The 288,358-nt window shown below is 36.6% G+C and overlaps 1 long non-coding RNA gene, 1 other non-coding gene and 1 pseudogene across 2 annotated transcripts; 2 read left to right on the top strand and 1 right to left on the bottom strand.

The window, feature by feature from the left end:
- Positions 1-83,559: 83,559 nt before the first annotated feature.
- LOC101081608 lies at positions 83,560-84,062 on the bottom strand (annotated as a pseudogene).
- A 14,226-nt stretch (positions 84,063-98,288) lies between these two features.
- TRNAQ-CUG lies at positions 98,289-98,361 on the top strand. Its single transcript has one exon. It is a non-coding gene; the product is annotated as a tRNA-Gln (tRNA).
- Positions 98,362-129,115: 30,754 nt separating this feature from the next.
- LOC123383436 lies at positions 129,116-261,566 on the top strand. Its single transcript, XR_006593158.1, has 5 exons — positions 129,116-130,497; positions 131,986-132,112; positions 145,832-145,977; positions 258,782-258,904; positions 261,513-261,566. It is a non-coding gene; the product is annotated as an uncharacterized LOC123383436 (long non-coding RNA).
- Positions 261,567-288,358: the final 26,792 nt, after the last annotated feature.

Below are 288,358 nucleotides of genomic sequence, written 5' to 3'. Positions count from 1 at the left end.
GCTTCTGATTCTGTGTCTCCCTCTCTCTCTGCCCCTCCCCTGCTCAAGTTCTCTCTCTCTCTCTCTCTCTCTCTCTCTCTCTCTCTCTCTCTAGAATAAAATAAACATCAAAAAAAATTAAAAAAAAGAAAAATGTCAACAACTTCCTATCACACAAGAGTGGCAAGAAATAAATGATCTTTTGTTTTCTGGGCATATAAATAAAAATAGAAGAAATTTCCAAAGAGGATTTATTTGTCCAGAAATGGTTTAAATGAAAAGAAGATCGCCCCCATTGCCTTCTGTCTTTTTCTCTGAGTTATTGGAGTATACCACATTTATAAAACCAGCACTTCTCCTTTGAACTTAATTGACAGCAAAAGGAAACACTATTTTATCTTTAGAAACTAACTTCTCTTTGTGTTTAGAACCAAATAGATTCTCTTCTCCATCCTTTGAAGAAAAAATACTTTATGTGCTGATCTTTACATAGGCAATGTACCAAATATTTACTAGTTTTCTTTTTTTAATGTTTATTTATTTATTGAGACACAGACAAACAGACAGACAGAGAAAGTATGGGAGGAGGCAGAGAGAGAGAATCCCAAACAGGCTCCATGCACAGAGCCCCATGCAGGGCTCTGTCTCATGAACCGTGAGATCATGACCTAAGCTGAAATCAAGAGTTGGATGCTTAACCTACTGAGCCACCCAAGTGCCTCTATTAATTTTCTGTTTGCTAAGTTGATAGAATCATTTAGTAGTACATTATAATTCTGTAAAGAAATTTGCTGAAATTAAGTCAGTGGCAGATGTAGGGTTAAAACATAAAACATCTTATGGTTGTGAAGTTATGTAAGTAGTACCTTTTGAAGATTTAGAAAGATACTTTAATTTGAACTTATCTGAAATTAATGTTCAGCAAGAGTTTTAGCATGGGTGACTTTGTTTTAAGGATCTTATCCTTTACATAAATTGTTTATTTCTCCATTTTGGTTGATAGTTATTTTATTTGGACTATTTTTTTTCTTTTTATAAAAAATAGTTCTGAAAGTTTTCTAGGAAATGGTATTTGCAATTATATCCTACCATTAAAGCATGTTATTTATCACTTACTAAATTTGTGAACTTGTTCTAAATATGAAATATGAAAATTCCTAAATATTAAAAGTTCATTTCAGTAACAACTAAAAATGCTGTCTCATTGGTCCTCAGAAATGTCTTTGACGCTAGTTTTATATGATAGACAATGACTTTTGAAAACATAAAATGCTATCACTCTAAAATCACATAGTTTTTAAAATAGTATGTACAAATAGAGCAATGAACTGTATTCCTTTGAATAAAAATCAATTTAAATAATTATTCTGTCAAGAGGTTTGGTGAAAGAGGGCTTGTAAAACTGGATTGACCCCTTCAGAGGAGTATAAAACTCAGGTTATTTAAGGAAGGTAAGCTTCATGTGAAATACCATTTTATAAATTATGTTGAAATTTTTAACCTTTTATTTAACCATGTAAATAACATGAGTTGGAAAACTTTTTTTAAGTTTATTTATTTTGAGAGACAGAGAGGGAGAGAGAAAATTCCAAGCACTCAGTGCACTCTCAGTGCAGAGCCTGCTGCAGGGCTTGATCCCATGAAGCATAAGATCATGACCTGACCTGAAATCAAGAGTCAGACACTCAACTGACTGAGCCACCCACATGCCCCATGAATTAGAAAATTGTAAAGATAGCATAATAGTCCAATTTCTTTTTTCCTGTTCTTTGAATTCAACAAATATAACTCTAACTCCATTATTAAATTCATACATTTATATCAGATAATGGGCAATATATGATATTATACTGGAGAATAAATTTAATTTGCTATTCATATCTAAGGATAATATAACCTGTTAAGCTACATTATTCACAGTGATAACATGTTATATTTCATTAGAAAAAATTTCAACCATTTATATGTATGACTGGAGCATTTGACTGTTAAAGTAGGATAAAAGTCTGGGTCTGCATTAGATTTTTTTAAATATTTTTAAGTTTTTTTTACATACTCATCTTTTTTCTCAAGCATCTTTGCCTTGGAAGAACTTACAGTGGGAAAGATTTCAGAGAAAACCTTATATAAGTAGCTGATCATAGATGCTGGAACTTCTATTTTCTTAAAATTGAGGGAGTCAGAGAAAGACAAAGATTGTTGGAACCAAAGTGTCCTTCATTTATATGTAGAAAAGTTTCAGGAGGGGGCCTGGGTGGCTCAGTGATTAAGCATTTGACTTTGGCTCAGGTCATGATCTCACGGTTTGTGGGTTCAAGCCCCTTGTCGGGCTTTGTGCTGACATCTCAGAGCCTAGAGCCTGCTTCAGATCCTGTGTCTCCCTGTCTCTCCACCCCTCCCCTGCTCGTGCTCTGTCTCTGTTTCTGAAAAATGAATAAATGTTAAAAATTTTTTTTAATTTAAATGTAGAAAAGTTCCAGAAATGGTTTGTAATGAAAATATGTGTTTGTGAGAAATAAAGTACTTGGACTGAAAGAACTGACTTACTAGGTCACTGTTACATTTATATAACTTCAGTGAAAGATAGAGGTTAGTAGGACATAAATGTTAGCTTCTTTTATTTTCTCAAATACTTCACGTTATCATAAAAATAAGCATTTCACAGTCTTCCCACATTGCACTTCATAGTTTAGAGCTTATAATTAAGTCACAGAAATGTCAAACCAAATGACAAATTCCATTTTACTGCTCAGAGGAGTCCCGAGTCTTTTTGTTTGTTTGTTTCAGCTTTATTGACATATAAGTGAAATATAACATTGTGCAAGTTAAGGGGTACAATTGTGCTAAGTCTTATTAAAAAGAGGACTAATATTCATTTTTCAAACACTTGAGACCAGTGTCAAGGAGAGACTGGTAATGAAATACGATGGCAGAGTAGGCAAGAGCTCACTATTACCACTTCCATGTCCCTTTCTAACACAGCCCCTTGGAAAGTGTGGTAAAAAAGGAGAGTGGAAGTCCCCACTGACTTGATCTCAATAAAACTGTGGACTGGGGTGCCTGGGTGGCTCAGTTGCTGAGTATCCGACGTTGGCTTAGGTCATGATCTTACGGTTCATGAGTTTGAGCCCTGTATCGGGCTCCCTGCTGTCAGCAATGAACCTGCTTTGGATCCTCTGTCCCCTCTCTCTCTGCACCTCCCTTGCTCATTCTCTCTCTCTCTCTCTCTGTCTCTCTCTCTCTGTCTCTCTCTGTCTCTCCCTTTCAAAAATGAATAAACATTAAAAAAATAAAACTATAGACTCTACACTCCATGAAATTAGCCAACACATATATCTTGATAAATGATTATCTCTCCATCACTGGTCCCATTGCCAGGTACACAGTAGATTATATCATCAGCCAGTGGTGTATGTTTATCAGCAATTTCTCTGAGATCTGAAATAAACTACTTATCATTGGTGGATAATAATTGTTAGAAGACCATGCCTACAAAGAGCGTAGTGCAGTACCTGGTACATTGAATCACTCAACTAAAATAAAAGGAATATAATAATAATTAACTGTATTAAAATGCAAATATATGATGAACATATATTGGCAGTTTTTTTTAATATAAATTGTAATTTTAAATTCATAGCGGTGACCTGATTACTTCATTAGGCTCATTATCACAAGGATATTTAAAAGCCTCTTAACATAAGATTTAATTTGCTGTCAATCAGGTATGTTTTCATTTTAATACTACTGAAGATAGAATTTTGAATTTTTTTAAATATCAGCATAAAGAAGAGAAAGAAAACATTTATTGGAAGTTTTTAAATGCTCTACAGAATTGTGGTTTATTTTAAACTCATTTTAATTAGGGGCGCCTGGGTGGCACAGTCGGTTAAGCGTCCGACTTCAGCCAGGTCACGATCTCGCGGTCCGGGAGTTCGAGCCCCGCGTCGGGCTCTGGGCTGATGGCTCAGAGCCTGGAGCCTGTTTCCGATTCTGTGTCTCCCTCTCTCTCTGCCCCTCCCCTGTTCATGCTCTCTCTGTCCCAAAAATAAATAAAAACGTTGAAAAAAAATTAAAAAATAAATAAAATAAAATAAACTCATTTTAATTAAAATATATTCATTTTGTTTTGTTTTCAGTAGCTCAGTATTTCTTGAGAGTAACATAGGTAAAAATGCAAAAAAAAATTGGCCATAGGGTATACACCCTATAAGCAACCAGTGATTGTGATATTTCTGACACTTCTTTGGAGTAGAGTACTTAATTCTGGTTCCTGTTCAGCACTTTGTGGGATAAATAATTATAGAAACTGTTTTACATCTAAGTCAAACCCTACTTGAACCAGTAAATATAATAATTGGACTGTACATCACCGTGTTAACTTTGATAATTGCCTTTTTTATGAGTATGTTTCATCTTTGTTATATTTGTACTTAATTTTGAGGTATTTTATAAGGATCATTTATAAATATAAGACAATATGATATGTGTATATGTGTTCTCTTAAATGCGTACAAATAAGGGGCACCTGGTGGCTCATTCAGTTAAGCGTCTGACTCTTGGTTTCAGCTCAGGTCATGATCTCATTGTGTGAGTTTGAACCCGGCATCAGGCTCTCCGCTGACAGCTCAGAGCCTTCTTGGGATCCTGTCTCCCCCTCTTTCTCTGCCCCTCCCCTGCTCGTGCTCTTTCTGTCTCTCTCTCAAAAATAAATAAACTTAAAAAAATTAAAAGTGTGTACAAATAAGCCTTATTAAGCAAATAAATAATAGCTGTGTCCATATATGAGAAAGTAGTTTACTGGAGGAATACTAGAAAAAGTTGAATGACTGTTTCAAACACCTGATGAAGGTTTTTATTATTATTTTCAGTTTTCTTTCACACTTGAATCCTTTTCATGGCAATTCCATGAAACTAAGGGAGACAAGGGAGCTAGATGAAGAATATCCCTCCACATTTACTGTGATGTTGTGTTTTAAATAATAAATGAAAGTATGATGTTTGTAGGATCATTAACTTACAATCGATTGAACAGGACCAGTACTCAAATATGAGTTTATAGTAGAGGTTGGCAGTTTTTTCCTGTAAAAATAAACATTTTGCACTTTCAGACCATCTGGTTTCTACTCACTCTACTTTAGTATCATGAAAATGGCCATAGGTCATACATAAATGGGCGAACATAGCTCTGCTCAAACAACAACAACAACAACAACAACAACAACAACAACAAAAACCCTTTTACTTACAAAATCAGGTGGTGGGCCAGATTTGGTCTTTAGGCTGTCAAGCCACCAGTTTAGAGCATAGATTCTCATGCCTATATTTCCCAAGGCAAATTCCATTGGCCTAAAATCATAACAAAATTTTATAATTTCCAAGCTGTTTAGTGTTACATGAAAAGTAAATGTTTATAACTAAAAATTCATATTCTGATAGAAACTAGGTTACCTGTTTGTTAAATAATAAATTTGGATGTTACAGGTAAATTTTTATGAGATGATTATTTTATTGTGCTGAATTCATGTATACATATCCTGTTAAGTTGATAAATGTCGACTAGAACATAGGACTCAACTTTGAATGCACATCTGAATTCCCCTGTGAGTTTTAAGAATCACAGATGAAGTATTTCATTTATGATCATGGCCGAATAACTGATAATAAAATTGTCCCCAGCACCACCCCCCCGCCACAATGAACAACTTGAAAAATGGACAGAGTATGTGAGACATAGCTTCTCACATTTGTACAACTGGCAGTGCTGGATCCCTGAGAGAGGGAAAAGAACCAGGTGATCTCTACAGTAGCCCCACATTTCAGCCTGGAGGCATTTACTAGACTCTGGCAGAAGGAAGGTGATCTCCAGCTGAACACAGTAGACTTTCTGGGCTTAAAAGAGGTAACATTTGAGAAGGCCCAAGTGGCTGCAATTTGTAGGACAGAGGATGATAGCAGAGAGGGTTTTGCACTGAATGAGTCTCATACCTGAATTGGGGTCCCCTTGAATGATTGGCTGAATAAGTGTCACATGCATAAAGTGAGACTTCACAAGGTCAGACAAAGAATAACTATCAGAGAGCTATAAACTGAACTAATCCCAAAGTTCAGATGGGGCTGGAACATAACCAAAGTAGAGTAGCCTTTGGATGACCCTGAGAATTCAATAGAGCCCTCGGAAAAGCCACATTATAGGAAGAGGGGTATACTACCCCTAGAATTAAAGCTAACCTAGACCCATCCTAACAAAGCTTAGGAAAACGTCTCAAGAAGAAAATGCTGACGTACAAGTACATAGATCTCCAAAATGAAACTCCGTTCTTTCAAGGAAAACAATGATGTCTAGACAACATTAACATAATGTCTGGCCTCTGGTCAACAATTACTAAACTTACATGTAGCAAGAAACTGTGATTCATAACCAGAAAAGATTAGTTAAAATGACCTAGAACTGACAGGATAAAATTAACAAAGAATTAGACAGTTATTATCAACATGATTAAAGAAATAAAGGAAACATGAATGTAATGAAGAGAGAAATTAAGCCAACAAAAAAAGAAAGTACAAGTTGGAAATTGTACAAATTGGACCTGGAAATTATGCTGTGGCTGCTTTCATTCACCTTTCTTTGCTCACTTGTCCTCTACTTGTCACTCATAAGGAAATAGTTCTAGCTGATGCTCTGCTTCTAATTTTGCCTCATTTGGCATATTTAAATGAAATATTATTTATAGTATATATTTATATTCACTTTTACTGGAGATTATTCTACTTTATAAAACTCGTATCTAGTATAGTTAATTGCTGAGATTATTAAAAGAATTGAACTAACTTTGACTATTAAATATATTTAAGTGCAATATGTATTAAAATTTCAATGAAACAAAATCATCAAATATCATTCAAAGTTAATTTTTTAAAGTATATAGCTGTATTACATACTTGAAAGTTAAATCTGAGTTTGATTTCCTTAATTCACTTTCCTTTTCCCTTTCAAAAAGATTTGCGTACCTGTTCTAAATTTGACAAGGATAATTTACTATATTTTCTCAAGCAATTTCTGGCTGTTCCAAAGATATATCAGTAACCATCATATGCACCCATAATTAATGCCAGAGTTGAGTCAGCATACAGAAAGTGTGGCCTTTGGATGGCAACTCTTGGCTGAATTCCTAATGTTCTGTTTCAATTTCTGATGAGGTGATGAAGTGGAAAGCTTGTACGATGTAATTTTGCCATATGTTTCTTTGGGGATTTTTGAAAGGGGATCAACGGCTTAAAATCACCAGATGAAACATTTCAGCTTTTCGGAGACTAGAATGGGGAAGGTCAAAGCCAATGTTTTTTGAAATTCTACCTGAAGTACCTGAATCCATTCCAAATAAACCCACGTAGAGTGATATAGCAATATTTATTAGGGCTACAGTAGTAGGGTACAGAATATGTGAAATACAGTATAATTCATATGTTCAGTATTAGAAACAGATACGCTATTAGTTTTTCACAGATCAGCATAATAACTGTGTCAATCTAAATAAGCCCAAAGCATGATGAGACTCAATTTACGAATGTAACATTTCTCAGTAATTACCTGCTAATAATCTCTACTGTAATCCTAATACTTGCCAAATAAATCCATTTTGGGTGATAGTCTGTGGTTAGGATTTGCTTACGATTACTCTTTATAATGTTTACATAAAATGAGCATTAACCCTAAAGAACACCAATTTCTAAATGCTTGAAACTGATTTGGTTTCAAACAACATTCTTTTAAGAAAGGCGATAACATATATCCATGTTTTTTTTACAAAAAAATTATAAGAATATTCTGATGATCAGCCAGATAATCAAAACAATATATGTTATAAGGCATGGAAATCTTTTTAAAGACATTCTATTACCCAGACAGGATGCAGAAAATGATAGTATATTCCAAAGGAATTGCTTGAAACAATGAAATTAGGACCACACTGAAGTCACCTGAATGTTTTCCTTTTATGTTTCTGACAGGAGTGATGTCATTTCCACCTGTGTTACCTGTCTATCCCTTTCGATTTTTCCACTGGAATAATATTGCTCTTCTAGAATAATAAGAAACCACTGTGTCCTGTCCTCCATCCCTACCCTCTCAGGAATGTAAATGAATTAATATTTAGGCTAACTCAACTAGAAAATAGTTCTACTTTGTGTGTGAAGTATATGTCTTATATATAAATAATGGATATATTACTCATTGTGCTATATTAGCTGTCTTTCTTAGAAAATATGTATTTACCTTTACGGAAATTTCTAAGATTGTAAGGGAACCTGTTTATTATTATAATAGTATGACCTTTTTCAGACTTCTGCTCCTTTAATTTTTAAAATAATTTTCAGGGCAGAGTATGGATCTTGTTAACACTTCAAAGTATTTTGCACAATTTGATCTGGCTTATCTATTCTCAGCATCTGAGTATGAAAATTTTCAAGCATATAGAAAATTTGAAATACTTTCATAATGGGTATCCAGAAGACACCTGCCATTTAAATTCTACAATTGCTAACATCTTGGAGTATTTGCTTTATCTCTTACCACTTATCTATCTATCCCCATTTCTATCCATTTATCAATCCATCTTACTATTGGATGCATTTACTCCTAAACACATCAGCATGCACATTTTTACCTAGAATTCAGTATTTGTTTTTTAGACCTTATATTCCTAAAGAGAAAATCCACACACAGTGAAATCAAATCTTAAGTGTATCGTTATACACTTAACGGGTTATAAAGCACAAACTATATAACCCCTCAAGGTATGAAACAGATGTAAATCCCTATCAAGATGTGATATATTTCCATCACCCCACAGAATTCCTGAATGTCTCTCCCAAGTTAACTCCTTAGAGGTAACCCCTGTTCTGATTTTCCCCAAAGTTTAGTTTAGTTTTGGGCTAAGCCTATTGTCTTTCCTAGTTTCTCCGTACCCAGGTAGTTAATTTTTCTTTTTTTAAAAAAAATATATTTTTGTTGAATTATAGCTAATACACAACATTACATTAGTTTCGGGTATAGAACATAGTGATTTGATAAGTCTAGACATCATGCTATGCTCACCGCAAGTGTAGCTGCCATCTGTCACCATGCAACACTATTACAATATCATTTCTATGATCTGTATGCTATCTGTACCTTTCATCTCTGTGATTTATTCATTCCATTACTAGAAGCCTATATCTTTTACTCCCCTTCACTTTTGCCTACCCCCCCCCCCCCGCCCAACTCCTCCCCTCTGGCAACCACCAGTTTGTTTTCAGCATTTATGGGTTTGTTTCTGCTTTTGTGTTTGTTTTTCAGATTCTACATATAAGTGACATCATATGGTATTTGTATTTCTCTGATTTTTGTCACTTAGCACAATACCCTCTAGCTCCGTCCATGTTGTCACAAATGGCGAGATCTTAATTTTTTTTATTGGGGAGTAATATTCACTCATATATATGGACCACATCTTTTTTATCCATTCATCTATTGATGGGCACTTAGGTTGTATCCAAATCTTGGCTTTTGGAAATAATGCTGCAATAAACAAGGGTGCATATATCTTTTTGAATTAGTGTTTTTAATTTCTCTGGGTAAATACTCAGTAGTGGAATTACTGTATTGTATAGTATTTCAATTTGTAATTTTTGAGGAACTTCTGTACAGTTTTCCATAGTGGTTGTACCAATTTGCCTTCCCATCAATGGTTCACTAGGTTTCCTTTTTTTCCAAATCATCACTAGCCCTTCTTATTTCTTATCTTTTTGATACTAGCCATTCTGACAGGTGTAAGGTGATTTCATTGTGATTTTGATTTGCATTTCCCTGATGATGAGTGATATTGAGCATCTTTTATGTGTCTGTCGTCCATCCCAGTAGTCCATTTTTCACACTGTGCTAGAACACGTTACCACTTCTATAGTGAAAATCAAACTCGTAAGCAAAAAATATAAATTAAAAATAATTGACCCCTCTCCCACTAAGCCTTAAACATCATGACATTCCACATCTATTAGGGTTTGGTTCCAAACTTCCTTTCTAGTATTACCTATGCCATTCCCCAAAATTGCCACCAATTCTCTAATCATGATGGACAGCTATTTTTCTCCTCAATGAACCATTAATATTATAGTGTTATCACGGGCCACACACAAGCATTTAGTAGATTTAATAGTCATGGTTTTGGCTATCTGAGCATCCATGACATGTAGTACATTTAAATACAGCTGAATGACAGATTTGAGTCACAAGTTCTACAAAACAGATGCGTGGAAGCAGGTCCTACAGTAAGTGAATGAGCATAGCCCTTCCCATGCATCTGTCTTTCAACGTCATGACATTGGTTATACATCAGATATACATTCATTCTCACCAACATTTTGAAGAGGTCACTTAATTTTTTTCCACTATGTTTAAAAAAAAAGAATTATAATCTATAGGGAAACACAACTTAAAGGATTCACACCCTTAAGATTTAATCCTAAAATATACAGATGTTCTACCCTAGTTACTTCTCCGTGCAAGATACAGGAAAATAAACTTGTATTCTTACTCTAAATATACTAGTTTCTATCATAGCCTTTTATGCCTTTTCTTAATTACCTATTTACATGCAAATTCTTCCTTACAAATTAAAGAAAATTAGAAAGCATCCCACATACTTGAAATACTGTAGATTGGTTTTTAGAATATATAATTGAGCTATTTCTTTCTAAGATAAAAAAAGAGTTTTTAGAGACTATGATAAATTGGTTATATATAGAAACTAATATCAATCTAATATCCTAAAACTGAATCATATATGCACAATTATTTTCCTTTTACCCATTTTGAATTTTTTTCTCTTATACTACCTTATGTGCTATATTCACACAATGTCAAGAATAAAACAGGGAAGGATAATTTTTCCCCACATACTAACGATTTCAGTTAATTTTATTTAAGAAATCAAGAAAATACTGGAAACAAGGCTTTGGATATCTTTCTTATCTTTCAGGGATTTTCTTCCATTTGATGGACAATAAAACTGCCCAATTTTAAGAGATTCATGTAGGAGTAGATAAATGGACAACACATAAATAAGACTCACAACAAAATATGAACTGACTTGTAAAGGCATGTAAATATTATTCATAGACAAACTCCCTGGAGGTAGCTAACCTGCTGTAGAAATAATATCTTTTTAAAAAAACTATCAAAAGAGTTCGTGAAATGAACATGATAATCATATTATCCACAGATAGTATTTACGTTAAATCAGGAAAGTTAGAATCTCAGAGGCTCAACATGAGAGTTTATTTCTAACTTATGCCTGAGTCAAATGCAGGTTAACAGAGGATCTGCACATCGTAATCATTCAGGGACACAGACTGGTGGAAGCGCCAAACTGAAATATTTCTATGATCTCTCAAGGTGAGGGATTATGGGAAACCATGCACTAACTTGGAAAGATGCACTTAAAGATGCTTTTCTTACCCTCAATTTTAAGTGACTAAAGCAAGTCACATGCCACAATTACCCTTAAAAGGCATATGGAAGTGTCAGCTGGCCATGTGTCCGAAAAGAAAAGTGGAGCAGGATGCAAACAGCCTAATGAAACAAGGAATAGTTGATATCATGATACGGAGGTAATGGGACAGACAGTAGCTACACTTGTGGTGAGCAAAGCATAGTTTATAAACTTGTCAAATCACTAAGCTGTTCACTTGAAACTAATATAACATTGTTTGTCACCAGTATATACTCAAAAAAAAATTGAAAACTTGACTCTAAAAATAATCAAGTTAATATAACAACGAGGTACTGTTTTTTGTATGTGCAGTGTACTCTTGAACAACACGGGTTTGAACTGTGTGGGTCTATTTCTTTTTTTTTTTTTTTTTTAACGTTTATTTATTTTGGGACAGAGAGAGACAGAGCATGAACGGGGGAGGGGCAAAGAGAGAGGGAGACACAGAATCGGAAACAGGCTCCAGGCTCTGAGCCATCAGCCCAGAGCCTGACGCGGGGCTCGAACTCCTGGACCGCGAGATCGTGACCTGGCTGAAGTCGGACGCTTAACCGACTGCGCCACCCAGGCGGCCCTGTGTGGGTCTATTTCTATGTGGATTTCTTTCGATAAAAATAGTAGAGTACTGTAAATGTGTTTTCTCCTCATTTTCTTAACATTTTCTTTAGTTTACTTCATTAGAAGAATACAGTCCTTTGTACATATAACATGAAAAATATCTGTTAATCGGTTGTTTATGTTATTGTTAAGGCTTCTGTTCGGCACTAGGCTATCAGTAGTTAAGTTTGGGGGAAGTCAAAAGTTGTGTGTGGATTGTCGACTACGTGGAGGGTTGCCTCCCCTAACCCAGGCATTGTTCAAGGGTCAACTGCAGTTATCAAGCAGCAAATGTCTAATGCTTGAGCAACTTTGCTAGAGTATAAATTGTAATTACGTGCCTATATTATATTTAGATTATATATATAGAAAGCCCCCAAGCTATTAATATCGTTTGACCTGACACTTCTGGTTCTCAAAATCTTCCTCAAGGAAATGATCCAAAGTGCAGATTTTTGTAAAATAATTTTAGCATCGTTTATAACTGAACACTGATATAGATCCAATTAAACAATTTAAATATCAAAAAAAAAAGCTTAATCACTTCATTATTCTTGGCAGTGGAAGATCTGCTGGTTTTTGTGAAAGCCTAGGATTTTTTTTTTTTTTTTTTACTTCTGTGTTTGTAGTTAAGGACTTACCATCAACTGCCGGAGTCCAGCTCCAGCAGGTCCAGGGGGTCCCGAAGGATGAATGGCATCCGCGAAAAAGTGAAAATAAAACAAAACAAAAATAAAAATAAAAACAAAAAACTAAAATAAAAAGCTAAAATAAAAATGGACACAGACAACAGCAGTGTGTTGAACTGGCCGATTTATTGCAGTAAACGTGGCATTATATATGCTAATGATTTCCTTGTAACATACGTCATCTATGTTTTTCTAACATTACCCAATTCTAAAATTGTTCCTTTGTATAATCACCCAATAAGGAATAACAAGATTGTTTTGTCATAATGTTCCCTTCTGCCCTTTGCTTATTGATTAATTTCTTTTATTGTTTTTATTATGTATCTATGTTTATCTATAATTTATAAAGTATTTGCTTTGCTGTTTTCACAAAAGATCGCTTATCTCTCAACATCTCAAGTGGAACAGTTACAAGGACATGACCTCTTAGTTGTTTCCCTGAATCATTCGTGGTTTTGAAGAACAGAAGTGTTCGCCTGGGTCCGAGGTGCCAGTAAGGGGGCCAAGAGGGCCTTAGAAACCCACGCCTAATACATTCTCAGAGAGACCATGCACCTAGGAACCAATGAACCATTCTGTACTTTAACCGACTAGGTTCAATCATCATCTGGAATGCCTCCTGGGGGCCAAGTGGGCCCAGGGGTCAGAGTGACCTGTGTTCATAGATACACTCCTTAGATACCGGAGTGGGGCTTCCGGATCCAAATGTCTCTCCTTCGTTGGCTGCCTTTGCTGGCAAATGCATGAGGCTATCCTTCCTGTAAGTAGAGGAGTCTCCATGGGGGATGGCAAGGGCTAAACGTAAGGCCTCACAATTTCTGGCGGAACCTTATTTTCTTCCCTAATGCTTCTTTTCCCAGGGGGCCTGCCGAGGGCCGTTCCCAGACAGACAATACCCCAGGGAGTTTTAAGGCCAAATTACCTAAAAGCGGGAGTACAAGAAGCTTTGCTGTCCGTGGGCCGCCCTGCAGTCACCAATCCATCCACAGCCCGGGCCCTGCCACTCAGGCATTGCCACAGCAATGCTGTGCTTCAGTTTTGGGGTGAGCTTTTTTTTTAAACTCTTCATTATAGTAAGTAACTTACATCACTCGTAATAGGGTAGCTTTCCATATACTTACTAGCTGAGGCGGGATTGCAAATCGAATGGTCCATCCCATTAACTGAGCAATGATAATGAATTGGCGGTGTCACTGTGCCTCAAAAACCATGGGTTTTGCTTTCCTTTTTGTGCCTTCCTCCATCACTACAAAACACAAGATGAATCCATCAGATTCACCGTGGTGCCTTGTTATGTTTATCCTTTTCCTATATATATGTATGTTTTTTCACATATATATATATAAGTTCTGGGAAAATGGAAATGTGTACAAATAATGTCCAGTGGAGGTTTGAAGGTTTTTGGGAAAAGAAAATAGCCCAAAATTTGGGTCTGAAATTAGAAGTTAGGTCTGAAGGGCATTCTGGGAAAATGGGAGCAGGTATCAGCATGTCTTAGGCCAAAGCACCACAAACAATTCAGTATAAGGGAAGACTGGGACAGACAGGAGCTAAATCATGACATGTCTTATGTTATGCTAAGAATTTTGGATATTATCCCATATATAAGATTACAATAAGAAGATCATGTTTTGGAGGTTTGGATGTACTGTGTGTAGCTGGTTGGATATGTCAGCTGAAGCTATGTAGATAGCTTTTTGCTGGCGAAATAGACTTGAATATGATCAGCATATGGATGGTGGTGAATAGTGGATACTGGAAAGTTTACCCCTGGGAAAATTATATACAGAGAGTAAAGCAGTGGGCAAGTGATGAAACCAAAGATTCCTGAATAAATTTTTATTTTTTATTTTTACTAGTCATAGGGAAAAGCTTACTTTCCACTATGGTATTTGCTGACGGCAGTTCTGAAAATGACCGCAAGAAGTAGGGTTTGCTGTAAAAGTCATAATGGGGGGATAAGGAGAACAGAGGATGAGCTATTTAAGCTTGTAAAATAAAAACTAAATGATGGCCAACAGCTGATTCATAGTGATTCCTATGTACCAGGTACTGTTCTAGATTATATATATCCTCACAACAAACTGGAACAGAGAAAGGTTGAGTAACTTGCCAAGCTATTAAGAATTAAAACAGGAATTTTTTTAAAAAAAATTTATGTTTTTTAATTTTGAGTGAGAGTGAGAGACAGAGCATGAACAGGGGAGGGGGAGAGAGAGGGAGACACAGAATCCGAAGCAGGCTCCAGGCTCTGAGGTGTCAGCGCAGAGCCTGATGCGGGGCTCGAACTCACAAACCACAAGATCATGACCTGAGCTAAAGTCAGACACTTAACTGACTGAGCCACCCAGATGCCCCAAATCAGGGATTTTTTTCAAGAGCAGTATTTTTTACTGAGGTAGTCTGGATCCAGCATCTCTGCTCTTAACCGTCACTACCTTTCTCTGCTTAAAGTAGTCCATAGTTTTTTTGAATTTCATTCGTGAGATTATTGTGATATTTAAATATCTTGTTAACTTCTACTATAGTCTCCCCAACCTTGTATTAGAAGCATCTAATATAGTACCTTTGCTTGCTCCAGTTGGTTCTATATTAGTTGCTGATTTTTAATAATTGCTATAGTGATATTAACTATAACAAATGGAATAAGTATTCCTATGTCTTAAATTAACGATTATTTATTGGAAGAGTAGAAGCTATTTAAACTCTTTTTAAAATGAAAAGTCCATAAAAGAAGTAGAAATATTAAGAGAATTTAGAATAGAGATGTCCTATGGTAAAGATACCCAGCTATTTAATCTTTCCGACATCAGTTTTCCTCATCGATACAGTGGTGTCTCCATGGCCGAGTAGTTGGGAGAGTCAAAGTTGCTGTTTGCAGAACATCTCATGTAATATTTGCGAGTTAATTTCTCAGTATTTTGTATACTCCATTGAAAATATATATGAAATTACAACTCAAATGGAAGTTACATTCCAAACATAATGACTGCTAGAAGCAAGCGAAACATCATTGTTTGGCTATTAGTAGAATGTGAAATTGTCTTACCTCCATTCGCTTCACTAAATCTAATTTCATGTAAAATTTAAAACTTAGAATAATGATCTCATGTCAGGTTTAGAGTACTTTGACATTTTTAGTTTGAGTATTCTAAAATTATACATATAATTTGCACTGCCTCAAAGTACACTCATAAACCTCTTTCATACATCCAAGTTTGTGAGGTAGAGCTAATATGACTTTAAAATAGCATTTTAGTCATAGGTAAAGGGAAAATAAATTTTTCAAAAATACCCCATTAAGATAAGGAAAGAATAAAATCACTGAAATGAAAATCCCTTCACATAATAGTCTGCTATCATGTATAATTAAAAACTCATTTGGGCTTTAGAAGTCTAAGAAAATATTCCCATTCAGACATAAGCTGCTTATAAAGAACCGGGGAAGATCAAATAGAGGGCTGTCCGTATATGCATGTTAGCATTTTTGAATTTGCATTAATATTGAAATATTAATTGGAGTCAATTGAGAAAACATTTTATGAATACCGACTCTTTGTGTGGCATTATGTTAGTTTCTGAAGATATAAAGGAGAAATGGTCCCTACCAGCGGGCAAATCACAACCTAGTGGGAGACAGCCAATCAGAAAATCAGTAACTTCAAGAGCAGTAAGAAGAAATTACTATGGAAACACAGAAGAATGAGTGCCATATTCTTACAGACATGATTAGGAAAAGCTTAATAAATGAAATTGTATTTTACCTGGACTGACACATTTTCAATCAGAGGGGATAGGTACATAGCATTGTGATCATGAGTAATAGCAGAGGGGAAGAAAAAACGATCAGAGAATCTGGATCATAACAGTGAATTATATTTTAGATAATTTAAATGTTTATAATGCCTGCTTGATATATAGTAACAATATAACAATACTAACAATAGCTATTTTATGAGAATATGCAAAAATATTCCAAATATTCCAATTGCTAAAACTTTTTAGTTTCACACAATGTTGATTTTGATTTAACAAAATTATTTTAGTCCTTTTACAAATATTGAATAGGTAACACGTGAAAAATTAGCAGCACAAACCTGAGAAAAACTAACACTTCCTGCTAGAATGTTTTTACAATAGAATTTCGGCATCTCTTCATACTTTGGTTGTGTATGTGTGGGGAGGGATGGTGGTTTAAAATGTGTGCAGGTGTGCCGAAAAAAATGTAAAACTTGTGTGATCATATCAGGCTTTATATATGTATATGTTGTTTTCCTCTGAAAAAAAGAATATAGACTGTATACTGAGTGCCAGGGGGAAACTGTTTTAACAAAACCACCTTTACTAGGTCTTGATATAAAACTGAGAATTGTTCACCTACCTTGTTAGAATTAGGTCATGACATGCAGTAGCTGCTGGTGGCTAAGAAGGTGGTAGGAAAGTAATTAAAACTTCCCAGAATGTAGGATTGTTGGAGTTTATATCCTCAGGCTTTAGGCGTTGTAACTGCATAGGGACAACTGTTGTAAGTAATGTGATTATAGACTGTGTCTTACTATGTCCTTCTCCCGCTCCTTGTCCTCCCTCTTTTTTTTTTTTTTCTCTTGAGAGGTAAATATCACATAATTAGCTGTAACTCTAACTCATGTACTTCTCTCCAAACCCACTTGAAGATGGCTTGTATTGAGAGGCATTTTGGTGATCAGTGATTGTGGAATCAAAGGATATCATTCTGGAAACATAATTACTTAGTAATTTCTTATCCAAAACCTAAAATAGCTCTTATGAAGAACTAGGTTGAACTAAATAGATCAGTTACCATTCTCTTAAGATTAAGAAGATAATATCATCAAAATAATCTAGAAGAAAAAGCACTGTTCTGTGCACTTTAAGTATATTATTTAACATGCAAAAAATACAGGCATGTAAAACAGATACACACACAGACACATGCGCACATGTTTCTAAACTACAGCAAAGATGTTGCTTTGGAAATATACACTTTATTATATCATCTTTCTGAATAAATAACTGGAAAATAGCAAAACTATTTAGTTTGAGAAACTGAGTTCTTCCAAATGTGGATGTTGAGTGTAAGCCAACTCTATTAATTTCGTTGGAATATCCAAATGCAAGCATCTGGATGTGAGCATATTAACAAGAATCAGCTTTCTGTCTAAAATAGCTCAAATATTAGTTTACAGCATTATACATGTTTTAATCCAAAATTATGATTGCCAGTTTATTTTATCTAAGCCACTGAGCAAATGTTAGCCATTTACAAACTGTCTTCATCCTTCCAACTGTGACAGGTAATGTCTGTTGTGTTTTAGTTGTCTTACTGACATTCTGTGCTATAGTGTGTACCACGGGGGATGTGTACCAGAAACTACATTTTCCACCCCCATTTGTTCACTGCTGGGTTATAATTCTCTTTCAATTTTCCACCCCCATTTGTTCACTGCTGGGTGATAATTCTCAGGGTCTCTTCTGTTTCTACATGTTTTGCAAGTGAGGCACTAAGTGCCCTATTTTACCAGTTCTCTTTTCAAGCATATTTATGTAGCAAAAAGCTATGAAAGATAAAGGCTAAAGCTGCTCCAAGAGGAATATGCATCCTTGTAAAAATAACTCTAATATTAAGCTGATTGTACAGTGCAGTTGGAGAAATTTTGATTAGTAAAATTATAAAGTAAAATGTAATAATATACATCTTCAACAGTATTTTAATAGAGGTTTCAACAGGCTATTGTATTCCTGCTAAATTAAACTTCGTTCTTTTTATATTAAAATTTTATGTATCTGCTTTTATGCATGGTATTCAAAGTTTAATTTGGCAAAGCTCTATTTTATTTAGCAGTAAATTGAAGCTCAAAGAATATGGAGTAAGAAGCATAAGACGTTCTGCCTTCTTTTACATTCTAATCAAATGCCTAACCCAAACTACCCCAATATATTTGATGTCTACTTTCCCAGAAAATTGTCAATAAAAAATCTACCCTTTACTACTTTGACTTCATATCATTGTGGTATGGGTCAAATGAAATAAAGTAAGTGACATACTTCCATATTATGCATTTCTCTATAAAAAGTAATTGTTTATTATGTATAGTTTGCTTTATTACAGAAGGGATTTGATGCAGTTTACAATCTTAGCAAATTGAACTAATTCAAATCCCCTCCATCCCCATCCATGTCCACATATAGCAAATGCAAAGACATAGAAGTGTTGGATGGAATAAATTTTAAACTTTCAGCTCAATATAAGGCAATCTCAAAATAAAAAAAGGAGGGGATCTATTTATTACCAAAGTATCAGCAAATAATAAGGAACAGAAATACAGTAAGGAGTGATCTGGTGCCACAGAGGTTTAAATAATTAACTTTTGTGCCTGAAGATAGAGCCGTAAAATAAATCTCTTCATAACAGCAAGGTCTTCGATACATATTACAGCATGAATGAAACCCAAGAATTATGCTATGTGAAAAAACATGATTCAAAAGGTTACGTCTCAGGTTCCTGGTTAGAGATAGGTTGGAACAGATTTATTTGCCCCTGCTTCTCCCTGATAAAGTACCACTAAAACCTCTGTATAAATTATAACATATAACCATAAGAGGACTCTCAAAGATTGCAAAAAGAGGGAAGACTGGCTTGGGAATCTCTCATCTTGAGGAATGGCATGATGACAAGTTCTCATTTTTTTCTTTCTTCTTTAAAAAAAAAAAAATATATATATATATATATATATATACATATATATATATATATATATATATATATCCTAAATGGGTACTGAATTAACATGTAACTTGGAACACTAAACAGTCCCATACCCAAACAGGCCAAAGAAAAGCATGCTTTCCCCCATTAAAAGATGAGGAAAAGGGGAGCCCAGGATGACAGACACTTTTTTGACAAATAATTGCCCAACCCCAACCGAATACCATAGATGTCCTCCAGCTCCCCCCGCCACCCCTCGTGGTCAGCGGAGACTGAGTGGGGAGTCTGGACTTGACATTCCCTTGGTGGGGGCAGGTGAAGCCCCTCATATTCTCATCTAGTGTGTTGGAGAATCTCAGAGAGGAAGAAGCAAGAGAAAGGGATTCTTTAAACCTGCATAGAAAGTCCTGAGCAGACCCTTCTGCACATGGGAAATTATTATATCAGAGGGTTTAAGAACTGACCTGTAGTGTGGAATAACATCTCGGTTTTCAGAGTGGTGTCTGAGTAGTCTACTTCATAAATGGAGTAGACTAGAATAGCACTACAAAGGCTCTGGAAATTGTCATTGGGTCCACAGCCCTCAAAAGTAGGCCAGGACCTACTTGCTAACCTAAACAGGATAACAGACTGACTGCTAAAATTGAAGATTTAAATAGGATCCAGAATTTCTTAATGTCAGAATATTCAGGACACAATTGAAAATTTCTAGTCACACCAAGAACCAGTAAAATTGCAACCAGAATGAGAAAGATAATCAAGAGATACCAGTGCCAAGATTACTCAGATACTGGAATTGGTGAACAGGATTTGAAAGCAGCTCTCATAAAAATGTTTCAATGAGCAATGCTTAAAAGAAATGAAACAGAAAATATCAGCAAAGAAATAGATCTGTAAACAATCCAGACGAATAGGTCAACCCAGGGAAGAGTTAGTAACTTGAGATGTAATGACCATTTAAAATATGAAGAATACCATGAAAAGCTAGGTATTTGAAAAAAATGTTAAAAATAAAAACTGTATACAAAAGTATGGCTTAGAAGTTTAACCTAGAAAACAAAACTCATAATAAAAAATGGAAAAATTCTTAAAAGTGAGTCAGTCAAAATGAAGCATTCAAATAAAGCACTAGGTTATAGGATTTTTCTATTAGTTATTATTCAAGGAAACATAGCCTCTGTCATATACAAAGTGATTCAGAAAATAAAAACAGAGGAAAAACATCATTACCATTGGGTTAAATTTGATCAGGTAATTTTTTAACTGAAATTTCATTTACACAGAAGTACAGATAATTTATTTCCAAATAACAAAATGCCAAACTCAACCATTAAAAATGTGTCTAAAACCCAAATATATTTTAACCATAAGCAATATATATTACTAGGTAATTAAATTGCTCAGTTTTTTATAGACTGGTTTTCTGTCAGCTAAATGATGGAGGGTATCTAACAGGTATAATAATTTTGGTTTAGGAATAGTTCATCAGAAGCCATTATTTCAGATAGTAATTAGAGAGTGGATCGTTTTCTGTTATAGCCACTTAAATGTATATGATAACAAAATACACACATATATGCAACAGAATCATCTTTTCAGTTAATGAGAGAGGGTTCACCCTCCTATTTCCTATACCAGAAGCAGGACCAATGAGAATAGTGAAGTAAACAGATGGTATATTCAAAACTGTTAGAAAACCTCAAAAGCATAGTTAGATAGGTGAGTGAGAGTGGAATATATCCCTGTTGACTTAAAGGACACTATTTTCTTTTCCTCCAGAGACAACACCCACTAAGCCTTCTCTCACAGTAATGTTAAGGCACAGGTTCTAATTATCATCAGTAACAGACGATCTATACTGTTTTACTTAACTCCAGTTATTTCTCTTGAGAGGATATCCCAGGGAAATATCAACAACCATGTAAGGGTAGATGTAAATTGCTATTGCCTTTCTGGAGACAAATAGACAATATATATTGAAATTTAAATGGGACTACAGTTTGATTCATTAGTAATTTTGTTTAAAATTGCGGAGTAGAGAATAGTGGTTAAGAACATTAATCCTGATGCCTGATAGGATGTGTGGAGAGCCCAGATGTAGCACTTGCTGGTTGGGTGAACTTAGACAAATAACTTTTTACCTTCGGAGCAGTCAGGAAGTAATAATACCTTTTTTGCATAACATGGTGCTTGATGCATATTTCTTAAAGAAATCATTATACAAATGCACCAAAAGTCTTCCTAACAGCACTTTTTCTAAAAGCTTAAAATAATAAGCTACCAACTGGGATAGAAGTTGCTAAACATTTGCATTTATATCTCTTGGATCACTGTACCCCTGTACATAAATGAGATACATTTCATAGTACAGAATGACAAGAGCTTCAATACAAATTGTTAAGTGGGAAAAATTGCAGATTGACATGCACCCAATTAATTTGCCTATTTTTCTTACAGGTATTTTAATGAGTATATTAAAATCTCCAGAAGAGATCTAAAGGTATAAATATCAAATTGATAGCAGTAGTTACTTTCAAGAGAGGACAGGAATTGTGGTGAAATAAAGAGGATTTTTTTTTCATATGTGAAGTTTTAATTTTTATGACATATAATCATGTGTGACTTAACTTTAAAAACTAAATTAAATAGTACAATTTTTATAGGTTGTTTTCACAATATGGTAAAGGAATATTGTCCAGAAACCATCAATATTGCATTTCAAGAGTAAATTTCGATTATGTATTTAAATGGCATGCTCCCCTGTTAAGCCAACAGGCCTATGCTATGATGAATAAATGAACAGATTTTTTAAAAAGAAGACAAATTGGGGCACCTGGGTGGCTCAGTCATTTAAGCTTCCGACTTTAGCTCAGGTCATGATCTCATGGTTTATGGGTTTGAGTCCCGCATCAGGCTCTCTGCTGTCAGCACAGAGCCTGCTTCAGATCCTCTGCCCCCTCTCTCTCTGCACCTCCCCTGCTGGTTCTCTCTCTCTCTCAGAAATAAATAAACTCAAAAAAAAAAGGTAAGACAAATTACCCTTTGGTGAAAACTACCTGCACCTTACCCATTGAATAAAGAAACACCCTCAAAATTTGAGGAATAGAAAATCCTGTCCTGGAGTGCCTCAGTGGCTCAATCAGTTGAGCATCCAACTCTTGATTTCGGCTCAGGTCATGATCTCACTTTCATGAGATTGAGCCTCACATTGGGTTTTGCACTGGTTGTGGAGCCTGCTTCGGATTCTCCCCTTCCCTCTCCCCCCTCTGCACCTGTCCTGCTTGCGTGCACATGCATGCACTCTCTCTCAAAAAATTAAAATTAAAAAAATTAAAATAAAAAAATCCTGTCTATTTTTTAAGCTTCTGAATCACATAATTTATATGAAGGAGCCTTTCCATAGCCCAGGCAGATGAAACCTTTTGTATATAAAGTCCAAAGTATTGGCTTTCTTTTACAAAATTTATTTTGCTAATATAAGCTGACAATTCAGATCTGGGCTCCCAGGCCCTTATTCACCTATGTCACATGACTGATGACTAGTCCAAAACTTCTAATTCCTGGATTTAGCAGTAAGTACTTAGATATTCAGAAAGAAATGGGACATAAATTATAAAGCTTAAAGGGCTATTTAAAAAGATCAAATATCTTAGAATGTATCAATTGCCGCAAATAGAATAGTAGAAAGATTGAAATAAATCTCTTCTTTTTTTAATGTTTATTTTATTTTTGAGAAAGAGAGAGAGGGGAGGGGCAGAGAGGGTGAGACAGAGGATCTCAAGTGGGCTGTGTGCTGACAGCAGACAGCTCGACAACGTGGGGCTTGAACTCACAAACCTCATGACCATGAGATCATGACCTGAGCCAAAGTTGGATGCTTAACCAGCTGAGCCACCCAAGTATCCCTGAAATAAATCTTTCCTAATTTGCCATCATCTTTTCAACTGAAAGCAAAACCTAACAAAATAAGATTTTTAGAAGAGAAACCATGTGATTGGGAATTAGTTTTTTATCTTCAGAATTAGATGATAAAATATTACTATTTTTATCACCTTTTTCCAAAAGCTCTGAAAAATGAATCCAAAAATATCACAATGTCATAAAATTGTGATATTCATAAATACCCATCATACTCATAAATGATATTCGTAAATCACCATGTTGATCAAATTAAAATAAAGAGAAGGCCCATGTACTAAAAAGTTTATGGTACACCCTTAATATTAATAACATTTTACAAAACATTAAGCCATAGAACAAGTGTAAGCAAGTATAACAAGAGTTCTGCTTTTCCCTTTGATGACAAAGTTGGTGTTTTATTGAAAATTATTAACATAAACCCTAAATGTAATCAGTGCCTATATTTTTCTGCTGCTCTAAACACTTAGTTTGCTTTTTTGATAAGCTGGCATTAAGTCCTACAAAAAAAGATAGAGGAGTTCTATAAGCACATCCACTTCCATTAATAAAGGATTGAAAGGTACTTATGGTAGTCTCATTAGAAACTGCTGTTAATACTCCCAATTGTGCATATATTCTGACACATAATCAGACATTCTTCTTTTAAGTTGGAGTTAAAACTATTTTCCAATTTCAAATATTTCATATTAACTCAAATGTCAGTTTTAGTTTATACATGTTGTATATTTTTAACGTATTATCAGGGTTTTTATTTACCAATGTCATTGAAGAAAAAGTTGTAAGTATATCTCATTACAGATAATTGAAGGGATACCTGGGTGGCTCAGTTGGTTAAGCATCTGACTCCTGATTTTGGCTCAGGTCATGATCTCATGGTCATGAGTTCAAGCCCCACATTGGGCTCCATGCTGAGTGGAGCCTGCTTGGGATTTTCTCTCTCTCTCTCTCTCTCTCTCTCTCTCTCTCTCTCTCTCTCTCTCTCTCTCTCTCTCAAAATAAATAAATAAACATTTTTTAAAAAGGTAATTGCAATTGATGAATTCATGGAAAAGAAGGTGGATGTGTAAATACATGAGTAGACTGTCTTATTACATGATAGTTGATAAAGTTCTGAGATGGACAGTACATTCCATATTTAACCAAGTAATTGCAAATATACATTTGTAACATTAAAATATTAGTGTGGGTCACATAAATTGTCTTTTCAAAAAAATAATTTTTATTGTCGGGAGCATAGTAAACCTCTTAGTGATTGCAAGTAAAATTTAAACCAAAGAAAAACATTATTCTACCATTTTGAGTTTCTTGAAGAATTCGAGTTTGTCTTATCTTGTAATCTCCAGCACTTTGTCCTATGCAGATCCACAGAAGGTATCTGCTACATGTTGGTCTGAATTTAGTTCATAAAACTTTAGTGGAAAAATATAGGACTAGGTCAGATATCTATAGATAAGTTTAGGGATGCTGACTAACTGAACTTACATCCTTTATTCCATACTTATCACGATATTTTAAGTCAAGCTAAATATATCTAAACATATCTTTATTTTATTGTCCAGGATAATTCTAATACTGGCATACTTGTAACCCTGTGTTATTGATGTAATTATGGTTGTGTGCTCACCTGGCTAAATGAGTAGTGATTTGGAGCCCCCATCACCTTGGCATCTGTTCTGAGTTAATAAAAGTAAAATTCAGCATGTCTCATTTGTTTGGTTTAGTTTTCTTGTTTTGTCCTTGCACACCTGCAAATCTGTCAGTAGGAAAATCTTATTCAGAGCTGTAAAAATGTTTATGAGAAATCAATAAATACTAGTGACCAATTTCATTGCTTCATAATAGGTTTCTACTTAAATTTTGTCAGCCTCCTGAAAGTTGATGAAAATAGTAAAAATGATAGAGCAATGCTCAAGTAACACTTGAAATGAGAGTTTCATTAAAAATGTGTATGTATATTATATATGTTATATGTATGCTATATATAAACATATCTATATGTTAACATTAGTTAAGCTTTAGGGGAAGTTTTATATTCTCAAAAATTTAACCGTATTTAAATGCTAGGAAACAACATATGACCTTTAAAAGTTGAAAAAAATCAATCTAAATTGTGTTTCTATTCAAGAAGTTTTTAAATTCTTGATTGCATCTCAAAGCCTATGCTTTACTTGTGTATTACTACCCAGCAAACCATCCTAAATTTAATGGTGCAAAATGAAAGCTGTTTTTTATTCATGGATTTTGTAGTACAGCAATTTGGAAAGGGCACATTAGGGTCATCTGTCCCATAATGTCAGAGGCCTCAGCTTACAAAATGAATCCTCAGTTGGAGGCTGGAATCATCTACAAGTTTATTTATTCACAAATCTGGTGGTTAATGTTGGCTTTTGTGACCATGGAAGGGGCTCTTGGCCAGATCACTTACGTGTGGCTTCTCCTTGTGGTTCCTTGTGTTTGGTCACTGCATTGTGGGCAGATTCCAAGGGGGAGCATCCCAAGAAAACTAGGTGGAAACTGTATCACCTTGTATGACTTTTAATGACGTATTTTCAGAAGATACAGGATTTCCCCAATTGGACCCTATCTCTTGACAGTCGGTGTATAACGATCACATTGAAGGAAAACCATGTGGGACACGAGATATTGTTGTGGCTCTTAATGGTAAGTGCAATCTGGCACAAGCAGATTGGACAGATACTTTACCAAATAAGATATTCAAATCGGCCAACAAACAGAAGAAATTATAGTCAGCATCATTAGTCATCAGGGAAATGCAAACGAAAGCCACAGCCGCAGTAAATTATTACTACACACCCACTAGAATGGCTAAAAGATAGAATATACCTACTGTTAGTATATGGAGCAACTGGAACACTCATACATTGCCAGTGGGAATGCAAAGACTATAACCACTTTGTAAAATAGCTTGGCAGTTCATTAAAAGTCAAAAATACCCTTACCATATAATCAAGCAGTGGCACTCTGAATTGTCTACCCAAGAGAAATTAAGACATGTCCACACAAATATTTGTATGAGTGTCTGTAGCAACTTGTTTCATTTTGGCAAAAATCTGGAAACAACTCCAAGCCCATTAGTAGGTGAATAGATAATCAAATTTTGCTATTTCTATGGAATTCTACTCAGCAATAAAAGGGAGAAAATTACTAATACATGCAACAACATGGAAAAAATTCAAAAACATTATACTGTGCAAAAGGACTCAGATGTAAAGAACGCCTGTGATTCCAATTACATGAAATTCCAGAAAGCAAAAATAATCTATAATGACCAAGAACAGACTAACAGTTATCTGAGGCTCAGAGAGGGTAGGAGGAAAACCACATTATGGTAGCTCCAGTGTAAGCCTGCTGTAGCTTTAGCCAATCATGAACTCCCTCTCGGAAATTTGAATCTACGGAAATGGTGTGGTGATGGAAGAGTAGTTGAGAATTTAGTCACGCCTGCTATGACACACTGACAGCATCGAAGTCTGGCAAAATGATGTCAAATCAATACCATATCCTGGCAGTTTCTGCAGCATGGCGTTGTTTGTGTCTACCATCGCCCGAGGAGCCCTTTGTTTCATACTCACCTCCTGAGCTTGGTTCTTAAGCCTTCCTATTGATTCTGTAAGCTGCAGCTTTTCTTCCCATAAATTTATATTCAGCTGAAGTTACTTAGAGTCAGCTCCCGTTGCCTTCAAAAAAAAGAACCCTGACTGAAACAGACTCCTAGGTGCTGAATAATGGAAAATTTTCTTATTATGCAGCAGGAAACCTCTTCAGTGGGGAATTCAGTAGGAAAATACTACTGTGTGCAATATACCTAATGATACCATTGTTTTCAATACACACTGACTTACATTACAATCATATTCTAAGTATCATCATACTCAATCTGAATTTTGTAGATGATGGTAATAAATCACCTTGTTTCTTGATCTTTCATCTATCAAGTTTCCTCATTGGGGACTGCTTAATTTTAAAAATCAGGCTCAAACCAGTATCACCCTCTGGAATTATCTCCTTTCTATTGGAGGGTTTCTTACTGTCAGTTGATAATTCTATCGATCAGCTTCAAGTTCACCTTCGATGCTGATTTGGCTCTTATTTCTAATAACTGGCTCTTGGTGAAGGCTTTTCTTTATTTTTTTCTTGTTGAAGGTTTTTCTTTATTTTTCTGGTTAATTCATTAGGTTGTTGTTATTTCCCCATCTCTGAGCAGACATCTTAGTTCTCAGTCCCTTTAAGCACCTTGGTATTACCCAAAGCCTCCATCATGATGAGCATTGCCTTTTAATAATCTTATTGACCACGAGTCAACAGATTTTCCTAACACCATTTTCCTGCCAGAACATCCACTGGCTATCCTCCAGCAGACGTTGATTACATGGGCAGGCTGCCTGCTTGCTTATCTTTCTGCTACTGCATACTGGCATATTACCCTGACATTGGAATAGCCAGTCCAGATTCACACTATTAATTGCCAGGAACTTCTCAGACCATGTTCCCTATAGCTTGATAAGATCTCTGGTTCGTAGGCCTGTTGGTGTGTCTCCTCAGTTCTGATGGATGATTTGGTAAAATCATAACTTTTGTTTTCACTTTTATTGTAGTTAAATCCATTATTATTCTTACACTTGACCTAGCTAGATTAGATTAGGTTTCTCATATTACTTACATATACCCTCTGTGTCTCTCCCTCCCTCTCTCTCTCTCTCTCTCTCTCTCTCTCTCTCTCTTAGCGTAGAGAAACTCATCATTACTGAAGCCATAGGGAACGTTCTGTATATGTTATCCAATTTAAATTTATTCAAGAAGATATTCTCAGGAGAGTTCTTGTAATACTGTGAATTTACTTCCTCTTTGTAGGAAGAGGTATATAACAGAGGCTGAATTTCAACAGAAGTAGAGATTAGATTTTTTTAGTGTCTTACACATTTTCATCTCATTCTCATGTTTTAGATTAGATTTATTCTTTGATGATATCAATATAATAGTAGAGGGTTGTTGGTCAAAACACATAACATCAATATTTGGAGTAAAGTTGTTTTTTTTTTTTTTTGCTAATGACACACAAAATAATATTTTTAAAGACCATCTTTTTAATGTGTGTATGTGGAGAAGCAAAATCTACCTAAACATTTTGTGTTTTTCATAATATAAAACCACTTGAAACTGGAATTACTGGGTTTATAAATGAATTCATGCTGTGGATTGGTTGTTTATCAGGACAGAGGTACCCTCCATGTGTTCTAATGAAAGACAGGCAGATGTGGGAGTAGGTAATGAATTTTCTCTATTGGAATTAATATAAATGCTTGTTTAAAGTTATCAGAGGCAAATTTAATTATATTACATCTAAGGACATTTCATTCTATTTTCATGGAATTTTCATGAGAAAAATATCAAATTAATATCATGTATACAATTATTAGCTTTTCTTTCATATAATAAATCATTTATCTTTCATGGACAAAAGTTTGAAAACAAACCATCTATGACTACATATTCACACTTGAGATCAATTAGTATAATAACTAAGGATTCTCAGTGTCCCATTGATTTGGTTTGGCTTTTCTTTTTAATTTTTTTTTTTTTTTAATGCTTGTTTAGTTTTCAGAGACAGAGCATGAGGGGGGAAAGGGCAGAGAGAGACAGAGACACAGAATCCGAAGCAGGCTCCAGGCTCCAGCTGTTAGCACAGAGCCTGACGTGGGGCTTGAACTCACAAGCTGTGAGATCATGACCTGAGCCCAAGTCAGATGCCCAACATACTGAGCCACCCAGGCACCCCTGGTTTGGCTCTTAATATCCTCAAATAGTAATGACCTAAGAGCAGATTTTGGTTTACTTTTATTAAAGTTTACTACAAAAGAATATCTCGACAATGTGCTTATTATATTAAAACCTATGTATTGGGCCAACATTCTTTTTTTTTTTTTTTAATTTTTTTTTCAACTTTTTTTTAATTTATTTTTGGGACAGAGAGAGACAGAGCATGAACAGGGGAGGGGCAGAGAGAGAGGGAGACACAGAATCGGAAACAGGCTCCAGGCTCTGAGCCATCAGCCCAGAGCCCGACGCGGGGCTCGAACTCACGGACCGCGAGATCGTGACCTGGCTGAAGTCGGACGCTTAACCAACTGCGCCACCCAGGCGCCCCTGGGCCAACATTCTTAAGCACTGAAATGAAGATTGTAAATAATTCCATCATTCATTTGTTTAGGGGTATGGTTTGCAGCCATTTCATTCTGATAGGCCTACATTAAAGCAATATTCTTTGCTCTGCTACCCTCCAACACCAAATCAGATGTTTTGAATTCTGTATTATTTTTTTTTCTCGATTAGGCAATTCTGTTCACTTTCTTTTTAAAGTTATCCTGGCTAAATTGTCTTTTATTGTTTTTTCCTTCTGTCTTATGCTGTGGCTGATGACATCTCCATGGATGGAGATCCAAATTTATTTTTAAGGATATTGTTGACCTTGCCTATAATCATATTTGTGACATTTTTCTGTGTAAGGATGTGGTAAATTTTGGTATAAGAAATCTGTTAAGTGTCTCAGTTTTCACAAGAGAAAGTTATGTTATTACTTACTTATCTGAAGAGTTAAAGTATTTGTAGTAAATAATTGTTTATTTGCATTTTAGGCACACAGTTAGCTTTCACTTGATGTCCTTGAGGAAGTGAGAAAAGTACTGTTCACAAAATCCACATTATAATGACACTTTAACAGATAATTGTTTATTCTGGGTGCTCCAGTTTAGATTCCCAAAGAGCAGTGTGCTGGGACTGTATTAACTCAGCTGCTTCAAGAAATGCTTTGGTTTTCATAAAGAACTAGGTAAACATATTCATCAGATTACATTTCTGCATTCTCAGCTACCTTTGTCTCTATCCTAAAGAGCTTCTGATGTTTATTTTCCTTGATTAATTCCAAGAGCATAAAATTTTTCAAACATTTCTAGATACAGGTGTAAAATATCTGGTCAATACTCTCCTCTTCCTGGTTGGAGAATTGTCTTATCCTGTTTTATCCTAAGCCCTCCAGTACATTAACTGATTCAGTGCAGTACACGCTTAGTTGCTTTGACATTTTCTCGCTAGCTTCATTATTTTGGCTATATTTTATTGAACACATACTTATTCTGTGCAAGGTAGAATAGTAAGTGTTGTATTTTTTAAAATATTTTTCCCATTAAATCTTCACAGTTGCTTGCTTTGAGGCAAAATACCGATTGAGAAGTTAAGTGAGTGGTACTTAACTGACAGTCAAAATCACGTGTTCAATTGGTGGTTCTAGGGAGCAAGAATTTCCTGTCCCCTTCAAGGTCTTTCTAGCAGCACTAAAAATCAAATTGACGTGAGACAGTGGAAAAGAAGAAAATTAAATGTAGTAGCATACATATGGAGAATCCACACAGACTTGAAAATTCCAAAGACAGGCAACATGAGGTATGTATGTCAATCTGAACTAAAGAGAAGAGGTAGGTGGCTGGGACTTCAAAAGGAAGGAATGCAATTTCCCAGAAGATGATAAAGTATAAATGTATGGTAAACAAATGTTTGCTGGGCCACCCAGAAAAAATGGGACCTAGAGGTCTTTGATCAAACTGGCCTTGCTAGGTTCCTCCCCATCTACCATAACTAGGCCATGGTATAATGTAGGTATCTATGGTCATAGCTCTCTTCCTGCTGCACATCCTCTCTCTAAATTCTTTTTAGACAGTTGAGAGGGAGGTAAAGAGTTTTTCCTGAATGTGATGGGTTTTGATTGCTTTTTAACTCAAAGTAATCTTCATGGCAAAATGGTCCATCTTGGGAGTAGCCTGTTCTTGGCCCCTATAGTAGTATGTTTTTGGTTTTTGTTTTGTTTTGTTTTAAAGTAACAATTTAGTTTTATAACATCCTCTCTAAACAAGCCTTTCACTTTTTCCTGCACTATTATATAGTAACAGAATAAAAGACCTGAACATACTTTAAGATAGTTAAATATAAGATGGATTGATGAATAGATAGAAATGTTATAAAACAAATACAGAAAAATGTTATTTTTAGGATCTAGGTGATGCATACATCAATATTCTTTGTATGATTCTTTCACATCTTTATGCTTAAACTTTATAATAAGATGCTGGAAAAAACAAATGTTGCTTGTTATATGCTTATGTGAAGATTTTCTCATATTATGTTGGTCCTTGCCTACTCTTGCTTATACGTAAGGGAGAGCATAGTGGTCATAACTAGAGATAATGAGAGGATAAATATAAAGCACTTAGAAAAAAATCACTGATACATGATACGAGCTCAATAAATATTAGCTATTATTATTACTTACCTGATGATGCAGGTATGATGTTGCTGATTTTTCTCTGCTGTACTCTTCTTAGCCAGAAGTAGCCATCAAAAAGATAGCATTATAGGTATTTTCGTTTCAACTTTTGCCATTACCTAAAATAGAAAATGTTGGTAAGGGGCATCTGTGTGGCTCAATCAGTTGAGCGTCCGACTTCGGCTCAGGTCATGATCTCGCGGTTTGTGGGTTTGAGCTCCACATCGGGCTCTGTGCTGACAGCTCAGAGCCTGGAGCCTGCTTCAGATTCTGTGTCTCCCTCTCTTTCTGCCTGCCCCCCCCCCCCGCCACACTCTGTCTCTCTCTCCTTCAAAAATAAACATTAAAACATGTAAAAAAAAATGTTGGTAGGGCCTATATTTATCATATTTTTTGTGTACTCTGGCTTCTCTGTCTTTGAAAACAATATTATAATCGATGGCATCTTTAATTTGGTGCTGTTTATACTGCATCTCTTTTACATAAGGTATGGAAAACTATTACTAAGTGGAGGTCAACAGCATCTTGAAGTGAAGAAAGACACTAAAACTTGTGATCCACTCTCTCCAATTTCAAATGTCAGATATGAGTTGACAGTATAGGAGAGGAAAAATTTTTCCTTTACATTTCTAAGTTCTTTTGGCTGCTCTATTGATTAAATGAAAAAAAGTAGATTAACAGGAGAAAAACAAATTTAATTATTTATGGTACTGCCCTGAGAATATGAGACCAAGGACAACTCAGTCACTTGAGGCTTATATGCCATCCTGAGGTAAGGAATGGTACAGGGGCCTGGGTCTTCAAAGGGGAGGAGGGTATCTCAGAACAATCAGAGATGTTTCACAATGAGATGTTTGTGGTGCCATACCAATAGGTCTTTCACAGAAAAAAAGTTATCTCTGCTAATAGCTCTCCTTGACGACAAGGTTCCGTATCTAAATTCTTCTAGGTATTCAGAGAGAAGTAAACATTTTCCTTGAGTCTGCTGGGTCTGGATTACCTTCAGCTCAATATAGTCTGTATGCCAAAGTGTCATATTTAGGGCTCGTATATTTTGCTCCCCCTCAGTCCTACCTTTGAAACCTCCCTCAGTAGTTTCACAGTCCAGAAGATGAGTTGGTAGATTGTTCCATCTCAATGAACCAGTGTCTTAGTACTGTGAATAGGTCCGTTCAGTTAAACAGTTGTACCCTCTTTCAAGATTTGGTGATGCAGGTAGGCTCCCAAAGTTAGGCCTGTGGTGCAAGCAATTAGATATTTAAAAAGAGAGATTTCTATGGGGAAAAAAAGAACAATGGTCAATGATTGAAGCTGACTGTAATTCCAGTTTCTTCTGAAGGCAGCCAGTCAAGAAGATTTCTAGATATCTGACTTGAAGCATCTTTAGACAAAATGAGGATGGGCAGTGGCAGTGTAAGAGATTTTCCTAGTGTAGTTTGAATGTCTCTGCTGATCTTTCTGAATGGCCCATACAGCAACAGGAGGAGCATTTCTGAAGTGATTTCTCTGAAGTTTATGTCAAGTTGTCCAACTTTAGCTTGCATGGCTTCAGAAAAAGGAAAGCTTTAATTCTTAATGATTTTAAGGCAGAACGGTGGAAGAAAATTGGAAATGTTACTTTGGAGAGTTGTAGGTAAATATTGGAGGAGACTAGAAGACACCCTAGTTAGAAAACAAAACCTATGGACAACTAACAGAACTAGAATCCTTTATCCACAAGTGTGTATTATAGTTTCTACTGAAACATATTTTTTTCTCTCTACAGTCTCCCCTGTTTCTATCAAAGATAACCACAGTAAGACTAACTTTTTTTGAAAATTAAGTCTAGTTTCAATAAACTTGGCCTGATTATTTACATGAATGCCACAAGAATAGTGATTGGCCATATAGCCTCTTTTAATCTGCTTTGTTGGCACTTTTCTTAAGGAATCTCAGTTTCAACTTTTTAGAAGTCTTTCAAGGCTAGAAAGCTAAGCCAAGGACTTGACATCAGAGTTTCCCTCTTATACCTATAGATTTGGGTTAATTTCTTCTTTCTTGAGGTCCCCAAAATAGCCTGAGGTTCCTGCTCCTACCTTCCTAACTCCTAGGAACCATTGAAGGCTCCTAGGAACCATGGAAGCAAGATACCAGGTAGATTTTTCCAAGAGACATTATTGGCTCCCTAAAGTCAACCCTAATTCCTTAAAGCTGTCATGTCTGAGTTTATGCACCTCATTTTCAAATACAACATTCCAATCAAAGTCTTGCTAATATAACCAATGTTTCAAGATGTGTCCTGTTATAAGAACAGATTTTTATTGAACTTATGCAAATATCTATATTACCATGAAAATAAGAGTACTAAGTTTCTAAATTCTGGAAGTATCAGATATGGAAAAAAAGTAATTGTTTCATCTTTATTCACAGAGATATATCTTTCCAAATTGTTGATCGCTTAAGAGAAAAGAGAAAAATCTTTCCTTAAATCTGGAGAGACAAAACATAAATAACTAGCAATGTTTCAACCAAAAACTCATAAAAATTATAATTATGCTTCTCACTTCATTCAGTTCCTTATTATTAATACTTGTACTGCTTGAATCCAGGTTTTCCATTAGTTCTGGAAATTATTAGCCTGCTCAGTTGCATGATGTTAAAGTTATCAGAAATCTATACTTGTCAAAAGTCCTTTCTTTAAATCTCCTTGAAAATGAAATACATTTGCAAGACATCAAACAATAACTGTCTGTAAATGACAACAGATTTATAAGGCTCATTGTTAAAAAACTGACAAGAGATCATTATAATGGAATTGACAAAGACATTTGGTTGTTTCTATGATGTTACAACATTTTAAGATAACTAGATTTATGACTAATAACATTATACTAAGATATATCAGAAATTTAGGAATTTCATATAATTTCTACACTACTTATATTAATAACATTTACCCATACAGTGTAACCCAGTAAGGTTTGTCATCACTTCCTTGACAATACTTTCCATGTAATTTAACATACCAAATAAGCCTTATTAGTGTAACATCTGTCTTTTTATAAGGAGAGAGATCAAATCTTTTGAGCTAGTCCAGGGACCCTCTGAACTATCTCAAACATAGTTTGAGGTTTAAAAAAAAAAGAAAGAAAAAGAAGAAAACTAGAATTTGATTTTGGGAAGTTTGTCAAAATTAAAAGGTATGGACAATTGACTACAAAGGATCATAGATCATTATGAAATAACACTTAATTATCCATTTAACCAAGGTGACAATAAAAGATTTCAAAGGCAAATACAGAAAAGTTACATAGTTATGTAAAATTTAGCTATTTTAATATTAAGAAGACTTGATTTTCCTAAGCAATCAAAGACCTGATAAATTACAGAAACTTTTTTTGGTAAAACATGGAATCTTTGTTTTCCAGACAGATTATTTAAAAGGTAAAGGAAAACTTCCATAATCTCTTACCAGGAGCAGACCATTAGTCTAAGAAAATATTGTCCTTTTAGAAGATTAAAGAAAATTAAGGTTTAGTTTACCATGAGTACACTACTGGTAAAGCTTAATATTATACCCTTATAATAAATTGATTCAATTTTAGCCAAATTAAGCACACAGGTAAGATTTTCCATCTTTCTCTCTTTCCTTCTTCTCTCTTTCCTTCTTTCTATATAATGTATTTTTATTCTCCCCTTTCCCATTTTGAAATAACAAGTTTTACTTTGGGACAAATTTGCTTTCTTTTCCCTCAACAAAAATGCATCTTTATATCCCGTACCTCTTCTTACCAAACAGACATCTTATTTTCTTTTCATAGAGTTGTTTATCTTATTATTTCTTGTAATTTTAATTGCAGATATTAGTCAGAATTCTTAATCCTTAGGAACTTTAATTTCTAGTGAAAAATAAATAGTAAACAATTATGAACTGTTACACTAGCATCCTTTTAGATTAGCAAATTTATGAATACCTTTCATAATTTCTAGAGGCATATGCTTCTTCACAATACAGTCTTTTAACATGGCATAAAACATGTTAGTGATGCATCCAAATTATCTTTCGTGTCTCTGCAATAAGAAGCAAAACTAGATAAACCTGTGCTCGGTAATTAATCTTTCAATATTGTATCTTATTTGGAAATGCTCTAGATATTTAATAACTTTCCATCATTTAATTTAGCAAACTCTAGAGTTTTCAGATACCAAAAAGATTCTGGAAGCTATTTTTAAGTACACATACTATAAAATATAATTATTGCTAAAAACTTCACCTAAAAAAACTCTTCTCCCATTTACATCAATCTTAAATCGCTTGCTCCCTACAATTATGTTTAGACTATTCATAAAAACTTCATGAAATGTTAGACAAAGTCACTCATCATCCCAAGCTATTTTTCTTGCTGACAAATTTTGTAAATGATGTAATATGAACTTATTTGACTGGTAAACCCAAGCAGAATAAAAGCTGTATGTCTGCATTATTTTCAATGTTGTAACTCAAAAAACGTGTGTATTTTAATTAAACAAATGAACTTAAACTAACTTTAATACTGAATACTTTTCAAGATCGTATGAACCTGAAAAATATTTGGGTTGGTTTCTGTTACATTTCTGAGAAGGTTAAGAATACTTATTTTATAAATACTTAATTTTAAGCCAGTTACATAGAGCTCTTTACAAATTAATTTTGTCAATACCATCCAGCAATAGAATACCATATCTATAACACCATATACACAAATATACATAACCATACAGACAGACATAAACAGAAATCTTACAGCTTTCATTCCAAGGCTTTAGCCATGAATCAGATACAGTACAAAGCTCACTGTTTCTGGCAGACTGAGCAAGTTAAGATTACCTCTCTAATAGCTTTGTGTTTTTTGCTAGTATTTATGTAGAGGACTTTTAAGATTTGTATATCTCCTTTACAAGTAATCTTAAGGAGGCTGTGATCTTGTTTTGGTAACAAAGACTTTTTAGCAGTTTGTATTTTTAAAAGGCCTCTTGCCCCTGCCTCCCATCCCTTCACATAAGAATTACCTTCCCCAAATTTGTACTTTAAAGAGATGGTGTAGGGGTGTCTGTGTGGCTCATTTGGCTAGGTATCTGAACCTTGATTTCAGCTTAGGATCATGATCTCAAGGTTGTGAGATTGAGCCCCATTGGGACTCCCTGCTGAGCATGGAGCCTACTTAAAATTCTCTCTCTCCCTTTGCCTCTCCCCTGCTCATACACTTGTGCAAACATGCACACATGCATGCGCTCTCTCTCTCTCTCTCTCTCTCTCTCTCTTTCAAAAAAAGAGATGGCATACATCAGAGTTAACATCTCAAAAGCACAGGGAAAGAATAAAAATTCTTCCAAGAAGGACTTTGGTTCTTCAGGACAGTATTTACAAGCCTTTGTGATAAAGAGGGAAAGTTGTGAGATTGGTAAGAAAAAAAAAAAAAAAAAGGCTGGCTTTGAATTGTCCTGAGGCATATTTGTAATTTTGCAAATGTTTGTAAGATAAGGACACTTGTTTTCAGTTCCTTAAAGAATTGGGTTTGTAGCTAGAATGCCATCATAGTTTGATCCACCCATCTAACTACATTATCTTCAATTTGCCTTTTTTTTTTTTTTAATCAGGTAGCTTTGGAATGTCTTAGTAAATCCTTCTACAAAGGCTTCAGAAGGTTTTTCTTTCCTTCTGGGTTCATTTAGCTTCATTTTAGGGGAGAGGGCCAAAATAAAACCATTCATTCTTCCTTTTAAATGTCTTGTTAGTTTTCAGCTGGGAAAAAAACAGTAAATATTTCTAGCAGTGTTAAACAACCACCCTTGAATGTAAGAGAGGTCCCCAAAGAGGGTGCAAAGGATGTTAACTTCCAAGATTCAGAGTCACTCCTAAAGATAGCCAAAAGAAAGAACCAACAACCTGCATATCCTAGTCAGGCAGAAAGACAAACCAAGGGCTTAGGACACAAAATGAGATAAGCAGGAAATCAGCAGTTATCTCTAAGAGAGAAAGGATCACTAACCAATAAGTCTGAATTGGGAAAGGAAGGGACAACACGAAACTTTATTTTCTGCTGTCCAGGGGAAATGGATTCTTCGGGTGGAGAGCTAGGGTATTTCTGCAAAAGGCATTGCATAGAAAGGCCTAAAGCTGGCAGAGCCTGATTGTAGAGCCTAGCAAAGCAAGCCCTACTTCCTGTCCCATGTGCTTCTGCTAAATTCACTTCCTGATTTTCCCTATTCACATGAGTAAGCTGTATGCCCTGGGCCTGAACATTAGGCTGGAGTGTTTTCTGTGGATTTTGTAGACAAAGGGACTTTAAAACAGATGGGATCAGACTTTGAAAAAGGAAGTTTATGTTGGATTTAGTTTTTGTTCAAAGTGTAATTTCTGCTTTTTCATCTTGCTACGGTTGTCTCTAAATCTAGCTGTTTTATTTCTTTGTATCTTCTTTTTAATTTGGTCATTCTATAGGTACCGATAAGACAATTGTTTAGGATTAGAGTTTCCCTAAAGTTTTTTTTTTTTCTTTCATATGTGGTCAATTCAAAGAACCATCCATCATCTAGCCATTGATGCGTAGGATCTTATATTAATCTCAGTAGAAACTCAAACAAATAAGTCTTTTATGGCTTAGCCATAGACATAAGAGGTGTCCCCAAATCAGAGTGCAAAAAATGCATTCCTCACAAGATCCAGAAATTTCATTCCCAAAGGTAGTCTAAGAAAGGTCTAGCTGCACATGGGGTGCAACCCATACTGCTGCCCTGCCAAATTAGTGACAAGATGACAAAGGCCCCTTAAGGACCGGGGCTCATTCTGTCAAATTTCCATGAGAGCTGGTACCCTCGGATCTATAGTGTCGTTGGTGGTCCACCACACGCATGCTGGTACATCTCGTTGGCTGAGACTCTAAAGACATGGTACAAGATGAAAGGAAAACCTCATCAGGTTTTTCTTATATGCAGATTAACATCTTTAGCTAAGCCTTGGGGCTCTGGAAGCCAAACTGATAACTAAGATTGTGTGATGTTTTGCAGAGAACCTCAATGCAAGGAGATTTTCTTGAGGTTGGCAGGTGATCTAGTCTCAGTCTAGGCTGTTCTGTGACCAACTTATCATAACAAGGGATTCTTTGGCTTAGGTGGCAAGTAGTCTAATAGCTATTAAGTGCTTGACCCATACTCACCAAACTTTGTGGCATTGGCGTCTAAGATGTTTCTTACAATAGCCTTCATGTGCACATTAACCCATAGGAAAGTTTGCCTAAATAGATGCTCTTCTGGTAAGAACTGTGAACTCACCAGTCTGTGAGGCCAGCTTGAACAACAGGCTTATAGGGCCTATACCTGTGTTCCGCCCTCTGATTTTCCTCCTTCCAACAAATGACAAAACAGACAGAGACAAAGAAAAACACTGACCACCTGTGGGAAGAAAACAATCAATAAAAATCAAGAATACTTAATCACATGTTTAACAGAGTTGCTATACCCGAGGAACTAATTCTACCAATATTCTCTCATACTAATCTAAATTTAGAAAAGGAAAAGACTCATAATTCTCACTTTCACTGCTCCCTGCAGGCAGAGATCTGGGAGACTGAAGTGGTAAGAATTCATCCCTTCTGCTGGCTTTTTGTCAGAGGTCTTAGGATCTCTCAGCTGCAGAAGCCCTGGAGTGAGTTAATGTCCATCCGGTGCAGTTTGTCCCATCTGGGTCACCAATGGTAGGAGAGGTAAAATTTTCCTTCTACTCTTCAAGGGTTTTTGGTTGGTCTATTAATTAAATATTTTTTCCTCCTGCTAATCTTATATGAGTTTGAGTAATAGACCAGCCAAAAGAACCTAGGAAGGTGAGTAAAATTTTTCTTCTACCCTCATTTCGGTAAAATACAGTCAGGGAAGTTAATTGCTAGTGACTTTTTAAAAACTAGAACTATTAGTTAACCTATGTTGCCTGGTAAACAGATTATTTATCCTTTTTTGGGCCAATGTCAATTCTGCTCAAAAGTGGATGAATTACAACATACTTTAAACAGATACTATTACACATCTCTTGTTAGCAAAAATGAAATTAAAACACCTTTGCCATTAGTTTGTATAGGGATTGCATTGTGTAAAAATAATATTTGCTTAATAAATAAGGTTGTGAGATTTAAATCATAGCAGAACTAAATGAATACTGATTCAGTAAATATTGACAATTTAAATGCTCATAGGAAAACAAATAAGAGCCTTCTTTTACATATGAAGACATCTCTTAAATTTCTTTCCATTTTTCCTAAATGCAAATCAGAGTGGTCACCAATCCAATGCATGATTGATTGCTTTTGAAGTCATATTTTAACCGCACTTTGTTTGCAAAAGAGTCATGAATATGGAATAACTCGAACCCAATATAAATTATAATAGGGAACAAAAAGGTTATTTTTAATTTTCTAAAATTATCAGATTTACGACGGGTAACTTTATTTTTTCAACCTATATATTTTTTGACACTTCTTTGAAACATCACATATGGCTGAAAAGGAAAAGAAGGGAAAACACAATAAGATGGTTTCTCTGTGCCATATAAATTCCCATTGCAACTTCTCAAACTAGCGTACGTACAGTGAGCACTGCGTAAATACTTGCTGCTGATGATGATAGATTGCACATTTTGTATGCACTAATGTCAGTGCATGAGCACATTGCTTGTATTTCTAAAACCAAAGCAAGCAGTAATGTTGACAAATGACCACATTCTCAGGTGCTTCTAAGTACTGATAGTTCAAAGTCAGGGGCCCTCATCCATTTATCAAGACTATAACTGAAATTCAGCTGCAGTGTATTTGTCCAACTTGAGCATTTAAGCATAAACACCATTTATCTGGAGTTACTTCTCTTCTCTTCAGATAGGTCTTAGGGTCAAACCTTCTCATGGTGTGCTGGATGCATTCAGAAATACTGGCTTCTATATGAAGTATGAAGTATCTGTGCTCTAAAAAATGAAAGTTATAATTGAAGAAAAACCTTCCATTCTATTTTGTGAAGTTAGACTAGTTTATTGCAGCAGTTTATCTCTCACTCTTCAGAACCAGAAGAGGCTGTCTTTGAATCTTATTCCACCTATTTCTAGCTTCATGTCCTTGGACACATAATTGAACCTGGCGAAGTCTCTGTAAAGTCCAGTGTAAAGTGCGTGCTACTAATATGAATTCCTACCTCATAGAGTTTTTGTGAGAATCAGATGGCATTAATATATATTATGCATTTAACAAAGTATCTGGTATATATTAAGTGCTTTAAAAATTAGCTAAGATACCAATTTGCAGGTGTTTTAATTTTAAAACATCCACATGAGATCACTTTTTTCTAACCATCACATTAGTATATTTCCTATTTTTCTTGATGTTTATCTAGTTGCCTTCTTGCCCAGTGCTTTGTAGCCCATTTGGTCTTTAGTTTTCCAAATGTTCATCTATAACCATGTGGCTTCATTAGATTGTATGAAAGAAGAGGGTCTCAACATTACCATTTTTAAATGCTATTATGGGAAATTTTTAACTAATATGGAACTATACAGAAAAGTAAAATTAACTGCCTCTTTATACCCGTACGTAGCCTTGACAGTTGTCAAATTTTGCAAATCTTGCTTATCTATTCCCTCAGAACTAAGATCATCTATATCAACATGACTTAGTTGCTTTATTTTTTTTCCAGGAAACCTTTGTCTGGAAAGATGAGACCACAAATTAATACATAACTTTATTATTTGCTTCAGGAAATTCATACAAATCAGTTTATCAAAGATAATAGTCTGTTTATCTAGGTAAACAGCTCATGGATTAAATAACAATTTACTTATGAAAACTTGCTTTAAGGCACTTGCTACCTCACTAGTCCTGAATTATATTATGAACTTTTGCCCATTCCCAGTTTCCCACCTTAAAACCACTTTAGCCTGAGACTGCTAAGACATTATCAATATGGTGTTCTCCCTTACTGAAATGATTTTGAACAGACTTAAGTGTCACTTTATTAATAGGTTGTCTGGTGATACTTTTGGAAACTAATGCCCATATACACTGTGTGTGTGTGTGTGTGTGTGTGTGGTGCGTGCGCACACAAGCAAAAATTTTATAGGGAAGTTAAAAGTAAAACAAAGGTATCATATCATTTCCACTGTAAATTTTTCATGTGGCATCTCTGATACCTCTCATACTTAATATAATTAATGATTATTTCTTAGTATCAACTAATATCCATATTCAGGTTTCCCTGACTAGGCAGTTTTTAAATATTTTTTCTTTTCAATTAGAATTCAAATAAATTCCATACATTACATTTGGCTACTAGGTTTCTAAAACCTCTGTTATTCTCTAACAACGTCCTCACTGTTTTTGTTCAATGCCATTGATTTGTTAGCTAAACCAGGTCACTGTTCTGTAACAAGACCTATGTTCTAAATTTGACTTTTCTTTTCTCATTGTGGGCTTTTAGTTCCTATTCTACATATCACTCCACCCCCCCCCATATATCCTATAAAGTCAAGATAGATAAAGGTTTAATTATATTCAGGAATCATAATTTGAGAAGATATGGGTAGTATTATCTATTTTCTGTTGTGTCGTATCAGTAGATACATACTGTAAAATTGTCCAACTATTAGTTATACTGAGACTGGGTTTATGCAGCATCACTGTTATCCACCCATTATAAATTTCTCCATCACAACCTTGCCTAAAGGATTGAGCATCCATTGAAGTTTATTGGCTGCTTCCATTATTTCATTAGATTTTAAAATTGCAGTTTTTAATATTCTCATTCTTTCTGTATTTATTCACTGAAATTCTCTTATAAAGAAGAACTTCTCTCATCAAATATTTGATTATTCTGACAAAGAGTGTGTATGAGAAATGGAGGGTAAATGTGGATTCTTTCCTTCTATTTATCAATTTTCAGAGCAATGAAATTGAACCCTAGTATCCAGTAGTGACCAATAAGGATTTTTTAGCAACATTATGAACTCAATGATTTTTAAAAAGTTGTATTTGATGAATTGGCAACTGAAAAAAAAATCAGTACAGGCAAATAGAAGCCTCCCTTTATTTTATTCTATTTGCAATTTAAATGTAAAACTCTTGAAGACACATTCACAACTCCTGAGTGTACATATGGTAAATTATGACAAAATGATTGCATTTATGTGACCATACCACCATTCTAAAAATTAAATGAAATATTCATTCCCCCTTTATGCCTCATCCTGATCTCTGTAATTTATTCCTTGCCAAAGTTTACCACTATCATGATTTAACAACATAAATTAATTTTCTTTATTTTTAAACTTGAAATAATGAAATTATTCAGTACATATCCTTTCGTGGATGGGTGTTTTTGCTTAACATTATTTTTATGCTTCACCCTTGATGATGCAAGAAATAGTAGTTTATTAATCTTAATTGCATTCACCTATTGCATGAATGTAATCCAATATATTAGTCTATTAATTCCCCAATAGCATGCTATCATAAATAGCTCTATAACAACAACAAAAAAAAGCTATAAAATAAATCTTACTATACAACATGTTCTCCTAGTTTGTTAAGATGATTTGGTTTTTCTTTTCCATATAAATTTTGGAATCACCTAGTTAATTTCTACTCCAAAACAAAAAAAGAAAGAAAGAAAGAAAGAAAGAAAGAAAGAAAGAAAGAAAGAAAGAAAGAAAGAAAGAAAGAAAACCAAATTAAAACCTGCTGGGATTTTTATTGTAAACTTAATGGGCGTATAGATTAATTTGAGGAGAATTGACACATTCCAATACATAGCCAATTCTGATTTCTATAAACTCTCACAATCCATTCTGCACATCCTTCCTTGTTAATGAGTATTTTTAAGTATTTCTGTCTGTTGAAGCGATTTTTACCAATTTTTCTTTTTATAGATTGTATTATATCAATGTTTTATTTTTGTTTTTAAATATAAAATTATATTCTAATAGTTAACATGATTTCCACCTATACTGAGTTTTCCTGTTGTACCCAAACAGTTATCCTGCTTCTACCCAGACCCTTGTGGATTTTTCCATTAAAGTTAATGATGATAGATAATATACACTTAAAGTTTTAGTGTCTGCTTGTACTGTATATAGCTAGCTATTTTTAGTGCTATGTTACTGTCTTTTATTGTATCTAGCGATATCTACATGATTTCAGTGTTGACTTTATTTCACTAAATTAGTTGTCTCTATAGCCTTGCAGATTCTGACATCATAGCCTTGCCCTTTCCTCATGTTTTATTCTTTCTTTCTCTCACTCTGAGCTTCCTTTGCTTAGATTAATGCTGAATCATTCCAACTAATGTTTGAGGGAATAGAGGAAGAGTTGTTTTTTTTTTTTAAAGCAGCAGTTATTTTGACTTGCCTGAAATGATTTCAATAAATCTATTTTAGTTATCAGTTAATAGTTTTATCTGCTTTATCTCTTCATTACTTGGCTCAAAAGCTTTTATGTCTGTGTAGCGGATAAAAGTTTAGCTATTCTTTGTCAAATTTCAGCTGTTCATAAAGAACAAGTTCAGAGAAAAGTTCACTTTTTTCCTCAGGTTCGCGTATCTAAGCTCAAATGTTATTTGTCACTTTTGAAATATTTTCTACAGCCAAACTGGCATTTCAGTTCTTTGAGAACATCCTGCCTAATTTTCTCATATATCACAGAAATTTTATTTAAAATAAAGTGAACTCTGATCTCTCAAACCCTGTCTCTGTTGACGGTTTCAATAAAGTATTTGATCCAAAGGTCTTGACAGTTTGAAATAGACTATGAATTATCAGAATCTGCAAAATGAGGCTGAAAATTTCTTACAGAAAAAATCATCTATGTGAACTCATAGTTCCCACCAGTGCGCGAGTATCTTAAATCCCTGAAATTTCTCCTTAAGATAATTAAGGTAGGAGAGAGCAGTACACTCAAAAGGAGGATTTCTCATCCTCAGCACTACTGACACATGGGCCCACATAATTATTTGTTGTGTGATATTCTGTATGTTGTAGGAAGTTTAGTAGTATCTCTAGCCCTTAACCTGCTAAATTACAGGAACAGTCACTTCCACCCATTTGAAACAACCAAAAATGTCTCCAGACATTGCTGAATGTTCCATGGGGGGCAAAATCACCACTAAGAACCACTACGCTATAGTATAAAAGCAATGACTTTATTTATTTATTTATTTGTTTGTTTATTTATTTATTTATTTACTTAGCACAAGCAGGGGAGGGGCAGAGAGAGATGGAGAGAATCCCAAGCAGACCCTGTGCTGTCAGCACAGAGCCTGACATGGGGCTTGAACTCACCAACTGTGAGATCTTGACTTGAGCTGAAATTTGGAGTCTGATGCTTCACTGGCTGAGCCACGAGACACCCCAAAGACATGACTATTTAAAGAAGACTTTTTTCTTTTTTAATTTCTGTCCCTGTTACTGTTCGAGAAGGTGCTATAAAACAGAAGTGAGGATTAGTAGCTTAGTCTATCTGGAATAAGAGTTTTGGGAAAAATTAAATATAAATTCCTTATCCCTAACCTAACCCATCTCTGGAGGGAGGCAAAGATATGTGATCCTCTAAGTGTATTCTCATGAAGAGAGGAAACAATCTTAAAAGCTCAAAGAGCATATATCTGAAAATAATAGCCCATATTAATCCAACCAAAATTTCAGAAATAGTTGATGTTCAGAAAGAATACAGGAAGACAAATGCTATGTGCTAAAGTATAAGCAAGCCAGGATTTACCAGGTTTAAATGAATCAACAGGATTAACTGAAAGAGGATGTAAATGAAATTAGATGAAACAAGATAAAATTAGATATAAGAAAAGGTTGCAGGGCAAATACAATTGAGTAGCAGTTAACAGATCTGCTGTGGAAAAAATATAAAGAAGAAAATATACAATATTGTGCATACTTACATACATTTATTCAGTGATAAGCCCCTTGCCTTATATTTGCTACTTATTTAATGTTCACCACAGTCTATGCATTATGTAGTATGAGCCAGGACAGTGCTAATGAGCTGTAAAGCTGGGTTTTCTTTGTAGTGCTCTCTTATTACATGAGTTGCTCGAGAAGTTCTGAAGGTTGAGAAGAAGACAAAGTGATTACTAAATACAGAGATAGTTGTGCTGGCAAGGGTGGATAATGTAAGTACAAAATATAGAAAAAGGTGAAGAGACAGATGACACAGAAACAATAACCAATTGATCAATGTTATAATTGATGAAAAGCTTCTTGAACAACAGAAGCAACAAAAAAAATCGGTCTGAGAATGAAGATCAAAAGACAGTCAGGAAACACTTGCAAAATCAATGTAAGGAAAACTACATCTAAACACTTTGTCAAATCGATACATTACAAAAGAGGAGTGCAAAAGTCTGTAAAAATCCAGAATGAGAGAAATAAAAGGTGACCTAGAAAAGAATGAAAACAAGAATACCTTTAGACTTTTTTTTTTTAATATGAAGTAGCCAAAGACAATGAATTCATACTTGTACATTTCCTAGGGGGTAAATGTGGTGACCTTAGAATTATATAGTTCATTCATGGAGACCAAAGATTTAATCCTTGAAGAGTTAAGAATTTTAGATAACATACATTCATGTAATCCTTCTTCAAAATACTGCTTTTAGACTTTTCCAAAAATTAATTAATACTAAATTCCGGAGTGGTTAAATTATGGCATACATTGACTTTCTTAACAGGCTGAATGCCCTGAATGCAATTTACCTCTGGGTGATTTATTGCCTGATGGACTGTGCAGCTCAAGTGAATGTTTCTCAGTGCTTGCTGAAGTTATTTTCGATCATTACAGGATGGGTCTAGTACTAGAAGGTTTTGTTTCTTGTTTCTTTTGTTTTTCTTTGTTTTATTTTGCTTAATTGGTTCATTGTGTCATGTATCTCCCATCTCACACTTTATGGGAAAATCTTGTCAATTTTGAGGATGTCCTAAACTAATTACTCTTGCTGTCCTAAAAAAAGTAATTGATAATAATGCCTAATCCTCCTTGGAGACTTTCCTGGATGAAATTGCATGTAGAATGAGTTTTCTGTCTATCCACAAAAGCATACTTGAATAGAAGAGTGTTACTGCCTCACTCTTACTAGAGACATGTAATGATTTTCTACAACTTTAAATATTATATTGGATGAGTTGAGCCATTTTCATTGTTTTATTTTTGTCCCTGCCATTTAAAAATCTTGCGTATTCCAAGGTTGACCTTTTTCAAAGTCCAGTAGATTCTGATTGATGTGAACTATGTAAACATATGCACTAATAAGGATAATAAAGAAATGCACTAAAATGATGAATTACTGTATTTCAGTGATGGGATTTTGTGTGATGATTTTCCAACAATTATAACTTTCCCAATCAATTATAGCTTCCCATATTTGTCATAATTTTAGAAATAACTTTTATAATAGAAATAAGAATTATATATGCAATTTATCACAAATGGTATTCATTAAAATTACAGGGAAAAATATAGCAAGTTACAAATAGTTTGTCACATTGGTAAAATTACTGATATTTTTTCTTTCATCCGATTTTTTGTATTTTCTATTCACACCTGAAGAATCAGCTTCTATCCTTCCTGTACCAGACATAGTGAATGAGTGCCTTTCTCTATCATATATGGGGAAAAAATCTCAAATTGTCTCCCAGGCAATGTGGTTTTATTCCCTCGCACACCCCGATAATTCCCTACTATGAGGTACTTTTTCCTGCTGTAAAAGTCAGTGAGAGACTAAGTGTGAGGAATGCCATAGCTGTGTTTACTGGTCTTTCTGCATCTCTAACACACAAAGCTGTCCTCCTTCCTTCTGATGATTAAGATAATTACTCCTGTCACTGTGATAACTCTTTTCCCAGCCTGCCAGAGGTGACCAGGCATCAGCCATAGCTTAGTGTTAAATGGGTTTCTTAGGAAAGGGATTCCAAAATAATGGCGGGGGGGGGGGGGTCTCTTTTCACAAGAGCTCTTCCACCCCCTACTTCCTCCCCTGTCTTGGTGGTGAACAAGAAAACTATATTCTCTGGTAAAGAGTAGATATAATAATCATCATCATCACCATGATAATGATACCCTTAGGGACATTTAAATCGTCATTGACTAAAAAGTAATATATAGGAACAACTAACATCCAACCACTCCTTGCTTTCAGCTTACTTTGGTCCTCCTTTAAAAGTTACTGAAGAGGATTAGTGAAGTTGAGATCATGGAAAACTCTAGACTGAGCATATTTGCATACTATAAGTTTTAGTTTAGTCTAGTCTTCTTTCCTTTGATTAAACTAGTTTGCTTAGGCTAGCTTATGCGTGTTTCTTGGGAATTATTCTTCAATGCTACTGTTTTGTATGTGTCAGAGATTTCCACTTGTATGTGTGTTCAGTCTGTATCAATACTTTTCTTCTGATTTCTTTATTTTTTTGTTGGTGTTCATTTTCTGCCATTTTTAAATGAAGACATTAATTTGTTTTGTAGTTTTTTTTATTATCATTGAAAGTGTTTAGTGGTTTAACTTTCTTCTCTACATAAAACAATATCCTGTCAGATATTAATATGAGTGTCCATATTCTTCAATGGAAGTTATGACATTGTGGTTAATTTCTTCTTTTATGCTTGTTGAGCTTTTTATTTCGTTGTGGTCACAAAGGTTTATTTGCATCAGAGTTACATTTTTTAATTCATTGCAGCTGTCTTTGCGCATATGATACTGTAATGGAACCCAGGTTCATCTACCTGATGCAGAGCAAAGCCAGTCACTGAAACATCAGTATTGCATCAAGGAAAGGGTTAATTCCAGGAGAGGCAGCCAAATGAGGAGACAAGAGGACAAGCCTCAAATCTGCCTCCATGAAGGGGAGAGAATGAGTTTTTTATAATCACAGGAGTTGACATTACATAAATATTGAAAAGGGCAGGGAAACATATGACTCTTTATGAGGAAAAAATGGAGCATATGCCTTGAACAAACATGTATGTAGCATATATCCCATGTTCACTTTGAGGTTGAGACTTAACATCAGAATGAGGCAAAATTGAGTCCCTGATGTCAGGAGGTTATTTTAGGACAAGGAGAAGGGGCTATGGTCATGCTCTAAGAGCTAGCATAAACTGGATGGGGTCTTGGGCTTATTAATTTGGGTAAGGAATGCATAGTCTTGCTTATTCCTAGACTGGAACCATATCAATTGACCTTGAGTCCAGGCTTCTGCAGGGACACCTAGTGGATTTGTTAGTGAAGTCTGAAAAGACACAATAGCTGATTAGGGGGAAACATTTTTCTGAAAATCAAGCTTTAAATTTTCTGCTAGTTTTATCCTCATTAACCCTATGGGGCATGATTTAAATATGGACCTTTGTTTCTGTATATTTCTCATTGGTGCCTGAAAAGTAATTTATTCTTATTTTGCGGAGCATTGATTTTAAATCTTTTGCATAAAGTTATTTTTAGTATTACTAAGATCTCTGCATTCTTGTTTTATTTAGCTTATGATCTATCAAGAATTGAGATATTGGTGTAAAAATCATGTAATTTAATTTTTCTGTCAATTTCTTCTTTATAGGTTCTTTTTTTATAAATGTAATGGTAAATGCATATGATACTCTGTATCATCATAAAATAAGTGCATTGTCCTATTTAATAAATTCCACCTTGAAATTATTGTTGATGTTAATAGTGTGAATATATCTTTTTGTTTCATTAGCATGGTATGTCTTTATTGTTTTCATTTATATTCAGTTCTTTCAAGGCAATTATTGAGACAGTGTAGATTTGGCTTTTTAGTTTTTTGCTTTGTTTTTGTTGACATTGAGAATCATATTAATTATAGATATATAAATTATATTCCCTTTGTGTTTATTGTCAAAACTGGTATGACTGGTCTTGCTTTTGAAAAGCGCATTTATTTTGTGATTTTAAGTGTTCTTTATTCTATATTCTATTGTGCTGTAAATTATGTGAATTTTGATTTTTGTATTTTTATGCCACACTTTTTTAAAAAAAATTAGGACATACACATCCTATTTGGTATCCCTACTTCCCAGATATTAAGCATGCAGCTTTTAAATTAAGCCAGGTGTTCCTTCTTATCAACACAATTGTTATTCATTTGTTTTAGTTCTGGCTGTTTAAAAATTAGCCCTTTGTGGTTCATAGGTGATAAATTGCTTGAAACCTTGCAATTCAGGTTTATTTTTCTATTTCTTTAATTTGTGATGGACTTGTCGGAATAGAATTTCCTGTTAAAAACTTCTTTCTTTTGACTCTGCTATTGAAATTACTTTATTGGCATATAGCAGTTGCAGTTGTAGAAGAGAGAATTGGAGTTAATATAGTTAATATAACCTTTTTTCTACCCCTCCCTTGGTTAACATGATTCTCTCTGTGTGATTGTAGTATTTGCTTTTTAGTATTGGAGCTGCATAACTTCATAATATAGGTTGGGGGTGTAGTTAATATTTATTAAATAGTCTTTCTAAGTGTTGAGACTTTCCATTGATGTTTTCCTTCATTTTAATAAAGTTTTCCCATTATATCTGTGTAACTAAGACCTTTTTTCATTTGTCCTAGTCTCTTCTTTTAACATACATCTTTTTAACATACTTCTTCTTTTAACATACTAATTTTCCTGTCTTCTTCTCTCTAGTATTCACATTTTTGTCCTTCTCTACTGAATTCCATGTAGTTTTGTCTAGTATACCTTAAATATCACTGACTTCTCAATTTGTAATAAAATATTTGATACTACTGATTTATACTTTTAATTTACTCTTCAATTTTGTAATGTTATTATCTTCCTAAAATTGATTTTTGTAATTTACCAGTTGCTTTTTATTTATTTATTTATTTTTTTTTTTAGTGTTTATTTATTTTTGAGAGAGAGTGAGCGCGTGCGAGCAAGTGAGCATGGGTGGGGAGGAGCAGAGAGAAAGAGGGATACACAGAATCCGAAGCAGGATCCAGGTTCTGAGCTGTCAGCACAGAGCCTGATGCGGGGCTCGAACCCACAAACCGTGAGATCATGACCTGAGCTGAAGTCGGATGCTTATCCGACTGAGCCATCCAGGTGCCCCTACCAGTTGCTTTTTAAGGGGAACAGAATCTGCCATGCAAAAGATGCCTTTTTTGCATAAGAGTTATTTTGAGCTGGTTATTTAAAAAAAAAAAAAAAAAAGCAAAAAAGGAGGACCTAGGAGAAGCTCTAAAAACCAAACACAGGTTACCCTTTTGAGACCCATTTACATGTATAAAGGAAATCTGCATTCATAAGGGTATCCCTTTCTCTGTACCTAGAAGAGAAGGAGAACTAAATTTCTAGAAACTCTTATTATTGGAGAAAGCAAGGACTTAGATTTGCATAACAACCATAGCCTTATTTACTGTGGTTTTCCTTGTAACCTCCCTTAACTGGCCTACCCACCCCAACATCTTTTGTCTTCAGCTGGAGGTGTTATTTAGGGTGGTGGTATGCGCTGTTTAAAGGAGTTGCTCAGTTTTTCCTGAATATCTCCCATGTATGCAGGAGATACACATGTTATTAAACTTCAGTCTGGTGTTTTTAACTGTTAATCTATCTTTTCTTATGAGCGAGGGATGGGGTTTCAGCCAAGAACCTGGAAAGGTAGAGGGGAATTATTTTTTTTCACCCTTAAACATTCTAATCTAATTATTAACTCATCACTGTTTATTTTATGAAGTCTAGAAACATATAAACAAAAGTCTCTGTCTGTTTTTTAAGTGGCATTTGCTTTTCCTTACCTTGGTTTATTCAACTTTAAGTGTGTGAATGGGGCAGTCATTTTAAGTTTACCTTACCCAAGTGGATTCTGCACAAATGTGGGTGGTATTGGAGTGGAAAATTTTTCCTTTACCCTTCTAGGTTCTTTGCCTGGTAAATTGATAGAAGACAGAGTAATAGGGAAAAAATTCGTTATGTACATACAAGAGCCCCATAAGAATCTGAGACCCCCTAGGCAGTCAGGCACTTGAGGCTTATATGCTATCCTGAGCTTAGGAGAAGTGGGTAGGGTCTGAGACTTCAAAGGGAAAGAAAACAATTCACTAGAAAATGGGAAAAGCAATTGTTTGTTAAAGAAATGTTTGCTATCACATACAAAGACAGTGGAACATAGAGAGGAATTTGACCTCCAGGCAGGGCCTAGAGCTCCCCAAGAGCTTACCACACCTAGGCCATATTCTTTGTGGTTATCTCTGGGGATAATTCTGTTCCTGAACTAGACCCCGTATCTAAATTCTTTTAAGCACTTGAGGGGGAAATAAAAGCTCTTGCTGGGTCTTTTGAGCCTCATTTGACTTTAGCTCAAAGTAATCCGCATGCCAAATTGGCACACTTTGTGGAGTACCCCTTCAGCGGTATTTGCTTGACTCCTCTTCCAGGCATTGCACACATTTTTAGGATCAAAACCTTTAAATTTGAGCTCAAAGATTAGAAGCTGATTATTTATTTTCTGTATTTAGCTATTAAGCTTTTCAAGGTCATTGAGAAGATTGGCTGCCTGGTAACTTCCTACTGGTATCACTGTCTTCTGTCTGAATATTTTGCAAATTATGTTATATAAATATTTTTAAAGTTTTTTTTTTAATGTTTATTTATTTGTGAGGTGGGGAGAGAGAGAGAGACAGTGCAAGCGAGTGAGGGGCAGAGAAAGAGGGAGACACAGAATTCAAAGCAGGCTCCAGGCTCTGAGTGGTCAGCACCTGATGTGGGTCTCCAACTCAGGAATCATGAGCTCATGACCTGAGCCGAAGTCAGCTTAACCGACTGAGCCACCCAGGCACTCACTTAACTACTGCCTATAATTCAAAATAATTAATATGCCAAAGTGGCACATTTTGGGGCTACCTCCCTGAAGCCCATCAGTCTGAACTCTTTTATATAAGTCCTCTTTCACTCAGTATAATAATTTTGAGATCCATCCACATTGTTGAGTATATCACTAAATTGTTACCTTTTACTGCTAAGCTGTGTTCTCTTACATGCATATACCATAGTTTGTCCATTCTCCAACTGATGAACACCTGGGGTGTTTATAGTTGTGGTTATTATGAATAAATCTACTGTGAACAATTTTTGCATCTCATTGTGAACATATGTTTACATTTCTTTTGGCTAAATATCTGAGAGAAGAAGTACTGTGTCATATGATAAATGTATGGTTAGTTCATAACATACTTCCAGGCTTTTTCCTGAAATGATTATACTATTTCACACCCCCACCAAAAATATATGAGTTATAGGTGCTCACAACCCCATTGATATTTGGTTTTGTCTTTCTTTTCATTTTAGCTATTCTCCTGGATATGTAATAGTATCTCATTTGTTAGTAGACATCTATTTTTCAGAGAAAATTCCTCTCTGGTATATAGGTCCAAAGTAGTTTTGTTTTCAGACTTCAGAAACTAGTATTGATCATCCTTGCATTTTTAATGCAGTTTTCATTGTTGATATGTGGTTGGGAAAGATGTCCTACAGGCCAAGCTGCCCCGGACCCTTCAGGAGTGAAGATGTCCAGTGGGATCCTTCAGAACAAATTCTGCTAGATTTTTTCAACACCGAGTTTTGTGTCAACTCCCAAAATCCTTTCATTCTTTAAGTGAATTATAATTAAAATACAGTGTTATATTAGTTTCAGGTGTACAACATAGTGACTCATCAATTCCATGCGTTCCTCAGTGTTCACCACAATAAATGTAGTCACCATTTGTCACCATACAATACTGTTATAGTATTATTTGCTGTATTCTCTATGTTGTAGTTTTCATCTCCATGACTTAATTATTTTATAACTGGAAGTTTATACTTCTCAATCCACTTTATCTGTTCTACCCATCTCCCACCCATCTTTCCTATGGCAACCAACAATTTGTTCTCTGGTCCCCAAATCATATTTCATTCAACTGGGACCAAAGTACATTGTATTTGGTGTAATTGCTTCCAATATGGTGATTGAGCCCTTTCATGTTTTAGTAACAAATGCTGTTTTATCTCTATTGTTCATTATTGTCACTAATTTTTAAGGGAAGTGAGAGTTGTACATGGGCATTTACTTAATCATTTCCACATCTTCTCCCAAGGAAATGTTTAAAAGGAAAAAAATCAGCAGGTTATATATAGTGTTTGAGTTATGAAACAACATTGCAAAAAGGCCCATTAATTTCTAAATCCATTTCTGTCATTATATTCTAGTAGAGTGGAACTGTCTGCAATCCATTTTTCATCACTATATTAATGAGTTTGGGATGATTTGTTTTATTTTAATCTCTAATTGAAATTTCACCCCAAGCAGGGTTTTTTTATTGAAATTTATAATAAGGAGATTTTCCATGTTGTTGGTAGATTGGTTTTGAGGCTTTATAATTTTATTTTTTTCAAACAGGAGCAATCAGTTTCTAAGCTGTGACATAGCAAAAGCTCCTACCAATTCTAATATACTAAAAATACCATTGAAGTAACTTACTGGCCTGGGGGGAAAAAGAAACCTAAATAAATGTGCATTATGATATTAACTTTTCATTTTTCAGGGCAGAGATTAGGGTTTATGTCTAAAAGTTAATGTTCTGTTACTAAAAATTCTGATATCTAGTCAGTTTTCTAATTTAAAAGGCCAACTGGTTGTCACTGCTTGTAGTGAAAAAACACTATCCTTCAACACACTTTTTCCTTTCCTCCCTCCCTCCCTTTCTTCCTCCTATCCTTCTCTGTCTCTCTCTCACACATTCTTTCTTTACCACCACACCCCCGCCCCTGTCCCCTGACTCTCTCTCTTTCTCTCTCTCTCTCTCTCTTTATGGCTCACTTTCATGTGTAGGCCCTAGAGGAACTCTAATGGATATTCGAAAGTAACATTCTGATGAAAATTTTAAAAGATCTAGTGGTAGATGTGCTGCAATATGGCAGGTGAAGTCACCCTGCATATGACTTCTGTGATCAGGTTCACATGTGCTGGTCCTTGTCAACCCTGTGCTAGAGCAGCTGTGTCACCCATTCAAACTGGAAATAAATGAATACCAACCAAACAAGAGCACTTAAAGGCTGTTTATTAGCAGCTTGCTACAGCAACAGAGTGAGCCACCATCCCTTGAGTTTTGGCAGACTCAAAAGCAGGCAGAGGAGTGGGAAAGCTTTGTAGAGGAAAAAAGGGAAGGCCCTCCGGGGTTGAATAGAGATAGTGGTCTGAATTCCTTCAAGTGTGACTCTCGGATAATAGCTGGCTTCCTGGGCTGGTTAGTATAGATTGGAAATTGTTCTCCTGGGCCCGTCTCTGCAGGTTGTGGGTGAGGGCTCTGTCCCTCCAGCAGAACTGCCCTTCTCAGTCACACTTGCCTCAGTCCCTGGGTGTTGGTGGTAAGGTTTTGGGGTGCTGGTGGGGATCATGGGGTTCGGAGCTGACAGCCAAGAAAGAATTGTTGAAGATGTCTTTGGTACAAAAAGGTGAGATTTTATCAAATCACTGGGACAAGACCTGTGGGCAGGAATAGCTGCGCTGGGGTGGTGAAGAATGACTAGTTATATACTATGGACTTGGGGGAGGTAAAGTCAGAGGGGAAGTTTCCAAAGAGACTTTCATATGCTAAAGACTCACCGATTACTGCAGGCCTAGCTATTGTCAAACTAAGATTGGTTTTCCCTCTAGCAAAGCATTAACTTTAAGACTGTAGGGAGTTTCTGGAGAAAAGTTTTACTCTGCCTGCCTCAACTGTCATAACACCTCAGGCTAATTCTAGGCCTTCTGAAATTAACCCTTAAAATACAATAATCAAAAGCCCTTTTTCTGTTTTTAATCAATTCCCCCTTGGTATCTATTAATACTAAGCTACTCACACTACTACTACTCAGTCCTCCCTTCTAGTGGGTTTTTATGGCAGCCTCCTATGCACTCACCATCTCCTATGATAGTTGTGATACTGTTACCAGTCAAGGGTCCATTGCCAATATGCAACAAACCAAATACTGATAGAAGTTTAGTGGCAGAGAAAAATGGTTTTCTTGCAGGACACCAAGCAAAGAGGCAGGAGAAAATTTCTCAAATCCACTTTCACCAAGGATTGGGGTTGGGTATATTTAAGAAGAAGAGGTCAAGATGTCACAGGTATGTAGGTTGAGTGGAATATGCTGATTGGATATAGGGAAAAAGGGAAATGTCTTCCTTTCTGAGCATGCACATTTAGGTACCATGTCTCTTCATGGGGCACATGTTCATTAAACGGTGGTGTACACGTGATAAATGGGGGACATCTTTGGGTCTGTCATCTCTGAGATTCCTTTTGTTCACTCTCAGTCCCTTTTGTGCAATTGCAGGAATTCTTCTGAGTTTGCTCCCGTTTCAGCCAGTCTTACCAATATTCTGTCAACTTCTGCAGAACAAGGTCTTAAATCAATCAGCTTAACCCGTTTCCTTAGGGTACGGTGGTCAAGCATTGGTTTACTGAACGTGTTTGGTTTCAATATTGTGATTTATAAGAAATATGTATTTGGCCTTAGAACCAGATCCTAACACTGAACTCCTAAAAACTTTGTAATTTCCTATGATAAGAGCAATAACAGCCTCTTGTTATGTTAATGAGGTGGCTTTCAGAAAGATTTTTTTAAAAAAATATAATTTATTGGCAAATTGGCTTACATACATCACCCCGTGCTCATCCCAACAGGTGCCCTCCTCAATGCCCATCACCCATTTTCCCCTCTCCCCGCCCCCATCAACCCACAGTTTGTTTTCAAGAGTCTCAGTTTGTTTAAGAGTCTCTTATGGTTTGCCTCCCTCCCTCTCTGTAACTTTTTTTTCCTCCTTCCCCTCCCCCATGGTCTTCTGTTAAGTTTCTCAAGATCCACATATGACTGAAAACATATGATATCTATCTTTCTCTGACTGACTTATTTCACTTAGCATAATACCCTCCAGTTCCATCCACGCTGCTGCAAGTGGCATGATTTCATTCTTTTTCATTGTCGGGAAGATTTTTTATAACCTGAGAATGGGGACTGGTTGCCTGAGGAACCCATCATGTTTTTAGAGGGTTGGAACCTCCAGTGCCCACACCCCACCCCCAACCTCTAGGGAGGGAAGAGGGGCTGGAAGTTGAATCAGTCACTGTGGCCAATGAATTAACCAATCATGGCTATGTGATGAAGCTTCCATTAACACCCAAAAGGACAGGTTTCAGAGATCTTCAGGGTAGGTGAATATCTGGAGGTGCTAGGATAGTGGTGCACAGGAGAGGGTATGAAGGCTCTGCCCTCTTTCCCCATAGGTTGCCCTTTGTGTGTTTTTCCATCTGGCTGTTCCTGAGTTGTATCCTTTTGTAATAAACTAGTGATATAGCAAATAGAATGTTTCTCTGAGCTCTGTGAGCTGCTCCAGCAAATTAGTCAAGCCTGAAGAGAGGGTTTTAGAAACTTCTGATTCTCTACAGGTAGATAGTATCAGAATTTAGTTGAATTGTAGGACACCCAACTGTTGTCTGGAGATTTACTTGGTATTGTGTTAGAAATATGCCCTTCCACAAATTGGAAAAGGAGTCTCAGAACTATTTAAATAATATTATCGTATTATTGTTTCATTTGCTTATTTTTCAAACATGGCTAATCCTTCCTAAGTAGTACACGGGCTTAGTATACTATTTTTCCATATTATTCTTATATAAGTAAGCATATCAAGATAAGTTCTTAGTCTCTCTTGAATTATTATTATTATCATCATCATCATCATCATCATCATCATCATCATCATCATCATCCTTGGTTGGGCTTTCTGTTTAGTGGGTTCTTTCTTACTTTGTTTACCTACATAGTTTTTTGAAAACGAAAGCATGAGAGAAAAGTAGTATGGGTTACTGTATGTCTAAAATATCTTTGTTCTCTTCATCTTTGATGGATGGTTTGGCTGAAAGTAGTTTCAAATAACTGTCCCTCAGACTTCTTTCATTTTCTTTTCATTTCCTCTGTTGCTGTTGAGAAGTTCATTGCTGTTCTATAGCAAAATTTTCCTTTCTTTTCACTCAAAAGCACTTCGAATATTTTCTATAAGCCATATTCATTTCTCTTATCCAATTATTTTGATTATTACCTCCAAAGCAATGTTAATTAATAGTACTGACAATGGACACCTTTTTTCTTCTACATAATTCTTGGTGGAATGATTTTAGGTGTCCTCATTAATCACATTAATTATAAAATCACCTTTGTTCTCACACAAAATCTTTCCTCTTTCACTATTGATGCATTAGAATTGGTGGTCCTCTTTAAGGTGGCTAGTTTCTACATCCATGCTTTGACTTTTGTCTGCTGTTGTTTCTCTGTAAGATTGCTCTCTTGATTCACTCTGCTCAGCATTTAGGTCCTTACCCTTTTCCTCTACAAACCAGTAAGGTTTTGAAACATTAGAGTTTCTCATACTTATTTAAAAAAATAAAAGTTATTTGTTCTCATGATCAATTCTTCATATCTCTTTTGAACAATTTAGGTAAACTTCTAGTCCCTGCTTTCAAAATCCACTTATTTTCAGGGTGCCTCGGTGGCTCAGTCGGTTAGGTGTCCGACTTTGGCTCAGGTCATGATCTCATGGTTCGTGAATTTGCGCCCCACATCAGGCTCTCTGCTGTCAGCACAGAGCCCGCTTCAGATCCTCTGTCCTCCTTCTGCTCTGCCCCTTACCCACTCATGCTTGCTCACCCTCTCTCAAAAATAAACATTGGGGCGCCTGGGTGGCGCAGTCGGTTAAGCGTCCGACTTCAGCCAGGTCACGATCTCGCGGTCCGTGAGTTCGAGCCCCGCGTCAGGCTCTGGGCTGATGGCTCAGAGCCTGGAGCCTGTTTCCGATTCTGTGTCTCCCTCTCTCTCTGCCCCTCCCCCGTTCATGCTCTGTCTCTCTCTGTTCCAAAAATAAATAAACGTTGAAAAAAAAAATAAACATTAAAAAAAAATCCATTTGTTTTCAATCAACTGCATTCTAGTTTCTATTTACACTACTGCCTCTACTCTTATCAAGGATATCAACAGCCCTAAATCCACTTGTCGATAAAACCAGTGGATTTTCCAGACTTTATTTTATTTGATAAAACACAAGTATTCATAAATGTTGATCACATACTTGTCCTTTAAAAAACACTTTCTTCAGTTTTTATCACAACATATTTTCTTTTCTTTTAATAGTTCTGGTGGTTCTTTTTTGTTTTTTGTTTTTTTGTTTTTCCTCTCTTGTTGATAAATCTTTTCTACCCATGAATGTTGGAATCTTTGGGTTTTAGTCTGAGCCTATCTCCTTTGCTGGGTGAACAACCCTTTCTCTGGACAGTTCCACTACTTCCAGGACTTGAGTGGCTATCTGGCTTATAGCTAATGTATAAACTAACATTTCCAAATGTTTACCTCCAACCTAGGGCATTTCCTTCATCTTCAGGTGCAAGAAGCCAACAGCTTTATAGACATTTCCATTTGGATTTTATATTAGGAACCCCACACCAATCATATCCAGGTGATAGGCTTATCTTTACCACCAGAACTATTCCTCCTGAAGTATCTCTACCTTAGTGAATAATGCAGTTACCCTAACAATGAAATTATTATACCTTTTTCTTAGCTATTTTTTCTACTTTATGCCCAGTCTCTAATAAATCACCTAGTCTTTTGACTATACATTTTAAATGTGTTTATAAATCTGTCCTAAGAAACTAACTTTCTTCACATTGGCTGACTTGTCATGACCAAGTTCAGACTGAGATTTTAGTCTCTTGAAAACTTTACTCACTTCCAGGGGCGCCTGGGTGGCGCAGTCGGTTAAGCGTCCGACTTCAGCCAGGTCACGATCTCGCGGTCCGTGAGTTCGAGCCCCGCGTCAGGCTCTGGGCTGGTGGCTCGGAGCCTAGAGCCTGTTTCCGATTCTGTGTCTCCCTCTCTCTCTGCCCCTCCCCCGTTCATGCTCTGTCTCTCTCTGTCCCAAAAATAAAATACGTTGAAAAAAAAAAAAAACAAAAAACTTACTTCTTTCTTAAGTTGGTCTCCTATTTTCTTAAGCACCATAGACATATGTACATAATTATAGTGTATTGCATTGTATGTCAAATATTGAGTTACTCTTTGTACTTTCCACTAGATTATAAACTTTGTGAATGAGTTGTTTTTGCTAGTCATTGAAAAACTAGCAACTAACAAAATGGCAGGTTTAGTATGCTCAATAAATATAGCTCAAATTAATTAATTAAAGAAAACATTTGAGATGTTTTATTATGTGTTGTTATTGCCAGTGATTGTCTCATAGTTCAGAAGAGACAAAATATATTAATTATATTTCCGTAAGAAAAACTTTACCTGACAAAATCCTAGACATGGAGAGGGTAAAGTTTTAATATTACTAGGAAACCTATTGGCCAATATATCTTTAAATGTTATTTTTGTGTAATCATGACTCCATTCAAAATGTTCATTATTTTACAGTTAAGACAAATTTTTTAGAATTTTTTTTTAATATTTATTTTTGTCTGAGAGAGAGAGCACGTGCAAGAGCAGGGGTAGGGGTAGAGTGAGAGGGAGACAGAATCCCAAGTAGGCTCCAGGCTCCAAGCTGTCAGCACAGAGCCCAATGTGAGGCTAGAGCTCATGAACTGTGAGAACACGACCTGAGCCAAAGTCGGACATTTAACTGACTGAGCCACCCATACACCCCAGTTAAAACAAATTTAATAATAGCATAGTCTTCTTGACCAGAACTTTTACTGAAAGTTAAAGAAGAGCATACTCATGCTCATTTTTGTCAAATTGAGATATTGAGTTTCATTATACACAAAATTCGATGTAAACAAATCAAAATCATTCCAAAGTTTCCATCTTTAGAAAGAGACAGTTACAGATTGCCTTTATTGAAGTTTGTGTTCTCCTTATATTTATTTGTTTAGTTACTCATGTTTTAGGACATGCAAATATGTGGTAGATTACACTGATGTCCTGATCCTTCACTTGTTCCTGTATCCATGAACTGTGCCATATTATCTGTAGCCTCCCCCTTCTTATCTTGGTTTGGCCCCTGTGGTGTTAGCATATGTGATGTAAACAGAGACTGGAAATAGGCTTGTACGTTAGGTTATACACTCTCTTGTGCCTCTGTCCTTACCACAAAAACATTCCTGACCTAGTCTAATGGAGAATGAAAGACATTTGGGCACAGCCAAGTCACCCAGGTCACCCCAGACAAAGCCATCCTAGATCATTTGGCCCTCAGATTACCTCAGCACATGTGAGTGAGCCCAGTTAAGATAGACAAAAATGCTGAGCTGACTTCCAACAGAGCATATGAGTAATAAATGCTTACTGCTGTATGCCACTGAAGTTTCATAGTTGTTATTCAGTAAAAGATAACTGGTATGTTGCGTTCCTTTCTGTATATGGAGTTCATTGAAGGTAGTTTCTGAAGAAACATTGAAAAGTTACTCTCATGTAGGTGGCAAACTTGAAATCATTTTCTTTAAATAATTGAACAAAGTATTAAAAATATTCTGACTTTGTCAATAATACACAAAGAAACAGAAATTCAAGGAATATTTTATAGTACAAAACTTCTGTTTGAGTGTATTGAACATCCCTCCTTCACTACTTCAGCCCTAAGGGATGAGTCACATGGCAGAGACAATGTTACTTGTAAAACATTTCCTCTTCTCGCATCCAGATGAGTTCCTTCACCTGTTTCCCTTGCAATTTGGCTAGAATTGTGTACTTGAGTTTTTACTAATAATGACATGAGAGAAATGATGTATTGTTTATGCTTCAAGGCAATAGGGATGGGTATGGGTTCTTCGTGTTCATTGGCTCTCCCTCACGCAGAGCTAGAAGTGAATAAATTTTAGTAGTAAGATTTTGCCAAAAAGAAATCCAGATCCACAGTGTACTTTTGAGGGAAAGTCTCTGAGCAGAAACACTAGAATTGAATTCGACTGTGGCATGAGCAAGAAATAAACTTTGATGTATTTGTGTACTATAGCAGCTAACAATAGTTATCCTAAATAATACAAGGTTACGGTCTCAAAATCCTTTAAATACTGTGCAGACGAATGTTCTAGGTATAATATTGTATTTGTTATCTATTGCTGCATAGCATATTTACCCCAAAACTTAGTAACTGCAAGAAACAGTATCAGTTGTTTAATAGTTTCTGTGGATCAAGAATTCAAGAGTGGCATAAGTAGGTCATTTTGGCTTAGGATCTCTTCTGAGGTTGCATTCATGAGGTTGGTTATGGCTGCAGTCATTTGAAGCTAGAAGATCTACTTCCATAGTCACTCATGTGAGTGTTGGCAAACTTCATTTCCTTGCCATGTGTGTGTCTCTATGGGCTTCTATGAGTATCTTCACGCCAAAGCAACTAGCTTCCCCTATAGCAAATGATTCAGGAGAGAGAATGCCACAGTCTTTTATAATCTAATATCTGAAGTGATAAACCATGACTTCTGCTGTATTCTGTTGATTACATGAGGCAACTATGATACAATGTGGACAGGAATACCAAGAGTAGGAAGGGATCACTGGGGAACATCTGAGAATCAGGCTGCCACAAATAGAGAATGAAGAAGCCTGAAATAAACTGGAGAGTGGATTCCCTGCTAGACTGTTTCTAGGTATGCTTTTTATTGTTTTTAATGTTTTAATTTTTATTTTAAAAAATTTATTTATTTATTTTGAGAGAGAGTGTGCACGAGTGAGCATACACGAGTTGGGGGAGGGGCAGAGAAAGAGGAGACTCCTTGCTGTCAGCACAGAGCCTAATGTGGGGCTTTAACTCACGAACCATGAGATCATGACCTGAGCCAAAATCAAGAGGTACACACTCAAAAACACTCTATGCTGGTCTAATCACAACTGGAAAGAAGTAGTCATTCACAAACACTGTATGGATCAGGGGAAAAGATGGGTAACAAGATGTTTAGGTGAAAGAGAAAATGATATGCTGTTGGAATACATGTTATTTTCAGGTTGTATCTAGAGAAAAAAGAGAGAATGTCCTTTTGTGTATCTAATTTGAAATGCTAAGGTCTTCTTTTATTTCAGTTAGTGTTGAGGGGCAGGTGGTATAATTGTCTGTTTCAAGCTACAGTACTTAGTAGCTATCATTATATGTACATTAAGATGATGTAAAAATGTAATTTGCATAAAATGTGATCATAATAATCTTTAAGTCATTTTGCCCACTATAAAGAGGACCCCAAAGAAAGCCATCTGGCTAAAATTTTAATTCTCAGTACTTGTTGTTCGAAAAAAAAAAAAAAACTCATAAAAATTGTGGTCATACTTTGATTCTCATGAATAGATGTCTCCTTTTTTAATGTGCTTTTTTCCCAATACATTCAATATTTGCAAAAAAAATGCAGGAGTTGGAGGAACATAACTATAAAAATAATTCCCATGTAGGTGGCTTATAAATTGAGGGAAAAAAGAGGTGTGTTGAATACTAAGGAATATAAAAGGAAAACTCTGTATGGAATACAGTTTCTGGAACTTGGGAAAAATAGAGGTATACTTCTAACATAGATTAAGCTAACGGTATCAAGTAATGGCATATGTAATTGATAGGGGCAGAAGGAAGAATTCAGAATCTAAGAAGGGCAAGAAAATTGGATAATAGATTTTGTTCCATTTGAAATGTCACAATTTTTTCAGTTTACAGATAGATTCCCCCATCCTTGTTACTATAGATGTATGTGTGTTTATGTTTATGATGTGTAATCACACATTTAACACAAAAGCATATATATGCTTATCTTTCTGTTGTGACAGGTAATTGTCATGTTTTATAGAGCAATTACCAAACCTCTGTATTGGAAAAATTTAGATGGCAGATGAAGAAAATGAATTATAGCATATGTGTGTGTATATATATTATATATATATATATATATAATTTATCTATTATATATATTGTGTATTTAATATATATATTATTTTTTGAGAGAGAGAGTGTGCACGTGTGCATGAAGAACAGAGAGAGAGGGAGAGAGAGTATCCCAAGCAAGCTCTGTGCTTCCAGTGCAGAGACTGATGTGGGACTCAAACTCACCAACTGCAAGATCACTACCTGAACTGAAATCAAGAGTCAGACACTTAAATGACTGAACCACCCAGGTTCCCCTATAGCCTGTATTGATATTTCCCTAAGGGAGTTCTGTTAAAATGGAAATACTGTTGGAGTGGTCCATATTAAGAAAAAAATCTAAATCACAAGTGTGGCAGAATCATGGTGTTCATTTGTTATTATGAATAACTACTTGAAATTTCTGTAATGGTACCTTGTCTATCAATAATGACAGAAGAGCTATTCAGTAAAAGAGAAATATTAAGATATTTGATATATTCCTGTTTATGTGCAAATCTAAGTAGTTCATTTTAGAAATCAGTATGTGGTATTGATTTCATGCTCTATAACCATAGAATATTGATTCCACTTTCAGTTTTTCATAGCAACTTGTGGGTCATCAGTAGGATGGTAATCGGGCACAGCACTGATCTTGGATTTGACCTAGACCTGCTGCTCCTATTCTTATTTGTGCAATATCTGGTGATCTGATGTTTAAATCATGAATTGTGAAATGATGATAATAATGCCAGCTTCAAAGGACATTTATGAGAATTAAATCAACAACTAATTTGCAAGTAATTCGGAATCTGAAAGACACTACACAAATATTGGTTAACTCTCATCTCCATCCTATACTAGAATTCAGTTTCTCCTTTTTTTATACATTGTTCTCCTTTTCTACCATATCATACCATTGTCACTGCTCCTGCTCTCATAGCGCTGGTTTTTAAATACTTCCTGCACTTGCAGCCTACTTAGAGCCTGCTATTTTTGATATGCCGGGCACTAAAAATCAAAATAGAACAACAAAAAAAAAACTACCTGAGCACGTTATTGAAATTTTTGCATTAAGTAAATAAAACTGTAATTTCAAGGCTCTGGTGTAAAGTAGCTGACAGTAATTATGCAGTATAGGGGTAGCCTTCTTTGGAATGATCTGGAACATCTGCTGGTTATTTACTTCCTGGTTCCTAGCTGAGTTCCAGAAAGATGAAATCTAAGAAGTGTGAAACTAGAATAAATGAAATGTAATAGTGTTGTGGGTATTTGTACATAATGTATGAATATGTAAATATATTTATAGATGTATAAAGTAACACAGCTCTTCCCTAGATAATAATATGTCCGTGTGGGGTTTGCTTACTATTTCTCGAATCTATTCCCTTATCTTGAGTCATTCTCCTATCTGAATGATTTTGAGGAAAATAAAACACAATTTTATTTCTAAAATACTTTCCATGCACTGCCACACTGAAGTCACAGCGTAGTGTTAGTGTCATTAATCATAAGCCAAAATACATGTTTAATATTCATCCAGGTAAATAGCGTAATATAGGTGTTTTTAAAAATTTCTTCCATTGTTTCCTTTAACTATTGTGCATACCAGTATTGGACAATGTAATACACAGTTTTCTTCAATGAAACTGATTTTCATCAGTGTTTCCCGCACTAGTCTATAAATGCCTCTAGAGCACAGATCATATCCTTGTTCTCCTTGTATTACAAATAAACAGCATAAGACTGATATTTAGTAGTTCTCAATAAATCTTCTTTGAATGGATGGATAAAATATGAGAGCAAAGAGGAGGGATGACTAATACAGCCAAAGGTAGTTGGAGAAAATTCATTCGCATAACGATATTTAATCTCTCTCTCTCTCTCTCTCTCTCTCTCTCTCTCTCTCTCTCTCTCTCTCCTTCTCCCACCCTCCCCCCTTTCCTCCCTCTCTCTCTCTCTTTTTTTTCTCTCTCTCTCTCTCTCCCACCCTACCCCTCTTTCTCATTTTGATTTTCTGTTTTTTGGATTTGCTTTTATTTTTCTTCAAATTCATTTAGGTATAATTCACACATCAGTGATGCCACCTATTCTAAGTGTTCAATGAGTTTCAGTAATTCTGTGCACTTGTTAATCTCTTGCTGCAATCCAGAACACATCACCAAAAGCTTTCCAGATTTCCATTTGGAGTCAGTCCCCACTCTCACTCCCAGCTCCAGGCGACTGCTCATCCACTTTCTATATCTGTAGTTGGGTTTTTCTAAAACTTTCATACAAATTGAAAATACAAAATACGGGCCTTAGGTACTGGCTTCTGTCACTTAGCATACTGTCTCAAGCTTCATCCATGCTGTAGCATGTATTGGGACTTTGTTCTTTTTTTGCTCAAATGTATTCCATTTCATGCGTATACTATGTTTTGTTCATCCACTCATATTGGTTTTGCAGACCTACTTTTTGGGGGAGTTTAATCTTTCTTTGCGCTGTGCCAGCTTTCGCCTAATTGCTGGACCTGGCTGCCCTCCAGCCACAGGGGACAGAACCTTTTTATAAGCTTCCCAGGAGGCTCTCTAGTTTTTACTCTTGGCTGTTAATTGTCAGTTAATCACTTTAAGCCTTTAACAAGACAAAGAAATTAAAAAAAAAAAAACTTTTCTCCAAGTGTCAATTATATTTAGCAGTATCTTTTTCCACTGTCTTTATTGAAACTTTATTTCATTTTTCTCAAATGCCTAGTATATGGTATATCATCACACTTACTAGTTCATTTCCTTTTACTAGAATACCACCCCAGTTAACCACAGTAAAATTTTTACTATTGGGGTACCTGGGTGGCTCAGTTGAGCATCTGACTTCAGCTCAGGTCATGATCTCCCGGTTTGTGAGTTCGAGCCCTGTGTGGGGTTCTGTGGTGACAGCTCGGAGCCTGGAGCCTGCTTTGGATTCTGTGTCTCCTTCTTTCTCTGCCCCTCCCCACTCGAACTCTGTCTCACTCTGTCTCTCAAAAATAAATAAATGTAAAAAAAAATTTTTTTTTTAATTTTTACTGTTACCTGTGCCAGGGAATATGTGTGCTCTAACTACCATTAGTGATGGCATCCTCATTGCTCACCGAACAGTTGAAAATCCTTAATAGCTGCTTCTCTGACCACTTCTGGCCCAACTATCAAAAGTGGGGTTCCCTAAGAAGATAAAGATGAGTGTGCACAGATTTTATTAGGAAGAGCTCTTGGTATCAACATCAGAAGGAAAGGGAGGAGGCAAGATTTGGCAGAAAGGGGAGCTCAGGCTGTGTCATTGTCAGTGAAAGCTTCACACAACTGAATGGAGAGCTCTGAGGCCGAGATGTCCCTACACAGTTGTCCAGCGTTGGGGCGAGGGAGGCATGCCTGTATACCTTAGCACCACCGCATGGATAAGTAATAGTGGCTTTGAGCAAGCTAACTCCTTCAGCGGAGCCACTTTTGGAGGAGAGCTGATAGATTACAGCTGTCTTTCAGCACCAGTCAGCACCTGGGGGGAGTAAACCCTACTGTCATGAAGGGGAGTCCAAGTGGCATAACACAGCATCCACTATATAGAGCCAAAAGGAGGTTGTAACTAATGATAGGAGGGCTGTGAGGTAAATTGAGGCATCAAGGATGAATCCAGGGTTTTGGGCCTGAGCAACTAGAAGGATGGAGTTGTTGTTAACTGAGATGGCAAAGGCTGTAAGTGAAGATCTTGGAGGGAGATGTCAGGAATTTGGTTTGGGCTGTGTTGTGTGTGAGACGTTGATTAAACGTCCAAGTAGATATGTGAAGTTGACAGTTGGATATATAAGTCTGTCAAAGACTCAGGTGATTTTATTAATAACTGCCAGTATTTTTCAACTGCACTTTCCAATTCTTATGTTGTTATTTTGTTTTTGTTTTCTTGTGACCTTTGAAAATATTTTCAGTCAACTTTCTTAGCTGAAGTACTTGGTTGTTTATTCTATTTACTGAAACCTTAGAGATCTAAGAGTAACTTTTTTTTATATATATATTTCCACTCTTGAATGGCAATGTGAGTATATTTTAATTCCTGTGGAATGCTTAACTCTTCTTACACATTACTATCTTTTTTCTTGCATACATATTTGTGGCTGTTCCTGGACTTTTTCTCTTTACTTCAGTTGTCGTTTATTCTAGTAAAATCCATGCTTTAATTATTGTTCATTGACTCATCCTTGACCATAATCAACTGCAAAAAGCTATCTACACCCAGTGTTTGAAGATACTCAAGATACATTGATTGGCTCTGGCTCTTTCTCAATCACTGAGGCCAATTAATTAATATAGGGCATAAGCTGATACTTAACAAGCTTAACAGGATTCTTGGTTAATATTGTTGCCCAAATTATGCACATTTCCTTGGGATAGTTAATATCAAATCTGCTGCTAACATATTTTTATCTTAATTATCCCTGTTATTATAAGAGGTCATATAAAACACTTCCAGTTTTAGAATATATTCTCTTTTTATTATTAGTTTCAAACACTCCTTTTGTGAGGCAGTTAGGAATAAGACCAGCAAAGGTTTCAGTTACTCAGATGTCTTAATATCAGCCTAGAATTTTTGATTTGTGTATTAAAGATGAACAGAAGTTTATGACATGAATAGGGGTAAGGAATCCAAGTAACAAAGAAGAGTAAGTCCAAAATAATAATATCAACCAAGGTTATGTTCAAGGAAATGTGGTAGTCGCAGTGAGTATATGGGCAGAGACAGTAGCCGCTTTTTGTACTTAATTCCATATTTATCAAATATTGGAATATATTTGGCTTTAGATTCACAGAAGTTCTTTATTTTTATCTTGTGACACTAGCAAGGTAATAAGGATTCTTATATGCTGACCACGCTTTCACGCATATTTCTACTGTTGAGTCTAGCAACAATAACAAAATCACACAAGTTGGTAGACACATCTAGGACTTTGAAAGATTACAGGCAATAATTATGGTGAATCTCTTCCTACAGGTTAAATCCTGTGGTCCTCTCTTAGAAATGTGCATTCAGTGACCCTTCAGTAACAAGACCATGAATTAAATTAGGAAGAGAAACTAAGTCTCTAAAATGGTGTTACTTTTTCAAAGTCAACCATAGTGACTAAATTGGATTAGAATCCTAGTGCCTTGAGCACCAGTCCAGAGCTATTTCCAATCTACCTCATGATCACAAAATTCAAGGTTTCAATTTGACATTTATTTTCTATTGTGGATATTGATTTCCTAGGGAAAAAAATGAAATGTGCTGTTGTGGTCCTGTGTGCTTTATTGACCATGTAAACTCTAAGTGACTAAGAAGGCTTATGTACTATCCTTTAGTTTGTATATTACTGCAGATTTATTTCAATAAGGCTTCTTCAGTGATGGCTGATTGCAACTACATATATTAATAAACAATACTACTAATGTACTAACAGTTATTACAGATTTACTGTTTTAAAGTCCTGCCTTAGCTCAAATAAAACCGTCAGTGTATTTTATAGTACTTCGTGAGGAGTTTTATAATTAAGCTCATGTGTAAATGGAGAGAGGCATGACAATGGAATGTAGTCCTCAAATCCTTCAACTTTTCCAGACTGCAGTGATAAGCACAGAAGCCAAAGAATGCTACTAGAAATATTTATGACCAAGTTACAAATGATACCTTTTGTTTAATATTTTTCTAAAAATGTAATATTTTGGTTAAGTTAATGCTGGAAGCCGAGCTCTCCCAGCCTGAGTGGCAGGGCCCGGGCTGTGGACGGATTGGTGACTGCAGGGCGGCCCACAGACAGCGAAGCTTCTTGTCCTCCCGCTTTTAGGTAATTCGGCCTTAAAACTACCTGGGGTAGTGTCTGCTGGGGAATGGCCCTTGGGAGGCCCCCTGGGAAAAGAAGCATTAGGGAAGAAAATAAGGTTCCGCCAGAAATTGTGCGGCCTTACGTCTAGCCCTTGCCATCCCCCATGGAGACTCCTCTACTTACAGGAAGGATAGCCTCATGCCTTTGCCAGCAAAGAGGGCCTGTAAAGGAGAGACATACGGATTTGAAAGCCCCACTCTGGCAACTAAGGAGTGTATCTCTGGGCACGGGTGACTTCAACCCCTAGGCCCACCTGGCCCCCCAGAGGCTTTCCAGATGATGACTGAACCTAGTCGGTTAAGCTGCAGAATGGTTCATTGGTTCCTAGGTGCATGGTCTCTCCGAGAATGTATTAGGCGTGGGTTTCTAAGGCCCTCTTTCTTGGCCCCCTTCCTGGCACCTTGGACCCAGGTGAACACTTTTGTTCTTCAAAACCACAAATGGTTCAGGGAAACAACTAAGAGGTCATGTTCCTGTAACTGTTCCACGTAAGGTGTTGAGAGATAAATGACCTTTCACGAAAACAGCAAAGCAAATACTTTATAGATTATAGATAAACATAGATACATAATAAAAACAATGAAAGAAATTAATCAATAAGCAAAGGGCAGGAGGGAACGTTATGAGAAAACAATCATGTTATTCCTTATTGGGTGATTATACAAAGGAACAATTTTTAGAATTGGGTAATGCCAGAAAACATAGACGACGTATGCTACCAGGAAATCACTAGCAAATATAATGCCACGTTTGCTACAATAAATCGGCCAGTTCTACACACTGCTGTTGACTGTGTCCATTTTTATTTTTGTTTTTTATTTTAGTTTTTTATTTCAGTTTTGTTTTAGTTTCACTTTTTCGCTGACGCCGTTCATCCTTCGGGAACCTCTGGACCTGCTGGAGCTGGACTCCGGCAAGTTATAAAATTTTTTCATCCTACCCAAGTTACTAAAGACTCAAAAGGTATTACATATCTCTTCAATATTTCTTATCTTCATATTCATTTAATACTAGTTAGTTAATTTTTCCTGTGTACTGATTATTCTGAGCAATATGGGTATGATTTAGTTTGCTGTGATATGCTAAATTAACCATTCCTGGCTACAAACAAAATTAATTTCGTGTAAACACATTTTTGAGAGGGAGCTAATACTGGCCACTAAATGGAGACAAAGATGAATCCCCTTATGATTTTCCTAGTCTCTGCTGACAATATCCCCTGCAGTAATACACAAACCTCATGGAAAAATGATTTTGTTACTCTGTGGAATCTTCATTGTTGCCCCTTGCTTTATGTCCCCAAAAGCTGTATTAAATGCATAAGTAGGAATAGGATATAAAAGCAATGAAATAATGTATATATTGGTTTTAGATATTTTAAGCTACAACCTGAATATGACAATCATGATAAATTCCCTTCCTGTTATAAACTATGTATCAGACTTTGAATTATAAAACAAAATAGGGCATACAAAAGAAACCTTTTTTTTTAATTTTTTTTTTTTTTTTTTTTAATAAACCTTAACTCAATCAGTCTACATTGCCAGGATTCCTACTGAATTGTATGCTTCAGGTCTATTTCATTGAACAATATCATTAAATGACACAGTATAATTGACATTTTTAGGGCACTCCAGTCAACAGCAGAATACACGTTTTTCCCCCTAATTCCACAAGGAGCATATATCAAGACAGGCCATATCCTGGGCCATAAAACTAACCTCAAAAAATGTAAATGGATTAAAACCATATAAAGTACGCTCCTTATTTGAAAAAAAATAAAAATAAAAGTACCCTCTTTGACCATAATGGAGAGAAACTCGAAATGAATGATAGAAACAGAAAAATCTCAAACACAAATAAGATGACATACTTTAAAAAAATTTTTTTAATGTTTTTATTTTATTTTTGAGAGAGAGAGAGAGACAGATCACGATCAGGGAAAAGGCAGAGAGAGAGGGAGACATAGAATCAGAAGCAGGCTCCAGACTCTGAGCTGTTGGAACAGAGCCCGACACGGTGCTCAAACCCACAGACGGTGAGATCGTGACCTGAGCTGAAGTCGGACGCTTAATTGACTGAACCATGCAGGCACCCTAAGATGACATACTTTTAAATATTTTATGGGTCAAGGAAGAAGTCTCCAGAGAAGTTAAAAAAGTACATCAAACTAAATGAAAATGAAAATGCAAGATATCAAAATTTCTGGTATATAGCTAAAGTAATGCTGAGCATAAAACCCATAGCACTAAATATTTGCGTTACAAAAGAGGAAAAGTCTTAAACCAATAATCCACACACCCACTTCAAGTAACTAGAAAAGAACAAAATAAATCCAAAACAAGCAGAAGGAAAGTGATGAGTACAAATCAATTACATGGAAAAAAAAAAAAAACAAAACAGTAGAGAAAAGCAATGAAACCAATTGCTGGTTTAATGAGAAAATCAATAAATTTTTTAACCATAAAATGGAGAGGACAAGATTTATGAACATTAGGAATGAGACAGTAGATACATCATTACAGATGGGTAGGGGGATACTGTGTACAACTAACAAACTCTGGGCAGGATCGGTATGCAGGAAACTTCTAAACTCTGATTAAATATATTACAGAAGATCTAAGGAAATGAAAAGATATGCCATGTTCATAGATTGGAAGACTGACCATTATTAAGATGTCAGTTTTCCCTAAATTGGTATATAGATTTAACACAATTAAATTAGAGTTACTTAAACACATACACCCTTAAGTACTAACAGACACTAAGTTATCAGTGTTTTCCTTACTGCCATTTCTAATGGATCTTTTCTCACTTTCTTTTTTTTTAATTAACTTCTCCATGATGATTATTAAATTATCTTCTATAGCCATGGCAAGCAAAGGTGGTTTCTCAAATGCACTGTTTTGTTTTCTCAGAGTTTTTAAATTTTCACGCACCAAAATTTAGCTCATGCTAATATCCCTCTGGCAGGATTTCATACAGTGAGGAAATGGGCAGAAGACATGAATAGACACTTCAGTTCTCATTTAAACACTTCTCATAGGTGCTCCCATAGCATATTTGACCTAACTGCTGTTAGATTTATCACATTATATTGACTTACTCTACTGTTGTGGTACAAAACTCTTTGGCTATTTTTTGTGATTCTTGATTCAGGTTTCATTCATTCCTTCATCCAATAACTGTCTTCTCTTTGCCCACATATGTGCTGTGCAATACCAAGATTTACAATACCCTTCTTAAGTTCCTCATTCTGCTGTGATTTACATGTTGGTTTGATCATGATAGGAAGTTCATTTGTATTTTGGTCTTATTTACTTAAAAATACAGCAAATTCTTCTACTAATTTTTTCATATAATTAAGGCCAATGGAATATGAATGTAATTGGCAAATATATATAACTTAACCCTTTGTTCAACAAATACGCATTGAATAAGCCACTATGTACCATATTTTTTGAAACGCATTGAAGAACATTTATCTGGTTTGTGTTTTCATGGAGCTTAATAAATGATATTGACCAGGTTTATAGAATTTTTTCTGTCTTTGATATACACAATCAACATTATAAGAAAAATGCTTTAATGATATTCATACATTGGACAAACACAGTTTTAATAATACAGCTGCCCTTAAAAGATATGTTGTACCTCAAATGACCATTTGAGCAAGAAATTTTAAAGAAAAATATGCTTAACTTATTTTGTACAGTTTTCACCCTTGTGAATATTAAAAAATAGGGATTCATGTTTATCAATGAATATAATTTTGAGCCTCATATCTTTTGCAGTTCTAGAATGTGTTAATTGCTAAAGTTTTGATATTTAAAGGTTCATGATAGCATTTTAAACAAGTGATAGCAGAAAAGATTGACAAAATCATAAAATGGTTTTATCTGTAGCTAAAATTATTCTGATTGGAAGACTTATCAAAATATACTGATCTCTTAGTATTACTTACCATTTCAACTACACGAGGCTATTTGCATTGAACATGGGGGAGCAGAATCAGCTTCAAGTCAACCTCTTAAATTTACTGAATAAAAATACTTTTAGGAGTATTACCCTAATACTATCTAACAAGTATTTTTTTTTTTTGTTTTTAGGATATTAGGAATGTGTTTCTTTTTTTTTTTCTCCTGGTTTATTCCATAGTATACATCTTTGCTATAATTGTGTTGATTTTGTTTTACATTTTATGTATCTGTTATTTACTGAGAACTGTATGTTCTAGGGGATAGCCAGAACCACTATTTATATACCAGCTGGGATGTACTTTTAAATTCCCCTTGAAGGTCTTACTCAGTTCTGCATCTCTATAGCTTTATTCACGAGTGGCCAATATCTCTTTTGGGTGTTTGGTCCAAGAATAGATTCTCAAGTTATTGCTTTTAGCTGTAGTTAGATAAAACTACTCAGCAATATTTTAAAGGAAGACAGTGACCATAATATATAAGTGAATTAAATTATATACATTTTTGTTAAATAAGCAAGGTGTGATTTATTTATTATATTGTGCATTCTTTCTAATATTTGGATTTCTAATGCCTTAATAAGAATAGAGAATGAAAATATAAATCCAAAATCTCAGTTAGGTCTAAAGTTTCCCTACTGTATTTCTGCAAATGCACAACCAAATCTCTGAATCTTTTGTACTAACATTAGGGGCTCATTTCTATCTATCACTGAGGATTTTTATTTCTCAAAATTAATCTGAATAATTTGCTCCAAAAAGCTATAATACATTTATGATGGGTTTGCAAAAAAAAAAAAAAGGTAGCCTGCGTATTTGCCTACTTTGCCAAAACATCTGAAAAGGCCACACTGGGCTACATAGGTTTAGAAGACTTTGCTGCACACTTAGCAACCTCTGAACTGTCAGATTATGAAGTTTAAAATAACTGAGTGTTTAATATAACTAACTGGGTATTATATGGAGGTGTTGAATCACTATATTGTACATCTGAAGCTAATATTACACTTTATGTCAACTAACTTGAATTAAAATAAAATCCTTTAAAAAATCAAATAAGTGACTCTTGTTACAGATAACTGATTTTCTATCATTATGAAAACACATACATAGTTTCCACCCCCTTTGAAAAGTTACCAAATAAAATTGTGATTTTCTAGACTTGAATAATCTGAGATTGCTTGTGTTGTAGCAACATGATTACATGTATATGGTATACCCTGAGGATGGTGTGTTATATTTATTTTATTTCCAATACCAAGGAATATAAATATTTTAAGTGGAATGTGCAGTTAATCTTTTTATAATAATCTGTCATAGGAAACTCTTTTCCAATCTCTAAATATATATACTTATGTAGATGGATATAACACACATACTAACAGAAACATATGTTATAGCCATAGGATAAAAAGCATATGAAATTATAAACATTAAGGTTTTCCACTGTGCTTCACTATAAGGATCCTTATCTCCTTTCCTAAAAGGTATTACCATTTTCTGTAGATACCTGTAACGGAGGACACTCTATAGCAGCATGTGGAATTCTCCCTAAATCTTTTTTTTTTTTTTTTTTAGGTTTTATTCTGTTTCATTAAATGGATGCACATAAGCTTTTAATCATTCTTCAGGTGTTGGACATGCAGGTTGATTTTCGCTGTTGAAATCGATATAAAAATTTAAACGATATTATAATTAGTTCTTGTCATCATTTTTCAGTAAGAGGATGGAGTAATTCCCCAGCAAAAACTTGCAGGGTCAAGTAGGTTCTGGAGTTTAAATTTTCTTGAACATTAAAAATTGGCCTCCAAAAAGGTTAAAGTTATTAAGGTACTCAACAAGTAGTTTTAAAATGGTTGGTTTTTCCACACCATGTGCCAAATCATTTTACTTTTTATAATCTTATAGTTGAAAAAAATGTTGCTTGCATTTCTTTAAGTTAAATGTCTTTTATATTTTTAGTCATTTGTATTTTTCTTTTCTTAACTGCCTGATTATAAATTTTCCACTTTTTTCTTACTTGATATCTTGTGTTTTTTTTATACATACATGCACATATTCACAAACATGGTACTTACATTTGAAAGTACTTGGAATTTTATGACAAGTTTAAATATTCAGGGCTCTTTAGTTTCTCTAAATTTTCATGAAATTATTCTAGTGTTTTTTCTCATTAGGCATGATGCTTTCCTTGATTTTCAATATAGATACAGACAATTATTTTTGAAAATGAAGACTTGGACATATTTATCTACCTGTTCCAAGTTTTATCCTTAAACAGCATAACTAAGTCCTGGAGATCTAATGCCCAGCATAGTGATTATAGACAACAATACTGTATTACAAACTTCAAAGTTGTTAAGAGACTAGATCTTAATTGTTCCCACTACAAAAGAGAAATGGTAATTATGTGACATGATAGAGGTATTAGCTAACTCTACAGTGTTAATCACATTGCAGTACATAAATGTATCAAATCAACACATTGTATATCTTAAAGTTATACAATGTTATATGCCAATCATGTTTTAATAAAAAAAAAGTCAGGACTGAATATTATTCTGTGTATATTTTTTTTAATTTTTTTTTCAACGTTTATTTATTTTTGGGACAGAGAGAGACAGAGCATGAACGGGGGAGGGGCAGAGAGAGAGGGAGACACAGAATCGGAAACAGGCTCCAGGCTCCGAGCCATCAGCCCAGAGCCTGACGCGGGGCTCGAACTCACGGACCGTGAGATCGTGACCTGGCTGAAGTCGGGCGCTTAACCGACTGCGCCACCCAGGCGCCCCAATTCTGTGTATATTTTTAATGCAACATGCTAATCATACATTTTTTCCCTCTGATCTAATTAAATTATATATATATACATAATATAGGATGTGATATATATTGTAATGTATATTACTTTATATATATATATATACATATATATATATATATATTTACTAGAATTGCCTATTTTGAACCACCCTTGTATTTCTGTCATTATTCATTCATACCATCAATATTTATTATGTGCCTAAAGTGTGGCAGGTATTTTCCGGGATGCTAGAGACTCAAAAATAAACAAAACATGTAAAATCTTTGCCCTAAAGTTATATAGTTATTTTAAAATACCAGTGTGTTCTCTTTTTTAACACCGGATTTCTTACCTGAGTATTGATTTTAATAAATCATATTCATTTGAATTTTGAATTTTGTTATCAGTATTATTCTGACATCAAAAAATATTTTTAAGCTTCACCTGAATTACTGCTCTGGAAAATTTCAAATTGCATTGGAATTAGATTCTTGGTTTGAAATTACTTACTATGAGACCATCTGGGCCTCTCAGTTTTTAGTGAGGTTGTTTTTTCTCAAATAGTTCAGAATTAATCTGCTTGAAATTACTGGCTTGTTTAGATTTTCCATTTCTTCTGGGACTCATTTTGGTAATTTATGTTATTTCTGTAATACAATACATTTAATCCTGGTTTTCAGAGAGTTTTACACAAATTATTCTAAAGAATTTTGATACATATGTTTTAAGTTCCTTTCTGGTTTTTTTCTTTCCTCATTTTTAATTTTGCTAGCATAGCAAAATTTTTCATGTATTAATCTAGTATCATTTTATCACTTAAAATGTATAAACTAACTAGTTTTGAAGTTTTAATAATACTACTGATTTAGCCTTTAAATTTTTAATTTGTTATTTCCATCTCCATATGCGGGGATGTTTTTCCCAAAATTTTTTGGGGTGCCTGGGTGGCGCAGTCGGTTAAGCGTCCGACTTCAGCCAGGTCACGATCTCACGGTCCGTGAGTTCGAGCCCCGCATCAGGCTCTGGGCTGATGGCTCGGAGCCTGGAGCCTGTTTCCGATCCTGTGTCTCCCTCTCTCTCTGCCCCTCCCCCGTTCATGCTCTGTCTCTCTCTGTCCCAAAAATAAATAAAAAACGTTGAAAAAAAAATTTAAAAAGTTGTACAATAGTGTTTTACCTGTAATTTTTAAGTATTTTGAGATAATTTTAGATTTTCTTTCCTCAATTTTAAATATTACTCCATTGTAGGGGCACCTGGGTGACTGAGTAGGTTAAGTGTCCGACTTCAGCTCAGGTCATGATCTCACGGTCCGTAAGTTGGAGCCCCATGCCGGGCTCTGTGCTGACAGCTCAGAGCCCGGAGCCTGCTTCCGATTCTGTGTCTCCCTCTCTGCTCTTCCCTCACTCGCGTTTTCTGTCTCTCTCTCTCTCTCTCTCTCTCTCTCTCTCTCTCTCTCTCTCTTTCTCTCTCTTTCTCTCTCCTCTCTCAAAGAATAAATAAACCTTAAGAAAAATTTAAATATTACACCACTGTGGTTGGAAAATATGGCCTTTTTTACTTCCTTAAATATATTGTAATTTCCTTTGTGATCTAACATATGCTCCATTTTAGCAGTTGCCTTATCCTGTGGTGCCCGGTTCGTATCCCTCAGACTCTACTGTTTTCATTGTGCACCTTTGATCTTCCAGCTGCAAGTGTCCATATCTTTCTGACACAGAGTTTTTCTGAAATCGTAGAAGCCTATCCTGTTCCCGTGAGTAGTCCAGAAGCTCTGAATTTACACATGCCCCACAACTATCAACCGAGGACTGCTGGGGTATGGCATATAAATAAATACCCTAGCTGCCTCCCTCCCTGGAGTGGATAAATTTGGTCATATTTTATACCATTTCTCAGAGGTTTTTCCCGTATGATTAATCTGTGACAGGTAGTTTAATTATGCACCCTTTATGGGATGCTTTCCTTTCACTGTATAACTTTCCCTTACTTGTGTTTCTTATTTCCTCTAATAAACACATTTTACTGGAATTCTTGTCTTAAGACTTACATCTGGGAGAATTCAAAATAAGACAGAACTAATTGTATTACTACATTTTTTTCCTGTTAGATTATATGGTAAACTACTCAAGAAGATTATGTGACTTATTCATTACGTATTCATGGTAGTTTAAAATCTGTTTCTCCTTCATGGTTTCCCTTAATTTTGTTCTTGCACTCTGCATTTCATATTTTAAACATTTTGTTATTGAGTAACTAAATATTAATCCCCAAATTTTATCAGTGTCAGCAGTGCTCTTTATAACATGCCCTTTCTTTTCTTCTTTAAGAATTCTAGCATTGATACCATGACACAGGTTGGTTCATACTTTTGCCTTTGAATCATTTTATTTATTTTTTATCTATTAAAAATTTTTTAACGTTTTTATTTATTTTTGAGAGACAGAGAGAGACAGAACGTGAGCGGGGAGAGGTAGAGAGAGAGGGAGACACAGAATCCGAAGCAGGCTCCGGGCTCCGAGCCATCAGCACAGAGCCCGATGCAGGGCTCAAACTCACGAACTGTAAGATCATGACCTGAGCCGAAGTCGGACGCTTAACCAACTGAGCCACCCAGGCACCCCCTACCTTTAAATCATTTTAGATACACCCATTAGATACAGCATATATTTGCTAGTGTTGTTTTTATCCATTCAACCTGTTCCTTTCAGTATGTGAACTTTTACTGCATTACTGCTTACAGATATACAAATATTTGACCTTAGTTCTCTTATTTTTTTTTTTTATTAAACACTTCCTTTGTTTTCTCTTTTCTGCTGTGTGAATTGTGTGTGGGTTTCTTTCTTCTAGTGTTTAACTTTATAACCTTACATGACATATGATGAATTTTGAAGAATGGAAAAACCTTTCCTCTACACATTGACAAGGGGTGAAAGTCCTTCCATAAAGAGAGATTAATGTGTGCACTTGCACAGGAGGCGAAAGTTGTTCTAGGGAGAATGAGAGTATGTACCACCTTAATGAAACACTAGTCCTTTCTCTGCTACTGTCTTTTAGGGGAGAGAAGAATTACTTAAAGGAAAACACTGTAATGGGGCGCTTGTATTTTTGGCATTTAAATTCTTCATGCTTGAAATACCTTAAAATATCAAATTCTCCACTTTTCAACCCTTTAAAACAGTGCATTAAATTAGTTCAAATTCAAGTGCTTCTAGTTTTGAAAAATTGGTTTTTTGATGATTCTTGTTTTCACTTTGGGTTGAGAGGCTGTGGGTATTAATAATCATTGGCATGATGTCTGTCAAGTTACTTGTCAGTGCTTTTCCAGATAATTATAATTTAAAAAAAATGATACTAGTGATATCTAATACATACTATTTACTATTAAACACTGGTCCCTGTTATTTATATGTAGTAACTCACTTAACCCTTAAGAGTTAAATGAGGATAATACTACATGCAACTATGAGTTGCATATTAATACCACTGTAAATTTATATCTGAAAAAATTGAGTAGCAGAGGCTGTGTATCCTGCCCAGAGTTTCACATCCCTTAAATAGCAGACCCAGGAGTTGATTTCATAATTCATTGTACTTGGCTACTGAACTTTTAACCACTTTTTAAGCATGACACTACATACACTCAGATAAGAGTCATCTTTTAAGACTACATATCTGGGAGTATAAAATATTTTATTGTACTCTTTGTGTTTCTTATATCCAAAACCTGGATAAGATAAATGAAACAAATGGCAGAAGACTATGAAAGGTGGAGAAGAGACTGTCTCAGCTAGGGCTCTTGGTATTCTAGAAGAGAGTCAGAGCTGAGTCCTCTGGAGATTTTTTAACCTTCTGTGTATGCCACCTTGAGTGTCAGAGAAGTTCTCAACTCAGAAATGCCAGCAGGTACTGAGAAAAAAGCAGAGAACAATGAAAAAGTGGAGTAAGTCTGTTTTTTCTGGGGAGAAGACTGGAGCGCAGTGGTTCTCAACTGGGAGTGATTTGGTTCCCAAGGGAACGTTTGGCAACATCTCTAGACATTTGGGGTGATGACTTTTGGGGTTGGGGAGCTCTACCGGCATCTCGTGTGTAGAGGCCAGGAATGTTGTTCAGGATTCTACAATGCACAGGGGAGCTCCCCAAGGCAAAGAATTACCCAGCCCAAGTATCAAAAGTGTCAAGGTAGAGAAATCCTGCTCTGAGCGGTCCAAGCAGGCACCAGCAAACTATGGCCCTGTTCACCAAACCCAGCTCACCACCTGTTTTTGTAAATAATAATTCACTGGAACTTTGCTTGCGTATAATACATATGATGTGTGTGTATGTGTGTGTTTGTGAGAGTGACAGAGGGAGAGAGGGACTTATTATGGACAGTTTTAATAGGGATCGTTTTTGTTCAAAATAACAAGTAAAAGGATTAGCATTTAAGCAGAATCTTCTTGCAATGTACAGAAGACTGAAAAGGGGGCCAAGCCTTTACTCTGTTTTTTTGCTGAACTGATTTCACTGAGATCTGGTGGCAATGTTGTTTTCCTGATCAGCATACTCTGGGGGAAAGAGACTCTGCTGTAGGCCTCGTGCTATTCCGTTACACTTCTCTGCTCAGCTGTTTCTCTTTGCTTTTGCAGATGTACTAATAAAGTATGTAAGAAATAGCAATAGACAATCTCTGTAAATGAATATTACTAAGGAAAATATTTGGCGGGAAAAATGAAATTATATTTTGAAGTTAGTATTTTCATTAGAATTTATTACTTCATTATGCTTTCACTGTAATTTCTACATAGAGTACTACTTTAGTGATACTTAACATATGTATGAACTGATGACACATTGCAAATTCCTCATGAAGATTTTCTCATAGCATTATAATTATTCTGTCTTCAAGATATATATTAATTACACAGGTGAAAATAGTAACTTGATGGTAGAGAAACCTGACAGATACCTCTTTAACCAAGTGATCAAGGTTAATATCATCAGTAATAAGATATATCAACATCATGAACCCCTCGATGTAATGTAATGAGAAGAACTCACTTTTGCTTCTGTAGCATTCTGGCAAAAAAAATGTCTTAACTGGAATTCATCCTGAAGAAACATCACACAAATCCAAAGTGAGGGACATTCAACAAAGTAATTGGCCAGTTCTCTTCAAAAGTGTCAAGGCCATGACACTTCTCAGTTTGGAAGACATGACAACTAAATGCAAAGTGCCATTCTAGATTGGATCCTGGAGTCGTGAAAGGACATTAATGTGACAATTGGTGATACTTGATGAAATTTTGTAGATTACTTAGTAGTATTTTACCAGTGATAATTCCCAGGTTCCGGCAATAGCATTATGGTTTTATAAGATGATAATATTTGGAGAAGCTGTAAAAAGATAAAGGAGCTCTGTGTATTATATTTACAACTTCTTTTGGTGATAAATGTTTTGCGTTTTATTCCATCAAGTCTAACACAAATTAGCGGCTCCATAAAATCTTGAATTAATAAATATACATCCATTAGTTTAATCTTAAATTTTATTTATCTGTACTTTCTTTTAACCATTTGTTTCCTGATACTGGATCATGCTTTCACCTCCATGGAAGCCAATTATTGTTTTCTTACACAGAAACCTGCAAAATCCCAATACCCAATTGTGTCTACATGTTTTTTCAAAGACCCTATTGATACTCCACATTTTTCGCTAGAAGACATGGCACAGGTAACACCAGAACTATCAGGGCCTGATTTGAAATGCTAGCCTATAATTTTTAGTTATTCATTGAACTCATGAACCTGCACTAGTAATTGGAATATACATTTATATACTTTTAAAATATTAAAACCTTAGCTCTTTAATTTGTTTTATCTTTGTTTTCTTTCATTTGTATTGAAGTGTTTTGACTACAGCACTCAGATAAGTCATGAATTTATTTTTAAAGGTGTCATAGTGTTTGAACTTTCCATATATCCCCTCATTTAAAAGGTACTTACAGTAGATACATACAATACAAGTAATTTCACATGCCTCATGTGAAAATCTCTGCTTCTGTGCATTCCAAATTTTCATAGTTAAGAGAAATAAAAATTATTTTCCTTTTATAATTTGGATAAATATCATGGCTATTCCAAAAATATTTGGTGATATCATTGTTTGAAGCCTCTGGGTGAAGCAAATTAATTGTAAGGTGGTTATCCTTTGCATTAAAAATATCCCGACCTAAAAATCTTGTTATTTGGAAGCAGCCAAATCTATTGGTATGTGGGTGTTGATATCAGTAGCTCCATATTTAAATAGAAATTAACTTGAAATTAAATTAAAGCATTTTGCTCACAAGATCAGAACAAAACTCAGCACTGCCTCCCTGGAATCAATAATTTTCACATAGCTACATTTATCATATTAAAAAAGATGTTAATAAAGCTAATATTATAAATGAATGAGCTCCCATTCTAGAATTTTCCTAAAATGAAAGGTGCCTTAGTAAAGTTAATTATATTAGAGTTGTAGTGAAGAGTAAGCTTGAACATGTTATTATTATGGTGAAAATGATGGATCTAGTATGCTGACATAAAAAATTCTTAAATGAAATAAGTTAACTTTCACCAAGAGAAATCGCCTCATAGCCCAGTAGGATGACCGGCAGTAGGTATGCATACATGAGCCAACCCACTTTAAAGATTGTCATCCAGGAGGTGATTTCTGTTGTGGAAACTGATTTCAATTATATTCTCTTAAAGTATCCATCTATGAGAATTTTATTTTATGTTTTTTAAGTTTATTTATTTAATTTGAGAGAGAGCACGTGTGAGTGGGAGAGGGGCAGAGGGAGAACCCCGAGCAGGCTCCACACTGCTGGCACAGACCCCAGTGCAGGGCTCGATCCCATGAACCGTGAGATCATGATCTGAGCCAAGACCAAGAGTGGGACACTTAACCGACTGAACCAGCCAGTCACTTCTATGAGAATTTTATCTTATTTGTTAAGAAAATTTTCATCGTTTTGTTGTATCATGAAGCACTGAAACATCCAAACAAATCAATATGTGGGTGGTGAGGCAGCTGCTTTCTCCTTCACTTCTTTGGGTTCCTAGAACAACTTGTCAGTAGATTCTTTTTTTAAAAAAAGATGACCTTTTGTGTTATTCAAGTCTTTAGGCATGTGCTGGTACAACACAAACTTCTGTCAGATGCAACGAGCTAGCATCCAGGTATCATGCACAACAGCTCAGTAATAGCACACTGCATCTGCTCCCACTGCAATAGGGCTCATTTGTTAACATTTGGAGCATCTGGAGGAGTAAGTATGGTATGAGAAAGAGAACGAAGGGGTAAACAGCATGAGTATGTGGCTGGGAGGAGAGAAGGTCGGCAGAAGTTGTGCAGCCTGAATATGTCATTGGTGCAAACTCAAGCATCCTTGACGTTCTTTAATAGGAACATCTGGTGGAATCCCATCATGAGGTCTTTATCAGCCTTGAGCTGGCCCACAACCATGGTGATGATGCAGGTATGTGGCACAGGCCGATGATGCTGTGTCGTGATCCTGTGTCGTGATGCTGTGTCGTGATGCTGTGCTAGGTTTTCTGAAACAGAAGGGTAGACGATTTCTCCACAATGGTAGCTTTCTCTTGGGATTTCTGCCCTTTCCACCTAAGGCATGGTGCGTCAATATAAATTGCACCTAGTTACATTCTGTCATTATCAAGTAACTGGTAGTAATGTTGAATGAAGCTGGATCCAGTCTGTTCCCAGATTGGCTTATTTCCCATTCTGGAGCATCAGCTGGCCTCATTGAGATCCCAGGAGATGGCGTGATGTCTGCAGTGACAGTGGCAACCCAGCATGATCTGCAAGGGGAATCTTAAATACTGATGTCGGTGTAATTAAAATAACTTCTAACATAAAATTGAAAAGAAATTTATTTAGATCAAGCAAGCTTATAAATAATTAGATGGATTTATATAAATCCCAGTTGCTATTAAACTGTGACACAGTTTTTGATTAAGACATTTGTCTGATGGACCTTAAAATGACTTCCCAAATTCAAGGCTTTTCCTTACTTTTTATTATGGTATACCAAAGTTTACAAGTTTAATGTTACAGTTCTGTCAAGTTTTTCTCCCTAGGATTATATAGTGCACATTTGTTTTGTTCTTGTTCTCGTTTCCGTTTTACTGTTGTATCCCAAAGAACAAACAGAAAAAATGATAACATGGAAGATTCAAATCCATATATACCATATATTAAATATAAAGAGACTAAATACTCCATTTTAAAAGTCAAAGGTCGTCAGAAAACATCAAAATAATCTTAAAAGTGAACTGCATGGCCTATGAAAAAGAATGGGGAAAAATGTACAATGTGACAGTTAAGCAGAGAAAAGTTGATTTGTTATTCTTATATTGGACACGGTAGATTTAGGTGAAAACATAGGCTTATTTCGATATAATAAGAGGCTAAATCCAAGAGAAAGATAGAAACACCCTAACCTTATATTTAGATAACAATATAGCCTCATTTTACAAAGCAGAAAGTGACAGAACTAAAAGGAAATACAGACAAATAATCACAGTGTGAGAATTTAATTCACCTATCTCTGAAACTAAGAGAAAAACAAGGGGAAAAAAAACCAAAAATAGCCCGTCTTATCATCTGGGCAATTCTTTCTGAGATCTTGTCCCTTCAAATTCTGTGTTCAAACAAATGTCTGATAATTATCCCAGTTTTTCTAGATTTCCTCAGCAGGATGGTTATGCTGTAAAAGGCCATTCTGTCACTGCTGGAAGCAGACATCTTCATAAACACAGTGTATTTTTTTGTGGCATGCTATAGTTTGTAGCTTTTTATCCATAAAGCCAATTAATTAAAAATTAGGAAAATAAACCATTTATTTTAGAGTACATGATCTTCACTAGCAGCAGATATTTTTTTCATAGTTTATTTAGATTCTTCCAATTAATTTTATTTGATTGAGCTAATAAATGTTTCTTCATTCAGTATTCATGTAGTAGGTATAGTCCATTTGCTGGAGTTTCATTCTAGATTGATTACCTACTGGAAAAAGCATCAAGTAAATAAGGTCTGTTTACAGATACTTGTATGTATAGGTTCCTGTATTCGCACATATTAATGACACAAAATCATATGCTAGGGTTTAACAAAAATCTGAAAGAATTCAAGGAAATTGTATGAAAGAAATCATAATCTCTGATGAAGCTGTCAGCAGCATATGCAGATCTAAAGTTTGAACATGCATTCAATTCTATGTTGGAGCTCATCTGATCAAGGTAGACTGGATAAATCAGATCATCTCTCTCCTGAGAAACTAGAAAGAGAAGAAAGATTGGAAAACTAAGAAAGGCAAATAAATATTACACAGTAAAAATCCACAGAAGTGAATATAGCATTTTAAGTGGCTTTCATCTTGAGGGTCTGCAGATGCAGAGAGCTTACTTAGAGACTGGAAATTAAACAACACTAACTTCCAATAAGTTCACCAAGATACAGGGAGAACCAAGTTCAGGCATCACTGATCATTGTCTTTGTGTGGTGGGAGATGAGATAGATACAAATTCTGTGGGGTTTGGGTGGGACTCCGAAGGTTATGGTTTGGAAGCTGTAGTGAACCTGAAATCAACCAATTCTAACCAGGGACAAAATCCTGACTTTGAATCATTGGAATCTCTGATTAGATTAAGAATGTCTGAAAATGATAGTGCCGTGCTGCTAGTTGCTCAGCCAGAGTAAAATTAAATTTGGATTATCTCTGTAATTTTCATATATTATTTCTGGCACACAAGTAAAAATGACTAGGAGAAGTATGAGAAAAAATGTGACTAAAACTCAACTGAGGGGTACTTAGCTGGCTTAGTGGAGTGTGCCACTCTTGATCTCACGTTTGTGAGTTTGAGCCTCACGCTGGGGGTAGGGATTACTTTTAAAGCCTTAAAAAAAATAAGGGGAGGTGGGTGGGAGATGGGCTAGGTGGGTGATGCGTATTATGGAGGACTCTTAGTGTGATGAGGATCAGGTTTTGTATTTAAGTGATGAATCACTGAATTCTACTCCTGAAACCAATATTGCACTGTATGTAAAACTAAAAGTGAAATTAAAAAAAATTTTTTTACATAAATAAAAAATAAAATAAGAAACATTTTAAATACTTAACTTGTTTCAAAAGACTAATAAACCCATTAAATGTAAACATAAATAGCATTTCTATTAAAATAACTGTATTTACCCAAACAAAACAAAATAAATAAAATTAAAAATTAAAAAATTAAATAGAAATTATATAACAGACAGAAATAGATACACCAGATAAATAGAAAATAGAGCCATCAGATGTGCAATTTAAAAGGCCTCATATATCCAAAACATAAGAAGCATAATTAAGAACTGGAAATAAAAACAGTAGGTTTTGTTTTATGTATTTGAATTTTGTTTATAGGGTACCCAAATATTTAGGTTTGTAATATGCCTGTTAAATGAATCCTTTAATCACAATAAAACATCCCTTATTTCCAGTTATATTCCTTTATTAAAGTTTATTTTGTCTAGCATCAGCGTACCCAATCCAGCTTTCTTATGCTTGTGTTAATGTTTGTTATATCTTTTTTTATACTATTATTTCATACCGAACCATATCTTAAAATACAAGTTGTGTGTCATATAAACAGCATATAATGGACTTAGTTTTTGTTATTTTTTTCTTATCTAGTCTGACAGTCTGCACTTTTAATTCGAATGTTTAGGTCTTTTTACATTTAGTTACTATTAATATTGTTTGCTTTAAATTTGACCATCCTGCCCTTCATTTTTCATGTCCTCTTTTTGTTTCTGTTCTTACTTTTGTATGTACTTCTATGTTTATTGAACATGTTTTACTACTTATATTAAGTTCCTCTGTTGGGTTTTTATCTGAGGTAGTTTAAAACATGTCCACACATGCTTTGTCATGTTTTTGTCTCAATAGATGAATTTTATGGCTCTTCCCAGAATTCTGGGTCAACCTCATGACTATTTATTTTTTTCTTTAGAAAAATAAAAGTGGTACATTTTATTTATTTATTTATTTGTTTATTTATTCATTTATTTATTCTTAACCTCATGACTCTATAATCAATAGAGTGCAACAGTTGTGTTGCTATATAAAGTTCCAGGCTAAAATTCCAATCAGCTGCGGTTACCAACTGCCACAAATGGAGGGCGCCATCTTGGCCGTCCTCTCAGTGTTCTTTCCACGTATTTCATTGGTTCTCAGTCGCCATCACACATGTCACTTCCCTTTAGCCAGAACTTCCTGTAGCAACGTGAATTGGCTTCTCAAGAGACAAATTGACTCAGGCTTGTTTATGTGCATGTATCTTATTTCATTATCAATTTGGAAGGATAATCTTGCTTAATATAAAATTCGACATTGATGGTTATATTTCTTCTTTGGCTCTGGTTGTAATTCTACGTTGATGCTATTGAGAAGGCAGCTATCTTCTCAAAGCCCACATTGACATCTCGCAGATCGCCGCTTGGCTTCCAAAGGGAGGTTAGTTTCCTTTTAAATCATTGTTTACATGTTTGTAATATGTCCTTCTTTCTTTGGCACGGTTGGTGTATATGTCAAATATATAGTATGCTAATACTTTAAAAAATGTATAACTGTTTTACAATCAAAAGTACTTAATTTGTATAAAGTGATTAAGTTATATAAATGCAATAATCTAACAATGGTAATACATAAAGAAAAAGGGGGGAAAAGCTAGCATAAAAGTAACAAATGCAAAAAAAAGCAAATTTTCTTGATTTCTTATTAAAATGTATGTTTGAATAAATTATGTATAAATTAAAATAATTTAAGCATATTTGCATGCAAAATCTCAAAATATTAAAAGTTTTTTCCTTTTAATTATTGATCTGCTTCTAATGTTGACTTGGATGAGAAATTTTATGAATAGCCAAAACTTCCACTAAGGAAAATGAAGTGACACTTGTATTATCGGTAGCCAAAATTTTTATTTCTGTAATAATTATATAATATTTAGCACGCACAAAACATTTTATATACAGTAATTTGTATAAAATAACTCAAATAAGAATCAATGTAGTAACACAATTTATAAAACACAATTGAAAGTAAAATGGAAATATTCATATATGCATGTACTTAATATGTAATAATTTTGGTACTTCAAATAATAATTAAATGACAGCCTACTTAAAAAATAATATTTGTAGAAAACATGAAAGCATAAATACAAAAAATTATAAAATAACAAAAGAATATTAAGTATGCTTAATCTTTAATGTAAATTAAGTAATAAGATAGTTTTTATATTTTTATCTTAGTATCAGATTATGAAGGAACTTAAAATGTTATAGTGTTTTGGAAAGAAATTGGACACTGTTCTACAAATTTTATATTTCCATGCCCTTTCCATAGTTATTCCATTTCTAGATCTGGGTCTGACACAGCTACTTAAATTAATGTACTGGGAGGGGGGCTCTTGATGATAGAAGTTCTGGGGTCCCAGCTCCCTGTCTGCCCAAACTGTGGCTTTCCCAGGCTCCCCTTCTGCTTTAGGAATTGACTGCAGAAAGGCAGTAGGAGCGGGCAGGCTCCCAGATCCCAGAAGTGGGGGTGACCTGTCCCAGAAAGAAAGCCTAGTCATCTGAGGCACCAGGATCCCCCTCAGGTCCAGACTGGACCAGGAGGGCTTTAAGCTGTTTCTGATTATACTGTGTTCCTTTATTCAACTGCAAAGAGAAAAAAAACTTAAAAAGATAAATTGTAGACCTTCAAATAAGCACACAAATGTATAAATATATTATTTATGTAACTGTATACATATATTTGCATTTGCTTCTACATACCTTTGATTGCTCATCATGGTTTCTTTCTACAAAGGGAAATATATTTGCAATTTTTGCTAGTTTTGTGGTCAGTACATGTGGTATTAGTAACTAATGTGTAGGTCAAAGAAATAGTCACATGATGGCATAATACTAAAGGTTATTTTGAAATATCTACAATCCTGCTTTTTGTCTCTTCAGAATTGCCTTTTGGGGTAATTTTATGTTAATTGATTGATACAATATGTGGTATAATTTGTCTTGCTTCCTTCATTTGGCATAGGCTTTTAGAGGTTCACCCATGTTCTGGCATGTATCAGAAATCAGTTCCTTCTCATTGCTGTTTTAGAATTCCATTGTATGGTTAATAACCATTTATTGTTTGCCTATTTATGAGTGATGGAGATTACAGTTCTTCCCAGATTTTGGATATTACGAATAAAGTGGCTATGAACACTTTTTTTTTTAGAAGTTTTTGTTGTATAGACATAAGCTTTCATTTCTCTTGGGTAAATACCTAGAAGTAGAGGGGTTGGGATCATACCATGGAATATGTTGAACTTTTTAAGAAGTTGCCTACATGTTTTCCAAGTTGTACCATTTTGCATTCCCGAAATCATTCTGTGAAGTTCCAGTTAGTTGTCTCACATCCATGTCAACTTTTGCTTTTGTGACACTTTTAAAATTTAACTATTAGAGAAGGTTAGAATTGGTATTTGTGCATCTTATTTTTATTTCCCTGAAGACTTAAAGGCATTGGAAATTTGTTTATGTGCATATTGAATATTCTCTAGTGAAGTATTTACTAAAAATAATTGCCTGTGTATTTAAAGTTGTTTTTGGGGGCGCCTGGGTGGCTCAGTCATTTAATCATCTGACTCTTGATTTCAGCTCAGGTAATGATCTCGGGTTGGTGGGTTCAAGCCCCACATCGGGCTCTGTGCTGACAAAGTGGAACCTGCTTGGAATTGTCTTTCTCCCTCTATCTCTGCCCCTCACCTGCTCATGCTCTCTCTCTCCCACTCTTTCAAAAATAAACAAACATTTAAGAAAATAAAGTTTTCTAATTATTGATTGGAATAATTCTTTATGTATTCTGGATACAAGTCCCTTTTTCAGATATATCTATTGTAAATATTTTCTTCAGGTCTATGTGACTTGTATTCATTTCTTAACTTTAAGAAAGAGGAGAAATTTCTATATTTGATGAACTACATTTTATTTTTTTTATCCTAACATATTTTCCTATAGCAAGGATTGAAAGATTTTTTCCTATGTGTTTTATAGTTTGTACTTTTGTATTGAGGTCTAAGAGCTATTTCAGGTTCATTTGTGTAGTGTGAAATTCACATCCAAATGCATTTTTATATGAATATTCAATTTGTTCAATAAATATTGTAATAAATATTGCTACAATATTTATTGCAACAACTCTTCTTTCTTTCATTAGTGTCGCACCCTTGTCAAAAATTAATTGGCCATATTTGTAGACTTTTTATTCTGTTCCATCATCTCCTTATGCTAGTACTACATACAATCTTGAATATTGGAGCTTTATAGAAAGTTCTGAAATCAGGTAGTAAAGATCCTTCAACTTGTTTTAATATTTTGGGTTATGAAAGATCTATTACATTTACATGTTACTCTAAGAATAGTTTTGTAAATTTTTGCATAAAAAGCTTGTCGACATTTTTATTGAGGGTGAGTCTGTGGATAAATTTGTAAAGGATTGATGTGTTAACACTGTAGAGTTTTCCTTTCCAAGAAAATGGTGTATCACAACATTTCTTTAAATTTCTTGTTTTTTTTCAGCAATATTTGTAGTTTTCATTTGCAAGTTTTACATATTATTGTGCTAATGTTTCTCTGAGTAGTTCATGTCTGTTGATACTATTGTGCATGATAAAGTTTCATTTTCACTTTTAATAGTTATTTGCTGGCATTTAGAAGAGCAATTGATTTTTTGTGTAGTGATCTTATATCCTACAAACTTGATAAATTCACTTATTCTGTTTACTTTTTTGTATATTCCTTCAGATTTTGTATATATATGATAATAGCATCTCTGAAAAAAGAGATAGTTATAAGTCATCCTTTCCAATCTGTGTATATTTTCTTTTCTTGTCTTATTAAACTCACTAGGACCTCCATTTAATTTTGACTGGAAATGATAAGAACCGATACCCTTGCCTTGTTCCCAAATTTGTGGGAAGTCATTCAGTCTTTTTCTTTAAAATATTATGCTAACTTTGGGGCACCTGGGTAGCTCAGTCGGTTAAACGTCTGGCTTTTCTTTTTTAACTTTTTTTAATGTTTATTTTTGAGACAGTGAGAGAGCACGTGCAAGTGGGGAGGGTCAGAGATAGAGGGAGACACAGAATCCAAAGTAGGTTCCAGGCTCCTCACTGCCAGCGCAGAGCCCAACACGGGGCTCGAACTCATAAACTGTAAGATCATGACCTGAGCCGAAGTCAGATGTTTAAACAACTGAGCCAGCCAGGCACCCTAAGCATTGACTCTTGATCTTGGCTCAAGTCATGATCTCATGGTTGGTGACATGGAGCCTGGCATCAGGTTCTGCGCTGACAGCACAGAGCCTGCTTGGAATTCTCTCCCCATCTCTCTCTGCCTCTCCGCCTCTTGCACACACTCTCTCTCTCTGAAAATAAATATTTAAAAAATAAATAAAATAAAATAAAATAAAATAAAATAAAATAAAATAAAATAAAATAAAATAAAAAAATAAAATATTATGCTAACTGTAGATTTTTCATTGATTCACTTAAGATGAAGAATTTCTTTTCTATTGCTGGTTTGTCAAATTTCATCAACTCGTACACTTACAATGGATGAGTTTAGGTATATGTAATCCTTCCTCAACAGCAGATTTAAAACAGAGAGATCACCTTAAATATTTTTTGGAACTATTTCCTTTTCAAGTAGTTAAATACCACAGAATATTGACCATTTTCTCCTACTCATTTATGCCCATTGTTATTTGTACACATGAAAAATATCATTTTCATCTTATGCCCATTGTTATTTGTACACATATGTAAAATAGGAAAACACAAGTCTGAATTCTAGGTTATTTTTACAATTAAATGGTATGTGTAGGAAAGTATTTTATAAACTATGAGGAATTATAGAATCATCAAATTATTCTTTTTATTCAGGAAATATATATATATGTATATATACATTATATTTCTGAGTATATTTAAGATTTTAATTTCATTGTATTTCTCCATATTTATGCAAGATGATAGCAATTTGGGAATAAGCAAAACTTCCTTTAGTTGTCAAAAAAAAATGAGTTGTACACTGTTACTGAAACATTATCAGTAGAAATAAACAGGGCTTGGAATAGGAACAGATCAAGAAAAAAAAATGCCTCTGTATAGTATCCAACAGCGATAGCTAAGCTCAGAAAAAAGGCATTATTACTTTCAGAAGCTTCAACGATGATGTATTTTATCCTCTCTGAATTTTACCTGTCTCTAATAGTTAGCAATTATTTCCCTGGTATTCATCCTAGATTGTTGCTAAGCAATGACTATAAGCTTGTACCTTCTCAGTTTACCATTTGCTACACAGAATTTCTTGCATAATTCTTTGCCAAAATATTTCTTTTTTTTATTCTAAAAATTAATAAAATATGCCTATCTGATGTAGAATTTAATAAACATTTTTTTCCTCTGTGATACAGTCTTTAGGGAGGCAAAATTAAATTTGTTGGGTCATTGACTCTTATCGAGTTTGGTTAATTTGTAATTACTTTTTTTAGTACACACACACACACACACACACACACACACACACACACAACTTAACAGGATCTACATAAAATAAAAGCAAACCATATCATCACTATGACATATGGTTCATCTGGTTTGACTAGCTCATTTCCCTGGAAGAGATGCCTGCTGGGAACTCAATCTTTTCTACTGGTTTTGAATGCACTAAAAGACCAATTAGAAACACTGATACCGCCTTTTATAATTTTATTTATATTTTTACATTCTGTTTTAGAAACTTGTTTTACTTTATTTTTCTTTGGATCAACTAAACCATCCAGACTTGTTAGGGTAGTGGTAATGATACTTACCTGCAGTCACGGTACAAGTGTCCAAACCTTGGAATGAGGCTTAATAAGTTCTTAAGCAAATAATTACATTTCTACAAACCTCAACTAACTTTACTGGCAAAATGAAGATAATTATTTTCTCATAAACCTGAGAAACTGTACAAATATATTCAATCCTCCAAAATAAAATTTGTTGTCATATCACTGGCCAACATATTATGATCAAGGTCTCTCTCTTAGAACAGGGAAACATCTTTTCACTTTTTTTTCCCTCTTTGAAGTTTCTAATAATATTTTTTCTATGCTTATACTGATTTACATAGTTCTACCTATTTCAACGATTGGAAACTATTTCACTTCTCTGTATTTATTTAGATTTCTTTATCAAGTCGAACCTAAAAGGTTGTCCCTCTTTAGATGTTACCATGTTTTCTGTGCATCACAGATCAAATCAGTCTGTTTGTCTTTCTCTTTGTAATTTGCACAGTGAAATTCTCTGAAACCCAAAGTAAATTTGGAATTTTGGAGGTACAAGATTAATTTTGATATCAGACATATTTATGTTTTAATTAGATTTACGTCTTTAAGTCACTCAAAAATATATATATTGGTATCTTATGTTAACAATGGATAGAATTTTTTGTCTAATAGTTAACTATTTGTCCTAACACTGTTTAATAAATAATATGTTTTGGGACACCTGGGTGGCTCAGTCGGTTGGGCATCCAGCTTCAGCTCAGGTCATCATCTCACTCTTTGTGGGTTTGAACCCCGCATCGGGCTCTAGCTGCCAGCTCAGAGCCTGGAGCCTGCTTCGCATTCTGTGTCTCCCTCTCTCTCTGCCCCTCTCCTACTCATGCTCTGTCTCTCTCTCTCTGAAAAATAAATACACATTAAAAAAATTAAAAATATATATATTTTTAACCCACTAAACTAGGGGTTTTGTTTGTATATCTTAAAATTTTATATATACTAGAGTTTATTTCTGGACTAACTCATTTAACCTATTTATGTACCATTACGATAGTTTTATTTGGTATTAGATAATAATTTTAACGTTTATTTATTTTTTGGGGGGACAGAGAGAGACAGAGCATGAACGGGGGCGGGGCAGAGAGAGAGGGAGACGCAGAATCGGAAACAGGCTCCAGGCTCTGAGCCATCAGCCCAGAGCCTGACGCGGGGCTCGAACTCACGGACCGCGAGATCGTGACCTGGCTGAAGTCGGACGCTTAACCGACTGCGCCACCCAGGCGCCCCAGATAATAATTTTAATATCTGTTAGCCAAAGTTTCTTGCAATCTCAATTTCCAAAATTCTTTTACAGTTTCTTTGGTCTTTATTCCTCCTTATTCATTCGAATTCATTTTGGTTAATAAGAAGAATCTTAATGGGACCAAATATCTCAAAAGAGATACTTGTATTGCTAACTGAGCCAGTAAGAGTAGAAAAGGAGACTGAATTATCACTTTTTGGAAAAGTATTCTGTTCCTTGTTTGTGTACTGGGCCTTCTTCATTTGGAAAAAAAGTGTGCAACTTAAACAATAGAGGTTTTCTTGTGACTGAAATATTGCACTTGCCAGGTTGTATAATAATCTAAGTATAATACTACCATTACTTAGATCATTATAATTGTATCCTTTTAAATGTTTGTTTAAGAGTAAGGACAAAGAATTAAACTATGGTATTGTTTTGGTGATTAAATTGTAACTTATAATGGTTTAACTATTCTGAGAGTGATGCATAAAGATTTCTGGATAGGTAAGAGTTACATAGTTATATTCAGCAAAGAAATGCTGACACTTATTAAAATGAAGAGAAATTAGGGAGTGATATTTCCCTTTGAGTGTTCACAGAAGTGTTACCTTTTGCTTTTTAGTAAGACAATTATTCAGTTAATAGTAAGGCACTATTAAAGGAAAAAAAGAACAATGATAAATCAAGAGAGGGCTCTGGTTATAGAACACTTTACCCTAAATTCTAAGTTAGCATAAATACTTCTACTGTATACTAGAATGTGGCGAATGCCAAAAGGAAAGTCATTGGGGATGATGGAACTTTAGAGGAGGGAGACATTACTATCATAACAGCTCTTTGGTATGACTTCTTGGTTGACTTGGCATCTGAGCTACACCTTGACAGATGGTTTGGATCTGGGGTTGATGAGATGGAACCCCTGAAAAGTTGAGACAAAGCCACTGAGGTGCAGAGACTTAGTATATATTCAGGAGAAACTAGGTAATTTATTTTGGCTAGAATATGAGAGTGTGTGAGGAAAAAAACAGTGGGAGATAATTTTGGAAAGACACTTAGTGGCCAGATGGCAAAATGTCTTGAATACTAGCTATTAAATTTTGGATTTTATTTTGTTGGTAATTTGGGGCCTTTTTTTTTTTTTTTTTTTTTAAGGCATGGGTGTGAATGGTGCTGTGCTTTAGAAAGATTACAAAATAGATTATCTTCCTAAATAAGCAGTTAGGCTGGGCATTCACAGTACTAGTGAGATTCTGAGATTCTAAAATCTTAAATCATCAGGTTCAGAAAGGTTTAAATAATGTTATCTTACCAGTAGTCAGAAAAATTCATCCACTAAGCCGTTTCTACTTTTGTACTATAATGTTTGATGTCAAATTAATATTTTTTCTTGTCTTTCCCTTTATTTAAAGAAAGATGTTAATATGCTTTTAAAGAAGTTAACTGAAGTATATAATCGTTGCCTTTGAAATTATTAGAATAACAAATGTGATATGAAATATTAAAGATTTCTAGTGCATTACAATAATTTTAAAAGATCATGTCATTTGAACATAAATTTGCATCAAATTTGCTTCATATATTACATTTTTTTCTCAATATAGTTATAAATCAGTGCACCTTCAAGATATCTCTGTTATTCCCAGATTATAAAATTGGGATCTCACTACAGGTTAATTTAGTGTTTTGTGTGAGATTTTTAGTTTTATTTAATTTTTAAATAAAACCCATACTCACCAAAAACCCTTATTTTATATATCATGTGCATTATTTATTGAATTATGGATACATGCAGTTGGTATTCATTTTGATAAACACTAAAAATGTAAATGAAGTCAACTCAGTAATTAACTTTGAGTGTTCATGTATTAAAAGAAATGACTAAAGAAGTTGCAAAATCTAGTTGTAACTGCTGGTAGTCCATTAGTGGAAACCAAATTAGTTCTTAGTGATATATAATCTCATTTATTGCAATACCTAATGGATCATTTTTATGAAAAGTCAAATGTCTATAACATCGTTATTATGCATTTTGTTCAGGAACAAACATTAATGCCATATAAACGAGTGTAGTGTAGGCATTTTAAAAACTCATAGTGATCAGGCTTCATAATTGTTAGGAAGTGAGGAGATTTTCAAATTTAACATTAATTAGTTTTGCATGTGTGAAGTTGCAATTGCTATGGTATACTTGATCGCTGCTGTCTTTTCAGTTGAGGTGCTAGCAGTCCAGATGGAAATATGTGGAAGTTACACGGGCTTACAGTGGATTGGATATAATAGAAAAAGAAATGTTACGATTGGCCCCTGGGTTTTGGCTTGCATAATGTGCCATACACGAGGCCGCTTATATAAAACAGAAATTTATTTCTCACAGTTCTGGAGCCTGAAGGTCTGAGATCAGAGTGCAGGCACGAACAGGTTGTGATGAGGGCCCTCATCCAGTTGGTAGTCAGCTATCTTCTTGCATCCTCCCATGGCAAAAAGAGGGCTAGAGAGCTCTCTTGGTTTCCCCCTTATTAGGGCACTAATCCCATTTGTGACAGCTACATCCTCATGATCCAATTACCTCCCAAAGGCCCCACCTCCTAATACTGCGGTTGAGGTAGGATTTCAATTTGAGAGTTTTAGGAGGACACAGGCCTTCAGACCAGAACAGCTAACACTCACAGATAGTGGTGAGTATAAGAAAAACAGAACTGGGAGATAAAAATTTCAATTTAGCCTTTTACATATGATTTTAAAATTCCTCTTATCGAATTGGGTAGAGATGGCAAGAATGCCATTGAATGTTGAGATATGGAATTCAGCAATGATATCTGTGACAGGGAGATGTTTTTTGGGAGCTATTAGGGTATAAATTGGTAAATGAAAGTATAAAAGTAAACTAGACTGCTCAAAAGTACTGAAAAAAAGAAATTTGTGTCCTGCGATTGAGGCCTGGTGTGTTTAATCATTGACTGTGTTAGTAAAGGAGATTGATCTTGAAAACAAGCCCAAGGAAAGGCAACCAAAAAGTATAAAGCCATACACAAGAGGGAATGCCACAGCAACTAAGGGAGCAAAATAATTAAAAGTGCTACTGAGATTAGGATGATGAATAATTAATGATAATAATCTTTAACAGTTATTGAACGCTTACTGTTTACTTAGTACTAAGTGCTTTATCTGAATTGTTTCACTAGTCTTCAGTAACATCATAAGGTGAATACTATTATCTTTGTTTATGAGGGTCAAAGATAGGTTTAGAGAAAGTAAGAAACATATACAAATTAAAACAGGTATTAATTGGTGCGTGTGGGATTGGAACCCAGGCAGTAGGAGTCCAGAGATTATACACTTAGCCTGTATGCTCCATTCCATCCACATAGTCTGAAAAACTGCTCTTTGAATTTTTCCCCATATATGAAGGATAAACAGGAATTCATCAATGGAGAAAGGACTGAAGGTTGTCAAAGTTGTGCCTTCTTCACACATGTGTTCTCTTGAATCATAGAGTGAAGTGATATTGACTTCTCTTGAGCCTCCAAACTTGAGGAGTCATGTAAGGATCATAGAGTGACAAGAGAGTGATATTACACGTGGGATTTTGGTTAGTTCTGACATTGTCTTGAAGAATTACATTCCAGTTTTTCTTTAAGGAATTATCCATCCTGAGACCTCAATTTAGGGGGTTTAAATAAAGATAACCCCATCCCTAATTCACTAGGGTTGCATAAACCAAGCCTATCAAGAGTATCATGTTCAGCTGCCCAAAGGATTATTTGATACTGGCTTCCTTGATCGATAAAACTTTGTTTTTGGCGTGCCTGGCTGGCTCAGTTGGTAGAGCATGTGACTCTGAATTTTAGGGTTCTGAGTTCAAGCCTCACGTTGGGTGTAGACCCTACTAGAAAACCAAAACAAAAAGCTCTGTTTTTAAAATGTTGGAATTCTAACTTTATTAAAACAGTATAAAAATCTCTTCTAAATTTTCTGCCTTAATTTCTTCTAGAAGGTTAATCCCTTGCTACTTTCCTAACCTGTGGAAATTACAATGCTAATCTAGAATACTATGACATGTTGAAGTAGGAGCGTGGGCTTACAAATACAACAGATTTAGTTGTGGATTCAGGGGGACTTTCTGGAGAGTTTAAGTGAGGACTACTCCACACACAATTAGTAATTAATGTGTTCGCATTTTATTCCTTTATTTATTTATTCCTTTGTGTACTGGAGATCTCTAACAACACCCTCTATCATGTATCATCTATCTTGATGATTTCTTAAAAGAATTCACAGAAACCAGGAAAGCTATTAAACTCACAAGTATAGTGTATTATAAAATCAGCAAAGGGAAAAGACACATAAGGAGGGATCCAGGAGACACCAGGCACAAGCCTCCAGTTATTCTTTTCTTATGGAGTTCTACAGATAGTGCTAATTTTTTCCAGCACTAATGTGCTACAGTACATGCAAAATGTTGACACCCTTGTAAGCATGGAGCATCTCTGTCACTAACCTTAGTTCCTCAGTTGCCAGCCCTCATGCAGGTCTAATTGAGACAGGATGCTTCAATGCCTCAAAGCCCCAGGCATATACAAATAGAAATCTACCATAAATCACACTGCTAGCATAAACTATACAAACACATTCTTATCAGGCAGGTATTCTAAGGGCTCGTATCAAAAGCTGGACAAGGACTAGCCCTGAAGAACTTAGGCAAATATAGGCTTTGGACAATCCAGGCCTCAGAGTTAACCTTTGAGTGCACAGTATATACATTTTTGGAACTTCTGTGTATTTTGTCCTATACAATGTCTTAGTGATATTTTGTTATATATGAAAATGATTTATACCTTTATGTTTTTATTTTCCATTTTATAAAATACTTTTAATTCTAATTCTTTTACTTCTAATTCTAATGACTATTAGTTGTCCAGCATTGCCTACAAATATATGCAATCATAACTATTTACACACCTACAAGATAGTTATCTTTGAGTACTTTCTGACATTGCTAGGCCTTTTTGTTTTTGTCTAATTAAATAGACTTGAACTTCTGGGAGAATGTTTAGATGATTGAGGTGATAATTTTCTCATTGCCAAATTAAATGAGAGAATAGACAGCCTTTCAGCGTGTGCAATAAGTTTGACATGAGAGAAAACAGAGTAAACATTTTTAGGAATTAAAGAGTTATTGTGACCAGATATACACACAAGAGTTATTAAAGAGTTATTGTATATCCAGATATACACACACATACATACATATATATGTATGTGTATGTATATACATATGTATGTATAAGAGATTGAAAAATGAGACAGGTGCTTATGCAGTTGTATTTCAGAAATGCAGAAAACCCAAAACAGTAATATTTTTTCTAGGAAAAAATTTAAAACGTGTTTTATGATTGAGAAGAAACATGAATGTGACCATGATAAGCCTTGAAATAATAAACTAGCAAACAAAAACAGACCTGCAAGGAAACACTAAGAAAGACATGGCAATAAAAGTTAAATCATTAAGTGGACATCTGTTTCTTGCTCTTTCCACTCTCCAGTTCCCAATTTTCTGGTATGTCTTCAAGACACAACCCCAAATTTCATTCCAAGTGCGAGTAGAGCTGACACTTCCTTACACTTCAGGGGAAAAAATAGGACTCCATGAATCAACCCTCCATCCCCCTGGCCAAAGTGCTTGGTCTAGGGGTGAGTCCATAATCCTTGTTAGGTCAATGTGAGGTCTCTTCCTGACATTGATGGAAACACAAGGCTTTTTCCTGCTGTATTTGGTAAATTTAGACAGGAGAGCAGTGGCTATCAAACTAACTGCACAATAAATCCCGAGTAGATTTGTTAAAACCTGTTACCCAGCTCACAACCTACCTCAACTAAATCAAAATTTCTGGTTTATAAAATCTGTGCTTCAGTTGAGTTTACAGAGAATAGTGATTCTCAAACTTTGGGATGCATTTGAAGTGCTGGAAGCCAAGCTACCCAGCCTGAGTGGCAGGGCCCGGGCTGTGGACAGATTGGTGACTGCAAGGCGGCCCACCGACAGCAAAGCTCCCGCTTATAGGTAATTCGGCCTTAAAACTACCTGGGGTATTGTCTGCTGGGGAATGGCCCTCTGCAGGCCCCCTGGGAAAAGAACCAGTAGGAAAAAAGGTTCTGCAAGAAATTGTGCGGCCTTACGTTTAGTCTTTGCCATCCCCTATGGAGACTCCTCTACTTACAGGAAGGATAGCCTCATACCTTTGCCAGCAAAGAGGGCCTGTAAAGGAGAGACATATGGATTTGAAAGCCCCACTCCGGCAACTAAGGGGTGTTATCTCTGGGCACAGGTGACTTCAACCCCTAGGCCCACCTGGCCCCCAGGAGGCATTCCAGATGATGACTGAACCTAGTCGGTTAAGCTACAGAATGGTTCATTAGTTCCTAGGTGCATGGTCTCTCTGAGAATCAATGGGGCATGGGTTTCTAAGGCTTTTTCGGCCCCTTCCTGACACCTCAGACCGAGGCGAACACATTGTTCTTCTGGCCTCATGTGGTCAGGAGGTCACGTCCCTGTAACTGTTCCACTTAGGGTGTTGAGAAATGGAGGGCCTTTCACGAGAACGGCAAAGCAAACACTTTGTAGGTTATAGGTAAACGCAGATGCATAATGGAATAATGTAAGAAATTAATCAATAATCAAAGGGTATGCGGGAAAATTAGGGGAAAACCACCGTGTTATTTCTTAAAGGTCTATTACACATAGGAACATTTTCAAAATTAGGTAATGTTAGAAAAACATAGATGACGTATGCTACAAGGAAATCACTAGCATATATAACGCCACGTTTGCTGCAATAAATCGGCCAGTTCAACACACTGCGGTTGTCTGCGTCCATTTTTATTTTTTTTATTCTAGTTTTGTTTTATTTTCACTTTTTTGCCGACGCCGTTCGTCCTTTGGGAATGGCTCCAGCAGGTTCCTGGACCTGCTGGAGCTGGACTCCGGCACTGAAGCAAGGGTGGGCTCAAAAAATCTACATTGGTTAGCCCAACTACACCATTTGTTTTTCACTCTGTGAAGGTGTGTATATTGAGAGTAGAAAGGATGCTTTGCTTTTGAAGACAGGAAAACATTAAAAGTTAAAAAACAAAAAATACAAATTTCAAGTAACCGTAGTGTTATAGGTAGACCTCAGTAACTGGTCTAATGAGAGCTTGCATTTAGAAGACTCCAGTTTATGTCACTGATGCTGTTCAGTGATCACATTTTGAGGTTCTGGCAGTTGGTCAGTTTGACTAGCGAGGATTTCTCCTGTGTTGTGTGCTTATGCTAAAGCTACAATAGATCTTAATATTTTCATCTCATTTCCCCGTCACTACCCAGGTAAGGTATTCAAATGTGTCTAATCTAGCAGTCAGGAAACTAAGGATGAGAATTAAATATTTTGCCTGAGGCCACAGAACAAATAAGCGGCAGAACTCAGAGTGGAAACCAGAAAAACCTATTCCCACACGTGTGCTATTGAACAAGGTGAGGAAGTGAAGCAGGTCTTGTGCCAGATGGAGGTAACTGCCCCATATGCTTCTGAGGGGGGAAACCTCTGGTATAAGGTCAATCTGAGCACACAGCAGTATGTAGCCACTGCCAAAATGTAGCTTGAGGTCTGTCTCCGCACCTCTTCAGGAGGATTTAAAAATGTACCGGGAGGTGCCTGGCTGGCTCAGTCTGTTGAGCATCTGACTTTGGCTCAGATCGTGATCTCACTGTTCGTGAGTTTGAGCCCTGCATCCGGCTCACTGCTGTTAGTGCGGAGCCCACTGTGGATCCTTTGTCTCCCTTCTCTCTGCCCCTCCCCTGCTCATGCTCTTTCTCTCTCTCCAAAATAAACATTTTATAAAAAGGTACCGAGTGTGCCAATAATTAAAGTGCTCTGAGTGAAGGTACTGTGGGTCAGACATATTTCTGAACATCTGTATTCTTTTGGATATTAAAAGCAATAGTTCCTGTTAAATGAGAGGGTGGCCCAAGACTTCAAAGACCAAAACACTAAATGCCAAATAACCTATTCCAAAATGACGTGATTTGTGATCTTGCAAAGGACCTCACCGGAACTGCTTCTGTAGCCGTGAGCCTAACACTCAATCAAGATGTGCAAGAGAGTTAGTGGTAGAAGAGAGAATTTTTTTTTCATTCTTCTGTTTATTTATCTACATGTTCTAAATTGAAACGTAATTCACACATGATGTTACATTAGTTTCAGGTGTACAACATAGTGATTCGACAAGTCTATACGTTATGCTGTGCTCACAAGTGTAGCTGCCATCTGTCCCCATACAACGCTATTACAATACTATTGACTATATTCCCTGTGCTGTGCCTTTTATTCCAATGACTTACTCATCCCATAATTGGAAGCCTGTATCTCCCACTTTCCTTCACCCATTTTGCCCATCCCCACCCTTGCAACCATCAGTTTGTTTTCTGTATTTTGGCATCTATTTCTGCTTTTGGTTTATTTATTCATTTGGTTTGTTGTTTAGATTCCACATGTAAGTGAAATCATGTGGTATTTGCCTTTCTCTGACTTATTTCACTTAGCACAGTACTCTCTAGGTCCATCCATGTTGCTGGAAATGGCAAGATCTCATTTTTTTCATGGCTGAGTAATAATAATCCATTTTGTATATGTACCACATCTTCCTTATCCATTCATCTGTCATTGTGTACTTGAGTAGCTTCCATATCTTGGCCATTGTAAATAACATTGCAATGAACATAGGGGTTCAAATATCTTTTCAAGTTAATGTTTTTGTTTTCTTTGGAATTACTACATCATATGATATTTCTATTTTTAATTTTTCAAAAAACCTATATACTGATTTTCACAGTGGCTGCACCAATTTACGTTCTCACCAACAATGCGCAAAGGTTCCTTTTTTCTCCACATCCTCACCAGCACTTATTTTTTGTCTTTTTCATTCTAGCCATTCTGAAAAGTCTCTGAGGTAATATATGGTGGTTTTGATTTGCATTTCCCTAATGATTAATGATGTTGAGCATCTTTTCATGTGTCTGTTGCCATCTGTTGGTCTTTGAAAAAATTTTTATTCAGGTCCTCTGCCCATTTTTAATTGGATTATTTGCTTTGTTTTGTTTTTTTCTTTCTTTCTTTTTTTTTTTTTTTTGATGTTGAGTTCTACAAGTTATATATTTTAGCTGCTGACCCTTAGATATGTCATTTGTGAACATTTTCTCTCATTCAGTTGGTTGCCTTTTCATTCTGTTGATGGTCATCTTCACTGTATAAAAGCTTTTTATTTTAATACAGTCCCAATAGTTGATTTTTGCTTTTGTTTTCCTTGCTGCAGGAGACATCAAGAAAAATGTTGCTATGGCCAGTGTCAAAGTAATCACTGCCTGTGTTTTCTTCTGGGGGTTTTATGGTTTCAGATATTACATTAGGTATTTAATCCATGTTCAGTTTATTTCTATGTGTGGTGTAAAAAAGTGAACCAATTGCATTGTTTTGCATGTAGCTGTCCAGTTGTCCCAGTACCATTTATTGAAGAGACTGTTTTTCCCCCCATTGTGTATTCTTAGCTCCTTTGTCATATTTTAATTAACCATATAAGTGTGGGATTATTGCTGGGCTCTCTGTTCTGTTCATCTGTGTGTCATTTTTGTGCCAGTACCATAGTGTTTTGCCCTCTACTGCTTTATAGTATATCTTGAAATCTGGGATTGTGATACCTCCAGCATTGTTCTTCTTAACATTACTTTCGCTATTTTGGGTCTTTTTTGGTTCCATACAAATTTTAGGATTATTTGTTCTAGTTCTGTGAAAAATGCCGTCGATATCTTAATAGGGATTGCATGAAATGTGTAGATTGCTTTGGATAGTGTGGACATTTTAACAATATTAATTCTTTCAGTCAATAAATTTGGAATATTTTTCCATTTGTTTTTGATGTCTTTAATTTCTTTCATCAATATTTTACTGTTTTCAGAGTATAGATCTTTCACCTCCTTGGTTAAATTTATTCCTAGATATTTTATTCTTTTTAGTGCAATTGTAAATGGAATTGTTTCCTTATTGACTCTTTCTGCAACTTCATTATTAGTGTATAGAAACACATCTGATTTATGTGTATTAATTTTGTATCCTGCAACTTTATGGAATTCATTTATTCTAATAATTTTTGGTGGAGTCTTTAGGGTTTTCTATGTATAGTATCATGTCATCTGCAAATAGTGCCTCTTTAACTTTTTCTTTACCAATTTGGATGCCTTTTATTTCTTTTGCTCTTCTGATTGGTGTGGCTAGGACTTTGAGTACTATGTTGAATAAAAAGGGTGAGAGTGGACATCCTTGTCTTGTTTCTAACCTTAAAGGAAGAGCTCTCAGCTTTTCACCCCTGGGTATTATGTTAACTGTGGATTTGTCATATATGGTCTTTATTATGTGGAGGTACGTTTCCCCTAAAACCACCTTGAAAGTTTTTAATCACAAATGGATGTTGAATTTTGTCAACTGCTCTTTCTGCATCTGTTGCGATGATTATATAATTTTTAATCCTTTGTTTTGTTGATGTGTATCACGTTATTTAATTTGCAAATATTGAACCATCCTTGTATACCCAGAATAAATTCCACTTGATTATGATAAATAATTCTTTTAATGTATTCTTGAATGTGGTTTGCTCATATTTTCTTGAGGATATTTTCATTTATGTTCATCAGGGATATTATTGGCCTATCGTTTTCATCTTTTTTAGTGTCTTTGTCTGGTTTCATTATCAGGGTAATGCTGGCTTTGTAGCATGTATTTGGTAGCTTTCCTTCCTGTTCTCTTTTTTGGAATTGTTTGAGAGAATAGGTATTAACTCTGTTAAATGTTTGATAGAATTCAGCTATGAATCCATCTGGTCCTAGACTTTTGTTCATTGGCAGTTTATTGATTACTGATTCATTTTTGTTATTATTCATTGATCTGTTTAGATTTTTTGTTTCTTCCTGACTTAGTATTGGAAGTTTGTATGTTCCTAGGAGTTTATCCATTTCTTCTGGGATGTCCAATTTTTTGGCATATAATTTTTCATAGTCTTCTGATAATAATTTTTATTTCTGTTGTATTGGTTGCTATTTATCCTTTTTTCTGATTTTATTTACATTGCCTCTTTTTTCTTGATGAGACTGGCTAAAGGTTTAGCAGTTTTGTTTATCTTTTTAAAGATCCAACTCTTGGTTTCACTGATGTTTTCTGTTATCTTTTTAGTCTCTATTTCATTCACTTCAGCTCTGATCTTTACTATTCCCTTCCTTCTATTAACCATGGGCTTTGTTTCTTCTTTTTCTAGTTCCTTTAGGTATAAGTTTAGATTGTTTATTTGAGATTTTTCTTGTTTCTTGAAGCATGCTTTTATCACTATAAATTTATCCCTTAGAACTCTTTTGGCTGCATCCCAAAGATTTTGGACCCTTGTATTTTCATTTTTGTTCGTCTCTGTGTATTTTTTTATTTCCTCTTTGATTTCTTCATTGACTCATTGGCCGTTGAATAACATGTTGTTTAGCCTCCATGTGTTTGTGTTTTTTCCAGGTTTGTGGTATGTGATCGATTTCTAGTTTTATATTGTTCTTTCTGAAAAAAGATGCATGATACAATTTCCATCTTCTTAAATGTATTGAGACTTTTATGTATCCGTTTTGTCTGTTAATATTTGCTTTATGTATTTGGGTGTTCCAATGTTGGATGTGTACATATATATAGTTGTAGTATCCTCTTGTTGGATTAACTTCTTTATCATTAGGCAATAAACTTCTTTGTCTCTTGTTATAGTCTTTGTTTTAAAGACCACTTTGTCTGATATTAAGTATTGCTACCCCAGCTTCTTTTTTGCTTCCATTTGCATGAAATATCTTTTTCCATCTTTTTCCTTTCAGTCTTTATGAGTCTTTAGATCTAAAGGGGGTCTCTTGTTGGCAGCATAAAGATGGATCTTGTTTTATTATCCATTCTGCCACTGTATGTCATTTGATTGGAGTGTGTATACCATTTGCTTTTAGGGTAATTATTGATAGATATGTATTTATTGCCATTTTGTTGTTTTCTGGTTGTTTTTGTAGTTCTCTATTCCTTTCTTCTTTTATCCCTCTATTCCTTCCTTGTGGTGGATGACTTTCTATAATGTCATGTTTAGCTTTCTCTTTTTTTGTGTGTGTGTACCTATTACAAGTTTTGGATTTGTGGTTGCCATGAGGTTCATATATCACATCCTAAGTATACAGCAATATATATTAAGTTGATGGTCACTTTAGATTGAGCACATTGTAAAAGAACTTTTTACTTTCCCTGTCCACGTTTTATGTATATCTTGTCTTATTTTACAACTTTGTATTCATAATTTTCTTACTTCTATCTTTGGTTTTCCACTTAAAGAAGTCCCTTTACCACTTCTTGTAAGGATGGTTTAGTGGTTATGAACTCCTTTCAGCACTTTAAATATATCATGCCACTCCTTTCTGGCCTGCAAAATTTCTCCTGGAAAATCAGCTGATAGCCTTTAGGGTTTCTCTTGTATGTAACTGTCTTGTTTCCTCTGCCTACTTTAAAAATTCTCTCTTTGTCACTACTTTTTGCCATTTTAATTACTTTGCGTCTTGGTATGGACCCTCCTTGGGTTGTTTTTATTGGAGATTCTCTGTGCCTCCTGGATCTCCAGGTCTGTTTTCTTCCCCATATTAGGGAAGTTTTCAGATATTATTTCTTCAAATAGATTTCCTGCCCTGTTTCTCTTAATTCTCCTTCTGGGATCCCTATAAAGCAAATGTTGCTACGCTTGACAATGTTGCTAAGTGCCTTCAACCTATTCTCATTTCTTACTACTCTTTTTTCTTTTTGCTCTTCAGCTTGGTTGCTTTCCATAACTGGGTCTTATAGTTCACCAATCTGTTCCTCTGTTTCCTCTAGTCTACTATTGATTCCCTCTAGTGTATTTTTAATTTCAATTATCAAGTTCTTCATCTCTGATTGATGCTCTTTTAAATCTTTACGTCTTTTTTGAAAGTCTCACTGAGAACCTCCAATCTTTTCTCAGGTCCAGTGAGTATCTTTATGACCATCACTTTGAATTCTTTATCAGGCATATTGCTTATCTCTCCTTCATTTAGCTCTTTTGCTGTGAAATTTTCCTTAAAACAGCTATTTATTGATAAATTGTGCTATGTGTATGCTATGAATTCTATGTAGTTTTACAACCAATTAGATGTAGATGTTACATATTAGGTTGATGTTACAAAAGACATCTTCAAGGTATATTGCTAATAATGAAGAAATCAGATGGTAAATTACATGCAAATATGTGTACAGTTATGTGAATATATTCATGTTAATATGTGTATATGTTTACATCTGTTTACACACTTCTCAGCTAATTACAGTTACTTCTGAAAAGAGTTACGTATCATCATTTTTTGAAAATCTTACACTGTACATATACCATACATACTGACTGAATGTTTGTGTCCCCCCAGTATTCATTTGATGAAACCTAACCCCCTCCCACCCGTGGTGATGGTATTAGAAGGAGGGGCCTTTGGGAGGTGATTAAGTCATGAGGGTGGAGCCCTCATGAATTGGACTTGTGCAGAGGCCCCAGGGAGCTCCCTCACCTTCTCAACCATGTGATGTTACAGGGAAAAATGACCCTCTATGAATCAGGAAAGTGGGCTCTCACCAGACACTGAACCTGATGGCATCTTGATCTTGGAATTCCCAGCCTTCAGAACTTTGAGAAATAAATTTCTATTGTTTATAAGCTACCTGGTCTATGGTTAGTTATGGCAGCATGAAAGGACTGAGGCAATGTACATAATTAAAGATATAAGTAAAAAAACCCACTTTATGATGACATATTAGTAATAATTTTTAAAGGATCTACACTTCACTTTTTTATGTTTATGTAGTATGGAATGAGATATAAGATATTAGGAAGAAGTTAGATTTAAAAATGAAAAAGGGAAAATCATAAAAATAGAAATAAGATGAGGGAAGATAATTTGTGAAGTTGAACTCTTCGTAACATCATTAAATAGGGATCATTAGGAAATTGGTCACAAAGAATTATCTTTTTATTGTTCTATAGAATTAAATGTCAAGTGTATAGTAAAGTTTATTTTACATTTTCCGGTCTCTATTACCATAATAAAAGAAAAAAATGACAACAATAAGGGTTAAAACCTTCTCAAGTTTTATGTGATCAGTATATGCAAAAAAGCCATGAAAGTATATCTCTGTAGTATAGAGTTTTGTGCCATTTCTTATGATGTATATAAAAAGGTTAGTAACATTTTTTGTTCTCAGAATATGTGTTAATACTTAACTGTGTGGAATACAACAATCTTGCTAATTTACTGTTTAATTTCAATGCATGGTCTCAGAGGGAGATTTTCAGTATTTTATGACTACATATGGTATTTGCTGAAGTTTTTGAGCTTTTTTTTAAAATCATGACTTAATGGTAAATATGGTCATATTGTTTCACTCTATTGTGTAATATGATTTTGCCCTTTCTTGGTGATAGTTGATACTGATATCTTTCTGTCACTAGAATTGATTCTTGGTTTAAACCCAGTATGTGCATGGGGTATTATAGTTGAAGTACCTTTGTGTTTTGTTTGTCAAATTATAAGCACTGCTTGAGGGGGAAGAAGGGAATTCACCAATTTGATAAAGGATATATAACTTGATTTTCCTAACTTTTATTTTTTTCATCATTTTGGTGTAAAGCTTATTGGGATCTCACAAAGCATTTGGTAAACATTATTATATTTCTATTATTTGGACAGCCTTGTGCAAGATTGCTGTTACTTCTTTTTCCATTATATGGGAAAGTTTGTGCCTTCAGGCACCAGTATGTGGAAGTCATTTGTAAGAAGGTATTTCACTATAGACACAGTTGATTTACACAATGTAGATATAAGCAGTTGAGATTGGTACATAGATATAGATATTGATGAGATTTTGTAAGTTTTATTGTTCATTAGGGCATATTTTCCCTGGTGTTTTCTCTTTTCATGTATCAAACTTTTTAGGGTAAAGTTGTTTATATAATTATGTATGTGTCACTGGGATATGGCATGAAATTTTTTTTTTTGCATTGCTGATATTGAATATATGCTTATGCTTCCTCATCTTTTTTTTTCCTTAATCATTCTAGCCAGATGTTTATGGAGCTTTTTGAAAAGTCTAACATGTATCTTAGCCTTCTCTCTGAATGTCTTTTATTATCATCCACAACCCCCAAATTTATTGTTTCATTTCTATTACTGGTTTGGTATTGAATTACAAATTTTTCCTCAGTATTTTGAGATTTTTGCATTTATTGCTATAAATATTCCTTTAGCCACACATATTGTTGTATCACACGGCTTGTAACAGCTTCATAGAAATACAATTTAGTTTAAATAAACTTTGCAAATTTAAATTAAACAATATAAGTTTTACATTTGTATATACATTTGCTAAAGTATCACCAGGATCAAAATGCTATACATATTCATCCCTTCACTCAAGTTTCCTTGTACAACTTTGCACTTTCCCTTCCTGTTTTTGCTTCTACCTCCCTTCTTTCCCATGGTGTGTACATTATCGTACAAGTCTTTGTGTACATGTGTGTTTTCATTTTTCTTGGTTGAATGTGAAGACATGGTATGGCTAGATCACATGATAGGTATACTTTAAGGTATTTGGAATATGTTAGAGTTTGCAGTCTGATAGTCCATTGTCCATCCTGCCAGCAGTGTATGAGCGTCTCCTTTGCACTGCATCCTTACGAGCATTTCTTATGGTCATGTTTTTGTGTTGTATCCCTTCTAGTAAATGTGTGGTGGTATCTCAGTGTCTAGCTAAATTGCATGGCTGTAACCAAGTCCTACTTCTTTCTTTCTCAGCCATGCCCATGCCTACTAAATGGAAAAATTAGGTCACCAAGGGGATGGACAGATTGGAGTGAGTCTTTATACCCTGGTAATTAATGGTGAATATCTAAGTTCTCCACAGGGCCTCAGTTGTGGTGGGAGTTTGGAGTTTGGCACAGAAATTTTATTGTGTACAAAATTCCTGTCTTATTTGTCTGCTTCTTTCCCAGTCCTTTGTCCGAAGAGAGCAAGCTTTTTTTTTTTTTTGTCTGCACCCTTTGGCATTTTCAGATTGCCTGGTCTTTCTAGTTCAGGTCTGGGATATATGAGGTAAAAAGAAAATACAACATACAAAAGAAAACATGGAAACCACCACAGTGCTGTTCCTTGGCTTCTGAGGTTCCTGTCAAATCAGCTGATAGCCTAGTGGTATTTCCTATGTATGTATGTAATTTCTTACATCTCTCTTGCTACTTTTAATTTTTTCTCTTTATTTTTAATCTTTGACATTTTAATGATTATGGGTCTTGGTGTGAGCCTCCTTGAGTTCATCTTATTTGGAACTCTCTGTGCTTCCTGAACCTGTATGTCTCTTTCCTTCCTGACATTAGGGAAGTTATCTTCTGTTATTTCTTCAAATAAGTCTTCTTTCCTTTTCTCTCTCTCTTCTCCTTCTGGGATTTTTGTAATGTCAATGTCTTTTGTCTTGTTGTTTATCAGGAGGTCCCTTAAATCCATCTTCATTTTCTAAAATTATTTCTTCTTGCTTTTCTGCTTGGGTGCTTTCCATTACCTTGTCTTCCCGATCACCGATGTTTTCTTCTGCATCCGCTAATGTACTGTTGATTCCCGCTAGTGTATTTTTAATTTCAATTATTATATTCAACTGTGATTGGTTCTTTTTAATATTTTCTGTCTCTTTGTTGAAACTCTCACCAAGTTCTTCCACCCTTGTCTCCTGTCCAGTGAGCATCTTCATGATCATTACTTTAAACTCTTCATCCGTCATATGGCTTATCTATGTTTCATTTAGTCTTTTTTCTGAGGTTTTTCTTGTTCTTTCATCTGGAGCATATTCTCTCTACCCATTTTGCTTGATTTTCTCTGTTTTTATGAACTAGGTAAAACAGTTATTTCTCCTAACCTTAAAGGAATGGTCTCACATACAGTCTTCCCCTATGTAGACTCTGTGTGCCTGGTTAACTTTGCCTGCCTGACCGGAGCTTTGGCTGGCATGGGCTAGGGTTTCCGGAGTTCTTCCCACAAAGGATGTTCTGGCAAGAAAAGTGAAGGTGAAGTGTGTGCAAGCTAGAGTGTCCTGGGGCTGTCCATGCAGAAGATGTCTTGGTGGAGTGGCTCAAGCTGAGATGGGTGTGAGCTGTGGGATGGCTCAGCAGGGTAGCCTGCGCCAAGGTGGGGTGCACGCTGGGGAGTCCTGGGCTCATTGAGCAGGTGGTGCCCTGGTAGGACAGCTGTAGCTAAAGTGGGTGAGGGCAGGGGCGGTCCTGTGATTCTCTGTGTTGAAGGTGCCCTGGGAGGACCTAAAACTGAAGTGGGCGCAAACCAGGGTGTCCCGGGGCTCTCCGTGCAGACAGTGTCCTGGCAGCACAGCTGAAGCCAAGTGAGTGCAAGCCCTGGTATCCTGGGGTCCTCAGCACAGGTGGGACTTAGCAAGGCAAATGCTGCCAAGGCCGGCATGGACTGGGATATCCTGGGGCACTCTGTGCAGGGGATGCGTTGCCATAGTGTCTAGAGCCAAGGCGGTGTGTGGACCACAGGTCTTGAGGTGACTAAGCACAGAAGGGACTCTAGCAGGGGTGGTGGAACTAAAACAGATGTGAGCCAGGATGTTCCAGAGCACCCTGTGTCAGGGGCACCCTAGTGAGCAGCTTCAAGCCCAACAGCTATAGACGTGGAATGCTCCACAGTGTTTTGTGCCTCTTTTACCTTGGCATGATGACAGGATCACTACAGTGACTCCTGATCAGCAGTGTCCCAGTGTGGCATTGAGGTGACCCACAGTTTCTCTATATCCTAGTTGCTGCTTTAAGACTCGGCTCTTTTCCTGTTCCCCAAGGTGTTTGGGCTAGTGTAGGCTAGGAGCCCAGGGCTCACTGAGGCGCAGGCCAGCTTGGCACCCAGGCCCTGCTCCCATCTGTGCTATGAAAGAGGAGGGGTAGGGTAACAGTGGTGCTCACCATATTACCTGATAAAGACTGATTTTAAACGCCTCCTTCACCATAGGACACAATTCTAGGGGTGCTTCTTTAATATTTTAGTTGCCCTGTTAAACCATAGTTGTTATTCCATGCCCGAGGGCAGGTAAGTCTGCTTAAGGTCAGTACTATCCCTCCACACTGCAGTTCGAAGTATTTGAGGGTGGGAGTTCCCTTGGTGACAATGCTCCCTCTCTCTTAAGTATATGGTTTCTGTATATGGTCACTCTTTTATGCGCAGAAGCTGTACGATCAGCCCTCATACCTTCTTGAGGAGGAATTGTTCCATAAATAGGTGTAAATTTGGTGTGTCCGTACAGCAGGTGAATTCAAGGTCTTTCCACATTGTCGTCCTGGACCAGAACTCCTTCACAAAATATTTTTTGAAAGAGTTGTAAAGGGGAGGTGTTTTCTCTAAACTCATGAGACAGAGAAAGTTGGTTTCCTAATTGTCCCAAGCCCAGTGCAAGGGGCTTTAGAATATTTGCCACTTATCAAGTTCAGCCCAGCAGTAAAGTCATTGCAGACACAGTAAGTGTTCAAAACAGAGAAAAGAAGCTCTCTGAGAAAGTCTATAGTCCAAAAATGGCTTTTTGGGGTACTGGAGTGGCTCAGTTGGTTAAACCTCTGACTTTTGATTTCGGCTTAGGTCATGATCCCTGGGTTGTGGGAACGAGCCCCACATTGGGGTCCACACTGAGCATGGAGCCTGCTTAAGATTCTTGCCCTCTCTCCTTCTCTTTCTCTCTCCTTCCGCCCCTCCCCAGCTTGTGTTCATTCTCTCTCTCTATCTCACTCAAAACAAAAATTAAAAATTAAAAAAAAAAATGGCTGTTTGCCTGACTGGCCCAAGGAAGCACTGGAGATAATCCATTATTAACACATTCTCTAAGAATGATGAGGAGCTCACAACACCTGAGAGATCTCTACAGACTCATGTCTGTGATGGTTTTTTTCCGATATGTCGTGGGCTGCCGTGATGATGTGGTGAAGTGGTGTTATTGGCTACTCTGAAAGCTCAGAAACTTCAGTGGCCAATAGAGGATCCTCCTCATTGGTCCAGCGGCCCAGTAAGTGCTTCCTCCTGCACCATCAGGTGGATCTGAAATGGCAGCATTCTCTAAAATTATCTAGGAAGCTTGTTGAAAATCACATTGCTGGGCCCCTTCTTGATGCACAAAGGCTCTGATCCCATACATGTGGCATAGGGTATGAAGGTTTTACATTTCTAATGAGTGCCAAGGTGATGTTGATGTTGCTGCATTGGGCCACCCTGCTTTGACAGGGCTAGTGTTGGAAGGGAGATTATTTAAGAATTAAAACAACACAGGTAAATCGGGAATCTGGACATACTAAAAGACATACTGTCCCAATGTGCTGAGTGGAAGGAAAGCTCGAAATAGCAGGCATCTCACCCATTCTTTCCCTCTAGTTTAAATAGAACGAAACCATTCCATTTCAAGAGGAAGCTTCCAAAGGGAAAAGAGATTTTAAGTGGTAACTAGTCCACAGGTATATGTTCTCTAAGCTCTATTAAATGTGTCATGTAGTTCATAAATTACTCATTTGACCCACAAACCAGCCCCACAATAAGTAATGTGTTGCAACTATGTGATCACATTTGGCATGCTGAAATTTCGTTTTTTGAAAAACGTGTTGGCGATGCATTAATTTTACAGCAGTGTGCAATGAGTTTCAGAGGTTTGTAGAAGACAAGTGAATCCGCCCATTCCAAATGATTCTTGCTGAAATCATAAAATTAGTTACTCGAAGCCAATATTTATTAGCGACGCATACACAAATTTGCAAGACATCTCTTGCTATTTGTTGCTTTCCTTTCTTCCAGAAGGTGGATTGCTTCCTGCTGGCCTGATCTGTGGACATTGCTGTGCTTCCCGTGGAGTCACATGGAGTCACGCAGCGCTTAGTTCTCCCACCAGTGATGTGTGAAAAACATGTGCATGTTTCTTGCAGAAGATCCCATCCCCATCTCCACCGTGGCCAATTACGCCAAAAAGTTCAGAGAGAGTGCCTGCTCTCCTTGCCTTCGGTGACCCGAAATCCTTTGTTTTACCTTTTTGGAATCCTAATTCCATTAATGTAGTTGAAATATTTTTCCTGACCTGCTGTTTGCTGTTTTTCAGCAGGCTGATTACCTCCTCCAACGTAAACTGTCAACTTCCCAGGTTTCCCCATCAGTGATATGTGAATACTTGTGCACTTTTCAGTACAGGTCCTCTACTCCCAGCATCATGGGCCACTTAAACCAAAAATGTTCACAAAGCATGCCTCTTCTCCTTGGCTTTGCTAATCCATATTCTTTGCTTTACTTATATGGAATCGTAATTCCATTAATATAGTGGAAATATCTCTCCTGAATCTGCTTTTGTTCTCCTTAGTAGTCGAATTCATTGCTCCTGGCCTGATTGGTGTTCTTTCCAGGGCTTCCAGGGGAACCCCATATATTATGCTTAATAGTTTCCCCACCAGTGATATGAGAATACTTGTGCACTTTTCTGTGCAAGTCGTCTAATCCCCAGCTTCACTGTGGCCACCACAACCAGAGTTTTCAGAAAGAGCACTCATGAATGTTAGCTTTGCTGACCCACACATTTTCTGTTTAAATATTTGGAATCCCGTAGTTGAAATATCTCATGTGAAACTCCTGATTTGTCTTCTTCCAGCAGGCTGATACATGCTCCAATCAGATCTGTGGACTTAAAAGTGCATCCAGCGGAGTCGCATAGATGGTGCTTGATAGATTTCCAACCAGTTATGTGTGATTATGTGTGTACATTTTGGTTAATGTCATTTCATCCCGAGCGATGCTGAGGTTGCTTACATGAAAGTATTCAGAAAGCATGTCTTCTTTCATTAGTTTTGGTAATCGATGATCTCTTGTTTCATTTTTTAAAAACTAACTCAATGAATATTGTTGAAATATCTCTCCTGAAAATGCTGTATTGTCCTCATCAGCAGGATGATGGTTTGCTGCTAGCCTGATCTGTGAAGATTCCAGGGCTTCTAGGGGAGTCCTGTGCTCTGCATATTGTTTTTAAAGTGATGAATTGTGAATACTCGTGTACTCTTTGGTACATGTCACCTCCTGGAAATTTGGCTGTTGCTGCATAAAGCAATGTCTTTAGACAAGGTGTCTGCTACAGTTGGTATAGGCGATCGGTGGTCCATTGTTTCATGTCTTTGAATCCTAATTCCATTGTTATTGTTGATATATCTCCACGGAAACTGCCGGCTTGGCCTTTTCTGCAGGTTGACTACTTGCTACTGGCTTGATATGTGGACTTTCCAGTGCTTCTCAGGGAGGCCCATGTGTCTACCTGTTGTTTTAGCACTGGTAATATGTGAGTACTCATAAACTCTCGGGGCAGCTCGCCCCATGGTAATCCATGCTATTGCTGCATAAACCAATGTCTCCAGACAAGATGTCTGTTGCCATTGACATAGGCCATGTATGGTCCTGAGTTTCATATCTTTGAAATCCTCATTCCATTGATATTGTTGATATATCTCTCCTGAACCTGCTGTCTCTGCCTCTTCTGCAGGCTAATTGCTTGCTACTGGATTGATATGTGGACTCTCCAGTGCTTCTGAGGCAGGCCTGTGTGTCTACCTATGGTTTGAGCGCTGGTGAAATGTGAGTACTTGCGTATTCTCAGCACATGTCGCCCCGTGTCAGTCTACACTGTTGCTGCATTAACCAGTGTCTTCAGACAAGGTGTCTGCTACGATTGGTATGTGCAATCTATGCTCTTTTGTTTCATGTCTTTGGAATCCTCATTCCATTGATATTGTTGATATATCTCCACTAAACCTGCTGTCTTGGCCAATCCTTCAGGCTGATTGCTTGCTGCTGGCCTTGTCTGTGGACTTCCCACTGCTTGTGATGGAGGCCCATGGGCCCCTTATAGTTTTTGCAGAATGAATTGTGAATACTAGTATACTCCTCTTCACATGTTCCCCAATGGAAATTTTGCTGTTGCTGCAAAAGGCAATGTGATTAGACAAGATGTCTTCAACGAGTCATATAGGCAATATATGGTTCGTTGTTTCATGTCTTTGGAATCCTCATTCCATTGGTATTGTTAATATCTCTACACTGAAACTGCTGACATGGCCTCTTCTACAGGCTGATTGCTTGCTGCTGGCTTGATCTGTGGACTCTCCAGTGCTTCTGAGTGAGGCCCATGTGTATACCTATTGTTTTAGCACTGGTGAAATGTGAGTACTCGTGTATTCTCCATGCATGTCACCCCATGGTAATCTATGCTAGTGCAGCGTAAACCTATTTCTTCACACAAGATGTTTGCTACCATTGGCGATATATGGTCCATTGTTTCATGTCTTTAGAATCCTCATTCCATTCATATTGTTGCTATGTCTCCACTGAACCTGATGTCATGGCCTATATTCAGGCTGATTGCTCACTGCTGGCCTTATCTGTAGACTTTGCACTGCTTTTGGTGGGGGCCTGTGGGACTCCTCATTGTTTTCATAGAATGAATTGTGAATCCTCGTGTACTCCTCGGTACATGTCACCCCATGGAAATTTGTCTGTTGCTGTGAAAAGCAATGTCATTGGACAAGATATCTGCTATGATTGGTAAAGGCAATCTATGGTTCATTGTTTCATGTCTTGGAATCCGAATTCCATTGGTATTGTTGATACATCTCCACTGAATATGATGACTTGGTTTCTTCTGCAGGTTGATTGCTTGCTCCTGGCTTAATATGTGGACTTTCCAATGCTTCTCAGGGAGGCCTGTGTGTCTACCTATTGTTTTAGCACTGGTAAATTGTGAGTACTCGTGTACTCTTGGGGCAGGTCGCCCCATGGTAATCCATGCTGTTGCTGTGTAAACCAATGTCTCCAGACAAGATGTCTGCTATCATTGGTATAGGAGATCTGTGGTCCTTAGTTTCATATCTTTGGATCCTCGTTCCATTGATATTATTGATGTATCTCTCCTGTACCTGATGTCCCTGCCTCTTCTGCAGGCTGATTGCTGGCTGCAGCCTTGGTCTTTGGAATCTCCAGTGCTTCTGAGGCAGGCCCATGTTTTCCCTATTGTTTTAGCACTGGTGAAATGTGAGTACCTGTGTCTTCTCAGTGCATGTTGCTCCATGGAAGTCTACGCTGTGGCTGTGTAAACCGATGTTTTCAGACAAGGTGTCTGCTACCATTGGTATAGGCGATCTATGCTCCGATGTTTCATGCCTTTAGTGTCCTCATTCCATTGATATTGTTGATATATCTCCACTGAACCTGATGTCTTAGCCTGTCCTTCAGGCTGATTACTTGCTGGTGACCTTATGTGTGGACTTTCCACTACTTTTGGCAGAAGCCTGTCAGACTCCTTATTGTTTTCGCAGAATGATTGTGAAGACTCGTGTACTCCTTGGTATGTGTCGCCCCATGGAAATTTTGCTCTTGTTGCATAAAGCAATGTCATTGGACAGGATGTCTGCTACCATTGGTATGGGCAATCTATGGTTCATTGTTTCATGTTTGGAATCCTAATTCTATTGGTATTGTTGATATATCTCTCCTGAACCTGCTGACTTGGCCTCTTCTGCAGGCTGAATGCTTGCTACTGGCTTGATAGGTGGACTTTCCAGTGCTTCTGAGGGAGGCCTGTGCATCTACCTACTGTTTTAGCACTGGTGAAATGTGAGTACCTGTGTATTCTCACTGCATGTTACCCCATGGCATTCTAGGCTCTTGCTGCATAAACCAATGTCTTCAGACAAGATGTCCGATACCATTGGTATAGGCTATCTATGGTTTGTTGTTTCATGTCTTTGGAATTCTAATTCCATTGATATTTCTGATATATCTCCACTGAACCTGCTGACCTGGCCTCTTCAGGAGGTTGATTGCTTGCTGTGATTGCACGCTGTTGCTGCATAAACCAACGTCTCTAGATAAGATGTCTGCTACCATTGGTATAAGTGATCTATGGTCCCTAGTTTCATTTCTTTGGAATCCTCATTCCATTGATATTGTTGATATAGCTCTCCTATATAGCTCTCCTTGGGACCTGCTGTCCCAGCCTCTTCTGCAGGTTGATTGCTTGCTCCTGGCTTGATCTCCAGTGCTTCTGAGGGAGGCCTGTGTGTTTACCTAGTGTTTTAGCACTGGTGAAATGTGAGTACCTGTGTATTCTCGATGCATGTCACCCCATGGCATTCTATGCTGTTGCTGCATAAACCAATGTCTTCACACAAGATGTCCAATACCATTGGTATAGGCGATCTATGGTTTGTTATTTCATGTCTTTGGAATCCTCATTCCATTGATTTTGTTGATATATCTTCACTGAACCTACTGCCTAGGCCTGTCCTTCAGGCTGATTGCTTGCTGCTAGCCTGACGTGTGGACTTTCTAGGTCTTTTGTCAGAGATCCAAGGGACTCTTTATTGTTTTCACAGAATGAATTGTGAATACCTGTGTACTCCTCGATATACGTCACCCCATGGATTTTGCTATTGTTGCAAAAAGCAGTGTCATTAAGTTGTGTGCTACCATTGGTATAAGCCATCTGTGTTTTGTTGTTTCATGTCTTTGGAATCCTAATTCCATTGATATTGTTGCTATGTCTCCACTGAACTTGCTGTGTTGGCCTGTCCTTCAGGCTGATTGCTTGCTGCTGGCCTTATCTGTGGACTTTCCACAGCTTTTGGCAGAGGCCCGTGGGACTCATTGTTTCTGCAGAATGAATTGTGAGGACTCGTGTATTCCTCGGTACATGTCGCCCCTTGGATTTTGCTCTTGCTGCGGAAAGTAATGTCAATAGAAAAGATGTCTGCTAACATTGGTATAGGCAATCTTTGGTTCGTTATTTCATGTCTTAGGAATCCTCATTCCATTGGTAGTGTTGTTATGTCTCCTCTGAAACTGCTGATATTGCCTCTCATATAGGTTGATTTCTTGCTACTGGCTTGATCTGTGGACTCTCTCTCTTTTAGTCTTCTAAAAAAAAAAAAAAAAAAAAAAGAAGCTACCCCAGGAAATCCCGTAGACCTGAAATCCCTGGTCAAATGTGGGATCCCACTTCACATGGGAGGTTATCCTTCATTAAAATTTCCTCCGAGAACAACCCAGAGGTTCCAAAACGCAGAGGGAACCAAAGGAAGTTCCATAGGTGGCCATTCACGCGTGCTCCCCACAGACCCATAGAATGAGCGGAAGACGCGCATTGAATGCTCTGGTGCCTCAGACTACAGAATCAGTGGAGACCCTCTGGATTCAAAATGGCACAGTAAGTGTTCTCCCAGGTGGTGAATGGTTATTTTCTCAAACATGCGCGTTTACTACAGTTGTGGAAGGAGGATTGCTGGACCCCTTCCTGTACTCTCCATGTTTAAGACTCAGTAGGTCTGAGTGGGCCTTGGATTTTGCACGTTTAACACGTGAACAGCTGATATTATGTAGGCCAGTGTGACTGTTGCCCTCGGTTGACTGCTGGGGGGCACACGAGGCTCCCGTGGAAATGGAAGATAGGAGAGAAGCAGACCAGGGGAGGTATGTCAGGGACTGAGAGATTCCCAAGCCAGGATCTGAGGGCGGAGTGTCAGGCAGAACACCAGAGTAGCACACAATCTCACCATGGTCTTGAGAAATTCAAGAATTCCTGTATGTCCAAGCCTATAATGGGAGGTAGAAGGTTCAATTCAATTCAGTTCAATTCAGTTAAAATATGTATATCCTTGATGTTTTCTGTTATGTATGTGTTGATTACACGTAATTGAATGGAGGGCTGACACTTCCCCCCATACCCTGGCGGGGCGGGGCGTGGAGGAGGAGGACAGGAATCTGTTTCTCCATCCTCTATGCCCCAGGCCAAGAGGCGGGCTAATGTGAGGTGGACTCCTGAGATTTCTGGAAACTAGGTCTTTTCCCTACTGGGTAAATTTACACTTAGCCAGGATAGGCAGAGAGCAGAGGCTCTCAAACCAGAGATCAGATTGCCAGCACGAGCAGCCCATACACCTGTTGCCCTGGGACACCACCCCTCAAGGTAACCCAAATTTCAGTGTGGGGGAGATAAACAAAATCAATTCATCAAACAAACAAACAAACAAACAAACATACTTCCTGTGTGTGTGTGTGTGTGTGTGTGTGTGTGTGTGTGTTTTAAATGACTTCCCAGAGGACTTCTATTAGCAGAAAATATGGATTGAAATGAGTGAAAGGGGAAGGAACTACTGCAAGCTTGGCCCTCATTAAACTCCCTGGTGTGCTTTTCAAGTCCACATTGTTTGTGCCCCGCTCCTCCCTCAGAGTGTCCCACTGGGTAGGTCTGGGTGGATAGAGTGAGCATTTCTTTATCTAAGAGGTGCCCAGATGTCGCTGACCCAAGGACCACACTTTGAGAATCACAGCTCTGCTCCACGAGTTAAGGTCTGAACAAGGCAGCGAAAAAAGTTGCTCTGCTTCCGAAGAGAGAATAGTGGAGAGAGTTTAAAAACAAGGAGAGACACACAGACAGGCAGACAAACACACACCCCCCCCCCCCCAAACCCATAGAATTCTCCCATTCCCGAGGTCTTCCAGGGAAGTCTGTCTTCCACGGGGGGGGTCTACATATTCACAGGTGAGAGCATTTCCCGTTCACGTGACGTTAATGCTTTGGGGCGTTGCCTTTTGAGAAAAACTGCTGTAGCTCACTCACTGTCCTCTGAAAAGTTTAGACGGAGTGTGAAGTGTGGGTTGTGGACCACAAGTTGTACTGAGGCTTTTATTTTTCTTGTCGTTTCAGTTTCTCTTCCAGGGCCAGGTCTTGAAATATGACCCGTGTGCCAGTATTAGGAACTGAAGGTCTGAAAGAAGCTTCCTGGGGTCACAGGGTAAACAAGTGTCAGAGCTCTGACAGACACTTAGAGGGCGAGGACCCAGAACCTGTGCTCTTGAGCTCCTGTGCTCTTGAGGAGGAGGTTGCCCACCAGGTGGACGTGCCTGGCCAATGTCCTTCCGGGCAGGGAATCGTCTTGTCCATGGTCTGTCTGAGGCCACGGCAGTATGCAGCCACTACTGCTTTGTGGTCACTTCGGGCCCTGCCTCCTCTCCTCTCGGAAAGGACATGACACCCACCCAGATTGCCCACGGCTAGAGGCGTTGTGCATAAAGGTCTGGTGGGTCAAATACAGCCCCGAAAGCCTGCATCAAACTGGATGTTGAAAGCACTAGTTCCTCTGCGCGAGCGTCTCGCCAGAGACCTGCCAACGCTAAAAGCAGAAGTTGGGGAGTGTTCCGTTCCCACATTCCGAAGTGAGGTGTGGGGCAGTCTTGCCAAAACCTGTCCAGAAGGCATCCTGCGGACATTCACTCTTCGCTCAAGGAGGGGATGTCAAAGAGCCGATGTGCAGCAAGGCGGGGGAAAGACTCTTTTCAGACTGTGGCCACCCTATCAGGCATTTTACCCCAGCTCAGGAGGGAAGGAGAAACACGGACTTCCCTTGGTTTCAAGCCAAATGCAGGGGGCTTCAGAGAATTGCCCCCATGAGGGCCAGCCCAGCAGTCCACTCACTGCAGACACAGTGAGTGGTCTTCAAACCCGTGAAGGAAAAGATGCTCTCTGAGAAAGGCTGTGGTCCAAAGAGGGCTGTTTGGATGTCTGCTCCAAGGTAGCACTGGAGAAGACCCCTTATGGACGCCTGTGAGAATGACCAGGTGCTCCCACTTGTGGTGGTTTCACCTGGAAACTTTGGGCTTCTAGAACAAGGTGGCGATGTGATATCAGCTGCTCCAGAGGCTCAGAAACCTCCGTGGCCACAGGAGGATCCTCTTCATTGGTCACAGTGGCCTAGTAAGTGGTTGCTCCCGTGCCGTTAGGTGGTGCACGTCTAGTGGTAGCATGCATCCTGATCACCTGGGAGGCTTGTTAGAACTCACACTGCTGGTCCTCTGCCCCACCCCCACATTGTCCCACCCGGTACATGAGGGGTGGGTGTGTATGTGTGTGTGTGTGTGGGGGGGTTCTGTATTTCTCCTGAGTGCCTAGAGGACGTTGACGCTGATCCATTGGGCCACTCTTACTTTATCTTCTGGGGCTCGTGTTGGAAGAGAGGTTATGCTAGAACTTCATCAACATAGGTGAATTAGGAAGCTGGACATTCCTGAGGGCACATGGTCTGAATGCCCTTAGTGTCAGGAATGCCCGGATAGCAGGTATCTCAGCATTTGTTTTCCTCTAATATAAATGGGATGAAAGGATTTCATTTCAAGAGGAAGAAACGGGAATTCCAAAAAGAAATGGGATTTTAAATTGTAACTAGTTGACATGTATATATTCTCTAAGCTCAATTAAATGTGTCAAGTAGTTAAGAAATTGCTCATCTAACCCACAAACCAGCCCCCCAGATCTGTATTGGTTGCAACTGGCTGGTCCCATGGGCCATGCGGAAATTTTGTTTAGTGAGAAACGTGGTGGCAATGCATTAATTTTGCAGCCGTGTGCAGCAAGTTTCAGAGTTCGTAGAAAAGAAGCGAATCTGCCTATTCGGGATGATTCTCATCAACTCATTGAATTAGTTACTCCAAGCCGGTATTTACTAGTGACACATATGCCCGTAGGCAAGACATCTCTTGCTATCTGTTGCTTTCCTTTCTTCCAGAAGGTGGATTGCTTCCTGCTGGCCTGATCTGTGGACATTGCTATGCCTCCCGTGGAGTCCCAGGGGTCACGCAGCACTTAGTTCTCCATGAGTGATGTGTGAAAACATGTGCATGTTCTGTGCAGAATGGCTTATCCCCATCTCCACTGTGGCTGCTTGAACCAGAGTGTTCAGGAAGTGTCCTCCTCTTCCTGGCTTTGTTGATCCGTATTCTTTGTTTTACGTATTTAGAATCCTATTTCCACACACATCATTAAAGTATGTCTCCTGAACCTTGTGTCTCCCCCTTTTCAGCCGGCTCTTTGGTTGCTCCTGGTCTGATGTGTGAACTTTCCAGGGATTCCAGGGGTTCCCCGTGGGTGGTTCCCACTTACTTGTTTTCCCACCAGTGTTGTGTGAGAATGAGTGTATGTTTTAGAGCATATGCTCTCATTGTTAGCTCCATCATGGCCCCTCAAACCAAAGTGTTCAAAGGAGCACCTGTTCTGATTGCCTTGCTGATCCATGATCTTTTGGTTTTAAGTATTTGGAATCCTGATTCTATTAATGTATTTGAAACATCTCCATTTCTTGACTCTATTTGGTGAAATAGCTTAAGGTGTTAATTAAGGTGAAGTGAAATCATTAGGGTGGGGCCTTAATATGTAAGGAACACTGTCCTTAAAAGGAGAGGAAAGGGACACCTGGGTGGCTCAATCCATAGATCATGTGGCTCTTGATCTTGAGATCATCACTTCGAGCCCCATGTTGAGCACAGGGCTTACTTAATCAAAAAAATAACTAGGTAAATACATAAATATTTTAAAAAGAAGAGCAAGTGACACCATAAATCTTTTTCCATGTGTACACAGAGGAAAGGCCATGTGTAAATGCAGGGAGAAGGCAGCCTTGTGCAAGCCAGGGAGAGAGGCTTGTCTAGAAACTTACCCTGCTAGCACTTTGATTTTGAACTTCCAGTCTGCAGAAGTGTAAAAAAATACATTTCTAATGTTTACACCATGTTTTGTGTGGTATTTTTTATTGCAGACTGTGCGAATAGTACGTGGGATTATATACTTGACATCAGCTGACTACATCAGTTATAAAAAGTCATCAGTGATAGTTCACCCGAAGGTATACAAACTGGTAATGAATTTTTAAAATGCTAGTGAATTTATCCTCATAAACAGTCTCTTTCTGCATTTTCTCAATTATGGTGATATTTCCATAGTAAAGACCACCTTGCCTGTCCTCTGCATAGCCAAAACATATTCATACCTACTTTCCTACACTGATCTTATCCACTACTTTAAAAGCAAAATAAGCCTAACACATTTCTCACACTGTAGTTTAATCATTTTAAAATGGAAATCTGATTGTGTCAATACTCTGCGTCCATGTCTTTATTGTTCTCCATCCAGTATATTATTATATTTATTATCTGCCTTTTCTTAACTCCCTCACTATATCTGCACTATCTCCCTGTGGGACTCAGCTATATTAAATGAAACAAATACAGAATTTAAACGAACAGTTGTTAAAGGGTGATGCTAAGATACGCAGAATACAATCCAGAAAGAACAGCTGTGGAATTTCAGAGTTAAATAGTTTGAATAAAACAGGCTCAGGATCCTCCTAACCCAGTATGTGAAGTGAAAAGAAAAGTGTCTAGGTTTTCTTGCTGTAACCTTAAGGCAGGATATGTTTCTTAGTCATCTCCACATCACTGCCTTCCAAGACAGTGTCTGTCTCAATAAATGCTCTTAAAAAAGATTAAGGAGCTGTCATGCCACTAGGGAAACACATAGAAAATTTGGGATGATAGCTAAGAGAGAGGTGGAAAGTCTGCCTCCCTTTGTCACAAAAGAGTCTAGGCTTGTTCTGTCTACACGTATGACTTCAGCAGAGCTGATCTTCATTAATAAATACTTTTCCAATTCCTATATTCTAATTTCAGTGTTCTGACATTTCTTTCACTTAATTCTGCCTTTAATTACAATTATGGCTCTTTCTCCTCAACTAATAACCCCTGGGTGAGTGGGACTAAGAATCTCTTCCCTGGAGTTCAGCACTTCATAGATGATTATCATATGTTTACTGAATAAAAAGCAGAGAAAGCAAATTTTTTTTATAATTTGTATTACATTGGAAGCAAAGATTTCTGTTCCCTGACAACCACCATGGACACAGTTTTTGAGGAGTGTTTGAGCATGTAATATTTACAATGTCTAAAATAGACAAGTAATTAGTACAGAATTGTTCAAGAACCTAATACAAATTAAGAAAACGCACATAATCTCTGATAGAAAAATAATCAACTTATAGAATTAGAAATCCAAAAAGTGCAAAAAGCATTGGCAAAGCTGTTCAGAGGACAGAGCTAATCACAAAAAATGTTACTGAAATAACAAATTAATAGTAATTCGTAATAAGAATGGGTTGGCAACATTGAAGAAGCCGGATATTGCCACATTTTGGAGCAGTTGTAGTGGTACCACATGCTACAGGTGCAGCTATTCTGGAGAGTAATCAAGTGCTACATTGTCAAATGAAATAAATATGACCTAGACTTCAGCCATTCTACTATGGATATTTCCCGGGAAGAATCTTAGGTAGGTCCATGAGCAGACTTAAAGGATCACGCACATTGCTTCATTATTGGTACAGCATTGGAAACTACTGATGTGTGCCTCACTGGAAGAGTATATGGCAAAGAACTTTTGGATATAATCGACCCATTATTCAGTAGTTAGAAACAACTGATTAGAAATGCATGTAGCGATGCAGATGAATCTTAAAAATGAGGCTCAGTGAAAAATTCCATTTACATAAGTTAAAAATACATGCTCATAAAATAATAATACATATTTTCCAATAATATGCTTAAGCCAACAGTTAAGCATAAAATACATTACAATTGATGAGGAGAGGAAGGATGGGATCCAGGCTTAGAGATGTAAGGGGAATTTCTTTTCAAGTTTACTGAATATGATTCTCAAATGGGTGTGTTTAACATAAGAATATCAAATTTTTGTAACCTTGTGTCTATATATATCCAAAGCGAGTCAGGGTTTCAATGGAAATTGTGTTTGCGTATATGTAGGCATACATATCAGTAACTTTGTGATTACTACTACCCAGGGAACAGTTTTCTGTGTTCTCGACATGCCTTTTAGACTCTGGGTTTTATAGAGTTCTATACTCCCTGAAGTTTGAAAAATCATCTCTGTGAATGGTGCTGGTGCTTTAAGTATTCAGTTTGTCAGTCCAGATTTTGCTTCTGAACTTTGCAAGGTGCTGAGGGTGACAAGGTTACATGGTGGAGTCAAGGCTTCTGGCTGTGATCAGAATCTTTTCCTGTCCCTGCTTCCACTCTCTACAGAAGCTCCTGTCGTTGAATGAATATGCATTAGAGAGACCCAGCCTAATGCTCTGTAATGGCCATGGTTGAACTCTGAAGACTTGCCACAGCCAGAGAAAGCATACACAGCAGGACATGGGTGGAATGGGTGGAAAAGCAAGTATCATCTCAGGACTAGAAAAACCATCTGTCATGAAATTCTTCCCGCTGAGTTCACACTGAGTATGTAGTGAGGCCAAAAAATCTAAACGAATTTATTCTTCATTTTATAGGCCTAGCAGATGATTGCTGTGCAGTTAAAGAAAAATATACGTGGCCATCACTATTTGTGTTCTCCTAGTCACTGGTTCTCAACGGGCACAGGTTTGCTCCCCAAGAGACATTTGCCAGTGTTTGAAGACATTTTTGGTCGTCTCAAGTAGCTGGCTTCTAGCAGGTAGAACCCAGGATGCTGGTAAACATCCTGTAACACACAGGACAGTCTCCACAAAAATAGTATTATTTGGCCCAGTATATCAGTAGTGATAGAGTTGAAAACCTCTGCCCTGAGCTAAAAGGTTAAGTATATCAAATGAGCCCAGAGTGCCCACACACTCTGAACGGCAACTTTTACCTCATTTGACCTTGCTTGGACTGCTCTTCTAAAGATACCCACCTGGTTTCCTCTCTCTTCTTTCAGGTTCTATGTCAAATGAGGCCTTCTCAGTGAGACTTTCTTTGACCAACTTATTAATATTGGAATTCTTATTTCACTCCTTAAAAAGCCCTATCCATCTCCTTTGCCTTATTTTTACTCCATATACTTACTGTCTCGTGGAAGAGGCTTTACTTATTTATTTAATTTCGACATAGCTCTACTAAAATTCAAACATTTTTAAAATTTATTTTATTTATTATTTATTTATTTATTTATTATTAATGTAATTTAATTTATTTATTTATTTTGAGAGAGAAAGCGAGCAGGGGAGGGGCAGAGAGAGAGGGGAAAGAACCCCAAGCAGGTTCTGCACTGCCAGCGCGGAGCCTGACGGGGGCCTCGATCTCATGAACCATGAGATCATGACCTGAGCCGAAATCAAGAGTCAGACGGTTGAACGAATGAGCCACCCAGGTGCCCCTCAACAATGCTTATTATTACTGGATCCCCAGTGGTGTGAGGAGCGCCTGACACAGAGTAGGTGCTCAATAATTTCTTATTGAACCAATGAATAAACTCAGTCCCAAGAATCTTAATTCAAATACAGATGTGGCATCTTTTTTAAGTGTATGCAGTTTCACTAAGTCTTGAGATAATACTGTTGATGGCATGAGCTTACCCTACTTTTTTAAAAAATATTTTTAGAGAGAGACTTCGAGAAACAGAGAGGGAGAGAAAGAGTCCCAAGCACAGACAGCATGGAGCCTGACACAGGGCTCGATTTCCCAAACTGTGAGATCATGACCAGAGCCGAGATCCAGAGTCAGACACTTAATGGTTGTCTGAGCCACCCAGGCTCCCCAAACTTACCCTACGTCCTTATTCCCTTTTCTTTACAGCAAAGACTCAGGAAAATGGGAAGCTCCTCAAGCTTGGCTTCTGAAGATTCAGAAAAACATAAAGTCATTGTTCGCATTTAAGTGTCATATTCCATTAAATTTCTTACAATTATTAACGTCTTAATGGAGCACCTAAACTGAAAAAGATTTTTTTAAAAACAGATTTTAGTTTTCAGTCCTGGTTTTGTGCCAGAGAAAGCCAACATCTGGCAAACAGGTCTGCCGTTATCTAACTACTGTAGTTATTTTCCTATCCCTACTAGTCCATACTCATGCATCACTGTCTCATATACACTCACAGAAAGAAGTAGACAAGAAAAACTCCCCTGATGGGTATAAGGGTGTTATATACTAAGAATACTTACAGTTCCACTTAACAACTGTTAACCATCCTTGTCCATAAAGAAATGGTATATGCTTGGAACCAGTAACCAATACATGCTAATTCCATGTTATTGTTTTTATATAATGTTTGTTTATTTTTGAGAGAGAGGGAGGGAGGGGCAGAGAGAGAGGGAGACAGAGAATCCCAAGCAGGCTCCACACTGTCAGTGCAGAACCCACTGTGGGGCTTGAACTCCAGAAACAGTGAGATCATGACCCGAGCCGAAATCAGGAGTCGGAAGCTTAACTGACTGAGCCACCCAGGTGCCCCCACTTTATTGTATCTCTAACTAAAATTACTTTTGAAAATCACTGTTACCCTGTTTTTCCCCTACCGTTATATTTTTGGGTGTATTGAGGTGGTTAAATTGATCATTTTCACATAGGCTGCATCTCAGTGGTAAACTACATTTCTAGAAGGGTTTAATCATGATAATCTAATCAGCAACAGCTCTCTTTTAAGAACTTTACATTTCATTGGATCCCTAGACTTGTCTTCTAAATAAAGGGGTGCGGTGCCTGGGTGGCTCAGTCAGTAAGTGTCCAACTCTTGATTTCGGCTCAGGTCGTGATCTCACGGTTTGTGAGATGAGCCCCACGTTGGGCTCTGTGCTGACGACAAGGAGCCTGCTTGGGATTCTCTCCTCTCTCCGCCCCTCCCCTGCTCACGTGTGCATGCATGCACATGTGCTTGCTCTCTCTCCAAATAAATCAACATTTAAATACATAAAAGGGCAATTTTGGTTGCCTCTCATCACATCTACGTCGGTCATGGTACCCTGAGAAAATAGAATGCTAACTCAAAAAGGTCTGATTGAATCTGGTGAAGTTTTTATATAAAAGGCAAGGACAGAATTAAGGGGACCAATAAGGAATGCTGAGACACTCAGAGAGCCCCTGTGGGAATCCTTTTACCTCCCCTAATATTGGGAGGCAAGAGGAGGAAAAGTTGTCACTAGAACCCTTCATGAGGTCCTGAAGGAGCTGGTGCCTAGGAAGAGCTGTTGGGCTTTAAAGGAACAAAAGTAGCTACTACCAAAATGTCATCAGTGCTACCCAAACTGTCCGTGAGTCACTGTATAACAGTATCACAGGTGCTCTTTCTATACAAAGAGAAAATACAGTCAAGGTTCTGCCCATTGAGCAGAATTCCCTTCACCCCAGGCTTTCCTTTGTAAGGCTGTAACACAGGAAACTGGTGCTGCCAGCAGGTGCCTTCAAACACGCACAACTGTCCACAGTCCATGTTTTCGCTGACTCTTTTCACTGGTTTCAGGGAACTCCCCTTAAAACCATAGGTGTGAAACCCAGGGAGCAGCAGCTAGCAGCAGAAGTAGGTACAGTAAGAGTATGAACCACAGGCTCATAAAATTTGCTTGTGCTATTAAAGCTGTTTTGCACAAGTGTCCTAGGTTTCATTTCATTTAAGGAAATGGAATATTGATATCTAAACCCAAATAGATGACTAAATGTGTCCGGTAGCACATAATCAACAGTGGGAAGCTGAGGTTGCACGCCCACTTGATTTTCCGTACTCACACATTCCTTCCCTATCAGCGTCTATAGCAGACTAGGGCCTCATTTCCAAAGGGTGTTGGCGGAGGTCACGGAGAGGGCGTGACCGCTGCTTGACCCCCGGAGCTAAACCCAGGCAGTCGGAGCCTCCCCACCACCACCTGTGCCTGTAATGTACCTCTAACACGTGCTCCCACCACCGGAAGCTGTTTGCCGGGACGCAGGCTTTAGAGCACTGTGTTCCTGAGCCCACCTGCTCAGTATACCATGGCTGAACCCAGTGAAGGCCTCTGTAAACTTTAAGATTCTGGTGGTCAGGGTGCCCGGCTGTCTCAGTCTGTAGAGCACGCGATTCTGCATCTCTCGGAGTCATGAGTTCAAGCCCCACATTGAGTGTAGGACTTACTTTAAAAAAAAAAAAAAGAAAAAAAAAGATTCTGCACTGGGGCGCGGAGATCTCATCTTTGAGCATCAAAACAAGCCTAGCAGGTAAGTTCCCTTGCTTCTTGAACCCGCCCCCTATCCATCCCTAGTGGCTGCCTCTGTCTTTGCCTTTTCCTTTCCCTCTGCCTGTGGAGGCCCGATTTATGAACCAACGAAAGGGAGAAGGTTTGGGCAGATTATAGCATCGCCCTCCTCCGAAACTCTAGGGGGTCTCTGCTCCAATTCGTTTTTGTGCTTTGCCTCTATGCCACAGACACCGTAACTATCCTTGCCCCTCTTAGGTCATAAGGTCACATGCTCAGGTGTTTTGAACCACCGTCTCAGCTTGCTATAGAATTCTCTCTCTTTTGAGGCCTTAATCCAAAGTGGCTAGCTCCTGAGGTGCCCAAATTGATCAGACAGGGACTACTGAGCGTGGTTTGTTTTGCTTCCCGGTTCCGAGAATGTGCTTCTTTATTCTTCGTGGAACGTTTGAGTTCTAGGAACTTATTTCTCGCTTTAGAGGGAATGTCCCAGTGTTCCTTGGACTCTTGGATACCTAGTAACTTCATTGAGGTGGCAAGTGAACTTTTCAAGGATTGTATGTTTGTGTTTTGCCGCCTAGGGTGCTGGCTGCTTCTTTGTGACGAGATTCGGTTAGCATAATCAATGTCATAGGCCAGAGGGATGATCTGTGGCACGTGGATAAAACCAAAGTCCCTGTCACGCGTTACAGTTTAAACAAGAGCAGTAGAGTTGTTAGAGTGCTGAGATAAGACAAGGAACATGCACTGTCACCCTTGGCAGGGAAAGCAAACAACTTCACATGTTTACTGATTTGTATTGAAAAGGTAGTGTTTGCTAAGTCAGCTTTATACCCGGTGCCAGGGTCAGTGTCAGTATGCTCCAGTGGCTATATTTTTCTCTGAACAACAGCTAGAATCACCATATGGTTACATTTATAATAATCTACAGTCAGTCCTTGAGATCCGTGTGCCTTCTGCACTGTAAAATAGGTGAGTTAAATGAAAATCACTGACAACTGCACCTTTTAAGCGTTTAAAACGGCATTAATCTCTGAAATCCTCTGGTGATGTGGTAGTGTTTTTGGCTTACTGTTTTGGAAGAAGGGCACAGTTCCAGTCTTCAAATAGGCCCTTCTTTTCTTTTCTTTTTTTAAAAAATTATTATTTTTTATTTTTTAAACTTTTTTGGGCCTTCTTAATAGCTCTCACTCCATGAATTCAGGGGCTAATGTGGGGTTTCTGTCAGATACCTCACAAATCATTGCCAATATATACTCAGTAACTAAGAACTTAACCGCAGGATAAGTCTCTGGCCTGTTTGAACCCACGGTTAAATGAACTTAGCCCAAGACTCATTCTACACCTGATTTCCCTAAGCCTCCATTTACATCAGCAAATCAAGACAGCATTCCAACTCCCCAGGGATTAGAGGCAATTCATAGCTAGCATCTAATAATTCCCAAAAGTATAGGACATTTTTTCCCCCTAGTGCCCACACATCTCAATAAATGGCTATCATTCCCTCTAGGAAAAGGCTTGGAGGAATCACTGTAATCCCTTCTGGCTGCATTGCAGGGACATCTTTCAATGTGACATAGCCTCCCCATCAGTCAAGGCTTTCTGGGTTTCTGAACTGACTGGAGTGTAGGAACTGGGTAAGTATACCTACTTTGGTGATTGAATCAGATCTTTGCCCACTCTAGCAAGAATTTGAAATCTTACCAGAATGAGCACTGCGTGTTATGCATAAGCGATGAACCACTAAATTCTATTTCTGAAATTATTATTGTACTATATATTATAATTTGGATTTAAATAATAATCTTTAAAAAAATAAAATAGATTAAAAAAAACCTATCAGCAAAAAACCCCACAAATGTTGAATGTCTTCACTTATTCTGCATCTTTTGAGATTAGCGTATGAAATCTTTTTTAATTTTTAAGTTGATGGACTGCATACATTGATTTTCCAAAGTTAAGATAGTATTAGTTGATGGAAATTTATTGATTATTATAATATACACATGATATACATATCATATTTTTTGTGGAATTGCTTTCTTCTTGAATGCATTATTTTTGTATTTCCATGTTCATGAAGGTAACTGCTGCGCAGTTTTCATTTCTTGTCCTATTCTGGTAATACAGTATGCTACATTTTAAATAATTTGGGGATAAATGTGAAAACTTTTCAAATTGGGAAGAAATTTTATATGTTTGGAGATATTAATTAAAAGTTTGTACTGACCAGTAAAAAAAAATAAAAAGGAATTACCAGAAAGCCGCAAGAATATTCCATTTCACCATTCCACCAAAATTTAGGCTCCAACAGTGTTTCATCTTTATTTGGGCAACCTGAGGATGCCCTTACTTTCTCTCTTCCTGAATTTACTAATTTTTAGATATCTTAGGTGCATGAGAGCCCTCATTATTTACTTTTATTGCTCAACTCATTGATTTCAATGGGAAGCACAAGGAACACACTGAAATAATTTTATTGAGGCCTAAGCATGTATTTATTTGACAAATATTTATTGACATCCACCACATATCAGAAACTGTTCTAGGTACTGGAGGTACAGCAGTGAGTAAATCAGGAAAAATATCACTGCCCTCAAATGCAGCTTGCATCCTAGCAGGTGAAGACCAATAATAACCAAGGTAACACAGGTAAAACATATTGCATGTTAGATGGTAACAGCTCAAATAGTAAAATCCAATGCAAAAAGGGATAGAGATGGTGAGAGTGGAGAGTTTGTGATCGCATAATTGCAGTTTTTTAAATAGGTCAGCCAGGTAAGTCCTTACTGAGAAGGCAATATCTGAAGTAGAAGGACGGAAGGGAGAGAGCTCTGCAAGTATCTGTGGTCAGAACACTCAGGACCGAGAAAACCGGAAGCACGGGGATCTTTGGCCCAGAATGCACCATGTATGTTCGAGAAACAGAGAAGACTAGTAAGTGATGCAGAAATAATTGAAGAAGAATAAATTAAATAAAACACTAGCAAAGCTTAAAATTAACACCAGTAGAATTCAAAACAGTGTATGCATTTTTCATCATTAGATAAGATAAAATCAAACAAATTTGTTTCCCATTACTGTTAAAAAGCAATGAAGGAATTTTTAATGATACGGGGGATGCTCACAGAATAAGCTGAATATACAGCTCTCTGTGATATGTGACCCCAGCACTTTAAGATTATATATCATTTTGGAATACATAATGTAAGGCCGGAAGAAAATTCACCAAAAGTTTTTCTGAGTTGTGGAATTTGAGTAATCTATATTTTCTTCCTTAATCTTTTCTGTATTGTCTACAGTGTCTACAGTTTTGCTTTGTTTTGTTTTCTCTAAAGAAACTGCATGATACAGCAGTTAAGAGCCAAGGATTTGAAATAGATAAACCTGGATCCATTTACTTACTGTGTTACTTTGGATAAATGATGTTAGCAGTATCCGTGTATGTAAACTAGGGATAAGAATAATGACCCCCACCCCTGCCAAAAAAGAATAATGACCATTTAGAATTGTTCTAGATTATTAAACATGGTGCTGGTTTTTTCTTTTGGTACTGTTTTTAAAGGTGTTAATATAGTGTCTGATTTGTCATAAATAATAAATGATAACATTCTTATTCAGAAGTACAGCCTCTGTAATCAGATAATTTTTTTAAGATTTTGTTTTTAAGTAATCACTACACCCAACATGGGTCTCAAACTCACAACCCCAAGATCAAGAGTCACATGCTCTACCCACTGAGCCACCCAGGTGCCCCTGTAACCAGATAATTTTTTAAAGGACAGAAAGAGATAAAACCCAATAGGTCAAACATACCTGTTAATTGATACCTTCTCCTCACTGAACTGTGAAATAGTCATATTTAAGAATAATTTCTACTCAAAACTCCCTTCACAGATACTACTTTTTTTAAAGTTACTGTGTGTGTGTGTGTGTGTGTGTGTGTGTGTGTGTGTATTGAGAACCCTTAAGATCTATTGTCCTAGCCAATTTTAAGTATACAATACAGTATTGTTATAGTCCCCATGCTGCACATTAGATCCCCTGAAAATATTCATGTTATGAGTGAAAGTTTGTACCTTTTGACCAACTTCTTTAATAGTTCAGACAAGATCCTCATTCTAATTGATAAAAGTATAGATAAGTGGTGTTATATTTACCAAACAAATGCATTTTTTCCTCATCTTAAAAGTGCTGCATGATTATTATGGACTGAAACAGGTAGAGAAAACTGAAATCAAAAACAACCAGATAATTGCTATAATCTGTATTTGTTTCTTACCAATATTTTGCAATGAATATTTTAAAATAATTTTAACCTGAAAAATGTTTAAATTATATATATATGTATTTATTTACTGCAAGTTGATACTTTTGAAATGAAGTTTAGTTTTTCATAACTTAAAAAATAACATGGACATTGTGCTTAAAAGAGGCACTTAAACCCTACCAAATAGGGCACCTGGGTGGCTCAGTCTGTTAAGCTACACATTCTTGATCTTGCAGTTCATGAGATAGAGCCCCACATCAGGGTCTGTGCTGACAGTGTAGGACCTGCTTAGGATTCTCTGTCTCCTTCTCTCTGCCCCTCCCCCAGCTCAAGCTCATGTGCTTGAGTGTGTGCTCTCTATCTCAAAACAAATTTCACCCTCAGTGGGGGAAAAACTGAGAGCTTCCTCCCTGAGATCAGAAACACGAGAGGGATGTCCACTCTCACTGCTGTGGCTTAACATAGTGTTGGAAGTCCTAGCATCAGCAGACAACAAAATGAAATAGAAGTCATCAAAATTGGCAAAGAAGAAGTCAAACTTTCACTTTTCACAGACAACATGATACTCCACATGGAAAACCCAAAAGACTCCACCACAGACTGCTAGAACTCATACATGAATTCAGTCTCAGGGTACAAAATCAATGTACAGAAATTGGTTCCATTTTTATACACCAATAATGAAGCAGCAAAAAAAGAAATAAACTGATCCCATTTACAATTGCACCAAGAACCATAAAATTCCCAGGAGTAAACTTAACCAAAGATGTAAAAGATTTGTATGCTGAAAATTACTGAAAACTTAAAAGGAAATTGAAGAAGACACAAAGAAATGGAAAAACATTTCATGCTTATGGATTGGAAGAAAAAATATTGCTAAGATGTCAATACTACCCAAAGCAATTCTACACATTCAATGCAATCCCAATCAAAATTGCACCAGCATTCTTCTCAAAGCTGGAACAAACAATCCTAAAATGTGTACAGAACCACAAAAGACCTTGAATAGGCAAAGCAATATTGCAGAAGAAAACCAAAGCAGGAGGCATCACAATCCCAGACTTTAGCCTCTACTACAAAGCTGTAATCATCAAGACAGTATAGTATTGGCATAAAAACAGACACATAGACCAATGGAATAGAATAGAGAACCCAGAATTGGACCCACAAATGTATGGCCAACTAATCTTTGACAAAGCAGGAAAGAGCGTCCAATGGAGAATAGTCTCTTTAGCAAATGGTGCTGAGAGAACTGGACAGCAACATGCAGAAGAATAAAACTAGACCACTTTCTTAAACCATTCACAAAAATAAACTCAAAATGGATGACGTACCTGAATGTGAGACAGGAAACCATCAAAACCCTAGAGGAGAAAGCAGTCAGCAACCTCTTTGACCTCAGCTGCAGCAATTTCTTGCTTGACACATCTCCAAAGGCAAGGGAATTAAAAGCAAAAATGAACTATTGGGATCTCATCAAGATAAAAAGCTTCTGCACTGCAAAGAAACAATCAACAAAACTAAAAGGCAACTGACAGAATAGGAAAAGATATTTGCAAATGACATATCAGTTAAAGGGTTAGTATCCAAAATCTATAAAGAACTTACCAAACTCCACACCCGAAAACCAAATAATCCAGTGAAGAAATGGACAGAAGGCATGAATAGACACTTTTCCAAAGAAGACATACAGATGGCCGACAGACACATGAAATGATGTTCAACGTCACTCATCATCCGGGAAATACAAATCAAAGCCACACTGATACACCACCTCACATCGGTCAGAGTGGCTAAAATGAACAACTCAGGAAACAACAGATGCTGGCAAGGATGTGGAGAAACGGGAACCCTTTTGCACTGTTGGTGGGAATGCAAACTGGTGCAGCTGCTCTGGAAAACAGTGTGGAGGCTCCTCAAAAAAGTAAAAATAGAACTACCCTACGACCCAACAATAGCACTACTGGTAATTTACCCAAGGGATACAGGAGTGCTGATTCATAGGGGCACATGTATGCCAATGCTTATAGCAGTGCTTTCAACAATAGCCAAATTATGGAAAGAGCCTAAATGTCCATCAATTGATGAATGGATAAAGAAGATATGGTTTATATATACAATCGAATACCACTTGGCAGTGAGAAAGAATGAAATCATCCCATTTGCAGCAACTTGGATGGAACTGGAAGGTATTAATGCTGAGTGAAATAAGTCAGTCAGAGAAGGACAGATATATGTTTTCACTCATATGTGGAACTTGAGAAACTTAACAGAAAACCATGGGGTAAGAGAAGGGGCAAAAAAATAAAAGGTACAGAGAGGGAGGGAGGCAAACCCTAAGAGACTCTGAAATACAGAGAACAAACTGAGGCTGGCTGTGGGGGTGGGGGAGAGGGGAAAATGGGTGATGGGCATTGAGGAGGGCACTTGTTGGGATGAGCACTGGGTGTTGTATGTGGACAATGAACCACGGGAATCTACCCCAATAACCAAGAGAACATTTTACACACTATATGTTAGCCAATTTGACAATAAATTATATTAAAAATAAAATAAAATAATAAAAAAGATTTATTTATTTTTGAGAGAGAGAACAAGTGGGGAAGGGGCAGAGAGAGAAGGGGACAGAAGATCTGAAGCGGGCTCTGTGCTGACAGAAGCAAGCATGATGTGGGGCATGAGATCATGACCTGGGCTGAAGTCGGTCGCTCAACTGACTGAGCCACCCAGGCACCCCTCAAAAATAAACTTTAAATAAATAAATAAATAAATAAATAAATAAATAAATAAATAAATAAATAAATCCTACTAAATAATATGTACTTAGATTTAAGTTTTCGATAAAATAAGAATCATATTTTATAATATGACCAATTCTTCAAATTGTTCTTGTATAGCACCAGACTTAAATAATATATTAGAAAAAAATTCGATTATATATGTTTTTGTTAGAATAACTGTAACTCACTACATAATGTATAATGAGAATTTTAATCTGATTTGTTTCATTTTCTTCTAAAACATTTAAAAATACTAAACATATAAGTGCTGCATGAACCAAGGGAAATTACAGTCCTTCTCATTGTTTTAAAGTACTTATTCCTAGGCCATGCAAATCTGTCGGTATATTTTCAATATAATGTACCAAGATCAAATGCACTCTAGAGATATTTCTTAATGGAATTTTCAGGCAAGTCCATGCTGTTGTACAGTAGACTAAACAATTTGATGACCAGCGCATTTGGAATATATATTATGTAATTTCAGAGAACTTTGGAAATGCAGGGGTGGCTTTTAAATGCTAAATAGTATTTTTGAATGTTCCCTCCGAAGAAAGATGGAAGAAATAATTTTGCTGACTTTTTTTCCAGTGAGACAAAGTACAGATGAATTGTGAGTGTAAATTTAATTCTTTCAGCTATGACTTGAGTAGACCAAAAGCATGTACAAAAATATTCAAAAGGAAAATAGGAAGAACTTGGCTGTCATTAATTTGTTAAGTGTTGCTCACACATCAGTATTATTAAGTGATGTTATGGAAGGCAAATCTGCTCTCCATCCATTAATTGCCATGTGAATATGACACTAAATTAATATTGTTTTCTGTTATTAAATGTATGTTAAAGCTTAGCTAATACTAAGCTATTGACACTATTTTATGTAATGTTGCCCCAATCCATTTTAATACTAAGGCAAGAACACTGTCGTGTTTATCACAATGAAATTTAATGTTGAACAGTTATTCTGTTCTTAAAATAATTTTCTCCTTGGTATTCTACCATGTTTACTATGTTTTTCTCATACTTCTCCATTTTTGTTTTTGTCCACTGCTTCTTTCTATATCTCATTTTTTTTTTTTACTCCTCTTGCTTCCCTAACATATTAATGGCAGTTTTAAAAAACAATCTTCTGGTGTGTCTGGGTAGCTCAGTCAGTTAAGTATCTGACTTTGGCTCAGGTCATGGTCTCATGATTTGTGAGTTTGAGCCCCGCATTGGACTCTCTGCTGTCAGTGCAGAGCCCGCTTCAGAATCTCTGTCCCCCTCTCTCTGCCCCTCCCCGGCATACTCTTTCTCAAATATAAACAAACAGTAAAAAAAAAAAAAAAAAAAAATCTTTATATTCCCAGGTCTCTCCCTTGAATACTTTTATCTACTCTTTTTCTTTACTAAGTAAATACAGATAATAACCAAATGTTCCTCTCCTATCCCAGACTTGTTCCACTGGCCATCTCTAATTCCCATCTCTTTCTGTCCCTAACCATTAGGTCATTGCACAGTTTCAAAAACTCCTTCTGATACATCATCAGTCTCTTCTCTCTCTCTCCTCTCCAGTATCTATTGCTATAGCCATAAATAAGATAGGTAAGATCTCTAGCTCTAGATGGTGCTAGCCAATAGAACTTTCTGCAAGGGTGGAAATGTTCTGTATCTGTGTTGTCAAATATGGTAGCCATTAGGGGAGCTATTGAACACTTGAAATGTTGCTAGTGCAGATGTGGAACTGAAACTTCAATTATAATTAAAATGAATTTAAATTTGAAAGTACACATAAGGCTAATAGCTAGTGTATTAAACAGCACAGCTATGGAATGTTTTTGTTAGTCTGAATCGGTCTCAGAAGTTCCAAGATACAGGTCTTTGAATTGCTCTTAAACACAGGAAACTGTACATATCACTCTGCTACTTAAAGACTTTTCAGTTCCTCCTTTTATATGACTATTTAGACCAAATTCCATAGGCTCACATATAAGGTCCACTTTGGTCTGTTTCCGTCACACTTTTCCAGTCAGGTTTCCTTTAATCTCATCATTATATACCCTAATCCATCCAAACTGAATTATCTTTATCCTGAGTCCATTGATTATGCTTTTTTCCACACTCAGAATTTGTCTGGTATATTACTCTCTTTTAGAAATCTTCAGCCCAAACTGCATTTCCAAATCATCTTAATAGTTTTGTGGAGGTTTTGTTTGTTTTTTTAAGGAAATTTCAAATCTATTTGGAATATGACAACAGAGGACATTTTGTAAAATTATACATAACAAAGTAATTTCTCCATCAGTTATTTCAGTAGACCAGAGTCTGGTTTACATCAGAAGCCCCAGGATGCCTTAAGAATATTTGTCTCATTACCCATTGTTTTCTCCTCCAGGAAACTGTCCTTAATAACCTTTACTATGTCTCTTCTACCTATGTGGGGTTTTTTTCATTCAACTTTTTTTTAAGTAAAAAAAAAAAGCAAAAGTTCACCCATTCTTCCCATCCCTCACCCCCAACTCTGGCAACTACCAATCTATTCTGTTTTCTGTATCTATGAAGTTGTTTTTTGTTTTTGTTTTTAAGATTCCATGTATAAGAAAGATCATATATGGGTGCCTGGCTGGCTCAGTCAGTGGAGCATGTGATTCTTCATCTCAGAGTCAACAGTTCAAGCCCCATGTTGGGCATAAAGCTTACTGAAAGAAAGAAAGAAAGAAAGAAAGAAAGAAAGAAAGAAAGAAAGAAAGAAAGAAAGAAAGAAAGAAAGAAAGAAAGAAAAGAAAATTCATAGAGTATTTTGTCTTTCTTTGACTTACTTCACCTAGCATAATACTCTCAAGATCCATCCATGTTGTTACAAATAGCAAGATTAAATTTTTATTCATGGCTAATAGTCCATTGTATATATACACCACATCTCCTTTATCCATTCATCCATCATTGGGCACTTAGGTTGTTTCCTCATCTTGGCTATTGTAAATAATGCTGCAGTGAACCTGGGGATGCATATATCTTTTCAGGTTAGTGGTTTTGCTTTTTTTGGATAAATACTCAGAAGTGGAATTGCTGGATTATATGGTAGTTCTGTTTCTAATATTTTGAGGAACCTCCATACTCTTTTCCATCCAAGGATGCATGAATTTACATTCCCACCAGCAGCTCACAAGAGTTCGCTTTTCTCCACATACTTGTCAACACTTGTTTTTTGTGTTTTTGATGATGACCATTCTAACAGGTGTGAGGTAATATCTCATTGTGATTTTGATTTGCATTTCCCTGATTATCAGTGATGTTGAACATCTTTTCATGTGTCTCTTAGCCATCTATATGTCTTCTTTGGAAAAATGTCTGTTCAGATCTTCTACCTACTTTTAGTTGGATGAATTGTTATTTCAGGTGAAGTTGCCATTTATTTCATGAAACTTTTTCCAGTTTCCCATGCTGTAAGCCTCTCCCTCCACTAAGTCACTCTAGTTATTTATCTTTATTTCCTCCTGGCATTTATTTGTTTTAATTTTATATAAGTAAGTTTATAAGCTCTTTAAGGTCATATCTGATTTATTCCATAATCTTCAGTCTTTTGTCCATTTTCTGGAATATAGAACATTCAAAATAACTATCAAGTAATTGGATTAATAATAAATAACTGGATGAATGTGGACATTTGCATTTGAGACCCTTATTATCACCATCAGAACATTTCAAATGAAAGTAATTAAATCATTGGTTAAATACGAATTTATAAATGTATATATTCCACATATGAAGACATGTTTTGTGTGTACATATATATAATTCATAAATATATAAATATACATATATAAATATCCCAAAATTCAAATAGTCTTTTTACTTATAGCTGAATGGTTTCCATATTTTGCAGAAATTGTTTTATCTTTTTATATGCATATATAACACATACATTTTTGTCTGATATGTACTGAAAAAGTAATTCTAATTTAAATTTTTTCTAGATAATTGGCTCTCTTCTCTATTTTATTGCCCACGTATAGAGCAATCTTAAACATTGTAATTATATGCTACAAAACAAAACATTGTGTGAAAATATTTATTTTAAACCAGAATATAATGTTAAGTTGGGAAGATTTTCCCACCATGAACATTTGTTGGCCATCTGTATTCAGTCCAAGCAAACTGTTCATTACTATTAAGGAAAATTGCCTACTGGACATTCTACTCCTTGGAAGTATTAAATTATGGCACTTACGAATATGTGAAAAACCTGATACTCTGTTTAATATTTTATGAACTTCCTCTGGAGTATCTTAAGAAGTTCACTTATTTTCTAAGAAATATTAGTCTCAAGTACCAAATATGTATATTCATATTGTAAACACAATCCAAACAGTCTGTAATACAGTCATTTTAATAACAAATCTTGCATTATTTTTTTCTTATTACAGAAATCAATGATTCCATTGTAAACAGTATTAAATGGCCAACTGCATTATGGATTAGACATTGGACATTAGGCATTAGGTGTTAGGGTTCAATTGCTAAAGGAGACTCACAGGACCAACAACAACAAGGCTTATACATCTATAGTTCATTGCATGAAAAGGCTACAATAAAGCAACAGCATTAAAGTCACGATATGGATCAGAGCCAAAGGCTTTTTCACAGCAAAGGTCTAGAGAAGCCAGTCATTAGTTCCTATTGTCTTCCCTTTACAAAGGCCATACCAGTATACCTTTTCTCTCTCAGACCAAGAACATGATTTTCTCTCTTATTAGAAACCACCTGTGTGTGTGCATAAAACCCAGAGCTGGGAACTCAAAGTGAAGTCTTAGCTAGGATTCTTTATACCTTGGTGATCATGTAGGCATCTTCCTGCTGTATAACCTGTCCCGATGGCAGAGTGCTCCAGGTCCCTCACCAAGACCAAGTGCAAATCATCAGTCTTATTTATCAGTAAACAATAGTGACATGCTGATCTATCATCCCAGAACTTCTTAGATCCATAATTACAAAGTAACACTAGTAGTCAGTGTAGTTTATGCCCGAGCCAGGGTCACTGCTGTGCAGGGGCTTGTCTTATTTCACTAAAACAACTCAGACCATTTCCAGACCCCTGGGAAGTAACTTTCACAGCTCAGAAGCCAAATAACAGGAGCTATTTCTTGCAACACATAAAAGTGACAAAGGATTAGTATTCAAAATGTATAAGATGCGCTTGTAAACTAGAAAGAGAAACAAATAATAAAAAAAGAAGCCCCAATATTTTTTAAGCACACACATTAAAACTCAGTAATGCTTTAAGAATGGCAAAAAAAATTAATAATACACCACTCATCAGATTGCCGATTTTTTCAAAAGTCTGCTAGATAAGCTTTCATAAGAGTCTGGGAAAACAAAAGCTTTGACATGCTGCCATAGTAGGGTAAAATGGCACAATGACTTAAAAGAAAAATTTGACAAGCTTTATAGTAGTTAAGGATGTTCATCTTGTAGGAGTATACATACCCTAGAAAAACTAGAAAATATAACATGGGGAAACATTTGTAAAATTATTTAATATAACATAGCTAGTAATGGTGAAAAATTAGAAATAATATATGAATGGGGCACCTGGGTGGCTCAGTCGGTTGAGTGTCTGACTCTTGATTTCGGCTCAGGTCATGATCTCAAGGTTTGTGGGTTCGAGCCCCGCATCTGGCTCCATGCTGGCAGTGCAGAGCCTGCTTGGAATTCTTTCTCCTTCTCTCTCTGCCCCTCTCCTGCTCAAGTTCTCCCTCTCTCTCTTATTCTCTCTCTCAAAATAAATAAGCATTTAAAAAAGATAACAACATTGTTAAAAAAAATATGACCTATACATAGAAAAATAAATCAATTATGTATTTTCCGATAGAGTACACAGTAGATGTAAAATGAATAAATAAGCATTTATATATCATGAGTCAGTGAAGTAGTGTTCTGCAAATCCTGTATTAAAAGTGTGCTCTAGCACTAAAGTTTTAAAACAAAGAGAGGAAATTAGATTACAGAAAGATACAGATTATATTGCACCACTTATATGAAGCTTAAAAACAAAAATAAAATTTATTATTTATGAAGCCATACAGATGTAATGAAATACAAAATTTAGGAAACATAAACACTACCTTTAAAAAATTTTGTTTTTTAGGGAAATATAATTGACATACAGTATCCCACTAGTTTCAGCTCTGTATCATGGTGATTCAGTATTTTTATACCTTATAAAATGATTGCTGTAAGTCTAGTTACCATCTGCCACCATACATAGTTATTACAATATTATTGACTATATTCCTTATGCTGTACTTTTCATCTCTCTGACTTGTTTATTTTATACCTCCTAATTTTGTACCTCCTAATACCCTTCACGTATTTCGCCCCCCTGCATCCCTCCCTGCTCTGGTAACCAACAGTTTGTTTCCTGTATCTATGAGTCTGTTCCTTTTGTTTGTTTGTTAATTTGTTTTGTTCTCATATAAGAGAAATCATATGTCCTTTGTCTTTATCTGACTTATCTCACTTAGCATAATTATCTTTGAGGGCCATCCATGTTGTCGCAAATGGCAAAATTGCATTATTGTTTTTGGTTGAGTAATATTCTCTCGTATAAATACCACATTTTCTTTATCCATTCATTTATCACTGGACACTTAGGGTGCTTCTATATCTTGGCTATTATAAATAATGCTGCGATAAACATAGGGGTTCATTTATCTCTCTGAATTGGTGTTTTCATGTTCTTCAGATAAATACCCAGAAGTGGAATTGTTACATCATATGGCAGTTCTGTTTTGAAATTTTTGAGGAGCCTCCATACTGTTTTCCCCAGGGGCCGTACCAGTTTGCATTTCTGCCAACAGTGTATGAGGGTTTCCTTCTCTTTACATTCTCACCAACGCTTGTTATTTTTTGATAATAGCCTATCTGACAGGCATGAGGTGATATCTCATTGTGGTTTTGATTTGCATTTCTCTGATGATTACTGACATTGAGCATCTTTTCATGTGCCTGTTGTCCATCTGTATTATCTTCATTGGAAAAGTGTATATTTAAGTCCTCTACCCATTTCTAAAAAAATTTTTTTTTTAACGTTTATTCATTTTTGAGACAGAGAGAGACAGAGCATGAATGGGGGAGGGTCAGAGAGAGAGGGAGACACAGAATCTAAAACAGGCTCCAGGCTCTGAGCTGTCAGCACAGAACCTGATACGGGGCTCGAACTCACGGACCGCGAGATCATGACCTGAGCCGAAGTCGGACGCCCAACCGACTGAGCCACCCAGGAGCCCCCCTCTACCCATTTTTTAACACGGAGTTTTTCGGTGATAAGTTGTGCATGTTCTTTATATATTTTTGGATATTACCCTCTTGTTGGATGTGTGGTTGCTAATATCTTTTACCATTCAGTAGCTTCCTCTTTTGTTTTGTTGTGGTTTCCTTTGCTGTGCAAAAGCTTTATATTTTGATGTAATCTCATTCATTTATTTTGGGGTTTTCTTGGCCTTGCTTGAGAAGACTGGTGCAAAATAATATTGCCAAGATCATTGTTTACTGCCTGTGTTTTCTTCTAGGAATTTTGTGGTTTCTGGTCTTACATTCAAGTCTTTAATTCACTTTGGATTTATTTTTGTATATGGTGTAAGATAGTGGTCCAGTTTCTTTTTTTTCTTTTTTTTTTCATGTCACCATCCATGGTAAACATCTTTTGGATGGGAGGTACCTCTGGGGAGAAACTTAAATATTCCCAGTGAGGGATTCAAAATGATTTATTTATTTGAAAACAGGAACTTATGGCAAATGTGGCCCAATGCTAATTACACCAGATGGAAATTTAATATTGTGTCTCCTAGAATTTTGGTTGTAGAAGGACTAGTGACAGACTTGGGTCTGGAAAAATATATATATATACCGGATTGACACAGAGGCCACAGAGGTCAAATTGCCCACCCATCAAAAATAAAAATAAATAATAAATAATTAAAAAGCAGCCTCCAGTGTACTAAGTATGGACTTTATGTGAAGAAGCCTGCCTAGGTTTATCTTGGATTCTTCTGAAAATTTTTGCCTGATCGGTTGTAGAACATAACTCCAGGTTATGAATAGAAATTGAGGGAAGTGTCCTGACTCCCAGCCATAAAAGGGACATTTTCAAGGTCAAGAATGATAAACTTGGCTGGCTTCAGTTGGGATTTTTCTCAGTAATTCTCATAAACACAAAAGAAGCACTCTATAAAATAATAATTGGCATTAGGAATCTGTCATACTCAGAGGGAATTATCAAGGAAATACATTTGTCATTGAAGTAAAATATTTTTTTGATCCCATAGGTTTCCTGTTTGGGGTAGGAAAGTGAGAAAAAGAGGAAGTTTAAGATGGAGTAGAGGTTACAAAGAACCAGATGATATCTCAGGAGAGATTCAGGATTGTTGAGGATCAACAATTGTTGACATAAGTGAACAACTGGATTGTTGAGGTAAGTGAACCAGCTTCTGACTGAATAAGACTATGGAGTTTTGATAAAAAAAATGATACTTTAATTGGAAAAATAAGAGCGTTCTTATGACTAAATGTGACCAAATATCTTTTCATTATCTAACAGTGTCATAAAGATTATGGGATCTGCTAGAAATTTCATCCTAGGTAGGGAAGACTTAGCCCTACAGAGGTGGTCTAAAGGGTCAGTGAGAACAATAAATGTTTGATATTTGTGCCTTAAAAGACTCTACCTGTGCAATAAACAGATTATGTGGTTGTTCTACGTAAAACAAACACAAGGCATAAAGGAATGTGTATCTTTCTTAGAGCATTTGTGATATGCTTCTGGGTGATTTGCAGTCCTCATTATAATACAATAGTAGAGGAAAGTTGGATTTGGTGAATATGTGTACCATCAGCTACTTAAGAGTTCTGATATAATTAGAACTTTCAGAGTTTTTCAGATTTTTTTGGCCAATTACTAATGCTACACATTTCAATCCTATATATTTGTTTTAAGATCATTAGCCAGAAAATGCCACTTTGGAAACATAGAGTAAAATTGGGGGATCATTCATATAACATAGGGACAAAGAATGTGCTGGCTGAATTTAATTTTTTGCCTGAATCATGTAGAGAGTACACACGCACACAAATGAGGGAAGGGCAGAGAGAGAGGGAGACCGAGGATCTGAAGTGGGCTCTAGGCTGACAGCAGAGAGCCTGATGCAGGGCTGGAAGTCATGAACCAGGAGATCATGACCTGGCTGACGTCAGATGCTTAAACAACTGAGCCGTTCAGGCCAAAGTTTTAAATTTTTAAAGTTAAATTTTACTTGCCACAAATGTTGTTTTCTAATTTGCAAATACTCTGAATGCCTGTGATTTCCTCTGTATGGATCACTGAGATTTCAAGTGACCATCTTAGGGTCCTGAATTTGAGTTGCTGCAAATTAGTTGCTTAAGCTATGACACTGAAAGCAACAATCCTCAGGGTGAACTTTCGTGCTATCTAGCAGCTCTGAAGCCAAGATAATGCTTATCTGAGCTATTTGGCTGATGTATTCTTTAATGCTTCAGGGTATATTATTTACAACATAACATTAGGTGATATCTAAGAGATCTCTATGAAGTTTGGAAACATGAAGTGTGTAAGGTCATGGTCTTGATAACTATTAGCCTGATATGATATACCATCTGCTCAATTAAGTCAGAATTTATATCACCCTATAGGATTGGATGGTTAACAGTAGAGTGATCTATATCAAAATATCAACATGGGTTCTCAAACTAGCATCTAATCAGTACTAGATATCCCATATTGCTGTGTATGCTCTCCTGTTTCTCTCCTTCTGGAGACATGGCCAGTGCCTTAGGAAGCAATTCATGATTTATCCAGAACTTTAAGTGACTTTGCAATTCCTTAGAATAGATTGATCTTGTGTTCTTATCCGTAACACTTTCCTGAACATGCATCTCTCTCTCTCTCTATCTGTCTCTCTCTCTCTCTCTCTCTCTCTCTCACACACACACATTCTTTTATTTATTTTTAAATGTATACTTTGTACTTTCTACTTGTGCTTAGTAAGTACCAGTATATTGTGTTCATTAGTAAACATATGCAAATATTAGAAATGTAAAATTTTTGAGATAGAGATTAAGTAAGCATTATTTTTACAGAGATATTCTATGAGAGTGTTCAGCCAGACAACCCTTGATTCAGCTTTGGCTTTGAAATCCTTAACTTCTGTTTAAAGTGGCAAAGTTAATAAGATGCCATAAGTGCTTCAGTGTGTGCTAATCCTATGAGATCTCATTTTGGAGGTCTGCTGATTGTGAACTTTGGTAACCAGGGGAATGTTAAGTGACAGAAATGAGCCGCTCTTCAAAAATAATCCAAGTAGCTAACATAAAGGCATGCATAAATCAAGCAAATATTGAGTACAAACATATTGGAACAATAGGATTGTGTTCATTTTATGTACTGGGGAAGAAATTATTAAAAGTTACCTGCCTTAAAGACATAGAGGTGAACGCTATTATAGTGCATTTGTGGGACACACACAGAAGGGGATATTCAATCACACTAGCATTATTCCAGTAAATTAATTTACAAGATTTAGGAAGGGTAGAACCAGTGATTTCTGCAAAAAGGGAGCTTTCCTGTCCTCTAAAGTTACGATGGAAATGCACTATAATTACCACCTTGCTGAGATGAACACTCATGGCCACCAGGAGACTCTGTAACACAGAGGCAATAGACAGAAACAAACTTATTCCAGCTAACCAGACAGGTGCTTTCACTTAACCATGCTGGATCACCCAAGCATTTGTTTAAAGGTGTACAGTGGCTATTAAGAGCAACCATACTTGTTCATCTTTTGATTAAGTGTAGACACTGAAAATTCTCTGAACTTACTAGAAAGATCATGGTAACTGATAGTTGTGTTTTCAATGCAAAGTTGCAAGGGAGGCCAAAAAAAAAAAAAAAAAAAAAAGAGTGGGGGGAATAGTAAAAGGAACCGTTTCTCTTAGTAATTACCTGAGGAATGTCTCAACTCTTTATTGAAATGGACTTGGAAGTTAAACTAAGAATCCTACTGCAGCTTGCCTCAGTACTGTTGGAAACAGACTTCCAAAGAAATAAATCTGCGCTCAAGAACAAAGAATTCTATGTGGAAATACAATCTAGGGCAGACATCAGTAAACTGGTCGGTGGGTCAAATCTTACTCACTGCCTGTTTCTGTTAATAAAATTTTAGTGGAACGCAGTGACACCCATGTATTTTTGTATTGTCTGTGACAGCTTTCACAAGATATTGGCAGACTTGACTAGTTATAACAGGCATCATATTTCCTATAAAACCTAAAATATTTATATTCTGGTCCTTTACAGAAAAAGGTTTCTGATACATAGTCCCTTGGAGTTGATACATACTACTAAAACTTCTGAAAAGACTTATTAATACAAATATTTAAAGATATAATACATATATTTATTTTTATGGGACAATAATTTTATATCCGTTTAAATATTACCTTGGATATTTTACGATGCTTGCCTATGTTGTATTAGTATGTATAAAACCATTTGGTAGGGACGCCTGGGTGGCTCAGTCAGTTGAGTGTCCAACTCTTGATTTTGGCTCAGGTCATGATCTCACAGTTTGTGGGTTTGAACCCTACATCAGGCTCTACACTAATGGCATGGAACCTGCTTAGGATTCTCTATCTTTCCCTCTCTCTCTGTCCTTCCCCTGCTCATGTTTCTCTCTCAAAATAAATAAACTAAAAAAAAAATTTGGTAGAAAACACCAAGTTGATTCTAGAAGAGTCAGCCATTTTTCAACAGTAATTTGGGGCTTTTCTCAGTTTTACAGTGGACTTTATCTTTAGTGGTACACCATTTGGGTATTTTCTTGGGTATTGTAGATCCTGGTGTCTAGAATATCATGCAATTAAAAAGATCCATTATGATTCTTTCAGGCATAGGAGCAAATTAAGTAAGAAGCCAGTTTTCCAAAAGTTTGGATTTGCTGTTTTTTTTTGTTTTGGACTTTTCTTTGTTACTTATCATATATATCATATGTATATATGTATATATATATCATGAGATATATATCATATATTTATATCTTGCATATATAATCGTATACGATATGTATATGTGTGTATATATACATACACACATATGCATATATATGTACACATATATATGTATAAATACATATATGTGTGTATGTATATATATGAGATATATGTACATATACAAACATATATATACATAGCCTATGAAAGGCACAGAAGATCATAAAGCATTCAGTTCAGCCTTTACTTTATTTTATATACCACGTCTTTGCATCTTTCTCCAGGTCAAAATGTCTTTGCATGGTTGTCTTTGTCAAAACGATGTTTTATGTCCAAAAAGCAAGAAGGATCTTTTCACATCAATTTTTTCTGCACTAGCTGCTTCACTATCAGGGATCAAGTTTTGAGTAGATTCCTTTCCTGCATCGTGTAATCAAGGGAGTGGATATAGAGGACGTTCATAATAAACAACTTGGCAAGAAATTTGACCCAACTTCTCTGCCCCACTTTGCATCATTGCTTGTTTCCGTTCCACTTGAAAAATTTGTTCATTTTTTATTATCTTTAGTAGATATTCTAAAATTTAATGTGTCACTAGTAGCCAGTGATTCTATAGTAGCTTTATATGAATCGATATCATAAATGAGAAAGGTCCCGAGAAATTGATAGTTTCTGTAGCAGTAGTTTCGACAACAAGTAAGATGACAGGATTAAGTTAATGGCACAATGGGTAGCTGGTGGATGATGTGTACAAGGGTGGACAGATAGCACAAAAAACTGCATATGTCAGTAGAAATGATCCATAATATTCACCTGCTTTACAGTTCTGCCCAGGGCCGGATAAGCTCAGGAGTTCAGCATGCTGACTTTATTTTTTCTGCAGAGAGAGGGTGTGGGAGAAAGTCAGAGAGAGAGGAGAAAGGGGAGGAGGAGGAGGAGAAGGTGGGGGCTGGGGGTGTTACAGAAAGAGGAGGAGGAACGAAGAGGAAAGAAGAAACCATGCCCATCAGTTGTTCACTGCTTTAGGAATTTCTAGCCAGTAGGTCTAAATGACTCTTTCCTATCCTGGGACTCTGTTTTTGCCTTTCTGGACTCTATATTATCTTCTATTATTTCAGTTCGTTTTTCAGAAGGGTGTTCTCCTAAAGGAGATGACGTTGGCAGAGTGGCCTCTGGCAGAATCATTACAATTCTTAGAATTCTTGGCCTGTGGCTGCAGGATTTCCCATGAACATACAAAAAATATGTTCACCAAGGTAGAATGCTATGGGCCCAAGGTAGAATGCAAAGTGTCTCTTTGCAAGTTATCTGGCATTGTAACAAAAAGTAAAGAATCCAGGAGACAGTGAGCAGTTAGCTATAGTTGACTTTGTTTTTTATTTTTAGTCTGAAAACCGATCTGTCTATACTAATGAAATCATCTCACCCTCCAGATAGAAGATAGCTGTTAAATATTATTTCAACTTGGATTACATTTATAGGAAATGAATAAGTCTTATGAAATGGAATTAGTAGTTCTAACAAGTGGGATATTTTATAGATTTATTTGCCACATACCCATCACAGCCTTGTGTCACAGAGTTTCAGTGCTACCCTGCAGCTATTCATTGACCCAGAGTTATAGATTTGCCCCTCAGTGGACCACATGCTAGTAATGGTTCATGGGACATAGGACAAGCATAGTGGTATAAAGAATAGGTGTAAAATCCTCAGAGAGGGTGTATTTGATAACAAGCATGTTAATGTAAATGATCTTATTATATTCTATTCTTTTTTGTCCCAGTGAAAATTGTGCTGTTTATGTCTACAGAGCACAATGCCCAATTGTGCTTTTAGCTTTTCCGCTTTATCTGAGTGGTTCTTTTCTTCTCTTTGACCATTTTTAAAATGAAGACTTAGCCCCCAAATTGACATTATTAACTCGCTGTGCCTTGGGAGCAGTTTTTGTGAATTCAAATGCACATTTCCTTAATTTAAAATAAAAATGAGAAAATGCAAAAATGATTGTATTTCATTATGCAAATTTATTTTTCTTTCTTCATAAAGGCTTGGTTATTGCCCTTGCTTCAAATGGAACACAAATGAGGCATGAGATCTCCTGTTGCTTTTTCACGGTTGAAAACAACATTGAGTATTAACGCAGTCATTAATATTATATACAAGCCTGATTCAGCTGATTATTGATTTGTGTGGTATCGCACAATAAAGAAATAGTAACTATTTGAAAGGGCCTACAGCAGAACTGTGAGAAAAATTACTATAGACTATTGGCTTGAGCTAAATATACTACAGATTCCTTTGCTTAACAATATAATAAACAGGTATTAGTTATATGTTCAGGAATTTGAGCTGCTTTTTATGTTGCTGCATGGACAATTACTAAAACAAGTAGTTGAAGCTTTATTCATCATGTACAGTTTAATTATTCTCCTTATGGGGTAAAACGCTGATTATGAAGTCAAATATAAATCTTAATTTTATATTGAAAAAACTTGAAAGCCATCCTTCTTCAGATGTTCTCCAAATTCACAACCAGGGAATTTACAGAAAGAATTTATTCATATTCATCTATTATTTATGTGAATTTAAACTGATTGTCATTTAGAGCATGTATTTCTCATTATGGTAAATGACACGATGTCATGACAAGATGAACTTTTTTAAAAAACACATATTACATATTGAAATTTTAATTTCATTTTTTGTGAACAGTCTTTATAGATATTTTAAATTAAGGACATACGTGTTTGAATTCATAGTTTATGAGCAAATTCACAGTTATATTTTTATATGCAGCTTGCTCTTCCTTTATAATATAATGGAATTGTTTTTCCAACAGAAAACGACATTTTGAAAAATGATTCTCCTGGTAATCACATCAAATCAGCAGACGTAATGCCTTTGAGTTTTAGGTATCTCTGTTTTTGCTTTCTCAATTTTGGTATTGCAAATTGTGTTGTATAGTTATATGAGACCAATTGGGATACCGCAGACCATTGGCTCTCAAATGGAAGCAAGTTTGTCCCCAGAGGATATTTGACAATGTCTGAAGACATTTTTGGTAGTCACAACTTAGGGTGAAGTGTTATTGGCATCTAGCAGGTAAAGCCCAGGGATGCTTCCAAACATTCTACAGTGCACAGGACAGCTTCCCACAACAAAGAATTATCCAGCTTCAGATGTCATTAGTGTTGCTTTACTACGGGTTAAGAAATTCTGTTGCAGAGCAATGCTGTACAATAGAAATACAATGTGAATCACAAATGAGAGCCCGATATGTATTTTAAAATTTTTGAGTAGTCGCATAAAAAAAAAAGAAATAGGTGATGCTATTTATAATAATATTTTTTATTTAAGCCCATGTATCTAAAGTATTATTGTTTCAGCATACACTTAATATAACATATGAAAGATAGTTTACATTTTTAACACTTTTACAAATCCAGTGTTTATTTTACACTTAACAGTTCATCTGAATTCAGACCAGCCACATCTTACGTGCTCAGTAGCTACTTGCAGCTGGTGGCTAATTGTTCTGGGCAGGAAAGCTTGCCTATACTCCTACATTTACCATGATTCATCCATATCTTACATATAGCAAAATAACAATAATGGTAGGGGCGCCTGGGTGGCTCAGTGGGTTAAGCATCTGACTCTTGATTTCAGCTCAGGCCGTGATCCCAGGGTCATGGGCTTGAGCCCCACATCGGGCTCTGTGCTAAGCAGGGAGCCTGCTTAAGATTCTCTCTCTCTTTCTCTCTCTCTCTCTCTCTCTCTCTCTCTCTCTCTCTCTCTCTCTCCTTCTCCCTCTCTCTCTTCCCCTTCTCCCTCTCTCTCTTCCCCTTCCCTGCCCCTCTCCCCTGCTCATGTATGTGCCACCCTCCCCGCCTCTCTTTAAAAAAATTAAAATTTTAAAAAAGGGTCTATACTGAGTTGTGCCACCAAGTGTGACCAGTGTTTTATTTATCATATTATCTTATCCAAGGATCTTAACACTTTCACAGTAGTGTCACATCTTGTCTCTAAAATGATCGCTTTTGATGACAGTTAGTCACAAAGTTAGAAGGAATATTAGAGGAATGTAATAAAACCTCCATTTCAGTCCAGCAGTTCTGTCACTTTCATTGTCAAGCCTTATGAGATATATTACCTATATCTCTATCACAGCCTGAAGTCTGTTTAATGATATTAAAAGAGGGAATACTTTTCTAAGAGGAATCTTAAATACTGCTTTTTATGTACTCAAAGCAATTATTGTATATTAAGACAGACAAAATGTTTAACTAGACTTCTCTCTTGTAAAGGTAAATATGCTATGCCCGTGACTTGCTCCAGTTCTGTGGTTAGCAGCTTAGAAATGATGATAATAGGTCAAAACATCCACCCCCTTTTAAGTACAGTTATTATGGACTTTTCTCTGGGAAAATAGGCAATAAATTAGGATTATTGTATGAGTAGCCAGACAGTACTAACCGGAATCCTGACGTTACCTTATAGGAAGTTGGAAGCCTATCTTTCCTTAACTGTTATTCTCTGAAAAGATATAAAGTTCTCATAAATATAAAATGAACACAATGGGTATCTTTAAAATTACACTTTAAAGGAGTAAAACAACCTCAAAATATTAAAAAAATGTATTTGTTCCACAGAAAATATAAGCAAATTGTTAAAATGATTTAATCTATTGAAAAGTCTTGTACAACTGTATGTGGTGCCTGGGATGAATTTGAAGAATACATATTATAGTCCTTTAAGTAATATAGCTTCATTTTGGTGCTTTTCCTCCCATAGAATCTCTCTCCAATGGCAGAAATTATGGGGAATTTCTGTTTCTGCTTTGAAGGAATAGCTTAATGCTTACAAATTTGGGATGTAGTTGATACAACAGTCAAGTCTTTGAATGTCTCTAAAACACATTAAGAAAGTTCTCCACTCAAAAAAGATGGGAATCTTAGAATTGAGAAGAACAGATTGTCAAATGAAACATGATGGTGGGTGGTAGAATTTGTTTAAATATAGATATCTACTCTTCAATAATTGTTGCTGAAAATGCACCATCTGCTTTAAAAGAATAGTCATTCGTGGCATATCATATTAATACCTTCACAAGAAGGAAGGAGTTTAATTTATTTTTGAAATTTCCATTTACTAGAGTTGTTAATTAAGTGTGTTTGGCCAGTGTGTTAGGGCAATATTAGAAAATTTCCAGGGAGCTATATGGTATATCTTTCAGTCAGGTGGTTCTGTAAGATCTGACTTGGAATCACAGCCTCAGCTCTCTCAGAATTTGTTGGTACAGAGAATTAAGAGATGTCTTGTAAATGAAGATATATGATAGGAGTTGTAATATTGGTCACATTGGTATCTTAATGTTTGAAATATTTGGGGGTAAGTCAACTTTCTTAAATATTCATTGTCTGAATTTGGCAAATACCTTCCAAGTAGGCTATGTGTATCCATAGTGTTCTTTATTTGAACATATCAAATGGTTTCTGTTTCATAAGCATGTAATCAGAAACAGAGTAGATAATATTAAATTGCTTTATATTCTAAAAAGAATGGTTTTATTCTAACCTCTTTTTTTAATGTTTATTTATTTATTTTGAGAGAGTAGGAGCTTGAGTGCATGAGAGGCAGAGAGAAAGGGAGAGAGAGAATCCGAAGCAGCCTCTGTGCTGTCAGTGCAGAGCCCAGAACGGACCTCGATTCCACAAACTGTGAGATCATGACCTAAGCCAAAATCAAGACCTGGACCTTTAACCAACTGAGCCATCCAGGTGCCACTCTAACATGTTATTTTTAATTTAGTGGAGAGATTATTAAACTAAAATAACCTTCCACTTATTTTTGATACCTGATTTCCAACACCTATTAATTTTGTTTCTCTATTGCATGTCACCATTTTATAATCATAGCAGCATTTTATGTTATATGCAATGCATTCATATTTTCACAATGTATGAAACAAAATATATCCTAGGCAGATGCTAATAGAAGGTGGTAAATATTTTGGTCTGTTCCTTTAAAGTTCACCTCAAGCAACTTTTGGAACTTTTTTGGATTCCTTCTCAATTAAATATGATTAATTTTATTTGTGTAATACAGAAGTTAATTCATTTTATTTTGAGTTTCTTTGGCAGCATTTTTATCTAATTCGCCTGTAACTACTCCCCTTCCCTTTAGAAGACAAGCACTCTTAAGGGAAGTGGCTATCTTTTATTCTTAAATATAATCTTTCTTGAATCTAGCACATGTGTTACATATAGTAGACTCTCAATCACTTTGGTTTTAATTAAATTGAATACTATATGCTTCTACCCATTTTGAGATTAATTGGCTGTCATGTATTAAGGAAGAAATTTAATACACAACTCATTTTTCAAAGACAAATCAGCCAGATGGATTTTTTTTTCCATTTAAGTGGTTGACACTTTTATATTTATTCCATGTGGCATGTGCTCTTTCTGTCACATCTCTCACTTTAATGAGTTGATAATGTCACCAAATGGTTTTTGGCTATATCAGAACAGGTATGTGTAGGAAGTAACTAGAATTCCCTTATGAATACCTACAAATGCCAAATGAGTTTCTAAGGTAGGCATTAGGAAAAAAGAAGAGAACATCTGAGTTAATAAAAATAAAAATTAAAAAACAAGAAGATGCACTCCCTGATAGAGCTGCAGTGAGATGCACCTGGGACAATGCAGTGCTCCTTTTTAGAAACACAGGAAATACCGCTGTCTGCTTTAAGATCTTTCTCTGTATATGTAATTTTATCTCACCTTGGTTCTTTTCTCACTTAAAAAATGGGTCTAGCTTGTTCCAGCACATTTACCTACATCTGAACATTGGCTTTACTACTGAACATTGAAGAATTTAAAAAATACAAATCTGGGGCACCTGGGTGGTTCAGTCGGTTAAGTGTCCAACTTCGGCTCAGCTCATGATCTCCCTGCTTGTGAGTTCGAGCCCCATGTCCGGCTCTGTGCTGACAGCTGGGAGCCTGGAGCCTGCTTCAGATTCTGTGTCTCCCTCTCTCTCTGCCCCTCCCTCACTCGCCCTCTGTCTCAATGTGTTATTGAAGCTACCTAAGCATTCACTCAAAGACTGGTGTCTTCCTATAAAGTATAGCAAGATTAGAGGTACTAGCTCCCGATCTTAGTTTTTCACTTCGTACCTGTATGACATTAGCCAGACATTTAACCTGTGTCTCAGTTTCCACATCTATAAAGTCAGAGATTTGGATGTTCTCTACTTTTATGAGTTCTCATTCTGAACGTGTTTATGCGTGATTGTGTGTTTGTAAGATAGCCGTGATGTGACCCTCTCTTGTACTCCTTATTAACTCTTTTACCTTGCACAAGTTATTGAATAAGCTGAAGACTCAATCTTGTTATTTCCAAAATAGATTTAATAGATGTATTATTCTCATAACAAAAACATGAATGTAGAGTGCTTATGACATATAGAATACCTCAAATTTAACTATTATTATGAGAGTTTTTCAAGCCATCAAAAGGCCTTAGATATTTCAATTGTTTAATTTTAGTATAAATTCATCTATTTGCTAGAGTGAATACCAACTCTTCTGGTTCAGCTTTCTTAATCATGTTCCAAGTTTAGACATAAAAATAAAAGGAAAATGTAGTCTATTTTATCACACATTCTTTATTGTATGAGGAAGTAACTTCTGGAGATAGGGAGTATCAAGAGGTAAACTGGGGTACCTGGGTGGCTTAGTCAGGCATCTAACTTCAACTCAGATCATGATCTCATGGTTTATGAGTTTGAGCCCTGCATCGGGCTCCATGCTGACAGAGCCTGCTTGGGATTCTCTCTGTCTCCCTCTCTCTCTGGCCCTCCCATGCTCTCTCTCACTCTCAAAATAAATAAACTTAAAAAATTATTTAAAAAAGGATCTAGTCAGTGAAAAATATGTTATAAACCTCTTTAATGACAAAGTCAATATAAAATGCTAATTACTCCAGGGATTTTAGAGTAGTTCAAATGTTTGATCTTAAGAAGTTTATAATCCAGGAACCAAGGCATTTAATAGCATAAGTAGTATCATTCAAAGTAATTGATGAGAAGTGCGGATATTAATAATTACTGGACTTTGGACAAGTGAGAGAATAGCATGTGCTCTGATGATGAGAAAAATCCTGACATTGGAGACAGACATTCAGTTACACATTGACAAATGGATAGAATGAGACAGAGAGTAAAAGGCATGTGAAGTGGGAGAAGAACATGAGTATGAGGACCCACGAATAGGAAAGACCATGATGTTTTTTGGGGACAGTGGATAGATCATTCTGGAGATTTTAAGGAGATAAGGCTAAAATGATGAAACTGAAGGGTGCCTCAGTGGCTCAGTTGGTTAAGCGTCCAACCTCGGCTCAGGTCACGATCTCACAGTTCGTGAGTTCAAGCCATGCATGGAGCTCTGTGCTGACAGCTCAGAGCCTGGAGCCTGCTTCAGGTTCTGTGTCTCCCTCTGCCCCTACATCGCTTGCACTCTGTCTCTTGCTCTGTCTCAAAAATAAATAAACATTTAAAAAAATGATGAAACTGAGACCCTTAAAAGCCAGTGTAAAAACTAAGTTTTTCCTCCCAAGAGGGAAATAGAAAAGAGGGAAGTTTTGTGATTTTCATACAGAACTTGGAGGAATTTGCAGGAGTGAACTTAGCCCTTTGATGAGGTGACAAGGTCCATGTGACTAGAGTGCAGTGAGTGAGGTCACAGTGTTAGAAAGTGAAGGTGGAGGCAGAGAAATAGCAGGGAAGGGGTATCCATATCATGAAGGGTCCCATTTGATCATGTTAAGGTTTGTAACTTTAACGCTGTGTAAATGGGGAGTTGAGAGCTTTTGGGAAAATAGATGACTATCTGACTGATATCTAATAGATGATTCCAGGTTTTGTAATGTAACTAGTGTGCAGGAGAGGAAGGATGGAAGCAGGGAGATGGATTAGGAGACTCTTGTAACAATACAGGCAATAGATGATTGTGGCTCAAAATAATGACATAATATCAATGGGAATGGTGAGAAATGGTGAATAGTAGTTACATTTTGGAGGCAGAGCAACAGAAGGTTCTGCCTAATTGGATGGGAGTTGAGTCCAGCAGGACTCAAAAATTATTGTCCTGAGTGAGTAAGAGGAAGGAATTGACATGAGCAAAGATGAAATGTGTGAGTGAAGAAAGTTGGAGGAATGTGGGATCTAGAATTTTTCAGTTAGGGGCATGTAAGTTTTGAGATGTTCATTGAGATACTAGATATCCACTTGGCATTTGAACATATGTTACTGGAGTTCAGGGAAGAAGTTCAGGCTGAAAATGTAAATCTGGGAATCAAATAGATGAATTTGGAAATTCTTTAGAGAAGATCAACAATAGAGTGGGTGTATACAGCAGAAAGGGGGATTGAGAATGGGCACCAATACTCCAATTGTAAGAGCTTAAGGTTAATAGGAGAGATCAGAAAAGGAGATGTTAAGCTGCAGCCAGTGAGAAAAGAGGAAAATCAAGAAATTGTGGTGTCCTGGAAACCAAGGAAAGAAAGTGATGGGAGGAGGGGGGACATTGACAGTAGGGTCGAATATGTTGGGAGGATGTAAAATTGAATGTGAATCTCAAGTTGACTGGAGAAATAAGACTGTTACTAGGAGGAGTAATTTCTTTGTTGAATTGGGGTAGAGGTGATGAGTTCGTTTTGAATATGCTGAGACAGTCTTATAGATGATGATTTCTAATGGAGAGTTTCAGATATTTCCCAAGCATTTCTCATCATTGTTTTTACATGTTATTATCATGACATATGTGAGTTTCTTTTTTTTTTAATTTTTTTTACATTTATTTTCGAGAAACAGAGTGAGACAAAGCATGAATGGGGGAGGGGCAGAGAGAGTAGGAGACACAGAATCTGAAGCAGGCTCCAGGCTCTGAGCAAGCGGTCAGCACAGAGCCTGATGCGGGGCTCGAACCCACGAACTGTGAGATCATGACCTGAGCCGAAGTCAGAAACTCAACCGACTGAGCCACCCAGGCGCCCCTATATGTGAGTTTCTGCCACTGTACTAGGCACTCTTTGATAGAAGGGAAAGTGTCTCACACATTGTATGGCTACAGCCTTATATTACGTTTAGCAGAGGCTAGGTATATTTTTGCTGAAAAGAATGAATGAGTGATTGAATAAATGGATAAATGGTTGGATGGATAAGTGGGAGAGTAAATAAATGAAACCTTGAATTGGGAAATTGGAGCTTGAGAAGTGAGTTGTGTATAGATATAGAGATTTAAGATGATATTTGTATCTGTGTTCATGATGGCTCTTTGACATGATAGTTTTGGGTGGTAACATTATCCATGCTGAAAATCATTGCTTTCATTCTTGTAATCTGTGCTCAAGTATAGAAGGCAATTACAGTTCTCCTGCAACATCAGAAAACTCTGAGACTTTAATCAAGTGACACATGTAAATATATAGTGTAAATATCTACAGGTTATGTATCATAATATCTGGAGTAATGGGGAAGGACCATCTAGAACAGCACTATTCAAAGGTATGATACAGGTATAAATACTAGCTAGCCACAGTGTGATTTTAAATTTTCTGGTAGCCACATTTAGGGAAAAAAAGGTGAAATTAATCATCATAAATATATTTAGCCTTATTTATCCAAGATGATATTGCAACATGATATCTATATAAAATACTACTGGAATGTTTTGTATTCTTTTATTCATGCTAAGTCTTTAAAATCTAGTATATATTTTATATTTATAGCACACCTCTCAATTTGATCTAGCCGTATTTCAAAAGGTCAATAACCTTATGTGACTAGTGGCTACCAAAATGGGCAGCACAGATCTAGAAAAATTCAAGGGATAATAAAGTAAAGGAAACTTAGAAATTAACAAGTGTTCCTCTCTCTCATCACTGCTTCAAAATTGTATTTTGTCTTATTAAGCCATGCAGTGAAATTTGGAGAAGGGTTCTTATTCAAGACCATTTTAATGGTCTGTAATCAAGATTAAACATAATTCTTGCTTAGTAAAAAAAGAGAATGCTTTGGCCTTGTGTATGTGTGAATTATGTTTATGAGCCTGGGAATGATTTTAAATTGTTTCCCATATTAAAAGTTATTGTAGTGCCATATTCACTGCCTGTTTCCTCAATATTTGTATATCATTGCAAAGTACTACTCAAGATCCGTATTATTGTTCAGCATTCTACCAGAAATAGTACAATTCTGAGGCTTGCATGCAATATACAAAACATCCCCAGTTAAGGATTGTATAGCAAAATCATGTGGCTTTTAATCAGTTATCTCCTCTCTGGGGGAAAAGAAGTGAATAAATAAACAAAAACTTGGGGAAAAAATGCTGAAACCGTGTTAATTAAATTTGCTTTGAAAAGGCTCATATTAGTGTTTTCAATTTTTTTTTAATTCAAGTATAGTTGACATGCAATGTTCCTGTTAGTTCCAAGTATACAACATAGTGAATCAACAATACCTTGCACTATGCTCACAATGGTAAGTGTAGTCACCCTGTGTCACCATACAACATTATGGCAGTATTGTCATGTACATTTTTTTTTTAATTTTTTAAATGTTTATTTTTGAGAGAGAGAGAGAGAGAGCGAGCGCAAAAGCTGGGAAGGGGAAGAGAGAGAAGCAGACACAGAATCGGAAGCAGGCTACAGGCTCTGAGCTGTCAGCACAGAGCCCGACGGAGGGCTGGAACTCTCCAGACATGAGATCATGACCTGAGCTGAAATCGGATGCTCAACCAACTGAGCCACCCAGGTGCCCCTATCATGTACATTATTATATGGCATTACACATTCCTGCTTTTTTTTGTCCTAGAGTTAGTTTAAAATGTAGATCTCTTGAAACTGAGAGATAGTTTACAATTCCAGAGCCAATATATGAACCCTGCCTCATTCTCTGAAAAGTGACTAATAACAGTACATAATTGTGCTGATGATCTGTATTCTTCACTACCCTTGAAGAGTTTTAATTGTGGAAATCACTTAATCAGAGGCATTGTCAGGGATATTTGTCCTATATTGAAATCATTGCAACTGTTAGCAGAATAGTGTTAAATGCACCTAGTTCTGTCAAATTCAGTTACTTAATTTATGCCTTACCACAAAGTAATATGCCAAAAAATAAGACAAACACAATTGTTGGATAATGTCACTGTGATTCCTTCTCATTGTGATTTAACTTCTCTTTCTTTTCAATTAAAGTTGAAATGTCTACATGAACGAAATTATTTCCTTTTCAAGACAAAAATCATGTTGTGTTCTATCTATGGCTATTTATACAATTACATTATACTCATAGATGTGTCAGCAAAACACAATTTAAAAACAGTAAATAAATATAGACATGTACCTATGTATACATATGTGTATACAGTTTCTAGCAACATGATATCATCTTTGGGAGCACTGAAAGAAGTATGTTATCCATTTATTTACAAAGAAGAAAACATATATTTTCATTATATTTTACTTGGGCAGAGTACATTGGAAACAGTAAACTTTGAGTAATATATATGGACATATAAGTTCTTATATTCACACATTTATTCATATGTTTATTCTTATCATTAGTGTTTACCAAAATAAACACCACAAATTAAAATTTTTCTTAATATATGTTTGTACATTACAGTTTGTACAGTAGTGTCCAAGTGTATGCTACGTACTTAAAAAACCCTTGCCAAAATACCGCTGGCTGGCAAATGTTTTTTCATGTTACTAAAAATGAACAACTTGAGACTGTCGTTCTACTGAGAGTTGTTGGAGTCGTGGTGGAGAATAACATGACTTAGGAGTAAATCTAAGGGCACTTTAATATCAAATGTGTCATTCTGAATTGTGTGACCATGAATAAGTTATTTCACACTTATAAACTTTAGCTTTCTCAGTTGAAAAGTGAAGTCTAGAGAGTAAAAGGGTTCAGGGGCGCCTGGACGGCTCAGTAGGTTAAGTGTCTGATTCTTGATTTCTGCTTAGGTGATGATCTCACTGTTTTGTGGGTTTCAGCCCCACGCCAGGCTCTGTGCAGACACAGCAGAGCCTGCTTTGGACCCTCTGTCTCTCCCTCCCTGCCCCCCTGCCTCTGCCCTGCTCTCTTTCTCAAAATAAATGAACATTTAAAAAAAAAGAGGTTCAAATATGCCTTATACTATTAATATTTCCTATAAACATAAGATCTATTATTCCAGTGATTCTACTGATGTATCTGATTAAAGATATACTTTATTTTACATTTCTATAAATAAGGTCCTTTCTTTTTTAAACCAACGTACACATTGTTACTTTTATCAAGATATAATTTGTTATAAACTGGATCCTAGAATATAGGCCTAGTATAAAACTTTACCTAAAATACAAAACTCACCATCATGCTAGTTTCTCCTTCTTGTTGCATGAAATATATTCCTTTTTTTGTTTTGTTTTTGGAATATTAAATTGATTAAGTTACATGATTTTAACTGAAAGGAAACAAGATAAAGAACATTAAAAACTCTCATAGCCCTAATAATAATTTGAATATGTAGTGTTGATTCTTCAAGTTATATATATAAAGTGTTTGTGTGTGTGTCTGTGTGTGTCTGTGTATAAAATATTCAAGAAAGGACTTAAGTTTCTGACATTTTGAAAAAGAATATTGAATACTGAAAAGGGAGTGACAAGAAGGCTATGAAGATAAATAGGTATTTTTTTTACTATTTTATTGGTGGTCTAATAATGTATATAAGGAATCTGGTGGTATGCTAGAGCCAGCCTGCAGAAGCTCAAGAGGCCTGGTACATTTCTTCCTAATTCCATGTTGATGGAGGCCACTTAATAGCTTAAAATCAGCTGTAGAAGGAGCATGATACAAGTCAGAATTTAGGGAACTGCTCTCTGTTCCTTAGTTGGACAATGTTCTTTCTTCTGTAGGCCAAGTTTGTTATTTTTCTATTTGTTTCTTTAATATCTGTGGCGCCTCTTCCTGGAATGCTCTTTCTCTCTGCATCCACATTTGCTTATGGAATTGTTTGGTCTTACACAGAGATTCTTAGACTTTTTTTGTACAAGGACCTCTTGGACAGGCTAGTGAGGTCTATGGACCCCTACGCAGAAAAAATAGTTTTCAAGCATAAAATAAAATACGTAGGTTTGCAAGAGAAGCTGGCTATATTGAAACATAATTATCAAAATATCAGAAATATGTTACAGAATTATGTCTTCCATTAAGTTATCAAATAAGATCAGCAGATTTAATAACTATCATAATTTTACATTAGTACTTGATATGTGATATGAAAATATATGAAACTTCTATTAATATGCCACTGAGATTGCTAATACTGCCATGATGTATGTCTACATTCATAATCTGAGGAAATGCTAATTTTAACAACTTTATTGAAGAATGATTGATATTCAAAATTGACACATATTTAATGTATTCAGTTTGATGAGACTGGACATAGCTATACATTCGAAAAACCATCACCACAGTCAAAGTAACATGTAACTACTACTTTGGAAACTTAAGAAGTGCTCTTTTTAATTAGAAATTGGTTGCTTTATTTTTCTACAACCAAGTTGACAGACTCTTTGAATCATATATCAGGATGTCCCTTGACACAGTAGAATTTTGTGTCTCCCTTGGGGTCTTCTTTGACCTTCCATTTTTGGATTAGGTGTGCATTCTTTGTTATCCTAAAACAATCACCAGTAATGCTTCCATTGTAATTACCAATTTGATTCTTCTGGAAGTCTAAGAGAGAAAGTGCTATTTATATCTTTTTCATGAATATTGTTTCAGCTCTTAGTACACATGACACAGTTCATGAATGAGTAAATGAACAAATCGTAGACATTTGTGGCTCACTGACTGTCGATTCCTGCTCATAGTAAAAGGAAGAAAAGGTACAAAGATACTTTCCTTTTCGGGTGATTGTCTCTTGCATTTCTCTCTTTTCTGCATAAATGGAATCTTTAGAGATTAATATTGGTGGGTTTTTCAGATATGGCAGCAATAATATACATACTGTTAAGGAAAACTCAATCTGCACCTCATAATATTCTACCACCAAAAGTGCAGGGAAGAAAAGTCATTGTGTAATTAGAAAATTGTATAATTTATACACAGTTGTAGCCCTGTCTGAAATTGGCTATATATTCTCTCTTCCGAGGCATTCTCTAATTTTACTGATAACAATTTATTAGGTGCCCCCATGGATTTTAGCTAGAATAGTAATACATAGTTTCTGAACTTCCATTTGTGAGATCAATATCTCTCTTACTGTCTGCATGTCACAGTAATAGTATCACAGAAATAGGATCTCTATTCCTGGCCTTGGATATTATTGTGTCTTCTCACTCTAGTCATTTTTGGAGCAAGCACTAAAAGTTGGTGGGTTTGTCTCATAGCAAAGAACAGTATCCTTTTTTTAAGTTTATTTATTTCGAGAGAGAGAAACCGAGAGTGTGTACGAGTGGGGGAGGGGCAGAGAGAGAGGGAGAGAGAGAATCTCAAGCAGGCTCTGCACTGTCAGTATGGAGCCCAATGTTGGGCTTGATCCCATGAACCATGAGATCATGACCTGAGCCAAAATCAAGATGTGGACACTTAACTGACTGAGCCACCCGGGTTCCGTGAAAGAACAGTATCTAATCCAAAGTGAATGTTGATGGAATAATAGTTTATTTTCCCTTCCATCTCCACAGAGGTGGCTTCTCTGCATTGCTTGCACTTTACCTACCAGGCATATTTATCAGAATTTTCCTTGCCACTACGATGTATACATTTACAAGCTTTGAAATAATGTATCCCCATTACACACATGACAGCTTCTTTCTCCACTGCTAACCATATATGCGTGGATTTCTGGGAACTCATGACATATTCACTCTCTCCTCCAATCATATACATTCAAAATCATCATTTATTTCTTCCAAGATAGAAGGGCCTCTAACTTTATATGTTATTTGATAACATAGAAAAAAAAGGGATATGCTATATAAACCAAATATTTTAAACATAAAATAGGTAATTTGTGCTTTAGATAAATTATATGTGAAATGAGAAATTTGATATTTGAAAGTGATTTTCATAAGCTAAGGCTCTACTACCAAATTGGAAAACTTCCCAATGGAAGCTTGGAGACACATTTTATTTTGATATTTGGACCCACTCTAAGTTCTGTGTCATTAAATATATCTGTGATATTTTGTCTGATATGATCAACATCTGTCAAGTCAATCCCATTAAATATCATAATGGAAGAGTTCTAATTAGCTGACTAAAGTGGCAGCATACATCTTTGTCACATAATATTATTTTTTATTTTTTATTTTTTTCAGCTTAAGGTATAATTGACATATATATGTACAGTAAAACCTTAGATTGTGAGTAACTTGTTCTGCAGGTGTTATGCAAGGCGATCAAACATTTCTAATAAACTTTAACTTGATAAATGAGGGATGTCTTCCAATATGAGTGGTATGTAATGCTGAATGTCACATGATCACAACTGAGCCAGTGGTGGTTCTCTCTCTCTCTTGCTGTGGGATTGTGGGTGATCATCACCCATACTTGGATACTTGGATACTTGGATCTTGAGTGTTATCACCACATACACACAAAAAAGGATAACTTTCTGAGGTGATGGGAATTAGCTAGTGGTCATCATTTCATAGCATATACACATATCAAAACATCACATTATATGAACACACACACACACACACACACACACACGCACACACGCACACACACACACACAGTAAAACTTTGGTTTGCGAGCATGATTCGTTTCAGAAACATGCTTGTAATCCAAAGCACTTGTATCTCAATATAGTATTATAATCATTTTTATGTGAATATTTTGGGGTCGTGGAACGAATTATCTGAGTTTTTATTATTTTTTATGGGGAAATTTGCTTTGAGATACAAGTGCTTTGGATTACAAGCATGTTTCTGAAACGAATTATGCTCGCAAACCAAAGTTTTACTGTGTGTGTGTGTGTGCGTGTGTGTGTGTGTTCATATAATGTGATGTTTTGATATGTGTATATGCTATGAAATGATGACCACTAGCTAATTCACATCACCTCAGAAAGTTATCCTTTTTTGTGTATATGTGGTGATAACACTTAAGATCTAGTCTCTTAGGACATTTCAAATATACAATGTAGTATTTTAACTATAGTCACCATGTTGTACAGTAGACCTCCAGAGCTTGTTCATCCTGCACAACTGAAACTTTGTACCCTTTCACTGACATCTTCCCATTTTCCGCACCCCTGAGCCCCTGGCAACCACCATTCTACTCTTTCTCGATGCATTTGACATTTTTAGATATCACATATACATGATATCATGCAGTTTTTGTCTTTTTGTGTCTGGCTTACTTCACTTGGCATAATGTCCTCTAGCCTCATCCATGGAGTTGCAAATGGCAGAATTTCTTTTTACCACTGAATATTCATTGTATCACATTTATATGTTACCATGTTTTGTTTATCCATCAGCTGTCAACAGACACTTAAGTTGTCCATTGCCATAATGCTGCAATGATCGTGGGCATGCAAGTATTCCTGCAGATAGTGATTTTATTTCCTTTTGATATACGCACCTTTAGAAGTGGGGTTGCTGGATCACATGGTAGTTCTAGTTTTAATTTTTTGAGGAGCCTAACTATCTTCCATAATGGCTATACCAATATTCATTCCCACTAACAGTGTACAAGGATTCCCTTTTTTCCACCTCCTTGCCAACTCTTGTTTTGATAATGACCACCCTAACAGGTGTGAGGTGGTACCTCACTGTGGTTTTGATTTACATTTTCGTGATGATTAGGGACGTTGAGCACCTTTTCATATACTTGTTGGTCATTTGCATATCTCTTAATTTTAAAATGGTGGTATTATTTGCATGTAGTTTTTTCATTGGTCTCTATATTGTTATGAGCAACCAGGGGGTACTTAAAAGCCTTTTTCTAAATATTTTTTTATTAACATTTATTGATTTTTTTGAGTCAGAGAGAGACAGAGCATGAGCAGGGGAGGTGCAGAGAGAGGGAGACACAGAATTGAAAGCAGGCTCCAGGCTCTGAGCTGTCAGCACAGAGCCCGATGCGGGGCTCGAACCCACAAACCGTGAGATCATGACCTGAGCCGAGGTCGGTTTCTTAACTGACTGAACCACCCAGGTGCCCCTAAAAAGTCTTTTAATGTGGTTTTCTTTTAGTTTCTCCTGCATTTCAGGTTTTGAAAATTTGTTTGATTTTCATAAATTAAGATGTATAAAAATATCATTGGGGAAAATTATGCATATTATTATAAAGCAGCACATCAGTTCTTTCAACATTTTGCCATTAATTAAATCTTCTTTGTTACTAAAACAACTCTTTCCTTTTCAAAATGTGGCTGGTAGGTCCTTTACAATCATTTTACTTTTAGTCACTTAGTGTAACTTTGTTTTAGATTAATCTTTTTCATATACCACATTGTTGGGTAAGGGTTTGATGTTATAGAATCCTTTCTAATACATCAACTTTTCCTATTTACACTTATTGATGTGATAAAAAGATTTGATTTTACTCCTTTCCCCTCATCTATATTATCTGCTTTTAGCATTTTCCCTTTTATTTCTGCTAAACTTATTTTTATATGATTCAGGCTTTCTATTCATTATTGGCAATTAATTTCTGTCATTCTGTTGTTTTAGTCTCTGACTTTAAAAATGTGTCATCTAAATTACTGAATCGTATTAGCAGGGGTAGTGACAGTGATCAGATATATCTGCATTTCAGAGTGAAAGTCCAAAATAGGCTAGTTCTAAATAATCACAAAGATAACTTAAGAGCCTATCACTGATGGCTTTTACACTCCTATTTATTTTTTCAGGGGTGTCTGGGTGGCTCAGTCAGTTAAGTGTCCAACTCTTGATATCGGCTCAGGTCATGATCTCATGGTCAGGAGATGGAGCCCCATGTTGGGAGATAGAGTCCCCCATTGGGTCTGCACTGAGCATGGAGTCTGCTTAAGATTTTCCCTCTCTCTCTCCCCCCCACCCCTTTTTCTGCCCCTCCCTCACTTGCACGTGCATGCTCAGTCTCTTTCAAATAATACAAATTTATTTATTTATTTATTTATTTATTTATTTATTTATTTATTTATTTATTTATTTATTTTAAAGAAATGAAGCATCACCGGTGCTCTTAAAGGCATAGAGGATATTAAAATATGAAAAAAGGACATTAATGACTCTGAAATAAGATTGTAGCTATCATAAGGATGCATCTTAAAGTCAATGACATGTAATGAACTATGCTATATAATTACTAAAACCTTAATTGACCTCTTGACCATGAAAGACAAGAATATTAGCAGACTACTTCTTTCTCTCTCCTTCCTGATCTTTATTTTGTATATTACATCTAGTATTATAAGCTCTAGGGGTGCCTGGGTGGCTCAGTCGGTTAAGCGTCCGACTTAGCTCAGGTCATGATCTTGCGCTCTGTGAGTTCGAGCCCCGCGTCGGGCTCTGTGCTGACAGCTCAGAGCCTGGAGCCTGTTTCGGATTCTGTGTCTCCCTCTTTCTCTCTGACCCTCCCCCGTTCATGCTCTGTCTCTCTCTCTCTGTCTCAAAAATAAAATAAAAAAGTTAAAAAAATAATAATATTATAAGCTCTATAATATATATTTTTTTTATTTATTTTTTTAACGTTTATTTATTTTTGAGACAGAGAGAGACAGAGCATGAACGGGGGAGGATCAGAGAGAGGGAGACACAGAATCCGAAACAGGCTCCAGGCTCTGAGCTGTCAGCACAGAGCCCGACGTGGGGCTCGAACTCACGGAGCGCAAGATCATGACCTGAGGGAAGTCAGACGCTCAACAACTGAGCCACCCAGGCGCCCCTATAATATATATTTTTAAAGTAATAATCTAGTTCTTGATTTGTCAGATTAAGATTTTATGTTTCACTTCCTTCTATGGAAAATGGTGAAGTTATTGTACTTATACTTTCTCATGCCCCATACCATAAATTTAAGGTTCTTATTAGGTGGAACTATATGAAATTGAAATTGCCCATTTTTCAAGGTCGAAAGAAAAAACTTTTGAGAATTGTATATAATCTAATCTATTATCTTTTTTTCTTAAGTTTTTATAATTTTAACTTGCATAACTATATTTCACACACAGCCTGGGAGATTTATATACATATAGTAATTACCCCTCTGTAAAATTTATATATATTTTCCAAATCATCTCATCCCGCCTATGGATATCTAGGGCAAGTATTTTTGTCTTTCAACAGGAAGTGAAGCAGCAGTTTCTCCAGAACTTAGTCATATGACCACAACTACTTGTAAGGAAGGCTGGCAAGTACACTCCCAGGGTGGGGTGGCAAGGTGCCCAGCTTCAACTAAGATGTTTTATTTTTAAAAGAAAGATGGTAGGAAGAGATACGTGAGCACAATTAGCAGTCTCTGACACATTCATTATCTAACTCTTGACTTTGATAGATCTACAAAATTTACATAACTGTGTTAACATTTTTAGCAATTGGTAAAGATCAAATGAGTCTATTATTTCTAAGGTACTGGAGAAAATTTTAAAAACAGAAAAAGCAATAATTCTTAGAAAAGCAAGAATCTTGGTGAATCATGCTAGAAAAGAAGAAAATAAGGGGGAAAGAGGTAAAATTTAAATCACAAATGGAAACTAAATATTATGACAGAGATCAGACTAAATCCACAATCGAAATTCACAAAATATTTGAGATAAAAATATCTATAATGACATTATAAGGCTAAAAATAAGGAAAGATGATCCAGGTTTTTAAAATAACACCATAATAAGGGTATTAGTGGTATCATCAAGCAAAGTGGAATCTAAGTTTAAAAATCATTCAGTGGGATAACTGGGGATATTTTCTGTTGTCAAATGATATGGCTCATAATAAATACATATAATGGTTCAGTGTAATTAATCACTGAACAAGGTAATATCAAAGTATAAAGTAAAATATTTTCTAATACTGAAAATGGATGAATCCATGATCATAGAAGGAATTCTTAATATTTTCTCTCTTAGAAATTGGCAGATCGAGTAGACAAAATAAATTAAAATAAAAAATTTAGACAAGAAAATTAATACGCTTAGATAAAATGCTTAGAGAAAATTATATCCAAGAAACAGAAAATATATTCTTGTCCAGTTGTTCTGGAATACTTCCAAAAACCAATACATTATAGGCTACAAAGAAAATTAAAATTTGAAGTAGAAAAAAGCTCACGTAGGCCACCTTTGCTGAATTCTATGCAATAAAACAAGAATTGAAAATAAACTGTTGGGGAGGAAGACCTTCCTCTGCCCCATGGTCCTTCTAGCTGGACTAAGAATCAAATTGACATGAGACAGATTAACAGGAGAAAAATCAAATTTAATAGGCATATGTATGGGGAAATTCCAAAGACAATGAGGCAACATCAGCTCCTATGAGCTAAGGAGAGCGGGGTAGGGTCAGAGGACACAAAGGGAGAAAACTCATTAGCAAGAAATGAAAGGAGAAGTGTGGAAAACAAGATTGTTCTCTTATGCAGATGAGTTCTTTTGGTAAAAGGCCTCTGTTAATAACTTCTCTTCCTGGTGTGCTCTCCTTTCCAATGTAAATGTAGGCACTTATGAGGGAGGCACAGCACCTTTCCTTTTAACTCGAAATAATCCTTGTGCCAAGTGGCACATTTTGGGGTGTCTCATCCTGCACCCTTTCAACTGAAAACCTTATTATCCATTTGACTTCAAAGACAAAGTTATGTTTAGAATAATATAAGGTAGAAAATGTATTGGAAATATTGTAATAAATAATATTTAAAACATTATATACAAAAACATGTGAGGAGAACCAGGCTCATCATAGGAAGCTGGGCACCCACATTTCCATCACACTGATCTCCTATCTAACAGTGATCTGACAAAGAGGTATAAAATATACAAGAAAACTTTCAAAGCATGTGGCTAAACTACATAGAATTATATGGAGAACTCGTCAATTAATTCTGGTGGTTAGATTAGCCCTGAGACCAAAACTAGGTAAAGAAAACAGCCATAGAAAGAAAATTATCAATTTCACCTGAGAATATGTATATAAATCCCTGAAATATACATATATGTGTGTGTGTATACATACACATACACACCTGAAATATGGACAAATATAGTAGCTTCTTAAAAAGAATAATTATTGTGACCTAGTAGATGTGATCACAAGAATTCAATGACGTTTCACAATTTAAAAAATATTAATGTAATTCCTCTGAGAAACATACTAAAGGCAAAAATAAACTATACAAATATTTCAAAACTTGCTGGAAAAAAACTAACATTAATAGCAATTCCTCTTAAATTCTTAGCTAGAAATAGATTCCTTTCCTTCTCGTTAAGTCTATTTTACCAGAAATAGGGAGTAAACTTGATACATAAATGTGGATTAATGGAGCAATAATTTTAACGTAATCAGTAATACATACCTAAATGTGTGTAAAATCATTTGAACCCATTCATGAGTTTTCTAGATTACAAAAAAAAAACAAACAAAAAACAAAAAACATTTAAAATGAACAAGGAACTGAAACATATTAGATTAATGAGCAAAGCATAGAAACAGATGAGATTAATTTCATTTGCAGAAGATAAATTGTCTAAAAAGCCTAACTTTGAAGTTAAACAGTCATGAGAACCAAATAGCCCTTGATACCAGATAAAACACACACACATATATCTATTATATTCTATATATGACCCATAGATGATTTGAAAATATAATCATAAAAAGATACAATTTGTTTTAGTTGATGTGGTTTGAATTGTTGGGTTTTGGAGCCAATGGCCAAGAAAGAACTCTTGAGATGTCTTTGGTGCAAAAAGGTGATTTTATTAAAGCATGGGGATAGGACCTGTGATCAGAAAGAGCATCATTGGGGTTGTGACAGGAGACCGATTATATGCCTTCAGGTTGGGAGGGGACTAGGGATAGAGTAAGTCTCTGAGGTATTTTGGAAAAGAGGGTTCCAGGACCTTGAGGGGCTAGCTCTTGTTATGAAAAATTCATTTGTTATTGTTTAGTAAAAGCTCAGTCATGAGACCCTTCAGAGTTACATCATTGTTGGGCCATAACCTTGGAGTGTGATTGCCAGCATATATCATGGGGGGTAGAGATAAAGGAAATTTCCAAAAGAATTTTTATATGTGAAAGTAGACTTACAGGATCCTGGGGGCGGGGATAATGTTAAGCTAGGTAGGATTCCCTTGTACCCTTAGAAGTGTCATCATTGAGGCAGCTGAGTTTCTAGAGGAAGGTCACTTTGTCTGTCTCAAGAATTTATTCATGGGCTGTAAGTAGCACACAAATTTATTTATTTTTTATTTTGCCTTTGTTTTCCACTTCAATAGTGACCCACTAAGATTTCACACCATGTCCATTACCACCTCTCTAGACTGTCCTTTACCTTCAATTATCTGTATCTTCACTAGTCTCCCACCCTTGGTTCCCTGTAACCTTTTTTCAACACAGCAGCCAGAAGTATGTTGTGTGTGTTTTGTCTTGTTTTGTTTTCCCCAGTAAGAGGTACCTTTTAAAGCTGAAATTAAGTTTGTTCATAATCTCTGCTAGCTATCTTCTCACTCAGAGAAAAAGTCAAAAACCTTACAGGGCTCTGTACCATCATTGCTTCCTTTATGTCTGTGACCTCATTTTCTGAAACTACTTACCTTACTTTGCTCCAGACACACTGGTTTCTTGCCCCTTCTTAGAACATGTCAAACATGTTTTCATCTCAGATGATGTTCCTTTGTCTGTGTATTCCTAGTTATCCACAGAGTTACTGTCTCAACAGTTATTTATTTATTTTTTTGATTTTATTTTTTTAAGTTTGTTTTTGAGAGAGCACTAGTGGGGGAGGGGCAGAGAGAGAGGGAAAGGATCCAAAGGGGGCTCTGTGCTAATAGAAGTGAGCGTGACGCGGGCTTGAACTCACCAAATGAACCTTGAGATCATGACCTGAGCCAAAGTTGGATGTGCCACGCACTGAGGCACTCAGGTGCCCCTCATCAGTTATTTCTTGAAAGATCACCCTCGGGGCGCCTGGGTACCTCAGTCGGTTAAGCGTCTGACTTCAGCTCAGGTCATGATCTCACACCTCGTGGGTTCGAGCCCCGCGTGGGGCTGTGTGCTGACCGCTCAGAGCCTGGAGCCTGTTTCAGATTCTGTGTCTCCCTCTCTGTCTGCCTCTCCCCTATTCACACTGGCTCTGTCTCAAGAATAAATAAACATTTAAAAAATTAAAAAAAAATAAAGATCACCCTCTTAGTGATGCCTTCTGGTCCATCCTATCTAGCCTTGTATTGCCTACATGAAGTTGCTTCTCTGTTTTTCTCTGTAACACTCATCATTGTGTTATGTATTTATCCTGTTTATTTCTGTCTCTCCTGTGCAAAGATCTAAGACCATGCAGGTTGAGAACTGCACAGCTCCAAAAGAAACATTTTTTACTTCATATAGTTGTGTAATGTGCAATCTGCACATGTGTATAAGGTGGCCCTGCTCTTACAGTAGTAATTCAAGCCCTCTTAGGACATGCTTTTTTCTGCCCCATCATAGGAATAAGGTAAAGAGTAGTGGGAGATGAGGTCAGAGAAGTACTGAGACCTGACTGTGGATGGGCTTTGAAGACCATTGTAAGAACTTGGAATCTACTTGGAGTGAGGATGGGAAACCACTGACAAGTGATAATGAGATGAGTGACCTAATCCAACTGGCACTTTAAAAGGTTCACTCTGGGGCCACTGAGTGGCTGAGTCAGTAGAACATACTACTCTTGATCTCTGGGTTGTGAATCCAAGCCCCATGTTGGGCATAGGGCTTACTTAAAAGGGAAAAATGGTTCACTCTGGCTGCTAAATTGAGAATAGACTGTATGTGGAGGAAGATGGCTAATGGACATCAATTAGGAGGCTATTATAATGAATCAGATCAGAGATGATGGTGGCTTAGCAAAACGAGAGTTATGCTCAGGTCCTGGATATTTATTGGAAGTAAGGCCAGTAGGAATTTCTGACAGATTAGATGTGGATGTAGGAGAAAAAGTAGAGGCAAGGATGACCACTTACAGAGATGGAAGAAATACCCAGAAGAGCATACTTGTGTGGGTGCTGGGGAGGAGATCAGTAGTTTGGCTATGGATATATCACTTTTCAGATTTCTCTTAGACATTTGCATATTTTTGGACATCGCCCATTGGGTTTTAAGAGGAGACCTGTAAACGAATGCTATAAACTTGTGATTTATCCATCTCCAGGTGGGTTTTTGTTTTGTTTTTATTATTAACTGTGGTGGGAAAAATGCATAACATAAAATTTACCATTTTAACCATTTTAAGATGTACAGTTCAGTAATGTAAGTATTATAGATGGTGTTTAAGCCATGCCCATGGGTGAGATCAAGTGTAGAAAGCAGGGAGGAAATGTCCCCAGATTGATCCCTGGGGTAATCTGATGTGAAAAATGATGAGGAAGAACCATCAGAGTATAGAAGGAAAAGCAAGTGAGAGAAGAGAGGGAACATTAAGAGTGTGGGGTGAGTAAAAAGCCAAGGGAAAAACAGTTTCAGGGTAGAGGTAGTGATTAACTGTGTCACGTGCTGCTGAATATTCAAAAACAGTTGAGTACTTAGATTTGGCCATTTTTTTCTTTTTAAATTTCATTTTAATTTACTTTATCCATTGAGTCATACATTCATTCAGCATGTTTTTTTTAATTTATGTTAAGTTAGTTAACATATAGTGTAATAATGATTTCAGGAATAGAATTTAGTGATTCATCACTTACACATAACACCCAGTGCTCATCCCGACAAGTGTCCTTCTTACTGTCCCTTACCCATTTAGCTCATCTCCCCCCACCCAGTTCCCCTCCAGCAACACTCAGTTTGTTCTCAGTATTTAAGAGTCTTTTATGCTTTGTCTCTCTCCCTGTTTTTATATTATTTTTGCTTCCCTACCCTATGTTCATTTGTTTTGTATCTTAAATTGCTCATGAGTGAAGCCATATATTTGTATTTCTCTGACTGACTTATTTCACTTAGCATAATACACTCTAGTTCCATCCACATTGTTGCAAATGGCAAGATTTCATTCTTTTTTTTTTAATTTTTTTTCAACGTTTATTTATTTTTGGGACAGAGAGAGACAGAGCATGAACGGGGGAGGGGCAGAGAGAGAGGGACACACAGAATCGGAAACAGGCTCCAGGCTCCGAGTCATCAGCCCAGAGCCTGACGCGGGGCTCGAACTCACGGACCGCGAGATCGTGACCTGGCTGAAGTCGGACGCTTAACCGACTGTGCCACCCAGGCGCCCCAAGATTTCATTCTTTTTGATCACTGAGTAATATTCCATTGTATATATGTACCACCTTTTCTTTATCCATTCATCAGTTGATGGACATTTGGACTCTTTCCAAACTTTCACCATTGTTGATATCACTGCTATAAACATTGGGATGTATGTGCCCCTTTAAAACAGCACTCCTGTATCCTTTCTATAAATACCTAGTAGTACAATTGTTGGGTTGTAAGGTAGTTTTATTTTTACTTTTTGAGGAACCTCCATACTGTTTTCCAGAGTGGCTGCACCAGTTTTCATTCCCACCAGCAGTGCAAAAGGGTTCCTCTTTCTCTGCATCCTCACCAACATCTGTTGTTTCCTGAGTTGTTCATGTTAGCCATTCTGACGGGTGTAAGATGGTATCTCATTGTCGTTTTGATTTGTCTTTCCCTGATGGTGAGTGATGTTGGGCATCTTTTCATGTGTCTGTTATCCATCTGGATGTCTTCTTTGGAAAAGTGTCTATTCATGTCTTTTGCCCATTTCTTCACTGTTTTTATATTATTTTTATTTCCCTTCCCTTATGTTCATCTGTTTTGTCTCTGAAAGTCCTCATATGAGTGAAGTCATGTGATTTTTGTCTTTCTCTGACTAATTTCACTTAGCATGATATCCTCCAGTTCCATCCATGTAGTTGCAAATGGCAAGATTTCATTCTTTTTCATTGCCGAGTAATACTCCATTGTATATATATATATATATACCACTTCTTCTTTATCCATTCATCCATCGATGGACATTTGGGCTCTTTCCATACTTTGGCTATTGTGGATAGTGCTGCTATAAACATGGGGGTGCATGTGTCCCTTCGAAACAGCACACCTGTATCCCTTGGATAAATGCCTAGTAGTGCCATTGCTGGGTCGTAGTGTAGTTCTATTTTTAGTTCTTTGAGGAACCTCCACACTGTTTTCCCAAGTGGCTGCACCAGCTTGCATTCCCACCAACAATGCAAAAGAGATCCTCTTTCTCCACATTCTCACCAACATCTGTTGTTGCCTGAGTTGTTCATGTTAGCCATTCTGACAGGTGTAAGGTGGTATCTCATTGTGGTTTTGATTTGTATTTCCCTGATGATGAGTGATGTTGAGCATTTTTTCATGTGTCAATTGGCCATCTGGATGTCTTCTTTGGAGAAGTGTCTAGTCATGTCCTTTGTCCATTTTTTCACTGGATTATTTGTTTTTTGGGTGTTGAGTTCGATAAGTTCCTTGTAGATTTTGGATACTAACCCTTTATCTGGTATGTTATTTGCAAATATCTTCTCCCCTTCTGTTGGTTGCCTTTTAGTTTTGTTGATTGTTTCCTTCACTGTGCAGAAGCTTTTTATCTTGATGAAGTCCCAATAGTTCATTTTTGCTTTTGTTTCCCTTGCCTCCAGAGACATATCAAGTAAGAAGTTGCTGTGGCCAAGGTCAAAGAGGCTGTTGCCTGTTTTCTCCTCTAGGATTTTGATGGCTTCCTGTCTTATATTGAGGTCTTTCATCCATTTTGAGTTTATTTTTGTGTATGGTGTAAGAATGTGGTCCAGGTTCATTCTTCTGCATGTCACCGTCTAGTTTCCTAACACCATTTGCTGAAGAGACTGTCTTTTTTTCATTGGATATTCTGTTCTGCTTTGTCAAAGATTAGTTGGCCATATGCTCGTAAGTCCTTTTGTGGATTTTCTATTCTGTTACTTTGATCTATGTGTCCCCTTTGTGCCATTACCATACTGTCTTGATGATTACAGCTTTGTAATACAACTTGAAGTCTGGAATTGTGATGCCTCCCGCTTTTGGTTTTCTTTTTCAGGATTGCTTTAGCAATCCTGGGGTCTTTCCTGGTCCCATACAAATTTTAGGATTGTTTGTTCTAGTTCTGTGAAGAACGCTGATGCTATTGTGATAGGGATTGCATTGAATATGTAGATTGCTCTGGGTAGTATTGACATTTTAACAATATTTTTTCTTCCAATCCGTGAGCATGGAATGTTTTTCCACTTCTTTGTGTTTTCTTCAATTTCTTTCATAAGTTTTCTGTAGTTTTCTATGTAAACATTTTTTACCTCTTTGGTTAGGTTTATTCCTAGTTATTTTATGGTTTTTGGTGCAATCGTAAATGGGATCAATTCCTTGATTTCTCTTCCTGCTGTTTCATTGTTGGTGTATAGAAATGCAATGGATTTCTGTACCTTGATTTTATATCCTGTGACTTTGCCGAATCCATGGATCAGTTCTAGCAGTTTTTTGGTGGAGTCCTTTGGGTTTTCCATGTAAAGTATCATGTCATCTGCAAAAAGTGAAAGTTTGACTTCCTCCTTGCTGATTTGGATGCCTTTTATTTCTTGTTTTGTCTGATTGCTGAGGCCAGGACTTCCAGCACTATGTTGAATAACAGTGGTGAGAGTGGACATCCTTGTCCTGTTCCTGATCTTAGGGGGAAGGCTCTCATTTTTTTTCCCATTGAGGATGTTATTAGTTGTGAGTCTCTCATATATGGCTTTTATGATCTTGAGGTATGATCCTTTTGTCCCTACTTTCTTGAGGGTTTTTTTATAGAAAGGATGCTGTATTTTTCAAATGTTTTCTCTGCATCTATTGAGAAGATCATGTGGTTCTTATCCTTTTATTAATGTGATGTATCACATTGATTTGCGGATATTGAGCCAGTCCTGTATCCCAGGAATAAATTCCACTTGATTGTGGTGAAAATTCCTTTAATGTATTGTTGGGTCTGTTTGGCTAGTATCTTGTTGAGAATTTTTGCATCCATGTTCATCAGAGAACATGTAGTTCTCCTTTTTAGTAGGGTCTTTGTCTGTTTTTGGAATCAAGGTAATGCTGGCTTCGTAGAAAAAGTCTGGAAATTTTCCTTCCATTTCTGTTTTTTGAAACAGCTTCAAATGAATAGGTGTTAACTCTTTTTTAAATGCTGGGTGGGGGCGCCTGGGTGGCGCAGTCGGTTAGGCGTCCGACTTCAGCCAGGTCACGATCTCGTGGTCCGTGAGTTCGGGCCCCGCGTCAGGCTCTGGGCTGATGGCTCGGAGCCTGGAGCCTGTTTCCGATTCTGTGTCTCCCTCTCTCTCTGCCCCTCCTCCGTTCATGCTCTGTCTCTCTCTGTCCCAAAAATAAATAAAAAAAAACGTTGAAAAAAAAAAATTTAAATGCTGGGTAGAATTCTCCTGGAAAGCCATCCAGCCCCGGACTCTTGTTTGTTGGGAGATTTTTGATTACTTATTCAATTTCTTTACTGGTGATAGGTCTGCTCAAATTTTCTATTACTTCCTGTTTCAGGTTTGGTAGTTTCTATATTTCTAGGAATTTGTCCATTTCTTCCAGATTGCCCAATTTATTGGCATATAATTGCTCATAATATTCTTGTACTATTGTTTGTATTTCTGCAGCATTGGTTGTGATCTCTCCTCTTTCATTCATGATTTCATTTATTTGGATCCTTTCCTTTTTCTTTTTGATCTGGCTAGAGGTTTATCAATTTTGTTAATTCTTTCAAAGAATCAGCTCCTGGTTTCATTGATCTCTTCTAATTTTTTTTTTCAATAGCATTGATTTCTGCTCTTATCTTTATTATTTCCCATCTTCTGATTTTTGGCTTTCTTTGCTGTTCTTTTTCAGCTCTTTAAGGTGTAAAGTTAGGTTGTGTATTTGAGGTATTTCTCCCTTCTTTAGGAATGCCTGGATTGCTATATACTTCCCTCTTATGACTGCCTTTTGCTGCATCCCAGAGGTTTGAGGCTGTCATGTTTTAATTTTCATTGGCTTCCATGTACTTTTTAATTTCCTCTTTAATTTCTTGGTTAACCTATTCATTCTTTAGTAGAATGGTTCTTTAATCTCCAAGTATTCGTGGTCTTTTCAAATCTTTTCTTGTGGCTGATTTCGAGTTTCATAGTGTTGTGATCTGAAAATATGCACGGTATGATCTCGATCTTTTTCTACTTGTTGAGGGCTGATTTGTGTCCCAGTATGTGATCTACTCTGAAGGGCCATTTGATTTAGTAGTATGGAGCTCATTAGTGACAGTGCTGTGTTAACATTAATATTTTGTCCCCAGTTCTCCACCTCTGTCTCTGTCCATGTCATTTGCCTTGTGACTCTTCACTTCTTCCCACAAAGGCAAAGTGTACTGGTTTCCCTGACCTTGGACTCAGCATTGTTTTGACTGATAGAACACACCAGGGAGTTCTAGTGTGGTAGTTCTTTAAGAGATATGCATATTTCCCTTTGTCTTGCCCTTCTGTATCACTACGGAACAGGGTATGGTCTGATTAGCGTGTTGGTCCAAGGGGGATGAGACACCCTTGAAGCAGAGCCACACGTAATCTGCAGCTTAGAGCTGCCCAGCCTCACACATGTCTCTATCAACAAACTTCTAGAAACACTACTTTTGATGGATGGATGCTGGAGACATTAACGTGCTTGTTACATAAATTACTGATGTGGTGACCTTGACAAGAGCTGTGTTGTTGGGATGATGGATAGAGCCCCTGTACATCCAAAGGAGGATGGGAAGAAAATAATTGGATATAGCATAGCAACTCTTCTGTGCTGTTTTTATAATTTTCCCGTGAATGGGGTGTAAGAAATGGGAAAGTACCTGAAGAGAGATGTCAAATAAAAACTGATTTTCTTTTGGGATGAGAGACATGACAGCCTGTGTGAATGTTCATGAGAATGGTCCAGAAGAAGGGACAGGGGGTGGCGAGAAATGATGATGCAAGAAAGAACCATTCCCGTCATTCTGGAGAATGCTACGTATACAAGTGAAGATTTGGGCCCAGACAAGTTTCAAATTCAGGTTGTCCTGTTGTGAAAATCCACGCATTTTCTATTAAAATATACTGTCAAGCTTTTCTCTCTCTGTCTTACTCTCTCTCAAGGCAGTAAATGTGGAATGAATGTGGGAAGATATGTAGTAAAGCCAATTTACTGGAATGATAATTTAAAGTCCAGAGACCTTCCTAGGATGTGCCTTTAATTAGATGCATGATCTCAGGCAGGTCCTCTAATTATTTGGATCACTTCATTTCCTCACCTTATTAAAAAAATGAATAGAGAAATGAGCTCTAAATTTCCTCATCTAGCTCTAAAATAGTATTATTTCAAGACCCGACAATTATGCTTGAAATTGCCCCCTGAGAGCTGTTGCCATCATTATGTAAGTGCACAGCTCACTGGCATTCTCCTATATAACAGATCTCCAAATGCCTCTTTCACAGTAACATCCCAAACTCACCTAAAGTCAGATATTTTAGAATATCTGACATCTGCTTAGTCTCCCAAGGCTGGCAGAATGGATTGAATAATAGTTATTTTAGGATGTAATTGCTGCACTGTTAAAAAATAAACCCCTCTGCAACTAAATAATGTCACATTTCTGAGCCACTTATGTAACCAAAATGACTTATCCAAATAAAAGAGCCTGATTCGGGGAAACATTTAAAAAGTCATTGCAAATGATTTTCATTACTAGCCTGCTGTGCTATAAGAGTGTGATTCTCCATAGTTTAGATGGTAGCTATGCAGAACAATGGCAGTTTCCTAATATTACATGCTAAGAAATCTTAGCCTAGTAGCAATAGAGAAAATGAAAGTATGGAGCATAGGAAAGGGAATGTGGAAGTAACTTAAACGCCCTAAATGCCTTGGGGCAGATAGAAGATAGTGGTAAACTATTGTGGAAGGAAATTAGAACACTGATGGCAGTAGAGAAAACAAACGAAGAAGTGTCTAGTAAACTTAACTTTAGATATTCAATGTTAGGCTGACCAGCTTTTGTAGTTCTGAAGAATAACTCCTGAGCCCAGGGTTAGGACTGTGGGTAAATAATGATAAGGTGAACAGAGAGATAAATATGGGAAGATAGATAGATGATAGATGATAAGTAGGTAGGTAGGTAGGTAGATAGAGTTAGCATCTTCTGAGTATGAATAAATATATTATTTGGAATTTGTATAATTGTAAAGAACAGAAAGAAACTAAGGTTGGCATGGCATACTAACCAGAATCGGGTAATGCCACTGTACATTAAAATTCTCAGTAGTCCACAAATTAAGAATTACAATGTCCATTTCACATCAAGTTTGACATGGAAATTGTGGGTGGGTGTGTTTATGTATATATTTCTATGTGCAATGCAGATTGTTAAGTACATTTCAAATACAATAAGTAAGTTGAATTGAAATAGAAGGGGGGTAGAAACTAAGTTCTGAAATTTCAAGTCACACTATGATTTTTAAAAATTGTAGGGGTGCCTGGGTGGCTCAGTCTCTTAAGCATCTGACGTTGGGTTTCGTATCAGGTCATGACCTCAAGGTTCACGAGTTTGAGCCCCACATTGGGTTTTGCACTGACAGTACAGAGACTGCTTGGGATTCTCTCTTTCTCCTCTCTGCACTTCCCCTGCCCTCTCACTCCTTTCAAAATAAGTAAACAAGTAAACAAACAAACATTTTTTTTAAAGATTCTAAAATGACTGGTCAAAAGTGATATTTCAACTAACTAGTAATTTATTGTTTTATATAAGCAAATGACATGTTAAATGATGCATACTCTGAAATTTGGTCGGATTTCAAATGATGTCTAATGTTCCAGTACTTGTACATCAACAAACAGAATTAATACAACATCCTATATCGCTTTCATTGCATCCCCTAAAGAAACACCATGAAGAATCTCACTGAGGTTCACATTGACCCAATGGTGAACTGTCAAATACATGACACTAGATAGCCCATTATTTCTTCCAGTTTCTCTATATAAAGGCTTCAAGAGAAAATAGCCCTAAATGACGGGGAAATAATTTGCCACTATTGTGGCCTGTTTATCATTTGAGAAAAGCACAAGAACTCCATCAAATCTCATTGTTTTAATTGGATTTTCTGTCACCTTGCCACCTTTCTACTGGCATTGGCCCGGTAAATTCACATGCAACCTCAGTAAATTCAGTAAAAATAATCAGAAGATAAAAGTTAGATATTTTTCCTTAAAAACTAAAAGAAGGATTAATTTTTAAGTAAACCAGGTATTTGACACCAGATTCGTTTGTCATATCATTTGACTTAGTCTCTGTTTTGCTACCCTGACACATGACTGAATTCAACTTCATTTTTGAAAAGTCTTTGTTATTACATACATTCTTGCAGTCCCTGGGCTAAGTATTTGAGATATGTTGTCTCATTTAACATCTTGTTTTCCGATTCAAGCCAAAGATACGCTAACGAATGGGAGTTAGAGCCAGGATCCTAGTCTAGATTTACTTCCTTCAAAATGTTCTCTTTAAAGTTATCCTCTAGGGACAGGGTTGGGGGTGAGGATAAATAATTATAACTAGGCAAATGGATATGTAAATATAGGTTCACAGCTAGAGAAATTCATTGAGAGACTTGTTGTGTACTGTGGGTGGATATTTAATGTGTACTGACAATTTGTATAATTTTAAAGCATATCAAGAAATTTGTCATAGCACACTAATTTCAGTTTCATCATCTCTAAAAATTATAAACATAGTATATTTACTACAAGGGCATTGGATATTACTGTAGCCAGGGAAAAACAATAGTTATGCAGGTTTGAGTTCAAATTCAAACTCTGCTATCTACTTACTGGCTATGTGACTATGGCAAGTTCCATAACTCATATGAGCTTCAGTTTCCTCGTCTGTAAATGGGGATTTAAAATACATCGTTCTCGGGGTGCCTGAGAACTCAGTTGGTTGAGGGTTGACTTCGGTTCAGGTCATTATCTCATGGTTTATGGATTTAATCCCTGGATCCCGCTCACTGCTGTCAGTGTACAGCCCACCTCAGATCCTCTATCCCCATCTCTCCCTGCCCCTCCCCTGCTCATGCTCTCTCCTTCTCAAAAATAAATAAACATCAATCAATAAATAAAATATATTGTTCTCAAAACATTCTTGTGACACTGATATACTGTCCAATATGGAAGATGAACTTAGACCAAATGCCTAGAATAGATAAAAATTCTAATAATATCTGAAAAGTTTTTTGAAATCAATTCTTAGATACAGGATAGTTCTAGACTTCACTGTGTTTTAATCAATTGGATTCAACTATTAAATGGACCAAGTATCACCTGAGTAATTACATCAACTGGTTGAATATATCAATAGCTTGATGACATTGCATTATTTCCAGTACTTCAATAAAAGATCATTTTAATTTACTTTTTTTCACATTCAGGAAAAATTAAAAAGAAAAAAACACTTGAGTTTTATGACTGGGCCAAAAATGGAAGTAGTCTATATTTATTACCCTTGTCTATACACCATTACAGGTCCAGTGCCTAGAACACTGCCTGGCAAATCATTATTTTTAAAAAGTATGTTCATTAAAATGAGCTGGGTAAATAATAAAATTACAAAGTGATTACTGTACTTTAAAAGAAATATTTTAAATAGTTGTGTGTAAAATTCACTTCTCTGCTACGGTAGTTATGTATGAGTTATGCAGACAGCCATAATAAACCTTTGGAGTTTATACACATTAGCATTCATTAATGACTTTGAAATTATGTGTGCAGTACTAGAGAGAAATAAAAATGAAGCATAGGATAAAAACATCATTTCCTTCTAGGACCTTTATGAAAATCTATGTAAATAAAGAACATATGTAAGTTAAAGGCACACAGAATCCTATGAATCAAAATTTAAAAGTTACTGTTTCTAATTTTGAGATGAATTACACTTTGATATTTTTGTTTCACTGTAAATGGAAAAGAGAATTTTCAAAGTTTGAAATTAAGTAATATGTTCTTGGGAATCTAGGCTGAATACCTTAGCAATTACTCCTCAAATGTAATATACACTCTCCCTGTCAGCTTGCAAATCATGAGCCTTAAATTACTACAATTAAATCATCAAGAGATGGTTTTTACCAACTGACCAAAGTAAGGAGCAGAAATATTTGCTCTAGCTGTGGTTATTATTGTTCTATTGTTTTATTCCTTCCCTACAAGATAGACTATGAGTAGAGACCAGCCAGTGTAGGAGAAAAAACACAGTTGATCATTTGCACTGTCATCAGTGGATAGTCTTTTTGGTATCCAAATAAATGCTCTCTGTGATATAGTTTGTTATAGACTTTCTTTATTAACATGGGAAGTTCAGATATGGGCCACGATACAGTTATATCATGTAACTACTATGTATATTTATTTCTTATGATACCGCATATTCTATTTTCTCTCTTCAGGAGGAAGGTATTTTTCTTATGCTTTCCTCTTGCTTTTTTTGCTAACCAGAACAAGTGAGAGATTTGGTAAGCCCTGGCTATGGGTCGTAGACAATGTTATATTAACATTCTTCACACTAATGATGGTCTACAATTTATTTCTTTGTACATATGTAGAGCTAATTTAGTTATCAATTATAAGCTACCCTTTAATAATATCACTGTCTTATATATAAATTATTTGGAAATGTTAAAATTATTTTAAAAACAAATGACAATTTCAGCTACTTTAGGATGAAAACTACAAAATTATTTCATGATCATCTATGATTACTTTTTAATCAGTAATTTTAGCAAGCAAGAAACAAGTTGTAAAGGAAATATATAATTGATATATATATATACTCTTTATATTATATAGAGATACATAATTGTTATACACTATATAATTTATATATATATGAAATATCACAATCCTAGAACAACTTGCGTATAAACTATATATATATATATATACACACATATACCTACATATATACATATTTATTTAACCTTACATAGGAAAAAAATCTTCCCCTCCTCAAATTTTTTTTTTTAATTTTAAAATATTTTTATTTAAAATTCAGATGTCTCCTTTTCTCTTTGCTCCTCCCCAGCTTGTGCTCTGCTTCTCTCTCTCTCAAAAATAAATAAACATTAAAAAAAAAATGGGGCGCCTGGATGGCTCAGTTGGTTGAGCGTCTGACTTTGGCTCAGGTCATGATCCCAAGGCTCATGAGTTCAAGCCCCACATCAGGCTCTGTGCTAACAGCTCAGAGCTGTTTGGAACCTGCTTTGGATTCTGTGTCTCCCTCTCTCTCTGCTCCTCCCCAGCTTGTGCTCTGCTTCTCTCTCTCTAAAATAAATAAACATTAAAAAATAAATAAATAAAATTCAGATGCATATCCACTTTGAGTTTAACCTATAATATTTTTATTTTTACCTTCCTCATTTTATTATTGGTATATACATTTGGTATTCATAACATGGTCAAAAATAGAACTATAAACCCATTCCTTATATCACAGTGCAGAATGTCAGTCCAATTATTGGATCTTGTAAATTGTATTTGAAAGAGAAATTACTGGTGATTTAAAAAACTAACGACTTCCCTATAGTTAATACAACAAGCATTAACATTTCTACCAATCCGAAGAGCCACACAATTGCTGTACATGACCATAAGATACTTTTACTTTTCTGAAGCACAAAAATCTCTTACATATTAGAATTACAGAAAATGTGATATAAAATACATGAAAATAATGCTGTCTAATCACAGAGAGAGAGAAAAAATAGAGGTTATAACATAATAAATAAGCACCCATAGTAGTTACCTGGTTATGTATCATGTAGTAGTTAATGGCATTGCAGTTGAATGTCAGACCTATTATTTGAAAAAAACTAGCATGGTTTTCATGATTGCAAAAATAAGAGTGGCTTAAGACATTCAATTTTATTATATACTGAAAGCTAAATTTGACTTCTGTTAAAGTCAATAAAGATTAAATATTTCCTTATAACCAAGGTGAAAGTCAAAGTAGCTTTGCATATACCACCATAATTACTTCATTATTCCATTTGTTATAAAGGAAATAATTGCTTAGTTTTGTTAAATTCCCTTTGTGAAAAATACACTGTGTTTTGTGGATAGAAAAATTAAAAGAACACTTAACATTTGGGTTTTTCAGAATCTATTTTCCCCTCCAAAAGACATGAAGTCCAATGGGAATGTTGTAATATATATCCCCTCTTGCTATTTTTAGTGACTAATATTTGGTAGCGCAGCTTAGTGGTTGGTTTTTTGTTGTTGTTGTTTTGTTTTTTTTTGTTTTTTTTTTTTATGCTCCCTGCCCTTGACTTGAGAGAGGTAATGAGAAATTCTATGTGTAGAAGTTGCAGTGAATCCTAGAATGCAGTGGGCCAGTGACTCATGGGGGTTTGGAGGCTGGAGAGTTCAGCACTCCAGTGGAGGTGTGCAGAGGGGTGGCGAGAGCAGCTTTGGTGGTAAGCAGCAGTAGTATTTTGGGGGCATATTGTTGGCTATATCTTGCGTCCCTCGGTGCCTAGGTGCCTGTTCCCACCTGCTCCTGTAGTCTCCTGTAGTCTGTGAATGATCTGCTTCTCTTCCAATAAATTATTTTTCTACTTAAGATAACCAGAGTAGGTTTCTCTTGTTTGCAAACAAGAATACTCATTAGTATTCCTTCTTTCTCATGTATCTCTTTCTTTAATTATTAATTGATTATGTGAATATTCTACTGCCCTTTGATAAACTTTATCTTTAGCAAACTTATGACTAGGTAATGGTTAACCTGGGGATTATGACCCTATCCAAGCATCATTGAAGAAATGCCAAGAACCTCTGGGTCCTGGGAAATAAAATTCAGTGACCAAAAATTTTGTGTTCTTTTCACACTTAAATGGGAAACTAACCACTAATTTCAGGAGGAAAATTAGGGCATGAGTAGTGGAATTGTGGGAAAACTCAACAAAATTTTGACATTTACTGGTAAATAAAATTTGCTACACATAAACTAAAAACATTTTAATCCTTAAGTATTCACTCAAAAGACACTGTGAGGTAACCAAGAAAACAAGAAACTACTTTCTAAGCCAAATGTGTAGGAAAGATTTTTGTGAGAAATGATCTATTTTAGAGCTTTAATTGAGTTATAATGGTATAGAGCTCCAACGGTCCAATTTATATTGGTCCCTACTAACCTATATTTTCCTGCAGTTGTCTGACACTGAATTGCAATTCACAGTATCCAAATATTTTAGGCCAAGACCATGACTGACTGACTGAATGAATGAATACCTTAACAAGTACTATTTCACAGTATGAAAATAGTATTAGTACAGATAACCCAATCTAAATTGTTATTAACATTTTTAACTGGAATCCAATTTCATGATAAATGCACTCTATACTCCAAGGAGTTGTTAATAAAGTTTAATGGAAGTCTGTCCCATCCATAGCTGATTCCGGGCCTTGTTGCTTGGCAACTACCTGCCAGATTACATTTCCAAGCTGTAATGTAACTGATTCCCTGGAGAGCACTTCAAACAAATGGGAGTTTTCAGCCACTTAATTCAATGCCCTTTACACAGGGATTGCTTTAGGGACCATGAGATTTGAGATTTTAAATGCCCTGGGACCCCTGTTAACTCTAGAGTTTCCATAGAATGCTGGTTGCACATAAGTGCCTGATAGTCCAAAAGCAATGCACACCACCACAACTGAAAGCCACTCTGGCAGGCACTTCATTCCTGAACAGACAGCCTGGAAGTAAATGAAATCAAAGAAGGAGTTCAATAAAAATATACAGATGGAAAGATAGTTAATTCAGGAGGATATAATGTCTGTGGGAATTAACGAAGGGTGTAAGAAGGTGTGATAGTCAGGGTCCCATTTATCTGAGAAGCCAAAATGAGTGAGATAAAGCCAGTTGAGGTAAAGTTGCTGATGAGACCAAAATAAATTGGCTTTATCAATTGATTGTTTTTCTATTGAGTACTTTGCTACCTTACTTTTTAGGTGGTCCCTTTAGAGAATTCATCTTAATTAGTAACCTTCTCAGTGTATGGCCCAATAAAACTGTGAATAGGTCACCAATAAAAAAAAATGTTCAGCCAAGGAGAAGGAAAGGCGGTCATAGTCATTTCTTCATTATTAGCATCAGACCAGAATGGAAGAAATAGATCAGAAGGCATATCAGACAAAGCATGGAAGCCCTAAAAGTTAGCCATTATCAAGTCAAGAATGTATAGAATGGGATTAAAAAGGGCAAAAGGAAAGAAAAGTAGAAACCAAGAAAACAATATGGAAAATTTGGGAGAGAATTTCACTAACTCTGAGATTCCTCTGGACTTCTCCTTTATATGTATGAAGAAGTCCATTGCACTTACCTCAGCTTGACAATATAATTAAGAGTGCAGGGTGGGCCAGTCAGTGAAGTGGAACCCACCAGCTCTTTCTGAAGAATCTAAGACTATAATTCCTCCCTCTCTCTCTCTCTCTCTCTCTCTCTCTCTCTCTCTCTCTCTCTTTCTCTCTCCCTCCCTCTCTCCACGCACATGTGCACGTATGCACACACACACACACACACACACACACGTAATTAAACTCTGTATACTATTAAATAATTTTATGTTACCACCTCTATTTCTAGTGCATGAGATACTTCATGGCAGAAAAAAAAAAGATGTCTTATGCAGTGTATCTAGTGCCTAGCTGAGTGAATTGCAAAGTATGTGGCTTATTGGTGAATGGAAGATTGCACACAAGCTGCAATGTATTTACTCAAAATTGAGGTATCTCATGAGAAATCTAGAGATACCCCTAGACATTTGTCTCGAAGCTCCATATCCATCTTTCAGACCTTTTCAATTGCCTGTCCAATATTCACTTCTCCTCTTTTACTAACTATAATTATCTTTGGGGTAGAAATGTATGTATAGCAACAAGTACTTCTTGCAGAAATCTGGACAAATAAAACCATCAAGCCTAGAAAGCAGAGACTGTGTTTGCCCAGTTTATTTCTAATACATTTTCTCATGTGTCTAGTTAAAAATACCCCCCTCCTCCCAGGTTCTTTGCAGCTATGGTGGCCACGAGACCCAAGTTCTGGTCAATGAGGTATAAAGAGAAATCAAGTGTATTGGGCTTTCAAGAAATCTGTAATTTTTCTAATGAAGGGGGCAGATTTAACGTCTGTTAAACTTGTTTTTCCTTGTGCCCTTTTTCGTCTTCCTGCTTGAGTGAAGGCTTGATGTTTGACAGTAGAGCTGCCATCTTGCAACTATGACTTAAAGATAATCTTAAAAGCGTTGTAGGGAAGGAGGCTAGAAAAATGTTGTAGACATGACTTTTTTTTTAATTTTTTTAATGTTTATTTATTTTTGACAGAGAGAGACAGAGCACAGGTGGGGGAAGGGCAGAGAGGGAGGGAGACACAGAATCCCAACCAAGCTCCGGGCTCTGAGCTGTCAGCACAGAGCCCGAAGTGGTGGTCAAACTCACAGACCGCGAGATCATGGCCTGAGCTGAAGTGGGACGCTCAACCGACTGATCCACCCAGGCGCCCCTAGACATGACTTTTTTCTTAAACAGCCACATCACCCTGAAATCCATTTCTCTAGGCTTCTTGTTGCCTGAGAAAATAGGGCCCCTATTTGTTGGAGACATAGATAATTTCCTAAGAGGTAATTTCATGAACTTTACCTATAAGTTGTATCCATATGTATAGATAAAAAGATACATAGTACATTTATATTGGCTTTCCAAGTCACATTATTTAAGTATGTCAGTGGAAAAGACCACCATGACTAATGTTTTATATATAACTGGACAGTGATACACTTTGAGAAAATGTTATTGAATGTCAAAATTGAGGTTTAAAAAAACAAGTCTGTGGACTGGGAGCCATAACAACTGTAGGAATTTTGTTGTAGGGGACAAAACAACACAATGCCATATTTGTTCTAATTAAAATTAATCAATGTGAAAGGACAAGATCAATTTGTATTAAATGCTTTTATTTAACCCACATGAAAAAGAAAACAGTGATTAAGGACATGTTGAAATCTTGAATGTTAAACTTATGATTTGTGAACATCTAAAAGCCAGAGAGTAAATAACTATATTCAAGCTGGTTGCCCACAATTTCCAGAAATGTTTTCTAAAAAAGTGATTCCATCAAGGATTTGTTAAACATAACATAACATAAATATTGATTCTTGGGTCCAATAAATAGTAGAGGTGAGATGAAATGTCAAATGTCTAATGTAGGTAGATCTCATAAAAACACTGGCAACATGTGGCCATTTATCACCTTTTATTTTGTTTTGTGTGCGTGTTTATTTTTCATGAAATATGAGTGGCAGAGTGAAAAAAATATTAAAGGGCATTTTTGTTTGAGGAGATTAAGGGTTTGATCCCATGCTTTCGTGTAAAGTGCACATTGCATGAATATATTTCAGAACCAGAAATATCATACACTTGGGACCATATAAGAAAGACAAGATTTAGGTAGGTGAGAGGGCGATAAATTTGATTCTTTCTACATCAGATTAGGAAAATGTTCTCTTGGTGAATAGCCACAGGTATTGAATACTTTTTTACAGAAACCCAGACAAATAAAACCATCAGGCCTATAGAGCAGACTCCATGTTTGCCCAGTTTATTTCTGATACATTTTTCTCATTTATGAATAGTAAGAAATGGCAAAGCTTTCCAGATATTAATGAGAGATTATCTTTGTTCTGCCACCCTCCCTTTGTTCCCCACTTTCTCCACTGCATCATGCTTTAAAGTTAGGGGACTGCTAGAGTATTGTGAATTATAGGATTTTGTGTGTGTATTTCCAAATGAATCAAGCTCAAGTCCTTTCTAGGATTATGACATGTTGTTTGTTTCACTCTTCAGTTTAATTATCACTTAAACATTTTTAGATAACAGTATCCACCCTCAAATTTCCATCTCCTTATGATTATGCATTCCTTTCACATAAGTCCATGGCCTACATTTAGCTAGTCTAATGGTTATCAATGCCTCACATACCTATAAGGAGAATATTTAAGATAGTCTTGAATCCTTTAATGAAACCACCTCATTTATGATCTTTTGTTTTCTCACCCTATTTCTAATAACTCCCCATGAGAAAGCTATTTACTGAGAAAGCTGTGACAGAGCAACCTTTCTAGTCTGCAAGGACTCACGCTGACTTGATGTTTATGGGCAGAGACAAAGGCTATATGGATTTCCACAGTGATTTTTCCCCCATGCAGTAAATAAAGGAAGCCAGACAGTCTCTGCATTCCATTGAAAGTGATGAATGGTTAACTTTAAACTCTGTATGAGTTAAATGATCTCCGGCTTTAGTGACTTCCTGATTCCTCTCTGGAAAACTTTCTATGAGTACCAGTGTGTTCATTCATCCTGAAGGTACAACCGTGCAAGGCTTTTTTGCAATTAGAGGAGCTAATGAGACATCAAAAGTAGTTGTGACCTCATTGTCAGACCTTACTCTGTTTTTCATCTATCAATTTGGGCTCCCATTTTAAGTCTTAGAGGTAGGAACACTGAGGAAACAAACTCTGTAAAGTGTGGCCAAAAACAAATTGAAATGATGTGAGAAGCCAAGAAGTCACTGTCAAAAGATACTCTCAAGATGGGAACAGGTTTTAAATTGCTGAGAGGCATCATAACCTTCACAGTAAGGTGTGTAAACTAAACTCTACCTGAAGTATATTCAATTCCCTTATATTTGTTAATGATTTTATGAGTAGATAACGTTGGGGAGGAAGACCTTACTCTGCCATACTGTAAGGTCCTTCTAGCTGGACTAAGAATCAAATTGGCATGAGAAAGTTTAACAGGACAAAATCAAATTTTATAGGTATATGTACACTGAATCCATACAGACATGAAGTTCCAAAGACAATGAGACAACATGAAATTTATATGATCTTAGGAGACGGGTCACCTCTGAGGACACAAAGGAGAGAAGGCCATTAGCAGGAAGGTAAAAGGGGATGTTTTGAGAAACAAAAGTTATTAATGCAGATAAGGTTCTTAGGTCAAGAGGAGTCTTGGTTAATAGTTCTCTTCCTGGTACAGACACTCCTTTCCCACATACATTTAGGCATTTGAAGACCTGGCATAGAGCTTTTTCTGCATCTGCTCAGTTCTGATTACTTTCAACTCAAGGTAATGTTGATGCCAAAGTAGTCTATCTTGGGGTAGACAGCCTACCCTTGGCCCCTACAATGGCAACTTTTTTCCCATTTTCCAGTTGACCAAAATAAAATACAGAGTAGTAATTTGACCTGCTGCTTAATATATAAAAATTATGGTGGTGATAACATCCTAGCTAATGGAACAATAAACTAACCAAAAATTTCCTAAATAATGACTATCTTTTTCTTTACGGGTCACCTCTCCCCTTTAAATAAGAAAAGTGTTAGTAACAAACTAATGGACGTTTTTCCTACATTATAATTAGCAATGCATTATTAGCAAAAAATATTGTGGGAAAAATTTTATTAACTCTGTCTATATTTTTCTGGGTCTCACCACTCACTTCCACCCTCATTTTGGATATTAGTGTGAGTGCTCTGAATGCTTTCAGTGACCATTCTCCTTTTCATTTGCTGCAATAGAAATGTATGTAGGAGTTGACGTTTAATCAATTGGTGGTTTGTGGAGAGGAGAATACTGACCTTGTAACTTACACATTCTTTTTGTTAGTTATCTCCTGAGACAACTGTGGAACAGAAGGGGTGTAGGAGACATTTCCAAAGTTGAACCCCCAAGTGCCTAGATTCTTGGAGAAGGTGTCTGAAAATATGTAGCTAAAAGAAACTTTGTGATTATAATCTTGCATGTGGGAATGATGATTTCAGAAGGCTACTAATCTGGAGTTTATATTCTTTCTGGGAAGAACCAAAGAAACTTATTTCACCTCTCCTTTTAGGCGTCTGAAACAAAAATATAACAATTCACTCCCTAGGGTTGCCATCCTGGATATTTTAGTTGTTCATAATGATGTTCAGTTGTCAGTCAGGGCAACACAAATTTGAATTTCCACCCTGTAAAGTCCTAGCTATGCAGTCTTGGTTTACTTATCTGAGACAATGGAATCATGTCACCAACTTTTGGATCATTGGAAAAGGTATATAAAATACTTGATAACATGAAAATGTTCAGAAAGTGTAGCTATTTAAATATTTTATGCAAATCATCTCTGTTTCTTCAAAGAAAGAAAAGGTGTAATTCTCCCAAATACATATAGTGATACTGGTTTAGTGAACAAAAATATTAAGTAGACAATGAAAAGGGATGAAATTACTTGGCTTTGTGAAAATATGTAGTATTTTCACTTGAGAATTTTACCACATCTGACATGTCCTAACTTTATTACATAAAAACTTCCAAAACTGAGAAAAAAGTAATATAAAGATAAAAATGTGAATAAATATACTTGTTCCCAGTGAGAGAACACATTGTACACACACACACACACACACACACACACACACACACACACACATACCCAAAGAATACACTATAGCAAGGTTATAATAAATTACAAGGAGCCAATTGACAAATACCATCCTATAACAAACTAAATTTTTTATCATCTGAACCTAAACTGCAAAAGCTATGAAGTTTCCCTTGCACCTTTAGTAGAATTTATTCACAAAGAAAAGATTGAATTGTTTTTGTTGTATTGCATTTTTTTAAGTTTATTTATTTATTTTGAGAGAAAGAGCGAGTGAGCATAAGCAGGGGAGGGGCAGAGAGAGAGAGAGAGAGAGAGAGAGAATCCCAAGCAGGCTCCGCACTGACAGTGCAGAGCCCGACGTGGTCCTCAGACACAGGAATGACGAGATCATGACCTAAGCTGAAGTCAGACGCTTAACCAACTGAGCCACCAGGTGCCCAAGGTTGTTTTGCAGTTTTATAACACTGTGAGAGCAAAGTATTGAGTTTCTCCTGCCCTATCAAAATGTATTACATTATCTTCAGTTTTCAATGCATAGTACATGCTGCTATAATTTTAAAAGTCACTGTCGTGTCTACATGTTAATGTGTGACAGTCCTATCCATCTTCATTTATTTGATAGATTTGACATTACACAATGATTTTAAGGGTTTATTTTTATATTTTTTATCTTCTTTGATGTGGTAGTTATTCTGTACACTGCTTACTGTTTTTATGCATATTGTATATGAGCTCATATAATCCTTGTCATCTGTTTATTTAATATAGTAGTGTTTATCTTTGGCTTATAAATTATTTCAAATTCCATTGCCTAGAGTGATGGCAAGTTAAGTTAAAACCTTCAATGTGAAAGAAATGAAACATATATATCATGTTGGTTCATATTCGCTTTGAAAATGAAATATGCCATGTTGAGTTTCTGGGCTAGGAGAAAACCATTTTCCATAAAGTTAATAGGAAGCAAGACAAAGGTTATAATAATATAATAATAATACAATCCAGTAAAAATACAAAATATGCAAAATATAAAAATTGTGATACATACTATGCATAGTTTAAAAATATACTGTTAATTGCCTTAATGGTGTAGAATCAGGAAATCTTTATAAAATCAAGAAATGTGAATAGAAAGCAAACTACCGATCTGCATTAGTCGAGATAAGAAGAGCAAATTTTTTAAAAAGTTGAATATATTAAATAACATAAGGTGGCTTTTCATAAAACAGCCAATATTTATTGATCATCTCCTATGGACTGGGGACGGGAGCAGGGGAAAAAAAAAAGAGAGAAAAACAAATGGAGCTCAGAGTCTGAAGAATATGTTCACATGCCTAACAACTCTCAGCCCGTCAGAGATATCATACGTTCATTCAGATTTATCAGCATGCATTTGTTTACTGTCTACTAATGTGTACAGCACTGTGAAAATCACTCGAGGAAAAAACACCAGTCAAATTAATCTGAAGGTTATTAAATACAGAGATGTATGGGGAGAGACAGCTTCTGCTGATGATAGCTAGCAATTCAGAAGTGAAGATAGGATCATTCTAAGTGAGTCTAACATAGATCAGATTGAAGAAGAAATCAAATGCTGAGTTAATGGTAGATAAACACTGAGATTTCTTTATCCACCCATTTGTTGAGTATTTGTTGACACCTCTGTACCAGGAACTCTTTATACGTAAAGAGAACAGCAGTCATAAAACACACATGACCCTTCCCACCTGGAGCTGATAACTTTGCTAAACTGATCTGCCTAGACAGGGTTTTTTTCAACTGTTTTTATGATAGCATGATTTTCTTTGAAAAATTAAAACCTGCAAATGATTTAAACTTTCTATGCATGTTTGGGGCAAATTCTGACTGCTATTTAAGTTTTCCCAACTTAATGGAGTATGACCTCCACATTTTGAAACAATATGGAGAAAATGCACAGTAAAGTTCATAAATAGGAATAAAAGTTGTATGTAGACTTTGGGCTTCTAAATTAGCTGTGAGAAAGGAGATATGCAATTATAAGTGATTCCCTGGGACCTGCTTGCCTTAGGTGGCTAAAATAAGGGTTCATGAAAGACTGTATCAGCCCTGAAAATCTGTAAAGCCTCTTATTGAGCTCAGTAATTGGCCATAGCAATCAGCCTGACACTTCAATGGTAACGGACCAGATTAGTTTATAAAATCACATTGAAAAGTGTTCAGGCCAGAGGCTTAAAGTATAAACAGCATGGTCATGTTGTTTTGGCACGTCTAAATATGTTTCTGAGATTTAAGGCTAATATTATGGCTAGAGAAAGAAGAAATACCTCTGGAAGAAGGGGAGAGCGGGCATAAATGTAGACATTTGATTATCAGAAAGGAATGAGCTGTTACCTTGTTTATCTCCCTAACTGCACAGAAATTTTAACAGATGTCTATCAGTGGAATGAATGGATGGAAAGATGGTTCCACATTTGTCATGATTGTACTAGCTAATGGAGTAAGCTTATCCAGTCACAATGGCTGGTATATTCCTTCTTTGGTTGTAGATACATCTAGTATATTATATTGGGTCTCATAGTTTCTATTTGGTGGAATATCATTTTATGGACTCAGATAAAGAAAAAAGCAGAGTAATAATTACAGAAATAAAAGTGAAAAAGAATAAATGAGAGTTTGGTTACTTTTGCATTCATAATATAAATATAGATTTCCACTAAAATATGTAAATTCTTAGTACTTTTCACAACTGACACTAGTAATACAACTATTATGGCTATAGCTAATCCTTTATTTTGAACAGTCATTTTTTAAATATTTATATGCATTCTTGTAGGTATGCACTCAAATCACATTTTGTTTATATTGATTTCATTAATTTTGTTTTATAGTTTTTATTTTCCTAAGGTTAAATTTGCTAAATGAGCCTAGTCCTGAATATAATAGAATATACTAAAATTTCTTTGAAACCAAGGAATGCTAAATTCAATGCTATATTTCTAGTTTTGAAAGAGATACCCCTATTAGAATAGTGTTTTTGAATAAATTTCCCAGAAGTCCTGACCAATATCTTCTTTTAATTTCCCATTTAATTTTCTGCCTGGTTTCACACAAGAGTCTCCTTCAATGCTCACCCAGCCCTGGTTTCTTTCTCCCACCAATAGGCATAAAACAGATAATTTTCTCTAAGGTATAATTTTGCATTTGTCTGAGTCACGTATCTGGTACAAGTACTAAATTCTCTATTTCATTGCCACCATTTCCCCACATTTGATGGAAAACATTTATAAATGTTCGTAAAGAGTGTTTGCTGCTTCTTCCTAATCACTGATGATACTAAATGGGTAGTTCACGGACAATTCCTGTAAATTAGAGCCTGCTGATTATCACATCTTCTTCATTCTCCTAGAGTAAGTTTTTAGCCCTAGTATCACAGCTTTCTCAAAGTTTATTTTGATTAATTAAAATCCTGTGCATCTCAAATTCATGAAGCTAGATATATTCTGCCAACTTATAAGGTATTTTGACACTTCATTATTACTAATTTATAACCTTCCTGTGGCTGACAATATGTCTTTAAATTTCCCAAGAAATTCTATGTAATTATTGTTTTATACTTGTTTTGTCCTATCTTTCCACACTCACCAAATGAGTGTTTCACTTAATGATGTCAAGTGAACCTATGGAAGAAATATGGTTGTTTATTGTCTTACAGGCTTTCTTCAAGTCGAAGCACTTCTATAGTTTTCTAGATGTCAAAAGATAGCACAGTGTTCACAATATTCTTTGCCAATTAGTAATTATTTAAAATTACTAAGAAGAAATCGATCACATTAATTTTTTTATTTTTTATTTGAAAAATTTTTATTTTTTTAAATTTTAGAGCAAGAGTACGGGGAAGGGGCAGAGAGAGAGAGAGAGAGAGAGAATCTCAAGCAGGCTCCATGCTCAGTGTGGAACCTGATGTGGTGCTCCTTCCCATGACCCTGAGATCATGACCTCAGCCAAAATCAAGTTGGATGCCCAATCGACTGAGTCACATGGGTGCCCTATCACATTAATTTTTAAATACATTTTTTCTGTAAATCTGGCCTCATAATTATCCCATTATGTATGATTAATATTGAGCCAAGAGCCACAAAGAGGCTCTTACTCATATCTTTTCTAGGAATAGAATCAAGAGGAGGAACCGCCTATGTCAAACCTTTCTTGTTTTGCTTTGAGAGATTCATTGTGCCCAGAAAAAGTACGAGATCTATGCAATAGGTGCTTAAGTTCTGAATTGCTCAGACATGTATTCTGTGATTAATAACGGAAGTCTTGAGAAGCAGAGATCTGCCTCCACTTATGAAAGTTAATGAGACAAGCTATTTCATCTCCCAGCCTGTTATGCTTTCACCCACAATTGTTAGAATTCCACTTCTAACTGGATTCAAAAATAAGCAAAGGGGCGCCTGGGTTGCTCAGTCGGTTAAGCGTCTGACTTCAGCTCAGGTCACGATCTCACGGTCCGTGAGTTCGAGCCCCGCTTCAGGCTCTGGGCTGATGGCTCAGAGCCTGGAGCCTGCTTCCGATTCTGTGTCTCCCTCTCTCTCTGCCCCTCCCCAGTTCATGCTCTGTCTCTCTCTGTCCCAAAAATAAATAAACGTTAAAAAAAATTAAAAAAAAATAAGCAAATACACTATCTCATATATCACAAAGCTCAGAGATACAGAGTCAGGCATTGAAATAGCCCAGTAATATCATCAGGGACATAGTTTCTTTCGAGCTTTGTTCCACAAAGTTGACTACCTTTTGAGATTGGGAGCTGAGAAATCTAGGCATTATATCTAAATAACAATTCCCAAAAGAGGATAAGATGGTTCTTCTGCTCTCTTAGGAGTGAGGAAACATTTCCATGAGGTCATAAGGAGACTTACCCCTATGTCTTAATGGACATATTAAGTCATCTGAATATTCCTGAACCAATCAAACCCAGTTTTGCATGAATTGTTTGGCTGTGACAGAAGGGGATATCTGAACAAAACTATGGTAACTTTGGGAAGTAATAAAATTTCAGTGAGTTTTAGGTAAGCAGGATGTTCACTATACTGCGGCCTCTAGCAGCTATGACATAGGTACTACATAAAGACCTAAATTCAGTTAGCACTCATTCTAAATAAAGTTGAGGTGCCAAAAATTCATGAATTCAGATATTTCAGATGGTAAGAATACTGTAATATTTTCAACATGACTGGTCCACTGACCCACATATTTGTGCTCCCAAGATGTCCAAAAACATTCCCTTGCATAAGGGGCATGCTTGCATAAGCAACAAGGTGGGTAGTATTATTTCAAAAGATCAGGTATACAGTGACCTTTGGCAGTGGTTAATTCATCATCAGATCCTTAGGGCCAAAATGGACAGCCCACTAAAGTCCTGTTTATTTGTCTAAATGTAAAACCTAACTCTGATGAATAGATCTCAAACTTGAGTCACCATCGCCTCACTTAATTCTTTGTAGTTCTTGTGGCCCTTTACTTGAGGGGACATTGAGTACCTCTTGTAGACTTTCTAAGCGCTCCTATTAGAACCCATTTTTTTGTTTCTGTGTGCATCCCCTCCTTATTTTGGTGTGTGTTTACTTTAGATTCTTCTTTGGAAGACTCCCTTTGGGCTACTGAAACTATGTCCATGTATACAGAGATCTGGAAGTGCCTGAGAGTTTTTGTCCCCTCAAGCAACCCTGTGACTAACAATGACGAATGTTTGGTGCACCTGAGTGGCTCACTTCGTTAAACGTTTGACTTCAGCTCAGGTCATGATCTCATGGTTTGTGAGTTTGAGCCCTGTGTCAGGCTCCGTGCTGATAGCTTAGAGCCTGCTTTGGATCCTACACGCGTGTGTGTCTCTCTCTCTGTCCTTCCCCAGCTTACACTCTGTCAATCTCCCTCTCTCAAAAATCAATAAACATTTAAAACAATGACAAATATTTGAGTGAGAATATAAAACCCCAGCTCCATTTTCTTAGAACATTTTGAGAAGTAATTTATAATCCAAATTATAATCCAAATATTTCCTTTTGGAACAAGCTGAAGCAACCTAAAGTTTGCGCGTTGCTCAATTTCTTCCTCTTTGCTGTCTTGTTCCTTCCAGATTTTTAATAGTTTCTCATGGGAATACGTCCTTAATATATCTCTTGTATTTTATCCCTCATCACTGCTTTTGACCTGCATCTGAGGAACCCACCTCTTAAAGAAGCACCCTATCATAACATCACAAGTATTTTACCAATTTCCTTTACTCTTGCACGGTAGGACCTATGGTCCTTTACCAGGCCAAATTATTCTTGAGAAGGGGATTGCCAAGATTTTTTTTAAAAGTTTTTAATGTTTATTAATTTTTTGAGAGAGAAAGAGAGAGACAGAGAGAGAGAGAGAGAGAGAGGGAGAGAAGGGGAGGGGCAGAGAGAGGAAGACATAGAATCCAAAGCAGGCTCCAGGCTCTGAGCTGTCAGCACAGAGCCTGACACAGGTCTCGAATCCACCAACCGTGAGATCATGACCTGAGCCAAAGCCAGATGCTTAACTGACTGAGCCACCCAGGCACCCTAAGGGGTTACTAAGATATTTAGGAGATTTTTACATTTTGGTTTTTGGTGGGGTTTTTTTTTAAGTCTAATTAAAAAAATTATTTGTTAAAAATTTTGAACTGTAAGTTTTCACATACACAGTGGCATCAATTGAAAATTTGAAAGGTATGGCCATACTGGGTCTCAGTTCTCTCCTTGAACCTCCTACCCATCTGGCACCTAGAGCAGAAGAGCCATTTGCCCCCTTCGATGGGATCCTGTGTCCTATGGCAGAACTGCCATTGCCTCCCTGGCACTGAAGCCTAGCATCTGTAGATGTATATCTGCAACTTTAGCTGATGTTTTTTGTAGTAAAGAAGAAAACAAAACAGGGACACCTGGGTGGCTCAGTCAGTTGAGTGTCTGGCTCTTGATCTCAGGGTTATGACTTCAAGTCCCACGTTGGGCTCTGTGCTGTGCCTGAAATCTATTAGAAGAAGAAGGAGGGGGAGGGGGCAAAATATTTTTTCTAACCCTTATGTATCAAAAGTGGGAAACAAAAGATAGACTGAGAGCTTTTATTTTTTGAGAGAGAGAGTGAAAGAACGTGAGTCAGGGAGAGGGGTGGAGAGAGAGAATCTCAAGCAGGTTCTACGTCCAGCACGGAGGCTGACACAGGGCTTGAACCCACAACCCAGGGATTATAACCTCAGCTGAAATTGAGAGTCAGTTACCTAACTGAGCCACCCAGGTGCCCCTAAGAGAGTCTGTCTTTATTTGTGAGAGCTAAATGCATTCTTTTATTGCCAAGCCTGCAGCACCAATTTATATTATCGACTGGGCCATGTATACCTTTGAGTTTGCAACCCTGACCCTACCCTTATTCCCTTCCTAACTCAGAGTAGATCCCTCTCTTTTTCTGACTCCTCACTCCATACACATTGGACACCATCTCTTGAGGACTGTTTTTAACTGACCCTCAATGAGCACTATCCCCTGTAGACCAAGAACACCAATTCACTCTCAGTCAGAGTACAGGTTTAGAAGTGTCTGGTTATAACTCGAGTTGTTTTCTAAGTCTGCCTCATAGTCGAACTACAGTAATCTCAAAATATATCCTGTATTTCTTCCACCAGCAGCCAATTGTGTGGTTTATAAATAGTCTCAACAAATGACAGGACCCATATTGGCTTTCTGGTTTATGGAACGTTGGCTTTTCTGTTGCATAGAAGCAAATAGTTACCTCTAAAATCATCTTCAAAAACTAATAAAGGGAATCTAGCATCCCTAATTCTTTGTGAAGAATCACAAAGATTAGTTCAAAGAATTGGAAAAAAATGTAGGATTTGAGATTCTTATCATATCTCCCTTCAGGATCACAGACTGACTATGGAAAAGCTGGATGGGTCTCACAGAATGACAGTGGATTATCATAAATGTGCTTAGTAGGTCTCTATTTCTTATGGATTTTCCTTTCTGGTGTCAGTCTGTGGAGTTCCTGACATTTTGTCACAGATAACAATTTGAAACAAATAAATACAAGCAAACAAACAAGAAACACTGTGGCAGGGGCGCCTGGGTGGCGCAGTCGGTTAAGCGTCCGACTTCAGCCAGGTCATGATCTCGCGGTCCGGGAGTTTGAGCCCCGCGTCGGGCTCTGGGCTGATGGCTCGGAGCCTGGAGCCTGTTTCCGATTCTGTGTCTCCCTCTCTCTCTGCCCCTCCCCCGTTCATGCTCTGTCTCTCTCTGTCCCTAAAAAAAATAAATAAAAACGTTGAAAAAAAAATTAAAAAAAAAAGAAAAAAAGAAACACTGTGGCAATGAGTTGAAAAAACAAAATAGAAGCTATTTGCCATCACCTGAGAAGAACAGACATTTTACCTCGTGGCTATGGAATCTAATCTCTATAAAAACTATAGTAAAGCTTCATTAGCAAATCATAGAAAAAAATCCCTTAGGGTTTTCTAGAAAGGCCATACCCTCATGATATGGATACAGAGGAAGGAAGAAGGAAGGAAGGAAGGAAGGAAGGAAGGAAGGAAGGAAGGAAGGAAGGAAGGAAGGAAGGAAGGAAGGAAGGAAGGGAGGGAGGAAAATAGGAAGATATGTGTCATGAAGAAGGTATGGACTTTCTAAACATGAAATCTTGGTGAAGTCTATCCCTTGACCATGGGCTAGTAGGCTGCCTTGTAAACTGATGTGCCCAGTATCAGTGGGATCTTTATTTCTGATTACCCAAATCAGTTACTGGGCCAGGAGCGTTCACACATATAGTAATATGAGCAAAATGGTGAAAACTCCGGTAATGCTGGGATGCCTGGCTGACTCAGTCGGTCGAGCATGCAACTCTTGATCTCAGGGTCATGATTTTGTCATTTTTGATAGAGATAGCCAACAGGAAAAATCTTTCCAGTGGGCACAATTTCAAAACGTCCATCTAATAATTCATCTTGTTTGAAAGAAAAGATGGCAAGAAAAGAGATAAATCTAAACAGCATTTCACAAGCAGATACTAATGGTCCTTTATGGTTTAACTGGATGAACAGGGACTTGAAAGGGGTAAAACTGTAGTGTCTTGTGAGGCGCCATAGAAGATCTGAATCAGCGCGCCACGTGTGATGCTGCCTGTCCCGACCTCACTTGCATGTAACAAACAGGAGGAAGTGGAGATGGTGGCTTTCCTGACAACTCCCTCAGTTGCATTTCAAAATGTTATACCTGTCAGTTTTCATGTTAGTACCCTAAAATGCTTGCTTCCACTGTGAAACATAATATTTCTCTTAAATTCTAAGTGACTGGCACCTGGCAATTTCAGCCTGTTAATGCCATTGGGTAAACAGATAAGGGAAAAAAACAAAAACCAACAAAAAAAGGATGGGAGAGTAGGGAGGTTATGCCATCGGTTGGAATGATGGATCTCAATTATTAAGGGGAAATAAGGTTGCTGATACCCAACAGAGGGAAAGCAGTATTTATGAAACTCATGTGATCCCCTGGAGGATTTTTTTTTTGTTTGTTTTTTACTACATTGTCTGGAAGTAAGTGATACGGGGAAACTGCAATTTTTTTTTTAACGTTTATTTATTTTTGAGACAGAGAGAGACACAGCATGAACGGGGGAGGGGCAGAGAGAGAGGGAGACACAGAATCGGAAGCAGGCTCCAGGCTCTGAGCCATCAGTCCAGAGCCCGACGCAGGGCTCGAACTCGCAGACCGCGAGATCGTGACCTGAGCTGAAGTCGGACGCTTAACCGACTGAGCCACCCAGGCGCCCCTAAACTGCAATTTTTTTAAATAAATCTTCGTTGTTGTTTTTTGTTTGTAAATAATATACTTTTAAAGTTTATTTATTTATGTTGAGAGAGAAAGAACGTGCAGGGAGGGGCAGAGCGAAAGGGAGAAAGAGAATCCCAAGCAGGCTCTGCACTGTCAGCACAGAGCCTGATATATGGCTGCAACCCATGAACCGTGAGATCATGACCTGACCTGAAATCACGAGTCAGAGGCTTAACCGATTGAGCCACCCAGGTGCCCCTGTTTGTTTGTTTGTTTGTTTTTAATTAATTAATTTATTTTTGAGAAAGAGATTGCGTGAGTGAGTGAGGGGCGGAGGGAGGGAGGGAGAGAGAGAGAGAATCCTACAAGGGGCAGAGAGAGGGAAGGAGAATGCCGAGCCCAATGCAGGCCTCGTGGTCACTGGAAGTGAGGCTTGAGCTCATCAGAAGCAGGGCTGCAGCTCACTTGTTGTGGGGCTTGAACTCACGAGCTGTGAGACCATGACCTGAGCTGACATCGGATGTTTAACTGACTGTGCCACCCAGGCGCTCCAAACCTACTGCAATTGTATGAAAAAAAGTGACTGAGGGCTCAGACCAGTTAGAAATAAATATATGTGCCTAATGAACTTTTCATCAGCTCAGGAGGTGGCTGAAGAAATGAGAAATCTTGTAATATTGTAAAGAGAAATATTGTAAATACACTCTGGAGAACAATTACAAAATAGAGAATGTATCCTCTTACCTTTATTTCCTTCCTTGTTGTGTCATATACAGGTGGATATTTTAAATAATTGGCCTTCTTTTCTGTTTTGTTCGTACTATAAGTGGAATGAAAAATGGTGGTACAGTTTAGAATACCAATACAAGATGTTTACTGAACACTGAGACATCACCTAGAGATTGTGATGTGTTACTCTTTATAGTAAGTGAGCATGGCCTATTGGTTTCAGAAATTGAAATAAAAAAGGATTGATTTGGATGTAGGAGTCTGTAGTTGCCCTGGTTATTATTTTTGGAACGTGACATCTGAATGACTTTTTGGCAGGGGGGATCCTCCTACTTGAGTTATTCCTGGTAGGCTGAAGGCCCTATTTTCTACTACCAAAGCTCTCATGGCCCGTGTTTCCCTTCTTTCCCTCACGTAGTCATGAAACAGGTGCATGACATAGCATTGGCAGTTAGAAAAGGTGTCCTGACCTGAGATTCTCAAACTTGAAGATGTAGCAAAAAAAAAAAAAAAAAAAAAAAGCCAGAGAAGTTCAGCAACTATTCAGTGTGGATAAGCAGTAAGTACCTTGAGTCCAGTGGTTTCAGGGACATTTAGCCAGTAAAAGTGGTGTGAGCAGAGGCATTCTGACCAGACTCTTGATGTGTCTGAATTTGACTGAATACCCATCTACTTGTCTCACTCCATGTCTTTTATTTTATAAGTCTGATTCTTTGGCTTTCCTCTCAGCTCTATGAGCCTCCTGATATTCTTCCAATATTTAGTTTTCTGTTTCTGGTTCTTACGTTGCCTGCTTTTCTTACAGCATAAATCCTTACTGGTATAGCAGGTAACTGATCCTGTACAGACTGATTTTTGTTTCTAAAAAGAAAAGCAGGAAGTAGGCATATTAAGACACTTCGAATTTTTTTCAACTTTTTTTTAAAGTTTTAAAATGTATTTATTTATTTTGAGAGAGAGAGAGAGAGAGTGAGAGAGAGTGAGCGTGAGTCAGGGAGAAGGGCAGAGGGAAGGAGAGAGAATCCCAAGCAGGTTCCATATTGTCTGCCCAGAGCCTGACAGGAGGCTTGATCCCATGACCCTAGGATCATGACCTAAGCTGAAATCAAGAGTTGGATGCTCAACTGACTGAGCCACCCAGGTGCCCCAAGATGCTTCCCATTTTTAAATTAATTTGTAAAAAAAAGAGTTACTTAATGGATAAAAATATATGTTTTAGAAGTTTTTTTCATAAATGAACTCAACCATTCCAACCTGTCATTAATTTGATCTTCAAGGAAAATGAGATTTTAAAAAATTAATGTCATACTTAAAAACTACTGTATTTTAAATATTCAATTTTTAAATTATTCTTTTAAATTATAAAATAAGAAAACAGTTCATGTACGCCAGCTGTGCAAGTCAGTGCTCACATATCTGTGCATTCGTTTGTCAAATTAATTATATTATAGCTAATTTTTCAATTAGGAAATGAATATTATCTATCAAAATTCTACATGGAAAGTAATATTTCATTTGTTTCCCATGAAAATTTATATGTAAGTATTTCCATTGGCAGTAGTTTGTTTTGTTAGCCTGTGTAGTTATGTAATACCAAGATTTGGAGATGTCCTCTCTGAAGCTGATGGCAAATGATTTTGTGCTTCTTGAGAAATATAATGAAACTATCCAGAAGCCTGTATTTTGCAAAATATTTGACAAGCACATTCTTGTTTCAATTGGGGGAAACAAGCTAAACAAGAAAAATAAGAGTCATCTGTAGGAGCCTCACATAAATGTCTCCTTTTTGAAACTGAAGTTATAAGTGGAAAAGAAAAATAAAAACAAATGTTTTGCATGAGTGGCAGCACTAATTGCTTCTGATCTTAATTTTTTCCTGTGAATTGCCTTGAGTGTCTTTTAAGTTACTGCTCAAATGTTTAATGAATGAAGAAAATCATCTCTAACAGTAGTTAAATAGCAGCTTTTTTTTTTTCAAATTTGGTTTAAAAAGTGTTGAATGCCATGAGATCTTCTCCTTTATTAGACATGATAATAAGTCGGTTGAGGAAAGATATCCGTCAGTAAAATATTATTGTTAAATCCAAGCAGATTTAGAAGTATTAATTAGAACAAACTTAACTTTGTCTTTTCAGAATGCAAAGGAGTGAAACCAAGCACCAAACAGATACAAAAACAAAAAACAACAAAAGGCCTCCATTAGATAATTCTCTGTTAAAGAAATATAACATCTACAAGTTATATATCTTTTTGTTTTTAATTTTAAACTGATTAAAATATGATTCTTAAGCTCCATCTTAATTTAAATGTAAAACAAGGCCTACAGGGAAAAGAGAGTCATCGTCCTGAAGTCCCATCAATGTGTTAGCCATGCAAATTAGAATTTAAAGGTGAATGAAATCATTGGTTTAGTATAAAATTTTCCTTGAATACACACACACACACACACTATATGTATATAAGAGAATAAACAGATGGCTAGTTTAAAAAAATCAATATGTAGGACTAGAAATTCATAGATTTTAGACCTTTTATTTTGAGAGGTGAAAATAATAATATACTTTGGTCTAAAGATTTTGTTTAATCAAAATTCGTTTATTGATGTGAAATATAAATAGCATTGAGCTATTACCCATTTTAAGTATGTTAATTATTCCTTCTTTCAAGAAATATGCTTGGGACTTCTGTGTATTATTGTAATGATTTTTGGGTAAATCTGTTATTAAATAAGTATTGTTCATAGGAGCAAAATGAGAACTAAGACTTTTAATTAAATAACACAAATTTGTATTAATTTCAAAGAACCCAATTTTTCAAGTTTTTTATTTTTGATATTGTTTTATACGGAAACAGGATCAATATTTTATTCCAAGGTAAAAACATTTAAACATATATATATGCATATATATGTAATATTTTATTAACACATAAAATATAAATATATGTTAAATATATACATAGAAGGGGATATAGCTATATTTAATATTGATATATACTAGAAAGTATAGTAAGCTTCTAATAACCTCCCTCTCGCTTTCTGTCTCACGTGCACACATGCTCACACACAGAAGCCTTCTGAATAGAGACTTCCTGCGCACCCGCAAGACTAACAATTATGGCTGCAAAATAGGGTTGTCCTCTTGATGCTGAAGTATATGATTTTCATCCAGTTATGAAACTGCATTTTATTTCACATGCACCTGCTTCTGTTCCATATTATATGATTCATTTGGACTCTATTTTTTCTAGAATTCAGCCTTTGTGCTGTATTAAAGTTTTTCAGCTCTTGAATGAAAAAAGAGAGGATCGGATGCTTTCTTTTGCTGAAAGACAATAACAGGCACATGTGTTCCTGAGATAATGCTTTTGGCCACATATTGGTTTCCTTCATTTAACACTGGAATCTTTTTCTTTCACAAATCTGCTCAAGAGAAGGAACAAGGACTTTCACCTCCTCAATTTTAGTGATTTCATGTTCATCCTTAGAGCCTTGCATAGCTTCTTTCCAATAACCTCCTCAGATTTAGAATGATTAAAAGTTTCAGATCATGTAATCATTCAAGCCCCTATGCTTTAGGTAGTCTTTACTCAAAATACATCTAAATATAGCATTGACAACCTGAGTAACTGAAATTAGAACATTTTCTGCTATGTCTGGAAAGTGTGTTGTTGGAAATAGCCAGAGCATTAAAAGGATGTTTTCAATTGTTTGCTGCTTTTTCTTTTAAAGTGTATTTATTTATTTTTGAGAGAGAGAGGGAGAGAGCACGAGTGGTTGGGGGGCAGAGAGAGAGGGAGGGAGAGAAAGAGAATCCCAAGCAGGCTCCCTGCTGTCAGCACAGAGCCTGATGTGGGGCTGGATCCCGTGGTGAGATCATTACGTTAGCCAAAACCAACTTTTAACACAGTATTAGAAAGCAAGAATATTCAAAAATCAGTCGTCAAGCAGAAATAGAAGGAACAAGAGATTAAAAACAGAGAAAAGAGATTAAAAACCTATGTTTTCTTATATATGAAGCAAATATATCAGAAATGCACTAAGCTTTGGAGACATTGTAGCTGACCAAGAAACTTTGTGCTATAAACTAGCCAAATATTGAAGTGCTTGAAAAGCTCTATATCACCTAAGGAGGGCAAATTCACCAGTGTCCATTAAGATATGGAGACTAATGATAAATGAACTTTCTTGCAGAGATCAGAATCAGAATCCAATTGAAGACTTTCCTATGGCAAGGATTCTTTATAATACCTGTCTCACATTTAGTCTTCATGCTATGCATCAGTGACTTCTGTGTGTTTTCCATTCTTTCACTCTTTGCAGTTGATTTATCCATTCCATTCTACTAAACGTTTGAGTTGTTATAATAGTGCTACCATAGACATCCTCACATATATACCTTTGATCACATGGAGAATATTGGGTATATATCTTGGACTCAAGTGACATCATCACAGCATATGAATATATTTTACCATAATTGATCATTCCCTGTGTTTCAAGCAGGTATCCTCAAAAAGTATATGTATGTTCCTGTCATTCCACATCTTCTTTAAAAAATTTTTCAAATGGTTATTTTTGAGAGAGAGAGAGAGAGAGCGCGCGCGCGTGCAAGTATGAGTGGGGGAGGGGCAGAGCAAGAGGGAGGCACAGAATCCGAAGCAGGCTCCTGGCTCAGAGCTGTCAGCACAGAACCTGAGGCAGGGCTTGAACTCATGGACTGTGAGATCACGACCTAATCCAAAGTTGGATGCTCAACCGACTGAGCCACCCAGGTGCCCCTGTCATTCCACATCTTGAATGATATGTTATCTATCTTTTTTTTAAGTTTATTTATTTATTTTGAGAGGGAGAGAGAGCGAGAGTGAGAGAGAGAGAGAGAGGGCACATTCAGGGTAGGGAGAGAGAGAGGGAGAGGGAGAGAGAAAATCCCAAGCAGGATCCCTGCTGATAGCACAGCTGATGCAGGGCTTGATCTCACAAACCGTGAGAGTATGACTTGGGCTGAAACCAAGAGTCGGGCTCTTAACTGAGCCATCCTGGCACCCTTGTTGCCTGTCGTTTTTAAATCTTCACCTGTGTGTGTGTTGTGTAGTAGCATCTCACTGTGGTTTTAACTGACATTTACCAGAAAATTAATAGGGTTGAGCACCCTTGTGGGTATTTATTGGCAAGTAAGGTATCTTCTTTTGTGCAGTACACTATAAAAGCATCCAGTTATTTCCTTCTCATCGTCTGGAGTTTTAAATCGTTTTTGTCTGGGCCATTCAGGTGGTACATATGGTATTTTATTGCGGGTTTAACTTACATCTCCTGAAAGACTAATGGACACTAAAATGGCCATTTGAATGTCCTGTGTAAAGTTCTTGCTCAAGACTGTTGCACATTTTGTCAATATTGAATATTCTCCCTCTTATTTATTTGTAGGAGTTTTTTGTATAAAAGCTGATACTGTAATTAAAATTCTGCACAGCGCACCTGGGTGGCTCAATCAGTTGAGCGTCCAACTTCGGCTCAGGTCATGATCTCACAGTTCATGAGTTTGAGCCCTGTGTCGGGCTCCGTGCTGATAGCTCAGAGCCTGGAGCCTGCTTTGGGTTCTCTCTCTCTCTCTCTCTCTCTCTCTCTCTCTCTCTCTCTCTCTCTGCTCCTCCCCAGCTCACACTCTGTCTCTCTCTCAAAAATGGACAAACATAAAAAAAAAAAACTTTCCCCCAAAGAAAACTCCAGTCACATTTATCTTTGTAGTTAAGATAGAACTAGCGTCAATGTTGTGCAAACACTTTTAGCAAAGAAAAAGGGAAACCACTTCCCAACTTGTTTTGTGAGGCCAGCATTACTTTGATAACAAAGCATCTGAGAACAACTTTGTTGAAAGAATAAATTAAAGGCCATTTTCTTATGAACCTAAGAGACAAAAGTACTACATAAGATATTAACTATTCAAATCAAACGACATATAAAAAAGACATTACATCATCATTATATGTATTCATAGAATGTGCCATTAAAACAAGATTTACATGTCAGTCAATATAAACCACCACATTAAAGGGAAAAAATCATGTAATTATTTTAAGAGGTACAAGAAAAAATTATTTGATTTCTAATAAATTGGAATAGAAAACTTTGCCTAATTAATACTTGTGGAACACTCTACCTAATAAAGCAGAATGCACATTCTTTTCCGACATGTATAGAACATTCACCAATACAGACCATTTGCAGGACCACATAATGAGTCTGCATGCATTTCAAAGAATTTGTATCACACAGAGTATGTTCTTTGACCAAAACAGAATTGAATCAGACTTCAATAATATCTGTAAAATCCCCAAATATTTGTAGACTAAACAACCCACTTCTAAATAATGCACAGATCAAAGAAGAAATCATAAGGAAAAGTATAAAATTTTTTTTGAAATGAGTTAAAATAAGCACAACGTATCAAAATTTGTGAGATACAACTAAGTTACATGTACACATTATGATCGAAGCTTCCATCTTAAGAAATTTTTAAAATTTTTTTAAAGAAATTTTTTTAAAACAAAGAAAAAACACAATAGCAAAAAGAAAACTAAATTCTAAGTAAATAAAAGTAAGGAAATAATAAGGTAAAAGTAGAAATCAAGGATACAGGGGCACCTGGGTGGCTCAGTTGGTTAAGCGTCCAACTTCAGTTCAGGTCATGATCTCACGGTTTGTGGGTTCCAGGCCCGTGTCGGGCTCTGTGCTGATAGTGCAGACCCTGGAGCCTGCTTCTGATTCTGTGTCTTCCTCTCTCTGCCCCTTCCCCACTCATGATCTGTTTCTCTCTCTCTCTCTCAAAAAGCAAATAAACATTAAAAAGAAAAAAAAAAAGAAAGAAACCAAGGATACAGACAACAGAAAGCATTAGAGAACTTTAATGAAACCCCTCAAAAGAGAAGAACAATATTAAAAGAACAATAAAATTGATACAAATCTAAGTTACGAAAAACGTGAGAAAGCACAGATGATTAATATTAAGAATTAAAAAGACATAACTACAGGTCTTACAGCCATTAAAAGAAAAATCAAGGGAATATAATGGAAAATGCTTTATGTTAATACCAAAACAGGTACAATTAAATTATATGATCAACTCAGTATATGCAGGAAAATCATTTGACAAATTCATTGCCCACTCTTCGTAAAACGTCTCAGCCAACCTAACAATAATAGGAAATTAATATGATAAAAGGTGCCTTTAAAAAACCCAAAGGTAACTTCAATCTTAATGGTAAAGACTGAGTGTTTTTCCTTTAAAATTGGGGGAAAAATCGAAGATATCTGCTCTCATGACTTCTAGTCAACATCAATTCCATTAACAAAAGCATTTATAAAAGCGTCAAAATTATGAAATAAGTATAACGTTAACAGAATATATGAAAGACTTGCACACTTATAACTATAATCTTTGATAAGCAAAATAGAGATCTAAAGAATTGAAGCGAAATATCTTATACATGAATTAGATGACTCAGTATTTTTTTAGATGTCAGTTCTTCCAAAATCGATCTATATTTTCAGGATTATCTCAATCAAGATCCAAACATGCTTGTTTTTCCCCATGAATTAACGAGTTGATCCTAAACATTTTTATGGAACATTAAAGGACCTATGATAATTTTGAAAAAGAATACAAAGTTTGAGGACTTAACACTACCTGCTTCCTAAACTTATCATACACTAGAGCAGTGAAGACAGTGAAGTGTTGATATGAGGGATATAGATGTAGAATAATAAGATAGAATAGAGTGTCCAGAGATAGACACACACACATATATGTTGTTAGATTTTAAAAACGTACCAAGGTAATTCAATGGGCAAAAAATAATCTTTTCGACAACTGGTGCTGAAACTCTGGGATATACTTAAGGGGAAAAAAAAAAAAACTTGACCAAATTTTGATATCACAATTCCAACATAAAAGGGATCCTAGACTTAAAGGTAAAAGCTAACGTATAAATACCTATAAGAAAACATTAAAAAAAAATCTTGGTAATTTATGGGTAAGAATCTATTACTATGCAGAAAGCACCGATCACATAAGAAAAGAAAGGTCCTCAAATTTAAAATGTCTCCTCTTTTAAAGACACCATTAACATGACACATCCATTACAATGCGTTAATTCAAAAGGTGGACAGTTCCAAATAATGCAAGCATGGGAAGAAAGCAAAACTTTCATATGTTGCTGCTAAGAGTGTAACATTTGTCCAACTACTTTGGGAAACTGCTCAGCAGTTCCTGATAAAATTAAATATATACTTAGCATGAACCCTAGTAGTTCTATTCCAGGGTGCAGTGGAAAGAACAGAAAACATATCCTCAGAAAGGTTTGTACATGAGTGTTTAACTTTATTGATAATAACTCTAAATTGGAGATTGCTCAAATGTCTATCAACAGATGAGTAGATAAAAATACCAATGAAATTTTATGGTATATCCATATATTAGGATGCTATTCTAAATAAAAATTTAAAATCTAATGACATAACAACATGAGTGAATATGCAGAACAAAAGAAGACAGGCACAAAAGAACACTTCTAGTATGATTTCACAAGTATGAAGTTGTAAAAGAGGCAAAACTAATCTATTGTGACCAAAAGCTGATTGGTGATTGCCTGGGGCCGTGGGTGGAAAGGAGTTAACCATACAGGGACCAGACACGAGAGAAGGTTTGGGGTAGAAAGTGAAATATTTTGATTGTGGTGGTAACTATATGAATGTTTACATTTGTGAAAACTCATTGCCCGAAATTTAAACATGGAGGATTTTCTTACCTTTTGGATATATAAAATATTTGCAAAATGAAAACAAAACTATAAAATATATGTTTTAAACAATTACAATGAGACATTACAACGTTCCAAGTTGAATGGTTAAAATTAAATATAAAATTTTATTTAACAGTATTGGGGCACCTGGGTGGCTCAGTTAGTTAAGCATCTGACTTCATCTTAGGTCATGATCTCATGGTTCGTGGGTTTGAGCCCTGCATTGGGCTCTGTGCTGGCAGCTCAGAACCTGGAGCGTGCTTTGGATTCTGTGTCTCCCTCTCTCTTTGCCCCTCTCCCACTCACCTCTTTCTCTCTCTCTCAAAAATAAACATTAAAAAAATTATGAACAAAGGACTGGTACCATGTAGATGAATCTCACAGGCAAAATGTTGAATGTCAGTAGCTAAACACAAATGATATGATTCCATTTATGAAAGTCCAAAAAGAGACAAAACTAAGCTATGGTGATAGAAGTCAGAGTCATGGTTACTTTTGGTGGTATAGTGTGATGGGCTGCAGGGGTATTGCTCATGTTCTATTTTTTCATGAGTGTTTGTTACTAGAGTGCGTTTATTTTTAAAAATTCATGGAGTTGTGGGGCACCTGGGTGGCTCAGTTGGTTAAGTGTCTGACTTTGGCTCAGGTTATGATCTCAGGGTTTGTGAATTTGAGCCCCGCCTGAGGCTCTGTGCTGAGGGCTCAGAGCCTGGAGACTGCTTCGGATTCTGTCTCCCTCTCCCTCTGACTCTCTCCTGCTTGTGCTCTGTCTCAAAAATGAATAAACATTAAGAAAAACTTGTTTAAAAACTTCATGAAGTTGTATAATTGTGATTTTTCCCTTTTCTATAAATATAATACTTAAAGTGTTTAAATTTTAAAAATCTGGTCATCTTGTTCTTTAAACTCTCCAGTGACTTCCCACTATACTATCAAATCTTAAATCACTGCTCCCTAAGATCTAGCCACACTGACGTTTTTTTTCTCTTCCTTGAACAAAGAATCAAGCAAGTTCATTCTTAACTCTTTTCATTTGCAGTTCCTTCTGCCTGGAACACTATTTTCCAAAATGGTAACCTAGTTTGCTTTTTATTGACATTCAGGCCTCTGCCTTTCCTGAAATCTAAAAGCATTGCCTCTGTCACCTTATTTAGAACCCTACAGTTTTTGGTATAATTCTCACATCTGAAATCACCTATTTCATGACTTAGTTTCTGGTTCCCCTAGTTAGAATGCAACATCTATGCTCGCCGCAACTTTCAGTGTCTTGCTCTCTGCTGTATATCTGCAGTGACTAGAATCCTGCCAGACAGGCAGAAAAATGTTCAGTAAATAACCAGCACATGAATAAACTTATAGATGAATGAGTGAATAAATGAATGAATGAGTTAATGAATGTATTGCATAGAAATTAATGACTGTTGATTAAATACAAGATGTTTTTATGGAACCGCAGTAAGCAGGGGAAAGGATTATTGAGTTATGTTTCTCTTTTACCCCTTTAATGATATGATTAAAATGCAGCCCTGGGAAAGGGCCTTGAGAATGATGATTTCAGCAGCTTGTGCAAACTTTTTCTCCGTTCCAAATAATATAACATTAAATTATTATTTCCATATTGATGCTCCAACTTCAGTTCTCCTACAGTGTTATTGCTGAAGCTTCAAAGATGAATAATTTTGCATAATGATTATATGGTACAGTAAGGCCTAAATAGTATGAACATATATTTTTGCTAACATACTAAACATATGTTCTAAGCAAATTATTCATAAAACATATAAACATGTCATATTTTTATAATAGTAAAAGTAGCTTATCATCTAATGTGCTTTGTTCATTTTCTAAAGACTTCCAGGTGCAGGTGGGCACTTAAGTGCTTTTTGATGATGATGATAGTTTACTGAAATTTCTTATACATAACATTTCCCTCGTAATGTGGCAGCACATATGTTCTCTTTTATTCTTGGTAAATTTTGCCACTTGTAATATTTCATTTTCCTGTTTTTCAGTATTATTTGGTTTACAGTTGATGAGACTTTTTCATCTTTTAGCCTTACAGTGGGGTGATCTAGTTCTTATGTTCCCTCAGCACCCCCATATTATAGTCAATAAATTGTGAATAACAGCAAGCTACATACAGAATCTAGCAAATGTTCATCAAGTGTCATACTCTCAAGGCTAAATGAATAGAAATATTCTTTTATAACTAAAATTAGGCATCTTTTGCATAGCATACTCTAAATAGCTTATTATACTGCGAATTGAGACAGAAGTTCAATCACAGAAACCAAGCTACATTATTGGAAAGACATATTTGAAGTATAATTCATGGGAAATAATACTATAATTGTCTTAGTGTCATTGTAATATATGTGTTTGAAATAATTATTTCTAAGATTGGTATTCTTCACAACCTCAAGAAATCAGTAATTACTAGGAATTTACAGGGTTTTCCTATCAATGTCTAAGTAGGGAAGAAACATTTAAGTTAAATATTTGTGCAGACATGGTTTCACTTGATCCCCACCACAACCCTACTTAGTAAATATTTAGCTTATTAATTGTGGTTATTTTAAAGTCTTTGTCAGTTCTGATGTGATTTCTGGGATTGATTCTATTAGCACTTTTTCAGCTACTTTTTCCTGCTTCTTTGTATGTCTAGCTATTTTTTATAGAATGCCAAGTATTGTAGAGGATTTTAGGGGCTCTTGGTTATGTTATCTTCCTCTTAAGAATGTTATTTCTTATTGGTGATCACAATTCTGATAGCATCATACCTATAATCAACAGTAATGTGCATTTAAAATGTTGTTAAGAGGGTAGATCTCATATAAATGTTCTTACCACAATAAAATAACATTAAAAAAAAGACTTAGTTTTAAACTTTGTTACAGTGGGTCTATTTCTGTTTTGCCTGTTTTCTTAGGGCATCATCTTTAGTCTAGAGTGTACCTCTTCTGGGGTTTTGATGGAAAATCTGATGTGTTCATGAAGGTCTTCTCCCATTGGATGAGCCCAGGTTCCAGTGTGTCCCCAGCAGTGTGTGATGTCTGAAAGCTTTGGCCACCTCTCCAGACTCTTTTTTTTTTTTAAATTTTTTTTTTCAACGTTTATTTATTTTGGGGACAGAGAGAGACAGAGCATGAATGGGGGAGGGGCAGAGAGAGAGGGAGACACAGAATCGGAAACAGGCTCCAGGCTCTGAGCCATCAGCCCAGAGCCTGACGCGGGGCTCGAACTCCCGGACCGCGAGATCGTGACCTGGCTGAAGTCGGCCGCTTAACCGACTGCGCCACCCAGGCGCCCCTCCAGACTCTTGATGGTATTCTCTTCTTGGCTTCTAGGGTCCCAGTCTGCATATGCTCAACTTAGGAGCTGGCCAAAAATCAAGTGGGGACATTATACATACATTTTTAGAACTCTTTTTCTGTAGTTCTCTCTTCTCCAATTCTTTATCCACCAAGTTTCAGCTGCCTTTATGGCCCCAAACTTTTTTCCTTTATCTCCTCTATCTAGTGAGTCCACAGCTCTCCTTGGGCTCTATTAACCTGTGTTATGATTTGGAAAACACCTTTGGATACAGACGACCAACCACCTCCTCTTCTAAGTTATACTGTTTTCTTGCTGTTGTTTTGCTACCATTATCTTCTAGTGATATTTTCTGTCACCTAAAAAGGCACACTGTGTCTAACGGTATCATGAGCTCTAGACCCAGTTTTCCTGTCAATGAGATAAGTCCTATACCCCCCCTACTGTGCACTATCCATCTTATATAATCTAAAATATTAACACTTTAGTGGCCTCAGGCTTTGATACTGCTACAAATTAGCATCTGACTCTTAAACCAATTCTGCCGTACAATATCTTTGTCCAAAAAATGCTGTTCACTCATCCACATTCTTTTATCTAATGTGGCACTTTGTCATGTATGATCCCAGCTTCTGAAATATCAGCATTATACACATTGACTGGAGCCGCTTGGGCTAAGACAAAAACCAAACTTTTTTCAGCTAGAATTATACCAACATGTATTCAGCCTCAAACGTCCTCCCTTAGCAGGCAGGAATATTTTTATGTTGAGCATCAATTAACTTGAACGCTACCTCTGAAACTATCTAACAACAGATTAAAGGGATTTCAGAGCTCTTCACTGAAAGCAGTGAAGATACATACCTCTTATCGTCGTCATTTATCCTGTTTCTAAAACGGGTCAGTTTCTTAAAAGGTTGTATTCAATCCCAAATTTGCCCAATATATTGTGCAAAATGGAATGAAAAGAGAGAAGAATTGGTATACAATAAAATGTGAAGACTCCCAGCAACTTAGTCCTCTGAAATAAGTGGGAAATTGGTTTTTTTTGGTGTCTGAAAGATTTCCCTTTATAGGTCTTCTGAGTTGTATTTTGTCAGTTCCTATTAAATTGTGTTGTCATAGATACCTATGAATCATATAAAGTATAGAGAGGCTTTATTTCAGCTTTTATAAGTCCCTGAAAACAAGAGGAAAAAAAAAAGATTTAGAATCTCTGATTTTAGTGAGACTATTCAATTTCTTGCTTGTTTCTTTTTTAACATTCTTTGTGCTAAGAAGTCATGCTCTTGGTATCTAGGCATATTAAAGATGTCTCAACAGAATTTGAGTATTTGTGAGTATTCTTTTTTCTGTAGCATGTGTGAGTAAAAATCTAATCGTTTTGTAAGTGTTTGATAAGGTTTCAGTGACTACACAATGCATTGTCCTTCCAGTCAAAAGTACACATCTGGTATGTGTTTGTGCGTATGTGCTGATTTTTCCCCTTGTGTTGAAATACACCCAAATGATAATGTAATGTATATGGGTCTAGCTACAATGCATGCTGAGACTTCATTAATGGATCCTAAATATGGAAGAATAAATCACGACTGGGACTGGGGAGACTAACTCGTTGGCACTCCTGAGCAATAGTTCATATCACAGCATCTAAGAGCTGATACAAAATGTAAGCCTTTATATGTGAGATCAATGTAGGGAAGAGCCTGCTTTCAGTAATGGCTAACAGTTGCAGTTCTCTGTCATGTGTATAACACTTTGAAGAAGGCTCATTTATTTCAGAGCTAAACCTGAGTATGTTGTTGGGATACAGGAAGAGAAGGTTGGAAAGACTGTATCTACTATGACAGTCTAAGTTAGGCAAGTTTGTGTTTAGGGCATGTTTCTAGGGCTATCGGAAAAAGAACATGCTATCAGGAATTAGAAGTGCAGATCTACTAAAAAGTGAAAACTAGGTAGATTAGGAAGAAAAGAGAGAACTTGGTGAGACATGGATACCTTGTACATCATCTCAGGTTTCTGACAGCAAGGCTAATTTCAGCATCTATCTGATGGTAACCCTGACTTTCTCATACACCAACAAGTTGGGTCTGGATTTGTGCATGAATACCAAGGGATGAAAGAAGTAAACTATACCTGATTTTATTTGTTCCACAGAAATGTAGGATGGACAAAATAAAAATATTGTTAAAAGTGATCAGAAAGCATTTTCTTTTACTGCAGGACTGTCTGAGGAAAACACAGCTTCTTAGACCAACTTAGTGTCGTGTAAATACTCCCACATGTCATAATCCCATCTTCACTAAGCAGAAGTTGAACAAGTAAAAATTAGTGACTTTTCTTGGACATATTAGAGAACTAAGGTCACAGAACAAACCACTATCCTTAAATCTTGAGAGAGGTGGATACAGAGAGTAAAAGTCAAGATTTACTTACCTGGAGCAGAAGCTGGTAGAGATGTAAACCGGTGTGAACACATAAATGTTAATTTTGATAATACTGATTGTGGACTAGCTTAGAGTGGGAAACCCCTGTGAGCCACAGAATCATGGAGGCCTCCATAATTCAGTTGATTTTACCTCTAGGAACCCTATCAGGTTCTCATGGTGAAGACTCAAGAAAATGCCCTGATGGCTCTAGCTGGGAGGCAGAAAGAGTAATCACTGTGAAACAAGGTTCAGACCATGTTCTGTAAAAAGGCCCACTCTCTAGGGAAAACACTGTCAGAGTCTTATCCCAGCTGGGAAATGGGCATTTTTCTCACTCTAGCCCCCTCTAGCCTCCTCCTCACCTAAAGGGAGTATAACTAAGGAACATTTTTGAAAGTCCAGGTCAGGGCCATGAGCCTGCTAAAACACTAAGAGTTCATCATAAAATTATAAAATTCTTCCCCTTCCCATACCTTACAACCACATCCACAGGGCTTCAGTATAGTTGAAAGAACTGTAAGAGGCAGAAGCTTTTGACACATGTATACCCATAGGAAACATGAAACAGCCCAGCTCCTAACCAGACTGACCTAAAAGGTCATGCTCAGGCCTATTTACCTCAGTTTGCGTTACTCAGTATTTCATGTCTGCTTTCAAAAAAAAAATTATAAGGCATGTTAAAAGGCAAGAAAAAATATAGTTAGAAGAGATAAACATCAGAATCAGGTTCAGATATGTCCTATGGAATTATCAGAGACTTTAAAATAGCTATGATTAATTTAATGAGCTGTAATGGAAAAAGTAGATACCATGAAAACACAGAAGGGTAGTATAAGCAGAGTGTCATTGAAACTCTGAGAAAGAGTCAAAAAGAAGTGCTAGAAGTAAAAAATACTGTAACAGAAATGAAGAATACCTTTGATGGGCTCATCAGTAGTCTGGACATTGGCCAAGGGAAGAATCAGTGAGCATGAAGAAGTGTCAAAAGAAACTGCCCAACCTGAAATGCAAAGAGAAAAAAAAAAGAATGGAGAGAAAAAAATCCAACACAACAGAACATACAAAAACTGTGGGATAATTTTAAAACGTGAAACATACACACAATTGTAATGCCAGAAGGGAAAAAAAGTGAGAACAGAAATATCTGAATAATGGCTGAGAACTTTGCAAAATTAATGACATAGATCAAACCACAGATCCAAGTAGCTCAGAGAACACCAACCAGGAAAAGTATCAGAAAACAAAATAAAAACCCCAAACCCAAAAACAAACAAAAAGACTATAGACATTTATTCAAGTTGTAGCAAAAACAAAAACAAAGGGAAAATACTGAGTAAAGTCAGGGTAGGGGAATGAGGGGAAACTTACTTATCAATGAACAAAGATAAAAATAGTAGTCATATTCTTGTTGTTGTTTTGTTTGTTTTTAAAGTTTGTTTATTTTGAGAGTGAGAAATCATGAGTGGGAGAGAGGCAGAGAGCAGAGAGAGAATCCTGAGCAGACTACACGCTGTCAGCACGGAGCCTGATGCAGGGCTTGAACTCACAAACCACAAGATAATGATGTGAGCCGAAGTTGGATGCTCAACTGAGCTACCCAGGCGCCCCCCAAATAGTGAATTTTTCATCAAAATCTATGTAAGAAAGAGAGAAAAAGTTAAATATTTAGTTTTGAATGGAAAAAAAAAAACCCTAGAATTCTGTTTTCAGTGAATTATCCTTCAAAATTGAAGAAGAAATAAAGATTTTCTCAGAGAAACATAAGTTGAGGGAGTTTAATGCCAGCAGAATGTTTTGCAAGAAATGTTTAAAAAAGTTCTTCAGTGAGAAGGAAAGTCATATAGGTCAAAAATTCAGATCTACATAAAGAAAGGAAGAGCATTGGAGACGGGATAAATGGAGGTTAAATAATATTCCCTATTAATCTAAAAGATAGCTATTTTATTAAAGTGAAACAGTAACAATGAATTAAGTAATTATGGCATATAGATAAATAAAATGATGACACCAGCATCATTAATGACAAGAGGGAAAAAGTTAGGAATAATGTTATATATTTCCTGAATCAAACATGAAGTTTTATAGTATTATTAGAAGGCAGACTTAGATTTGTTAAAATGTGTATTGCAAGCTCTAAAGCAACTTCTAAAAACTTTTAAAAAGTGGTATAATTTATATGCCATGAAGGAACATAGAATGGAATCATATGAAACCCTCACATAAAATTAAAGAAGACAGGAAAAGAGAGGGAAAAGAAATGAATAACAAGTAGAAGAAACAAAGATGGTAGATATGAGTCCAATTATACCAGTAATCATTGTAAATGTGAATGGTCTAAACACACCAATTAGAAGAATAATGTTGTCATTGTGGATTTAAGAAAATTACAAAATATGTTGTCTACAGGAACCCAGTGTAAATAAAAAGACTCAAGATTCAGATAAATTAAAAGTAAAGGGATGGAGAAAGATATTCCATGACAACACTAATCAAAAGAAAGCTGTAGTAGCTATTTTAATTTTGACAAGGCTCACTTCATAGCAACAAATGTGACTTTGAATAAAGAGAGACATTATGGAATGATAGGTATAATGGGGTGAATTCTTCTAGAAGACATAACAACTTCACACATGTACACATCTAACAAGGTGGCCCCAAAGTATGTGAAGTATTAAATCACAGTGGAATTAAACTAGAAATAAATAACTGAAAGATAGGTGGAAAATCTCCAAGTATTTGGATATTAATTCTTCTACATAACACATAGGTCAAAGAAGTCTCAAGAGAAAATTTTAAAATATTTAAGGTAAGGGAAAATGTATATACAACTTATCAAAACTTGTGAGATGCTGTGAAAATAGTGTTTAGAGGGGAGTTTATAGCATTACATGAATATATTCAAAAAGACAAAAGTTCTAAAATCAGTAATTAAATTTCAACCCTTTACAAAACTAGAGAAAGAGGCATTTATGCCTCAAGCAGGCAGAGAAAAATAAAAATTAGAGAAGAAATGATTGATATTAAAAAATAGAACAATATAGAAAATCAACAAAGATGAAACCTGACTCTTTGAAAGGATCAATGCATTTGATAAAGCTTTATCCAGGCCAACTAAGAAAAAAGAGAGAGAAGACACAGGTTACCAACATCAGAAATTAAAGAGAGGTCATCACATTACTGATCCCAAAGACACGAAAAGGATAATAAAGGAATTCTGTGCCCACAATTTTGATAAGTGGATGAAATGGACCAATTCTTTGAAAGACACAAAGCACCAAAATTTATGCCAGGAAGAATAATCTGAATAGTTCTATACATACATCGTAAAGGATCAATAATTATTCACCTAATAAAAAAGAAAATACCAGGCTTGAATGGTCTTACTGGTGTCTACCAAGCATTTTCAAAGAAATATCAATTCTCCACCATCTCTTGCAGAAAATAAAAGTGGAAGGAACATTCCCCATCATTTAATGAGGCCAACATTACCCTAATATCAAAACCAGATAAAGACACTGTAGGAAAGAAAAACTACAGACCAATAGTTCCATTAACATGGAGGCAAAAATCTTCAACAAATTATTAACAAAACAACAATATATAAAAATAATTATGCTCCACAACCAAGTGGAATTTATTCTCAGTATGCAAACCTAGTTCATTATTTGACAGTCAATGCAATCCATCTGCCAAAGGCTAAAAATGAAAAATTGTATGATTGTATTAATTAAAGTAGAAAAAAATACTTGACTGAATTCTGAAACCAGTTGTGATAAAACTCTCAAAAAACTAGAAACTTTCTAAACCTTATAAAGTATACTACCAAAACAAACCTACAGCTAACATTATACTTAATGCTGAGAAATTGGATACTTTCCCTTTAAGATGGGCAACAAGGCAAGAATGTGCTCTGTTTCTATTGAAGATGGTACTAAATTTCATAGCTAGTTCAATAAGACAAAAAAAGGGATATAAAATGGATACAGATTGAAAAGGAAGAAATGAAACTGTCTTTGTTAGCAGATGACATAATTGTCTATATAGAATTTCCTGAAGAACTGAAAAAAAAATCCTGATAATAAGGGAATATAGCAAGGTTCCAGCCTACAAGTTAATGTGCAAAAGTTAATTACTTTCCTGTGTACCAGCAATGAGCTATTGTAATTTAAAACACATACACACAAAATAAAAACACAGTACCTTTTACATTGCACATTGTAAACATGAAATACTCAGGCATAAAGGTAAAAAACTAAATATGGGCTGTATATTCAAAAATCCGCAAAACTGATGAAAAAAAAACAAAGGAGATCTAAAAAATGGGGAAACATTCTGTAATCATAGAGTAGAAGACACGATATTGTTGATACGTTATGTTTCCCCCTGCCTTTGTTGATAGATTCAGTGCAATCCTAATCCAAACACCAGTAAGCTGTTTTGCAGACTTCAGTAAACTGATTCTAAAGTTTATATGCAAAGGCAAAGATCTAGAATAGCCGACAGAGTACTGAAGAAAACAAAGCTGTAAGACTCACATCAGTTAATTCCAATAACTATAATAAAGCTACAATAATCAAGATATTTTGTTGATGGAAAAAGACTGAAATCAGTTGAACAGGATCAAGAGCCCAAAGGTAGAAATACATAAAGATAGCCAACTGATCTTTGACAAAGAACCAAAGGCGAATTAATGGGGAAACAAACTTTTCATGAAAGGGTGCGGCAGCAGCTGGGTGTTGATATGCAAAATGATGAACCTAGACATAGACTTTATAGCTTTCCCAAAATGTATCTCCAAATCAATCATAGAGCTAATGTGAAACACAAAATTGTAAACTTCCAGAAGAAAATCTAGGTGGCCTTGGATTTGATAATAAATATTTAGATACAACACTAAAGGCACAATATGTAGAAGAAAAAAAAATGATATAGTGGACTGTATTAAAATTAAAAACTTTGTGAAAGGCAATGTCAAGATAAAAGAAAGCCATAAACTGTGAGAAAATATTTTTAAGACACATACCTGATAAAGGACTTGTGTCCAAAATATACAAAGAACTCTTAAAACCTAACAAGAAGAAAACAACCCACAAAAACTGGACAAAAGCTCTAAACAGTTTCCTCACCAAAGAATATACATATGTGGTGAAAATGTATACGAAAAGGTCCTTAACATTATTTGCCATTAAGGAATTTGAAATTAAAACAGTAATGAGATACCACAACACACCTACTAGTATCGCTAATATATATATATATATATATATATATATATATATATATATATATATTTTTTTTTTTTTTTTTTTTAAACACCTAACTGGTAATACCAATTGCTGGCCAGGATTCAAAGTGTTAGTAGCTCTCATTTATTGCTGGTGAGAATGAAAAATGATATGAGCATTTTGTGAAACAGTATGGCCATTTCTTATAAAGATAAATATTTTCTTAACCATGCAGTCCAGCACTTGCACTCCTAAGTACTCACTCAACCGACCTGAGAATGTATGTCCACACAAAAACCTAAAGAAAAATGGCATAGCAGCTTTATTCATAGTCACCCAAAAGTGGAAGCAACCCAAATAATCCTTTCATAGGTGCGTGGATAAACTTTGGTAGATCCATACAATGTAATACTCTTGGTATCCATACAATGTGTATACTATTCAGCAATAACATGAAGTGATCTATCAAGTCATGAAAAGACATGGGTGACCTTGAAATGCTAATTGAAACAAGACAGTCTGAAAAAACTACACTGCACGATCCCAAGTGTATGACATTGTTCAAAAGGCAAAACTATAGCAAAGTTAGATTAGAGGGTTGGCAAGCCCTGGGGGCAGGGGAGGATTATATCGGTGTCATGTAGGGTACTTTCTTAAGGACAGTGGAAGTATTCTGTATGATACTGTAACTGTGGGCCTATGATACCATGCATTTGTCAGAATCCATAGGACTTAATGGCACAAAGTGTGAAGCTTAATTTATTCAAATTAAAAAATCATTTAGAAGGCCAAGATGGATTGTAGAATGTGACAAAATAATCCAATTGTTCATAAATATATGAAACATTCTCACTGACTGACATGGGGTGGGGGAGTTACTGACCTAAGTAAATTTGTAAATGGAGCGGCATCTGTAAGACTAAAGGCAAAAGAAACTGTACGTAAACACTGTACTCTACTTGATACGTGGGCTATGGGTTAACATTTATGATACTACTGTACCTGTGTGCTGGACCTGAACAATTAAGTAAATGGATGGTGGACTATAGGAGTCAGATTTTTCACTGTTGGAGTGCAAATTTACAGATAAGGGCAGGAGATAAGGGGAAGGAGACTAGAATGTGGTAATGGACTAGAGTTGGAGTCATTGGTATAAATTCATGTTTAGCTTAATGTAGATCAAGATGTATAAGTACACACACATATATTTCCTTGCTCTGTCAGCTGACAGGGCCTAGAAGCAGTTGATAACTTCCAGTAGCACACCTAGTATTCAGATCTTGGTTTCTAATATCATTCTCTCATAAAAGGTACCAAGGCTCCTTGGAGGAATGGCTGATTCTAGGACTGAGACAGGAAATATGCAAGATGAGCTTGGAGCATCTTGTAGTGCCAGAAAGGAAGGAAGTTCTGGGGAGGGGGAAAAAAAAAGGTTAGGGGAGAAATATGTCAAAAGGACAAAGGAGCCAACTGAAAGAGCTCCCAATACCTAAAGCTGAAACAGTTTAAGGAACATATTAAATGAAGTAGCATTGGATTATAACCCAAAGTATAAAGTAAATATCCATGAATTCAAACTAATAGCAATAAATGCTTTAAGAAATAAATGAACCGGGGAGGGAAGGCATATCTCTTATGCAAATGAATTCCAAATATTAAATGTGGATACTCTACCCTCAAAGAGGTGGAGTATAAGCTACGTATAATGACTCCTTTCCAAAGGACACAGCATGAAACGAGGACCAAAAAGACTTTACAGTAGAGAAATCTGATAAACACTGCCTTACGCTCTTGATCGGAGTTAATTATCAATAGTGAAAAGTCATGTTGATAGTATATTCCTTTGATATGTGATTAAAGTGGTATTTTATCCTTGTAATCTTCCTCCCAAAAAATACATAGCTCTAGTCTAACCATGAGAAAAACATCGGAAAAGTCCCAACTGAGGAGATTCAACAAAATACTTGAGCAGCACTCCTCAAAACTGTCAAGGTCATCTAAAACTTGGAGAATTTGGGAAACTGTCATAGCCAACAGGATCCTAAGAAGACATGACTAAATGTAATGTAGTATTCTGGGTGAGATCTTGGGACAGAAAAAGGACATTAGGCAAAAACTAGGAAAATCTGATCAAACTATGGACTTTATTTAATAATGTCATTATTGGTTCATTAATTATAACAAATATACTAACATAGGATATTGATAATAGGGGAAACAGGGTGTGAGGTATATGGGAACTGTCTGTACTATCCACAAATTTCCTGTAAGTGTGAAACTGTTCAGAAGTTTTTTTTTTAAACAGAATTAGTTGAACCGTACAATGAATAAATTTATATATTTATACATATATTTAGTTATCCATGTAAATATAGATCTACACCTTTTGTATTTAGTTGACTTCCTACTTGTTTATCCTCTGAATGTGTTTAATTTTTAAATTTATTATGGAAGTATAATTGATATACAATGTTATGTTGGTTTCAGGTATTCAGTAATTCTAAACATTATTCATTGCTCACCACATTAAGTCTAGTCAACTTTTGTCACCATACAATGTTATCACAATATTATTGCCTATACTCCCTATGCTGTACTTTTCATCTTATTTATTTTATAACTGGAAGTTTCTACTACTTAATCCCCTTCATCTATTTTGCCCATCTCCCCACCCACCTCACTTCTGGCAACTATCAGTTTGTTCTCTGTATTTAAGAGTTGGTTGGTTGGTTGGTTGGTTGGTTGGTTGGTTGGTTGGTTTTGTCTTTTAGATTCCACGTATAAGTGAAATGATAAGGTACTGTCTTTCTCTGATTTATTTCACTTACCATAGTACCCTCTAGGTCCACCCATGTTGTCGCAAATGGCAAAATTTTGTCCTTTTTTATGGCTCAGTAATATTCTATATTGTGTGTGTGTATGTGTGTGTGTGTGTGTGTGTGTGTGTGTGTATAGCATTTTCTGTATCCGTTCATCTATTGATGGACACTTGGATTGCTTCTATATCTTGGCTATTGTAATTATTGCTGCAATAAATAAGCGTGTATTTTTCTCTTTGAATTAGTATTTTTGTTTTCTTGGGGGTAAATACCCAGTAGTGGAATTACTGAATCCTATGGTATTTCTATTTTTAATATTTTGTGAGACTTCCATACTGTTTTCCCCAGTAAGTTTACCAGTTTACACTCCTACCAGCACTACACAAGAGTTCCCTTTTCTTTACACCAACAATTGTTGTTTCTTGTCTTTTTGATATTAGCCATTCTGACAGGTGTGAGGTGCTATCTCATTGTGGTTTTGATTTGCATTTCCTGATAATTAGTGATGTTAAGCATCTCTTCATGTGTCTCTTGGCCATCTGTATGTCTTCTTTGGAAAAATATCTTTTAGGTCCTCTGCCTACTTTTTAATTGGATTGTTTGTTTTTAGGGAGTTGATTGTATACATTCTTTATATATTTTGAGTGTTAACCCCTTATTGGATATATCATTTGCAAGTATCTTCTCCCTCTCTGAATGTATTTTTAAACGTATATAAAGTATTACATAAACATTAAGTGTTTTTTCTCTTTTCAAACATCCAGGTTTACTTAGAACTGTCTTCATTTTTCTTGTTTTTTAAAATATTTTTAAATGTTTATTTCTTTTTGAGAGAGAGGGAGAGAGTGGGAGAGGGAGAGTAAGGCATAGTGCAAGCAGGGGAGGGGCAGAGAGAGAGAGGGAGACACAGAATCCAAAGCATGCTCCAGGCATGGTCCACGAATCATGAGATCTTAACCTGAACTTAACCTAAATCATATGCTTAACCCACTGAGTGAGCCACCCAGGCACCCCTGTTTTTTTTAAGTTTATTTGCTTATTTTGAGATCAAGGGAGAGAGTATGTGTGTCTGAGTGGGGGGTGGAGGGGCAGAGAGAGAGCGGGAGAGAGAAAATCCCATGCAGGCTCCACGCTGTTGGCAGGGAACCCATTGCCAAGCTCAAACCCATGAACTGTGACTTGAGCCGAAATCAAGAGCCGGAAGCTTAACCAACTGAGCCACCCAGGCACCCCAACATTAAGTGTTTAATATTAAGTGTTAAATATTATAACACAAAGTATTATAAGAAATATTATCTTGATTGAAAGCCTCCTTCAGGTTGAGATTTCAGTAGCATTCATTGATGTTTTATTATTTATCAAGATCTTTAATAAGCACCTTCTCAATTTATGTTTACTATTAATAATATATATATTATATATATAAATTGTTAACATAAAATCTTGTTCTAAACATATTTGATATAAAGGTCTCTTTAAGGACTCATGAATCTAATAAAAACACTAATGGCAATCTTTTATTTTTAACAATTCAAAGTTAATTGATGAATATATATTCATATAGACATGTTTATGAATGCATGGAATAATGTTTTTACAGATGACTAAAAACTTACATATGACATGTATTAAGGACACTAAACCTCTATGGCAATTATTGCTGTAGCTACAAAACCTTTTCTGTAGACCATGTTCAGTGACTAATATTTCTTATGTCATTTCCTCTTGTCTTTTGGTGCTAGATTACTCAGATAATAGAATGCCATTTCTATCTTCATCTGACAATTAAAAGAAATGTAAAAAAGGAATATTTTGTTAGCAATTCATTATGAGAGTTGTGTGATACTTCTTTAAAACTTCTCAGAACCAATTATGTGTTTCTGCTTCATTGTTAAAGTCATGGTTAGCAGGAATGTAACTTTGTTTTCAGACTATGAAAGCTTTTGCTTTATCAAGAATTATTGTTTTCCGGTTTAAGAGAAAGGACTTCAAGATCACCTTTTTTCAAATGCAAACACTTTTTCTAGTAAATGTCTCTCAGATTGATTACTTTTAAATCACCACCATTAATTGATCAGGAAAAGGGATATTTTACATGGTCAAAGACAAGAGAAATTATGCCTTCCTCCAAGGACGTTTAGAGAATGGTTTCCTTAAGGAAGCACCTAACATGTGCTCATGATTATCTTTCAGAATACATTAAAGGAACCAAAAACCACGTGAAACATTAAATAGGAAGAATTCTACATTTTCAAGACTTCTTTTCTGGAAGAAAATAAATACCTCTATTTTCATGAAAATATTTACAGACAGTGATGCAAATTCATTCTAGACTTGGGAAACTGATGGAAGTAGCAAATTAGTATACACTGATGAAAGGAAACAGCCCTGCTTAGCGTTTAATCCAAATCCTTTTCAATTGGAAAAGTGAGTCTGTCTTCACTGTATGCATGCATATCCATGTATATATAAAGCATTTTACTGGATGAAGTATTTTCTCACTGCTTTGCCGAGTAGTGCCCTGTGAACACACCTTTCTTAGCCCTTGCTCACTGTTCTTAGAGTAAACCATTGTCAAGTATGTTTGTGTTTGTACCCTTGCCTCTTGTTTTTCCTGAAGTCACATCGTCTTCCACCAAGTGTGCCAGCACCTCTTTTGCACAGAACTTACAGTGATCTTTCACACGTGGCTTGAATTTAGTTCTCCTCAGAGTCCTTCCTTTTGAGGTCGCTTTTCTCTCTCGGGGTGGACTAAGTCCTGTCCAGACTGTATCCATAGCCCTTTTTCCTGGACCTGAATTTCTTTATCATCCTAACACTTGGCCTGCCTGTCATTCCATTCTGCATCCCCTATTTTCCACATCCCACCTCCTTTTCTTGTTTTACTCTATCCTTTTGTCCTGGAGACACATTCCATGAACTTCCTATTAAAGGTCTCTGGGAAGAAAAACAAAACCGGGTATTTATGTCTGGCAATCCATTTATTCCACTATTAACCATTTGATTTGGATTTTAAAGTCTTGGTTCATAAACTTCCTCCATAACTTGAAGGGGTTTTTTTTTCCTCATTTGCCTTTTATATTTCAGTGTGGCTTTGGTAAAATTCAATGTCATTGTGATATCCATTCTCGTTTTTTCATTATGTAATAGTATTTTTTCTTTGTTTTTTAAAAAAAAATTTTTGAATGTTTATTTTTGAGAGAGAGAGAGACAGAGCATGAGTGGGCAGGGGCAGGGAGAGAGGGAGACACAGAATCTGAAACAGGCTTCAGCCTCTGAGCTGTCAGCACAGAGCTGGATGCGGGGCTCGAACCCACGAACCGCGAGATCATGACCTGAGCCGAAGTCATACACTTAACCGACTGAGCCACCAGGCACCCCAGTATTTTTTCTTTTTGAGGGTTTTAATGATCACCTGCTTAACACTCACTTCCTGAAATTTCACCATTATTTGCCTTATAGTTTATTTTGGATTTTAATGTTTTTTTTAAGTTTATTTATTTTGAGAGAGAGAGAGAGCAAGCACAAGCAGGGTAGGGATAGAGAGAAAGGGAGAGAGAATTCCAAGTAGGCTCTGCTCTGACAGCGCGGAGCCCAACACGGAGCTCACACTCATGAACCGTGAGATCATGACCTGAGCCGAGATCAAGAGTTAGATGTTCAAGCAACTGAGCCACCCAGGTGCCCCAAGTTTATTTTGGATTTTAAGAAGCATTTCAGTCTGAACACTTATTTCCTTCATTTGCTGTCATAATTTCTTTGATAATTTTCTCTGCTCTTTTCTATGATTGTGTTTATTGAAATGGGTATCCTCCAGTTTTCTTCATTTCTATCAGTCCAGCGTTCAGTATTTTTATTCTACTTTCCAGGAGACTTCCCTTAGTGTATCTTTTATCACTTCTACTACATTATTTATTTCAGCTATCCAATTTTAATTTGCAAGAGCTCTATGGTTCTCTGATCATTCTTTCTTTTAGAGCATTCTGTTCTTGTTTTTAATAGATGTAAAAACCTTTCTTATCCCTCTGATTTTATTGTTGTTTTACTTTGATATTTTCTTCTACCAATTCCTCCTACTTTCTGTTTCTTTGGTTCTTTTTACGTACACATTTTAAAAACAAATTATTTTAGCATTTTGTGTTTTGTTTCCTTTTATCTTTTCCTTCTTTGAAAAGCATTCACCTCATACTTGATGTGCCTCAACTCTTTGTTCATATATAAACTTCCAGTACTAAAAATTGATTGAATTTTCTGTGCATAAAGGTACTTTTCCACAAGTTTATCTGGCAGTGAGGGGAAATTTAGTGAGGATTGCCCCCAATAGGGTATCTGCAACATTTTTCTTGGGGGATGATTAGTTTATGCAGTGAAAACATAAATCAGTTTATGCACGTCCCATGCTTAAAATACTTCAACAATTTCCCATAATACACAGAATGGAATTCAAACTTCATATCAGGACTCCTAAAGCCCTGCATGATGTGGCTTCTGCCTATCTCTTAAATTACATTTCATATCACTTATCAGTTCTTACTTGAGTCTTGCTGGCTTCCTTCGGTTCCTTGGACAAGCCACATTTTTACTCCACAGGGACTTGTTTTTAATACTTCCTCTACCAGGAACTCTTTTCTCCCAAATATTACATGCATGTATCTTTCTTTTTTTTTTTCTTTTACCAGAAATAACTAACTCCTCTTCACAGAGGTTTTTCCTAGCCAGAGTATCTAAGAAAGTGCTCCATTAGCTCACACAGCACCATGTTTATTCCCTTTTCTTTATTTATGATAAACTATAATTGTAATATATTTATTTTTATTTCTCTCTTTCATCCTCACTAGAAGATGGGATGCCGATGAGAGGGAACTTATCCACCACTTTCACTATTGTATCCTGGCACCTAGCTTGGTACCATACACAGAGAAGGTTCTCATATGTTTTTTCTTTAATTTTTTTTAACGTTTATTTATTATTGAGAGACAGAGACAGAGCATGAGCATGGGAGGGGCAGAGAGAGGAGGAGGCACAGAATCCGAAGCAGGCTCCAGGCTCTGAGCTGTCAGCACAGAGCCCGACCCGGGGCTCGAACTCACAATTCGCGAGATCATGACCTGAGCCGAAGTCAGACGCTTAACTGACTGAGCCACCCAGGCACCCCTCATATGTTTTTGTAGTGAAAAACGTATGCCTTTCTACCTACCATGATGTTAAACTGTGGACATTTGGTCACTTTTCTATGCCTTTATTGACTGGTTATTGATTGATCATCCATTTATTAAGGACATACCAAGTGATACATAATACATGACTGCTAAAAACTAGAGACACAGAGACTTTTAAAGAGGAAGTTGTTTTCCTCTAGGGATTGCTAATTGGAGGAAAAGGTTCATCAAGTGATATTTTAATAGAATAGATATTACAGCAGAGGTCTCTAGAAGATTGAATGGAACTACAGAGAAGAGGCTGACCAATTACACGTATAGATGTGCCATAAGATCACTAAACATTTGAAAAACATGTACAAGATGCTTATTAGACCAGGACTAGGCAGGAGAGAATGCACTATGGTCAGAGAGAGCAGTCAATATACCAGCAAAGAGTAGTGAAAAGATATTTGGTGTCTGTTATGTTTGAATTTGCTTATTTTGAAGCATTCACCATGCATCATATTTTGCCTTGGCTCTTAGTTTTTATTTAAGCTTCAGATACTAAAATTAAAATTTCTAGGTGCAGAAATGTGTTTTTGTTCTGCATACTTCTGAGGTAGAGCCACAGGTAGATGTTGGTTCCCGTTCCTCTACCTATCCTTCTCATCCTTTGTAGGGGTCCCAGGTAAATGCACCCCAGCCCACAGCCAACTTAATATTAGAATGCCCCCACATGAGGCAATACTGGCTGAATCTAGCTCAATTTCTAAATGCACAAGCAGTAAAGTAGTTTTTCTTTTAAATCACTAAGTTTGGGGATTGTTTATTGAACACTGATAACAAAAACAGGCATAATATAAGTAGGACACAATATCTTTAGTCCAGGCAATGAACATGCAAGTGTGTTGATGTGGTACAATGGAAGACCGAATCACTGGAGAAAAGGAGATTGGAAAGGACCACTTGTCATAAAGATAGATGTCTATATCCATATCTATATATCTATATGTATGTGTATATCTATATAGTTGAGAGTTATATCATCTGTAGTGATAGGCAGAGTAATAGTGAGGAAGAAACTAATATCTTCCAAGAATGAAGGAGAATGACCCAGGGCTTAGTAGATACCAAGGGTGAGATATAATATAGATTGATGTTATAAACTTCATAAGTGAGAGGTTTTAGGGATAAAGAAGATAGAATATTCTAGAAGTAGCAGTGAGAAACAAGAAAGACTCCTAATCATCTCCAGAGCAGACATATAAGGGCTGTGTCAGATGATAACAACAGCCATTGCTTGGGAGAGCTTCAGGAGAAGCAGTGTCATCAGAGGAGACCCTCTTTGAAGGTAAAGGAAACATGAAAATAGATAGTTTGAGGTTAACACAGGATTTTGCTGATGGTACACCAAGAATTCCAGAAAGAATGATAGGATCAGAATGAGGAATGTGCAGAGCCATATAGAGAAAAGACCGTAGGAGATAAGTGGTGAACTGGTCCCTGGGATCTTTTAGTGACTGGCAAACAAAGTTAATAACAAGTTGATATTAGTTCTGATAGACTCAAGGAGGATAGTTTTGTTGAGGACTTTGGTAGGGAGATAGAAAAATGTGATTCATATTTTAGCTCCATGTTAGCCATGTAGATGGATATGGAAGACCTAGGAGAGAATAGTCTTATTCCACTGTGCAGGACTTACTGGGATAAGACTCCTACTAATTTATTCATTGAAATCTGGGCTATCTTTATGTACTATGCAAAGAAGGGTAGGACTGTAGAAGCATGATCAAACTTTAGGAAAGGAGAAGACAATAAGTGTGTAGAGGAGAAAATACTCTTGGAAAAATAGAATCAAAGGGAAGAGTTGAATTTGCAACTGTGTGCTTTGCATATCCACCAGTAGTTTCTGTGATCTCATAACTGTTCCTACAAAAGATTTCCACTGAGTTTCACCTCAGCCCAGATGGCTGTGTTAATGAAGTGGCCCCATGATCAATCAAGAAGAAACAGCACACTCTTTGAATACACGAACACACACACACACACATACACACATGCACACACTTAATAAATAGAATTTTAATATCTTTCTTCTTTATAAAAAATAAATACATGAAAAAGAAAGTTGTATAGTTGAAACAGTTTTGCAAGTGTAACATTGAGATAAATGTTTTGAATGATTACAGGGAGAAATACTATGCAAACAGTTTGCTATTCTATGTTTTATCTATTTTGTTGTTTTGCAAAACAGGGAGGTATATATTTGTTTGTTTGTTTATTTATAGAGAGAGCACAAGTAGGGGAGAGGCAGAGGGAAAGAGAGAGAATCTTAAGCAGGCTTCATGCACAGCATGGAGCCTGATGCAGGGCTTGATCTAACGAACCATGAGACCATGACCTGAGCTGAAATCAAGAGTTGGATTCTTAACCAACGAGTCACCTCAATGCCCCAAAACAGGGCAGTATTTATAAAAACAATCTCTTTGTATAGCTCTGTGTTTTCATTTGTAATTCAAACAGATAATTATATATGTATGTGTATATAAAAAAGATAAAGATAGACATAAATGATATATAAAATACATACACACACATTTCCTGGCATATAATGGAGTAAAATAAATGCCTTCCAAATAAAAAAAGTAATACAAAGAATATAAAGTAAGTACCATCTTAGTAAAAATAAAAACAAGGTTTAGCATATAATTCAACATCTCAGCATCTTATGTGAACAGTTTGTTTAACTGCTCAACAATACCCAGGTATGGGGGTAGGGAAGAATAGAAGAGAAGAATAAAACTGTGATGTCAGTTAAGATTTTTCAGTAAAGATCAAATGAATGACAAAAAGTGATATTTTGTTTAAATACACTGTTTTCATAGATACCTATCTCAGTGTGTCTCTATGTATCTGTCTATATCTATTTATAAAAAAAGAGCTTAGACCAAACTGTTCATATGAGATGTTGAATTATATGCTAAACCTTGTTTTTATTTTTACTAAGATGGTACTTTATATTCTGGCTCATTTGGTAGAGCACGTGACTCTTGATCTCGAGGTCATGAGTTTGAGTCCTATGTTTGGCACAGAGATTTCTTAAAAAAAAAAAAAAGAGCTTAGAGAATGGGAAATAATTGTCTTTATGTCAACACATTCTTTTTCATCGATCAGTCTTGAATATAAGCTATAGGAATGTTGATCCACGCCACTGAATTTAATAAAGGAAAATGATAAATAAAATATTTTTTCTATTTTCATTATTTTTAACACATAACAAGGTTTTCAAAAAAAATTTTTAGTGTTTATTTTTGAGACAGAGGGAGACAGAGTGCGAGTGGGGGAGGGCAGAGAGAGAGGGAGACATGGAATCTGAAACAGGCTTCAGGCTCTGAGCTGTCAGCACAGAGCCCAACACGGGGCTCAAACCCATGAACTGTGAGATCATGACCTGAGCTGAAGTCAGACACTTAACCGACTGAGCCACCCAGGAGCCCCAAGACATAACAAGGTTTTAAAATAAATTATTCGTATTTTTTTTATATCCAGGATACTCTTGTAGATATTTAAAAGCAAATGGGATGAACAGTAGTCAAATAAATTCTTCTGAGTGAGTTTAAGGATACCACAGTAGGCTATTAGTATCTGATATCAATTCCTTTGTGCACATAATCCTCTTACCCTTTTTTTGTTTAAGTTTATTTATTTTGAGAGAGACAGAGACAGCACAGGTGGGGGAGGGGCTAAGAGAAAGAGACATAAAATCCCAAGCAGGCTCCACACTTTCAGCCTGGAGCCTGATGCAAAGGTTGAACTCACGAAACCATGAGATCATGACCTGAGTCAAAACCAAGAGCGGACAGTGATTCTACTGAGCCACCCAGGCACATCTCCCCTTACTCTTAGGTTTTTTTTTTTAAGTTTATTTATTTATTTTGAGGCAGGGAGGGGCAGAGAAAGAGGGAGAGAGAGAATCTGATGCAAGCTCTGCACTGTTAGCACAGAGCCTGATGTGGGGCTCAAACTCATGAACCGTGAGATCATGACTTGAGCCAAAACCATGAGTCAGATGCTTAACTGACTGAGCCACCCAGGCATCCCACTCTTCAAAACATACCCCATCTTTTTGAAGTAGAAGGATAATCATGAGGGCATGACATCATGGAAATCAAACGGTGAAGTATCTTTAGGAATGTCAAATGCTACTGAAGGGATGAAGAAAATGAGGACTCAAAATTGGCCTGAATTTAACAAAATAGAAGTTACTGGTGATTGTAACAAAAGAATTTTCTGAAAGAATTTGGAGATTAATGTGTGACCGAATGAGTTCTAAGGTGAAAGGGGAGTGAGAAAATAGAGATAGTATCAATATAACAAATTTTATCAAGAGCAAATGATTTCTTCATATCTGGAAATACTGTAAGGAATCCTGCCAGCCATATGTTTAGAATTGGTATGGTTAAACTCTATTTTCAGATGAAAAAAATCAGAGTCCAGAATAAATTGGTGTTTGCTTCTTATTTCTAGTTCACATCATACACCCAAGGCAGACAATTCTTTCTTCCTCAGGTGCTACTTCAGTGCAATCATCTTTGATTCCAGTATCTAGCACCATGTGCATATCACAGTAGTTTCATAAATATATATATATATATATATGTGTATATATATATATATATATATATATATATATATATATATATTTGTTTCATTTGAATAGAACCAAGCAGTTTAACCAGTCAGGGGTTAATAGAAGTAATGTAGTAACAAAGGTCTTTAGAAATTGGATCACAACGTTGTTATTTGCACCATAGTTCATTGTGGTCAAGAAGATCAATTTTTGATGCCTAACATGGATTTGCAACCTATATACAACAACCCCCTACCTTTCTAAAATATCCATCACTTCCCAATCCCACCCACATAGCTGTAAACTCATAGTACCTGTGGGAAAGATCTACCATAAGCCCAAATTGAGAGTCAGATGTGTCTTAAATGTCCAGAAAACCAATGCAGGAACTCTAAATGAGATGATTTACATTGACAGATTTATTTGTTGCTCTGCTATTTCTGCCAGTGTAATTATAAGAGGAAGGTTTGTACCACTGATGCAAGGCAAGAGAACAAAACAGTGTTAGGGGAGAATAGTGTGTTTCCCATTCAGATCCATGGAGCGATCTGGTTGATGAGCCCTTTGGAAAAATAAGTTTCAGGCAGAAGCTTCAGAAGACACTTTTATAAAGGGCACTGTACAAGAAGGGGCTCAGGATGATGACAAAGTGGCCTGGGGTACAAAAAGCTAAGTTTTTTTTTTCCAGTTTCTGTATGGCAGAGTTCCACCAGAGTGCCCTGAGTGTTCAAGTGCGGTGGAGACGCAGCGAAATAGAACAGTGGTGCACTGATAATGAAACTGACTCTTGAGCTGTAATAAATAGCCAGTAGACACAGGAGTACATAACATGGGAATGAGCTTAGTATGGGAATGAGCAGGATCACCTGGAGCCATTGTTCACTTTGTGAATGCACATAAAATACTTAATGACTCCCCCAAATAATTTAATTGGGTTTTATTTTAGAAAACATGTAAGTGGGGACAAGAAATATAAAAACTTCAATCATTATTCTTGCTGTGGTTTTATTCATATCATGGCATTATGGGGATGTGTAAGAATTTGATATTGTGTGTGTGTGTGTGTGTGTGTGTATGTGTGTGTGTGTTCCCATCTATGTTGGTTACTTTTACCAAAGGGACTGCTGTTGGTGGGAAAACAACATAATTTGTCTGCAGTTTACCTGAAAGAGTTAATAACATATTCCTCAAAAGACCCACTTAACCTGTCCTAGAGCACAAAACGTGGCTTCGTCACTAATAAAACTGAGAGAAATTCTACAAACATCTAGAGAACAATGAAACCATACAAAATAAACGCAGTGGGATCATTACCAGTAAATCATTCTGGGCAAAGTTAAGAGGGTTTCTTTTGGCATCTTATAAAATTAGTGCATGAAGGGAGGACTATGGATAATAAATGTCTAAGTTTCAATAAGGTGGTTGGTACAGTGGTTCCAGTGAGTGTATAAAAATTGTCAAATCAGTTTTGATAAGAACACAATAAAATGGATTAAAAACAAACTAAGAGATCGTGAATGTGGAGAATGATAGATGAGAGTAGGACCTTTGAAGTACCGGAAAATGATTCTTGGCTCTAGTAAATGGATTTCTGACCATAAATAGAGGGCAAATAGGGTTTGAATTAGATTGGCAGATTATATCAGCTTGGAAGGTGCTGTAAAAATCAGTTTGGAGAGAGAAATGATATAACTGGTTGTAAATAAGTTAAGTCTGTGGGCAGAAAAGAACAAATGAGATTCAATTTGTAAAAGAGCAAGCAGGAAAGCTATTACCAAACAACTGTATGACACTACCATTTATTGCTAATAAAAGTGATGGCATAGCATTTTACAGTATATAGCATGCCTCGTAAATACTGATTTTTATGTGCTTATTGGGTAGCAAGCCAAGTGAGCAGACTACTTTCTGGAATAAGGTTGATTATCCAAGGGAAGTCATTGAGTCCTCTTCGGACTACGCACTAGTGTCAGTGTGTTTGGCAGATGGGCCAGCTGCAGAACTTGTTTCCATCTCCATCTGGCTCCTACTGATTCTTGGAGCCTTTTCTGCCTGTTAGGAAACAGGCAGCAAATATTTCTTAATCGTATAGCAACATGTCCTTAATGCTCTGATGTTCAATCAGGCGCTGCCTTCTAAGTTGTATCCCATTGCATATTCTGCACTTTGTCCCCTCTAATGTATTTTTGTTTTTTGTCAAATATAATTTCATAGAATAAGTGCACAACTTCCATCTGTCCCCTAAGGTCTAAAATAAAAAGAAAAGACAAACAGAGCTCCTCCTGTTTCTGGTTCATTGGGCCACAGGTGTTGTGTAGGCAAAGGACTGTTTATTGGTGAGAGATGGGACATTTCCTCCAAGTAAAACCACCTAATTTGTCTCAAAAATTAGAATTCAAATAAGAAAACAAAGTAGTATATATGCATCAAAAAGGGACACAATGAGATGTGTTGAAAGCTCAGTTGTTAGCTACTCAAGATGTGAATACATGATCATATACACAGAAAACAAATGGAAATAAACAAGGCAAGTTTCTTATTCTGCATAGTTAAAATATGGTTTATTACTCGAAAACATAGTTGCATTAGCTTCCTGATAGCCCTAGTGATTTCTTTTTAACAGCAATTAGGACTCAGTACATTTTCTTACACCTGATATGCATGTGATACAAATATCATCAAAATAATGATTATAAACTCTTCTCCTAATTACTTCTTTCCTTGTCTTTGAAAGTGCCAGTGACTTTCCGGTGTTAGAATGCCAACTGAAGCCAAAGAACAAAGTGTACCAAACTCCTTTAAAGGACAATAGATGCATTGAAGAGTTCTATTAGAATTGTATGGTGAAGGAAAAAAGCAGGTCAGAGGTATTTAGACTGAAAAACCAAGTCATTTCATCATAAATACATAAGAATGGTGAGCAGCCCCAAAGAAAGAACAACTTGGGGCGCCTGGGTGGCGCAGTCGGTTAAGCGTCCGACTTCAGCCAGGTCACGATCTCGCGGTCCATGGGTTCGAACCCCGCGTCAGGCTCTGGGCTGATGGCTCAGAGCCTGGAGCCTGTTTCCGATTCTGTGTCTCCCTCTCTCTCTGCCCCTCCCCCGTTCATGCTCTGTCTCTCTGTCCCAAAAATAAATAAAAGTGAAAAAAAAAATTTATAAAAAAAAAAAAAAGAAAGAACAACTTGAAGACTTGCTTCAAATGCGAGCCTATTGTTACTTATAAAAGGGTAATTATGATGATAAAATTGAGTGCATTTAAATTCAGTTTCCTAAGTAAGTGAGTACCTCACCGTCTTCAGAGCTTGTGGGATGCTCAAGCATTCACAATTACGTTTGACATTATATTAACTGGGTGAAGAGAAAACTCTTGAGGCCTCATAACTGGGCAAATCAGTATTGGCAAGGAATCTGGGTCAAGAATGCCAATGTCAGTAAAGAATAAAAAGATCAACATTCTCAGTTACAATATCATATTTTCTGACAAAGCTGTACTTGTCAAGAAGGAATGAAGTTAAAAATCACCCAGAGTTTGCATCTGAGTTCTCACTAAGAGATAAGGATTATGGAGAATCATGAAGAATTAGGCATGGAGGTTGAGATTTCACACATTTGAACAGGAATTGTCATGACTCCAATAGAAAGAAAAGGATGTCTGTGATGAAGATTTGGGGTGATGGGGGGTATGTGGGGTCCAGAGATGATGGCCAAGAAACAATTCTTGTAGATGTCTTTGGTGCAAAAAGGTGATTTTTATTAAAGCACGGGGACAGGACCCATGGGCAGGAAGAGCTCCACTGGGGTCGTGACAAGTAACTCATTCTGTACCCTTAGGTTGGGAGGGGGTCAGGGATACAGTAAGTCTCTAAGGAATTTGGGAAGCAAGGTTTCCAGTGCCTTGAGGGGCTAGCTGTTGCTAGGGAAACACCATTTATTACCGTTTTATGAAACCACAGTCATGAGACCCTTCAGATGTATATCGGGGCAGGGAGGGGCATAAGCTTGGAGTATGATTGCCAGCATATATCTTGGGGAAGCTGAGATAAAGGAAGTAGACTTACAGGATCCTCAAGGTTGGGATAACATTAAGCTAAGATTGTCTTTTGCTCCCAGCAAAATGTCATCATCTAGGCAGCTGAGCTCCTAGAGGGAGGTCACTCTGCTGGTTTCAAGGACTTGTCTATGGGCTGTAGGCAGTAAGGGAATTTAATTTTTCATTTGCCTTAGTTTCCCACATCACTATGGCAAGCACTTTAACCCCTTTCCTTTGTTCTTGGATAGCCAAGAGTGTCCCAGGAAAATCACACATATTCCACCAGGGGGCGGTGCTGTTAGCCTCTATTTTGCCCTCAGCTTGCCTCCACACTCCCTTATCATCTGGAAGATAGAACTCTTGCCTTGACCACTCAGACACTTTATGCTGCTACCAAAAGCTCAACCCCATCTTGAAGGCTTTCCATGACCAGAGATTTCCCCTAAATAACACAGTGAATCAGTTATATTTCACATACATTTTATTTTTCTTGTTGAACTATGGACAAGTTGATGGTGTTTGAAAAACATTAGCTAATATGAGTAAAATGTAAGAGCTTTATTAAAATAAAAGGCCAAGTTTTGAATGCACTGTACTGGTAGGTCCATAGCTCTTGCTGTGAAGTATGCAAAGATGAGTAGGCTGTATCCTGCACTCTCAGGAGGTATGTAATTTAATGGTAGGCAATGACATGCAAAACTAACTCTAAATAAACAGAAGACAATTACATAGCAACAAAAATACAGCAGCAACACAGTAAAACAATTTGTTTGGGAGATAAAAACATTTCCAAAATAATCCCAGCCCTGTATGTAGAGTGGGGACTTCTTTACAGTTGGTAAAGATATAAGGATGAAACAAGCCATCCCACCAAGGGCCGATTCCCCAACAGGAGGCTCATTTTATCTTTATCTTTTTTTTAAATCATTTTTGTCCAGCTTAACTTTCACTTTGATATTCTGAGCTAAAATGGCAAGACAGCATTCTTTGAAGGATGAATCAAGAACATATTCCTAATTTCTCTTGTTTTTGTTGTTGTTGTATCATGTTCGCAATGCTATTCATTGCCATCCAGAACAGAAGGCTCGCTCACCGTTCACAATGAACATGTATTACAGTGAGAGGGAATTTGCCATTGCTAAGATTATATGACACAACTTTAATTTTCTATCTCAGGCCTGGATGATGTTACTGAGCCTTGATTTCTAAGAGAAGCCAGCCTTTTGTTTTGTGGGGTTTTGTTTTGTCTGGTGGGTCCATTCTACTTCTTCTTTCTTGGAACCCCCTTGCCCTATCAATTTCCTTGAGATCTAATTTGGCTGAAGTTATGGACAATCCTATAGTTTACTTTTATTAAGTCATTTATCATTTCCTTTTATTATTGATGGCATGAAAATTCCTTCTTCATTCTACATAAATGAATTAAGTGCCTTTTACACACCAGTGTTCTTTAGATGGGAAATACAGTGGTGAATGAAACCAGCCAAGTTGTTGCCTTGCAGAATTCACAGTTTAAGACAGGGGACAGACAGTAGTCCTGGATACAAAAAAATTGTTGGAAGAATAAAATTCCAGGTGGTAGTGAGTTGTCTGAATGTTAACGTGTCAGAGTAAGGTTGTGGAGAAGGGCAACATTACTACTTCTGGTAAGATGCTCTGGAAAGGCTGCTTGGAGGAGACCAATTGAGGCTGGAATGAAGTGAGGGATATAGCCCTGTGAGCTTCTGGAGGGAAAGGGTTCTCAGGAGAGCAAATGAAAGGCCCTCTTAGGATGAAGTCTTTGGTGTGACCAAGAGGCAGCAAGTGACCAGGTAGCTAAATTGCAGTGAACGAAGCAGAAAGAATAGGGGATGAGGGCAGAGAGGTAGTCAAGGACCAACTCTGATTAAGTCTTTTTTTTTTCCTAAGCTAAAACTATCATTTTCATCAATATGTCTGTGGTCCCATGGTCATATCCCCCTTTACCTGCTTTCTCAGGCCTTGACCCAGCATTGACTTTGTCCTCTCTTCTCTAGATTTTCCTGTAAAGATACTTCTACTCATGTCCCTGCTTCCAACATACATAAGTGTGATTTGTTGTGCTCGTGAAATAATTAGGAATATATTTATATTTGTCAAGACATTTCACATATGGCTTATTTATAAGGTTCACCTTTGTAGCAGTGAATTGCTTAAGGTAAAGACATAGAAGGGTGTTAGTAATAATTTGAGGGTTGGTGCAGAGGACAACCAATATTTGTAACAACAAATGCCAAATTCAAAAAGAATGTATTTCATTATTAGGGTCTTAATATAAAGAAGGTGGTAGGGAACTTCCGCTTCAGGCTGAGTAGGGCAAGAACTACCCCCTCCCCCCTCCAGTCTATTTCCCTGCAGCTATGACCAATGATTATCACTCACCCATCAGATCCAACTCAGTGAAGGGGCAAAAACATTGATGTAGCTGCTTTGAAACGCAGCAGATTCAAAAATCACATCCATAGCATGGTTTTTGAGGATCCTCTGTCTTTTCCAGTCATCAACCCCTCAGGTATGATAAGTAGCTCTAATATAATTTATCCTCTAAACCAAGAACCAGAAGAAAAAAAGTTACGTCTAATCCCCCTATCTCACTTTATCTGTTTTACAGTTGCTGTTCTCTAGGTGAATAGAAAGGGTAGGGAAGGAATCAAAGAAAAAGGAAAAAAAATTAAAACTTCAAGAAACCTACCCATTGTCTTTTTTTTTTTTTTTGTCCATAAATAATCTCTGGGCAAAATTATATGTTATAAGGAAATGCATTCCAAAACTTAATTAGGGTTTTTAAAATTCAAGCCCAACATATTATTTTACTTAATTTATATGGGGAATAGGAAGTTCTAATTCAAAGGAAACAATTCAGTTTGTAGCCTGTTCTCCAGAAGAGGGAGGCCAAGCCACATTTACCCTCAAGTTTAACCAATGCTCATATTAATCTTAATGTTTTCCATTCTGGCTCTGGATGTGCACCTGAGAATTGTCCTTCATGGAACACTTTTACATGGGGCCTGGTATCCAGAATGGTCTCATCCTGGGGTTCTTAGGAGTAGAATGTGTACGCAGAAATGGTTTAAGTAAGCAGAAAGATCTAAACTTTAACCTTGGTTTTTTTTGAACTCCCTGAAAGGTCACTAAGTTCTACTTACACTGGCCTTCCTTTTTATCTTGGTCTCAACAAAGCATTGTCCAATCTCAAGGACATCTGTGTGGATCCCATTTTCTAAGCTATTCCAATGATTAGCTCAGTTAAATATTACCTACTCTGGGAAGCCTTATGGTATCAACATAAATAACATCCTCCATTCCAATTCTTTCTACCACGTTATTGTACTACCCAATTATATTTATTACACAGGATTCAAAGATTATACACAGATAATTCAAAATTATCTACTTTATTTACTAGTTTCCTGGTTTTGTCTGTTCTGATCCACTAGAATACAGGCACCATGATTCTAGCTATGTTATTTTCTTGTTAATCTAGAACAGTGCCTGTCACACGTGCTGTTTAATAACAATTTTCATACTTTCATTGTAGGAAAATAGAAAAATTACAGAAAAGTTACAAGAAAAGAACAAAGAATGCTCATATACCATTAAACCAGATTCATCAGTTGTTACCATTTTTCCACATTTGTTTTATAACTTTTCCTAAATATTTATGTCTTTCTGTCTACATGTATGTATTTTCTAAGAATATTATAATACCTATCAGTGTAGGAAGTGAAGTCAAGAGATTTATTATTTTCACAGTATTATTAATTAATCCAATGTCCATATTCATATTTCACTATTGTACCAAAATATTCTCTTAGCATGTCTTTTTTTCTGATGTAGGATCCGATCCACAATCATGCATCACATTTAGTTGTCATATGTTTTGGGTATCCTTCAATCTGGAATAGTTTCTCAGCTTTTTTTCTCTTACATGACCATGAAATTTTTTAGGAGTAATTTTATTTAGGAGCATAATTATTTTGTTGAATGTCAATAATTATTTATTGGAATTTGAATACACGAATACTAACTAACTGCCATTTAGAATTGTCTTGTCCCTATCTAAAGACACATAAGAATTGGAAACATATATATAAAATTTTCAAAACTTCACTCAGTCCATTCCAAGATCTAAGAATAAAATGGGGACTAAGCCAGTCTTTGGGAGAGTCCCAATTTCCAATCTTCCAAAGTTTTCAATTTTCATAACTAAATAAATAATTGCAACAGACTTCTGAAATTTTTTATTAAGCTAGTTAAGAATATACCATGAAAATTTAAATAAGCTATTAGAATATATTTTATGTGGACCTCCTTTAAGGAACATACATCAATAATTACACCAATCTTGTTTAAAATCAAGACTTAACCAGCTTTCTTTTCCAATTCCAGGTTCCAGAATTATCCTTTATTGGTTATAAAAATAAAGGAAATATTGTTTGACTCAGGTTTATTTTCAACCAGGTTTTCAGGATAGAGGTTGCCATGGGCCAGCACATCACTCTCCAAAGGAGAGAATCCAAATATGGTGTGCCAACAAAATCACTTAACAATCTCAGATTTTAATACTTTTGAAACTCCAGTACAAGTATATCATGCCCTGGCCATTATTATCTACTTGTCTTCTGTGAAGAAATGGGCAGAATGCTCAGTTTAAATAAATTCGTTCCAACACCTGGGAGCTAGGAATTCTCCCTCTCACCACGAAATTTCATCACCAAAAGGTCCTAAAACACCTTGTATCTCCATGTAATTTTTCCTTTATCTGATAGGAAAACCTGCCTCATCTTTTTAGTCAAGTCAGTAGTTTCCCAGTGCTGGAGATTTATTGGAGTAGCTGAGGAACTTGGAATAGCTAGCAATTCTTGAGCGCCACCACTAGCGATTCTGATGTAATTGTTCTGGAGCAAATTCTTAATAGTTGGTGTTGTCTAAAAGAACTCCAGGTACTTCTAAACTGTAACCAGAGTTGAAGATCACTGATCTGAACCAAGGAAATTCCCATTACCCAGTGATATCAGTCAAGTAGAATGTTGAAATACTTTCCAGTCGGATAGCCCTGCTTCTTATATAATATGCTCATCTTATCCTTTCCCCTGGTTACAAACCAATGTGTGTAGCTAATATGAATCATACCTTTTAATTCCAATTAGGTGCCATGGATTAAGACTCTTGACTAGAATAAACTGGACCATTGTGTTGCATGAATATGTGATCAAGAAACCAGAAACCATGCTAACTTTGTCAACATCAATTACATTGTTAGAATTGATTATACCTCTTATATCCCTTCTTTACGTTAAATCTTTGATCATTTGCTTGATTTCTTCTTTAGAATTGTCATAGTTTTTTATTGCAATGATGACTCATTTAGGTAAGAGATTTTCAGCTGTATAGAAATCAAAAGCATTTGATTTATCACCAGTGAAAGAACATGACAGATTATAAAACTTTGCAAGAGACCATTATGTAGTTAAAGCATTTATATATCCTTTTTTATTTGGTCTCTACAAATATGGGTATTATGATGCAAATAGTTAAAAACAAAATAAAACACAACAATGTCCTTGTCGTCTGAACCCTTTCCCTGTAATTTAATCTGGGTTTTGAAAACTACCCATTTCTGAGCTCATCAATGGTTCTTGAATATCGGGTGCACCCTATTTAATCAATAACTAAGCCTTCATTAGGTTGAATGAGCTGTTGATATGTACTTTAACATATTCAAAGTCTGTTCCTCAGTATAGATACTAATTGGATCTTTATTGAATGAAAAGGTCAAGTCGGACTTTCCCTTGGCAATGCTGCTAGCTCCCTCAGATTCGCATTAACAAAACCATGTTATTGCTGCACAAAGAATGCTTATAGAAGAAAAAAAAGAGTATTGACTTCACTGTATGTATTATATTCCCTGAAAATATTTAGAAATGGGCATTCGTTACAGAAGCAAGGAACTTGACAGCTTATTGATTATGCAAATGTTCCCTGCACTTACTTAAAATGAACTAATTAGTGCAAGGGTTGGCAAACTCTTAAACGGCCGGGTAGTTACAGTTTTAGGCTTTGCTGGCCACATGGTCTGTCACAACTATTTAACTCTGCTGTTGTAATGCACAAGTAGCCATAGATAATATGTAAAGAAATGGATGTGGCTCTGTTACAATAAAAGTTTGTTTACAGAAACAGATGGTGGGGCGGTGGGTTATAGTTTGCTCACCCCTGGATTAGTGGGGTAAACTATGTCCCATACATATAATACACATATGCATACACATACATGTGTTTTATTTGCAAAATGGAATTGTCTCTTTTAGCAAATTGAGCGCTGTAAAGTAAACCTGCAAGAGGTGCGGGTGAATTTTGTATATACTTGAAGTTGCCACGTCTTTTATTTTTAATCAGCTTGTCAGATTGTAAGACAAAATAGTGAAACTCTCTATCCGAGTCTACTTTACTTAAGTAAACTTCCCTGAAGGTATTTGGTATAGCGTTTCCTGAAGAAAATCAGTTGAAAAATTTAGCTATTTATTAACTCTGGACACTTTTAAGTAAGTAAATAAATAAATACTCTCCTATTTGGTTGTTTGGCTAGAAATTTGCACATAAGATACTTCAAGCTCTCCTGACAGAGACACAGATTTCATTATCTCAGCGAAGGCACACACTGGTCATATTTCAAAAGACATTCTAGTTCTTTTCTGTGGAGGGAACAGAACTCTATCATCAAATCTAAGTGCACTTAATTTGGGAAGAGGGGCAGGTGGTTAAAGGTTTGGTATCAAAGAAATAGATAGTGAATTGAAGAGGAAGAATGTTCCTAAAGTGGTCTAAACAGATGGACTCTAAAATCAGGGTCTTGTGGTAATTTTTCTTCGTGATATGCCCTGATACCTGATCATAGGAATACACACATGAAAAGGAAAAAAAAAAAAGCAGTGTTACCCTTCTGGTCTATTTCAGCTGCCTACAGTGACCTCCTTTATAGTCATCTGTTAACTTTTCCCTCTTGCATTTTGGAACTTGTATTGTACATGTCCAGAAATGACAGTTACAATAAGAGTGGCCCACATATCCTCTGAGATTGAGACAGGGACATTCCCTATAACACTCAAATCTAGTATTACAAAAGAGAAACACAACTAACCAGTGAGACTTTCACTGCTGTCTGGCTCACAGAAGCAGAGCAGCTTCTCATTCACTACCTAAGTATTGTAGACAGGGTGCTGCAGTGCATGTGCCTACAACAGAGAGTAGCTGGGCTTACACTCTTTATGTGTATTTGGCTGTATAGTCCACAGGAGTCTGGTATCAACTTCTGAGACATGGCTACACACTTTAACTGAATCATGTGTATCTTTAAAAGGAAACATATTAAAAGAAAAAGCTTCTGCCCTGCAAAGGAAGCAATCCACAAAACTAAGAGGCAACGTGTGGAATGGGAGAAAATATTTGCAAATGACACATCCAATAAAGGATTAGTATCTGAAATATATAAAGAATTTATAAAACAACACCCCAAAAGCAAAGAATCCAATTTAAAAATGGGCAGAAGACATGAACAAATATTTCCAAAGAAGACATACGGATGGTCAACGGACACTCATCATCACTCATCATCAGGGAAATGCAGATCAAAACCACAATGAGATACCTCCTCACACCTGTCAGAATGGCTAAAATCAGTAACACAAGAAACAACAGATGTTGGCAAGGATGTGGAAGAAAAGGAACCCTCTTGCATTGTTGGTGGGAATGCAAACTGGTGCAGTCACTGTGGAAGACAGTATGGAGTTTCCTCAAAAAGTTAAAAATAGAACCACCTTATGATCTAGTGATCTCACTACTGGGTATTTATCCAAACAATGTGAGAGTACTAATTCAAAGGAATACATGCACCCCTATGCTTAGAGCAGCATTATTTACAACAGCCAAGATACGGAAGTAGCCCAAGTGTCCATTAGTTGATGAATGGATAAAGAAATGGTATATGTGTGTGTGTATGTATATGTATATATACAATATGGAATATTATTCGGCCATAAAAAGGATGAAATCTTGCCATCTGCAACAATATGGATGGAACTAGAGAGTATAATGTTAAGCAAGATAAGTCAAACAGAGAGAGACACATACCCTATGTTTTCACTCATATGTGGAATTTAAGAAACAAAACAAATAAGCAAAGGGAAAAAAATAAGAGAGCAAGAGACAAATCAAGAAACATACTCTTCATTCTAGAGAGCAAACTGATCATTACCAGAGGGAAGATGAATGAGGGGATGGGTGAAAAGGTGATGGGGATTAAGGAGCTCACTTGTGATGAACACCAGGTGCTCTACGGAAGTGTTGAATCACTGTATTGTACACCTGAAACTAATATTACACTTAACTGGAATTAAAATCAAAACTTAAAAAAATAAAAGTAAATATATTATTCTTTTTTTGTTTTTTTTTTGTTGAAGTGTAGTTGAGTTACAATATTATATTAGTTTCAGATGTACATCACAGTAATTTGACAACTATATACATTACAAAAAGCTCAACATAGTAAGTGTAGTTACCATTTGTCACCATACAAAGTTATTGCAGTATTATTGACTACATTCCCTATGCTGTACTTTTCCTCCTTTTGACTTATTTATTTTATAATTAGAAGTTTGTACCTCTTTATCCTCTTCACACACTTCCCCATCCCTCCCCGATTCTTCTCCCCTTGGGCAACCACCCATCTCTTCTCTGTATTTGTAAACATATTATCCTTGATGCTTTTCTAAGACTGTTGACATGTATCTTATACAGCAACTACATGTAGAGATTTCATTTCTATGACTATGAATGCAAATAGTAATGTATCTGTTATTTAATAGTTTCCACATGTGAAAAAATACTACTGATGAAAATATAGATCAATGATCTTGGGAAAATTAATCTAACTGCACATTTGCCAGAAGTTTGCAAATGATTTGTTTGTGTGGATTCTTTGTTATGTTTTATGGTAATTTTGAAAATTGGCTCCGTAGAATAAAGTAAAAAGCAATTTTATTAGCTTTTATAAAAAGCTTTTAAATGATTTCACTAAACATTTAAAAATAAAAATAAATAACATCTGAGGCATATCACTGAGATTATCTTAAAAGTCTCTGGGGCGTACTTATGACTTATTTGCTATTTTTGAAAGCTTTTAACCAACCCCTCCCCCCCAAAAAAAACCTGTGTATTTTGTATTCCAAATAATTCCATAATGTATTCATTTGTTTCACAAACAAGCAAAGGCTATTTCCAAAACCAGTATTTATTTGAAACCTTAGGAAATTTGACCTAAACAGAGTTTAGGTACCTCCTAAATACCCTAAACCCTAATAATAGGGTAACTCCTATTATTCTACTAGTGTTCGCTACCTGTGAAGCAGCTCTAGGCTTATCCCTCCTAGTGAGTATCCAACACATACGCAACGGACTATGCACAAAAGCTAAATCCCCTACAGTGCTAAAAATTATTATTCCAACTATAATACTAATTCCATTGACATGGCTATCAAAACCCAATATAATCTGAATTAAGAGCCCACAGCCTACTAATTAGCCTCGTCAGCCTTACCTACCTTAACCAACAAAACGACAACAATCTCAACTTCTCACTACTGCTCTTCTCAGACCCGCTCTCTGCACCCCTCCTGGCATTAACAGCATGACTAACACTAATACTTATAGCCAGCCAATCACACTTATCAAAAGAAACCCTTGCCCGAAAAAAACTATACATCACAATACTCACCCTTTTGCAACTATTCCTAATTATAACCTTCACCGCCATCGAACTAATTTTGCTCTATATTTTATTTGAAGCTACACTAGTTCCCACCGTGATTGTTATCACCCGGTGAGGTAATCAAACAGAACAACTGAATGCAGGCCTTTACTTTCCATTCTACACCCTAGTAGGTTCATTATCTCTCCTAGTCACATTACTGTATATCCAAAACACATCAAGCTCCCTAAATATTCTAATCATACAATACTGAACTGAACCAATCTCAACCACTTGATCTAATATTTTCCTTTGACTAGCATGTATAATAGCATTCATACTAAAAATACCCCTATATAGACTCTGTCTCTAATTACCCAAAGCACATGTGGAGGCCTGTATTGCTGGATCAATAGTACTCGCCACTGTGCTCCTGAAACTAGGTGGGTATGGAATAATACCTATTACAATAGTACTTAATCCACTAACAGACCAAATAGCATACCCTTTCCTAATATTATCCCTATGAGGAATAATGATAACAAGCTCTATTTGCCTACACCAAACAGATCTAAAATCCCTAATCGCGTACTCATCCGTAAGCCATATAGCCCTAGTTATTGTAGCAATATCCAAACACCATGAAGCTATATTATTAGTACATATATATATAGTTTTTGGTGAATACTGATTATTACAACTTACATGTATTTAATGCCTACACTATGCCAGGCATATTTAAAATATTGTTAATACTCAAAATAATAAAAATGAAAACCAGAGATTATCCCTATTCTAAAGAGGATGAAATTGAGGCTTGGAGGGAAACTCCTCCAAGTTCACCGGGTGGTAAATGGCACTGGCAAAAAAAAAAAAAAGGCAAGATCTTTTTTCTCTAACTATAAATTATACCTTTCCTTTTGGTAAAAACATCATTTGCAGCATATGGAATATTTTGTGAGGTGGTGGGGAGGGAATGACCCATGTAAAGGGGTTTTTCTAATACCTAGAGCTTGTGAAACTTGTTAGTGTTGTGTAATCAATTATTTTTCTAGGTTAATTCCTTGAATCACATTTTCTAATAGAAAGTATCTATCATTTGAATGAAAAGATTACCAGATGCCTTCATCTGGGTTTCCTGGAAGGGCCTCTCCTGTCTATAGAGCTGCACGTTTCGGTACAGTAATTTTTATATTTCCACGTTCTTAATGATATGTAGGCTTCTGCTAGTAACCGAAGTGGCGGTCTGTCACCCTGCTGCTTCTGCTCACTGTCTGCCTGACAGCTACGATAGAAAAGAGCTATCGGCTCTGCCACTCTTGCTCCCAGGAGTCCACAGCCCTGCCACCTAATCTGCATGTTGTGCTTCAGTAACTCCTTAAGATGTTCTTCTGCCCACTCAGCTTATGTTCCCTAACCACACGGCAGCTGCTCCGGAAGCCGGCTCTCATCAGTCCTCCACAGAGCGCTCTCAACAGAGTTGCTCTGCAGCAAATGTGGATTTAGGAATGGCAGGCTCCACCTTCCTGATGCTTCGGCCATCACACCATTCACAGATAAATACGAGTCACTGACCACACTTACAGAATTATTCACAAACCCATCCATGCTCCATATTAGCCCGCCTGAATTGCTGATGCCATCGGAAGACACTAGTGGAGACTCAGGGGAGAGCAACCCTATACTGGAATGTTTGAGAAGGAGCAATGTGCCCAGCTTATTTTGTGAGGGTGCAGGAAGTCCCAGGTTCATCGGAACTCCGTTTGTTTCAGTGTTATTTTAAAAACGTCTTTGTCCTCCTAGTCACACTTGAGTGATTCTCCAAATATTTGTTCTGAAAAATAATTCTCTCGCTCTCATCATAATTTGCTTTGGAACTCAGAGATCTTCATCCTACTCTTGTTTCTGTGATGGTTAGTTGCAAAAAAAGTAAACTAATGTTGTCATCCTAACGGGGTATTTTCTTTTAGATTTTTTTTTATTCATTTCGGGTTTCTAGCAGCGTGCCTACAAAGCTAAAGCTCCCCAATTTATATTTTGTAAATTTGTATGCTCTGTGAATGAGTACATGCATGAACCTGTACATTGTGGAATGTGGAATATACACCATATTCACATTTGTGTTTGAAAACCTGGATTTTGAATTACACTACTTTGAGATCAGTTCAGTATATCAGAATGAATGACAAAATAAACCAGTGTCAGAAACTGGCCAGAGTGGGACATAGATACTTGTCAAATTTGTTTTTGTGTGTGACTAAAATATATTTGCAGGTTTACTTTTTTTGTTTATTTATTTCTTTTGAGAGGGACACAGAGTGCGTATGAGCAGGGGGAGGGACAGAGAGAGAGAGGGAGAGAGAGATTCCCAAGCAACCTCCACGCTGTCAGTGTGGACACCAACACGCAGCTCAATCTCATGAACCGTGAGATCATGACCTGAGCCGAAATCAACAGTCGGACACTTAATAACCGACTTCTTTGCTTTCTGTCTTTAAACTTGGGAACATTCTGGGGTTCAGTCCCTTCGCTTGTCTTCTTTGTATGTATCGGCTCTGTTCGTGAGCTCATCTAGCTTTAAATCCAGTCTCTGTAACAATTACTCTATATTTTTTGCTACAGCCCTGAATTCTTCCCTGAACTCCAATTGTCCAGCTGACATGACTTGGCTATATAATAGGATTTCAATCTTTTTTTTTTTTTAAGGATTTCAATCTTAACATGTCTAAAACCAAACTTTTGATTTATCACTGACTGAAACTAATCTATATTATTTGCCATCTGAATAAATGGCATCTCCATTCTACCAGTTGTTTTAGAGCAAGAAACTTGGAATGATTTTTTTAGTCCCCGATCCCTCACATTTCACATCAAATCCAGAGGTAAATCCCGTTGACACTAATTTTCATATATATCCACATTTTGACCAGATATTCTTTTCACTGAACAAAGCCACTATCATCCCTTCCTTTAACTGTAATTAGAGCCTCCTGGTTAGTCTACCTGCTTCCATTGTTTTTAAGAGTTTTATCCAGTTATATTTTACATATGAAATTCACAAAATTTCAAGTGTACAACTCAATGATTTTAGTGACTTTCCTGAGTAGTACAGCCATCATAATATAACAGTTTTGAAGCATTTTCATCCTCTTAGTGAAGTCTCTCATGCCCATTCCCACCCTTAACTGTAGCAACCACTAGTCTACTTTCTGTCCATGATCATTTCACATAAATAGAACGATGCAATATGTAGTCTCATATCTGGCTTTTTTCATGTAGCATAGTATTTTTGAGGATCATCCCTGACATAGCACGTATCCATATTTTTTTTTCCTTTCTCTTGCTGTAGAGAATTTCATTGTATGGAAGCACATTCTGTCTATCTATTTATAAGTTGATGAACACTTAGGTAGTTTCCAGTTTGGGGCTATTATGAATAATTCTCTTCTGAACTTTGATATGCATGTCTTTGTGTGTAGGTGTGTTTTCATTCCTCTTGAGTATTTATCCAGGAGTAGAATTGCTGGCTTATATGGTACCTGTATGTTTAACATCTTGAGAAGCTGCAAAACTGTTCTCTAAAGTGGCTGTATCATATCGTATTTCCACCAGCAACGTATGAGGGTGACTACTCATCTACATCCTTTCTTATTTATACTAGCCATTCTAGTGCATGTAAAAAGGTATCAGTGACTAATGATGTTAAGCACCTTTTCATGTGCTTATTGGTCATTCATACATCTCCTTTGATGAAATGTCCATATCTTTTGGTCATTTTCTGATTGAGTCTTTTGTCTTATTATTGAGGCATCAAGGTTTTAAAAAAATAAATTCTGGACACAAATCTCATATTGAGTATGTGTTTGCAAATATTTTCTTACAGTTTGTTGTTTGTCTTTTCCTTTCTTAACGGTATCTTTTGAAGTGCAAAACTTTCGAACTTTGATAAGTTCCAATTGATCAATTTTTTCTTTCATGGACAATATTTTAGTGTTATATTTAAGAAATTGTTGCTTAGGGGGTGAAGGGGATGGGCAAAATGAGTGAAGGGGAGTAGGAGTTACAGGCTTCCACTTATGGAATGAGTAAGTCATGGGGATGAAAGGTACAACACTGAGGGGTGCCTGGGTGGCTCATTCGGTTGAGCATCCAACTTCAGCTCAGGTCATGATTTGACAATTCGTGAGTTTGAGCCCCACGTTGGGCTCTCTGCTATTAGCGCAGAACACACTCCAGATCCTCTGCCCCCCACCTCTGTACCTCCCCCACTCTCTCTGTAAAAAAAAATAAAATAAATATTTTTTTTAAAAAAAGGTACAGCATAGAGAATATAGTCAATGGTATTACCATAGTGTTGTATGGTTACAGATGGTAGCTATACTTGTGGTGAGTACAGTATGATGTATAGATTTGTCAAATCTCTATGTTGTACACCTGAAACTAACATAACATTATGTGTCAACTATACTTCTATTGAAACTGTTCATGAAATATTATGCAGCCGTTAAAAAGAATGAATTATATAGCAAAACCAGTGGATTTAGTTAGGATTTTTATGAAGTATTATTGAGTGAGAAAATCGAGCTGCAGAAGTGTGTGACACTGCATTTCTTTTAAAAATACCAGAAAACAAAGGAAAAAGTATGACATTTTTATAGATACATATAAAAGAAACCTTGACTTAGTATGAGATCTCAAAGGTCTTCTATGTTCCTTTTGAAGGTCTTTTTTAGGGGCACCTGGGTGGCTCAGCGGCTGAGTGACCACCTCTTGATTTCGGCTTAGGTCATGATCCCAAGATCGTGGAGTTGAACCCCACATCCAGCTACGTGCTGAGCATGGAGCCTGCTTAAGTTCTTTTCTCTCTCCCTCTCAAAAAATTAATAAAATAGAAAGGTTTTATTATTTAGCTCTTATATTTAAGTTTATGATCCAATTTGAATTGATGTTTGTGTATGATGTGAGGTTCCCTGCTCCCTCTTTATTCACCTGTATTCTGATACCTGGCAACTGACACCAGGAAGAACAGTCATTTAAAATTTCCATTCGGACCATATGACTCCTTCTGTTAAGGCACTGTAATGCCTTCACATTTCATTCCAAGTGATATTCAAAGTCCTACAGTGTCCTGAATTTCCTACCTTTTGGTATCATCTCCTACTTCTTTCTAACCTGCATGGTTCACTTCAGAATTACGGGCTTCCTTGCTGTTGCTCAGTGTCTAATATCCACTTCAAGGTTTCTGCACATGCTGCTTTATCTGCCAGGTGTGTTCTGTCATCTGCTCAGACAACTTCCCTGAACACCGGACGGCACAAACTCGTGCTCCCTGTCGTATTCTCTATCCCCTAATCCTTTCATATTTTCCTTCATGGCCTGTAGCATCTCCCAGCACAATATAGGAAATATTCATGTATGCACCTGTGTTTGTTAATATGTTGTCAGCTTCCCTCACTAAAATTAAAAGCTCTTTAATATCAGAAACATTATTCTTTTGTTCACTGTTCTGTTTTACCTAGAAGTGTATGTGACACATAGTAAGAACTCACTGAATGTGAATTAAAAGCATAAATGATTCATGGTTCCTATTTTGCTTCCAATAACATGTCTAGGACTGGTATGGAAGTCCAAGTATGCTTATATTCTTAAAGAAAAATCCAAGTGAAGTAATAGAAAGCTTGCTTTATTTGTATAGACAGACATATCACTAGACAATGTAAAATGTTATAAAGGATTTTCTGAATGGTTTTACAAAAGGAAAATCTGTATTTGAGTTACCTGAGAATGATATTGATTGTAATTTAGAATTATTTTACAATATATTTAAATTTTTGCATAGGTATTGGCAAAAGATTTTTCAAAAATAATTTATATAGAAATGTTCCATGTTAGAGGGATATGTGCATATTGTTTCCTAGATGTTGCAGTCCTTTTTCCTTTTGTTTGATTTTTTATCTTTATTTTCTTAATTTAATTTTTAGTTAACATACAGAGCATTGATGGTTTCAGGAGTAGAATTCAGTGATTCATCACTTGCGTACAACACCAAGTGCTCATCACAAGTGTCCTCCTCAATACCCATCATCCATCTAGCCCATCTCCCACCCAACCCTCAGTTTTTTCTCTATTGTTAAGGGTCTCTTGTGGTTTCCCTCTCTTCTCTTCCCTCCACCTTCCCCTGTGTTCTTCTCTTTTGCTTCTTAAATTCTACTTATGAGGAAAATCAGATGGCATTTGTCTTTATCTGATTAACTTAGTTCACTTGGCATAATACATGCTAGCTCCATCCACTTTGTTGCAAATGGCAAGATTTTGTTCTTTTTGATGGCTGAGTAATATTCCCTTTTGTATGTATACCACATCTTCTTTATCCATTCAGCAGTTGATGGATATTTGGGCTCTCTTCATCGTTTGGTTATTGTTGGTAGTGCTGCTTGCTATAATCCTTTTCTGACTGCCATATCTAAAAATCATCTTTTTCTTTCTCTTCCCATTTATTGTAATTTATGTGTACCCACTTTTTTGAGAGTTATCATTTGGTTATCAATCTCTATTTGAATTAAAGACATATCTTCCTTTTTGTTTTAAATCTATCTGAATAGATTATAGAATACTAGTGGGCAGAATCCATATCTTATCTATGATTGCATTTTTCAGAAATACTTTGCATGAAGTTCACACATAAATTGCTGTCCAAAAATAGTAAGAAACTAGCTAATATGACAAAATTTGAAAGTCACATGGTCAAATTAGATTGAACAATGTATAATAATAATGCTGACTTTGTGTTTATAAGCTCATAGAGCGTATGAGCTATTTTCAAAAAGTTTACGCATATAACTATATGCCGTTGCTTTCTGGGTCCTATTACTGAGAAATTCTAGCAATATATTGCATAGGTATTTATATGACTATATCCGAAATAATTATTTTTCAGGAAGCCATTTGGCCCAACCCAATTTGATTGATACTTTATTTTTATCTTCGTGTAATAATCACTGTTGCTTCAAGCGTACATATGAACTGAAACAACAATGCCTGTATGTGTTTATATGTTTATGCACCTATACTCGGGGTCTGATAATGGAGCATATTAACTTTTATTCAGGTGAAATCTGTGTTTAACAACTATGAGGGAGATAGTGGAGGTAGAGTTGCTTATAGTGCCCAATAAATAAGTTGTGCTGCTAACATTTTGATACACAGGATCTCAGTCCAAAGCGCATGCACCTAAGCACAAAACATTACTGCTTTTTCTGTGAAGAGCATTCTTTACATAATCCCTGTGTGTCAGTTTAATTATCTTTGTAATAGGGATATTTATTTACCTCATTAAGGTGTTTTATTCAGATAAGAATGTGTATGTATGTGTGTGTGTGTGTTGGTTAGTCCAGTGTTTAGCATATAGCAATTGATGTTATCATTTTTCTGTTTGACAGTATATTACATTTATAAAGGAAAAAAATGAAATGCTGGAAAAATAAAACAAAAGAAAACAAAGTTGTTCAGATGACAAACCTTAAATAAAGAAAGGACATGAAGGGAAATTAGAAAATTTAACCCTTACTTGCGCCAGTGCCCAGGTGATGTCAAAATTAGAGGTGGAAACACAGGTAGAAAAGATGTGGGGCTGGTGATGCTGGATAACATGTAATTTTAACATTATGTCAGGTATAACCCAGTTTTAAACCATCTAAACTTTACCGTAGGAAGGATATGGTCAAAAGAGGGAATTGTATCTAATGTTTTATCCTGTATCTAGGAGGTTTAAATGGAGATTGTTGTTTTGAACAGGCTTCTTCAAATATTGTCTTTCCAGAGAGAGAGTAGCTGAATGTTTTTTCCTGTCACCATTACTGAGAATTCACATCTGTAGTCATCAGAAGTTACAGGCAGAAAAGAACTAAATGCCACCATCGTATAATTCTTCTCTGGAAACACTGTAAGAGGATTTATTTTAGAATATATTCAATATCTGAAAAATGGGAGGGGAGCATGAAGAGGAATCTAAAATTTTAAAATTGTATCTTTCTTTGAATGACCTGGGGGATGTTCTCTTGTAGAGCTACAGAATGTTAAGATCTTTGAGGTTTTTGAGGAAATTTTGGAATGATTGCAGTCTGAGGTGCTTTTTCGAGAACATGCTGTGCTTGTTCCTCTGTGGTAGTATGTACAATTCTTATTTGGACTTCTTGGATTAAAATTCATGCCCTTTAGTGTTTGAAGGTTGGGAAAGCTGCTCTCAAATGTCCTATGGCTAATGAAGATGGAATGGTCAAATATCATCTGTCCTTGTTTATTTAGGTAAAGTAATTCCATTTTGCAAGATCCTTCTAGGAGGATTAGCAGAGAAGCTTTAAGAGACTAAGAAGTCAAATAAAGTTGTCCTTTGACAAGAGCCAATTCTGATGGACAAATATGTGGGTGAGATACTATTATAATAAGGCACTTCTCCACCCATATTTTCACTTCTACCAAACAGCACTGAACATTTTAGAGAATTAAAACTACTTTTAGGGGTGAAAGGGCTATAACCTCAAGTTTGCTAAAAAGCTGCAGAAGCTCTGAATTATTTAGTGAATTATCAAGTCAAGGCTGTGATACCAACAAAAAACAAAAGGCATCAGATCTTGAGAGAACCAGGCCTCTTTGATTCCTCAGTCCTTTTCGAACCTTGTGGTAAAAGATATGTGTGTAACAAGTCAAATTGATTCCTGAAATAGTACTCAGATTACACTCTTGATTTAGCATATCCTTATCTTGCTCAATCTCTCTTGAATTGCTAATTTGGGATTTGGGCACCTTAGGGGCCATACTAGAAGGAGACAAAGAAAAGAAAAGAAAAACTATAACTTTGGTCAAAATATAGCTATCTGATAGTGGCACTCCATACTTGATTCACTAGTTTCTTGCCTCATGACAGATAAGGCCAGATGTATGTGTGTGAATCTTTTTTTTAGGCATGTATTGATAACATCACACTTGTCTACGTGCCTACAAGTATTGGACTAAATGGATTTTATTGACTCTAATGTCAGTATTAACCAAAAAAACCTGCTCAGCAACAAGGATGTTGAAACTTTCTCTCTGTGGTACCAACCCATATGCATTGAGAGAGAGAATAGTGAAACATTTGAAATTTTCAAAGTGCTGGTTGTGTGACTTTGGAGACATGACAGAAAGCTTGGGACTGTGGCAGACCACAGACTGTGCCATTGATGGCTGCAACCTGGGGTTCTGGGCTAATGAGGTATCTCAGTTGGTAGTACAAAAGCAGAGGAAACACAGCGAATAACACTAAACCATCTAAAAAACATGTAGCTAACTTGATAGGCATCAAGGCAAAAAAAGCGAACTACTTTCCAGTTGATATTTGAAAATTACTACTCTGGAACACTAAAGACTAAAGAATATTAGTCAAATGATGAATAAGAGGAAGAAGAGAAACAATGACACACTAGAGAGGGCAGTTAGTTAGCCTCCACCCCTAGAAGGTAACCCATTTATGGTACCATTTAAACTCATAGTGAATGGAAAAAGCCATTGGATTCTGATAACCCACCCTTGGGGGAAAGTTACCACCAGGGAGAAGAAGAGATATATGGTCCACAGGACTCAAGTGAACACATACAAATTCTGATAGAGGTGCTTGAGAATTTGCCTGAATTCCAGTTCACTACTGTTAATGCTCATAGGTTGGGTTGACCTTAAAAATATAACAGCCTGTTATTTTATCAGCAAAATGAATTTATTTCGGAATAGCAGAGAATTGCAACTCAGGACATGCAAGTATGGCAAAACCATAGGCAAGTCCCAAGGGCAAAGGAGAGGAATTTTCTTTCATATAGGAAAGGGGAGAGTTGGTAGGGGTTCTTATAAACAAAAAGTCCATTGAAGTAAACTTGGAGTTTGAACTGTAGTGGCTTTTCAGTGACTGAGCTGTGACAGTCTTTCATTGGCTGGGCTGTTACTGGGCAAGAAGAAATGCTTTCTTCCTTCTGCTAGGATAGAAAAGTATACGCTTCTTCTTCCTGTTGAGAACGCAAGGTACATCTCTACCTGCCTGCAAGTGATGATGGAGGAGTAGTGGGGCATGAGAGATACCCCATTTGGCTCCATGACTCCATTTTAAATGAGGTTTCCTTTGGCTACCAGCAGAATAGGTAGTTGTTGTAAATATGGGAGTTAAAGTTCTAGGGGGCAAACTCCCAGGATTGAAACCTTGCATGCCAGCTGTAAAATCGCTCCCACTACCTTCAGAGAGGGATCATTGGGTGGCTGTGGATTCATACCCACTGAAAGCAGCCTCATGGGTGGTGTCATGTGGTGCTGTATCAAAAGGGGGAGGGACATTCACGTAATACATGTCATCTATTTGAATGTTTTTTGCAAAAATGTCGTGACAGGTAGAAGCAATGTGTCTTCTTCTACTACAGTCAGTTTATTGTAACAAATCTCCAATAGAGGCAATACAGTATCTTGAGACTGGGTTACTTTTCTAATTTGCACAAAGGCACTAGCATAGCACTGACTGTTTCTCCTTTTCACAGGACTGCAAAATATGTACTAAGTGTGTGAATGGTCTGTCCCTGGAGGAGGAAAAGTAAGTATGTTTGGGTTTTATTTTTGTGAGAAATTGTGTCTATGTGACATAAGTTATCTCTTGTTGTTAAACTAGTTTCCTGTCCTGCCTTGATATTGGCAGTATGTCTGGGACCAAGGTGGTAAATTATGTGGAAATTGAAATATATTCATGAAGCCTAAAAATTCAGTACAGTTCAGATCAAAAACATATGGCAGATCTAGACCCAGCTTTAAAGTCCCAGAATCATTTTATGAAATGTGGCCTGCTTGGCTTTCAGCTATTGCTGCTTTGTATGGGTCAGAGTATCCATAACAAAGTTAAAATATCCTTTGCTTTTTTAATGGAGGCTGTATAGAATAGTGGTTAAGAACAAAGAATCTGCAGCCAGATGATCTGGATTCAAATCCCATCTTCTTTTCCTTCTACCTTTATGCCCTTGGGCAAATCATTGAACTTTCCTATGCCTCAGTTTCTTCAAATGTAAATGGTGTACCTCCTAGGACTATTATAAAGGTTAAATGGAGGGGGAAGGCAGGAAGTGGAGGAGAAGGTTAGCTAAAGTGTACAAGGTGTCTTTCTGAGGTGAGGCGAATGTTCTAATTATGGTGATGGTGGTGCAAATCCGTGAATATACTAAAAACCATTGATTTGTACATTCAGAGTGGGGGAATTCTGTGGTATGTGGTTTCTATCTCAATAAAGCTGTTAAGGAAAAAAAAAGTTAAACTGATTAACCTATGAAAAGCGTTTTAACCAAACCAACCTGCTATCACAATAGAATTCTTTGCTGCTACTTCTAATACTGTTACTACTAAATAATAATGATTAAGTAGTGGTTATATTTTGTCTAATGTTCTTTACCTCAAATAAGAAATGATTGTGGAAATTTTTGTACTAGAAGGTAAATATTTATGCATATGTGGGCATTTTGGCATTCTTCAAATTAATATATTATTAGTATATTACTAATTTTTCATTTACATTCTGTCCAAGTATCTTTACAATGTTATAGGTACTCGCCTATTTGTGCTAACCTTTTGGCACAGCTTTGGACATACATGCATAAAAACCCTCTATATTTCTATTTCCATAAAGTATTTCTTTTTTTTTTTTTTTAATTTTTTTTTCAACGTTTTTTTATTTATTTTTGGGACAGAGAGAGACAGAGCATGAACGGGGGAGGGGCAGAGAGAGAGGGAGACACAGAATCGGAAACAGGCTCCAGGCTCCGAGCCATCAGCCCAGAGCCTGACGCGGGGCTCGAACTCACGGACCGCGAGATCGTGACCTGGCTGAAGTCGGACGCTTAACCGACTGCGCCACCCAGGCGCCCCATCCATAAAGTATTTCTTGCCATGTCTGGCACAATTATAACAATGTTCAGTATGGCTGTCTATATGTAAGGATAATAGAGACAAAGAACGCATAGTGTACATCTCTTCCTTCTCTGTTTTTAACATTATTAAAAAAAAGTATGGAATAAAAACTAACATTTGAATCTAAAAAATAAGAAATAAAACACTAGTCTTGGATATGACCAGATTTAGACACTTAGACATTGAAAATTTGAGATATATTTAAGGTTCCATATATATATACATATATATATATGTATATATATATATACATACATATATATATGTATGTACATACATACATACATACATACACACACACATACACATATATATAATTTGGGGGGTTTTGGGTTTTTTTAAGTTTGTTTATTTATTTTGAGAAAGAGAGTGTGTGTGTGCATGTGTGCATGCACACATGCACACACGTGAGTTGGGGAGAGGCATACAGAGGAGAAAGGATACCAAGCAGGTTCCATGCTGTCAGCGCAGAGCCCGATGCGGGGATCGATCACACAAACCGAGATCATGACCTGAGCATAAATCACCAGTTGGACACTTAACTGATTGAGCCACCCAGGTGCCCCTATTTACAGGAGCAGTTTCACTTACTAATTCCATAACGTGGGCTGCAGTAGAATATTTGGTGGTGGGTGTTCTAAAAGTCTGGATCGGAAATTTTTACTCTAACTTTTTTTTATGAAGCAAGCAAATTATTTGCAGTCATACTAAACAGATGAGAATTTAGATGATAGTATAAAACAGCACTCTGATAATTTATAGATGTTTAAGTATTATTTAAGACTGCAGACTTAAGGGGATTGTCAACAAGATGGTTCTCACAGTTGGTGATATTAAGTGTAATTGCACACTGCTGTTTTTCATTTGAATGGCAAAAATGCGTGATATCGCTAAGTCATCCAACAAGAATGCTTTGTAATTCCTGTTTGAAGTTACTCTTTACCTTGTAGTATGATGTAAAGTGATAAACCTGAAAACCTGAGCTACCCAGCACTCTATTCCTTATTTATACCTTTGTTATGTTTGCACCACATACAGATAAGCAATACAGTTATCTATCTGCCTGGCTGGCTGGTCCTTAAGCTGCTATGGTCCTGAATCTGCTACTAAATTACTTATTGCTTTGAGTAAATCATCTTAATCCCATTCACCATTCTTTTAGTGGGATATCATATTAAACGATGAATTCAAGCTCATTATGGTTTTGTTTATATTCTTTCTAATAGGGCTGAAGTTGGAGGCTTTTACTTTTAAATGATTTCAACTTATCTTTCCAATTTCTCAATAGCTTTCAATTAATTTGCAATTTGTGTTTTTAGGAGTACATAAAATATTAAAACATGATTGAAAAAAATGTTCTTGCTTATGAACAAGTACTAATGAAATATTTATGACACTTTTGAATAGAAATCAATTACTGGAGATCTCCAGGGCATAAAAAATAGTATTTAAATTGTTGAAATGACCTTTATTCTGCATTAGGGACGTGACCAAAGTATTCCATGAATATATTCTGATGCTCCAAATTTTAGTGTGAGTAGTTTTAGCATCTCTACCACTATATTTTTGTATGTATTAAAATATCACATATCATGTGAAGACATTTAAGCTGTCGGATAAAACTACAACTTGAAACAGAAGATTGAGTTCCTTTTCCAGATCCTTTTATGCTGCCACAGCAAGGACGTTTTATTCTGTCACTAAAATTTCAAACTATTTCCATGAACTAAGTTTAGTACCTTTTTGTTAATATGCCAGGTAATACTATTTTCTTTGTAACATAGCAATTTCATTTTTATTTCAGAACATTTTTAACAAAGTTTAATGCCATGCAAAAGGTATACAGTCCTTTGGAATAGCTACACTAATAGCAAAGGTATTTCACTATCAATCAATATAGGGGCCTATTCTTTAGTCTTTCAGATGGAAATAAAAATAACATGCCTCTGATAAAAGCTGGCCTCTCTAATCCATCTGTCACCGGAGCCATGCAAATTTACACACCATAATATTTTCCTAAAACCTAACATCATAAACACATATCAATTATGGATATTATTAAATAAAATGTACTTTATAAGTCAGGCTGTTAATTGAGGACAGTATGAACTTTGAAAGAGGCAACCCATTTGATATTGGGAGAAGAAACCAGAAAGACGTGACTTGAAGGATGAGGGAGGTAAGGAAATGAACACAGCACGCATATTACCACCGGCAATAGTTCGAAGAAGAAACTATTGATTGGTTGGTTGATCTTAATATAATTTTTTAAGTATACTTATAAACGTGTAAACTTGACCAGAGAGAAATTAAAGGTTAAAACTGGACTTATAAAGAGAGCCAGCTTAATATGATGGACCCTGAGAAAGCTCATGTTAGTGAAGTCAAGAGTGAATGAAGGAGATATATAATTGGCATCAAACAACTTTTGCTTTTTCTCTGAAAAAAAAATAATAAAGGGGGGTGCTTTTAAAATCAAGTGAAACTTTAAGAGACTGGGAAGGAAAACTGAAGGATTGCACATTTTAGTACCTCTATTTTCCATTAAAAGTAGAAGGCAGATTCATTCATTAACTGGCATCTAGTGGTAGATGGAGACTTTGGAAGCTCAGAAACACACTAAATATTTGATTCAGGATTTAGAACATGAGGTCTATTCACATAGCCAGGCATTATGCCCTTGCACACTGCCTTCAGTCTGGACTTCTGATATTCCAATGACATGGATTTGATTATTTAGACTGAATTGGTCTACATTTATGTACATGTAACTTCAATTGTCTAAACCTTGTATTTCTTTTAATGTTGCCATACAGTTCCTGTTTCCACCACAAATTTCAAGCATCTTTTTAATTCACACACAAATTTGTGCTAAATATCTAGTTTCTTTACTAAAATAATACTTGTAAGTCTAGAATTGCACTGTCGAATGTGATAGCCATTAGTCATGTGGCTATTTAAAGTTAAATAAAATTAAAAATTTAGTTTCTCATGCATACTAGTTACATTTCATATGTTCACTAGTGCTGGAGACCAGCTCCAGCAACCAGGGGTTCCCGAAGGAAGAACGGCGTCGGTGAAAATAAAACAAAACTAAAATAAAAAACTGGAAAATAAAAAAAACTAAAATAAAAAACTAAAACTAAAATAAAAATGGACACAGACAACCGCAGGGTGTTGAACTGGCCGATTTATTGTAGCAAACGTGGCATTATAATATGCTAGTGATTTCCTTCTAGCATATGTCATCTACGTTTTTCTAACATTATCTAATTTTGAAAATGCTCCTGTGTGTAAACAACCTTTAAGAAATAACATGGTGATTTTCCCCTAACTTCCCCACATACCCTTTGATTATAGAATAATTTCTTACATTATTCCATTATGCACCTGCGTTTATCTATAATCTACAAAGCGTTTGCTTTGCTGTTCTCATGAAAGGCCCTCCATTTCTCAACACCTCAAGTGGAACAGTTACAGGGACGTGACCTCCTGACCACATGAGGCCAGGAGAATAATGTGTTCGCCTCCTCTGAGGTGCCAGGAAGGGGCCGAAAAGGCGTTAGAAACCCATGCCCCATACATTCTCAGAGAGACCCTGAACCTAGGAACCAGTGAACCATTCTGTAGCTTAACCGACTAGGTTCAGTCATCATCTGGAATGCCTCCTGGGGGCCAGGTGGGCCTAGGGGTTGAAGTCACCTGTGCCCAGAGATACACTCCTTAGTTGCCGGAGTGGGGCTTTCAAATCCATATGTCTCTCCTTTACAGGCCCTCTTTGCTGGCAAAGGCATGAGGCTATCCTTCCTGTAAGTAGAGGAGTCTCCATGGGGGATGGCAAGGGCTAGACGTAAGGCCGCACAATTTCTGGCGGAACCTTATTTTCGTCCCTAATGCTTCTTTTCCCAGGGGGCCTGCCGAGGGCCATTCCCCGACAGACAATACCCCAGGTAGTTTTAAGGCCGAATTACCTAAAAGCGGGAGGACAAGAAGCTTCGCTGTCGGCGGGCCGCCCTGCAGTCACCAATCCGTCCACAGCCCGGGCCCTGCCACTCAGGCTGGGACAGCTCAGCTTCCAGCACACTAGACAGCAGCGGGGCATTGGCTGACATCTTTAATAACATAAATATGTTTCCATCATTGCAGAAAGTTATATTGGATAATTGTGGTCTAGAATAATGCCATTCCTACTTGGGTAATTTTTACTTAAATGAAGATGATCTGTTAAAAATATGTTTATTGGTGCTTTTAAATTGAGTGCATTCCTGATACAGTGATTTCATATCCCTGTGCTATTTCCATGCCCATATATAAAAGAAATATATGCCTCCAAAAATGAGAAGATTCAGCCTCAGGAGTCTTAATATTTACAAAGCTGCAGTCTTTGACTTTCTACTGGCAATTCAGCTCCAATCCTAAGTTTATATTGGAGGAATTGAAGTAATTTATCATCAATCTTCCTCTTTGACTCATTCCTGATCTTGTACCCCAACTAGAATAAATGAGCTTCTAAATTTTTCTCAAGGCTTCAGCCATACCCTTTAAACTCCATACTGCTGAACAAACCTCGTAAGTTTTGTTTTTTCTATTTTCTAACCCGGAAAATATAATGTTGCAGCACAATTTTTTTTAACCAAGGACTTGAATTTGTTCCAACTCTGTCACAAACAAGTTATTTGGTTCTTCTGATATTCAGTTTCCATATTTATTGAATTCACTTTAAAATTCCATCTTTCAGTGTAAAATGAGCAAATACATTTAAAGTGAAAGCTAAAAAAATTATCATCATTTTAGTAATTCCAAGCATATATGGTGCTACCTATGTGTATACACTGTGTTAAGAGGTTTCTGTAAGTGTGTTAACTAAGTTTTCACAATAACCCCTCAAAGCAGTTACACACACTCAATGTGTTTTCATTTTTTTTATTAAGGTGGTATATCCCCGTGATTAAGAAGCCTGTATTAGTTGGTGTATGTTAGGATAGATAACATAACCAATAAGCCCCAAAACTAGATGAATAATAATTTTTTATACAAGGAATAAATATGAATATTCAAGGATGGCTTTCAACTTGGTGATGGACCAGGCCAGATTTTTCCAACTGGTGGCGTCACCGTAGACTAGGGCCCTGGAGACATTTGCTTACGGCCAGAAAATGAAAAAAAGAAAGAGTAGAGACAGCAGTCACTTCCTAAATACTTTGACCTAGAAAAGAAACAGATCATTTCTACTCATGTGCGACTTGTGAGCACTAATCATAAGGACTCAGCTAGATACAAAGGCTACTGGAAAATGTAGCTTCTTGCCATGCAATTATTTTTCGATAATCAACCTGTGTCTGTAGACGAGGAGTGTGAATCAAATATCCCCTTACTGTGTTACCATAACTTTAACTTACATAACTTTTGTTTTCCTACTTTCTATAATGGATTAAATAACCTTATCTCACAAGTATTAAATGAACTTAAACTTTTAACTTCAGGGCTCAAATATAATAAGCAGTCAGTAAGTAGTAGCTCATTAATTCATTGCCATCTTCTTTAATAAGCTACAAAATATTCTGGTGCCTGCAAGATTGGGGCTTCATTTGATTCTGGCAATTTCTTTATCTACTCCAGCGACTGACCTAATTAGGAGGACTCTGTCATGGCAGCTAGCGTTCCATAATGCTCAACACCTGCCTGCTCTTTGTCCCCAAATATCACTTTGCTTTTAATTATGCACCACTGTGCTATGCTTATTTATTGGAATTTCCTTGTTTTTTAAATTTGTAAATTTTCTTTTTATCTTGGGCTCCTGATGACAACTGTACATTTATTTCACTTACTCCTTGAAAACTGTGCTTTTCCCATAAGTGGATGCTTTCTCTGTGGCTGAAATTGAGGATACGTCTCTAATTGCAGCCTTGTCCAAGTTGCAGGTTTAATTTCAATCTTTTGTAAGATTGATCCACACTGTATGTGTATCATCAAAGGACAGCTTTTGAGGGGTCAGCAACCAAACAGGCTAAATGAAGCCGAACAGTATGTGCAGAGGAAATGATGCGTATAGAAATCTTTTTTGCGTTCCTTTTTACTTTATCCTTTTTGGACACACATACGTGTTTGTATGTATGTACAGGTTGCATAAGGAGTGTGTGTGTGTTTAGTTTTGGCTTGGGTGGTGAAACGGAAGAAATTTATATAGTGTAAGCAAATGTCATTAAGAGATCTGTGATAAAGAGGAGCAGTTAGTGAGGAAGACGTTAATAGCAGTGAAGGTGAATATTATTGTTATTGACCCAGTGGTGTTTGCTTGAAAAAAAACAAACAAACAAGATTTACATTTCTCTTCCAGAGTCTAGAATATTGTATGTGTTCAAGAAAGATAGAATAATATTTCAAAACGGAAGTGTTGACTAAATCGCATTATAAAATAATGTATTAGACCAAGATGTGAACATGTTAAAAACAACAGGGAAGTGTTCAGAATTTTAATCTTCTTAACCCTATAAGGATATTAAAAGGTGGGGCTGATTAGAGGAAGACTGGGAAGAGAATTTTCTTGGTGTCCCCTGTGCCTTAGGGACCTCCTTAGCCTGACGTGTGAAGGAGAGAATACCTCCAAACCTCAAATGGAATCAGAGTAGCTTCACAGTTTATTTGAGAATATTTTTAGCAGGTTTATTTGGAGAGCACTTTTTCCCTCCCAGAGGAGAGGGTGTGGTGTTCCTTCCAAACCCAAAGTCAGTAGAGAGTGTAATGAGTAGTAAATAAGCTATACAGATCAAATGCACAGTATAATATAGTCAACAGTCCTACCGCATAATGATGTAAGGTGACAAATAGTGCTTCAGTGGCAATCATATTACAATATATAAATGTATGAAAGTAATACACTGTACACCTTAAGTTTACAAATTGTAACATGGCAAGTTAATCAAATAAAAAAAAAGAGAGGTGCTTTAATGAGATGCCACAATAAGCTTAATGTGTGTCCCTATAAATTCCCTGTATGCTGGGAACTGGCATTTAACTCATACCAGCAGCAAGAGAGAGCTGTTTGTGTAGCAATCAGATTGCCCTCCAGGTGTTTGAGTTAAAATTGACTCTTTCCTGTGTCCTAGATGTGGACCATGAGCAAGAGAAAGAAAGAATATGCTTTGCTTTTCTTAGGTTTTGTTCAGGAAGCCCCTGAAAATGTTAGCTAGGTCATAGAATAAATGATCTGGAAGTCTTTCCAGGGGTCTCAGGGCTGGAGAACGAAAGGACAACTCCTGAGTATAGAAATGCCCATGATTTTCATCATCAAAGAAAAAACATAAGAGATATTTCCCCATAATTGGGGAAGCCCCAACAGAACTTATGGCATTGCCTGCATCAGATACCTGTTGTCAGGGTTATATTGCATAACATGTGACCAACAAACAAAGAAACAAACAAAAGCTTGTCCACATACAATAACAACTTTATATTTCCTGCGCCTAGGGCTGCCGCACAGATGTCTCTACTGATCCTGGCTTGGCTCATATATGCTCTTAGGGATTGGTCGACTCTCAGCTTTCTCTCAGATGCTTTCAGCTAGAGCAACTGAGATGGCATTTGTCTCTTATCATCTAAGAAGCAAGGATAAGCATGTTCTCATGGCAATGATAGAGACACAAAAGTGAGGATAAGCCCATTTACGCAAGTATTTTTCAAGCCCCTACTAACAATGTGATTTTTCACATTTCATTGGCCAAAACAAGCCATGTGACCATCTCTAGACCCAAAGTGAAGGAGCATTATCAAGTTTCAGGGAGAAGGCAGTGGATAAAGGAAGGGTAAAGGTTTGGGGGGCATTCTTGAATTAGTCCATCACAGTGCCATGAAAAAAAAAGTCAGATTTGATCACCTACCAGAGCCAAAGAGTGCTGGAGTTAAATCACCATATCCTTACCAGGAAAACAAGAGCTCTCCTACTCAGGCTACTTCTTCTCTTACCCCAATATTCAACCATGTTGTAATTATACACTATGATCAGTGAAGTCAGGGAAAGATATTTTTAAAAGTCTAGGTGATAACACAGTTCACTTCCACCTGACGTTGGACCAAGCTCAGGCAGGTGAGAAGACTAAATGTTAGAGCAAGTTGAGACATTTTAAAAATTATTTTGTGAGACTGGTTATCTCAGTTACTGAATTGAGACTGTATTTTGGAACTGAAAGCAACAGTTGAACATTTATTACCTTAGTGTGAGAGAAGCTATAGGGCTTGCCTTGAATTTTCAACCTGAGCCTGGTGAAAAACTAAACGTACTCAAAATAAATACAGAGAGGCAGTGATAGACAAAACTAAAGCTAGTTTATGGATTAAGTCCAACCACTTATTCTTGTTTAAGTGACTACATTACCCCAATAAATGGTATACCATACTGCTTGAGAACTGGAAATCAAGAGTCAAGAGCACATCGGTGCCTGGGTGTCTCAATCCCTTGAGCATCTGACTCTTGATTTCGGCTCAGGTCATGATCTCAAGGTGGTGAGATTGAGCCCAGTGTTGGGCTCTGTGCTGACAGCGTGGGGCCTGCTTGGGATTCTCTTTCTCTCTGCCCCTTCCCTGCTCACACATGCCCTTGCTCTCAAAATAAATAAATACTTAAAAAAAAAAAAAAAGAGCCAACGACAGAGTCCTTGAATTCAAATCTTAGTTTTGCTTCTTCTTATTTTGAGCCTGATTTGATTTTTTACATTTATGCTTCAGTTTTCTCACCTAGACAATTGGGATATTTTTACCAACCTCAAAAGGTCGTTTCAAGTTTGGACTGAGTTAATACATGTAAAGCATTTCAAATGATGCCTGGTACACAGTAAGCACTTGATAGCTACTACTACAATTTGCTATTTCTGTTTAAAAATAAACTTCTCTATCATGATATGTGAAATGGAATCATCTGAATGGAGATCACACCGGCCCCTGATGCACAGTCTGTCAAAGGTGTGTTATTACACACGATTTAGGGAGAAAAACATGCTCTTACGCTTGTGCAAAAGCCTTGTATTCAATCCCTTCTTTCCAAACCCAGATTCTCATTTTACCAAGCTCGTCTTGGCAGGGTTTTCCCTTGGATTTTTTTTTTTTTTTTTTTTTGCCACCAGTGACATTTCTCAGATTGTCATGCACGAGTCCTTTAGTAGATCGTGTGTATTTATTATCTGTTAGTGAGCCTTTAGCACAGAAAGTGATCGTTCTAACCTTCAAAAGGCAACTACTAAAAGATGCATTCTGAGAGCTGACTTTTAAGGCTGATAATTTCACTAATTTCTTTAGAAAACAGAGAGTCTGGGTCTCAGTATGAGATATAAAGTCACAAGTTTTGGGCTAGAAGGGACTTTAGAGATAGTTTATTCGACTCCCTTACTTTATAGATGAGAAAATTAAGGCCAAAATACATACAATTATGTGCCCAGAGTTACAGACTCTTTTCAGAGTCAAGACTATTAGTAATACCTTCAGATCCACAAGCCCACTGCTCCTTCCATGAATAGGGAAAAGAAGAATTTGGATAAGATGGGTAAGCAGGGGTTAATGTCAAAAACTTGAGTGCAGATGCAAGGCAGGTAATAAAAACAAAATTTTTTTTGTTTTGAATTTATTTTTATTTTTTGTTGTGAATAACAGTGTTGTGACTCAGTTTTGGATATATATCCAGAAGTGGAATTACTAGATCATATGGTAATATAATTTTTAAGTTTGTCAGAATAAACTCATTTTTAAATTGAAAACTGATTATGGTGATGGAACCTTAAATGGCCTTTTCACAAAAATGTGGTGGGAAGTGCTCGATAGGAGGCATGAGGGAAATGAAGAACCTCCCGTACACCTTTGTTTCTTCATCAAAGGACTACTGAAAATTCCTGTTTTTCCATCCCATTCCCCTTTCACAATGATGCGATCCCACTCTGAGTAATATTGTTGTCTTTGTTAGTGCCCTGAAGGCCTTGCTAAAACACAAATCCCTGCACCTCTCCTCCAGAGTTTGAGTTGTGGTGCTGAGATTACATTTTTGACAACTTCTCAGGTGATTCTGATGCTGTCAGTCTGTGTATCAAACTGTGTATCACTGACCAATGGAAACAGTAGTAAACAGTAATACAACAAATATGTACAGGAGCGCCTGCGTGGCTCAGTCGGTTAAGCGTCTGACTCTTGATTTTGGCTCAGGTCATGATCTCACAGTTTGTGAGTTCAAGCTCTACATCGGGCTCTGTGCTGACAGTGAGGAGCCTGCCTGGGATTCTCTCTCTCCCTCTCTCTATGCACCTCCCTTACACACACACACACACACACACACACACACACACACACACTCACACACTCTCTCTCTCTCTCTCTCTCTCTCTCTCTCTCTCTCTGTCTCTCTCTCTCAAAATAAATAAACTTAAAAAAAAAACAAATACATATGAAGTTGTACGTCATGCTAAAAATTCCACGTATTGCATGTGTATATATACTACATTTTGCATAGAAGAATATCTTCCTGTCAGAAGTGAAGAGAATCAAAGACCTCATAATATATGACACAAGGTTCGTGTATATATTTCACCTTGATTTTGTATGTGACTAGTTACTTTCAAGATGTTGCTGCAGCATTTGATATCTCAAGAGATAGAGTTTAGGATTATCTTGGCTCTAGCTTCATAGCTGCTATAAATTACTCTAAGATCTCTTTTAACCTAAAGAACTCTTCATTTATTTTATTTCCATAAGAACAGCTCAGTAAACCCTTTATTGAGCAATCTCTCCTGTCTTAACATGTCTTTTCTTCCCTCACAATCTGTCTGTATATTGGATCAGTCTTAAAATCTTTATGCAAGAATATGAATTCTGGCTGCTCTGCATATACATCATGTGGTTCCATATTGCTTTCCAACTTTAAAATGACACATTTGTACCAAAAATATTTCTGGAAGGCTTTTGGAGAGTTCAAAATACTTTATGCTCTTTGAAAAAAATGTTTCTATGTGATCTTTTGATTCCAAATTGGAGGCATTTATGAGGATGGCTAGGCACAAGTATATGGAATATAGTAGAGACAGATCATGACAAGCATGTAAAGTGAAATGGATATTCACAATGACCTTAGACTGTCACCATGTCCAGATATGTGTGTCTGCCTTCATCCTGTCTCTTCTACTCTTCTTTGACTCTGGGCCCCTGGGAGGTCCCCAGTCCAGCTTTCACCCATGAGCTTCTAGTACTACTCACCTGCCCAGCTTTCTCCTCCCTTCCCTGTCCCTCACTCTCTCTGATACACTTCCCGAGAAACTCCCCCGTTTATTGGCATTCAGGAAACACCAAGGGATCATCAAAAATCCTTTTCACCTGTCAACTCCCAAATGACATTTTTATGTTTTAATAAGAGTCAGATAGATGTAAATGGCCTCAATTTGAAAGTGAGAACTTCGGGTAGCCTAGAAAGAAAAATATATATATACAAACGAGATACTTAGTTTTTCTTAAAGTCACATCACATATACAGTTGCTTCCTTGAGTACAGATGAATAGTTCCAAAGAGAAAATAAAAGAAATAAAAAGGGAAAATAAAACCAGATGGTGATGTTTGCTGATTTCTGTTATTTCCATATTTGATACTTATAAGTATGATTAAAAAGATGGAGATAAACATGTTTACTGCCAGCAACATAATTATCTACCTCAGATTATAATTACTTGAGGTTAGATCTTTTCTTCCTTCCTATGAGTTCTGAATGCCAAAAGCTATGACATTTTCACCTCCCAAAGCACCTATCATGGCATTTGTCACATAGCAAGCATTACTGATAAAAAATAATAGTACTATAACAATAATAACAACTATCATAGCTTTTGAAGGGAAGATCACAAAATGAAATACAAATAACCAGAAGAAGAAAGATAATTTAAGGGAAAGAAATATCTGTTCCAAAGAGAATGTATTTTGAGAACAGCTTGGTGATTCTTAAGATTATCCTTAAATCCTTCCCAGTGATCCCATGCCTGAATTCCAAGGAGGAATGGAGTTTTCAAGTGGGAAATGGCAAGGGTGTTGTTCATATGACTCTGTGGGATATGACAAGATACCTGGACCTTACTACACAAATTGTGACGGAGGGGCGCTTAGTAATGAGGATAGATGTTTTGTTTTCTGAGTCCAAAGGACAGGCTTAGCCTACTGTGGTCTGGCATGATGAGACTTCCAGAAGCCCCTGCAGAAGGAGAAGACAAAGGAAGTCATCTCATTGGCCTGTCCCCATGTCATGGGTCTCACTGTGTCTATCCCCAAAAGGAGAGACAAAACAGGAAAAAATTAAATGTAGCTCAAAGTACTGAACAAGCCTTTCAGAAGCATCATTGAGATAACTTCTATGGATGCCAGAGCAATGTAGGATGTTATTTGGGTGAGGGAAAGAATGCCCAATTTATCGAGCAATGTAGCAATGTAGGAGTGCCAATGTGGCTTAAATACCTTCGTATGCATACAGCGCTGTCCAATAACATATGGTTTTTTGGCAATTGAAATACAGCTAGTGTGACCAAGGAAGTTGGTTTGAATTTTAATGTAAATGGAATAATTTACATTAAATTTAAGAGGCCATATGTGGTAGTGGCTACTGTATTGGACAGTACAGATTCTAATCCTCACGAGAAGTCAGAGATTATGTTTTTAATACTCTGTATTTTAGAAATGTAGAAACTCAGTAAGTAACTTGATCAAGATCACATCTAAATTGTAGCTGTCTACAACATAAATCCAGGGGTTTCTGACAAAAATAAATATTCTTTTTCAGTATTATATCTCTTTGTCCAGTTTTCTGAAATGACTGATAATTTTTCTCTTAGTTTAAAACTGAGTTTATGCATATCAAAAATATATGTTAGAATGCATTATTCTTTGGAATAGACCCTGCACTGGAAACTAACTACTCATAAGACCAACAAGTTGAATAAGCAAATTGTGTTCTATTCACACAATAGAATATTATACAGCAATGAGAATGAAGTATCTACAACTCTATGTAACAATTTATTTTTATTTATTTTTAATCTTTTTACATTTATTTATTTTTGAGAGACAGAGTGCGACAAAGTGAAAGTGGGTGAGGGGCAGAAAGAGAGGGAGACACAGGATGGGAAGCAGTCTCCAGGTTCTGAGCTGTCAGCACACAGCCCAACGCGGGGTTTGAACCCACAAACCGTGAGATCATGACCTGAGCCAAAGTCGGACGCTCAACAGACTGAGCCACCCAGGTGCCCCTCTATGTAACAATTTAGATAAACTTTGCCAATGATATTGTCCATTTAAAGCCAGAGAGCCAAAGCCAGAAGAGAATATAATAAATGATTCCGTTTATATAAAGTACTTCAGCAGATGAAACTAACCTATACTGTTAAAAATCTGAGCACTTGTTTTTCCTGGGGACAGAGGTGAAAGAATGGTGAGTAGTGGGTGGGGCAGTGGCTGGAAGGGAGCGTGAGAGCAACTTCTGAGACATTGTACTATTTTTTTTTAATTTTTTTACAATAATTTTTTATTGTTTATTTATTTTGAGAGAGAGAGAGAGAGGGAGAGTGCACGAGTGGTGAGGGGGCAGAGAGAGAGGAAGAGAGAGAGAATCCCAAGCAGGCTCCCTGCTGTCAGCATAGAGCCTGATGTGGAGCTCTATCTCACGAACCTTGAGATCATGACTTGAGCCGAGATCAAGAGTCAGACACTTAAGTGACTGAGCCACTCAGGCACCCTCATTGTACTGTTTCTTGTTCAGGATACTGATTATACTTTGTGAAAATGTGTTGACTTGTGCACTTATGGTAAATCCATTATATTAGTTTTCTGTTGCTGCATAACCCATTACCTAAAACTTAGTGGCTTAAAACAACACAAATTTATTACCTTAATTTCTGTAAGGAGAACTCTGGGCATGGCATGGATGGATTCTTTGCTCACATATTCACCAGGCTGACATTAAGGTGCTGTCTAGTTCTCATTTGGACCTCAGCATCCTCTTTCAAGCTCACTGGTTGTTAGAATTAATGACCTTGTGGTTGTAAGACTTAGGTCGTCCTTTTCCTGTTAGCTTCAGACTGCTCTTAGAATCTGGAGACTGTCCATAGTTTCTTGCCTTGTGGTCCTCATAGCGCTTCACACACACATATATTTGCTTTCTGGGCCAACTGGATTATGTCTGCCTGACTTCCTCCTCTTTGATCACCTCAAGAAAACTGCTTACTTTTAAAGGGATCAAGCCTCCCCAGGTAACCACCATATCTTAAGGTCACTTGATCTGAGATCTTAATTATGTTATCAAAATCCCTTTTCAGCAATACCTACATTAGTATTTGAATGAATATCTGGGAGAAGGTGTGCATATAGCACGGGCTGAGAATCTACTGGTGCCATCTATCAATTCTGTCTATTGCAGATACCTTTTTTATGTCTAGATAAAAACTTTTTTAAAATTCTTAACATAACCTATGGAGTACCAGGAATAAGCTCTCTATCTAGGTACTACAGTCCTTCATCAGCATTGCTTTAGAGAAAGAATTAGCATGAGAAAGGAAGTTCTGTGGATGGCATTACAGGTGTTGGGATGTAACACAGCTAATAAGTATTTTCATTTTGTAGTCTTTATCTTTTGCTTTGCCCAAATAGTGACAAGAGGGAATGCAAGCCTACACATTTACTGGACTCCTAAATATCAATTTAAGTGTCCTGTTCCAGACAAATTATCTCCAGACATAGTGAGAAATTTATAGCAATGGTCACTGACCTCAACGGTCTTTGAAAACACTATGTTGATAGAGCAGGGATAGTTTCATACATTAAAAAGAGATAGGACTGAGGTGCATATGGGCCTGTACAGTCTCTTAGGATAAAGGGCCTGTGTTTTATGTCAAAACATCTTCCCTTGACATCCCCAGGCCAAGCAGGACTTGATAGATTGTGAAGATCTCCAGCTCTCGAATTAACATTCAAATAGAGAAAATCTTAGTTCCAAAAGAAGGCTTTATCAAGAATGGTCATCACAGTCCACAAGAACAAATCACATGAAGCTAAACTACAGAAAACTGTGTACATCTGGACATCAGCAAAGCATGTGGCATTTTCTCTGTGATATTTGCATGAGAAGCTGTAGACACAAGCCATAGATATGAGTTCAATTAGTCAAAATTATATGTGGTTGACTACACAGAGAAAAGGAGGCTCTGTCTTGTGTAATATTGTCAATCACTACTGCCAATTTCTGGAAAACATGATTATCGAAATTATAGATGACACAAAAGTAGAAAGAATAAATTGGCTGGATAACAGAATCTGTATTCAAAAAGATGTTAATAGACTGGAAGGGTGAGCCAGATCTAACAAGGGGAAATTGAACGAAAACACTTAAGAGCCTTACATATACACTCCCAAATTAAAATGCCCATAGTTGGGATGCCTAGGTGGCTCAGTCAGTTAAGTGTCTGATTCTTGATTTTGGCTCAGGTCATGGTCTCAAAGTTCATGAGTTTGAGCCCCACATCGGGCTCTAGGCTGGCAGTGTGGAGCCTTCTGGGGATCCTCTATTTCCTTTTCTGTCTGCCCCTCCCCTGCTTGCTCCTGGTCTCTCTCTCAAAATAAAAAAAAAAAATAAAATAAAATGCCCATAGCTACCTGGTTTAAAATGACACATTACTGTGCATAATTAATTTGCACATTTAATAAGTGAGAATTTAATTTATATTATCTAATTTCCTCTTTTTTTATGTTTATTTAGTTTGAGAGAGAGAGAGCAGGGGAGGGGCAGAGAGAGAGGGAGACAGAGAATCCCAAGCAGGCTCCTCACTGTCAGCACAGAGCCTGAGATGGAGCTCAAACCCACGAATATGAGATCATGACCGGAGCCGAAACCAAGAGTCAGACCCTTATCCGACTGAGCCACCCAGGCACCCCTCTAATTTTGTCTTTATAACCATACTGTTAGGATGGGTATATTTTCTTTAATTATGCAATAGAATTGTGGAGAGGTCCATTTATGTTGAGCAGGCCAGAGTTGGTACAGTGAACTACTCTGTAACACATACAAGTTTGGAGGAGCTTCTGGACTAGGGACTGTACATTTGGAGTGGGATATAATTTTACTTATTAAACTCAACCTATTAATGGTAAGATGTAGGCAAAAACAGTTAATATATAAATCCCAACTCCTCATAAACACAGTGTCTAGAATCCCAAAGAGGAGAATTTTGTTTTGCCTTATCTGCTTGCATTGGGTACAGATCTTAACACCATAATTTTACATGAATATAGACAAAGTAGAGCCGCTTCAAAATCTGTCACAATTACTGTCGTGACAAGGCTCAACATTACCTCAAAAGAAGAAAAAGAAAATGAGATTTATTTTGTATTTCTGAAAAGATTTATTAAGGTTCCTTACAGCTACAAATAGTAGAAGGACTTGCTGACAAAAAGCCTAGTGAAAGATGAATCAAGCTTGCAAAATGGGGAACTAGGACACTGGATATTATTTAGTCTAAGGAAAAGGTATTTCTACACAAGAAATATATTAAGTAATATTTATTGTATAACTTAATAATATTGTATGGTATTATGATTATTAATTATCTTATTTAACAAAATAAATTGTAGCTCTGAATGGCTTGGTTAATAGTTAAAAAGGGGGCACCTAGATAGCTCAGTCGGTTAAGCATCTGACTTCAGCTCAGGTCATGATCTCATGGTTCGTGGGTTTGAGTCCCACACCGGGCTCTGTGCTGACAGCTCAGACAGCTCAGAGCCTGGAACTTGCTTCAGAATCTGTGTCTCCTTCTATCTCTTCCTCTCCCCGCTCAAGCTCTGTCTCTCTCTGTCTCAAAAATAAACAGTAAAATAAATTAAAAAAAAAACAGTTAAAAAACAATATAAACAAAATCTACTTTCCCATGTAACATTGAAATTAAGCTCTTTTGCAAAGGTAAACAGCTTTCTTTTTTACAGACGGGCTTAATTTTCTAGTATGTGGTGCTTTTGTTTTAATTTAAATTTTAGTTGATGTACAATATTGGTTTCAGAAGTAGAATTCGTGATTCATCACTTACATACAACACCTAGTGCTCATCACAAGTGCCCTCCCATCACCCATCTAGCCCATCTCCCACCCACCTCCCTCCATCAACCCTCAGTTTGTTCTCTCTTGTTAAGAGCCTCTTGGGGTTCGTTTCCCTCTCTTCTCTTATTTCCCCCACCCCTTCCTATGTATCATCTGTTTTGTTTCTTAAATTCCAAGTATGTGGTGATTTTTAGAGCCTCTCTCTCTCAGAGTGAGTGGCTCAATCAGTTAAGTGTCTAACTCTTGATTTTGGCTCAGGTCATGATCTCATGGTTTGTGGGATTGAGCCCCAAGTTGGGCTCTACACCAACTGCAAGGAGCCTGCTTGGGATTCTTTCTGTCTCTCTCTCTCTCTGTCTCTCTCTCTGTCTCTCTCTCTCTCTCTCTCTGTCTCTCTCTCTGTCTCTCTGTCTCTCTCTCTGCTCCTCCCCTGCTCATGCTCTCTCTTTTTCTGTGTCTCTCAAAATAAATAAATATATATATTTTAAAAAGTCTGTCTCATGGTTAGATTTCATGAAGCATTTACAGTTTCTTATTCTGAGTATGTTGTTCATTTAAACTGGCTCAATTTTAAGTGGGTTTATTTTTTATAATTTTTTTTTAAATTTTTTTTTTCAACGTTTATTTATTTTTGGGACAGAGAGAGACAGAGCATGAACGGGGGAGGGGCAGAGAGAGAGGGAGACACAGAATCGGAAACAGGCTCCAGGCTCTGAGCCATCAGCCCAGAGCCCGACGCGGGGCTCGAACTCATGGACCGCGAGATCGTGACCTGGCTGAAGTCGGACACTTAACCGACTGCGCCACCCAGGCGCCCCAATTTTTTATAATTTTTTTAAGTTTACTTATTTTTGAGAGAGAGACTAAGCTTGAGCTAGGGAGGGGCAGAGAGAAAGGGAGAGAGAGAATTCCAAGCAGGTTCCGTGCTGTCAGCACAGAGCCCGATGTACGGCTTGATCCCACCACCCTGGGATGATGACCTAATCTGAAATCAAGAGTTGGTCACTTGACTGACTGAGGCATCCAGGTGCCCCATAAGTGGGTTTATTTTTTAAAATTTTAGACTTAAAACTTAAAGACAAAGTATATATACAGTAGCAAAGTAAAGTTTTAAAGATTACACAAATTAACTATTTTTGGCATAGAAATTTCATTTCAATATTTCATGGGTTACTATCAATATTTACAAAAATAATTTTCTTTCATACAGAATTACACTCCTGAATTTCTTTTTCTTTACGATGAAGAAAACTGTCACTTATCCTGTCTTCATAAAAATGCTCTGTAGTACAAAGTTTTATGGTGCTTCCTTCTCTTAGAAAGGCATTGTGATTGTGGCTAGAAGTGAAAGGGGGAACAAAAAACACGTGAAGTGAATTCACTTTCTGTAGTTCCCAATTAGAGACTTGTTGATGACAACCTTTCTCCCTAGCTCGTTGTTTGTTTGTTTGTTTGTTTGTTTTCCTGGAATAGTTTAGAAATTACTGTAGGATAACAGTAATATTATATGGGACTATGCTCATTAAATTCAAGTAGTTGTGCTCTTTGTAGAATACTAATTGTGAGACAATTAAGGTTCATCATTTTGCATTTAGATTTTGTGCTTTAGCTGCAAAGCTATAGAGAATGTAAGATAAACAGACAATGCAGATATAATACTCCTTTTCCTCTAGGTTGGTGTGACTAGTAATCAGTATTGTCATTTGTATGTTGGCTTATATAGCCAAGATCATTAGTAGTCCACAAAAGTAAAGGACTAGGATCAGAAGTAAAAAGAAATTACTGAACATTGGCTTAATTGCAGAAAACACATGAGAGGGTTGAAGTACAATGGAAATGAAAATCATACGTTTAATAATCTTTTGAATCTAAAAAAGATTATAAGTTATCTCCTGTAACCTGTAGATGGTGATATGTTGATGAACAAACAAACAAAAAATGAAATTCAGTAGGGATTAATGTAAAATCTATCGACTTGCTAATGTTCAGGTATTTCTCTATATTCAGAAGTTTAACATTCTGTGAACAGAAATTCTCAGTAACCAGATAGATTTTTTTGGAAGTGTCAAATGTTTTATATTTTAAGTCAATTTTGTTGTTTGCTAAGCTCTGTTAAATATATCTCCTCAACCCTAAAATGTCTAAACCCCCTTCTCTTATCCACAAAATCTGCAAATAGCAACTGCATCCAGGTCTTCCTGGGCATGCGGTCTGTGCAGTTTGTAGAAGCCCCACTGTGATAATCTTAACATTTTCAATAATTTTTTACCAAAATACCCTGCATTTTCATTATGCCCTGGGCTCCACCAGTTAGGTAGCCAGTTGACTGATTCCATGTGACAACCACTTAATCGAAAAATCTTAGCCATACCCCATATCCCAACTCTCAATACTTACTATTTTCTCTGCATTCAGATTATATTTACTCCTCATCATTTAACTACTACCACACAAATTCAAGCCCCCAGCATCCATCCACAGCCTCCTAATCAGTCTCTTCTCCTTTCTTGGCTGACTGCCCCAGGCCTTTTCTCAGTAGAGCAGCTGAGATGAACTTTCTAAAAGAGAGGTCAAGTTGTGTCACTCTTTGGCTCAAATTCCTCCGATTTCTTGTTTCAGTTGACCAAAGGCCCGAGTCCTTGCAGTGGCCTACAAGGTTCTACATGATTTGGTTCCCTAAAATACCTCTCGCCTCATCTCTTCCTATCCTTTTTCTTGTCCACTCAATGTTATCAACAATCATATCCTTCCCATTCCTGTAGCCTTCTAGCTATGGGCCTTAGAATTTTGTATGTAGCTTCTGTTTCTCTGCTGAAATCCATCATCTGTTTATTTATATGTATATATTTTCCTTTAGGTTCCTGAAAGTATTTCATAGCTGCTTTAGCGTCCTTGTCTGACAATTGCAACATCTGGGCCATCTTGGGGTTGGTTTATTGACTTTTTTTTCTTGAGTAGGAATCCAGTTTTTCTGTTACTTTCCATGTCTAGTCATTTCTGTATGAATACTGGATATAAGTGATATGCGGTAGAGACTCTAGATTCTGTTCTTCTGAATAGCGATTTTCATTTTAGGGGCTAGATAACTTGGGAGGACTCAAGTTCCAAATTCTCTCTCCCCTGTGGGTTGCAAAAGATGAAATCACCACTCAGTTCTTTGGGTTTCCAGCTGGTGAGATTTTGGGGGCCTCGTCTGTCTTTACCATGATTTACAGATCAGCCAAGGGTCTGGGTAGACTGTATACACAGATATTGGGGCTTGCCCCATTTGCAGCTATCTCCCTTCCAGGATCAATCATTTCTTGCCTGTTCTGCTCTCCCAACTCAATCCCTGGTTGGGCCACAGCTTTTTGTTGTCTCCCAATATAGAGAGATCTAGGCATACTAGAAAATGTGAACTCACACATTTCACCAAGTACAGATATATTCTTTCAAGGATAGATTTCCTTCCAGTTTCTGCTTCTTTTGTTCTTTTTTCTATACCTTGAAATTCTCATTATTTTATATTTTGTCCAGATTTTGTAATTGCTATCTGTGGGAAGTTAGGCCAGTTCGGGTCCTAGCTGCACGTATTCAGGCAAATGATTTGTCCTCCCTGTGCCTCGTTTTCTTCAGCTGTAAGATGCAGGCAGATGAGCTACAGATAATAATAGGTTTAGTATGAGGCTTGAATATGTTCTATACGTGTCATGAGTGTGTACCGTGTCACCTTAGCTGACCTGGAACTGTGTTTCTCAGAATTCCCTTTTCTTAGTAGAGACCTTTTGTATGGGGATTGGAAGGTGAAAGCGAGGAATACATTTTTTGCCCTTGGAAGCACAGCACTGGGCCCCAGTCCCTGCCGCTCACGCAGGTGGTCACTGATCTGCCGACTCACCTTGTTCGCGTGGGGCAGCAGCTGCGCCCGTAGCTCTTCCACCTCCTCCCTGGTCTCCCGCTTCAGCTTCTCCAACTTTTGTGTCCTTCCCCACCCCTGTTTAGCTCTGGGAAAAAAAAAAAGCACTCACTGGAGCAAGATTCGAGCATTAAAAAGATATGACAGGGAAAGCCAAATCAACATGGTTACAGATTGTCAATATTGTCCTGTCAGATATACTAGAAATAAATTCATCAGTAGTTCACATGGTATCTACTGGCTGGGTTCCTTGAGAAGCAGTCTCGGAGTCTGAATTTAGACCTCAGCCTATGTGCCCTTGGGTACAGCTGTGGAAGAAAGAGGAAAGACGCAGGACGAAGTAGATGGAGAAACTGCATGGCAAGCCCAAACAGAGGTTTCAGCTGACTCCCGCAGAGAACTCTGTGGCTAAATGGCCTGTCAAAATTGTGCATTAGACGTGTTGAACCCCAACTTGATTGATCAGTCATGGCATGACAGTCTCCCTTGGAGGACATGACCTTGGGCGTGGGAGTACTCGGCAGCTGAGGCAGTCCCTGAAAGAGCTCACAAAGAAAGGGTGCCTGCCGTTAGTATCCAAGCAGCTGGGGTAGCATCTTTCACTGAAAGATCTGGACTGTGCATCTTTATGTCCATCGTGGTATCCAGTGAAGGCCATGAAAGAAAAACAGGTGAAATTGTGATTCCCTTGTCCAAGGAATGCAACCTGTGCATAACAATAGTAATTGTGTCAGAGAAAGACAAGCTAAGCAGATATTCTCTTATCACCCTTAACATTGTTTTGAAAAGTGATCCTTGGCCACCCTGAGCCATGAGGGTCAGTTATTTCCAAGGCACAGTGCTGGCATCTATCCAATCATCCTTGATAGAAGGAGAGTCACTATCCAATCATCCTTGGGGAACACGGATTTTATTTCATAAGAAAAGTTTATTTAATATAGTGGATGATGCTCAGGTTTGGATTTCCAACTAAACAATTTTGTATGCAAATTTTTATCCCCCAAGTGATTTGCATTTCACTTTAGAAGTATATCATTCTTATTATATTTGTTTTCAAATAGGGTATTAATTACCAAGGATTGCCTGGAGGAGAATATTTGTGAATTAATTCAAATATGGCATGTGTATAGGTGTAGTATACTGTCAGAAATTTAGGCTAATTTTGGAAAATGTGACGGGAATTAGTGAAATGACACGTAGTTTTGTTATGGTGCTGATATTTTCAACACAGTTTTGGATTATTTTTTGGAACTGTGCCTGAGGACATTTGACAAGCTGCACAAGATAATCAGTCAACCGTCTATATTGTCATCCTTCATTTTTGATCTAAAGTAGAATTATCCACCTTGATTTGCTTTCTTTCTCAGTTAATATGAAGAATCAATAATTATTGCTGATTTTAATTCTGCTTCCTGGCTTTGAAAGGGTAACTTTCCATAGTCATTTATTTTCCTCAATCCTTATGATAAATAATTATTGACCATGTCACATTTTGTCTATGCATAACATACTGAATTAAATACTGAGGTTGTTTTTGACATTATTAAAGACTGACGTGTGTGGAGAAGTTGAATTTCTCTAATAATAATCTACTCATAATTCTTTCTTTGACTTCTTTCATCCCTCCCTCCCTTCCTTCCTTTCTTCCTTCACATCCTTCCTGCTTGAAACGCATTATGAATACCTACTATGGGTTTCTATCTCTACCAAGCAGGGGGAGAAATAAACTTAATATAATGAATTTATCCATCATGAGTTGGCTACACAGACTCAAAAACACTTCACACATACTGAAATGTCTTAGGCACTAACAACTTTATGTAAATAATACATTCTATTTATACTCAAATTATACTATTTATACCCTATTTACATTGCTTATACTAGTTATACATTCTATTTATACCTTATTCAGTCTGGAAGGAGAGAATATATCAAAATCTATTCAGAAGACTTTGACCAGCACTTCTCAGCCTTTTGGCTAAGTTCACGTGCAGAAGATTTTGAGCAAATCAGAGTGACTGATTAGGGCTCTAATGTGGATGGTGATAATGTGTATATATACTATTTTTTACCTTTCAAAAGGTAAATGGTGATGAACCTTGAATATTTTTAGGCTAAGAATTTTACCCATGATCTTTTAGGCAATGAGAGGATACTGAGTATCTTTAGGTACTGAAGTTGCATGTTGCAAACATTGAATTTCTTATGATGTACAGGATGAAGTGAAGGAGAGAGAGATTCCAGAAGTAAATGACCTATGGAGAAAACTATTGTGTACCCAGGTTCAATGTCATGTGCACAATGTATAATATGGAACTTGTCTCATTGGCATATCTAATGATGCTACATTAAAAAGAAATAGAGAAACTGGGAGCACCAGGTGGCTCAGTCGGTTAAGCATCTGACGATTTCGGCTCAGGTCTTGATCTCACGGTTTGTGAGTTTGAGCCCTACATGAGGCTCTGTGCTGACCGTGCAGAGACAGCTTGGGATTCTCCATCTCTCCCTCTCTCTTTGCCCCTCCGCTGCTTGGTTTCTCTCTATCAAAAATAAAAAATAAATAAAAAATATTTTTTTTAAAAAAGTAATAGAGAATAATAACCAGGTAAAGAAAAATTTTGGAATAGTGCATGATAGATAGTAATATGAGGAGTTAGTTTTAAAATACTTTATATTTCAACAGCATTATGAAACATAAACATGAATCAAATGTTGATGATATTGTGAAAGAGAAAGCACAGGAGTGGAGCTTCCATTTTTAAGGTCCCTTTTCTAGCCAAATAGTTACTTTGTATTTGAGAAGAGTTCAGAAAGCAAAACAGATAGCATTGTTAATTATTTTTGAGCACAAAAACTCTTCTGGTGTGGAGGTTGACTTTTGTTGTATTTAAAAGAGAAAAAATATGGCTCCTATGCTAGGCAGTTTACACAAGTCAGAGCACTTATACTAAAAGAAAGATCTTCCATTTGAAACGAAGAGGATTCTCTGGTTAGAGAAATACCAGAGGGAAAAAAAGAATAATTGACTGGTTCTCTCTGATAATTTCTGCCCTAATACTTAGCATTTGATTAGCACACCATGTGTAAAAGCGTGTGGCCCTCAGACCATGAGTCTGAATGACTCATGAAACAAAGTGAGAAAAGTAAGAAAAAAAAAAACTTTCTTGGTACACTTTCATATTGAAATTACCCTCTACATATTCAAAATGGAGATAAATAGAGAATTTTCATATTTTCAATAGAAGCAATTCCATGCTTCAAGAATCAGTATTTTAAAAAAGGAGACATCACACATAAAGCAGAGTGAACTCATTTTTGTTTTTTCTTTTCTTTCTTTCTCTCTGTCCCTTCTTTCTTCCCTCCCTCTTGTTTTTTTTCACTAAAACTACTCCAATTTGGGATATTTCAGCATCAACTATAACGTCAATAAAGCTGTCCTAACAAAGGCAGATGTCAGCCTTTTAATATAAGTGGTAACATCTTGATCTGTTGTTTGAAAATATCCTTTGTTTAAGACAAATGTAGAGGTTGGAAATGGGGTAAAAAAGGAGAAAACTTTTAACGAGTACATACTCTTGCCCCCTTGTTTAATTCACTCTCAACTTACTATGTGTGATATGTCACGGGCCTTAAACAAGCTGTGGCAGAGCACTGAGAGAAAACACAATTCCTAGGACACATGTAATATCATATAGTGTAACAAAGTGAGAGTATGGTAACAAGCCAGACTGGAGCTCTTGGTCCTACCTTGACACTTGTTATCCATGTGTCCTTGGATCATTTCTATAACCTCTCTAAGGATAAATTTGCTACAGTGGCTACTAATTATGGTTGGCTCTCATAAAAGACACCTGACTAGATAGGCTTAAATACATAAGGTGTGATAGTCTCAAGCAATACTAAGTATGGAAGTTGGAGACCGATGGTGTGGGTCCAGCTGCTTCAAGGACAAAGGGCCAAGTCTATGATATGGTCTTGGTCTTTGTCTCATAATTCTCACACGGCTTCCAGAGTTGTTTCTAGTCAACAGTAGGAAGGAGAATGTTCAGAGAATTATAGAGTACTTTCCTGGATGCCCCACAAACTTCTGCTTCATTTTATTAACCACTTCTGTCTTCAAAAGGATGAAAAAGAGGTGAGCACATTGCTGGGATGTTATTAATAAAGAAGAAGAAATAAATGGATAGAGAAAATAAGATGTCTCTTATATGAATACCTTAGCAGATTATGGTAAAAGTTAAATGAGAAAGGTATAGTACTCTTATTCTTATTACTAGAGGAAGTTGCTATTTATAGATTTTAAACACATTATTCTCTGTGCCAAGAAAAAATAGTTTAGAATAATGAAATGTTGATCCAGGAAAGTCTCTCAGGCTAAATTACGTCTGATTTGGTGTGTGCCAAGCAGTGTGTAAAACATAGCACATCATCTTAGGCCATCTATTATAAT

This window comes from Felis catus, chromosome X (assembly GCF_018350175.1).
Source record: "Felis catus isolate Fca126 chromosome X, F.catus_Fca126_mat1.0, whole genome shotgun sequence".
NCBI lineage: Eukaryota > Metazoa > Chordata > Mammalia > Carnivora > Felidae > Felis > Felis catus.
Note: the sequence above shows the minus strand (reverse complement) of the source record. Positions and strands in the feature narration are given on the sequence as shown.